The sequence below is a fragment of the Sciurus vulgaris genome (assembly GCF_902686455.1).
Source record: "Sciurus vulgaris genome assembly, chromosome: 5".
Classification (NCBI taxonomy): domain Eukaryota; kingdom Metazoa; phylum Chordata; class Mammalia; order Rodentia; family Sciuridae; genus Sciurus; species Sciurus vulgaris.
In genome coordinates, this window is record NC_136465.1 from 72,159,891 (window position 1) to 72,448,248 (window position 288,358).

Sequence of the window (288,358 nt, forward strand, 5' to 3'; positions counted from 1 at the left end):
AGGATGGAGAGAAGTTGGAGCAGGAAAATTGTATCTAGACTAATTAGAAGATGCATAGTTATTTGCTGTCCAGAGCTGAAGATATACCAGGTTGCTGATGCAGACTTACTGTGTTGGAGGGCAAGTGGCTTCCCGGCAGAGAAGAAGGCATATGCTCCATTCAGCTCAGCATGGGGTCTGAGTCATCTAGGGCCATTATCATATTGTCATCTCCATCTTGAATAGGCATCAGTGGGCAATGCTGCCTGGAAATTGACAGACAAGACACTCTGTGGGAGAGCTTCATGGAAGTTTACTTTGCCTGTTTTCAGCCACTCTCCTCCAGCCTAATAACCCAATAACTTTTGAGCATAATAACACATATTAAGGGAAAAGCATAGAACAGACTTAGGTTCCTGTCCCAGGACCACCATTGACATAGTGTTGCCTGGGACAAGTTACTTCATCACCAGTCTCTGCCTTAGTTTTTCTAGATTGCCAGGAAGCAATAATAATACCTGCCTGACCTTGGACTGAGTCTCCAAAGAGAGAATCAACTTGAATTTTAAAGTATGAAGGGATAAGTGGCTTGGAAACAAGGGTGGATTCTTACCTTAGAAAAAATAACTGGAAAGCCTTTACTCCAAGTCTTGTATCTTGATTTGTATCCTGCTCATGCCAGCTGCTAATAAAATGCAACCCACAACACTGCTCATTTGTATCAGCTTTTCCATTAATGATCAATCATATTCATATGCCTCAACCCTAGTGACCTGACCTGAAGAGTCAACCCAGTGGGGGGAGCTCTGTGCCAATCGGCCCAGTGGATTTATGATCCACAGAACACACACACACACAGCCCCCAAGGCCTGCCCCCAAGCACACCTGCCGAGGTCACATGTCCAGGCTTCTCTGCCAACCTGGCCTAATTCCCATCACTCACCATTTTTCTTTTGCTCCTCCATTCACAAAGACTGGAAAGCTCTATCTTTATTCGTCAAAATTAGGATCCAATAAACATTTCACCTAAAGAGTTCATAGGATGTGACAAACAGCAGAGCACCTGGGCTTGCTCTTTATTTTCCTCCCCTTGCTCATGCCAGCTTCCCCATCAATGCAACCCATAAAATTGTTCATTTGTATCAACTTTTCTGTTAATAATCAGTAATATCAGTGCCTATTCCGCCCCAGTGGCCCTCCATCCCTCAGGAACACCCTGGCCAGGCGTCTAAGAGCGGGCATTTCAATCTGAAATTCTTCCTCCGCTGTTATTTCAGAACTCTTGGAAGCAGCCTGCTGAAATGGCTGATGGCATCGAGTGGGAAATACCTGCTCTAGAGGGGGCTGGTCAAACACTCTTGGTTAGTTTTATTGCTGCCACATCCAGGAATCGGGTGCCTGGAAAAAATATGCTGACAGGATCAGACCGAGGAAGCTGGGCGGCCATCTGGGGTCAGGAAAAGATTTTTGTCCAAGTGCCAACTGCGGGGGCTGAGGCAGTGTGGTGCTCCACTGGCACGGATTCTGAAATCGCCCAGGAGGGACCAGGGAAGGCAAGGAGAGAAGCTGCCAGAATGTGATCAGGCGAGCATCGAGCACTTTGGTGAGGAATGAGGAAGATACTGAGGCGTGAGCCTTCTGCACTGGACATTTTAGAAGGGGCTTTCTTTTGGAAAATTTGAAACATAGACAGAAGTAGAGACACAGCCTAATTAAGTTCTCATGTGCCCTTGGCTCAGCTTCAACAGTTACCGACTCAACGCCAGTCCTGTTTCATCCACATCCTATCACTCCTGTTTCCCCAGTCCCCAACCTCACAGGGTTTTATTGAAGCAAATCCTAGACATCGCATTGCTACCTGCCTAAATTCTTCAGTATGTGTCTTAAAATTGAGAACACTCTTGAGAACGTAATGACAGCACCATTATCATACATAAAATTTACAAGCATTCTACTATATAAAAAAATCAGTGTTCAAATTTCTCTGTCTCCTAATTGCACTTGAGATTTTTGAGCGATCTAGGATTGAATTTTAAATAATAATGAAAAAGAAGAAATGAGAGAAAGGGAGAAAATAAGGGAAACGGGAGAAATTATTCAATATGTATTTATTGAAGGTTTGTGACATAGCGGGCTCTGTTCTGGGTTCCAGGGCGCTGTGACCTCATTTTAGGAGATCAGAAAATCAAAGGAAAGAGGGTGAGTCATTTACCCAAAGCCAGTTCATCTGTAAGTTGAAGATGTAATTCCAATTCAGGTCATGGTTCCAAAGCATGCCTCCTTCTTCTGTACCACATTGCATCTTAAACAACAAAATTATCTACTAGGGTCTCTTGGAAAGAAGGCAAAGAGAAGTGGTAATGGGTGGTAGGAACCTGTTATCATCAAAATCATTGAATTATAACTATGTACTTTGAAGCTAGGTATTTCTGGATTTAAATCTCAACTCTGCCCTTGAGTGAATGAGAAGTTACTTTACTTCCCCAAGTCTTGCTTTCATCAGTAAAATGGTATGTGGTGAGGATTAAAATAAATAACTCAAACACTTAATAGTGGCTGTTATTAATACTGTTTTAGTCAGCTTGTTTGCTGCTGTAACCAAAAAAATCTGACAAGAACAATTTAGAGGAGAAGTTTATTTGGTGCTCACTGTTTTAAAGGTCTCGGTTTATAGATGGTGCAGTCCAATGCTCTGGGCTGGAGGTGAGGCAGAACATTAGAATGGAAGGGTGTGGAGGAGGAAAGCAGCTCAGGACAGGGCCACCAGGAAGCAGAGAATGGGTGGGGGGGAGCTCTGCTCACCAAAGAAAAAATATAAACCACAAAGGGCCCTCCCCCAGTGACCTACCTCCTCCAGCCACACCCTACCTGCCTACAGTTATTGCCCAGTTATCCATATCAGTGGATTAATTCACTGATTAGGGAGGTTTTCATAATCCAATCATTTCACCTCTGAACATTCTTGCACTCTCTACCACAGAGCTTTGGGGAGACACCTCTTATCTAACCCTGACAATTACCATGTGTAAGGAATGGAGACAAAGAGAGAAAAGGCCAGGCGTGGTATTTTACCCCCATTCTTCTGCATATGAGTATTGGTGAAGTACTGTGATCAGAATGATAGCTAAGAATCAGAGAGGGCAACTCTGGTAGTTGCCATGAAGTGAACAGGGCTCAGTGTAAGAGGTGGAGGGTGGAGAGTAAGGGAGGAGTTCAGGAAGCACTGGGTCAGTGCCTCCCTTTCTAACCACAGGTACAAAGGTGGGAAGTGAAGATGCTCATGGTGCAGGAATGAGAGAGTCCGGAGGTCAGCCCAGGTGAAGGGGGCAGGTGGGGGCTGAGCAGTAGCAGCAGGGAATAAGACTGCACGGATGGAACATCATGGGAGACAACGGAGGGAGATTCTTTTTTCTTGACAAAGTTAAGGGTATACAGATAATGTTTTGGTATAATTTAGATAGTAAAATTGTTGCTATAGTGAAGTGAAATCATATATTCATCATCTCACATAGTTAACATACTTTTCTGTGGCTAGATCAGATAAAAATCTGCCCCTGTAAAAAAATCCCTACTTCAGTACAATTTTACCACCTATAGTCCTCATGTTGTGTGCTAGGTCTCTAGACCTGCTCATCCTACCTATCTGCTACTTCATATCCTTTCACCTACGTCTCCCCCATTCCCTTCTCCCCCTCCCAGCCCCCACTAACCACTATTTTATTTTCTATCTTAAGCAAGAAAGAGATTGCTCAGAACCTCTTCAGGAACGTGAGCCTGACTGTGGAATGCCAGACAGATTGGATAAGAGGGAGATGGAGGCAGGGGACGCTGGAGGTGCGAATTCTAAATGTGGTCCTCAAGGTCTTGTGATGAATGCAAATTTTATAAGTTTGTGCACAGTCTTCTCTGGTGTCCACATATTTTTGAAGCCATTTGGTAAAACTGAAATGCTAATGAGTTGGTAGTAAAGTCTTCTGGTCTCCAGAGAAAAACTACCATTCCAGATATCCAAATCACCTGGACCGGACATGCAAAAAAGAACCCATTGATCAAAGTCAAAGCCCTGTCCATGTGCAACTGTAGCCACAAGCAGTGATGGATGAAGAAGAGGGGTACTACACGGACATGCAGCAAAGATATGCAGAGACACTCTGTTATTATAATAAAACAAACTCAGAGATTCATGGAGCTTTGAGAATGTCAGAATGTAGGCTGATTTGGGGTACTTGTTCACATAGGCATATATCTGAAGATTTTTCAAATGCCATTTTGGCAGGCAGCAGCTATCATGATCATGGAACTTAAACTCATGATCATGTCAAGGAGTTTCATCCACTAACCCCATCTATTAAAAACAACCTCATGACCTCTTAGGAAGATTTCCTTTGGACCCAAATTGAGGTTCAGTCGTTGATTTCCAAAGAATTAGAACCATTAGGGTTAGAATGAAATTCTAGGGGCATCTTGCTCAGTCTCGTTCTTCCTGCAGAGGAACAACTACTTTATAAACATATAATTGATAGATAAGCACGCAGATGTGCACCTGTGCGCCTTTCGTCCTCATTTCTTCCCTGTTCATCCTTTTCATTCTTCCATTCCTCTCTCCCCTTCCATTGACACGTGTCAGCACAGATATTATAAGGCCCATTCAAAACCAGAGAATTCTAATCTTTCTCTTTTCCTTTGTCTTTAATCCTCTTTTGAGAGATATCTTTTCTACAGAGTCAAATTGTTTTTGGAAGAATAATCTTTCCAAAGGGGCATCTAAGAATTTCATTAATCCTTGAATATGAAACAATGAATTCCATTGTTATGTGTAATTATAATGCAGTAATAAAAATAAAAAATAAAAATAATTCATTAATTCTTGTTTATGAACAACACTGAGTAAAGAGATGGTGATCAATTCTAATTCCTGTGGTGAGCTAGGTTATGTGAGTCTATCTTTTCCCTAGATGCAAGGAAAAACTAGACCACAATTTAAAAACATGTTCTTAAAAACAGTGTGTTGATGAGACATATTAAATACTAAGAAAGAAAAATCTAAGGGAAAGAGAGAAACTGATAAGCAAAGTCCCAAAGATGCCTTAAAAATTCTTAAGCCTAGCAAACTTAGGCATAGTTTTTAGGGTAAACTATGGGGTAAGGAGGACAAAAGTCAAGGTCTTAGTGTCACTCAAAGTGGGAAACTCTAATAGGCCTTCCATTAGGCCAAGATGCACGGTTATGCACCAAAAGAGTAAGGAGTGAGAAGTCTAAACCCCACGAAAAGTTGCATCCACGCTCAAAGAACGAAGGTAAGAGGCATTAGAATTCCAGGAGGTTGGGGATAGGAGAGGGGCCCTGTCAGGGATTTGCAGGTATGACTGGGACTGTCTAGGAGGTCCAGGGAACTTGAGACAGTGAACTTGGTTTAGGTGAACCTAGAATGATTGTGCTAAACCAGAGCCAGGAAAAGAGCATAGAATACTTTCTGGGTAAAGATACCCTTCATCCTAGTCCTCGAGGTCCCCCACAGTTACCATTTTGTAAGGATAGTAACAGTAAACGACACAAGAACAAAGGAGGAAACAGACAATATGATGAGATGAGCCCTTGTGGAGCGATGTTGAAATCAACCCCTGATCACCACTTCTGGTTAACATTACGGTAGATAACTCGGAAAGTAAGAGAAAGAAATGAAGATTGAGATTGTCGAAGGAAGAAACAAAACACATTTACTGAGTACCAATCAACATGAAAATGTATTTCTCTACCCTGATAATAGTTAGAAATTTTTATATTTAAAAATTGCATAATGTCCACATAGCATAAAAACATAAGGTAGCCATAAGTAAATCTAATGAAATTATTATTTCATGTTGAAAAATGGCGAAGAGATTTTATTGAAGAATATTAACAACGACCTAAGTGAGTGGACACATTTACTTGTTTTTTGAATGAGATGATCATTAAAATGCCTATTTCCCTCAAATTTATTTTTAGACTCAAATCAAATAATAGCCCCACAGTACTTATTAATTTAATTGAATTTGACAATATGTACACAAACCAGCAAAAGGCCAAGAAAGCCAGAATATTCCTGAAGAAGAAAAGATTTAATTACTATGAAGGCATAGTAATTAAATTGTGTTGGCTGAGGTATAGAAATAGTAAATCAGTAATTCAGAAAAGGGAACCCAGAAACAAACCTGCACATGCATTTATCCTTGATGCATAATAGAAGTTACACAATAGATCGGTGGGGAAATAAGATCTTTTCAATAAGGATTATTTGGACAATATGATATCCATATGCATAGAAACCAAACCCCTATTTTGTAGCATAAAATTAATTTCAGTAGTTCAAAGACTTAAATATGAAAGTGAAAACTATAAAAAACTTTTAGAGACAATTTAAAATAACTTTTTGTGTAGAGTAGGCAAAGACTCTTAAATAATTCATAAGAAATACAAATTTTAAGGAAAATATTCATTAAGAGTTTCTGTTCATAACAATATAGTATGGAGAAAGTGAAATTAAACCACAAGCTGGAAGAAGAATTTATAGCAACATAATTAATAGAGGATTACTATCTAGCATATATAAAGAACTCTTGCAAATTAGTATGTATGGAAAAAATCAAAATAAAAACGGAGAAAAGAAAGTAGGTGTTCACCAAGAGAATGGTTATTATGAAAAAATTTGAATTTAATTAATAATCAGAGAAATAAAAGTTAAAATACAATAAGATATCCCAACTCACATCTGTTAGGATGATTCATATCAAGAAAAAATAAACAAATATGGAAAATTATAAATATTGGCAAGAATGTAGAGAAATTGGAACTTTGTATATTGTATGTGGGACTAGAAAATGGCACAGCTCACATCATGTACAACCACAAGAATGGGATCCTAATTGGAATGGGTTGTACTCCATGTGTGTATACTATGCCAAAATATACTCTACTGTTGTATATATCTAAACACACACACACACACAAAAAATGGTACAACTGCCGTGCAAAACAGTATAAGTGTTCCTCAAAAAATTAAAAACAGAATTACCCTAAGATCTAGTAATTCCACTTCTAGGTATGCACCCAAAAGAATTGAAAATAGGGTCCTGAAAAGATAGCTGTACACCCATGTTTATAGCAGCATTTTTCACAATATCCAAAAAATGGAAGCAACCAAGGTATCCATCAACAGAGAAGCAAAAATGTGGTATATACATGCAATGGAATATTATTTAGCCTTAAAAAAGGAGGAACGTTCTGACACACACTGATACGGATGAGCTGGAGGGCATTATGCTAAGTGAAATAAGTTTGTCACACAATGATAGATATATAATTCCATTTCTGTGAAACATTTAGAACAAAGCCATAGAAACTGCAAGTTGAATGGTGACTGCCAGAGGGTGATGAGAGGGAGGATTTGGGAGTTGTGTCTAATGGACATGGAGTTTCAGTTCTGCAATATGTAAAGAGCTCTGGGGGCAGTGCTGACAGCTTACAGTAGTGTGAATAGACTCAGTGTCATTGAACTGCACATGTGAAATGGTCCAGATGCTAAATTTTATGTTATGTGTATTATGCCACAATCTAAAAATAACCCTAAAAATTAAAATAATAAATCAACTACAAGGAGATATTCCATACCATCAGAATGGCAGAATTTAAGAAGTGGACAACAGGAAGTGATGATAAGTTTGGGGGGTAACTACCAATTCTATACACTGCTTGTGGGAGTGTAAATCAACTCAATTACTTTGGGAAAATAATTTGGTATTATCTTAATTTAAAGATTGATATAATTGATGTCCTGCATTTTCCAGGGCCTCACACATGCTAGCCAAACACCCTGCCACTGAGCCACATCCCCAGCCCTCTAGGTATGGATATTAAACTGATTTTTATACCCATGCATTTGAACATTTTAACTGTTTATAATGGCAACACAAACCAACCAACAGAAAATAACTTGCATATGTTGCTGGGAGAAATCCTAGTTCTTGGCTGGCAGCATTGAATGTCTCAAGTGTGTAAGGAAAATTGCAGGGAAGAGCGTTACACTTTGGCTACTTAGGAAAGTAAACGACTGCCCCAAGTTGACTTAATGTTACTAAGGGAACCCATATAGGAACCTGGTGGTCTGATCCCCCATGGCACATTGTGATTGGGCAAGAAACCTATAAAATGTATACCTGTTCCTGCAATAAATGAGTTTGCAGGCTGCTCACCACAAGCCTGCTTCCACCCAACTCCCAGAGTCTGGGTCTTGACTCTGCATCCTTACCCCACATATAAGCTAGCCTGGCACAAGAGAAACTACAATATGTGTCTATGGTTGAATGGGTAAATACATTGTTATGCATTGGTAAAAGGGAATATTACACAGCAATGAAGCAAGGTTGAATGCCAGGCCCATAATATTGACTTAGAAAAAAGCAAGTGACAAAACAACACATATTGTGTGGAGGGATTCTGTTAAATACACTCAAAGTTTCACAAATTATGTAATATACTGTGTAAGGACATAAAACAAATGTAAAGCCATAAGGAAAAAGACAGGCATAAAATAAGAAACCTGAAGTGCAGGAGAGCATTTATGTCTGCACAGGGTCAGGAAGAGTAGCTGAGACACAGAGGCCCTTGGGGATTTCAAAGGTATGGGTGATGTTTATTCATTAAACCTGAAGGTGCAAAGGTAGCGGCAATGTTTTATTTATTAAACCTGAAGTTAGGTATGTTATTGTTTACTGAATTTTTAATGTCTTAAATCTCTGTTAGAAATATTAATTTGTATCTTTTCAATGTTTAACAAGTTACATTTTTTTAATACCAGCCCACAGGTGTGTTGGAAATGTGTTAAGAGATAACCAGTTAGAGACACAAAAGCCTTAACCCACATCTATGTGTATATAGAGAAAACATTCTTCTCTTTTCCAGGTTGGCATTTGTTATAGTTTTGGATCTGGATTGTTCCCCAAAGGCTCATATGTTGTTCCCCAATATAACAATGTTCAGAGGTGGGACTTGCAGGAAATGATTGGATCATGAGGGCTCTGGTTGATCCATTTGTGGGTTCCACGCTGAATGGACTCTTGGGAAGTGATGGGAACTGTGGGAGGTGGGACCTAGTTGAAGGGAATGGCTCATTGCGGGTATGTCCTTGGTGACTATATCTTGTTCCTGACCCCTTCCCTATCTCTCTATTTGCTGCTGCCATGAGGAGAGCCTCCTTCCTCCACCATAGCCTCCCACCATGATTTTCTGTCTTACCTCAGGCCTAAAAGAGTGAAGTCAGCCAACCATAGACTGAAACCTCTGAAACTGGGAGCCAAAAATCTCTCCTCCTTTAAGTTGTTTTTCTCAGGTCTTTTGTCACAGAAACAAAAAGTTAACCCATATTTTATAAAAGGACAGAAAGTTTTTCGAAAGTATCCACTAAAAAAATGAATTCAAATGTACAAGGGAGAGGAGGTAGTCATCCATAATGAGGTTTCTTTCCTGAGATGGGGGAGGGTTGAGGGTCCAAAGCTCAGGTAGAGGTATGGGCCTTAGAGAAGATAGGAAAAGGCACAGAGATAATTGGGGACAACTGTTTGCTGGATATCAGTGAAGTATGGATGTTTATCACCACTATGTTCTGTTTTGGTTTTCTGTTTCTTCTGATAGTGAGGGATTAGATATAAGGTCATTTCAGAAATGATCAAATGTTTTGGAGCTGGCACAGGATAGTTGGACAGGAACATGGGCAGGAGAGGTGAAAGTCTCAAGAATAGTCATACAACCTGAGAGCTCTAAGTTGAGGTCAACCTAAATTTCCTTCCTGGTCCTTCCTGGTCTCTGAGATACTTTTGAAATCTGAGATTTAGAGAATACCCTGGGTCAAAGTCTGCAGGGAAGGCTGGAGAACAATTAAGTGTTGGCATTGGTCAGATGTTGAAGAGGGGACCTCTGGAAACTTGATCGTAGTCTAGTGGGTCATTGCTCTGGTTGGGGAAGTAGCTGGCCCTTGCTCTCAAAGTAAAGGCAGGAGGGATGCTTAACAGCACAGGAGGAAACAGCACATATGGCCCAATAAGTTAATGACTGAAATAGATGAGTTGCATAATCTATCAGGCTGCCAAGAGAAAAGATTTCTTCCTCAGAACAATAGGGAAGATTGTTTCCAACAGTGCAGAGAGGGTGCTAGGAATTTGGAGAAGTGTAGAGCTATTTGGGAGCCACAGTGTGTTGAATTACTTGCAAAATTATTGTGCCGGATACATAAGCTCCTTTGCAGTAGTTCTGAAGATGGAATTCATTCGTGGAAGCAAAAGTATTTAATTCTATTGTGCTGCAGCCTATGAAATATTAACATTGTTATTCTACATAAATACATTGCTTACATCCAGTTGCATTTATCTCTGATGCACTTTAAATAAGATTTGGACTCTTGACAATGTCATCCAAGCCAATGATTAGGAGAAAGAATCACAGACTCATTGCAACTCACAAAGCCCCCAAGATGTTGAGCCATCCATCTCGTTGTCTTTGGGCAAAAAGGAACCCCAAAGAGCCCAAACAACAAGGTGTGTCTTCTTAACCTGAAAAATCCAGGAAGGCAGAATGGCCAATCTGTCCTAATTTTCACATAACCCCCTCTAAATCAGAGAGTTCTGAGTAACCCACTCTCTTCCTGCTGTAATTCATGTGCTGTTGGAATGCAGTGTTTAAAGAGAAAATCCCAAAGTTGCTGACAATGGATGCCAAATTCCAAAAGTGCCTGAGTGGAGTAGCAGCAGCTGAAGGCAGTCTTGTGTCAAGGAAGATAATCAAGGAAGGGAGGAGTCAGGGTCTGTTTGCTGCCTGGCTCTCTACCATTGCCTGCATAAACCTGATGGGCAAAGGGCATATCAGCCCTTCCTGCCTTTGTCCTTATGGCTTTAAGATAATAAATACTTGCTTCCTCTAGGTCCAGGAGTCTATATGAGGATAAACACTATGTCTAAGAAAGATCTTTGAAAAGTATAAAATGCGATACAAAGATGAAGATTTCACACATTTCATTGCCATATGTTGGATGACAAATGACACCAGGGGTCCACCTTCTTTACTATCAGTTATCACAGAAGCCTGGCTGCAAACGGGCTGTGATATTTCTTCTGAAGCTGAAAGAAATTGGTGTGGCATGGCTAAGGCTTGGCTGTTCAAGCGTGGATTGCCGAGTGTTCAGGGCTTTCCCAGTTCCTTCCATGGCCGTCCCTCTCCCTCCTGCCCGAGTCTGTCATTTCACTGCTCATTAGCAACTCCACTTGAGCGTGCTTCCACCAGACCGACCTGTCCATGGTCTCCTGAAAGGTCCTGTGCCTCCCATAGTGGCATCTTTGCGCTCCCCTCCCCTCCCCCACCAACAGCAAGCTTCCCTTCCGCTTCGCAGAGCCTCTGAAGATCACCACGTCTGCAAAGCTGCCCAGCAGCCCACTCCACGTGCACCACCTGTCTCCTTGTCCCAAGTGCTTACTCGGTCACCTGAGGTCACCTGAGCTTGTGCTGCTCACTTTCTACCTTCACAGTCTGTCATTTTACACTCAGAAAAGTCTTGTCTCCTCAACAAAGATTATAAATTTACTGAGGGTATAGGCAGTACTTTTTTATTTTTTTGCCTTTTCGATAGCAAAAAGACATATGCCTTGTAAATATTCAGGATTGCAAAGAGTAAGTTGATGTGATTAAAAGGATGGAAAATGCAAGATATTGAGAATAGTTTCTCTCTCTCTCTCTCTCTCTCTCTCTCTCCCCTTCCCTTCCTCCCTCTCTCATAGGATGTGAAAAAGAAAGAAGGAACAAAATTGGTTTGGAAACTCTATGAACTGAATTCTATTCAAATTTTCTATGGCCTTCCCATTTTTAATTATGTTGGATAAATAAGCATTGTATTAATTTGTGGACTAATACACTGTGTGAGGAAACTGTATGTAACATAATCAGGCAAAGAGGTAAGACAGGCATTTTAGAAGGTTTCATTAGTCTGAAGTCAGAGCAATAGTATTGTGCTCCTAAATGACTGGAATTTTTTTAAAGGTACATTATTCATTTAAAAAAAAAAAAAAAACAACAACACAACACCACAACTACTCTGGAAACCATTACAATTTCCTCAGTACTCTGCCTACAAACCTGCTAGCAACAACTACCTGTTAGCGAGGTTAAGCCCCTGGAAATCTAATGCTTTAATATTTTTGAGTATCTGTCACATGACAGTGTCACCTTGGTTATGACTGATGTTATAAGCAGAAAAGCAACAGTTTAGGCTACTGCCCTGGGTGTCTGAGAATGACCAGAGTGATGAATTATGGTGTTTAAGGGCTGCATTTAAGAGTCTGTGTTTTTATTAATGTTCTCATCCAGGGATGCATATCTGAGTCATTGCATGAGAGATAATGGCACACATGCAAGTATGTATGTATGTATGTATGTATATATGTATATGATGGTCCTATCTACTGCTATTTTGCATGTTAGGAAGAATTTGTGAAGTTTAAAAAACACAACTCAAAAATTAAATGAATTCTAGAGGGAAGTGAGGGCAGATACACACATACACATGCAGAGAAATAATTACACCATGGTGTTCTATTTGGTTGCTGAATGAGGGCTTCAAATGTGGCTCTGAATTTACCCAAGCACAAGAAGGTAAAAGCAATCAACTTCAAGAATCCTGAGATGAAAACAATCCAGTCTTCAAGGGAACCCTTGCTTTCTCTGACATTGAGAACGTCTTCCGCGAGCTTTATAAAAGAAGTCACTGTGTGACATGGTGGATGATGTCTTCCATGAAGTCCTGATGATAGTTACATCATGAATGAAAAGGGCTTTTATTCTTCGGATGTTCCTCGTTGCGGACTGAAGCCATGAAAACAATTCCATGAAGCACCCAAACTGTGCTCCCTTGTATGAGCTCACGGATGACCTGGAGTGACCCAAGGGCAGCATCTCAAAGGCAGCATTGTCTGATAGAGTTTTCTGTCTGCACTGTCTGCAATGGTCAACACCAGATGCTCAGGGCTGTCGCACCCTTGCATTGTGGCTGGGGTCTGAGGCGCTCAAGCCCAGCTCTTGCTGTTGTCCACTTAAATGTAACCTGGTTAATGGCTATCGTGTTTGAGGGTGTATGTTATGTCTTTCCAAAAATCTTTCATGAATACCGTTTCTTGTGACTAAGATTGGTAAGTTACTGGACAAAATACTAAAAGCAGGCTGCAATTTTACCTCTGAAGACATTTCTGAGTCTGCTGCAACATGGAGAAAATCAGGCAATTGAGGCCTCAAAGCTCAATGCCCTTAGGCATATGTACTCTTACTATAAAGCATTTTGAGATGCAGATACTTCTGGTATGTGTGTTTTTAGTTAGCAATTGTCTCAGTCCATTTCCTGTTGCTATAACAGATTACCATGTATTTTGGTAATTAATACAAAAAGTTTATTTGGCTCAAGGTACTGGAGCTGGGAAATCCAAAAGCAGGGTACTGGCAACTGGTGAGGGCCTTCATACTGTATCAGATAATATGGCCAAAGGGCAAGAAAGTAAGCAACCCAGAAGGAGAAATATTAGTCAAACTTATACTTTTTTCCCCCTGTACTGGGGATTGAACTCAGGGTCTTGCACATGCAAAGCACTTGCTCCACCACTATGCTACATCTCTAGTCCCAAACTCATCTTTTTATTAGGAACCTACTCCTATAATAACTAACCCACTCACTACATAAAGACATTAACTCATTCATAAGAGCAGAGCCCTCATGACCTAACCATCTCTTAGTTCTGTACCATGGCAGTTAACTTTTAAAAAATTCTTTTTATTTGTTCTTTTTAGTTCTACATGAGAGTAGAATGTATTTTGGCAGATTATACATACATAGAGTATAACTTATTCTATTAAGGATCCCACTTTTGTGGTTGTACATGATGTGGAGTTATCCTGGTTGTATATACAAATACAAGGCTGGGAAAGTTATGACCAATTAATTCTACTATCTTTCCTATTCCCCTCCCACTCCCTTCCGTTTGGTTCCCTTTGCCTCCCTTTGCCTAATCCTATGAACTTCTATTATTCCCCTCCCCAATCTCCCCTGTTTTGGGCTGACATCCACAAATCAGAGAAAAAATTTGGCTTTTGGCTTTTTGGGATGGGCTTATTTCATTTAGCAGGATATTCTCCAGTTCCATCCATTTACTGGCAAAGGCCATAATTTCATTCTTCTTTATGGCAGAGTAATAATCCACTGTGTATATATATCACATTCTCTTTATCCATTCATCCACTAAAGGGCACCTAGGTTGTTTCCTTAGCTTGGTTATTGTGAGTTGAACTGCTATAAGCATGGATATGACTGTATCACTGTAGTATGCTCTTTTGAGTATAGTCTGAGGAGTGGAATAACGGGGTCAAATGGTGGTTCCATTCCAGGTTTTCTAAGGAATCTCTATACTGCTTTCCATAGTGGTTGCATCAATTTACAGTCCCACCAACAATGTATGAGACTACATTTCTTCCTACATCCTCACCAACATTTATTGTTACTTGTATTCTTTATAATTATGGCAGTTAACTTCAACATGAGTTTGGTGGCAGGAGGGCATTCAAACTATAGCAGAAATTGTAATTTGCGCTGTGGTGTTCAGATCTATTTTATACTTACAGCCATGTACATCACTTGAACAACTATTTCTTAAATTTTTTACCAATACCATTAACTTCTTTTTCTGTTTAACACCAGAGATGCTAAATTGCTTTTGAACAAAAATCATACAAACACACTAATCAGTCCTGTTTTTTATTTTTCCCTTTTATCTCAGCTGGGTCTTTGGTGCTTTCTTGTGATCACTCCATATCTGTCCTTTTTATCTTTTCATTTTCTGCATCTCATGTCTGGTATGAGAAGTGATTGGTATTAGCTAGGGACAAGTTACCTTCTTGCAAGGATCCTTTCTGAGGGCCCTACTATTGCCCTTTTACTGGAAGCGTGAACATGAGTCTCTCAAGGTTTAGTGCAAGAGATGAAAAGTTCTCTCCAGTCTGCCCTAGAGAAGGAAAGGATGAACCTGGGATCCTAAGAGGAGGGCAGTGGAGTAGACAAAGAGGAAAGCAGTGGACAGGACAGAAAGGACGTCTGGGCTTCCATCTGTGGTGGAGTCAGAGCTCACTGGAGGTCATCTAGTGGACAACAGTTAAAAAGATTATTCAGCCTTTGGACTCTGATTGACATTGAGGAAGCCTGAGTCTGTCTGGTAAAGAAACATGGACCTTCCAGCTGATGGGGGAAACATCAAGGTTCGTATGCTTTCCTAATCCAGCCTCTCTGCTGTTCTTAGAAACTAGCTTCCACCTTCCATTGTGTCCTTTCATATGCTCATCAATAGTTAACATCTGCTTCTCTGAGAAACTGGAGACTTTCAGATCTTCTCCATCCATTTCCTGAATTCACCTTCCCATTACAGAAGTAATAATACATTTCTTCCATCCTTCTGTTTCCTTCTATCACAAGGAAAAAGTTCCCTTACTCTTCTTTAAGATTATTCTAGTTGTACCTTAGATTCCTCTACTTATTATTCCCAGGGATCTTCCTACATTAATTATCTCATTTATTCCCTCTGTCTTGTTCAAACTTGATTTTTCTCATGTTCTCGTAACTTACATATCTTTAGCATTTAAACATGCTCAAATCTTTGCCACATTAAACAAAACAAACCAAAAAAACCTCCATCCAATGGACTCCTTAACCATTATCTTTCTCTTTCCTGCCCTGAAGTTCCAAGCTTCTTTAAAGAATGGCAACACGCCCTAACATCACTTGATTACTCCATGAATTCTGCAATCTGGCATCTGTTCCTACTACTTCATTGAAACTGCCGTTTCCATGCAAGATAACTAAGGACCAGTTGGTAGCTACATCTCACTACGTTTTCAATCTTAACTGATTTTCTGAAATGCTTTCTTCTCTTTGTGCATGTCTCTCTGGGATGCTGAAGCCAGAAATCTGGGAGTCATCCTTTATTCTATAACCCACTATTCTAGATATTTGTCAGTCATCTCCCTAGCATCCTCTCCTCTCCTCTCCTTTCTTCTCCTCTCCTCTCCTTTCTTCTCCTCTCTTCTCCTCTCCTCTTTCCTCCTCTCCTCTCTTTTCCCCTTATCCTGGTACTAGGAATGGAACACAGGGGTACTCTACCACTGAGTTACACCCTGAGTCCTTTTTACTTTTTATTTTGAGACAAGGTCTCACTAAGTTGCCTAGGACCTTGATAAGTTGCTGAGGCTGGCCTCAAATTTGTGATCCTCCTGCTTCAACCTCCTGAGTCACTGGGATTACAGACATGTGCCACCACATCTGGCTTCTTTGATCCTTTCCAACAGTACTCTGAATTTTCCAATCCTATAATTTGGGTGAGATGAGCCCCTTCCTGTCTTCAGAGAAGGATCTTAATCTCCTTAATCCAGTCAGCATATTCCATCTTCCTGACTTTGGTGATTGGTTTTTGAATATAAAGAGAATCCAAGTCAGGCAGTCAGGGTCACTAAGACTCAATTCCAAAATCTCCATTGAAGCCCTGAGGGAACCAGACATGTTTCCTACCAGACAGGAGAGATATAGCCTTGAAAGTTGTTGGAAGCCATTTTGGGAACACACACAAAAAAGACCTACTTGAATGTAGCATCTGAACTGAGGATTGGAAGAATGAAGAAATGGAGAAGGATAAAAGCTTCCTGGATAAAAACCTTTCCTGAAGCTACAGACCTGTTGAAAAGTGCTCAGTTTTCTTAGCCAGTAAGTATCATTTTTTCTTTTTTCCTTTCTAAATCATTTCGGGTCACATATTTCACGAGAAAGAGTTCTGACACAACCTCCACATCAAAATGATTTCCCAAATATGATCCATATTGTGCAAGTCTGTTTAAACATTTTAATGAGAAGTTCTTTAATGAGGTCTAATAGGCAAGCTCAACTCTAATGTAACCATCAGGAAAGTTATTGACTTGTCTATCATTTCCATGGTAAGAAGTCTTCATGGCTGATTGATTCAGCAGCTCAATAACGTCACCAGATTCCAGATTCTTTAGCCTCCTCTTCTGCTGTGACATCGTCAGTGCTGGTTAATCATTCGGGCTGCTAACAGGATGGTTAGAGCAATGACTCATTCAGACCTGACATCTACAGAATGAAGAGAAGGCAGTCTTATCACCGAGGAAACCTCTTTCTGGGGACCGCCAGCAGAAGCTCCCTCACACCTCCTGGGCTAGAATTCTGTCATAGGCCAATTCCTAAATGAAAGCCCTGGAGCAGTGGGGCTCTCTTCTGGCATGTGGGTATGTGGAAGGGAGTTCTGCCAGGGAGAACTGGAAGCTCAAGGGGAAGCCAAGAGGGCCTCTGCAGGCACTCACAAGGGGCTTCACAACCTGGATCCTGCCATCTTCTCTGTCCTCTTCTTAGGCCACTCACCTCCTTGTATTGACTCTCCAGCTGTCCTGAGTTAAGTTCTGGTTTTTTGGGCAGACTCTGCACTCAACTGCACATCTAGAGCCTTAGAGTGTGCTGCTGCCCTTATTCTGGAAGGCACTCCCACCTCCACATCCTCTACTTATAGGATTTGTCTTGCTTATTATTTTGTTACTTCTCCTGAGAATTCTTCCCTCACTCTCAAGGGTTGGTTAGAGGCCAATCTTCCCAATACACTTTTACGTGTTCCGTTAATGTGTTTGTCTATTGCATTGCAATTGCCTCTTTACTTCTCTACAACTCAAATTCAGGGGTTCTGTCTTGGTCTCTGACGTGTTGTGCAATGATTGAGTTATCGTAGGTGCACGATAATTGCTTTTTAGTAGATTTCCGAATGCCATCTCTCTTCAAGCTCTGAGCCTGCCTGAATAGTTCTAGCATGGCAGAATATTCCTCTAGTCTTCCTACTAATAATCTCTTCCTTTCAAGAACAACTCAGAGGGTTTCTTTAAGAGACATTTGCAGGTTAAGTTCTTGAAAATTACTGAGGTTTCTAAACTTCTTCTGTCAGCTCAATGTAATTAAATAATTAACTCTTTAACAAGGTATTTTCAAAACAAGTTTTATTAGGTATATTTACATCCCATAAAATATACCTGTTTTCAGTGTACCATCCTATGAATTTTGACTAAATCAGACACTCATAACCATCACAGTGAAGACATAGGGCCCTCAAGTTCTTTCTTGCCTGTTTACAGTCAACCCCCTCATCCCTGGTTCCAGAAACCACTGACCTGTGTTTGCTTGTTCTAGAATTTCATATAAATAAACAGCATATATTCTATTGTGGTGTATCTATTTAAATTATTTGACCATTTTTAATTGTGTTGTCTTCTTATTCTTGAGTTGTAAGGGTCATACCGATACTTTACTGTTTAGATTATTGTAGCTTTATAGAAAGACTTAAAATGAGGTAGCATATATCCTATAAGTTCTTAAGACTTCTGTTAGCTTTTCTAGGTTCTTTGTGTTTTCATATATGCTTTAGAATCAGCATGGTTTTAGAAGCAACTCTGTAAACAATCCTGCTAACATTTGATTGAGATTAAACTGAGTATTTGGTCAGTTGGGGAGACATGATATCACAACAATCTTGAGTCTTCCAATCTATGATCGTAGTATATCCTTCCATTTACTTAGATCTTCTTTCATTTCTCTCAGCAATATTTTATAATTTTCCATGTGCCTCTAGAGCTTCCATGTAACATATTTTGGTATGTTAATCTAAATATTTTAAGTTTTTTGATGTTATTGTAAATGGGAGAGATACTACTGACTTTTATATATTCACCTTGTATATCCTTCAGTCTTGTTAAATTCACTTATTAGTCATAGAAGCGTTTTTGTAGATTCCTTAGGATTTTATGTGTACACAGTCATGCTTCTCTTGTGATAAGGACAGTTTTACTTCTTCCTTTCCAATCCATATGCCTTTTATTTCTTTATTGCACTGGCAAGGACTTTTGAGGCAATGTTGAATAGAGGCAATAGGAGTACATCCCGATCCTAGGAGGAAACATTTAGCCTTTTCACCATTAAGTACAATGTTTGCCATACATTATTTGTGTAGATGTCATTTATGAGGTTGAGGAAGTTCCTTCTATTTCCAGTGTGCTGAAAGGTTTGTTTTGTTTTGTTTTAATCATGAATGCATGTTGAGTTTTCTCAAATAGCTTTTCTGAATCTATTGAGAATTTCCTGTGATTCTCTCAATTCAGTGAATTGCACTAATTTTTAAATTTTAAACCACTTGGCCTCATAGAGTTTTACCCTACCCATGTGTGGTTTAGTAATCAGTAACATACTCAAAGGGAGAACTCTGGGTTTCTATTGCTTTTTCTCTGTGTGGGTTCTTCCTCTCCAGTATTTTGCCTATGACTTTCAGCTGCCTTAGCCTTACCAGATTCGAATCCCTGGTCATGAAACTGTCAGACTCTGCTTGGGTTCCACTTCTGCATAGCTTCTGGAAAGTACCTCTAGGAAGAAAGCCAGGTCAATCATAGGACTCACCTCATCTGTTTCCTATTTCTTAATGATCATCATTCTGACCGGCCTATGCCTGTTTATTTATATATTACAGGCATATACACACGCACACACACATATATATAAATACATATAAAACTTGTGATCTTCCTGCCTCAGCCTCCTGTGTCACGGGGATTGCAGGTGTGTGCCAACACCCTCAGCTACTTGTAAAGATTTTTGATGGTAAAGATATTTGTTCTTTTATCTGATTCTTGAATATCTAGGAATTGTTATTATTTTTTTTTAAATCTTGGTTAATGTTACATTTCTTTCTAATGTAGTAGTCCCTGGGTTTTTGGTCTTCTTCTCCTTCTCCTTCTTCTTTTTTGGGAGGCTGGTATTTCATTGAACATAAACTTTGTGCCAGGCACTAATCAGAATTTGGTTTGTATTCTACCCTCACAACAGCCTGTGATGTAGATAGTACATCTTACGTATGTAAAGTTCCATCTCCTTATTGGTAAATAAGGGAATAAGAATGTAAAGCACTGAAGTGATTTATCCAAGATCAGAGTGATTGAATTAGAATCTATCTCCAATTTAAAAATTCAGTTTTTTAACTGTTCCTATGTAATCTCCCTTTGAGTTTGTGATAAAATTTCTTATGGATCTTGTCCTGAGAAATAAGATTATAGACATGTACAATTTCAGAGGGTTCACAGACCCCTGGGGATCTTCCACAGATGAATTGCGTCACAATCATTAACAAGAGCACCCCAATGATATTCATTGTCATCTTCAGTCCTTGATGACTCTCCTTCTTAACTCGCAGTGATTCTATATTACTTCTTACAATTCCACTTCAGACCTTGTGAGATCACCATTCCTCAGCACATGACACTGCAAAATCTGAAGTGAGCCCTCAGGGACATATCCTGCCCGGTAAGACCACATCTTCTCATGCCATGTCTTGCTTTTCTACTATGCAACACTTAAAAGAAAACCAATCTCACGAAGGATGCTATATTTAGAACTAGTTACACATTTTCCATAAAAGATTATCAGGACTAATTGCATCGTGACTCTCATCCAAGTTCATCTCAAACACCCAGGGCCTGATTCCTTAAAAGCATGGTCCCTTAGCAAGAGTGAGTCCTTGGTGCTACCTGCCTGCATTACCTAACCCTGTTCTCCTACTTGGGTGTTTCACAATTTTTACCTCCAATTTCCAAGACTTCTTTGCCCAGCCTCACTTTTAACTTATGATCTCTTTTCCTGAGAAAATGTCTTCTGATGGTATTAAGTGATGTCCACAAGTTCCCAGAACCACATCTATTCAGCTACCTGTGTGTCTGACCACTGTGCTTTCTCTTCCCCTTCATTTCCTGTGGAATAACTGTTCTTTTCCAAGGTCAATCCATTTTTGGGGGGTCTCAGAGCCTATTCTTTTTGCCTTCTCAAGAACATTGCACAGATTTTCCTCTTTCTACTGCAAAAACATTTCTCCTTTTCTATCCTCTCCATTAGCATAAAAACATATCGTCAGAGCTCTGATCTTAAAGAAGAAAAGTCGCTTCACCCTTCATCTTCCTTCTGCCTACAACTCTACTCTTCTGCTCCCCTTGACACCCCAAACTTCAAGAGTTGGTTTTACCCATTATCATCAGTTTTCCCTCAATTTCTTTCCAAGTCCATTTTCCCTACTCTGATAGTCAATTCTAAGTTTCTCATTCTTCATATCTTACTAGCAGTAGGCATCAAAATTGATCTTGCCCTCTTGAAATAGTTCTCATTTGGTCTCACAGCCCCAACACTCTCCTGGTCTGCGTACATGGCCAGTCACACCTTCTCCAGTCCTTTGCTGGCTCTTCCTTCTTTTCCCTACCTCTCAGCATTGCAGCAGCTGAAGCAAAATATTTACATATTTCCTCTTCTCTCTCTATCCTTATGTTCAAATGCTCTCGTCCAGTACTCTGGCTTGAATTAACATCTACCCCTGTGGATCTCACCTGAGGGTGCCTTTGGTAGTTGCTGGGCATATTTTGGTTGTCACAATTGAGGACAGGTGCTACTGGTACCTAGTGGGTAGAATCCAGGGATGTTGATGAACATCCTTAAATCCACAGGATAGCCCTCCACAGCAAAAATAACAAAAAAGGATCTAGCCCAAATGTCAACAGTAGTAAGGGTGACAAATCTTGATCTATCTAGATGCTTTCTCTGAACTCTAGACTTTCATGTCCAATATCCTTATTTGGATATTTAGTAGATCTCTCAAACTTAACAGGTTTCAAAATGAAGTTTTGATTTCCCTGCCTCAGTTCAGTTTCTCTGGAAAATATAACGTGAGACAGGACTTTGAAGCTAATACTTTAGTGGGAGGTACCAACTCAAGGCAGTAAGAATAAAGGAGAAGGAAAGCAATACAGGGGAAAATAAGATGCAAATACAAGGTGACAGTTCACCAAGGAGGTCACTGCTTCAGGAGCTCACAGAGACACAGCCTGTCTCTAGATCACAGGGTTGGTTGGCCACGACAAGAGTAAAGGTAGAGGGGATTTGCCTATGGGCTCCATCCTAGCTTGTATTACCCACTGGGTGAGCTCCTACTGGCCCACTGAGCTAAAATTGTACCTTCAGGTAGCTGTGTTGCTCACCTGCGTCTTTTCATAGACTTGAGGAATCCAGATTCTTCTCACTGCAGTGTAGTCAACCCCAGGGAGCAGAACACAGCTGCCTACAGAGTTGGCTTTTCGAGTAACACCTGCCATAGGGCAAGTAGACACAGGGCAGGAAGAAAGGTGAAGTGGAGAGAGTCTGGGGGAGAGACCTAAATCATCTAGTGCAGTGATAACCAAGACACACAAGCTCCCAGACTTCATGCAGTCCACATTCAGGTGGGAGAGATGGTCCAGTGCACACCTGCAGTACACGACACCACCATTCATTCCGTTACTACTAAAGCAACAAACCTAAGAGAATTCTTGCATTTTTATTTTTACATTTCCTCTTCTCCTATCTTCACTTCTGCCATCTCTGTTAGTAACTGCAGTCCTATTCTAACCACTCTTTGCAGGCTCACCACTATCTCCCTAGACTAAGCTGTCATTGCTTGTGCCACTTAACAACCTACAACCATGTGCCTTGCTTCTTGTAGCCACAGTAATCTTTAAAATACCTAAACCATGTTACCACATTGATGCAAGCCCTTCAACATCTTCCCACCACACTCAGAATAAAAATATCCTGAGGTCCTGCCTAATCCATCTCCTGTCTACCCTTCTGACCTGCCTTTTATTGGTTTCTTCTTTCTATCCACACTGGACTTCTTTTGTTTTCCCAATATATTACACTTGTCCTTACCTTGCTTTTACAACTATGGGTCTGATCTTCCCGTTCCTTTTTTTTTTTTTTTTTTTTTGCTGATTAATGTGTCTGGTGCATTATAGTTATGCATAAGGGTGGGATTCACTGTGATGTGTTCATATATGAACATTGTGTGGATATTGATTCCCTTCTCCTCATTTCCCTTCCTCTCCTCCAGTGTTCTCCATCTATTTTCATGAGATTTCTCCCTGCTCTTTTAAGAAATTTCCTTATTACTCTCTAGCTTCCACATATAAGAGGAAATATTTGACACTTGACTTTCTGTGTCTGGCTTATTTCACTCAGCATGCTGTTTTCCAGTTCCATCCATTTACACAAATGAAATAACTTTTTTCTTTATGGTTGAGTAAAAGTCATATATATATATATATATATATATATATATACACACACACGTATATATATATATATATATAATATTTTCTTTATTCAATCATCCATTAAGGGACACCTATGCTAGTTCTATAACCTAGTTATTGTGAATTGTGCTGCTGTAAAAGTTGGTAGACATAGATCATTATAGTATGGTGATTTTAATTCTTTCGGATCAATACCAAGAAATGGGATAGCTGGGTGATATGGTGGATTCATTCCTAGTCTTTTGAGAAATCTCCAGACTGGTTGTACTAATTTGCAGACTCACCGGCAACGAATGAATGTACCCTTTACCCCACATCCTCACCCCCTTTGTGGTGCTGAATATCAAACTCAGGGTCTCAGGCATGTTAGGTAGGCACTTGACCATGAGCTACAACCCCAGCCCTTCCCTGTCTCTCTTCTTGGACGTTTTCTGTTCAAATGGTACCTTTGTATAGAGGTCCTTCCTATCTACAAATTTATATTTGTCACTCTCTATCCCCTTTTCTTAATTTCTTTACCTGAAGCTATTATGTACTGTGTATTTGTTTATTGCCTACATCTCTCACTGGAATGTGAGCACCATGAGGTATGGGACTTTATGTGTTTCAGTTATTCCTGGTCTCTGATGTCAGAATGGTACCTGGCATATAGCTGGGACTGAACAAATATGTGCCCAATCAGTAAGTATCTCCAGACTCTTACTAAGAGAGGGTTTGCATCACACATGCTGAGTTCATATTTTAACAACTTTATTCCCTTTGGGTGACCCAGTCCTGTTCTAAACACCTCAGGGACCTTGAGGACCTCTTGAGTCTATCATGCCCTGTCATAAGATCCTGAATTTAGAAACCTAGAATCCCACGCAGTCTGCAATGCTCTTTAGCAAAGCAATCTCCAAATGTTGAACCAGCGCAAGTGCATTTACATCAAGTTGCGAGATTTAGAGGCATTCAAAGGAGGGCAGGGTGATACCCAGGAAGAGGGAGAAACAAGAGCAGAGACAGAAAAACGGAAGAATAGAGAATGGTTGGAAAATGTTTATTATGTCTATTGGGGTTTTGTCCATTAGGATTCTAGCCGTAGTAGTAGCACCAACAACAACAAACCAAAGGACTTGATTAGTAGTTCAGTGTAAAGTTTCAAGTTTATTTTTGCGGGGTCTTTCTGTTTTGGGAAAGGTTGTTTGGGGTGTATCTTTCTTTCTTTCTTTCTTTCTTTTTTTTTTAAAGCAGCAGTGCAGACAGGAATCAGTGTGAAGTTACCCGGTGAAAATGAGGGATATGTGTGTGGAAGGTAGAGAAAAGGGCAGATTTTCAAGTTGGAAGGAGGAGTACTCTATAAGAGGACTCATTGTTCATAGAAGAAAAACCAGAGAAGAGGGAACACTTTTATTTTTCTGAAAGGAATGCTGGGGGCCTGAAACTGGAGGAGGGATTTAACTAGTTCCATACCCGAGATTTTTTTTTTTTTTTTTTTTTTTTTTTTTTTTTTTTAAATTTTTACAGACTGCATTTTGATTCATTGTACACAAATGGGGTAACCCGAGATTCTTGTACTGCCGGGGCAACCCTGTAGAGGCCCCTGCCTTTCCCTGGCCACAATAGAGCCGGGAGATGCAATCATTGGCTTTGATTAAAAGAGGTGGGTGGTGTGGGCGGGAGGCAAAGCGAACCGCGGTGGTGCGAAGGGGTGTTCTCAAGGCCGCTGGAAGAACCAATCAGCGGCGACTCTGGTTCTTTGCAGGCTCCTTAGAGAATCCGCAGCAGTTGAAGTAAGAGCTACTGACTGCCTCCTCTAGTGCGGCAGGCGCCGGGAAGCCGCGCCTCTGGGGGCGCAGCTCCAGCCGCACTCGCAGGGCGCCGCGCACGCCCCCGATTTGCGCTGCCTTGCGCCTCTGTGGGGACCTTTTTCCGAATAAGTTGCAAGCCATGAAAGTGACTCTGTGGAAGTCAGTAGGCCAGGGAAAGAGACTGCGGGAGGCGGGACGGGAGGGTGGGAGGTGAGTAGGCGACTTGCTTCTCAGATTCGTCCCAATTAGCAGCAAGTTGGCAGACAACCCCACAAACCCACGAAACCTTCGGTCCCCCACAAGTCACATTCTCTGTATTTCAAAATAATCTGATCGTAAGGAAATTTCAACTCCCGTGGTAGGTTAAAGAGGCACCGACTCAACAGCACTCTCAACACACTACACAGCACTACACAGAAGAAACCCAGTGATCCTTAACCGCAGAGCTCTACTCAAAGCCTACATCTCTGAATTCGACCGGCGGGGAGAAGCGAGTGGGCCCAGCAGAGAGCCCCCTGGAGGAGGGGCGGTATGGCGTGTAAAGCCGTAGGATGGAAGAGGATTATTGTGGGACTGCACAAACGCAAACCCATCAGAGGAGTTTTGCCAGGAACACCACCGCCTGCATTGCGTCGGACCTGACCATTTCCAATGTGAAACTCCCGGGGAAGGTCGCGCGCGGCTAGGGGCCCTGAGTGGGTGGAACTGTTGGCCACAAGGGAAGTAAGAGTCAGTGGTCGGCTTTTCTGGTAGGTGAGGAAAAAGCTGTGCTGACAAGGGTGGGAACTGAATGACAACCCCCCTCTGCCAAACCACCCCCTCATATTTTCCATCTACCTCCTCGCTCCTGCCCTCCCCCGCCCTCCCCAACCCACGCCCGGGTGGGCCAATCGCTGCTCCGCATTCCAGGCTCTTTCTCAGGTTTCTGCTGATCTTGCAGCGCCCAGAAATGGACCCGAGCGGACCCGCCGCCGCACGCACCCTGCCCCATTCGGAGCTCCTAAAGGCTCCTGGCGCGTCGTGCAGCCTTGGAGAGGTCCGCGCTGGGGTGCAGAGAGCGGAGGGGACTGGAAAGCCATGTAGATCCAGGCTTTTGCCCGCCCGCATCCTTCGGGATCGAATCAAGGGCTCCCACAGTGTTAGGAGGGGGCGAGAGTGCTGTTTATCATCATTTGCTTCAGAGCTTCTGGAGAGGGTGGCAGTTTTGCTTTTCCGCCCCGCATTCTCCGGAATCCCTGCACCCGAGACAGGACAGTATCTCCAGGTTGCTGGCATCGGGTGAGAATGGGGGTAGGGAATGGACATTTCCGCGGTAGCTGCTCAGTAAAGCGACTGTCCAACTGAGAGGGGCACTCGACCAGCGGACCCACTAAGGCGGCGAGTTGTCCCGCACCTCTCCGATGCTGCTGCGGCTCCTGCCGCTGCTCCCGCCCGGGTACTGCAAAGGCGACCTGCCGCATTCCGACTCGGGCTCTCCGCCGGCTCAGCACCGCCCCTGCGCCAAGCCGGCGGGCCAGGTAGGGGGCTCCCCAGTTCCGGGCTGCAGAGGCGGGGGTTGGGGTGACCGGGCGGGGGAGGGCGGGGATGCGAGGATGCTGCCTGGGACACTGAACTCCCCCAGCGTCTCTCAGTGCTTTTCCGATCTTCAGTTTAACGAAGTTGTAAACAGATCGGCTGTTGGGCATTGGGGAAAGTGGGGTGTAAGAGCCCCAAACTTGGATTTCTGGGTGTCTGCGTGTGTGTCTGTCTGTGTGTATGTGATAACCCTAGTAAAAGTCCAGCGTTTTCTATAAAAGCCATTAGTCTGTGCTCTTTGGTGTCTGTAGGTCCGTCCCATCTGAATGCTTCTGATTTTCTACCCCCGTATCACTTTCTATTTCTCTGCAGCGTCCATCGATCGCCCTGGTGGGAGCTTAGAAGGCGGCAGGCGAAGAGGGGTAGGAGGGGGTAGAGCCAAGGAGCAGCAGAGGGGGTGGAAGGCGTGGGGATCTGCTGAGCTGGCCCTGCACCCGGTCCTAGGAGGGCTCCCGGAGGGGAGGGGAGGCCAGGGTGAACCCCGAAGCAATGGCCCGGTCTGCTAGAACGGCACTGCGTTAAGGCACCTCGGAGCAGGAAGAAATACTAAAATCACCCTCCCCTCACCCCAAGCAAAACCAGAGCACAATCCCCAAACCCAGCCCTCGCAAAAAAGCTGCACTCGGGCCCGCAGGAGAGGGGGATTCCAAATTGAGTAAAAGGCAGGGTGGAGGGAAGGTACTAGCAAGCGAAGTTACGGATCTCCGGACCTGCTCGCTTCGAAGCCCCTCCCCCTGAGCGTGGGGGAGCCGCACTCTCCGGTGGGGGGGCCGCTTGGGTCCCCCCCACCCCTCTTCCCTTGCTCTTTCTCATCCCGGGCTCTCTCCTGGCCTCGCATCTCTGCGCTGGGCTTCCACCATGACGGTGATGTCGGGAGAGAACGTGGACGAAGCTTCGGCCGCTCCCGGCCACCCCCAGGACGGCAGCTACCCCCGGCAGGCCGAGCACGATGACCACGAGTGCTGCGAACGGGTGGTGATCAACATATCCGGGCTGCGCTTCGAGACGCAGCTCAAGACCTTGGCGCAGTTTCCCAACACGCTGCTGGGCAACCCTAAGAAACGCATGCGCTACTTCGACCCCCTGAGGAATGAGTACTTCTTCGACCGCAACCGGCCCAGCTTCGATGCCATCCTGTATTACTACCAGTCTGGGGGCCGCCTGCGGAGGCCAGTCAATGTGCCCCTGGACATGTTCTCTGAGGAGATCAAATTTTACGAGTTGGGCGAGGAGGCCATGGAGAAGTTCCGGGAGGATGAGGGCTTCATCAAGGAAGAGGAGCGCCCCCTGCCCGAGAAGGAATACCAGCGCCAGGTGTGGCTGCTCTTTGAGTACCCTGAGAGCTCGGGGCCAGCCCGGGTCATCGCTATAGTTTCCGTCATGGTCATCCTCATCTCCATCGTTATCTTTTGCCTGGAGACTCTCCCCGAGCTGAAGGATGACAAGGACTTCACGGGCACTATCCACCGCCTCGACAACACCACGGTTACCTACAATTCCAACATCTTCACGGACCCCTTCTTCATCGTGGAAACTCTGTGCATTATCTGGTTCTCCTTTGAGCTGGTGGTGCGCTTCTTCGCCTGCCCCAGCAAGACAGACTTCTTTAAAAACATCATGAACTTCATCGACATTGTGGCCATCATCCCTTATTTCATCACCCTAGGCACGGAAATAGCTGAGCAGGAGGGAAACCAGAAGGGTGAGCAGGCCACTTCGCTGGCAATCCTCAGGGTCATCCGGTTGGTAAGGGTGTTTAGAATCTTCAAACTGTCCCGTCACTCTAAGGGCCTCCAGATCCTGGGCCAGACCCTCAAAGCTAGTATGAGAGAGCTAGGGCTGCTCATCTTTTTCCTCTTCATTGGGGTCATATTGTTTTCTAGTGCAGTGTACTTTGCCGAGGCGGAAGAAGCTGAGTCGCACTTCTCCAGTATCCCCGATGCTTTCTGGTGGGCGGTGGTGTCCATGACCACTGTAGGATACGGTGACATGTACCCTGTGACAATTGGAGGCAAGATCGTGGGCTCCTTGTGTGCCATCGCTGGTGTGCTGACAATTGCCCTGCCCGTACCTGTCATTGTGTCCAATTTCAACTATTTCTACCACCGAGAAACTGAGGGGGAAGAGCAGGCTCAGTTGCTCCACGTTAGTTCCCCTAACTTAGCCTCTGACAGTGACCTCAGTCGCCGCAGTTCCTCCACCATCAGCAAGTCTGAGTACATGGAGATCGAAGAGGATATGAATAATAGCATAACCCACTATAGACAGGCCAATATCAGAACTGGCAATTGCACTACAGCTAATCAAAACTGCGTTAATAAGAGCAAGCTACTGACCGATGTTTAAAAATAAAAGTCAGCAAATAGAAAAGGCCCCACTCAAAAGACTTAAAGAAACAAAACAAAACCCTAGTGACTCTGTCACACTTTGTAGATACTTTACTGAATAGTCTTTGAATGCTCTAATTGTCAATGCATTGTTGCATTGTGGATTTTGGGTGTGGTGAACTGAAGCTTTCAAGATCCATGAAAAAAAAAACTATTTTCATTTTATTAAAAAATGGGAAAAGGAAGAATATTTTCTAAAACTGGCTTAAAAATGCAGTCCATGAATTAGTCTAGGTAAAATAAGATTCATTTGCTTTCCCATTCTGAAATATTTCTAATCCTTTGGCTTCTTTAATTATTTTTTAAACTAAAATCCAGATGATCACTTAGAAATATAAAATTAAAATTTGCATGGGACTCCGATATAAAATCTTTGCAAACTGCACAGCACATTTAAGACAGTGCATCAGATGTATTATATGTAACATGACATACCAGCCTCATGGGCAATGAACAAATTTTTTTTATTTTGGTCGACTGAACTGCATATTACAAGGTGAACAAAACCAAAATTACTTAAGACTGGTTCACAAAGCACCTATTATAAATCTGATACTGGTCCTGATCGGTAGGGACTTTCCCTCTGCCCCATCCTTCTTCTAATCCAGACTATTCTCTAAGAAAAGGATAACTGAATAAAATTAATGATTCATCTGCAGTGCTGCTAAGTTTTCTCAACTGCAGATGAGCACCAAATACAGGTCATTTCTCACCAGTCCTGCACCTTGACCCCTGGCCTTCGGAACTGGATGTAAAACCTTAGCCTCCTTATTGCAAGAGAGCACAAATGGAGTTAAATGTAAGCATGTTTGAATCCGATAACATTTATTTTATTACCGCATGCTAAGAACGTTAACCCAGACAATAGGGAATAAGCTTACGTTGAAATCAACTCTTCTAAAATAGATCCTTTTCATTTGCATTCACCAAAAGTGCACTCCTTCATTTATTAACTATTTTATTAGTAAATAAAGTACTGTATTTAAGTGCATATGTTAGTCAGATGGGAACAATAACTTTTTGGAGCTCAAAGCATGTTCACTTATTCAGCATTATGGCCTATTTGATTAAGATGTACCTTGAATTAGTTAATGCATGATTTCAGTAATAAAAATTTTAAAAAACAATAAAAACTACAAGTCTGTGGGATGAAAGGCCCAAAAGAAATAATGGGGGGTGGGGGGGGGGGACACTCAGTCAATTTTCCTGCCTTTGCTCAGGGAAATGTCAGGTTTCTGCATAGGTGTAGGCAGAGAGAGGACCAATAAGCCCATCCCTTAAAGGGAAACTATATGGAAACTTAAATAAGTCATCAAGGTATATATAGTGACACCTAAGAACAAGTATTCTTTCTAGCTGAAGATAAACACAAACAAAACAAAAACAAACAAACAAAAAAAGGTGCAATATTGCATGTTTTTGGTGCATTCTTAGGATGTAAATGATAATGTTTATCTACTGTATGCATCCAAAGCAGAGCTGATTTCTTTTGCAGTCATGATTTGAAGTCTGCAGAGACTTCGGCCCACCCCTTGAGGCTCCCTGAAGAAACTTAACCAATTGATTTAATAGTTGCTTAGTGCCTTTATCCTGTACCCACAGTGAACTGCAGAAAGTGCCTCCATAACACAGCTGAGAAGTTATGTAACAGAAGGGAGGAGGGGTTGGGGCACAGATATTTTGCTTTTTGTTTTTTTTTTTTTGTTTTTGTTTTTGTTTTTTGTTTTGTTTTGTTTTTGTTTTTCCATCCTCACTCTCTCACTTCACCACTGTGAGAAGACCGTGCTACCCTACACCCCGGAGAGGAGAGATCCAGGAGGGTACTGTCTCTCTGGCCATCACTGGACTCGGCCCCTGCGGCAGCCTGACTCTGGACAGGAACTGAGACCCATCTTTGAACGGGACATGACCATGAACATTTTTTTCCTCTTCTCCACCAGAAGCCAAGATAAACTCTTTGGAAATTTGTTTCCTATGGAGAGCCACTCTGGACAGGCAAAGTTTCCTAGGTCCAGTGTAGTGTTCCTGGTACATTACCTTACTCTTTCTCTGTTAGGTACAGCACTTTGCAAATCTTGATAGCCTGATCTTTTCAGGCATCACTGTGGAACACTTGGCTCATAATGACCTTTCCTAGGCCTTTCCTCCTGACTCACCCTCTTTTCAGTGTTTCCTATGATGCTCCTTTGATCGTCCCACCTGGCAGTCACTTCACAGGCTGAGCATCTAACTTCTGCTGCCCAGTCATCCAGCCTAAAGAACAATGGGGACCTCATGCCCAGCTGAAAGAGAGCCATGTAACAGGCCTCTGGAGCCCGGCAGCTGTCCACCAATGGAGAGGCACTTGGCCTTTTTAAGAACACCAAAGTGGGGAATCTTCATTCTGCACTAGCATGTGGCCGCCTGCTGCTGACCGCCTTACATTCCTGCCCAGCTTCTTCTGGAATCTTCCCTGTAACTTCCATCCTTTTCCCCCATCCTGTCCTCGAACTAGTAGTGAGGGCAATCAACCAAGAAATGAGAGTGGCACCCAGGCTGGCTGACTCAATTGAAAGAAAGAATGTGGATATTTTATTTCCCTGTGCACTTTTGTGAGGTCTCTAAGATGAACACAACACACATCCCGAAGATGAGGGGCCAAGAACTACACAGCCTCTGACTACAGGGCATTAAACCTTCCCCTGTGATGTATCCTCTACATTTGAACCTTAACTCATCCTGGCTATCTATCTCTTTCCTCTTTGCTTTAAAGTCTCCAGCTGGGAAACATAAATGCCAACCCCTCCTCAATCCCTGGGGATATCTTGTCCTTTTATTTTGACTTTGAGGTCTAGGACACAACAGAACTCAGAACACTGCATTCTGTCAACAGCAATAATCCACTCAGTACTATGGAATGGATGGGTTAAGGATGAGAAAAAGGGACCAAGACTCATGAGACTGTCTCTGGCTATTTGGTATACCTCTCACAGTTATACCTTGGACTGGCTGATTTTTCTGCATGTGTTACAGGGAAAAGTGCTGCACGAGGTGAACCTGTTGGCCTGGGATTAGGGTTGAGCTGTTGTTATGAATTTGGGGTGGTATGGGGAAAATGTATGCTGCTTATTCATCTTTAGCTCATTGCATCGAATTCAGTGAGAACGGCGTACAGGAATTATCTGTGTAGCATAGGCATGCAACGTTTGAAAAGCTCTTTCCCCTTGCACTGTACTGTGCTGAAATGTCTTTGTAGACCTGAAGGTGCACTTAACAAAACTGCCTATCAAGGAATGACTATCATTTGGCTTACTTACCGTATTTACTTTATCAGGCTTTTTGCCTTTTTGTCCCCTTCTTAGGGACTGAGCTTCAGTATCTCAAGCCCTGAACACCTGTTTCTCCAGGAGGAGGAAACTTCCAAACGCAGATAGCCATAGTTCAACTCTTCCAGTGTGTGGGGCCCTAGTTCATAGGGTGGCAGTGGAAGGGTTGGGTTACACCAGGGCTGTTAACCATCCCAGAATCTCTGAAGTGGTTAACTCACTTCAAGTGATCTGAATCAGAGAGACCAAAGACATTAACTTCCTCTGTCCTCAGATTTCTAGAAAGCAGATTATAGTCAGGAAAAGTTTTTGTTTTGGCATTTCCCTTCCCATCTGTGCACAACCCCCGGTTGTGCCCGGTTGAGACTCAGGTTCTGATGATGAGTGCAACCGGTTCACTGGGAATGTGTTAGGTGGGTTAGCCCAGAAAAATCAGATGAACCAATGGTAAGCTTTTCTCCTGCATGATAGCCAATGGGCAGTTATTTTTGGAAAATGAAATCTTCAGAAATGAAAAGCCACTCTGGTGAAACTAAAGCACAGGGGACAGCACAATCTTGATTCACTTGAGAATTAAAGAAAATACACGTAAGTGGTAAATGAGGAATAAATTTCTCTAAGTAGAAAATTGATTTGGTCCATAAAGGGCCTTCTTTACGTGTGTATAGTGAGAAAATTTTCAACTTAGTTGACCTCTAAAGATGTCAATAATAATAGTTTCTAACCCTCCCATTTAACACAGGAGACCTCAAAACACATCCTTTCTAAATTAGAATTTAAATTTTAATTCCTTGTTTGCTAGATCTGCTTGGACAGAAAGAAGAAAGAGAACATCAGCAGAAAGCAGTTCTCCATTTCTTCAGGAATGACTTATTCCTGGGAGTGGTGGGAATTTGGTGGGTGGTAACCATCCATAGCATGAAAATTGTTAGAAAGACTATAAACTGCCAAACAACCGCTTTATCTTCCAACTTTTTCCAAGCCAGAGTGGAGTCTTCTGATGTTTATATTCATTTTAAGAAGACAAATAACAAACTAAAAAAATTGAAGTCCAGACACAACCCAAGCTGAATTGCTATCTTGGGAGGTGGCCTCTTGTCTGCCATGCGCTACATTAGCACTTGTACCTATATCATGGAATTTCAGGGTATATGTGAACACGTCTAGCATGACTCAGGTAAATCTTAAAAGAATGTACATTACTTATCACTTTGTAAAGAAGCAAACAGGAGCTGAATTGTTAACCGAAACTGTTCCATTATCTTGGGTCACTGTGCAAACTCATTCAGGGTATAGATGTCAGGTTAGAAGCCTTGGGATCAATGCCAGTCTCTTTGCTCAGGCAAAATGACCATTAACTTTCTGGGAAAGTCTAGGGTATATGTGAAGTCCTGCTGACCTCAGGACTCTTAGCTTTAAGGAGATTAACTCTAGTCACAGTGATTTTCATTTAGGAGCTAACTAGAAATTTACTTTTTATGATGTGAAACTTCAAAGAGTTCTAGAAAAATTTCGTACCCTAATCAGAGGAGAAGAAAAAATGGCATCTGGAACAAAACAAAACAAAATCCTTACAGAATATTCCAGGTCAAAAGTTGTCTCCTCTCCAAAACTTCAGGAAGCCCCTTTCTTCTCTTCAGTGCACTGTTTTGGGACCTTAATGCTGCTGTAAGTAGACTACATAGGATTTCTTCATGGACATACCTCTAGTATTAAAATATTTCAGAGGTTAAAAATAAAAATTAAATCATATTAATTTGAAGTGCACCATCAGGACAACAAACCATTTAAGCTGAAAAACTCTATTTTATTTCCTGAGTTTGCCAGTTGCTTACCCCTTGAGTTAAGGATGTGTCTCTAACCCACTGTGCATCTTCCTTGCCCTAACTGTTTAACACGTCAGGTAGAGGACATTGAATGTTATGAATTGAGAACCTAATTGACGCGCATAGTTTTCATCTATGCAATTTTACTTGCTTCTGTCACTTTATGATCTGTTCATATTTGGCATTAATTAAAGATAATTTTTAAGGATCTTATCACGGAATATCTTGACTAATTCTTTGTCTCTTGCTTAACTGGTCTCTTGGGGGGGGGTCTCTTTAAATAACATAATGAATCAAGATGATATTGTGAAACAGCCTGGTTTCCTTTGGAGCTCACGCGCTGTTTCTGCTGTCCAAGGAAGTACATTGAATTTGCGTGTAGAGGATAAATTCAGTTTGGCTTTAGATAAGATCCCCAGTAAAGGCTGTTGAAATTTGGCCTGTGAAAAGTGGTGGGGGAGTCAAGCTTAGAAAAGGAAAAGAAAAAGAAAAAGAAAAATGAAGATCATTGGTTGTGTTTGCTTAAATTGCTTTTGGTCTGAAATTGTATTTTTCATCCACAGTCTGAGCAGCTTTGCAGGAAGGAGCGCACGTGTGTGTGTGTGTGTGTGTGTGTGTGTGTGTGTGTGTGATATAGTGCTGTGGTCTAGCATCAGATGACTTGAAGTTACACTATGGTGTTAGAAGTGATTGGATGTGGAAAACCAAAGTGGTTCCTGGGAGTTCTTTGCATATACTTTTCCCACATAGTTCTGTGTGATTAACATTTCTTTCTTCCTCTTATTGTTGTTTTTATTTAAAATGACTTATGGATGCATTTCCTTCTGACGCTTCCTGAGATTTAAATCTCCTTTCTTTCTTGTAAGTATCACATTTTATGCCAGATCTTTTATGTCAGAGCAAACAGGGCTACGTCTTATGACAGGTTTGTTATGTGCTGGTGCTGCATCATAGAATTGTCTCACGTTGTGATGGGTTCAAGTTGTCAAGGTTCAGAGATAAAACTTGGTTTTGCAGTAGAATTTGTTACTGAAAGTAGATTATGAGGCTAGGCAGGCTCCATGATTTTTTAGTTATGGTCAGATAACAGAACAGACTAAGCTCTGACAGAAGGTAAGAGGGAGATTCATGCCAACAGCAGTGGGCACATGAGTCAGAACACACTGTCTTCTGTTTCTCAGAGCTCAGCCTTAGGAAGCCCTTTCTGAAGCAGAAGCAGGCAGAACCAGGTAACTGCCAGGGGGGAAGCCTGCAACTGGAAGCTTTTAGAAAGGAAATAAAGCTTTAGGAGAAGCTGAGCAGAGGAATTGTGAATAGACAGCATTGTAGTCTGATCACACCTCTACTGCTGCTGGGTAGGGGAGCTGCCTGCTGCAGTCAGTCCCATCAGAACCGACCAGGCTTGACGGACCAGACTCAAGTGTGGAGGGACGAAGGAAGGGAGGGCCAGCCTGGTTGCAGGTCGTATGCAGGTAAGACACATTGTAGTCAGTCTGCATGAGTGGAAAGCATTCTCTTGAACCAACCTGAAAACAGGTAATTCAAAAATATCTTATTTAATTAGTTTAATCTAAGGTACCATTAATTGTAAGATACACCATTATTTGACATATTTGTAAGAACTGAGAACAATGGAATTTATCCCACTTTTACAGACAGAAAGTATGTGCTTTTGGAAAGGGAATCTTAGGTTGAATGAAAATATAGTGATTCTAATGCCTGTTGTTCTTTGTTTCCTTATGTGATATAAGTTGTGAATTCCGAATACTTTAAATTTGACAGTTTCCTTCAGACCCTAACCTGGTCCTGGCTAGAGCCTTTACAGTCCTCCTTCCTTCCTTCCTGTGCTGGGGATGGAAACAAGACTTTATGCATGTGAGGCAAGCACTCTACCACTGGCCCCTGGATAGAACCTGTAGTTCTTCTTTTACTTGTGTTTATATCCCACAGTGTTCTGTTTGGCTCCGCCCCTACCTCAGGCTTTGTTCTAGATGGTGGATATGTCAGCCAACAAAGGGATGTGCTCCAGAGATAGTTTCCAGTGAGTGCCTGAGACTTAATTATGATGTATGGAATGAGGTTTGGTCTTGCTGTTACTCCCTCTTATCCCTTGAAAGCACTCCATCATCTGACCTTCAGAATCATCAACAGCCCTTTGCTTTTAAAAAGTTCAGGGCCATCTGGCAAGCTCAGCTCTGGTGAGGTGCTAATAGCAACTGTTCATGTTGTTCTCTTTGCAGTTTTCATATCACTTCCTCATTAATTACATTTCTTTATTCTTGATGAATTACCTGGGGCCTTTATGGATATTCCTTCCTCCCTCCCTCCCCCCTTCCCTTCCTCCTTCCTTCCTTCCTTCCTTCCTTCCTGCCTTCCTTCCTCCTTCCTTCCTTCCTTCCTTCCTTCCTTCCTTCCATTCCTTCCTCCTTCCTTCCTTTCTCCTCCTCCCCCTTTTCCTCCTCTCTCCTTCTCCTTCTTCTGGTACCAGGGATGGCACCCAGGTGTACTTAACCACATGAGCCACATCCCAAGTTCTTTTAATTTTTATTTATTTATTTTTCGTTTTGACATGGGGTCTCCCTAAGTCGCTTGGGACTTTACTATGTTGCCAAGGCTGGCTTTGAACTTGCCATTCTCCTGCCTCAGACTCCTGAGTCTCTGGGATTACAGGCATGCTCAGTCCCATTATAGGTATTCTTATTGTGTAGGCTCAGGGAGCAGGACTGGTTTTGTGGATGTGACCCAGTGCCTGATACATGGTGGGGGACTCTAATTGTTTATTGAGCTGATTGGATATGGAAAGCATAGTGTCACATGTTAAAGAATGATCAGAGACTTTGCTTCTAAAATAGAAATATAATACTTCATAAGGAGGCATGGATTAAATGAGATAATGTAGATCTACATGGTTGATAAATTCTAAATTGTCATGTAAGTGTGAGATACTAATAGATATGTTATTAATTATAATGAAGAAGAGGAGAGCAGCAGAAGTAGGCCATTGGGTCATTGCTTCCAGAGCGGGAGCTGTGTTTTAAAGGAAGGTGCCAGGGAGATGAGGGGCTCGAGTCAAGGGCCGACTGACCTATATCGTGGGGGAATTTGAGGACTTTGGGGTGGAGAGGTTTGTCAGGAGGAGCCTTCATTACGTCTGCACCAGGCACTCAGCAGCCCATAGGGTGCTGAGCCACTGTTTCTCATCTTTGTTCCTTCCTTGATCTGTGACAGAAATCCTATTTTACATCTTCAGCCCCTAAATATCAAGGGTAAACTTGCCAAGCTATACACTGAGAAACCAGAAGGTATCTAACGCTTATATCCCTCTGATTGCCTCATTTCGTCAAGTGCAAAATATTGTTTGGTTTGATTTTTTTTCTCTTCCACCTGTGAATATGGAGAAATAGTGCAAGATGTTGCTTGGGAAGGTTTTCATATGCTTGTCTGAGAGACATTTTATAAATATAAAAAATACTATTCTTAACTGTTCTTGCTAAAATAAAGTAACTCTCAAAGCATTTATGAGTCAATATAGTCTTTTCCTGAGTAGCACATACTACAAAGATGCTTAGAAAAATTTGTCAAGTATAATATCTCTACAGTGGTCGAGCACTTTGGCAAAAATCAATTGAACTTAAACAACAAACTTTTGTCTGCTTTTCTTAAGAAATTTCATTGCAATTATCAAGTTGAGAATCTGTTTAAAATCTTTGGTTCACAGAATATTTTTCTAGAGAATGATGGTCAAGGACTAAATTGAGTTTTGTCAGTGATTTTTAAAAATAGACCTTTTATGGTGTTTCCATGTTTGCTGTGATAGATAATTTGTTCTCAACATTGTTTCAAGTTATGAGCATCCAATGCTCTCTAGGAACATTTCCAGAGAAACTAATTCTAGTTGAGATTTTTGTCAGAACTAAATCAGAGATGATCAATGAATAGGGACTTAAGTTTAAGATAAGTAGGTTTTGAGCTTAGAGCCAAATCCAACATTTAATAAAAATTTTTATTCCTCCATTAAGCAAATTAAGAGTGTTTAGAAATCCAAGATGCTTTAATTATCTCTACAATGGTGACTGCTTTTTTCCTTTTTACATTCCATGCATTATCATTATTTCTATGCTTCAGAAAGGAAGTAATTTTGTTTTATGTGAGTTTCAAAGGAATCTTTTCTGAGACTAAGATTCACTGTACAGTATGTTCTCCTTTCATTATTAACAAGCCAAACATTTTTTTTTATCTTAGAGAAAGTTGTGCATATGTCAGCCCTTCAAAGATGAGACACCCACTTCAGTTTTTAAAAGATTGCATGATATTAGCTTGTTGCTGAAGGACATTTCTAGTAAAGATGGAAGAGCTGTCTTAAAAATTTCTACAGAATGAAAACCACATTTGTTGGTGTTTTAAAAATAATGCTTACCTTTCAATGGATGAAAAATGAGTACTGTAAACATCACTTAATGACAGTATTGGCTATTCCTAAGCAGAATAGCATACCTTTACATGATAAGTGTGTTGGAAGAAACATGTTTGTCTACTGCAAAAGCCTTTGAAGGGCACATCATAGCAGATTGTTTTTAAGCCAAGAACACCCATTGATTTAAGGCAAAAGCAAAAACAGGTTGTTTGGCATATAAATGTCAAACACTTTAATAATAATTCTTTAGGGTTTGCTTCAGGAGTGTGATGGAAAAAAGGAAAATGATAAGTATACCTGCCTAAGGTGGGAAAGCTTGGCCAGAACAACTTTCAAGTCTATAGATTTCAGATGGATTATAGGAAATGGGCTGACGTTGAATGGGGAGAATGGAAACCTGGCTCACCTGCTGAGCAGTAAGTAATAGATCAAGTCACTCATTAACTACCTGCAGTTTTATGGTGACTGACACAGTGGCTCATCAGTTAATGTTGTTTAATGTTAAATGATGGACCATTAAGCTCTTTAAGAAAAGTCATGTACATCATCTCATAGGTCACTTAGGGTGCTTAATGATCAGCCATATTGTGATGGAGTTCATTGTTGAATGATACAGACAATAGTCTTGCAGAGAGAAGAGGAATATGTGAGATGATTTTAAGATATGATCTTAGAAACCTGAAAATCCTCGTATTCAAAAGTAAGAAGTATCATTTCATTAGGTCCCAAACCTATATAATGACCTAAAGGCAAAGTGCTTAAAGAGTAAGAATAACTGTGTTTCATTTAACTCCTTTCCTTCATACCCAGGGCCCTCTCCACCATTCACATAAGTAACATTCATGCATACACACATTCACATTCACATCCATATGCATTTACTCTGAAAATGAAAATCCTTAGCCTGTTACAGCAATCCCCAACTTTTCTGGCTGGGCTGACTTATGGCCTTCATCATATTGGGTTCCATTCCCTAATTCAGAAAATATAGTAGTTAAGATTCTCAATAAATTCTGTTGTTCTTATGTTCTCTCTTTGGAAGAGAAATCTTAATTGTGGTTCTCTTTGAGAAGGGTTGTCATTTTAATCAAAATGGTTCATTAATAACGAAGTACCCTATCAAGACCTGGAGCCTGAACTTTTCCAGGGTCCATAGATCTTTATCCATTCTGCTTAAGACTGGATTGATGCATTTCTTGCGTACATCCCTGCTTCCATCAGAGGTCAGAGGTTGGCATCTAATTTTGCTAGTAGATTATTGGTTCATATTCTTAGGCCAACTGGGTTTTGACTTGCTAGAGCATAATCTTTGGGATTGATGATTGTAAGCATTCTAATATTAATGAGAATCTTAATATTTGTTTTACTGGCACACAGTGAAAGTAGAAAAGTTTGGGATCAGGAATTGAACTTGAGATGGACATATGGACTTTATAAAAAAACAAGTGGGTGTAGGTGCATTGCTAGAATTGAAATTATATTCCAGGTATGTTTTCATTTCTTACATAGCTGTTAGATGCCCATTTAGCATTTATTTGGAGCCCTTATGCATTTATATCCAGGAAAATACCTATTCCTTGCCCAGATTCTACATATGTGTATGCACATATCTGTACACATGCAAACACACCCATGTACCACACACACATCTGTATCCTGTGTTCTCTACCATCTACCCTGGTCCATGAACCTGTGCAGGTGTACGTTTGAACCATAGGATAGCACTCTCAATTCACGACCATTCCCTTTAATTCATGAACATTGATGACCATTCCCTTTAATTAAGCAAAGAACAAATTTAATAATGATATTATTATAACATTTTCCATTTTTTAAATAGAAAAGTTACCACTCAAAGGAGAGAAAAAATGAAATCAACCATGAAAAATGAAGACCCCACGTTAATTTCTCTGGGCTCTGCGTCCATCACCGTGGTAAATGCAGCAAGGGTGGTTCTGATTCTGTCCTGTCTGGGTTAATTTCATCTTCTCCTAGGGCAACTCAAGTGCACAGTGAGGACAGTGGGATTTGGATGGACAATTTGTAGATGGAAACCCTGATAGGACTGGACATGTAGCCATCTCTGATCATTGTTCTGTTCCTCCATGAGTCCCTTTTGTTCTACTTTGTTAAATTCAAAAAATTGGGCATTTTCTATCTTATGGTCTGCTCAGGAAATGACATCCCTAAGTGGAACACAGGGCCAAAAGTTTTAAGTAATCACCTTGAATTTGCAGCAATTTGGTTTGTGGGTCAATCGTATGTGTCTTTCTTACTCCAAAGGCCTTTTTTTTTTTTTTTTTTTTTTTTTGCTGGTTTATAAAATAGATGATAATAAAAAGATTGATCTCAGAGAGCCATTTGGTTGAATTACTAATGCTGGACTATTTTGATGCTTTCTGAAGAAAGATGCTTTAGTCTTGCAAAGCCCAGCAGCCCTCCTTAAATTTGTATGAATGAAAGATTTGTCATAAACAAGCAAAAAATCATGTGATACAATATCCTAAAGGAATGCAGTTTGGTATTAATTAAATTCACACCTCCACAAGTTTGGACCCTCTAAACTCATTTAAATCAAAATTTGCAGACCACAGGAACGGGGTACTTTTGTTTCCTTATGTGCAACACCCCACATTATTCAATGGTGTTTAGTTAAAGGGGAGTGTAATAAGTGTTCTTTTTCTATCTTTTAAAATTGATGAAAATGTTTCATACACATTACTTTATTTGATCCTCACACTAGCCTCTTAGGTGGCAGGAAAGGAATACTTACCCCCTCATACTTACCCCCTCTCCAGGTATAGATTGCATTCCCTGGGAAGCAAACTTGGAGATTGGGCACTGGAAGATTACAAGATTAATAGAGAGTGCTCTTGGGATGACATCTAAGGGCAGCAAGGACAGTAGGGGATAACAGAAGGAGAAGTTGGGTGGTAATAGTCCAAACAGGCCAAGCTGTTCTTGCAAGGAGGTCTGAAGCTGAAGGTCCTTCAGCTTCCTGAGTTGGAGCATCAGGCCAGTGCTCTAGATTCTCTCATTGACCTGTCCTTGGGTGCAGCCATCCCAGGAGGGAATATGACCCTGAGCAAGCAACTCTTTGAAAGAGGCAATTCCCAGTGAGAACAGATAGGGCAAAAAGTTCGGACACAAATGGTGCAAGGGTTGTGTATTGGAGTGCCCCACTGTGGAGGATATAAGCTTATAGTGGGCTACAGGACAGGCACCAAGAGGAATCCTGGGGAACAGTGAGAAGGAACATTCAGAAGAAGAATCATCAGTTTCTTAATAAGCCAGAGTTGACTGCAGTTTATAGATTGACTTGTTAAATGGACAAAGTGCTCTGAGGCCCCTGGAGATGCTCTATTCTAATGCATACTAGAAGGCCTCCTTCAGACTAGCCTTAGCTCTCTTGTATGGATCGAGTTCAATTATTAATCAGAAGCAATGCATGATGCTGGCTAATGCTGCTAATGGCGCAGGCTGGGTAATTGTTCTCCTTCGTAATGCATGTTTGGGGCACAGGTTCGACTGGAATGATATGACCTATTCCTCCCTGAGTCTGGACACCACACCTCTGTGGTGTAATGCTTTGAGGTCCAGAGAAATGCACCAAACCACTTGTGTGACTTAATGCATCTGTATAACATTAGCATTTCCTCTTAATGTGTCACATGGATGATAAGAAGTGCCTGGAAGGGAGCTGGTGGTAAGGGGGCTTTTAAAAGCAAACTCTGAGGTCTTGTGGCGCTATCACAGTGCCCCTATCACAGTGCCCCTAAGTGTTTTCTGGCCAATTTAGAACTACTCAGCATGGAATTCATACACCTGCATCCTCATTGAGAATCAGCTTGACATTTGGTCCAGAAATGACAGAGTTGTTTATATTTTTTTTTTTTTCCCCTGAAAACAGACATCAGGGAACTAATTGTTTGGGCAGCTTTGCCCTTGGATCTAAAAAAACTCTAGCTGTCAGGCAGGATGGCGCACACCTGAAATCCCAGTGACTCAGAGGCTGAGACGGAGGATCGCAAGTTCGAGGCCAGCCTCAGCAACTTAGCAAAGCCCTAAGTAACTTAGCGAGTTCCTGTCTCAAATTTAAAAAATAAAATAAAATAAAAAGGGTTAGGGATGTGGCTTGGTGGTTAAGTGCCCCTGGGTTCCTGGGTTCAATCCCCTGTAAAACAAAACAAAACAAAACCTCTAGGGCCTGAGACTAATTGTGATTATTATTACTCTGTGGTTTCCAGACTGTTAGCATGAAATTTGCATTTTGTAAAACAGGCCAGTTTGTTTCATCAGAAACAGATCTGGTCCAGAGTAGATTTGAAACCATTCAGAGAACAAATGGGATTTCCCCAAACTTCTGCCATTGTGTGGTATTGAATCACAGTTGTGTTGGGAATCTAAGTTTGTATTTTCAGTTCCAAATCTTAGCAGTTTAATACTTGCAGTTTTAATGCCAGTTTCTTCTGGTTTAGGTACTAAACATAACATATAAGCCCATGGATTCTTGCAGTTTATAAACTACCATTGAGTAAATTGGTTTAGCCATATTTAAGTCAAGTCAGTTTCAGAGGTGCCAAAGACCCAGTGATATTTAATATTGCCAGAATTACTGGAGTCATGTGATTTACCCGAAGCCTGCAGGTCTCTGTACAAAAGAAGAGAGAAGACAGGAAGAACTACTTCATAGATTAGCTCTTTTCTTCTATGCTGGAAATATTGTCTGTGTGTGTATATGCATGTCCTTCTGGGGAACCTTTACTTTATTAGGTACTAATTTTCTTATTTTTTTAATTAAAATTTTTCTAGCCATCAGTAAAAAATAGCTTTTTATGATCTTATTTCTGATTCAAACTTTTAGACAAGTGACCAATTGGGAATGACTGAGTTGGAACAGGAAAGTTCATTTCTTTCTAGCACTCTAGAAATATCATAACCGTCACTGGACTCTTCCTCGAAGCATGAGCAAGCCTCCTCACATGGAGGGAGATGCTCTCTTCAGAGCTGGTCACAAACCCAGAATGTCTCTAGACAAATGAGATCATTACCACTGACATGGCTTTTGCTGAAGGAAGGGGTTATTTCTATGGAATAAACTGAATAGATATAAGGAATCGTAGGGATGGATTAGATTTGGTAAATAAAAATATTTGGTCCTACCTAAGACTCCATGGAGCCAGTCTTAGAAACTGGTATGAATGTGAGGTTCTGAGTTACCTGGGCTCAGAGCACGCCCCGGGTGACCACCTCCTCCACTCATGCCCCACCTGCCTACAGTTACCACCCGGTTAGTCCATTCGTGCTAGGATGAACTGAAGGTCACAGCTCTCACAATCTTATCGTTTCACCTCTGAGTACTCCTGTATTAACACTACAGCTTCTGGTAGACATCTTATATCTAAACCATAACAATATTAATGTATTAGAACTTCATTTTACTGATAAGACAGGACAGAGCAATGGAAAATGTTACCCTTTTCTTCTCTTTTAATAAGCAACACTCCATACATTTTCATATCACAGTATCATCTCCTGCTACTTCACTATGCACCCTGTATTCATTCCAACCTCACAGAACTACTCACCATTTTTAGAAATTATATTAGTGACATATTTATCATCAAGTCATTATTACCTTTGGATGCACTGTACCTTTCTTGATGTTTTCTGGCCCTTCCATTTTTATTCTTACTGGACGACTATTCAATCCATAAAGACCAGGTCATGCTATTAGCATCTGTGTATTCCCACAACACTTTAAAAAATATATTTAAATAATTTTTTCTTTGCATGTGTCACTTCTCACCCTGAGTTCTTTTCGGGTAGAAATGTGTTTGGCTCACAGTAGGTGTTCAATGAGCACTAAATGATGAGGAAAGAGACAATATTTTGCTAAGTTGGATGCTGTGGGAGAAGACGCAAGAAAATTTGCAAGCAGGTAAGATTTTTAAGTGCTTGTAATATATTATTTATACAACAGCTTTCTTCAAGGAGCTTAATGTTCTAAAGTCTTTAGCTTTGTTTTATCCTTCCAGATTTACCATTTGACTTTTGAAAATAGGGTAAAAAGTTCTCCATCTGTCATTCCTGTGGGTAGGAAACAGACTTCTCTCCTTCACGTAGATCCGTGTTTTCCTGATACATTTTTAGCCTTGGTACATGAAATTAAAAATCACAGTGATAGGGCTGGGGTTGTGGCTCGGTGGTAGAGCACTTGCCTAGCATGTTTGAGGCACAAGGTTCAATCCTCAGCACCACATAAAAATAATAAATAAAATAAGATACTGTGTCTGTCCTCAACTAAAGAAATATTAAAAAAAAAAAAAAATCACAGTGATAACCACACTCTTCTAAGCACCCCCTGGGAGATGGGAAGGAAACAGGGAGACCTTCCTGGAAGACAATAAAACAAGCCCAGGAAAGGAAGAGAACCTTCAAAAATGACACCAAATTAATAGTAAAATTCAGGCTAGAAGCCAGGAGGTGCAACAGGGTTGAAATATTCTATTAGAAGTCCAAATATACCTATTCATAGTGCAATGGGGATTGCTCTTCTCCCTCAAGTCCAAGAGTTGCGTGGGGATTTCCATTTAGGTCTTTTAATTTTTGTGGCTCATGAAAGCAGCCTAACTCTTTAAATGCTCCAACGTTAAACCAGCCCAAACCAAAAATTACAAAGAAAATATCTCATCATTATATCCTAGAAACACACGATTTCTTGGAAAATGTTTCTCTAAATAAATTTCAGATGATTTCGCAGAGCTGTGTGCTCCATTTTCCCAGGCGGAGTCTGGATCCCTTCACCAGTTAGATTCCTGTCTGTCTTTTCTGTACTGGGATTGCCTTCACCATCCCGATCTTGTGCTGTTTCTTTGTCCTTTGTGATGTTTGCAACACCTCCCAATTCAGCATTCTCCTGCCTTTAATGAATGTGCTGTTAGTGTTTCCCCCTCCTACCTCATCATTAATGAAGATGTTAAGGGAAACTGGGCCCATCACCAATCCATGGAACACCCCACTAAACACCTCCCACCACCTGCAACATAACCATTTATCATTACCCTTTGTTTACACTCCTCTCAACTGTTTCTAATCCATGTGGCAGTGCTTATAAGCCAGCTCACAGTTGTTTTCCAAGGGAGACAGAGAACCCCTTACTTTGCAGCTATCTCACAATCAGCAAAGAGCAGAGGACTCATTGGCATGAAAGAAGGGATTTAGAGAAGAAAGAATACAACTGCTTGAGGCAGATTTTCATTTGTTTCTAGTGATTATTTCCAGGGAAGAAAGAGACAGTCCCAGAGAGCTGATATAGGAGCCAGATGCCCAGGAGGCGGCAAGGGCAGCCTGCTCCTCTGCCCAAGAGATGCCAGCAGCTTTCGTGAACCCCAGCACGTATGTGGGGGCCCTTACAGAAGTACGCATACTCACCCGCTTTCTTGTGGCTTAAAATAGGCTCATCGTTGCCCTTGACAACCCAAACGTCAGATGAGGAATGTATGATCTCATTCCTTTCGTGGGATGGATTGTATTTGACTTTGATATTCTAGGCTTTGGGAAAGGGAAAACAAATAAGACATGTTCCCAGCTCACGAGGAGCTTGGTGTAGTGAACAGACCCCACCACTGACGATCTGATAGGGACAGAGAACCAGCAGCAGAGGAGACCAGTGGGAAGTCAAGGGAGCTGGTGGGGAGGGGCTCGGACCTGGAAATTAAACCATCCTGACTTGGTTTGGCTTAAAGCAACAGAAGTTTATTCCTTTACAATTGTGGAGGGTAGAAGTCTGCAGTTAAGGCCCTGGCAAAGCCATGCTTTCTCACAGGTCCTGGAGAATGGTTCTTCCTTTCCCTTGAGCTTCTGGTGAGTGCTGATGGTCCTTGGTGCTCCTTGACTGCATAGCTCGAGTCCCCACCTCTGTCTGCTTGGGACTGTCTTCCTCTGTAGCTCTCCAAATTCCCCTTTGTCTTAAAAGCATATCAGTCATTGGATCAAGGCCCACCTTAACCCAGTAAGTATCACTACATTTTATCTTTGAAGGTCACTTTTATTTCTCTCTGTGGTTGTTGATCTTTTCAGTGTGACAGTCCATTTTCTGCCTTCCTTAAGTTATAATCACCCAAACGGCATATCACAGTTTAATCATGGAAATACCCTAAAAGGCCATGGACGTTGTTGTTGTTTAGCTTTTTGGTTTTTGTACTGGGACTTGAACCCAGGGGCACTTAACCACTGACCTGTTTTTTTATTTAGAGCTAGGGTCTTGCTGAGTTGCTTAGGGCCTCGCTACGTTGCTGAGGCTGGCTTGAACTCAGCATCCTCTTGCCTCAGCCTCCTAGCCACTGGGATTACAGGTGTGTATACTTGGTACACATTTTCCTCCCAATCATATGGTGCTCACACTACCACTCATCTAAAACTTGGTAGGAGAGGAATATTTAATCGTGCCTCAGATCACCATGTCCTCTAATTCTCCCCACCTGCCTCAGTCATTCTTACCTCTTAGCATGCTCACATGCTTCTAAGGATACATGCATTTAAAACCCGGTTTGGTGTTCTAAACCAACTGTGATGGTTGACAAGGGTGGAAATATCATTCTGAGCCTTCCCTTCCTTTTGTTTGCAGGGAAAATATCAGGGAAAAGGTAGAAAATTACTCACACAGGTTTGTGCAAATGATGTTTGTGGAGCGGGAGGGTTCAGCGGAACAATGTCGGGTGGGACCCTCTTGGGATTCCTTCAGATTCTCTTTCCTTCTCAATCCTTCAGCTCTGTGAGATCACGAAGGCTAAGATAAAGTAGAACAGGATAATTCTTGCGAAGAGTTGCTGTTTGCATTTCTCAGCATAGTTTTGCAATTTTAAAGTACAATTGTGTCTGTATTATCAAGGCCAGTTCTTCAGTTTGTGATTATTCTGACCCTTTGCTTCTCATATCTCCCCACCCCCATTGCCCATTTATGATCGGGTGAGAGGGAGGAAAATGGGGAGATTGAGTCAAACGTTGCTTCAATTACTTCTTGTAATGTGTGTGGGAGGAAGATTGAAACTTGCTTCTTCACCAGATTTTTTCATTTCTTTGTGGATTTGATTTTAAGGTTTGTTTATTTTTTTAAAGTGGTTTTTACATTAATCCAAAGAAGTAGAAACTAACAGAGTTTCTTTGATGGTAATGTTAAGGACATTCAGTGGAACTTAATAGAATGACTTTTGCTGGCATTGTGATGCAGTAGAAAGCTGACTAAGCTGAACCTACTGAGCCACGTTTATTCATTTATTAATTATTCATGTTTGTACTTCTCTCAAAGATCATACGGAAGGGTACACAATAAAAATGACATTTCCAATAGAACTGTAAAAACAAAGATAAATTACACATGCGATGGTGGAAGTGGAGACAGCTGCACAAGAAAGAGATTTCTTTTGGTTGAGCACATTTTTGATCTTTGAGATTCCTGGCAGCCAAGGAGAGAAAGGAAACATAATGTGTCATATGGCTTTTATCATGTAGTAACTTAGATATGTTATGCTTTCAGCAGAACAGATAATCTCATTTTAATTCCCACTAAACTCTAAGAGCAATTTAATATTTGATTTTCATTTCCACAGGAATTATATTAGTACTTCAATAGTGCTTTTACAACAGATATAGAATTTTTATTTCATCTTTTATATTGACCTTCAAATAAAGCTGAATGCACATTAAATTGTAATTATGAACACATTTCTACTTGGGTTACATAAAGTAGTTCAAGGACATAAGCTTTTGTTTTCATTTTGTGATTGAGATAGTTCAAATGGATACAGTGGTAGAACTTGGAAAATCAAAAATGGAATTGTTATCCTATTTCTTATATTATCGGCCTTAAGATTAATGGTCACCTGTGACTTTTGGACAGGATCCGGATAGTTTACTGAGGATCTGAAGTAACTGAAGTACAGCGGCTACAGGTCAGGTTGGTGACAAAGCCAACATTTTGCTTTGTAATTAAAAAGTTTCTCTCATTCTTATCTTATGAAAATTTATTCTGCGCCAAAGAGAAGTGGACTGCTTAATATTTCATGTAGGTTTAGGTTTTGATTTTTAAAGTAAGAGCAACTATAAATGTAGATAAGCCCTCTGTATGGCATAGTTTTCTCATTTGGGGAGAGAGCCATGAATAGAAAAGTTGATTCTTGAAGTCCATGGAGGTGGCTATGATTTGGTATTTACCAAACTCATTGAACTGTGAAATTCTATTTTACTGAAAGACATTCAGTAGTTGCTTATGAAATAGAAAGCATGCTGAAAAATGTGGTACCCAGATGAATTAATCATTGCAAGAAATGATCAAAACTTGATTCATATGTTTAATGTACAATACACAGTGACTAATATCATAAAGATATGTTAAAATAATGACATGATGCATAACATAGACCAGCAGTCTTCAAAGAGATATTATCATTTGATGCTAGTTTGCAATGCTTAGGGCCAAGGTGAGTTTCTAAGCCCCTTTGCTTCTCCAGAGTGCTTCTGGTAGGTAAGCTATGAACACAAAGCCCTGAGCCAAATTGGGAACACAATATCAGCTTTTTACACTTGGTCTTTCCAAACTGGATTATAGAACACAACTTATAGACTTGGCACTGAGATGGAACTTTCTACTCTTCTTCAACTCTGTGAGCTCCATCTCCCCACCCAGGCATAGACTGAGAAGCAAACGTATTGTGAGCTGTCCCTCATCTTCCCCATGTACAGTCCACCCAGTATCGTGCTGGAACCTACCACTGCTGACTCATGAGAGCCCACTGTTAAACTCTCAGGAATTTTGCAAAGCCTTTTGTAAAACATGGTCATTATAAAAAATCGAATTTCATAAACTTGAAATTAGAAAATTATACTAAAAAAGGTAATATGTATAACTCATCACTTCCCGAATATTTATTATATTCTATTATTATCTGTGTTCTTTAGGTGATTTATGACACTTGCATCTGTACCATGGTAGCTTGACATTGGCTCACAATATTTATACCATGGAAATTGGCTAACACTACAAACCTTTATTTCCTGAAGCACCAGATGTTAGATATTTATCAGCACTACTACACCTACCCACAACCATGACATTAGCTCTATTCTTAAAAAGGAGACCAAGGCAAAGAAAACTGGCCAAAGGTCACATAGCTAGTTAACCAAACTACTGGGTAGATCTGCTGATTCCTTCTGTAGTGCACTGTATGTGATGAGAGCAGTGCTTCCCCTCCTGGGACACCTGCTTCATTTGTTAATAGGATATCAGGCAGTGATAGACTATGGTCATGGACACCAAACTAATTGGCTCATTCATTTTAAAAACACTGAGAGCCCTACTGTGCAAGACCCTGAGCATGGAGCTCCTTGATTTCTAAGATTTTAGACTAGAGGAAAACACAAGAAACTATTGTGGACTTCATCATTGTATGGTGAGCACAATAGTAGTATAAAGACTAGGTCCTCTTACAGTGTGTTATGGAAGTTCCTCACTAAGATGCAAGGGCCAGGAAGCCTTCCTTCAAGAAATGACTTCTAAACTGAGATCCGAAGCATAAAGAAGACTTAACCTGACAAAGATCAAAGGAGGGCATTGTAGGCATCTGGAACAACATGTGCTAGGGCTGAGCAGAGAGACCGTGGTGAGGGGTCCAGGCACTCAGGAGGCAGGGAAGGGCATGAGTGCAGGGACCAGCAAATGGTCAGTGGAAAGCAGGTGGTGGTGACTGTGGGAGCTTTGCCAGCCAAGCCTCAGACATTAGATGTGAACCCCAAAACAATGGCAAAGGGCAATTTTTTTTTGGCACCAAGAATTGAACCCAGGGTTGCTTAACCAATGAGTCACATCCCCAGCCCTTTTTATATTTTATGCTTAGACAGGTCTCATTAAGTTGCTTACAGCCTTACTAAGTTGCTAAGGTTGACTTTGAACTTGTGATCCTCCTGCCTTAGATTCCTGAGCAGCTGGGATCATACCGTGCTATGATTTTAAATAGGGGAGTGATAGGGTCAGCTTCATTGTTTCTGTGACTACTATTTGGAAAACAGACAGGAGGGGTCAAGACTGAAGGAAGAGCTACCACACAGGGTGCTGGAACATGGAAATCCAGGCAAGGTAGGGATTTGTAAGATGAAACTCAATTTCTTCCAATGGATGTAGTTTTCACCTGGGTGGTAAATAGTGACATTGTTGAGAACAGTTATTGGAGAGGCTTGAGAGCAGTGAAGAGAAGATTAAATAGTAGAAGAGGAAGCGTGGCCAACAGTTAGAAGAATCTGGGTGAGAAAGGTGGGTGGAGATGAGCAAAGATCTCACGAGGCTGGAGGAAGGCATTGCCCTCCCGTCCACCTGCAAGAACTCTTGTTCTTTTCCTTCTTGCTGGTGATGTTCCTTGTATCCTCCTGCTGAATGCTTGATGCCCAGATCCTAGTATGAGACATGCAAGTTACTTGTACCTTCCAACCCTTGTGTCTCTCCACAAATCAGGCCTGGGTTCAAGAATGTCTTTTCTTCCTCTGGCTTCCTTTGACCATTGTTCATTTCTTTAGCTCTCGGTTTTCTTCATTCTTGGCCTTCTGAGGACAAGGTCTCAGTTAGTTTTCTGTTGCTAAAAAAAAAAAAAAAAAAGTATCGAGATATTAAACTTACAAAGAGAAAAGTTTTCTTTTGACTCACAGTTTTAGAGATTTCAGTCCATAATGAGTTGGCCCCATTGTTTTTGGACCAGTGGCAAGGCAGCTGATTATGGCAGGAGCTCATGGAAAAGCAAAATTGCATACCTCATGACCAGGACCAAAAGAGAGAGGAGACCAGGGTCCCTTGAACCCCTCCCTATGGCTCGCTCCCAATGACCTAAGGATATCCCCCAAAGTCCCTCCCATTAAGGTTCCACCACCTTCCAATAGCACCACCTGGGAACCAGGCCTTTAACACATGGGCCACTGAGAGATGTTCCAGAGTCAGACTATAAAAGGGTCCATATCCTGTTCATTGGTATATCACCAAGGCATAGTTCACAGTAAATGCTTACTAAATCTTTATGGAATGGTTGATGAATTGCTTGGTTGGTTGGTTGAATCATAGTTAGATAACAATCACAGACTCCAAATTCCTGGAGGGTATTGTTTTCATTTAAAAGGGGGTATTCTGTTAACTCAAATTAATCTTTCATTTGAGAATGTGAGGGGCAAAGCTACTCGGAGAATGTAAACACCTATAATTTCCTTCATCCACTCTTGCCCACTCAGGCCAGTCTCTCCAGTCTTTTGGAGTGTTAGACATGGGTGTAGGAAGGGGACCTTACTCTCTATTCCTCTCCTCAGGTCCCTGTTTCAAAAAAGAAATATAGATTGTAACACATTATCTTGCCCTTAAACCTGCTCTTCCCTTGTTTCTGAATTGGCATCTGGTTTGCCAAACTAGACCTTCATTGTGACCCGAGAAACTTTCCCCACATCTACCCTTTGGGCTGCAATTCCAAGTCCTTACCACACTGAGCTCCTCACATGTCCCAGAGGCTCTGCCTCTTGCTTAAGGCCCCCTCATAGCACACACTGTGACTTTGCCCTGGAAGCCCATCTTTACTGGACAATTCATAGTTAACCTTCAAGACTTGTTGATGAAATTTTTTATTCCCCTATGCAGACTTGGTTGCCTCACATATTTCTGCAATAGCTCTTAACATATAATTGGGTAATTTATCTGTTTATAAATCCATCTCTTGTTTTGTAAATGATGAACTACTTTTGTACAGATTCACAGTATCCCATACATAAAAGATGTCAATATCTATAGAATAAATAGGTGAATAAGGAAGACCCACTTCCTGGCAGGTTCCTGGAAAATATCTGTATTAGGAAGATCTCCCTCTCTGCACTGAAGATGTTTGATAATCTCCTCAGTTCAATTTAGTGATGCTCAGTTGAAACCCAACTGTCTCTTGCATATCCTATAATACCCTGTCTGCCATATTCATTTGAATACCTCTCAGGAGGGCACACGTGAATGCTATTTCAACATGAAACAGCTTTTGTTACACTCCCCTATAATTAGACGCTATATAATGGAACTTGCTAAATCAGGAACAGTTAGAGCCTGTGTGGGGGCAGGAAATAAGACTGATAGATTATATTCAGCTCAAACTTTCAATCACTCGTGAGTTCTGTTACAGACATGGCAGATGGTAGATGATTCTAAAAAGACTCATAGAAAAGATCCACAGAGTGTTCTGGAACCAAGACAAAACACAATCAAACATGACTTGCAGTGGTCAGATATCAATACGAGAAGACATTCATTCATTCTGCCAATATTTATTTACCCTCTGGCTGTTCTGCTGGTTGGGGATACTGCAGTCAACAATAAAGGCAAAAAAAAAAAAAAAAAAAAAAATCTGCCCTTAGGGAACTTATAATTTTATTGGAGGAGACAGACAATTAATATAAATAAGTCAAATATAGAGAATTTTACACAGTGCCAAGTGTTATGGAGACCAATGAGGAAAAGGACCAAAAGGAATACCAGAGGGATCTAATTTTAATAAAGAAGCTAGAAAAAGCACCGCTGAGATGTAAGATTTAGATGAAGACTAAGCATGGTGGACAGTGAGCCATGCACATTCCCAATGGAGGAAACAGCTAGTGCTGCAGTCTCCTAGGTCATTTTAAGCACATTGGTTTTCACTTTGAGTAAGACAGGAAAACATTGGAAGTTTGTAAGCCAAGAAGTAACATCTGACTTTATTTTATCAAGGCAAAAGGGATCCACTCAATTCGACAGCGTATTCAAGTGAACTGGATTTCCTAGATAAAGACAAGACTGAGTACCTCATATTCCATGTTACTCCTCCTTCTAGACTATTGGTATGCTACCTCCCCCTTTACATTCATTCAAGGAATCTCTAAGGGGAGCCCTTTTGTGCCAGTCACTGAGGACCCACTGATGAGTGAAATAGAGGCAAATCCTTGCTTTTACAGAGCTTTCAGCATGATGGGGAAGTCAGACAGACTAAGGCCACTGTGCCATGCATAGGAGAACACAAAAAGGAGCAGGTAACTGGAGCTTCTAACCTCTTCTGGGAACACTGAGGCATCTCTCCAGAGGAAGGGGTATCCAAGCTGAAGTCTGATGGCTGAGTAGAGGCAGACAGAGAAGCAGGACAGCGTTTGAGACTGAACATGCTGTCTGTGTGAAGGTTTTGAGACCAGGCAAGCATGCATTTCTCAATCCTAGACATGGGTTAAAGCAACCAGGATGGTCAAGGTGAAGAGATCAAAGGGTGTGGAGGGCAGACATGGTGCCACAAGTGAGGCTGGAAAGGTAGGCAAGGACCAGATCATGAAGAGCTCTCTAGGGATGTATTGTTAGGGCAGTAGGAAGATACTGGAAAATGTCATGATGAGGTTTATATTTAGAAAAGATCATTCACTCTGACCACAGTGTAGTGAAGGGATCATCAGGTGGAGACTAATAGTGATGTTATCTGATCTTCCAGTTGAGGAGTGATAAGAGTTTGGCTAGCTATGTGGTAGAGATGTGAAGAGGAATGGATGGAGGTGAACTGAACAAAGTTTCATTGAATATGGAAAGGGCCATGGGAGACAGAAATATAAAGAATAACTCCAGGCTTCTGGGTGCTGAGTTCTGACAGAATATAGGAGGATGAACATCATTGGTGAGAAGATTTTGGTGGCTGAGAGCATCCAGGAGGGATGTGGAAGTGGCAACTGAGTATATGGGTGTGGGCGTGAAGTGAGAAGGGTACGCACTGGAGATAACAGTTCGGAAATGGTTGGCACACAGACCCTGCTTGAATCCTAGGAAGTGAAGATGACCAGTAAGGAGAAAGACAAATGAAAAGGGCCAGCTTCCTTGTCTGCTTCCTTCCCTCTGACTGACTTCAGTCCTGTGTTTCCAGATGTATGCAACTCAGAAAAGGTTTCTGACTCATTTAAGACACCACGTACAGTGGAGAATTAATAGCTTCCCTGGAAATGAATTAAATAACATGGTCAGCTTCTATAAGTATTTCTCGGTTTTGTTCTTCTCTGGATTCTATTTTGGATTTTCATTTTACAGTTGGAAAACAGAAGCCCTGAGGTGGCTTTATCAAGGGCATACGCAGCTTGGGCACCTACCTATTGAGACCCTACAGGTGTGTTTCCCCCCAAATAATAGTAATGAAAGAGATTGGAAGAAACAAATGTTTCCAAAGACAGTTTTAGAGAAACCGTTAGATCCTATTTGTCTATACTTGACTTTCATGTCCTGGTTCTCTACTGAAAGACTTTGTGGAAATATAAAGACAGCCAAGTTCTTGACACTGACCTGCTGAAGGCCAAGAGACAACAGGCCAACACTTGCCAATCTTGCACTTTATTCTCAAAATCCAAAGGGTCAAGACTTGTGGCTGTTGGCTTCTGAATGTAAAATTGCTTTCATGACTTTTTGAGTAACGATAGGCAGGCTGGGTTACAGGGAAAGCATAAGATCAGCAGATTCCATGGACTAGTTAAACAGGCTACTGAAAGACATGGAGATGATTGACATTTTCAGCGTCTACAATCACTGAGGGAATTGATCCAGAAAAAAGTTAAGCACTCAAGAAAGGGCTGGGGGGGGGGGGGGGGGGAGCTCAGTGGTGGAATACTTGCCTAGCATGTATGAGTCCCTGAGTTCCATCCAGCACCCCAAAAAATAAAAAAAAAGTCAAGAGGAAGAAGTAGAAAGTGAAAAACAGGAAAACAGGCTAGCAAATGGTTGTTAAAATGTACTAATTAGCAATTAAAGAAATGCAAAATTTTAAACTGAGAGAATGCTGGAAAGGGTACTGAGAAACACTATAGAAGGAACACTTCTACACTGTGGGTGGGATTGTAAATCAGTATAACCACTATGGAAATCAGTATGGAGGCTCCTCAAAAGACTGGGCATGAACTCACCATATGGTCCACCTCTACCACTTCTGGGTATTATCCTACAGAATTAAGGTCAGCATACTACAGTGACACATGCATAGCCATACTTATAGCAGCAGGATTCACAATAGCCAAACTATGAAGCCAGACTATGTGTCCATCAATATACACAATGGAGTTTTATTCAGTTGTAAATAAAAATAAAATTATGGCATTTGCAGGAAAATAGATGGGACTTGAGACCATTATATTATGCAAAATAAGCCAAAGTCAGAAGACTGAGGGCCATATGCTTTCTCTCATATATGGAAGCTAGAGAGGAAAAAGGAAAACAAAGGTATGTGTGTCCGGGAGGGGTGGGGATCTCATGAAAATCAAAGGGAGGTCAGTTGAGGAAAGGGCCCAAGGGGTGAGGGAAGGGGAGGAAGGGGGATATGCTGAGGAGTGATAATGGTCAATGATGTGGTATATTTTGTGCTTGTATAAATATGTAACAATAAATCCCATCAATATCAAACTCTAATAAAAATATGGAAAGTGAAAAAAAATGAAAAGAGAGGTTGCTTTAGACCTATCTTTATACAAAGAGAATATTTAGTAAGGTTGAAGGGAAATAGGAACATTCATGCTCAGTTGGTGGAGTTGGAAGTTGATGCAGCCACTTGAACAATAATTTATGAATAGTATACTCCCCACAACCAACCGTCTCACACCTGTGCTCCGAGCTGACCTCAGAAGAGCTCTTGCACAGGTCCATCTGGAGAGGTGTATAAAGATGTCCATCACAGTGTTGTTTGTGATCATTATCAGAACGAACAAGTGGCACAGAGTGCATGTGAAACAGACTGAAATTAAGGGCCCCTTTGAACAACTTCCTCATGCTGAGCTAAAGGCTGAAGGGCCCCCTAAGCCACCCGGACTCCTGCCCTGACATATGCTAAGGAAGCTGAGTGGACATCACCCCCTGCTGGCCTGTCTAGCACTGGCTAACGAAATCTGCATATGTATATTCCTGCCTTTTGTCCCATTTTGCCTTCCCTCTTTTTAAAAAATCTTCCTCACACCAGAGCCTGAAAGATGGAAATTTTGAAGCAAAAAGTTCCTTCTATGCTCCTTCAAAGCTGGCTTTGAACAAAACCTATTTTGTTGCCAATTTGACTCCCAGTAGTCGTGGAGCAGTGAGCAGGGTGACCCAGCCTATTCCTCCAAAGGGTAAGGGTACTGCCTGATAACCCCAGTGTTATGCAGTAGCGCATCTGGTTCTTAACAGCACCCGTCTGCATTAAGCATGAGCTCTGTTATGTGCTGCTTATTAATTTTAGGTAAGTATCCCTAACCCTCCACACCAGTCAGAACATCATCTCCTCTCCAGGATACCTAGTTATCCAAGGAAATAGATCCACCACATTAGAATGTCTTCTAGGGTGGGGGGTAGCTAAAAATAGGGAAATGGGGATCAGGATCAAGAATAAAGATGAGAAGAAAAAAATATAATAGCATAATAGAACTGCCTTGCAATGACTCTTGACCAGAGCATACAATGAACTGAGGTGTGTGTTATATGTATTCTACTCTTAGCACCCAAAATCTGAAAACAGAAAAGAAAGACAAGCCATAATAGCCCTAGGAGTGGAAGTCAGAAGGTTGGCACTTTCCATTTGAGCCTGGTCCCTAATCTCGACACAGTGACTTCCTGTCAAGTCTCAGCCTTTTCATTTGTGAAATGAAAATAATAAATAACTTTTCAGAGAACAATTAAGAGCTTTCCAGAAAGTGGTTGAGAAGATGGAAGCAGAGTGCCAGGCCCATAGTAGTTGTACAGGAGACACTGAGTTCCTTTCTCCTGCCCAGGGGTCTGTGCCCCCAGATCTCTCTTCTTGATGAGTCCACAGACCCTACCAGTTGCTACTCTTTGACCATGTCCCTCAGTGGGTAAGCTAGCCTGTTGGAAGGACATATGCTGCCCTGAATTAGATGTCAGAAGAGTCACATTGCAAGGCTGGGCTTCCATGATTGTCAGCTCCAAGTGGGTAAACAGTGCTGGTTTTCCTAGGTTCCTGGGAAGGGATCTGGTTTTTCTGTATTCCGGGTATATATGCCCTTGCTCCCGCCTCAGGAAAGGCTGGCTGCTCCTCTCAGAGGCCTTAAGTACTTGCCACATCCTTTATTCAGCCAGCTGGGGATTGTTCCCGAGTCCACCTGGACATTCCAAAGATTCTTTATTATTATTATTTTTTAATCATATCTTGTTTTTCAGAAACCCCTACCAGAAACAAGCAGCCAGACCCTTTGGTGGATCCCCATAGTCCTTATGGTGAAGTCCAAACTCCTTTTGACAGGCTTACCTATGCCTTTTACCCTAGTGGCCTCAACTCACCCACTCACCTGGGACCTGATGTCTGCAGACTCAGTCACAGAAACTCTATTTGGGCTCTTCTGTGTTCTGCTCTTACCAGATGATATGTGCCTCAGCTGGGCTTTTGCTTGGCTGACACATTCCGCTGAGCTCCTGCTACGTACCAGGGATCAGGTCTGACTCTATTCCTCTGGCATTTTTGCCCAGTTACCTCAGATTCATCCTGAGGAGACACATAGATCATCACCTCCTACCCAAGCCTTTCTTAATCCTCTTCCCCACCAGGGTTAGATGCCCCTGTTTGTATTCTTACAGCACCCAAGTGTTTATTCTCATTTCACTTTCAAACAGCTCACTTGGTGCTCATCGCCAGACTCTAAGTTCTGGGAGCTTCGGGATCACGTCTGTTTAGATCATGTCTGTCACCCAGCTCTGAGTTTGGCACAGAGCACAGAGCAGGTACTCATTGAATAGTTATTGACTCAGAAAATGACTTCACAGCCTATTAGAGTGTTGTTTTGCATTGCTATTTTGTAGATTGGGAAGGGACCTGGACATACCTCCAGCCCAAACCATTTGTATTCCCCCTTGTTCTTTTTCATTTAAATGAATGCTGTTTACCAAAATTGTTTTAGTCAACTGTTTTTACTGCTGTGATTAAAGACTCGACCAACACAACTGTCAGGGAGGAAAAATGTATTTAAGGGCTCATGGTTTCAGAGGTCTCAATCCATAGACAGCAGGCTCTGTTGCTTGGGGTTCAAGGTGAGGCTGAACATCATGGCAGAGTATTGTGGCAGAGAGAAGCAGAGTGAGATTCCAGATACAAATATGTACCCCAAAGCCACACCCCCAATTCCCACCACACCCCATCACTTCAGTTTCCACTCAGTTGATTCCTAGCAGGTGATTAATTCACTAATTAGGTTAAGCCTCTCACAACCCAATCATTGCTTCTCTGAACTCTCTTGCATTGTCTCACATGTGAGCTTTTGGGAGACACCTCACATCCAAACCATAAGGAAACTAAAATTTACATAATATAAAGCTCACCCTTTTAAGGTAGCCAACTAGTGGTTTTCAATGAACTAACAATGTTGTACATCCATCCCTGCTGTTTGAAATGTTCCAAAACATTTTCATTATCCCCTAGACAAATCCTATGTCCACTAACAATCACTTCCCCTCCCTCCTTCCCTCAGGCCTAAGCAACCAGTAATCTACTTTCTGTCTCTATGGCTTTGCCTATTCTGGACTTTTCATATAAATAGCATCATCTGGTATGTGGCCTTTTGGGTGCGACTTCTTTAACTTAGCATAACTTCTTCGGGGTTTATACTGGGTAGTGTGTATCAAGATTTCATTCCTTTTCATGGTTGAATAATATTCCACTGTAGGGATACATATCATTTGTTTATCCATTCCTCAATGAAAGATTGGGCTTTTGGGTTGTTCCCACATTTTGGTTATTATGAATAATCATGCTATGAGCATTTGTGTATATATTTTTGTGTGGATGTATCTTTTCTGTTTTCATATGTACCTAGGAGTAAACTTGCTGAGTTATTTGATAACCCATATTTGATTGTTTTGAGGAAATGCTAAACTGATTTCCAAAGTAGCTGCATTGCTGGTGACATAAGTTCAAATTTCTTTGTATCCTTGCTAACGTTTATTTTCCTTCGAGTTTTATTTTGCATTTGACCTTGGATGCATTATTTAATTGTGAATATCTTTTCCCTCATTTTCCCCACTAGGGCTAATAATCCCCACCTCACACCGCCCTTGTGAGGATGGAATGAGTGAGACGATATAAAGCTCTTGACACACTTTAGTCCCATTGTCAGTACTCAGTGGGTGGGAGCCATTATTACTGTGGCTTCTGATGAACTTTTCCTATGCATCTGGGGTCCCCTTGGGGAGGGAAGCTTTGGTTTGGTGGCAGCCCCTTTAGTGGGAGCAGTTTCCTATTGCCTGACTGGAGAAGGCTGGGAAGGGAGTGACTGGGAAAGACCAAGGAGGCTGGGCAGCTCAGAGGACTCTGGAGGCCCTTGTCTTCCTATCATTAGCCCAGGGCTTAAGGTCCTTTATCTGTATCTGGGGATGTTTTGTGGGTGAGGGAGGACACAACCCCAGTGTGCCCTGCCCTGGACGCATCAGTACAGGCATGAACCTGGAAAAAAAATGGGACTGAGGCCAGAAATGGGAACTGCAATCACCTGGGAATATTCTCAAAGCTGAAATGCACAGCCAGGGTCTCAGCTCTTTTTCTCCCAGGTTCTTCACGGGGAAGAGTTTCTGCCAGCAATTGATTCTTTCAAGTATCTCTCTGCCATACTGAGTTCTTCAGCTCATAGTTTTTAACATCACTTCATAATCAGAGCTTCTCCTCATCCTTATTCCTACCAACCAGGCCTTTGGGAAAAGCTCCTCGCCACACTTCATGCAAACCCAGCAGAAAGAAGGCGGCTGCTTGGCCCTTGTGCAGCTCTGCTGTCACCGCTCTGGACTGCAGAGTTGCCTTTTTTTATTAAGGATCAATAACTCTGCCTCTAAAGTGGAGGACCAGCCTGGTGAGTGCTAGTCCCTGCTCTGAGGACCTGGGTTTCCCTGATCTCTGAGCCGTCAGAGTGACAGGGTACATTGATTCCATTTGATGTATGTTCCCCCAACAGCCTGCTGATTCAGGTTCCTGAGAAAAAGCACTCAGTGCACCCTGCTGTGGGACTTTCCAAACAGATGAACCCAAGCTGCCTACTTACTGCGAGTCCTGTGCACAGGGAGAGGTTTAGCAAATCTGCCCTTGTTGCTGCTTCTTTCCCCTATTCATCTAGGAATCCTGGGTAAGCAAACCAGGTAAACTCCTGTCTAGTTCTTCTTAGGACTTGCTGCAAGTACAGTCTAAGCATCTCAGCTCTGCAGCTGTGGGGTTTGATCTAACTTTTTCCATGTTTTTATTCATGACTGACACATACTAATTGTGCATATTTCTGGGATACAAGGTGATGTTTCAATTCATGTATACTTTGTTTAATGATCGAATCAGGGTAATTAGCATATCTATCGCCTTAAATACTTATCATTTCTTTGTGATAAGAACATCCAAAATCCTTTCTTCTAGCTATTTTGAAATATTCTATGTGTTTTTGTTAACTACAGTTATTCTCCTGTGCAAAAAAAAAACCACAGTATCTCGTTCTTCCTGTCTAACTATAACTTTGTACCTGTTGATCACCTTCTTCCATACCCTCTCCCCACCCTGCTTCAGTCTCTTGTGATGGCAGTTCTACTCTCTATTTCCACAAGACCAACTGTGAGTGAGATTTCACATGAGTGAGATCATGTGACACTTACCTTTCTGGGTTGGGCTTGTTTCACTTAACGTAATGTCCTGAAGTTTCATCCATGTCACCAGGAGTGCTCAGATTTCATTCTTTTTTTTTTTTATGGCTGATTAATTAAGCCAGGTGAGGGTACCCTGGGGCTGGGGAGAATGTGCGTTAGGAGGGATGGGTTGGTGACTGAGGTCAGGGTGCTTGCTTGGTAGAATGTTTTCTTATCTGAAAATGGGACATGAGGCTGAACCTCTTAGAGATTCTGGATCTGCTCACACTGCCTGTAGCCATTAGACTGAAAGGTTAATAAAACTGATATAAAACTGTAGAAAGATGTAAAACTCTTTGACGTTCCCATCCCTCCTCTCTTCCTGCCTTTTCCCCTCCCAAGTGAAAAATATTATGATTGAATGATTCATCGGGAACCAGAAGAGGCAATTTATGGGCACTCCAAAACTATTGGGTCTGTGATATTTTCAGAGGAGAAGTGTACTGATAGAAGTGTTTGGGGAATATACTCGGAGATGCCAGAGTCAAGGGAGATATATCTGATAGCATTTTTTGAAGAATTAAACTCACGAAAACTTCGATACGATGTGATCTTTTTCTTTTCAGAGAGCTGAATAGTAGTATTTCACTTATTGGGATATCAGCTTATTTCTTTCTGTAAATTTAAATCCACAAGTATTTTTAGGCATACATTGGCATTTTTACTCTATTTTCAAAGTAAAAAAATTGTTTTCGGAGGGGAGAGAGAGAGAGAGAGAGAGAGAGAAAGAGAGAGAGAGAGAGAGAGAGAGAGAGAGAGAGAGGAGAGAAGTAGATTAAGTCCATTCAGGCAATCAGCCTGACACAATCACCCCAAACGCATTTGGGGATTCAGACTTTGTTTGTAGTAGTGGCTGGAACAATGGTCACTGCTAGTTTGTGTAACAACACATCCATGAATCTAAAACATTCTAGAAAGGTCCGACTGTTCTAATTTTCTTCCACCATTTATTATTATCCTATTGAATTTGTGGAATGAAGCATGGTGGACAGAGGATCCTGGAGTGAAGAAGAGAGAAAAGTCGTGTTTCTGATGGGGTTTTCACTAAGAGAGGGGGTGGAGACCTGATAGACATGGGGGCATTTCTCTTCCTCCATTTATCCAGGTTTGACTCAGCCAGTTCATGTTAGCATCCAGAACTGAACAGAGACTCAGGGGGACATGGGGTTGGTTTTGTGGGGAAGCACAGGTTTGGATAAATTGGTTTTGATTGTTTTGATGCATTGTTCCCATCTCTTCTCTATCTTTTAGACTTTCATTCCAGATGATTTGGTTATTATAATAGTTGTTCACAGTGAATTCAGCCACCAGCTGGTGGCTCGATCTTCTTTTCGGGCTGTGTAGAAGAGACTTCTGTGGGGTCTTATTCTGCACCCTGACTTGTGAGGAAGCTAAACTGGCAGGACCCTGGGGCTTGCACTTTCTCAGCATTAGCAACGGCGGAGGCAGCAGAAGGCAGAATGGAGAGACTCTTGGGTGAGCCCAAGTACCTACTGTGGGTCTTGTGACCATATGCAGTCCAAATGGGACAGGCTGGAGGAAAGGGAAGAAAAAGTCAGGCCAAAGAAGAGGGAAGAGGAAGCTAGAGTACGTAACAGAGGTGGGAGAGCTTTCTTTACTATGCTATGGGCAGAACAGATGGGATGCCAGTGGGGCTTTCCTAAATTTCAAAATGTGTCTTCCACATTGGGCTATTTCCTGCTTTGATTTTCTCTGGCGACTTAAGCACGTAGCCCTTCTCCTGAAATTAGATTAGATCAGCATCCTTCAGCTGCCGCTAAGCATTTCTTATTTAAAAATGCCCACCCACAACTGGAAGGGAATAACCCTAAATGTTTTGTTAGAGTGGTGGGATTATGTGTATTTTTTTCTTTTTTATTTTTTAAACCTTCATGGACTGTGGGTATATTACTTCCAAACAGAAATTACCATATTTAAAAAAATGGAAAGCCTTAAGTTTTCCCCAAGCTCGTTAAGACTGAACAGGCTCATCATCTTCAAATGATGGTTTATAAAACACTTGCAGGTGATTAAATTGTCAATGAAGCAAAAACATACAGATTAATTTTTCCCACCAGGGAAGTGGCTTGAAATTCATTTCATATTTTGGTGAAAATAATATATTCGTAGAAATTATTTTCTATATACTAAATAAAAGCTTCTTAAAACCAGTGCTGAGGATCTGGAATTGGAAAGGAATTCATCTAAAACTACGTTTTGCACTTGATCTTGTTTGGCAGTAATTTCCCCCTGGAAATCACAAGGGTGTGTTAATTTACTGTGTGTGAACACGTACTACAAAGAGTAAGTCCTCACAGAAGCAACAGAGGCTTTGGGTAAGAAACAAAACGTGCGACATCAGGACCACAGATTCGCTGTCATCCTGAAGTGGTAAGCATTTTCATTCTGGATCGCCTCAGATTATGAAGTGGTGATTAGCCCAGGGTTCTTCCCTCTGTTTGGATGAATGACCTGGGTGGGAAATTGTAAAGGTTATGAAGAGTAAAAAGCACCTTACTAATCAGAATTCATAATTATTAATAGCAACAGTAAAATGTGGATTATCTTCCCATTTGAAGGAGGTTGGTATACTTGGCTGCCTTTGAATCTCAAGCCTTAAGTTTCTGCTGAGATGTGTTGTTCCTAACCATCAGGCTTGCAGGGGACTGAGTGAGTGAGAGGCAGAGGTCAGAGTCCTCTCCTCCACTCCTGGCGTCAGTGATGACAGCCCCGGTGTGGTTTTGCAGTGCCTGACTGGCTTGTTTTTGTTGTTTCTCCTGATGTGCCATCTAGCAAAACTCTAAGGCTTTCTAGAGCAAGAACCTGGTCCTGTGATAGTTCTGCAGAGCCACCAGCGCCAAAGCATTTGTAGAGAGTTCAGTGCTGCACAGTATGAGGACACCGGAGGAAATGGATTGATGGCACTGAGAATACTTGCAGACTATTTTGAACCACTTAATTGTGGCAAGTGTTGGACACTTAGCGCCTTCAGAGTGAGGAGCTGTGCTGGAGCAGCAATGGTGGTATGGTGCTGCAGGGGCTCGGGCCAGGAGGGAGGGCTTCATTCCTGACGTTGACATCCATACTCCCCAAGTGAGCACATGCGCCCTATCTCCCATTTCTAGGGAACATAAGCCCCTTGAAAGAGAAAGTTAATCTGGCCTCATCTTGTTGCTGAGGCAGGAAGAAGGAAGAGCTCTGTTGGTTCTCTCCTTTGCACTTGGCTTGTGAGTGGAAGGAGCATGGCTCTTTCCACCTGCTCTTGGAAGTGCTGGTCCTGGTGTATACTGGGAGGCTCCACACGCAGCGGAGAGAGATGGATGGCACTAGATAGAGTCTTGACTCTGACTTTGGCCCTGATCCCTCCAGGGGGTATTTAAGTTTATCTGAAGATTGGTTTGGGGTGGGTGTGCCCTTGGCATCTGCTGACTTGAGGGGCTAGGCATTCTACAACATCCAGCTCCTCCAGCCCCTGCACACTCTAGGGTTATCTGGTCCAACATTTAAACAGTACACAGGCTAAGAAATTCTGGTCTGGAAGGATGTCATGGTTCATTTTTTGGACACATGTTTTAGTCCTTAATGACTGAGCTATGGTTTTTTTTTAAATTCTTTCTTAGTTCTTTGTTTTTTTTGTTTTTTTGTTTTTTTTTTTTTTGGAGGAAGAAAACCAAAAACCAAAAACCAAAAACAAGCAGAGAGTTGGAAAACCAAAGATATGAAAGAAAGTTGAGGAACTAAGATTGTTTTGTTTGAGAGAGCCAAAAATGGAATAGTCGCTTAATTAAGAACAAAGTTGTTTTTTTTTTTAACTTGAAAGATGCTAAGGAACTACTATTCTCTTTGGAAGACTGTAGGAAAAGTTTAAGTTGAGGAGGAAGAATTTGAGTTTGATCCAAGAAAGCATTTCTCTGTATTTAAGAATGATAAGAAATTCATTTAAGTTCCTGAGCAAAGGTACAGAATTGCTTTCAAAGAAAACCTTTAAGGTAGTGAAACAGTAATGGGATGACATGGCACAACCATGGAACAAGAGCAGGGAATGGGCAGAGTGACACTGTAAGCTCCCAGTGCATCTTGGCACTTGGCCCATCGCCTACTTGCCTTATCTTTTCTATAGTTCAGAGAATAATGTCACCATTGCTATTGTTCCCACAATGTTCAGCCTCCTTTCATCGGCTCACCTCCCCCTCCACCTGTCTACCCCCACTCATAGCCATGTTCATGGTGCTGACCCTCTACTCTCACTTCTTCTCATGCTGTTCCAAGTTGCATCTTTCTTCCTCCCAGGATCTTTGAGGTTCAGGACTTGGCAGCACTGAGGTTCAAAGAAGATGCTGTGCTGTACTTGGGACCCACCTGGGTTGTGAGCAGGAAGCTCACCCCTCTCCTGACCTGCAGTGCAATGGATACCTTGGCTCAGGAGACTTCCCAAGTCACATTAGCATTGGATTTTGCTGTCTTATTGGATTGCAATGCTGTATCTAATTTGCTGACCAATATCATTATCCGTAGATCTTTCTTGATGTTCCTCCAAATCTCTCCTGCCTGCCAAAGTTCTGTGATTGAGATTATTATTTCCCTTGGAAAATATTTTCTGGATGGATTTGATTTTTTTTTTGGTGTGGTCTCTGCCCCATGTTTTTTACCAAGAAGGGAGGAAATGATTTGATTTACTTTCTCTGCAAAGTTGTAATGAAAAAGAAAACAGAATAGAAACATTTTCTCTTTGCTCCCCATCCTCTCCTCAAACTCATGTATTCTATTTCCGTTCAAGGGGCTAGTACTTGTGTTCGGTGTGGGCCGGTTATATTCATCTAGAGAAGAATTCCATTTTGTGACCACACTACTTGATTCCTTAGGCAACCATCATGCAATCATGTTTTTGGTTGATGAAAAAGAATATGAATGATTTTGTATAAATTTGACCCTTAGTGTACATGTCTTCCATTGGTGGCTCATTAGAATAGTCTTTCCAGCTTGGATATTTTTCTATTTCCATGAGCTGAGTGAAGACTTTGAAGTCAGTTAGGCCTGGGGCCAAATTCTTGTTCTTACACTCACTGTATACCCTTAGGAAAGTTCATAAACTTTCTGTGCCTCAGTTTCCTCATGTAAAATGAGGTTAATAATACTGACATCAGTGTGTTCTCACAGGGTCAAATGAGATGAATCACTTAATGCAAGGCTCACATAAGTAGTCACTTGATAAATGTTAACTGGGCCTAAGAATTACCCAAGGAGGCCTGAAGCAAGGAGAAATATGTTGGAAGTTGAGATACTGTGAGACTTCCAGAATCCCTGGGTAATGATACTATGATGTAGTGAGACTGCAACCTCTCACCCATCTTTCCATCCCAACAGGCCCATCATGCTCCCTATAGGAGCCCACAGGTACCAGGGTAAGGGGCCTTGCACTGGGAGATGTGTGCCATACCTGTTCACATTGACTAACGCTCCTTGTCCACTTTCTTTCCCTCAGTTGTCACCTCTTGCTGGAAATCATGGCCAATTTTCTGCCTGCATTTCATTCTTCCCTCCCAGTCACTATTGATTCATCATATTCACTCTGGTGAGCTCCGCTTGCAGTGGTGGTCTAGGAACCTTCTATGCATTGCTGTTAGACAAAGGTGCTTAGTGTTGTCTGACCTCTCAAACTATTGGAGAAATCCACTGGTTTAGATTCTCAGCCTCCCCCAAAGTAGGGACACAGATCCTTTTGTTCTTTGGTTGTAGGATGCTATAGTTGTCTAACATTTGCTAAGCTGGAGCCAGTACCAGAAGTGACATCAGCGGTTTCTCAGAATTTGGTTGTGGAGGTGATCTGTGCCTTTAGCATCTTTCTTACTTCCCCACCTCTTTTCTTGTCTAGATGATTTTTGGGATAGGATTCTCTAAGCAGCCTATCTAAGGAAATTTGCATGAATTTGGAGCATTTACTATGTGTGTGAGCTTTGTTTTGTTAATGTCATTTAGATGTTTATGCATGCATGCCTGGTTCTATTTATACCAGGTTCTTTATGTCCTGAAAGGCTCATTTGTCTGATAACTAATGGTATACCAGTTGTCTTTTAATCTTAATAGGGGAATTCCAAAGTATCAGGAACCCCCTCCCCCTGCTAAAAATAAATAGAATGCAAAAGAAGAACTTAGGGGCTTTTATAGCTCCAGTAATTGCAATTTGCCAGGAAACCGAACACAAATAGACATGAGGAATGGGGAAGAGAACTGTGGAAAAGGAACAGGTTGAGTTTTGCACAGAATCAGTAGGCATTTCTGTAGTGCCCTGCCATAGGTCACATAGTATCTTCAACCCCTAATGGTAACCCAATTTTGCAGATAAACCCAGAACTTCTACTGACTCACGAAAGCTTAACAGCAACCTCATGATCTCCATGATATGTCATACTTGAGGGTTTTTTTTTGTTTGTTTGTTTGTTGTTTTTCTTTTGCAGTGCTGGGAATCAAACCTGTGGCCTCACACACGCTGGGCAAGTGCTCTACCACTGAACTGCTGGGGTGAACTGCCCTGAGCTTTGCACTGTGCTTCCTCCTTCACTCTACTTGGGTGAGCTTCTCTGCAAGCAGGTAGCTCTTGGCACAGCTGATTCTCTTTGGTCTCTCAGCATCTGCAGCTCCTCAGGTCACCAGGGAGCAGAGAAGACAAAGGGCAAAGCTGAGGTCCCTTAGTGTTGGACCTGCTGACTCTCACCTCCTTGAAGCTTCTTGCTTTGCCTAAGTTCTTCTTTTATTAGCTCTTAGGCCAGCAGAAAAATCCAGCTCTGTTTACTTCTTTTCAGCTCAGTTTTGTTTGAAGTCAAGTCGGGAAATTCTTCACTGAGCGTGACTGTGGAGGGCCCTGAGAATTTAGAGATAGTCTCTGCTCTCAGAACTTTCTGTAAGGAGTAGAGAATACCAGAAACCACTCCAATTTAGTGTGCCAAGAGGGCATACATGGGGCTGAGCAAAGATGGAGGAGAGCTGCCTGCTTGGGCGGCTGTGAGGTGTGGTAAGGGGACAGAACATAAGGGAACCAAGAAGGGCTCTAGGAGGTGGAAAGCCAAGATGCAATTAGGAGTGACTCTGGCAGACATCCTGGGGAGAGGGGAGCGTGTGTGCAAAGCCAGGCATGTGAGACACCTTGTTATATTTGCAGAGCTACCAGGTAATCCCCTGTTGGTCAAGTATTGGGTTGGAAAGGGAGATAGCAGGGAGAGGACGAGAAATAGCTATGGGTGTCAGGAGAGGTAAGCACCAGGCAGGTCTTGAAGGGCCACATGGGCCAGGGTAGTAGGATATGAATGGGATAAGAGTTTGTTTATGAGTTTACAAAATTCCTTCCAAGAGTTTGGAAGTTGGAAGAAAACCCAGATCCACTGATAGTCTTCGACCTAAGTTGGTCAAAGTTGCTTAGTAAGAGACCAAGTTTCCTTGTTTCCATAAGAAACAGAGATACACTTGGCTGTATTCAACAGGACATTAATGATGGGCTGGGACTCCAAGCCACACCTGCAATTATCCATGGTTGGAAGCTAGCTGTCCCTCCACTCTTTCTTTAGGGTGGATCCTTGAAAGGGTTAACAAAATGAAAAAGAAGCTGAGCTTCAGCTGTGTGGTATGTGAAAAGATCTTGTGAAAGAAAGCAGCCAGAAACTTGCAGGCAGAAAGCAGAAGGAGAAAATATATGCAGAGTAACAATGGATTATAGCAAAAATGAGAACCCAAGTTAGAGAGGATGTGTATGACTCACTCTTGAACCAGGAACCAAGCAGAGGGGAGCTTGATGGCTGCTTACTGGCAAGAAAGGAGCAGGGTAATGTCAAAAATCTGCATTCAATTCATTTCACAGCATTTACAGATCTAAGCTAAATTTGGAGGTCAATGCAAATAATTTGACCACAGTAGAGAATGAACTTGGAGGTGTCAGTTCTTACCATCAATGGTGATTTGAGTGGAAGTGTAGCTTATAATACAAAGAGGAGGCTAAGAAGTGGTATTTTTGATGGTGCTGCCTTGGGATACAAAGGGTGTCAGAATGTAGTCCTCAGGACTGGAGTTGAGTGAGCACTCAGAGTGTGACGGGCACAGTTCTTCAGCTTTACCTGCCACCCCTTTCACCCTCACAGTGGACCCAGGAAGGAGGTCCTGTTGACATTTCCATTTCACAGATGGAAAAAGCCAAGCTGCAAGAGCTTATGTAACTTACCCAAGGCTAGTGGAGGAAGAGCAAGTATTCAAACCCAGGTGGTCTGGCTCCAGAGACCTTCTTAGTTATCATCCTTTGTCTTCTCTTGAAACGGTCTAATTAAGCAAGGTCACCTATGGACCTATGGTCCTCCAAACTGTGGAAATGGAAATGCATGCTGGTCAGGGTTGTTCATGGATGGCATTTGAAATTTTTTTGTGCATTCAGGGTAACACAGTAGTAAGAAAAAACCAAGAAACCCCAAACAAGAAATCCCAATGCAAAAACAGCACAGTGCATGTAGTCTTGCTGGAGGCAGGGAGACGGTGGTTTAATGAGGAAGTGTGGGAAGGAGAGGCTGGAAGGAGAGGCCCTTTCAGGGAGAGCATGCACTGGCATAGTAGGGGGTCACAATGCAAGGAGCACACAGGGGCCCTGCCATGGTGTCCCCAAAGATCCATCTCCACGACTCTGCCACGGTAGCCAGAGGCTTCCTGGGGTCAGGACTACTATAGTTCTAGTCAGGGAGAGTATGGCAAACATGGTCCCCGAGTCATCCCACTGCCTGCCATTTCTTTAAAGGCTTGAGCTGCCTGATGGTTCTGTTTGTTCATAGCCAAATTCACAGTACTGGAAAGAAATTTGGACCTTTGTTGGTGCATCTCCCACACTTGACAGATGTGGAAATGCCTGGGGATAAGAGGGGCTTGCCAGGGCCACCCAGCCCATGGGGAGCAGGGCCGGGAGTAGGTCTCAGCTGTCCTCAATCCTGCCCAGCACCTTTTAATGAGCTCATTTTCCTGCAGGCCTCCATTTATAACGGGTACAATTCAGATAACAAATTAAGTGGTTAGTTATTGATTCAGAATCAGTGACTTCCTGTATTAACGATTTCTTAATTTCTTTTTCCTTTTTTTTTTTTTTTTTTAGCTTTGTTGCCTGGATTTTCTTGCCTTTCCTTCCCTCTCTGCAATTATCCCACCCCATGTCTGACTTCTCCCTTGTTGGGCCTCGTTGTTCTCAGATTCCTAATGGTCTCTCCTGCGTTATGGTTCAGTTTCTTTTTCTCCTTCTCATGGTCCTCCTTCCTCTTTCTTCTCCTTTGCCCTGTCCCCCTCTTCAGCCTCTCTCCCTCTCTCTCTCCCTCTCTCTAATTCTCACACACACATAGGCAGACACCCTCTCACTCACGCTGGCTCACGTTCTCTCTAGATTTAGAGAGAGACAGAGACAGACTGGCTCCATCCTCTCCCCCTCAGGAGTGCTAAAAACCAGTCCATCTGTTGTAGATCTGCTTATTATTTGAAATTTTGCCTTATGGAGAAAGAGGGAAGCTAGGATTCCTGTATTTTCTCACTCTTCTCTTTAAACACAGGGAAGTGACTACTTCTCACCTAATCAGTGCATTAATAAAAACTTGGCAGGACCCAAAGAAGCCATATTGACATTCTCCCTTTAGGGGAATTAGTATAGCTCCTTTTGCAGATGGGCACTTCATGAATTTTTGATGACTGAAGTGATGCAGTCTAGTTGGGGCTTCATCATAGCTCACTCACTCTCCATGGATATCCAGTTTCTTTCTTGGCACTGTCGGCCCATATTGGATGTAGAAATTGTGTCAATAGGAAGAGTGAGGACGGTTCAGGTCTGAGGGAGGTTCAGGAGTAGAGCTCCATGATGCGGAGACCAGTGGTGCTCAGGAATTTGGGAGGAGGCACTTTCATCTGTGGGCTTCTCCCAAGGATTCATTTTTTCCTAGTTGTACTAGAATGGAACCTGTTATGATTTGGATGTAAGGTGTCCCCCAAAAGCTCACATGTGAGGCAATGCAAGAAAATTTGGAGAAGTGATCGGGTTGTAAGAGTCTTAACCTAATCAGTGAATTAATCCCTCATGGGATTAACGGAGTGGTAACTGGAGGCAGGTGGTGTGTGGCTGGAGGAAGTGGTTCATTGGGGGCAGGGCCATGGGGTATATATTTTAGATCTGGAGAGTGGAGTCTCTCCCTCTGCCTTCTGATCACTGTGATGTGAACTGCTTCCCTCTGCCACTCTCTCCCGCCATGATGTCCTGCCTTACCTCAAGCCTCAAAGAATGGAGCCAGCCTTCTATGGACTAAGACCTCTGAAACCATGAGCACTCAAATAAACCTTTCTTCCTCTACCATTGTTCTGGTCAGGTCTTTTTAATCACGGCAGTGAAATAGCTCACTGAAACAGAACCCCATCAGCAAGGGCTCCTTCTACCTTCCCACCTGCTCTTCTGCAGCCATCAGGAATGCCTAAATACAATTCTTCCTCATGAAGATCTGACATTTCCCAGAATTCTCCACTTCTCCCCAGACAGCCCCTTCCACCAAATTCACTGAGCTTGGTCTCCATCACCACCATGTACGTAGCCACCTCTCCTTCTCAAGTATAACTTTGCAGAGCTACACTTAAGGTAGCACTCCAAAAGGGTGGCCCTCTGCAGTTCAACTTTCTCCCTATCCTCTCTAGTCTGTCCCTGCGCAGATCCTAAGTACAGGGGAATTTCCATCTTTGACCAATGTCAAAGTCTCCCCAACTTCCCCTGCCATGTTCCTTGCTGCTATTCTTCTGAATCATGATGAGCATAAGACCAGAGCTCACAAGATCAAGTGTCTGGGAGGACACTTGACAAGGGCTATGTCATCTTTAAGGTGAAGCCACAGCCAACCCTTACTCCTTCACAACAAGGCTCCATTTTGAAATGCAAATGAAAACATTTTAGAAGGGATGGAATGCTGCAGGAAGGAAATAAATGTGTAGTCCCTGACTTTTAGGTCTTTGAGTTAGTGTTTTTATGGTTGGGTTGATGAGTAATATGCCATCTACCCGCCTCGGGAGTCACACCCCATATTTCGTTGACTAGCGCTAGCAATGTTATTGGGTGCTATAGAATCATTCTTCTTTCCATATGGATTAAGTCCAAACTATAAACCTCATTACCCAACTTCATCTAACTTCCTGAGATAACCTGCATACACAGGCCTCTTAAGTTGGGCTGCTTTAATAAAGTATCAAAGACTGGGCAGCTTATAAAAAACAGGAGTTCATATCCCACAGTTCTAGTGGCTAGAAGTCCAAGATCAGGGCCAGCTTGGCCAGCTCTTGGTACGTGTGTACTCTTGGTTCACAGATGGCTATCTTCTCACTGCGTTCTCACATGGAAGAAGGGACAAGAGAGCTCTCTGAGGTCTCCTTTATAATGGCACTAATCCTATTAATCAGGACTCTACCCTCATATCTAGTCACCTCCAAAGTCCTTACCTCCAAACATCATCACCCTGGGGATATTTCAACATATGAATTTGGGGGAGGGACATAAATTCCATCTAGGACTGAATGATTTGGGCATTTTCCTGGAGCTCTGTAGATACATCCTTACTTTTCATGAATGAGGGGCCAGGGAGTTGTAGAGAAAAGTACACTCCCTCCTGAATGTTTCTGCCCTTTCTGAATGAAATCTTCACCTAGGGCAGAAGTGCTCTCCAAGGGGCCATTGGAAGAGTGGAAAGGTTTTCACCATGACATTGATGCCAAGCTGGGAAGGCTAAATGCTCTGCTATGCTGCATACTGTCTGCACTACCAAAAGCAGAAACATAGCTAGGAAGTCACAAAACCCAAAAAACATAGATAGAAGTCCCCTAGAGGCCAGATTTGATGTCCTCCTTTTATAGAGGAGAAAATCTTAGCCAGAAAGAGAAAGTGGGTTGCTTAAGGTCACAGAGCTAGCTAGTGGCAGAGCTGGAGCGGAGCCCAGCCCTGGGGTTCACAGCCCAGTTAGGACACCTTCTGCAGTGCTGGTGCTGCAGAGGGCTGGAGAGGCGTTGCAGCTGCAGGATCAGCCCTGCAAAGCATGGACTGCAGGCCTGGGACAGGCAGGGCCACTGGGCAGCTGCTGACTGTATCTGTAATTCTGGTGGTAAGCCAGCATGTGGTCCCCATGCCTGTAAGTTTAGGATGGCCATTTTTCTTTGGATTTACCAGTTTTGCTCAGATCTTCCTTCTCCTTCCAGAAGACACCCCCAAACACCCCCTTCACTCAGGAATAGCATTAGTTAGCTTAATGAAATGGAGTCGTTTCCCTTGGGTCTTTCTAAGTGAGGGCCCTGTGTAGTGCACATTCAATGAAGGGTAGAGAGGCTATGGGGGGGGGGGGGTGGCAGGAGGCCAGAGGTCTATTCTTAGCTCTGTTGCTGTGTGTTGTGGTGCAGGCCATTGAGGCTTCTTGCTCTGTTTGGCCTCATCAGCTCTCAGCATTCTGCATCCTGTACTGTGCCTTGGGTATCACCATCCATTTGCCTCCTCCAAGTGAAGTGTCTTGGCGCTGGGGGAGGGAATCCTGGAATATCTACATGTTTCTGCCAGTGTCCAGGCAGGAAACAAAGAATATATTCCAATGAAGCAACTCAGAAGAGTTTAATAAAAGAAATGTTTCCTGAGGCAGTGATCAGGTGTGGGATACCTAATGGTCTCAGAGTTCCTCAATCTCCCCCAGAGTTCCTCAGTCTTATCCCTTATAGAGAGGAAGATTGGTGGCTGAATATCTTCCTCTTTTTCCTCTACATCTGTTTTCCAGGCTTCTTTGCCTGCTCTGGAACCTCAAGGTGGCAAGAAACACATTATCTGGGCTAACTGGCCTCAAGCAGGAGAGTGGGGTTGATTGCTTGTTCCCTAGACTCTCCCTGCTGGGCCATTGTGTGTTGGCCATATTTCTCCCCTGAGGTCACAGCTCCTGCCAGGTAGTCTGTCCATACCACTTGTTCTTTGGTTTGTGCTATCCCTTCCTTCTCTTATCTGTTTTGGGCTAAGGGTATGGGGAACAAACCTCTTTCTCCCCTGAGCACCCAGTCTAGTGGGGGAATGTATTGGTTGATTCTTTTCTGTTACTCTAACAAAATACTTGAGGCAGGGTACTTTATAAAGGAAAGTTTATTTAGCTTACAGTTATGTAGATTCAAGAGCATGGTGCCAGCATCTTGGTCCTGAAGAGAGATTCAGTTATATCACAGCATGACTGACAGTATCATGGTAGGATCATGTGCAAGAGAGAGAAATCTCATGGTGAGACAGGAAGTCAGAGCAATGCAGGGACAAGTCTCACTCTTTATGGTAACCCACTGTCAAAGAAATAATAGGGACATATGAGAATTACATTAATCACTTCTGACAGTGCCAACTCCAATGACACAACCACCTTCTACTAGGCTTCCACTACAAGGTTCCACAATTTCCCAACATGGCCACCTGAGGACCAAATTTCCTGCACATGTACCATATGCAAACCATATCAGGAAGGTAATTGTTCCCACCAGGGATTATTGCATAGTGTGAAACTTAGTACTATGGAAATGCCACAGTGTGACCTAGCTGTCTGTGGTAGATAGCAGGGACAGGAGGCTTCTTGGAGGCAAGGACACTTGACCTGAGCCTTGGCCAGATTTGGTGGATGGGGTTAGTACCCAAACTATGGACACCAGGAATAGCTCATGCAAAATCACCACTGAAAATGGAAATGACAAGTGCATTTAACAATCATTCATTCCCTTTCTTTGCAAATAGTAGAAACTAAACCCAAAGTGATTAAAAGAAAAAACATTGTAAATGTCTTACAGTCTCTAAGTTCAGGGGCTGCAGGTGGCCAGATACAATTCCCAGGGGTCTTTCCCTATGTCTTTTTCAGTCCTGCTGTCTCCTAGGTTAGCCCACTTGGGCACGTTTTCTCAACTGTGGGAGGTAAGTTGGGGAGGCAGGGAGGATGGGGTGGGGAAACAGTTCTTCAAGTATTAGGTGCATGTGTTCCACTGAACTTGTGAATCTAGATAAAAGCAGACACTTCTCTCTCAGCCTCCAGATTATGACAAGTATTATGACAAGATAATTTCACCTAGGTCACCAGGCCTCCTAGTGGAGAGGAAAGGAAGGAGAGACTTTGGCATGTTCTGAGCCTGGATCTATCTTTGGGCAGATAGAGACAAAGAGCAGTGCTCCTCAACCTTATAGGTTCCCACCAGGAAAGAGTAGTTGAATTACTTGAAGAAGAGATGTATTAGTCTGTTTCTCATTATTATAACAAAATACCTGACATAATTAACTAATACAGAGAAAAGAATTCTTTTGGCCCATGGTTTTGGAGGTTCCATTCCATAATCAAGTGACAGAGCATATGGCCCAGCAAACTGCTTATCTTATGTGCAAGGAAAGTAAAGAGAGAAAGAGGAAGAAGGGTGAGGTCCCACAATCCCCTTCAAGGGCACACCTCCTGTTCACAAAGGTCCACAGCACCTTCCAACACTGCCACCCTGTGGACACTCATCTATGCCACAGCAAGAGGGGAAGGCAGAGCATTCTGGCAACTCCAAAAATATTGCTGCCCCAGCCCATTTCCTTGGGTATAGCTAGATAACAGAGTCCAGGTGGTGACAGCTTCCCCCATGGCAAAGGGACACCTGAAGGACTGTAAACAAAGGAAAGACCTAGACTTGTATACTTGAGATTTAATCTGAAAACTAAAGCAACTCTCCATATTTAAAAAAATAATAATGAAAAGCCATACAATACTTTCTAAACCAAAAAACAACAGTTTGGGATTATCTGCTATTTAAAATCTCTTTGTTCTACTTCTTTCCCCAAATCCGCCCAGGAGACTGGCTGCATCACCAAGGGTCAGTGCGTGATCCGGTGGTGTGTTATTTTCAGATTGCATTAGAATTCTTACTAGTGCAGGGACCTGAACCTTTTAGTTTGGGGCTGGAGGAACTGGGCTAATGTGCCTGAGTGCTAGGCTGGGATCAAGTTCAGCCGTCTCAATGGAGCCAGAAGCATTTGCAGGCAGATCCTGGCTGGGACATTGACAGGCAGCCTCCTGTGCTACTGCTCTCAGTAACCCCCACCCCCATGTGTGCCTGTGAGTCACACCAGGGCCCTGTCAAACTTAGAGCAGGCGCTAAGCCACAGGCTCCCTGCTCCCCCCACAGCAGGTGATCTCTCCTGACACTGTCTAATTGCACAATCCCTTTCCATTTGTCAAGACCCACCAGTCTTCATGCAAAATAGAGACTGACAGTCGGGTGGGGGTGGACATGTATCAGAGAGGAGGAAGCTGAGACATTTTGCTAAAAGTGACAAGGAAGCATTGGGAAACAGAAGCTTCTAGAAGAGTGTGATAAGAAGCTCGTAGCTCAGGGCCTGGGCCTTGGAATTGGAAGGCCTGGGGCTCTACTTCCGATGCTGCTCCTTCCTAACTGGGGATCATGGGCAAGGTGCTTAATTTCCCCAACCTTTAATTTTCTTATCCATGAAACGTGAGATTCGAGTATCTACCTCACAGTGTACGCAGATGAAATGGGATGATTATAAATCACTCTGAGCGGGGCCTGGGTCAATAACTGTCAGCTCTATCAGTGTTCCATCTCTCCTGCCTTTTGGTTATAATGGTCCTGTTTCTGATTAGATCTCTCCATGTTGCCTGACCTTATTCCATTCTGGTGCTGGGTTGTCAGTGAGTGGGGGCGTTTGGCGGGTCACGCTGGGAGAGAGGAATCAAGAAGCTTTTACAGTGGCCTTGTTCCTTAGCCTTTCTCAGACAGGACTTCCTTCTGTCTGTCAATTCCCAGCCTATCTGGAAGGAGTGAAGATAATTACAGAGCTGGAAGGGATGTGGGATTGATTTAGTTGTCAGAAATCCTAAGTATGCAAATATTTTCACAGATTCCATACTTATGAACTCGGGGTACAGGTTGAGAACTTCAACGTTATAACTTATTGCTCTGCCTGGGGTCATATGCATTGAAAATAAATGGCTTATTTATTCAACAGTGGGTATTCAGAACAATAGATGTATTTATGTGCTATCTATGTATATGTAATATATATATAGTGTGTATATATATATTTATTTATTTATATTACATATATGTATATTGTAATTCTGTTGCAGCTTAGGAAGCTTCTAAACGATCTCTCCTTTCCAGTTTGGAGCAATTGAGAACCAGGTCCTCACAGTTGCAGGACTGGAGACTTGACCTGTGATCTTCATGAGGTCTTCTGCTCTTCCCATTCTTGACTGACCTTCCCATGTGGTCCCAGGTGGAGCTGGACAGCCCTGGCCCCTCCCAGAGAAAGAAGAGGCAAGGTATCTGAGCCCTCAGTTCCCACCAAGAGACCCAGGATCAAACCTGTCCCTTCCCAGGATCCTAAACCCAGGGCCCCCATGTGGCCTAACAGCCGGCACCTGCTCAGGCAGAAACCCTTGAGCCTCCCCTGTCCCTCTCGCTTTCCCTCCAGTTGGAATGACATTTCATTGAATACCTCCCAACAAATCCTAGCTCACTTCCAATCGTAATTGAGCAACCCCACCACTGTTGCCAATGCAGTCTGTCCTCCTTTCCCTTTTGGACGAGTTGAACACCTTCCCATCGGCTGTCTTTCCTGCCCTCTTGCCAGCACAGTTTCTTCACCCAGCAACCAGAGTGATGGTTTGAAACTTTGAATCTCTCTGCTCAAACTCCTCATGGTTTCCCATTAGCAGAAAACTCTAAGCTCTTTACCTTTGCCTCTCAGGCTGTCCATGATGTGCCCACCCACCGCTCAGCTCCTTCCACCCACTTGCCCTTGCTCACACAGCTATGATGTCCTTCCTGGGATTACGTGAGCTCTGTGCCCACTCTGGCCTCAGGACCTTTGCACATGCTGTCCCCTCTCTGGCATTATGCAGGTCACTGCTCAGCAGCTATCTCCTTGGAGAGGCCTCCCTAACCATTGTCTAACTAAAATAGCTGCTCTCTCTGTCACTCCCTTCTACTTTATCTCACTTTTTATATGTTGCTTATTACTATTTGACATGATAGTATGCATTTCTGAATGCTTATTTATTTAGAACTGAGTCTATTTTATTTGGTGCTGTTTCCCCAGAGCCTCACCAAGGGCCTGACCTAGGAGTAGGGGCTCATCAATCCTATAACTAGGCTGATCTGGAAGGGAAAACTAAGAAGGGACTGGGTCACATTGCTCAGGTCCTTCTCCCAGATTGGTTTAGCCATTCCATCCTTATAGTATGAAATCAGAAGGAACCTCCTCTTCCTCTTGTTCCAGAGAGATCCGTTAGCATTGTGAGTATTGCTATTGGTCCCATTTTACAGATAAGAAAACTGAGTCTTAGATGAAATTCCTTACTGGAGGTAGTATGGCTGGAATGTGGCACAGCCCTCATGGCAGTTCACATCTCTGAACTCTTAGCCTCTCTTCTCTTTACAGTTCTGGCTCATGTGTTTCTCTTTTAGTCTTCAGTCTTATGAGGCGTCCCTTTATAGCTGAGAAAGCTCTTGTTTGGGGTGTTCAGATGACTTTCCAGCATCACACAACTAGAGGTGGCAGAGCTGAAGTTGGGATTCCAGACACGAACTCAGCGCCTTAACTTTCCAACCCTGCGGCACACTGCAGACTTGCCCTGGGGACCAGATACTGTGATGAGGTCAAGGATGCCTGGTACCTTCATCCTCAAGATCAGTGGGGTGCAGAGCAGGGTGCTCTGGAAGTGTAATAAAGAACCATGTTGAAGAGAATGAATTACAGCAGCAGTTTGGTTTTATCCTTGGCTTCAATAGATTCTCTGGGTGAGGTCTGAGCAGGATGTGCTGGGGTTTTCAACTTTGTTTTATTTAACTGTCCACTATCAGGGTTATGTGGATGGACAGCATTAATGGCTGCAAATCCCTTGAACATACATGTCCTAATCTTCTGTGTGACAGGCCACTGCCTCTTTCCCCTGATTCAATTGAATCACCTGAAAGATTTTCTTCCTTCCTTCCTTCCTTTCTTTCTTTCTTTCTTTCTTTCTTTCTTTCTTTCTTTCTTTCTTTCTTTCTTTCTTTCTTTCTTTCTTTCTTTCTTTTTTCCTTTTCTTTCCATCCTTCCTTTCTTCCTTTATGATCTTTCTTTCTTAGGGATATAGTATACAATCTAAGAATCTAGAGCAAAGCAATCTCTCAAATTTGGTTAATTCATATACTTCCTGTACTAAGAGTTAACTTATCTCCAAATGTCAGTTATAAAGTGCCTACTGGGAGAGCAGTGTGGGTTGTGGATAATGCATGATCCTCCTTCAGTGTCGCCCCTGACATTCACAGGGAGGGTCCCTTCTTTTCCTCACTGCTGAAGGAAAACCTAAAATGTATATATATGCAGTCATTCCCTGATATCCAGGAGGGACTGATTCCTGGGCACCCCCCCTCAGATGCCCAAATCCTTGATGATCAAGTTGCTCATGTGACATGGTGTAGCAATTGTATATAACCCTTGCACACTGTCTGTGTTCTTTAAATCATCTCTAGATTACTTCTAATAGCTACTACAAAGCAAATGCTATGTAAATAGTGGCTACACTGTATTGTGTATGGAATAATGATAAGGAAAAGTTCTATACATTCAGTACAGAGGCAATTATTTTCTTTTCAAATATTTCATCCATGGTTGGTTGAATTTGCAGATAGAGGACCTGTGGATACAGAATCTGTGAATCTGTAAGGGTTGACTGTATTGTTTATTTCCTTTGAGAGCACATTTCATTCACCATGGCGAGAGTTACTTAATGCCTCACTTTTGCTGAGGCTGGCTTTGAACTGGCAATCCTCCTGCCTCAGTTTCCCAAGCCACTGAGATTACAAGTGTGTGTCACAGTGTCTGGCTGCCTTCCTGATTTTTGAGAATGAACAGGTAGAAAAAAATAAGCATATGGGTCAATCCTAAAGTTTCCAAGGCATACACTGGATCTCCCCACATCCCCCCCCCCCCAAAAAAAAGTCCCCTATCACTTGGTACAATGAAAGACAATCCAGAGAGCAACACTATCTTTGCAAACCAGGAATTCCATCTGAATTGTTTCCATGCAATTAAAGAAAGAACTTGGAAAATATAGCACCAATGAAATGCCCATGGGGTTACATTTGCCACTGAATTCTAAAAGATTTTCTCAAAATGATTTGTGTATTACAAAGTACTTTTGACATGGGTTTTCCTATTTGTCTTTTTATAATGATTCTGGGATGTTAGCAAGGTAGGCGTGATGACAGCAGTGTTACCAATGAGGAGACCAGAAGCCCAGGTGGTAAGAGGTTTAACTCCAGGGCTGCCTTTGTAGCCAGCCAAGCCAGGATCCAAATCACAGCCCTTTGACTCCATGTTCAGCACCTTCCTGTGATGCCACCCTGCTGCACTCTGTAGAAAAGCCAGCGTGGCCAAGACTGCCAAGCTCCTCATTTCCATATTCATCTTCCTTACAGACGTTTTTTAAAGGTCAACTGTTGTTCACACTGGAACCTAGCGTAAAGATTTATTTCCTAAATCTCAGAAGACAAGGGGACCTACAGGAGTGCATCACTTGTTCATGCATGTTTGACCTCCAGTGACCTTCGGATGAAGTCTCTGCAGGTGTTTTCTGTACCTGACTCATAGGTATCAGTCTTTAAGGCATTGCTTTGGCAGTTCTAGAGTTGAGATGGAGGCTGTCTTTCGGGTCAGCTCCTTTAGGAATTCTGGTGTACGTATTCCTTGGAAACTAGTTCATGATCTGAGCAGTAACTCTAAGTGACCGCAGAGGTAGGCATGGGTTCCTCCACATGGCAGGCCTCAAAAACAACTTGCCCACTAAATGAGTCTATTGCTCATTTGAGAGTGGATTGATTCTGATTTTTAAGTGACTTTTCAATCACTACCAGGCACAGATCATTTTTTTTTTTTTTACATGTTCCTAAAAGATAGTGGACGATTCCACCGCTGGGAAAACTGAGTTCTGATCACCTACAGCTTGCTTTGTAAAGTTTTGTAAAAACAATTCAGTTGGAAAAAGTTTTTTTTTTTTTTAAATATAAAGATGTACAAAAACCAATTGCAACCTTTGAGGAATTTTGTAACACACATCGGGAAGATCCCTGGCAATGAAAATGGAGCTTAGAGTTTTGCTTCACCCTCTATGTGATGAGTGACTGGCAAAAAAAAAAAAAAAAGGGTCCAGAGGACAGGCTCCATCCCAGAAGTCCATCCTGTGCTCTCTGCATCCTTACTCTTTCTTCTGGAACAGCTGTCCTGAAGAAAATTACAACCACACCATTTTGACCCGCCAAAACGTGTTGTGTGCAAACAGAGTATCATGGAAAAGCAGGTGGAGAGCTTTCCAGATTCATTCTTCAGCAGCAATTGTCTAATTAATATTGTCACCACATGGCCCTGTTCTCCTGTCAGGAGCAGGCAAGTGTCAGCAGTGCATGCTTGGGTGCCTGCATGTGTAAAGGTTGTTGATAAATCAGCATCTTTTCCACATGAACAAGCCTGCCTCTCCAGCTGGCATCTTAATTCTAGGGCTCAGGAAATCCAGTGTGAAAACAATGGAACTTACTGCTTATAAGTTGCAGACTGAGAAACTCCTTGGCTCTGTGTGGCAAGAATGGTCACGCTGACATCTCTGGTTATGAATCTGCATCAGGAACTTCGTGATTGCTGTCCTGCATAGGAAGCAATGGTGAGAGCACATTCTCTTCCAGTAATGAATTCTACTGGAAAGTTCTCATTGAGGCAAATCGGACAGAGGTGGTCTGAGGGTGACTCTCTGGTTCCCCAATAATATGTGTCCCTGTTTTGTGCAAATAAGACATCGATTTAGAAAGAAACTTTCTTCAGTATTTTCCAAAGTATTTTCTCATGTCAGTTAATCCTAGAGTCCTAGACAATCATCATTGTCATGTAGCAGATGAGGAAACTGGGGCTCAGAGACAGACATTAAATGTCTTCAACAAAAGCTAAAGAAGCATTAATGAGTGTGGGCAGGACCACTAGAACCCACTTTATAGGCTCTTCTACATGTTTATCCCCTTGCTTATTCATTCATGCTGGCATTTATTCATTTAATATTTGTTGAACACTTACTATTTTCCTAGCATTGACTTAGGTTGCAGAAATCCAAAGATTAAAATGGAAAATATTTTGAGTTCCTTGAATAGAGGACTACTAACAGAGGAAGGTGGTCAATTATTAGCTCATCCTTTGAAATCCTGATTGGTGTTATTTACACTTACACTTAAATCCAAATAAACCATATTAGGAACCTGTGAGTCTTTTAGACAATTCTCCAGTCCCTAAAGAGATTGTATTCTCACTTATTCATCTACACACTTTTAGGTGTTCAATTACCTGCCATGAGTCAATATTTGCCTCAATTCAATAGTAATTACTTCCTGGATGAATGCATTTCCTCTCTCTTGGTCCCTAAAAAGAAAATTTTAAAATGTTTTTATGCATCAAATCTACATTAGATAATTTTTTCAGCCCAAGGCATCTTCAACAAGGTTGTCCCTCACTCCCTTTGCCCTAATCTTCTTGGAAAAATATGATTTAATTCCCAAAGTCCATAAACTCAACTGTATTGAAGAAAATAATCAGTTCCTTTGGTCCCCTCTGCTATTAGTTTGTCTTTCACATCATACAGAGCCTTAGATTATAGGTATGCTTACCTGTCTTCTTGTCTTTACCTCTGAACTTTACCTCTGAACTCTCTGGGTAACAGACGATGGGGTCTTCATCACCACACCCTAGCACATTTCATGATGTGATAAAGGTGCTTATTAAGTATTGATCAGTTGAGGTCCCAGATTGCCAGAGCTCATCTCTCCAAAAGACTCCTTTGCAGGAGCACTGTGGCTCACCCCTGGAGCGTAGGGAGTTCTGTCTTCAAAGTGAGTCTGCCCACCACCTCCCAACCTGAAAGGCCTTTCAGCGACCCACAGTCTGTTTGTTACCAAGCATTTACTTAACTCTTTCCCATTTCACTTAACCATTCTTGGATTATCCAGACCCCTTGGTGAATAGAAAATTTCCTACCAGTAGTGAAGTTGGAGTCTGTAATCAGCACATCACAATCACTCATCAGGCTGCATCAGAGTTCTGTGTCTCCCAGAGGTACATTTGTGGGACCACTGAGTATTTCGTCAAGAGAACAGTCAGAAACGTAGAGAATATTCTGATTCCCCAGAGAGAATCAGAAAGCAAGCAGGATGTCTTCTGCTCTGTTCATATCGGTCATGGATGGGGTAGGGAACCAGGGCAGGTGCTGCCTGGGAATGGAGGATGGAGAGGTACTTGATTTGGTTATGTCAGGTCAGGGTTTGTATTGGGATGCTCTGTAGGCAAAATTATAGTTAGCTGGAACTCTCAATGGGGTTTACTTTGATATATGGACATGTCAACTCAGCCTTTTATTCTCTATGAATGTACAAAAGTAGACAGTGGATGCTTATTTAGGGAAATTTTCCTTTGTTCTGTAAGGACTTCTCTTTGGGAAAGGCCGCCACTGAGGTTAAGGGAGTTTATTAGCATAGAATACCTTTTTCCCCTGGATTTACTAGAATCAACATGCATCTTAGGTTAAAGGGAAGGTGATTTGGGAAATCCAATTTTGTTCCAATCTTTGGAAGGTGTGTGCCTGTTCCTGTTGCCTGGTCACTCAGAGCACAGCTGCAGTGCTAAAGTAAGGGACACCTGGACATGGTCTTCTCTTTTCCAAGGACTTTTGTTATGTTAGAATAAGTCACATCAGTCATTGCCCTTCTGTTTTCCCACCTGTGAAGAGAGAACAAAGGTTTCTAAGTACTTATGTACCTTCAGGGATGGATAGCTAACGTTATTGGGATAAGCTGATAGTGAGCAGGACTGAGGGGCTTAGGACCTACATAAAGGCTCCCAAATGCAATGCTTTTCAAGCCTTTGATTTGCAACCTCTGTTCTAAAGTATTTGATCTTCTCCTTGGAAGAAAGGTACAAGTTCAAATTATTATTATCACCCATCAGTGTGATATCATCATTATCGTTTAAATGTTCCTTATCAATAGGGTTCCATACTATGTGCTGAAGAACAAAAAAGAATTTTATAATGTGGTTCCCATTTTTGAGGATTTAAGTATTTGGTCTAATTGTGTAGTCAGATGTCCATCATCCATCCAAAAATTATTTACCAAACATCCACTGTGTACCTACTTTATGACTATAAACCCCCACAGAGTTTATAGCAGTGAGCAAAAACATAGGGTTCCTCCCTTCATGAAGTCACATTTATTAAATGTAAGCTAAGCCCTGTGAAAACTCCAGGGAACAAGTGAAGGCTATATGACCTGGGTGTTAGTGGCAGTAGTAATGAAAGCATGTGGCAGGGAAGAGAATGGGAGATTATTCACCTAGGAAAGTTCAAGGCGGGCTTTCTAACATAGATGAAACTATGTTACTGTGGGCCTCTGGACTTTGAAAGGCATGATGGTTTGGACTGAGTAGTGGAGGTGGTTTTAGGGAAGAAGAGATATGAGGCAACCAGAGGTGGAAAAGGCAGGGCAAGGCAGAGGGTAACTGAGGACTCAAGAGTAGATATATGGTGGTTGGGGCTGGGAGATCAACCATACATGGACAATCATACCTGCCATGTTAAGGGGTTGGGATTTTATTCCCTTATCATCAAGGAGCCATGGAAGACTCGGGGCAGGAGAATGACATGACCAGACTCCTCCAACAGCTTCTCTTCCCTCTCTCCTAAGGGATTTCTCCACACCCACCCTCACTTTTCCTTCCTGCCTTAATGGACAAGAATTCCAACATCTTCACTTCTTGCCCACATACCCTGAGTCCAGCTCCTTTAGGAGAATCTTTGACCTTCTCCCTTCAGGATGCTTCTATCATATTTCTTCATCAGTTTCTCTCTCTTACCTTCATTTCCCAAATTTTCCACCTTGGATGAACCTCTCTCCTACTATTAACACACCTAGTTCTCCCCTTAAATTTTAAATGGCAAAGCTTCTCCTAGCTAAACACATAGTAGATGCTTTAGTGAATGATGCTAATTGTAACTATTACTGTCCTTTCAAGCTACTATCTTATCTTTTTCTTTTTGATTCACTTCGCAGTCATCTTCTACTCATGTACATATATGCACATAACATAATTCGATCGATCTCTTTCCCTCATACTTTTGCTTTCTCTTTTCTTCTCCTGATCTGCTTGCTCTACTGATCTCCCTTATAATAACAATCATAATTATCAGTATTGTTATTATACTTTCTGACCTGTCAAGTGCTTGATCTGGGAGACTTTCTGAGCCTCCAGGCTGGGCTAAACTAGTTATGTCCCAGAGAGTCCCTGGGCACCATAATCTCACTCCTCCGTGTGCATTTGGTTGGAATTGTCTGCAGGTTTCCCCTTGCTCCTCAAAGCCCTGCTCCACACCTCACTCATGTTAGATTCTCAATTTTCCTAGAATAACCAATACCTGGGGCTACCCACTGTGATAGTCATCAGTTAAAAAAGGCTGTTGGGCATTTGGCATGTAGCTTTTCTGAACTCAAATGCACCATAAGTGTAAAGTATATATGAATTTCAAGGATTTAGTATAAACATGTAAAAGTTCTCATTAATAATTTTACATAAATTGGATGTTCAAATGCAATGGTCACATGTGTTTTGGATATACTGGGTTAACTAAAATATACTATTAAAATTGGTTTTATTTGTACCTTTTTACCTTTATAAGGGGACTGTTAGAACATTTTAATGTTATATGTGTGGCTTCCATTATATTTCTCTTGGAAGTGCTAGTCTACCACTGCTGGGAAGAACAGGTTAAAACCACAGTTATTGAAGTGAGTTTATTTGAGTTTTTGGTGTCCTTTCTTATGAGCCTCCATCCCTAATTTTGTAAACAAACCTGCTCCTGATTCTCCTCCTGCCTCTTGACCTCTTTTTATCTAGCCCTCCTGCTGAGTGTTGATCACTGGGATCTGTGCCTTTACGCAGCCCCTACGTATGCAGCACGATGAAGATTAGGATGAATAAACTCACAAAGTCACAGTGATTTTTTAAAAAAGTAAATGAATGAAATTAAAAAAGAACAAAGAGGGGAAGGAAGGAGCCCCTTGCCCATGGCCAGTGGTAACCATTGAGGGCTTCGGTGGCAAGGTGACCTTTCCAAGAAGGTTTTGGAGGCGAGGCACATGGTACAGCAGGCACAGCCCTCCTCCACCCACTTCCATAAAGGTTCCTGTGAAATGGAGAGCAGTATTTTAAGTGCATTGAAGGTCGTGAATTTAAAACGAGGAGACCTTGAAATCCAGAAGCGCTTGCTTTCATAACCACCTGCACTGCCTCTCCGGATGGGAAGGGCCCTGCTGCAGAGCTGGCAGGGAAGCTCAGGCCAGCAGGGAAGGCTCTGGAAGGAGCCCATGCCAGGCTGCCAACTCTTCAGCCCTTTCCTGAAGAAGCTGCTGCCAGGAGCCCTTTCAGCTCAGGGCTGGACCAAGCCTTCTCAGCCTGAGTGTAGTCTCTCTGGCTTGACATGGTCACATTCAAGAAACCTGGGTTCTCTTACTGTCCCTCAGCTTGTCCTGAAGCCTTGAGTAGGTCCCCTGGTCTCTCTGGGCCATGGTTTAAAATCCTTTCCTACTGGATTCTCAGAGCTTGGAGTGTAAGTACTGATGAAATGAAGAAGTCTTTCTCTAGAAAAATGCAGAGGCCCCAGGGAGTTTCATTATCAGGAAAGCTGGAAAATATCTAACCAACTTAGGATACGTTTTCACTCTCCTTGCCCCCAATCAATGGCGGGCATTGTAGGTCAATAATGATGTTACTAACTATTGCATATGGGACACACCTATTTCAGTTACACCTGTGAGCTAGACTTTGTGATCAGTATCATACTAATAAGAAGGCTGATGCACAAATGGCCCCACAGTAAGGAGAAGATATGGGGTTTGAACCCTTGTGCATCTCTTGCTCTTTTCACTGTTACACAATATACTCTGAAAACCCAGGGCTCCTGGGCTACCCATTCAGTTTCCATTCAACAGTCACCTTTTCCATCCTAATTTGTTTGGCTCAGGAACTATCATGATTTGATAGATAGATGGTAAATGGTAATCCTTAACACCTGATGATTAAATTATATTCATCACTTTCTGGAAAAGTGAATGGAATGGGGCAGTTCAGCCCATTTCATGGACAGTACCCCTGAGACTCAGCACATTTAAGGGGTGTGCTCAAGGTCACCCAAAATGTGACTGGTCAGACTGAGCATCTAGATTCTGAGCCATGACCATTGAAAAGAACTGTCCCTTCCTCCTGAGCTGTGACATTGAAGGAACTGTGGCTTCCCTCTGTGGAGATTTGGAATTCAGTGGGAGCACCAGACATAAACAAGGTCCCAGAACAGAGGATCTGGCTCTTCTCGGGCTGCCCTTGAGGCTGGGGGAAGGGAGAGGGCTGCTGGCATGCCTCCCTCTCTAATGAGTGCCATCTGCGCCCGCGAGCGTCTTGGTGTGGTGGCGGCATCCTGTTCTCCCATGCTGGCATCCCTTGGCACGGCTCTCTCTATGTACTGAGGACCTGTCCCTCAGGATTGTGGTGACCCAGGAGACACACAAGAACCTTCTGAGAGATAGCAAACAGCATCTTATACACTTTGAAAATTGCCTGGAAACAGGTGACTCATCATGTCCTCTGCCTCCAAGTGCCATCACAGTGCAGGGTCCCAGACAGTGGGAAAGGGGTAGTACGTTACTGGTCCTGATGGTCTGTGTGAGGATGGCTTTACCCAGAACTCATGGGGAGGGCAGCAGTCCTTCTTTACTTCAACGCTGAAACTGAGGAGGAGACTGAGAGAGAAAATAGGAATCCCTACTGAGGCATCTTTCAGAAATTTGTGGATAGTGCCTGCCTGATGTGGCTGGTCAGGCTGGTATCAAGTACTGATCAACGAGGGACTGTGGCAGAGGCCAGAGTGGGGGATGAGTTGGGGGCAACGTGTCACCTGGGCTGAGGACATGTACAGGGTGGTCAAGGTCAAGGACTGGGTGGGAGACCTTCTGTGGAAGACCTTTCATTTTGCAGATAGACTAGAGATCCTCGGTGATGGACCACCTGGGTGACCTTCCACAGGTCAGAAAGGGAAATCAAAGAAAGTCACAAATATTTAATGACCATCTGCTATTAGGTATATCAAAGTCCTCAAGTACCAGGACACAGTTCCTGCCTTCAAGAAATTTATTGTTCATTTGAGGAGATTTGGAGCACCTGTGAGAAATACTGCAGTTGAGTTACCAGTGGTACTTATGTTTCTCCTTGACAAAACACAATCTAACTCACCTGGGGCTATTTATAGGCAATGCGCCTGGTACATATGAAATCAGATAAGGCAGGCTTCACACACAGCAGCAACAACTCCTGTCTCCAGTTTTCAACTCTTGTTCCTTCCTTCTAGAATGTTCTCCTGCCCAGTCTTGATGTGATTGTCATCTAGGTCTTAGCTCAAATGTCACTTCCTCAGAGGGTCATCCACATGCATCCTCTTTCCCCATTCACTCTCTAGCACATCATGCTGGTTGATCCTCTTTATTTATCTCTGACTGGAATCTTCATTCTTTGTCCAATTTTTTTTCTGTCTTTCCCCCCTAGAATGGAAATCCCATACGAAAAAGGATCCCATGTTTATTCTCCAGTGTATCCCAGCATCCAGAACAGTACCTGGCACATAGTAGGTGCTTCATATATCTGTTGAGGGAGTAGTGAGGGAGGGTTTTTGGTGATGACAGCCTATGAGCTACATCTTCAAGCATGGGGAAGATATCAAAGGAAAGGGAAAACAGGAACACAATGGTGTGTATGAAACAGACAGGATGCGTATGAGTGTACTTGGGGAGGTGCAGGAACTTGGTTGTGGGGCTGCGAACACCAGGCTGTGTGATCTCTTCCCCCAGGGACAATGGAGCCCACAGGAGGCTGGTGAGGAGAGAGGAGCACGTCCATTTGGCAGCAGCATCCAGGTGATCAAGGATGGAAGAGAAGTCAGGGATCCCTGCATCACAAGATGTCCTAAGAAAAGGAGGTCTTTGCGCCTGTGTGCTCCTAAGTGCCGGGCCTGAAGGCCAAGCCGGGGCCCTCTGCTTGGAAGCTGTGTCTCCCTGCTATGGTGTCAGTTGTCATGCCCTAAGGAGTGCCCAAGAGGGAGCAGAGGGAGGCCTGTGGAGGGGCTGGCACATCGCCCTCTTTGCTGTCAGAGAGTGACTCAGATCCCCTCCTGGCACTAGCCTGCTCAGGCAGTGCAAGCTGTTCCTTTGGCTCCTAGAGATTGAGCTGGTTCTTTCTTTTCCCCTAGGACTGAGGCCAGGGAGGAAGGGTGCTGGTGTCTGTGTTTCCACCCCCTTCTCTTCTCCCAGCACATGGGTGGGAGAGGAGGAAGTGGAGGCTGCAGTGCTGAGCTCTGGATTCAGTCTCTGCAATCCCTCCAGGCTGTACCCGGCCCTGCTTAGCACACACACAGCAGGACAGCAGACCTGCTGGACAAATGGCCAGGTGATGCAGTACTTGAATGGAAGGCTTTCCTGAAAAGTTACCATCAAAAACTGGGTCAGGTGGACAAGTGCTGATGGAACATTGGCAATGACCACCTGTGAGTGACGACATGACCTAAGATTGCTCCACACAGAGGGGACTTGAGACAGAATGTTTATACAGAATCCTATTGCTCAAAACCTTTGCATACTCTCAGTGCCAATTATTCCTTACAAAATCCTGGGGACAAAGTAACATTCCTTTTTTTTTTTTTTTTTTTTTTTGTATTTGAAGCTTAGAGAAGTTAAGTCAATTGCTGAAGGGCATGTACATATTGAATGGCAGAACCAAAAACCTAACTTGAGTCTTGAGTTATAGGAGTTTTAATAAACCATACACTTGTGCCAGTGTTTCTGGGCTCTTAGACATAGCACTGGTCTTATTTGAACTCTACCTTGGAGTGGTGCATGCTCACAAGGAGAATTATGATATTCCAGCAACCGTCAACACCTTCAAAGGAGTAACATGCATGTGACTGAGCATCGGGAAGACCCCAAGGCTGACAGTGATTGCTCACTCACTGGTCAGAGAATTTCCTATTTATTCTGTCCCTCAGCTTTGGTGGACTGTACTTAACCTAGCATATTATTTTAGGTTGAGTCATATGAATCATTATTTTTTTTTTTTTTTGGTCAAAATGGCCTCATGTTGGCAATGTTTTACAATTGAACCTACTGTATCAAAGGTACTAAATAAATATGTGTTATCTGACTTGAGAGGATCTGGAAGGTTTAGGGGTTCATATATTCAAAGCAGACTCAAGTTCCTCAGTCTGTATTGGGACTATCATGCCGTAGTGTCATCGGAGGATGAGTTAGGTATCCTGTGTGAAAGAGCTTACTTAGTCCGGTACCTGAAGTTATCCCTGCATAGACACCCTGCTTTCCCTCAAGAGGCCTACAGCCCAACAGCACAGACAGACCCGTCTTGGCCCTGGAGTCTAGGGGTTGGACAAACATAATAATTAAGAGCATGGCTCCATAATCAAAGGACTCTGGTGAGACCTCAGTTCTGGCATTTACCTGTTCTGTGAACTTGGACAAGTAGGACAGGAATAACAATATATCTACCTAATAGAATTATGAAGATTAAGTAAGATAATGAAGACAAAGGAATTAAAATGGTAGAAGGTTCTCAGTTTTCACTGAAACTATTACTTTTATGACTACCATCAATACTCTTATGTCTCAGATGAGAGGGAGCCCGTGAGGACTTAGCACAAGGTGGCGGCTTCTGCTGCCTACCACCTCAGGGTCAGGTCACAGCTTCTAAAATGATGTCATCTGTGATCATCATACTTAGGACAATTGAAGACAGGTCTGAGAACAAGGCATCTACCTTCAAACCCTCCACAATCACAAGGAAGATTCAGAAGCTTCTAGGGATGCTTTTCTCTGTGGCTAGTTCTCTCCTCTAGGGGAGGGACCCTTATAAGAATCTAGGGGTTGAAAGAAAGACAGAAGAATTATCCTCAGCTACCCAGAATATCTGTTGTCCAACTCCTCTGGGTTGAGTGAGGCTTCCTAGGAGATTGCTCAGGAAAGGGGAAGTTCAGTGGACAGCTTTATCTTCTCTGATCAGATGAAAAGCTCTGTAACATTTGGGGACACTCAGTTTATACACTTCCACCCTCACTTCTGATGCCAAAATCAAGCTCAGGGGTCCCCAAGACCTCCCTTAGTTTCAATCATTTGCTAAAATAATTTACAAGACAGCAGTTCTACTCCTGGTTATAGTTTGTTACGGGGAAAGGAAACAGATTGAAATCAGCCCAGGGCAGAGGCATAAGTGTGAAGTTCAGGAAGAATCCCAAATGTGGAGCTTCCAGGTGTTTTCTCCCCTGGGGTTAGGTCATTGTTACTGTCCTAAAATCAATAGGTGGCAATACACATGGAATGCTGGCAGACAGGGAAACTTACTCCAGCCTTGGTGTGCAGAGTTTTTATTGGAGCTCCATCATTTCAGCACCAGTGACTTTGCACATTGCCCATCTATGTCTCCAGCCCCCCAAAGTGTGAGTTTCTGCCATAAAACTCCAAAGCCTCCACTTCATATCACCTTGATAAATGGCATTGTTACTCTCTGCTTGGCCCGGTGTCCCCTGGCAAATGATAGTCCAAAGGCTTATAGATTTCCTCCAAGAACCTACAAGTAAAGCCAGACCTCTTTTGGGAAAGGTTAAACTCTTCACAGGCTCTGTGTTGGCTCTGTGGAAACTCAGATAATGAGATAACTACCCATTCCAGGAAGTCCAGTGTATGGGGAGAGAAGATAATGTAACCAGTACAAGTCTGTTGGTGTGTACTGTTACCACAACCACCAGAGGGAGCTGCAGTGAGGTTCTTCCATTAAGAGCAGGCTTGACCCATGAGTTTGGCAACAATCACCTAGAGAATAATCACCTGAGAATAAGGCTGACCTGATTAGTGGAGTTTGTGTGTTGGGTTGAGACCCACAAAACATTTATGAAAAGAAACTTCTTGAGTGTTATTGACATGCTTATCAGTTCCATTGGCCCAGGAGATCCTTGCACACAGTCTACCTCACTCACTGACTTTGAGGGTTGATTGAGTGAATAGAAGGATCGGACATCTGAGCCTCCTCAAAACATCAGGAAGCTCAAATCTCAGTGACGGTTGAGACACTAGCAAGGTTGAATAAAAGTAAATGAGTGACAAAAAAGTAAATGAGGGACAAAAGTATGTAGACATGGTTATGTAAACTATCAGAGACCTGGCCTTAGCCCCCCTGCCATTGCTGTCCCTCTCTGCTCTAATGATTGTAGCTGCAGCACAGAATGCCCCTGGGAGCAGCGAGAGGCCATGCACATTTTTCCTTTGCTTCAATTTTTTCTGTCACTGTCCTGGCTCCGTCTGGGGTGGGATGGGGTAATGTCTCTGGATGCTCTGTGGCACCATTTGCCTACTTGACGGAGGCAGGATCTCCATTCCACTTATTCCCACCTCTCACCCTCCCAGGATCTTGCTCATCTTGCCACTGACCTCACCATCAACACCTGATGGAAACTCAAACCAACTGTCCTTTCCTCTCCACTCACACAGTCCATGTTCAAGGACTGGCCCTCACATTCTCTAGCTGGGTCCTGGGGATGAGCAAATGCATGAAACTAATTCAGAGGAAGTGTAACAGTGTCAACCTGGGAGAGGTGGCATCACTGGGAGACTGTTAAGTGTCCGTGAAAACTATAAAGACCTCATTTCAAGGTGGCCTTCTTGAATGGGTGCTCATGACTTTATGCCCCAGGAATTTTTGTCACCTAACATAATTTTACCATGAGGCCTCTTTTAGTGGGCTGGGAACACATCACTTGTCACATTCCTTTATTTGCTCAAGAGAAATAGCATAGTCCTGCTCTCATCTCAGAGTACCAGTAATCAGCAGCCACCTTTTCATAATTAATAATCAATGATAGTTGTGTTTGGGTGTGTGGGGGGGTTCTGAGTAGTTTAAGATCTTCACATTTTGTGATTTTTTTTTTTTCAAAAACACATTTTGGTATTTGACTCAGGGAAGCAAGAGAAAGAAAACTTGGTTTGTTCAATTCAGTGGTACTCACTGAGAATTTATCATAAACCTGGCACTGTTGGGGTGCTGGGAATTTGAAGTGACAAAGACAAGATCATGGTGTTTGATGAACACACAATCCAGTGGGAGAGCTAAGTATGAAAATAAGTCACCAAACAACAAAGTGACTGATGCTATCTAAGGGGGGATAAACAATTGCATCTTCTGCAAAGGGTGATGTTCAGGGAAGGGTTCCCAGAGAAAGAACTCCTTCAAGCAGGCCTTGAAAGAACAATGGAGTTCTGCAGGTGGAGAAGAGAAGGAAGTTATTCCAAGCAATGCCAGCCACCCAAAGACAAGGAGGTGTGAGAATGCATGGTGTGTTCATTGAGGACCCAGATGAGCCGAGGCCACCACCCACTGCTGTACAATTTGTGCACTGCACAACTCCAGGGGAGGATAGTCATGCAGACTGGGATATGAATGATGCAGCCTGGAGTCAGGCAATATGGCAGCCTAAGAGAAGGGTGGGATGGGGTGTAGTTACAAATCATCAGAAATTCCACATTCGTTTCATCTGTTGCCATAGCCTGCTGGCAACACTTTGCTAAGTGCAATTGCTCGGCAATGTGCATTGACTGAGCAACTGTTGGGAACTTGGGGGTTGACCTTACCCCTTCCATTTTGCCTACTCCACACACAAGGGCTATTGAGGACTGTCTAGCAGGAGGTCAGCACCCTTCAAACATGAGACACAACACTCACCCACATTTCTGGGATAGGTGGGTTAGTCAGTGGGACTGAGCCAGCCCCCTTGCTCATCCTCATGGATGACTAACAGCATAGGGACCATCCAGTTCAACACTCTCACCCTGTGAACCAGGAACGGAGGGTCTGAAAAAGTCTCCCTCAAAATCAACAGCTGGTTAGTTCTAGAGGCTGCACTAGGAGCTAAGTCTCTCACCTTGAATCTCAGTACTTTTTGCACCAAAAGGCTAAAGAATTGTAATTGAGGACCAAGTATTTATCCTTCCAAGAAGGGAAGGTTGTGCCTATACCAGATGCTATGATAGGTAACTTTTAAAATCTTGGTGTCAAGAAAAAATCATGTCTGAGTCTCATCACAACCCAATGTGGGCTGGGGGTCTAGCAGTTACACAGGGGAACAGGGGGCTCTGTCTTGTGATAGAAAGAATGGAGAAAAGACACCCACTCTTAAGTGCTTTACTTTGGAGGACTCACGTCATTGCTGCTCCCATCCTAGTAGTGAAAACAATCACAGAATGCATCCACAAGCAAGGGTGCTGAGAGAAGCCGTGTAGCTGTATCAGGAGTTTGAGATAGGCTCAGTGAGCATTCAACCAACAAATGATACAGTGGAAATATGGCAAGTTCACGTCATGGCTGTTATCCCTAATGAGAACTGAGTAATGGCAGTCGACTGAATGGTTATCTGGTGTCTACCCCAGAGTCATCACTTCCTTCTTCTCTGCCCCCTGCCATGGTCCATTGCACAGGTAGAAACTGAGACCCAGAGACCTGTCCAGGGTCGTAGCCAACCACACAGCTCAGAACATAGGAGGTTTGGATTCCAGGGAGCACCATCAGGTAGCGGATGCTTTCTCTCAGAAGACAGTTTATAGCAGCACGCCTCGGCACTAGATGTTTACAGTGGCAGACAGCGAGGTCCCTGGGGAGGAGAAGGGACAGGACAGGGAGAGAGGCACAGATGTCTTCCCTCTGTTGCTCCCCTGTCTGCCAGTCACACTTTCTTCTGACTCTGTCATGGAATTGTTTATTTTTATTGACAGCAAGCACCACTACTCAGAATACCTGTCTGCAAGGAGAGAGCAACAGGGACTGATTCTGGAGCCTAGGGGGTGTGGCACGTGCGTGTGTGCCTCAGGTATTCGTCTGCTGTTTGATTCTAGCTTAGCTTTCCCCAAGGTGGAGAACACAAACCAGTGTTTCTTCCCACCTCCAGACACAGTGGATTTTGAGCTGGAGAAGGCAATGTTTGGGAAAGAGATTCAAACATTCAGCTTCTCCCCCAGGTCCAGTCTCCTAAGGTCCCTAAAACAACTTAATTCCTTCAAGTCCCTTTCCTGGTGTCAAGTTGGGCTCTCCTGGGTTTGTTCTGTTCACACACACCTCCCAAAGCTCTTTCATGCCTCCACCATGTCCTCTAACCCTCCCTACAGTATGTCTCTTCATCAATCTACTGTTAGTGTTTCTGTAGGGGACATGACCTCCCAGCCATGGAGGATTCAATTCAAGTCAGAAAACCTGCAGATATTCAACTGCTATTGACTCAGTCAATCAACATATTATTTATAGTTAATGTTAATGCCTCTTTAGAAATCACATTAGTTTCTGGAGTCCCCCAACCCCTAAATTTTAAGCATTTTTAAACTAGCAGCTTTAATTTAGGTTTTTGAAGCTTCAGTTCATTGGGGATAGGCAGGCAGGCAGATAGATTGACAGATGATTTTTTAAGAAAAAGAGTAAATTTCATGAGATCCTTGGCGAAAGCTAAATAGCACCATGGTGGGAGCAGTGTGCTAATTACTCTCATTCCTGTTATTATCTCATTTAATCCTCAGAGTAAGATGGGATCGGTTACTATATGAAAGGTACTTTATTAGACATTGCAAGGGCCAAAGTGATTTTAAAATGTCTCTGTCCCTCCCAGAACACAGGCTAGCGGCCATTGTGGTTTACCACCATTGCAATCACTACTGTTAGTGGCAACATGTGGCATGGTCCTGGTGACTGACTGACCTCACATTTGTGCCAGTACACAAAGTACTTGACAGGCATTGCCTCATTTATTTCTCTATCACTTCTAAGGGACAGGCATTATTATTGTTATACCCATTTTACAGTCAAATAACTCAAATCTCAGAGAGATTAAATCACCTGCCTGAGGCACCAAGCTAGTAAGGAATAGAGCTCAGGAGTCGTAATACTGTCACAAATAATGCAACAGAGGCCAGAACCATGGAAAAGACTACACCAGAGTCATGAATGAAGTTCCTAGGAAAGGCAAAGCTTAATTCTCATGGGGGAGCCTGGAAATTTACCTCGGTGAGTATGAAGTTGAGCTGGTACCTAAAACTATGGCAGGGGTCCAACAGGTAGATGTAGGAGAATGTGACTTCATGAAGGTGAAGACTGTGCTTGAGACTGGGCCATGAGCAGCCCACCTGGGCTGTGGAAGGAGCCCATTCATGGTTTAGGTAAGGTTTTCCCAAAGATATTTGTATTACTATAAAGAGCAGAGTTATTCCTTCCCATTTTGCAGATGGGGATCATTAAACCCTGCTCAGAATTGGTAAGGTCTAGAGAAAACTCCCAGGCATGGAGCCCAAGACCTATAGAAGAACTTAGTCACATGTCTTCAGAGGACTCTGCCTGCAACAAACTAGAAAACCCTGGAGCAGCCTGGGGCCTGCTCACTCCCAGGAGTGAAGGAGGAGGGGGAACATCCAGGAAAGGGTTCCAGAACTTTCTCCTGGCAGCTGGCTTGCTGTCCGCCCTCCATTTCTCCTTGAGCCTTTGACTTCTCCATACAACACAGAGTCTGCATTTTGTAATCTCAAGTGCTCTTGAACCACTGTTCCTAGAGATTCCCAGGTGCCTTCTCTGGAAGCAGGTTATACGACCGATGTGGAGATGCAAGGTCCCTCACCTTTTGTACAAGTCAACTTTGATTCTCTGACTGTTCTGTGTCTGGTTGCATGCTCAGGACCAGTCTACACTGTCATCCCTACAGCTAAGGGGCTCAGGGCCCTTCTCTGAAAATAACCAGAAATGAGCCATAAAACAGCCAGTGACTCACTGTCATTAAGCAGATGAAGTGTTATTGAAATAGTGATGCACTGACGATGAAGCAAGCATAATTTAGCAGAAATTATGGTAGGAGAGTTGGAGGGCGGGCGACAGGGAGACCTACCTGGCTGATGGGATCGTGAGGCTGTTGGAACAGGCTGAGGAGGTGGTAGAGATATCTTCTCCAGTGGCCACTTATGACTAGGACAGTCTTGTCAGGTTACAGGAAATGAGGGTGGTAAATCCAGAAGAGCATATTCTTCATAGTCAAGAGTCTTGGGGACAGTATTCTCTGCTTCTGGGGAAATACCTCCAGGTCTCATTGTGCACCCGGTCACCAGGGGATCTTGTTCAAAGGCAGACTGTGGTTCAGATGTTCTGTGTGGGGGCTGAGGTCTAACCAATCCTCAGGGAGGGTGGTGGCTTCTTCTGGGATGAAGGTTACCCACTGGGAATGAGGTGGTCATGGAGGCCTCTGCAGGGTTCCCTCTGAAGCAAGAAGATTTACTACTCAGGTGTGACTTTTCAAATGTGAATTTCTTCATACAAATATCTTGAGGTGTCTGTCTGGGAGTGGAAGAGGTGAGGGTCAGACCTGGAAGTGTAGATTCTGCCTGTGTGAGGGGATTCCAGGGCTGCTTCAGGTCTTTGTTCAACAGATGAGCCCCGATGACCTCCAAGTCCCCAGCAAGACCCCTCTGAGCACTGGCCAATCACAGGGGGCCATCAGGAATCAGCTTGGCCTCAACCCTAGAGGACCTAATGCATGACCTCATTGATAGGGCCCAGGGCAAATGGTTCCTTTTTAACTCCCTTGGGATATAATTTTCTGCTTCACTTACAAAGGCCAATGGGGTCTGTGAAGAGCTGCTATTCTGAACTCATGAGAAATTAGATTACAGAGCTTATCAGGAACTCTCCTTTGGAGACATCCAAGAGGTGTGTTCCTGATGCTTCCAAGACATCTGTTCTCACAGACATCATCCATCTGCAACCAGCAGACAAGAGTGCCAGGGAAGTAGATGGGTCAAGTGCTTGGGGACTGGGAGAAGATCACCCCTGGGGCCATTTTGTTTATTTCTAACACTCATCACAAACCCAGTCCCCCTCAGCAGAGGAAAAGAATAAATTCCAGCCCGGGTTGGCCTGTTTATCACCAGTGCCAAATCGTGAGGGTCCAAACAGTAAAACACCCAGAAAACTGAAAGGGTCCACACCATTGATTTCCAACCCATTTCTCAGGTTGGGGAACTGAATAGTTGTTCCAGGAAGATGGTGCTCTAGCTGAGGAGCTGGAAGGTGGTCACTGACCTGGCTCCTTGAAATCCCCTTGCAGTTCATAAGCTTCTCTGGACCAGATCACATGCTCTACAGCACTAATCTAGCAACCTCCATGGCCCCTTTTACAGTCTCTGCTTATAGACCCCCATGCTCCACAGTGCGATCCCATGCCCTAGATTCGTGGTTCTCAACCTTGTACGGTATCCTCACTGGGGGACGATTGGCAAAGTCTACAGACATCTTTGACTGTCACAGCTGGGGCAGACACAGTTGGCATCTAGTGGACAGTGGCCAGAGATGCTGACCAATATCCTACACTGTATAGGACAGCCCCTACAAGAAAGAAAGACCCAGCAAATGCTGGAGAAAGCCTGCTCTAGACAAGTACTTGGGTCTGGATCTGACCTGGGAGAGCCAGATACCCAGGAAGCCAGGATGAGATTCTGCAAGAGTCCTTGCCTTAAGGTGAGACACTCAGCTTCATTCTTCCCCTTAAAGTGAGGATGCTCCACACCATGCTCTGTGGGCCACCTGTCTTTGTTATTTGCCTTTCAAGTTGTCATCGGGTCTTTCTCCCCATGTCAAGATGGTTTTTTTTTTTCATTTGTTTGTTTATTTGTTTTGGTACTAGGGATTGAATTGATGGGGCACTCAACCAATGAGCCACATCTCCAGCCCTTTTTTGTATTTTGTGTAGAGACAGGGTCTCACTAAGTTGCTTAGCACCTCACTGTTGCTGAGGCTGGCTTTGAACTCAAGATCCTCCTGCCTCAGTCTCCTGAGATGCTGGAATTACAGGCATGCACCACTATGCCTGGCTCAAGATGATTTTAATAGGTGGATGTAATACAGCAGGAGAAGCATGGGAAAGCCAGGATCTTCCTTGTGTTATTTCCCGTACTCACTGAAGATGGCATTAGTTGCAGGTAGAGAGTCAGGATTGAAACTAAACAGAATCAGATCATGACTGCATGCTGGTAAAATACCTGCTCATCTAGCTACGTGCTGGGTCTTGAAGTTTGGCAAAACTTAGGTCTAAGCCAGATAATGTTAAGGATGAGGGTGGCAGTGCAGTTTGGTGAACTCACGGTGAGCGTGCTTCACTGGATGCTATGGGCACCATGATGGACACACGCTTATGGTGGGTGTGCAAGACTGTGCAGTCAAATGAATTTGATTTCCAGACAAGGGCTTTGAAGATTAGTTTTGTTTTATGTTCTTCATTCTTCTTAGCCTCCATTAGAAATAGATATGCTGTCTTATTCCACTTATCAGAGAAAACATTTGGCCTTTGGTTTTTGGGGATTGGATTACTTCTTTGCTTAGCATGATATTAGAGAGAGAGAGAGAAAGATAAACATGCTGGCAAAACACTATTTATTCATTTATTTTTATTTATCTGATATAGTCACAACAAAGGATATATATGATGTAGATAAAGATATAGACCTAAGTTAGAGTAAGTATATTTGTATATCAGGACTGAGAGTTATATTAGTGCTATCAGCCAATCTATTCACTATGATTGATCATCTTGTTTGTCTCTGAGCTTCTTACCAGCCAAAGTTAAAGGGAAAGAGGAGAAAAATTACACAACACAACATTCTTACTCCTGTATTTGAATAACAGAATGGCTAATTTCTCCAGCCATAATTTTGTGGCACGAGCAAAACTAACTTTGTTACACAACAAAACCTGATTAAAGCTGAGGGCATAGCATTAAGCACAGTTTAGGGTGACAGTTCTGTGAAACCCTGAGGGGCCATGGTTTTTAACATTCATTTGAAATGGCATCAGTCATATCCAGAGGAGTACATATGTTCTCTTCCCTAAGTACAATTTCTCTGGCTAGATTTTTCACTAGGAGTTCTTTATAGATAATCTAAGATAATACTTCCATACAAGGACCTGAATGCTGGTCTTTTAGATCATAAGCAGATGGATATAGATCAGTAGAAGTGCTTATACCTGTCCCTTGTCTATATGTACATTTATTTGTTCATTTATTTTTCCACTGGTTCTTCTATCCATCCATCCATCCATCCATCCATCCATTTGTAAAACCTCTCCTAATTTTGGAAAGCAGAGGGGGAGGACATCATAGTTGACAAAGTACTTATTTAGATGAGTTTAGATGACTGTGAGTTAAAGTCTTCCATCCTCCATCCCCCATAAACGCCAGGCTCCTCGCCTGGAGGTGAGATGCACGGGTCTCGTTGTTCCGCAGGGAAGCTGTCAATGATACACGGACAGGTGAGGTGAGGGAAAGAAATCAGAAAGGTCATTGAGTGAGTACCTGTGTAGCTGAATGGATTTACAAACTGACAGCCATGCTGCAAATTTAAAAAAAAAGTAATAAAAGGTTTATAGCATCTCTTTCATAAAAGGACAACAATCCGCCCCTTGTTCCATTCTGTTACACATTTGTATTCGCAGCCATGCCTGTTTGCACAACCAGTTCTATGGGCACAAGTCAATTTATTTTTGTTTTTGGCACCACGCTTTTCAGTTGCCAAGAAACACGTCAGTTGCTTAATGGTTCATCTAATCCACCCTGTTGATTCTTTGCAATACGATCTATTTCTTTGTCCTTGGTCAAATCGGTCACATGACTAGATTAGGCCTGAGATTCTGCTCTTACCATCTTTTCTGCAGCTGCACACACATCCACACACACACATTCACTCACATGGGTATACCTTTGGGGGTCCCCAAACTTTAGAAGCAATTTTGAGCAGGTTCAAGCACTTTGTATCCCTTTGAAATGACCCTTGTGACAACCCATGGAGCTGTCACATCTTGAGGCTCTGCATCTGAATCCTCAGGAGCTATTCCATTCTTGCTAAGGCACCATGCTGGTTGTCTGAACGTTAACTAGAACATCTTTTTGTTGTTGTTGTACCACACTGCTGAAAAACTTTCTGTGATGTATTAGTCCCTTTCCCCATGTTGGTGATCATCACACTTAGCTGAACCTACCTTTGAAGATAATGGCTCATTAGCACATAAAGGGCATGGATTTGGGGAAGAGACAAATCTAGCATTGGATTTTAGCCTTGAATGCCATTCATGGGACATGCGATTGTAGACAACTAACTTTCATTAATTTGGGTTCTATTTACTGGTCTACAGAAATAAAATGGAACACATTTACGCTGTGAGGTTATTATGAGAGTTATGGATAGTGCAGGTGAAGATCTCAGAGCCAGTGTATCCTGCGCGAGGTGGTTTTGGTTTTCATAATGCCAAGTATCAGAGTATCTTATAATTGCAAAATGTGTGAGAAAAAAATTGAGTCGAATTTGGACTGTCCTTTTGAAAAACTGGATGCCCAACTACTGTTCTTTCTGTTAATAATATTGATGTATAGTGAGAAAATATCCCAAGTTTCCCCATGAAGGGCTGCTTGTGTAAGTGGTCCATGAAGGTGTATGGAGAATGGGTTCCACCTGCTGTTCCTGGCTCTGCTGGACCAGAGCAGAAGGACTGGGTCCTGTGACTCCAGCCACACAGGAGAGGGACGGGGAGAAAGATTCCGACTACCTACCTCAGATCTGACTACTTGGTCCCCAAGCCTTATGGGATCCATTCTATATTCAGTGCAATGGGGGTAGGTTATTTTGGGCAGAATTTCCTGTTGGAGAAACAAGCAAGCAAACAAAATTGCTCCTTGAGCATCGTAAGCCCCTTGGAGTTCTTTAAGGCAAAAGGCATTTTGATGAATTTTCAGATAATCATAGACACATAGATGGCAATGCTTGGTCTCAAAGATATGTAGACAGAAACTTAAAAAGGAAGGTGTTGGCAGCAGAGTCACAACCCCAGGAAATTAAAAACTCAGGAGGGCAAATCCAGATGAGGGCAGGTGGTAAAACTGCAGTAGGAGGGACAGTGGCTCCTGGAATCACAGCTCACTACAGTCCTAAGACTGAGCTGCGCTCCATTCTCTCTGCCAAGCCACAACGTGCAACCCCTCAGAGTGATAGGAAAGAACTGAGGCCACTCAAATTCCTCCCATCCCTTCTCTAATTCAGAACATCATAAAACAGACGACGTGAACCAAGATGTCTAGCACCCAGTCTCCCAGGCCCATTCTGCTTTTAAGGCTGGATTTTCAATGATTAATCAATCACAAATTAGTAAAGAACAAACAGTAAACAATAGGAAAATGTTACCATGTCTTCCAGTGTTTCTGGAATGCTAGATGGCATTCCCCCTAATAGACTCTCATTAAGTATAATTAATTGCTTACCGTGTGCCAGGTGGTCTGCTGGGCACACCCAAATCACAGAGAAGCACGATGTCCCCAGCTCCTTTAGGGCACTCAGTCTGGTGGGGAGGGCAGAGGGCGTGGGGAAATACACAGCAACACAGGCAGTAACTGTCAGCGAGTGGCAATAGGCCAGCCGGCCAGACTCAGCAGGCCACCGCACCTGGGAACAAGAGAGTTGGGGATCTGTTTTCTCCTGTGTGTTTCATTGCATTGATTTCAGTAGAAGAAACCTCAGCTGGATGTGCAGTGCCTTCCAGACAGTGACAGCTTTTCAGGCATCAGGAGAGATGAAGCGGGGTGGGGAGTTCTTTCCCTCTTGAATCTTCCATCCAAGGGACCTGCATGTTCAGGGGGAAGGACTGCGATGCCTTTTGCTCCAGGGACTTCAGGTTCATGACACTAGATAACTCTGTGAATGGGGCATTTGCACCTTACACTCATGCACAGGGTGTAAGAACTAGGGTGCTGCCCACACCTGCCTCCTCCAGGACCCCTGCCCTACCCTGTCCCCTGGCCAGTGGTGTCTCTAATGCCAAAGGGCCTTCCAGGCTTGTTATGATTAGAATCTTTTCCCAATCACCTGCAGATGTGCTCAGCCTTTTTCTTGTGATGCTTGTACACAGCTCAGCCTCCTTTTCTAGGAATAAGCTACCTGGTCTTGAAGGGGTGTCCCAAGGATGCTCCTTCCTTTCTGTTACCTTCCCATAACTTTCTTCAATGCCTCATCTGAAAAAAAATCCTTCTTCCTTAAGTGTCCCTGCATGTTTGAAGCATTGTTATTTCAGGGACTGAGCTCCAATAATGGGGATAGACAAGCCTCTGTTTAAGAGAGGGCTGGATCACCTGCCAGTTGTGTCAGTCTGGGTAGATAACTTGACCTCTCTGAGCTTCTGTCTCTTCTTCTGTAAAGTAGGATTGATGTGAACATTACAGGGTGACATGACCAAAGCACCATGGCATATTGCAGGGGGCAGTCACTTTTAATGCACTCCCAACTTCATTTTTGGTACACCTGTAGCTTGCACACATCAGTTAACACTTTATGCATATGTCTTATGAGCCAGGACTTGGGCTAATCACTTATAATAGGCACTGTCTCACTGAATTCTCTTGTTTTTGTGATGTAACTATTATTTTCATCATTTTCTAGATTAAATAACTGAGGTTGGAGATGAGGAATGTGAAACAGGGTTCTCTGAGGGTCTTCCAGCACCCTCCATCATCTCTCACATCTGCTCTGGGATTATTTGCTTATCTCACTACATCTGGTCTATCATACATATGTCTTCAGCACCAGCAGGCAGTGTGTGTTGGAGGGGTGGGGCTTGGGGTGTAAGGGAAGCCCATGGCCCCATCCTCCAGTGACTTGCAGCCTGGTTGGTGGGAAGGGAAAGGGGGAAAGAGAGAAAGAACTGCATGAATTTGTTTGAGGGCAGGGACTGTGCTTTTCTATATTTCTACTGGAGCCTCTTGTCCTCAGCACCCAGCTCAGGGCTGTGCCTGGCAAGTAGCTCATGCCTGTCGCCTCTATGGACAGTAGAAGGCAGCAAAGACTTGCAGAGAAGGAAATGATTCAGGGGCAGAGCTGTCTCCTTGCACCTCAGGATGGGATGTGTAGGTCTCTGCTGGGACACTCTAGAAGGCTTCTTTCCATGGCTAATCTACCTGTTAATGAGGGCTGTTTCTCTAGGTACAGATCTTATGTTATGACAAATGTAGAAAAGTGAAAAGTCACAATCCTGGCCCTCAAGAACCCAGAGTCCAGGAAAGCCACTAATGTTAGAAAAAAGTTTTACAAAGTTCCAGGAATTGAAGGAAATACAAGAGTCCAGGGAGAACCTAAAAGAGCCTTTTTAAAAATTAGGGCCATAATGGATAGAAGGGAGGAGAAAGGCAGGACAGCCTGAAGGAGACACCCATACCTGACTGTATTGGCAAGAGCCTGGTAGGTCTGTTAAGTGACCCAGAGGATCCTGGTGAGAGTGAAGTGATGGTTTGAAGAACCATCCCATGGTCTTTGGGCCTGAATTCAAGTCCTGACAGTCAGTGATGGCTGCCCAGATGTGGACAAGTCATTTACTGCTCAGCTTCAGTCTCCCCTCCTTGTCAGTGGGATAATAATACCTACCATGAGGGTCATGCTGAGAAAGGAAGTCTGCTTCAGGACAGTGTCTGCTGTTGCTGGAGCTGGGGATATGGCCAGGTATGGTTTTCCTCTCACACAGCCTGACCCAGTCTTATTTAGGAAGTATTTAGATTTCTTCTGGAGGAGAAAAGCCAATAAACCAACTTGATATTCCTTTCCTTTATTGAAAAAAAATTAAGGCAATCCTTTTTAAATTAGCATCTTGCATTTCAAATGGTAAACCAAGGCTCAGAGAAGCCATTCAACTTGCTTCCACCCCACATAAACCAGAAGTTGAGCCTCTGGAGGCTGCAATTCAGCTGGAGACCAGAGGGGTTTGCACCTGAGTGTGCCTGAGAATCACCTGTGCTCTGCTGAGGGCAGAGTCTCTGGATCCACCCAGAGGAGGTCGGTTGGAACAGGGCCAGGATGGGGCTGGCACTTCATTGTGCTCCAATTCTCTGGGTCTTGTGACATAGGTGGCCCGGGGTCTCTGCTGAGATCCTTGACCCTAGACCCCACAGGCTTCTTTCCTCTCATGACACGGAGCATCTTTCATGACGCTGTCTTTTCCTGCCCTAATATAGTCTCTGGCCTGGGCACAGTCTAGGGGCACTCTTCTCTGGCCACTAAACTGTGCTGGACTGTCCACTAGACTGTTTGCCTCTGCGATAGGCAGCTCACAGGGGAGGCCCAAGCACATGAACTGCCTGCAAAGCAAGAGATGACCACTTGGAGCGCTGCTGGATGATCCAGGTGCCCTGGGCCTTGCCCTCCTCTTCTCTCCCTCCCCTGTGCCTGGGTGCTTGGGGCAATGCTGAGCCCGGAACTTCTCTGCTGAGTCTGACTTCCTCTGCGCCTCCTGCTTTGGGACTCCAATCTCCCTTCCTCTCATTTGCGTCTCCCAGTCTCTTATCCCATGGAGCTCCCTCGCTCTTTCTCCCAATATCCTGTCTGATCTCACCCCACTGAGATCCCCAGCATCCCGCCTGCCAGAACGGAGCTGGGAGGCAGTGACTAATGTGCTTGGAGGTGAGTCATCTTCTAAATATAAAATCCCACTCACATCCCTGGATGCAAAAGATTCCAAGGCTCCACATCCTCCCCGCAACTCCATCCTTCCTCAGGGGGCTGAGAGTTTACTCGTGAACAGAAAATAAACAAATACCGTGGAGCAGCCACGGCAGCAGCATCTCCTTGCCCTTCAGTTCTCTCTCCTGCCGGTCTCCCAAGGCAGCCAATTCCCCAGTGTCTGGATTCTCCAGCAGAAGAGTGAGGAAGACTGTGACCCCTAACCCCTATGGAGTAAGTAAGGAGGCAAGATTTATCTTCATGATTTCCCCTTCTCCCCTTCTTGGTCAGGTGACCCCAAACTGCCCATCCCACTGTGGAGGTAACAAGCCCTTTAAACACACTTATGTCTGGCAGGCACCATGCAGAGCTTGAGCGTGGACAGTGGAAATGACGGGTGTCAAGTAGGGGCCCTACTAATGGGCAGGTGCCCTCCTTCAGTGCCATTGATTCCTCTCACATGCTGGCTTCTTTACTGGCACTGACTACTGGGGTCTTTTGTTTTCCTTGGAGTCTGGATCCTTCAAATGTGTGTATAGACACATCCCTGTACATACACCTCTGCGCACACCTACCTAGACATACCATGTCTGTACCCACACACACATCTACAACAGCCTATGTATATTTAATAGTTGGCATTTAGTTGGTGTCAGTGTTGTTGTGTCCTGTACTGGATTCACACCTGGCATGGATTGTGTCAGTTCATTTCTTCCATCTTGTGAGACAGATTCTATCAATAGTTTCAATATTTAGACAAGAAAGTCAAAGTTCAGGAAGGTAAAAACAGTTGTCCAAAAGTGCAATGCTCATGAGAACCAGGATTTGAATGAGGGCTATATACTTACCTCTAGGCTAAACTAGTAGCCTTCAAACATTTGTGATGCCGATCCATTGACACAGTGCATGTGGACACGAGTGTGGATATGCATGTGTATCCATATATCCACACATGCATACATGTGGAACACATGTTTTGAGAAATAACTTTTATCCTGCCCTCTAATTTCATCTACCCCATTCTATTCTACTCTACTCTCTTTTCCATTCTGTTCTCATTTTATTTTAAAGATTTTGGTGCCCACCAGTGGAAAACACTGGCAAAATCATACCTAAACTCTACTAATCACTCCATTGGACAGTATGTAGAGAGCAGATTTCTATCATAGGACTTGGAACTAAACTCCTCTGACTTTACACAAGTGTCTTCACTTCTCTGGGTTTCATTTCCTAATACCTGTTTTTTATGGAGTTTTTCTAAGTGATCCCAAAGGCCAGGTTCATACCTTCCTGCAATCGTCACAAGCCCTTTGCTTCCATGAGTGACACTCTGAAGGTCTCTCTCTGGGGAAGACTTATGTCAAGTGACCTCCCCCAGCCTTTGCTTCATGTGTACATACCTGCACACACATGTGATGTAAGAAAAGAACTCTGACTGATGGTCTGGAAAGTATTCACTCTTACTTCCATGGTGCAGGAATCATTGGATACAGAACATAAAGACAATACATTTTCCACCTTTTAGGGATTTGCTCTTATGTGGAGTGGCACATTTTCTCATGTAAAATGTCATTTGATTCCTCTCCCCAGCTTTTTATTTGTCTGCATCTTTTTATCTTTCCTTTCTCAGGTTTTTTGGAAGGGAGAGAAAAGACCACTTCAGTGGAGGCAGTAGGGGAGACAGAAATGGAGGTAGAGGAACTGACAGGTCAGAAGTGTGTGTGTGTCTGGCCTGAACAGGACTAGGTTCTTCTCTTCTTGGTCTCAGAGTCCTTTGTGAACTTGGGCTTGGCCCTTGCCCTGTCTGGGTGTGTGTGGGACATGAGGGACTTGAACAAGGCCTAAAGTCATGAGTGACCACTCAAGAAATCCCTGAGGATGAGAATTGCTTAAGTTTTAATAACTCAAGTAACCTGTCATTCTTCCTTTGGATGCATTCAAAGTGTGCTTGTCAAGTTTTGATGAGTTTCAAACTTCCAGAGTAGCCTGTTATTGGGGGATCATTTTGTGGACAATTTACATACTAGTGCTAAATGTATAGAATCACCTAAGCAGATCACCCATGAGCATTTCCTATTGCTGTAGATGAAGCTCCTTAAGAGAAATAGTTTGCTTAGATCTCACGGCAAATCAGTGACTCAGGTTGATAGGTGTCCATTACTTACATAGATCCCAGACTCTGGAGATTGGTTGACCCTCTTTCTCTCTGATTTTGGTTTGAAGTATTATATAACTTGTCTGCTTCATTCGACCTCCATGCATCCAGGTAGACCCCCAGGCAGGCAAATATGTTTCACCCCTACTTTGTTGTATTAGTCAGCTTTTTATTGCTAAAATGAAATAACTGAGGTAGGCTAACTTTATAAAAAAGAGAGTTTTGTAGTTGAAAGTTCAATCAGCAGGAAGCATGCTCTGTTGAAGGCCCCATGGCAGGTGGTGGGAGCATATGTGCGGCAGGAGCAGGGGAGGATCACATCCCAAAACAAGCCAGGCAGAGGTGGGGTAGGGGTCAGGTTCAGGTTTTATAACAATCCTTTCACGAGAACTAGTTGGACAGTGAGTTCATTCACAAGAAATTAATTTTAAAAAAATTACTTGGTAAATGGCAGAAAGATCAATAGAGGGAAGAGAGCCGGGGGTGGGGAAAGGGAAGGGGAAAAAGAGGTCCTGGGGTCTAACATATGCCATAATTTTATAATTATGTCAGAATGCATTCCACTGTCATGTATAAAAAGAACTGATTAAAAAAAAAATAATCAGAATCCCACGAGATCCCTTAATCACTTTTGACCTGAGGACTTCCCGCTAGGCTCCACCTCTTAAAGGTTCCCTAGCCCCTCTCAGCACTGTCACCCTGGGAACTGAATTCCCAACCCAGGAACCCTTGGAGGGGACAAACAACATCCACATCACAGCCCTGGCTCTCCACAGCACAGCTCCAGGGCTGCATGGTGAGGGAGCTGACACCCAGCGCCAAGGGCACCAACCACAGCGCCTATTGAAGATGCCTGGATTCTGCTGTGAGCTCCCCTTCATCTGTCTGGAATCCCCACTTCTGGTGTTAGGTCTGGTGCCCTTTGCCCTCCATACCCTGCCTCCAGTTGCCACTCAGTTAATCCCATCAGGGGGTTAATTCACTGATTGGGTTAAAGCTCTCACAACCAAACCATTAACAGAGGAAACAGAATACCTTTTATCTGTGTCTAGACCCCTCCTTTCTCCCCCACTTCTAGCCCCATCCAAAGCCACTTGGAACTTAGTTTTCTAACTGGCTACCGATTTCATGTGCTGAAAGGGTCCGGGTGGAGAGATGGAGGGGTCACCTTGATCTCTCCACCCAGAGAGAAGAGCAAACCTGTCCAGTGGCCACAGGCTCTGAGGGCAGAGGAGGACAAGTTGCAGCCTTAAGCTGCAGCAGCCTCTGTGGTCCTCTTTCCGTCTGCATCCCCTTCCTCGCTTCCCCACAGCAGGGGCTGGTGCCACCTCTGTCAGGGTCAGAGAATCCTCTGGCCAAGAGAAGAAGGATAACAGATTGTCATTCTCTGGAGCACAAAGGCCTGCATCTTTGGAGGTTCCTGAGAGCTGCTTTGTCAGAAACAAGTGAGCAGGCCATCACTTCCTGTATTTATTGAGCACCCACTGTGTTCCAGTGACTTTCCCCATCCTTAAAATGTCTTCTCACAGCAGTAGGCCTTTGTCTCAGGAACAAGACCCAGACCTGAGAAGTGGGATACCTGTGTGTTCCTGTCAATCTGATCCATGATGAAAGAGGGGTGCTCTCTCCTATCCTTCCTTCTCTTTCTAGTTAATTAGGAAGAACAGGACTGTGACCTGCTTACCCTTGTGATCAGGAGGACACTGAGAACTGTGAGTGCCTTAAAAGGAGAATCAGCCTGAGAAAGGTTTCCTGCAGGTACAGCAGGAGAAGCAGTTGGGCTGGCTTAGCAGGCAGGGATCAGAGCTCATATTTTAGATAAAGAAATAGGATGTTTTCTTATCAGGGAAAGACGCCTGTCAGTTAATGGGACAGAAGGACATTGTCCCTTGCAATCTGGCCCTGACCAGTGTGAACCCATAGGAAGGGCACTGGCACAGGTACCTAGAGCCCCATCACCACCATGTCTCCTGAAAACACAAACCTGGCTCTTAGTACTGAAGGAAACACAGAAAGTGAGGACTCTGTGTCTCCAGGTGCCCTGTCACTTTCTCCCACCAGTAGCACGTGGTGTGCATGGGAGACTTTGCCAGCCCTGGACAGCCCTGTCCTAATGTTGAGGTCACTCATAGCTACCAAGTGGAAGGAACATGCCCCAGCATGACCCTTGCTCCCACCGAACCTACTGTGTGCTGCTGCTCTTCCCACCAGGGGCCAACCTGCCCACACCCCGAGCCTCACCCCGACTTCCCATGGGGCCACTGCTCATTTGAGTCTGTTTCTCTTGCCTTGAGTCAAAATGAGTTAGGGGATGAGGAGGAAAGAGAAAGGAAAATGCCCAGCATTTATTCTATAAAAATTCAGTTCTACCAATACCTTTGGGAAAAAAAAAAAAAAAAAAGCAGAATTTACAACTTTTTTTAGGCCCAGAGTTTTGTTTTCTTTTTGTTTCCAAACTTTGCACCCCAGGCTTGAATGGAAGGAGGCTAACTGGCATCTTGAAGACTGGTAAAGAGGTCACTGCCTCCCTCTTTACAGAGGAGGAACCAGAGTAAGAGAATAACAGAGACATAGAAGTCCTAAGCATGTCAGGAGGTGGATGGCATGTGTGTTCCTCCATTGCTTGACCTCCAGTAGTAAAATCACTGGATTTTATTGCTTGTGAGTGGTCAGCCCTGGCCAGGACACTTCACCTGCCCACTCTTGTTTCCTTGACTATCCTTGTTTCCTTGGTTCAGCCAACCACCTTTGCTGATTTTCTTTGAGAATTACATGAGATTTGAGGAATGTTTAGTGGCCAACGAGGTTCTACCCTGGGCTTTGACTCCCTCCTCCCTACCACCAGAGTTTTCTAATTTCCGAAGCCATGGTCTCCTCTTGATTGACAGGGCAGAAACCATGAAACCAGTCTACTTTGTGTTGGAGGCCTGGCTTGGTCACATGTCAGCTGTGAGATTCTGGACCAATTAACTACTCTGGCCCTCAGTTTCCTGATGTGAAAAATAATAATCCTCTCACCTCCCAGAGGTGCCTGGAGGATCAGCTGAGATGACACAAGGACCCAAGCACTCACTCAGCTTGGTTCCAGGCCCTCCTGTCCTGCCCCTACCCACTCATGTGTCCCCATAAAGGTCGGTTTCTTCTGTTTCACTCCTCAGGCCTCTTGCCACTCCTCAGCAATTTTCTAGCAAAAAATCCTTCACTTTGGGGAGTGAAATTCAGGAAGCAGATTCCAAGCCCGTCTTCCCAAAAGGTGGCATGGGATCAGAACGCAACTTGGGATCCCCACCGCAGGGGCAACAGAGAAAGGGAGCCCACTCCAGTTTCACCCTTCACACCCAGCATGAGCATATAGGACTTGGATTATAAGCGTTTTTTCCACCTGGTACCTCTATGGTGACCTGAGTTAGACGGATCTTGAGAGAGCCATTTAGTATTCTGCTCAGCCCAGACGCCCAAGGTGCCTTTGGAGCCAGGGTCAAACCAACTGGTGTTGTCTGAACACATGACACATCTGCCCCCTAGTGGCCAGAGAGGGAAAGGCATTGGCTGCTCCCAGCTAAGCTTGCTAAGACTGCATGATGGTGTGTGAGGGTGGGAGGTGGGGATGTTACCTGGAGACCCACAAGGGGGACCTAGCACAAATCCAAGCTAGAGCAATAAGTAGAATCATCACCGGGACACACTCCAGGCCCTCGATTTGGGGTTTCATTTGTTGCATTCATTCAATTAGCAAACATTTCTGGCATGTCTACCAGGTGTATGTGGTTCTAGGTAGTAGGGATCATGAAGGTGATCATGCCAGGCAACAGGAGTGGTATTGGCAAGATGGTGATTATGAGTTTCCAGTACTCCCTCTGTCACTGAAACATGAATTTTAGAAACCATCCATGCACAGAAATACTTTCACAAGAGCCAAGAATCCAGGCGGGACTTTACAGGACCTGGATAGGAACAGACACATTGAAGAGGAGGGGAAGGCTGATTCCACATTATCCTTGTCACCTCTCCCTAGCCTGTGCCATTCAGCATGGAGAGAGATGCCTTGCATGTGGGGGAAGGAGAGTTGAACAAAGACTAGACTGTGTACCCTGGCACCAGGCTGGTCCCAGTCAGCCCCAGAGCAGGACAGGCCCAGCAGACCCAGCCTCAGCAGTTTGCTAGAAGGGCTAAATGGATATTTAAAAAAATAAGATCTAACAGTACGCCTCCTGCAAGAGACTCACTTCAGTCTTGAGGATACACAACAGACTGAGGGTGAAGGGATGGTAAAAGATATTCCAAGGAAACGGTAACCTAAAGAGAGAATTGGCTCTACTTACATCAGAGAAAATAAAGACAAAAATTGGGGGTAGGAAGGGTAGTAGAATGAGTCCGACATTATTACCCTATGTGCACATGTGATCACATGACCAGTGTGATTCTACAACATGTACAACCAGAAGAATGAGAAGTTATACTCTATTTACATATAATGTGCCAAAATGCATTCTACTGCCATGTATAATTAATTAGAACAAATAAAAAAAGACAAAAACTGTCCCAAGAGAAAAAAGTTCATCATATGATGATAAAGGGTATAAAAATCATAAATACATGTGCCCAACATCGGAGTAGCCAAATATATAAACAATATACTGGCAGAACTGAAGGAAGAGGTAGATGGCAATGCAATAATAATAGGAGACTTCCACACCCCAGGTTCAATAATGGATAGAACATCCAGACAGAAAATCAATAAAGCAAGCATGGAGTTAACACTGTAGATCAACTGGACCTAACAGACACAGAGCGTTCTATTCAACTGCAGCAGAATACACATTCTTTTCTATGTTCATACAGAACATTCTCCAGGATAGATCACATAGTAGATCACAAAACTATTCATAACCCATTTAAGAAGATTGGAATTCTATCAAGTATTTTTTCCCACCACACTAGTATGAAACTAGAAGTCAATAATGGCAGAAAAATTGGAAAGCCCACAAACACGTGGGAAGCAAAAGACGCACTTCTAGACAACCAGTGAGGCAAAGAGGAAATCAAAGGGAGGGCTGCGGATGTGGCTTAGTGGTGGTGCTTGCCTAGCCAGGGCCTGGGTTCGACTCCCAGCACTGCACACACAAAAGCAAACAGGTAAATAATTTTAAAAAGGAAATCAAAAGGGAAATAAAATGTTTTTAAGACAAAGAAAATAAAAACACAACATACTGAAACCTATGAGATGCAGCAAAAGAATTTCTAAGAAGGAAATTTGTAGTGGTCATGCCTATGTTAAAAAAAAGGAAGATCACAAACAATCCACTTAATCATACACCTCAAGGAACAGGAAAGAAAGAGCTAACCAAGGCAAACCCAAAGTTAGCAGAAGGGAGGAAATAAGGAAGGTCAGGGAAAAAAAATGAAAAAAAAAATCCTAGAAAACAATAGAAAAGACCAATGAAACTAAGATTTAGTTGTTTGAAAAGATAAATGAAACAGATAAAACTTTAGCTAGGCTAAGAAAAAAAATAGAGAGGACTCAAGTAAATAAAATACTTAGGAAGAAAATTAACCAAGGAAGTGAAAGATCTGTATACTGAAAATTATAAAACATTCATGAAAGAGATTAAAGAAGATGCAAATGGAAAAGTGTCCTGTGTCATTTGAAGTAATAATACTGTGAAAAATGCCTCTATCTCACAAAGTGATCTACAGAGCCAATGGGATTGCATTGAACTAAAAAAGATTCTACACAGAAAAAAAAATAAAACAATCAGCAACAAAAAACAATCAACAGGGTGAGACAACCTGAAAAAATAAAGGAAAATATTTCTAAACCATCCATTTGATATGGGTTAGTATCTAAAATATAAAAGAAATGCAAGAAACTCAGTGTAAGAAAACAAATCTTATTTAAAAATGGGTGAAGGACCTGAATAGATATTTCTGAAAAGAAGGCATAAAAATGGCCAAGAGATCAATGAACAACAAAAAACAGGTCAACATCACTAATCATCAGATAATTGCAAATCAAAACAACCACAATGAGTTATCTATCACCTCACATCTTTTAGAATGAACGTTATCAAAAAAGACAGAAACTAACAAAAGTTGGAGAGGAACAGAGAGAAGGGAACACTTGGGTCTTGTTGGTGGGAATGCAATTGGTAAAACCATTGTGGAGGACGCTACGGAGTTTCCTCGAAAGGTTAAAACCAGAACTACCATATGACCCAACAATCCAATTTTGGGCACATAGTCAAAGGAAATGACATCAAAGAGGTACATTCACTCCCATGTCCTTTGCAGCTTCATTCATATTAGTGAAGATATGGAATCAACCCAAGAGTTCATCAAGAGATGAGGGGATGAAGAAAGTGTAGTGTGTGTGTGTGTGTGTGTGTGTGTGTGTGTGTGTGTGGTGCATGTGTGTGGTGTGTGTGGTGTATACATGCATACAATGGAATACTTTTCAGTCATAAAAAGAAGGGAAATACTGATACTTGCTACAACATGGATGGATTTTGAGGACATTATGCTAAGTGAAATAAGCCAGTCACCAAAGGATGAGTACCGTGGGGTTCCACCTAGGTGAAGTGCCTAAAGTAATCAAGTTCATAGAGCAGAAAGCAGAAGGTTGGGAGGCTGGGGGAGGAGGCAACAGAGAACTGTATTTTAATGGGTACCATCTTAGGGAGGGTGAGAAATTTCTGGTGCTAACCCAGTCCTGACTTAACCATAGGAAGAAGATGGCAATGCAGCTCCTGCTCAAAATGACCCTGTGACATTTCTCGCCCTGCATCCCTGGCTCGGGCCCTCCATGGATGTGGGTTTCTGGTTGTCCCTGGGTGACCTGACTAGGCCCTGGCGTCCTGGCCACAGGCACCCATGTCCCTCCCAGCCTGCCCTCCTCAGACAAGTGTCAATAGTGTTTTCCACCAAAGCAACTGGGAACGTGGTGAAGATGAGATCATCACACCTTCTCTGTACTACCTAACAGGTCTCAGCATTCAGCCTGCTGCTAACTCTACGTGCAGGTGACACACGGGAACACGGCCACTGTTGATCAGTGCTCTGTTTTAGCACTCTCAGTGCTCTGGAAACTTGCCCTTTTGGTTGGTAGGTGTGGAGTCAGCAAATGTTACCCTGCTGCAAGACAGCCTGGAGCCAAGACCAGCTCACCTGTTCTAGACACTTCCTTTCATAGGCAGAGACACTGAGAGCCAGAACAAGGATATCCCCAGGACTGATGGGTAAGTGAGTGGTAAAGCTGTGGCCAGGCATTCTGGCCTATGCTCCCTTCACACCATGGCTGCCTCCTGGCCCACCAGCCAGTGCTGTAGGGACCCAAGTCCACAGACGACCCTAAACCCCGTTCTTGCCGAACACCTTCCTTTCCCTGATCAGTCTTTAGAAATACTCAAAAATAATGAAGTGGCTTTATTGGTGGCTTTCTTTCTGTTCCCAATTCAGTACAATAGATGGCCAAATAAAATAAGAATACATAAAATAAATAGGGAGGAGACAATCATAATAACCAGAATTATTTCTCAACTGTGACGAGTCAGTGATGGAAGAAGGGAGTCATGTTCTGGAGAATTCCACCAGCGATATTTCCCCTCATTCTTCAGATAGAGCAGTGGAGCCACAGAGGCACTCGAGGAGTGGCTGTGAGGAAATAGAACCAACCATTCAGCAGATTTATCTAAGTCACACACACGGTTCCACGTCATCCTATTCACCAGAGCCACTGAGGTACACTTCATCCCTCTGTAAATGTCTCTTCCCCGTAGCACAGAGCGACAATTCCCAGAATTTCATCCAACGTGCTATTGAGGATAATCACAGTTGTAGTTTGGAAATACTCAAATAGCATTTATAGAATACTGTAAAATTCACAAAGTGAAGCATAGGAATCCACGCTAAGGAAAACATTAATTTTGGACAAGCTACTTCTCAGACAGAACGACAGGATTTGGAGACGCGGGAGTGAGTTCAAGTAATAAGAAACATCTCACTGGGCATGTTCGTAGTCCGGCTCTTGGAGGACACCTGCCTGCTCTGTGTGGTACCATGCTGAGGGCCCCAGGACCTTCCCTTGTGATCAAGAGCAGGCCTGGGGAGAAGGGTCATTCAGAATTCTGAGCTAATTTGATGATCCAACCCCTGGGAGATATGTTAGAAAGAATGAGCACTTTCTTTGTAACCCTAACTTGCACCAAGCACTAGTTTTGTGCCCTGACTGGCTCAGGAACCCCTGGAAGGGAACCTGAGGCTTGAACTTCAGCGGAGTCTTGAGCCCGGTGCTTGGGACTGTGCTGCAAGTGTGCGCCCAGCCACAGAGCTCTCCCTAGCTCTGCCAGTGCAGCTTTGGCAGCCCCCACCTTCCCCATGCCTTGGGTTCAGGGAAGACATTTTTAATTCATGTGACATAAAATTCATCCTTTTAGAATACGTTCAGTGGCTTTTAGTGTATTCACAGAGTGATGTGACCATCATCACTACCCAATTCCAGAACATTTCATCATCTCAGAAAGAAACCTCATGTCCACTAGCTATCACACCCAATTTCCCTCCCTTCTTCCCCTCCAGCTCCTGGCAGCCACTAATCTGCTTTCTGTCTCTTTAGATCTGCTCATTCTGGACACTTGTATTCATGGAATTATATATGTGACTTTTGTGACTGACTTCTTTTCATTTAACAGAGTATTTTCCAAGTTCATCCACGTTGTAGCATGTATCAGCACTTCATTCCTTTTTTATAGCTGAGTAGTCTTCCGTTTTATGGATACACTGCATTTTGTTCATCCCGACACATGCTGTACAATAAAGGAGAATTTGGGCTATGTTCTGAGTTGTGCATGAAGCCTACAGATGATTAACATGTTTTCCATTTCCTCATCAAATTAATGTTTTAGGATGATCACTATGGCAGACCTGTGAAGATCACAGGGGCAGAGAGGAAGGATGATGTGTTTTGGTCATGATTCTACTCCATAGGAAAGAAATGCCAAGGTCACCTGGGACTCTCTGTGCCAGAAGCAAGCCGGATCTCTCTCTCTCTGTCTCTGTCTCTCTCTCTTTCTCTCTCTCTCTCTCTTCCTCTGTCTCTCTGTCATTCTTCCTCTTCCAGTTCAAATGGTAAAGCCAGAAAGCCACAGGCTTAAAAGAGCAGCTCATCCTGGGGGCCAGATCCCCTTGGTGGTTTCAACCTTGTCTCATATTTCTCCTGGCAGCTCTTGAAAATCAGCCGACCACACTCCTTCCTGGAATGTGCATGACTGATAATTGCCTCTTGCACAATTATCTGCCAAACCCTGTTGCTAATGAAATGAAGGATTTAGTTATCCTTGTTAGTAATAGCCTGCACCGCACAAAGACCCAATATGGCATCCATGAGGCTGGCAGGAACACTGGGGGAGGCACCTGCCCACAGTCCTTATAATTAGCTCTCTCATCTCAGCTAACTGGGGAGGGGAAGGTTGCCAGAGGTCGCAGGGCCTTAGCCTGGTCCCTGCACCTTCCCCACAAGTGCTGGGAGCATCTAAGGGCAAAGCAAGAGCAGACCAGAGATGAACTTTCTGTTTGCCAGTTGTGACCCACTAAGCCTGGGGCTGCTTCCTCCCAGCACCTGGTGAAGGAGGCCCTGAGGGACTTGATGATATCATGCCAGGTTCCTGCCTGCCATCCAGGGAGAAGTGTGGCTCATGGCAGACATGGACGGCATGGAGGCATCCTGAGCGCCCCCTCCTGGGACCCCGCTGCATGGCTGCTCCCTTCCTGGTCCCTAAAGAGCACCCTTTCCTTTTACCACAGTGCCAGACATTTACTCCCCCCTCCTCTCAGCACAACCATCCAGCACTGCTCGGGTGTCCTGTGTGCCCAGTCTAGATCCTTGCCCATTCTTGCTGATTTCTAGGAAAGAGGTCAGGAAGTGGCCTGATCAAGGCAAATAGAGACAAATATGCATAGTTATTTGAAGAAAATTGTGTTACAAATACAAAAGTACACACACACACACATACACAAATGTTCTCCTCATCTGGTCTTCTGGAAGATTCTATTCAGGGGTAACTTCTCAGGCTGGGAAATAGCTGTCCAGAGTTGTGATTGGAAAATGTGCTACGGGACGGTCTTGTGAAATGAGCAGATCTGTTCACCTGACTATTCCCAAGAGAGTTAGGCATTGGGGTCTGTTGGTGGAGCTGTGTCTGTACACTGACCTGGCCTCACCCTTCTTACTGGTTGTGATTCTGGATAAGCCACTTGATCCACAGCAAAATATAGTAGATGCTCAAAATATGCTTGTATAGCTATGTGTTTATTTATTTTGACAGCTACCAGCATGTCACTTTCTAAATATTTTGAGGGAACTTACAACAATAATCATAAAACAAAGGAAAAACTAAATTATGTGAGAGGAACACAATGTGTGAAGAATAATGAAGTTAAAGATGAGATTAGTACCTGAAAATTATTGTGGCCCAAGAGGCTGCACATTTAACCCTGAGAGGCACAGCCCTTCCTAGTTTTGATAGAAAGAGACTTCCCTGGGTTCTGATCAAGGGGCTCTGTGGAGGTAGAAGGTGGTGGGCCCTGATAGCGGTCCCTGGAGAGAGAGAAGGGCCCCTGAGGACTACCCTCCTTCCTTGTTGGTACTTGTCAATGCAAGCCAAAAAACTATCAGCTGATTTCACTATCAAGAGTGAATGTTTTCAACATTTTATACAAAGCAGCGATGGTCTTCTATTTCAACAAAATCCAATGGGGCAGCGGGTAGGGACTCTCTTTGGTTCAGATGGGGCCGGACACCTGGCCATTTTCCTAGGCCCCTCATTCCCTACACAGGGACTGCTGAGCCACCTGCACTCTGAATTCCAAGGGTCTGGAAACCCCTTCTCTGTTCTAGGTGAATGGATGGACATAAGGAAAGAAAGAGGGAGAGAGGGAGGGGAGTGGGAAAGGATGGAAGGAAAGGAGGAAGGATTTTTATTGCTACTTGTGTAAACTTGTAGGTAAGAACCAACAAGAAAATGTATACTTGGAATCTGGTAAATCAGGACTTCCTTTTCTTATGCATCAAGACTGCCCTTTGATTCTTTAAATCCCAATAAAACAAATATTGATATCAAGAAATTGAAGAGATAGTATGGTGCCCTTGTAAGTATATGGGCTCTGGAAGCAGACTGCCTGAGTTTGAATCCCGGCCCTTAGCTGGGTGATATTGGACAAGTTACTTAGCTTTCTGTGCCTCAGTTTCTTCAACAGTAAAAGGGGGTGTCAATAGTATCTAACTTGCAGGGTTGTTGTGAGCATAAAACGCACTAGTGTGGATGTCGCTTTAGAATCGTATTTGATGTGGTGATGACCTAACCAAGGTTGGCTGTGGTTATGGGTGTGTAAGTGTATGATTCCTTGCCATGCCAATTTTTCACTCACACAAACTTCTAACCCTCAGGTAGGCATCCTACTTCACTTCAGGACCCCACAGGTGGCTTGCTGCCCCAGCAGAGGTGGCAAAGGGCCAAGGATTTTTCCACAGGCTACAGTGAGTTCTGTGAATGTGGTTGGTTGGGCCAGGAAATGGGGAGGCTTCTGTGCCTTTTATTGGTTTGCTTGGGGAAGACTGACTCTGTGGAGGTGTCCAGGTCCAATCTTATTTTATAGTTCTGGGATATTGATAGACAAACTCCTTCCTAAACTGTATGACCTCTAAGTCCAGAGGGTGTCTGCTGGGGAAGACAGGTGATCAGTGAATGCTTTGTTCAGAACAGTTTCCCAGGCTGGGCTTGGGCAGAGAACCTTGGATTGCAGGGGGTTTCACCTAAAGTTCTTGGTCCTGTTCTCTGACCTGCTTCCTGGGGATACAGTGGCACTGCAGGGTGTCAGGTGTTCCACAGAGGATTTTCCAGGGGTTTCCCATACCAATTTAAGGGACCAGATGCATGTCAGGGTTGGTGGTATGAAGACTCAAGATGAGAACTGGCAAGAGGGGACCGCCAGAACCTCCAGCTGGGCAGGTCACACCACCCTGACATGCTACTGTAGGAGGTTCCCATGGGTCTACCAGTTTGTCCAGTGTGGCATGTTATCTGTTCCTGCAAGGACTTGCTATTTGCTTTGCAAAACCAAACTCTCAGGCTGAAGTCAGTGGTTCAAATAGTGCCCACCATGGAGGCTGAAGAGAAAAGGAGGAGAGTGAGACTTGGTGTCAGAAGAGGGACTTCCATTTGAGCAGGAAGTGGAGAAGGAGGCTGGGCATGTCAGGGATATGAGTGTGTGCTGGGGGAGTGAGGAGACCAGGTTTGGGGAGTGGTAAATGGCATGTGGATCTTGGATGAGGAGGGTCTGCCTGGAGCAAGCCCCATTGGGATAGTTTTGACTTGATTCCCTGGGAAACAGCATGGATCTACTGGGGAGGAGTTCACACGGAAGGGCTTGTCTTCTGGCTGAGCCTGGCTGGGAACCTTTCCCAACAGTGTCCAGGGTAGTCAGAGTGTGGTCTATAGCGTCAGTGCAAAGGTGAACACATATAACTCACAGGTTGTGACCAGGTGTGCTTGCCCAAGATGATTATCTCTGCTGAGTTTTCCAGCCTCTTAATCCTTCTAGCTTTGAGCATGTGATCTATGGCTTACATAGACATGACTTTATAAGACGTAACGGGACCACAGGGTGCCATGATGTCAGAAGGAAAAACCAAGGGACTGAGGTTGTGACCCTGTGCTAGAGTGCTTGCCTAGCACGTGTGAGCCACGGGGCTCCATCCTCAGCACCACATAAAAATAAGTAAATAAATAAAGTTATTGTGTCCATCTATGGATAAAAAAAAAAAAAAAACATTTAAAAATTTTTTTAAAAACAAGGAGAAACAGAGGCACGGTATTCTAAAGAACCTGGTTCTAGGAACTACCCTTAAATCACCATGGAGTGAGATTTTGGGTAGGGGCTGCTTGGGCTCCTTCATTCAGCAATCTGGCTTCTAATATTGGTTCTTTCCATCTCTTATAAGACGGGTGGGGGAGAGTGTTACCTAAGAAAAGATATTTGGACAAACAACCATTTTAATCACTTCTCGTTGGTGCAGGTTGGCGGAGGTGGGATGGGAAGAAGAGGGTTGCTCCTGGGGTTTCCAGTCAACCGAGTACTCCTTTAGACCATCAATGAGGGAGTGAGAGGACTCAAACGACTAAGAAAGATGCATAATCCTTCGCCATGTGGGAAAGAGGCAGAAGGAAGAAGAAGACTTAAACTTGAGAGGGGGTGACCAAACCTGGTGGAGGCTCACAATACCCACGATACCCCAGTGCATGCACGCTCCTCTGATAGGAGTGCCTTTGGTAAGAGGGCAGGGTGTGGGGCCATGGATGGCAAGGTCACCTCCCTATAGTACTGACCATCTGAGTTCCTCCTCTCCCCTCTGGGAGTTGACGCCATCACCCCTTGCCCCATGAGTGACCCTCTCCCTCCCAAATGCCTTTTGTTCTTTCTCCCTTGGGCTGTGTGAAGGGCAAAGTGCCCAACCAGGAGACAGACATGGATATGTGTGCTTGTGTGTGCATGTGTGTGTGTGTGTGTGTGTGTGTGTGTGTGTGTGTGTATGTATGTATAGGGCCTGGGGCTATAAAAAGGTCAAAGCACAGGAGTAAGAGCTTCTGGGAGGTGAGGCTGCCCTTCAGTCAGCTCTACCCTGGAGCCCAGAGGACTCTTCGCTCAGCCCCATCAACAGCTTGCAACAGCCTGAGCCGCCAGAGCAGCTTCAGTCACTGACCGGAGGAGCCAGGGACAAGCCGCATGAGTAAGTTAGGCTCTGAAGGGCTGGGTGTGGCTGGCTCAGTGAGAGGGTGGCAGAGCCAGGGATGCTCAGGAAGAACTGACCCTGCAGAGTGGGAGAGGGACATGGAAAATGGGAGGTCTTTGTGCCCTCTGTCTGTTGCTTGATGCACAGTATCCACATCTCTGTCCCTTGGGCCCTGCATTTCAGAGGCCACTGCCAAGGGCTTGGGATTCCAAGTGGAGGAGAAAGGGTGTGAGGCCTGCTACAAGTGTGGCCAGTGAAGTCTCCTCAACGGTGTATGGTAGGCGGTCATAGCCAACATTTGAAGGCAAGAATGGAGGGGTGGTCCTGAGGCTGGTGGTCAGGCCAGAGAGACTGAGGAACCCAGGTTCCATAGGCCCTCAGTGGGTAACAGTAAGTAGAGAGGGTGTCGGTTTTGGACAAGACCCAGAGTTTGCTTCTACTTACAGGTGCTCATGATGCCAGGACCCTGGAAAGTTCTGGAATAAAAATACATGGGCCTTGGGCAATGGAGGTAGGAGACGGTATCATGTAATGAAATATTTTATTTTTTTCTCTTGGCACAGCCTTAATATCAGATGCTTGGGGAGCAAGAGGTGGGGACGAATGGGCCTTGGAGCTGGCTGAGGGGAGAGCTCTGGCAGGTGGTCATCCAGCCGGCATGTCACCCCTCCCCTTTTCTTCTCTAGATGCAAAAACAAATCCCTGGTTCCTGGTGCCCTTGCCACTCCCTGTCATCCTCTTTCTTGTTCTCTGTCTCCTCCAGGTGATGGTGGGCTCCCACTTCATGACCCAATGGGACTCTGTGGAGCTGACAAAATCCTTTACTTCCTACAACTTGAGCCTGGTGCTTTCTTCATGGTATATTCTATGAGGTAAGGCTGCTCAGGGGTCCCTGAAAAGTTCCAGAGTTTATTTCTTCTTAGGCAGCCCAAGGGATAAATAAAGCCATGAACTTCTGACACAAAAAGTTCAAAACCTAGGTGGGGATGTAGGCAGGAGCTGGGATTCTGCTCCATCTTTGACTTCCCCATCCCTGTTACCAACTTTCATCCTCCATTTTCTTGAATAGAAGAGCAGAATTCATATAAGAACCCCCTCACCCCCATGCACACCACCTCCTGTTTCTATCTGGGCTGTTAGCCTCTGCCCAGCTTTCAGAGCCACTAAACCCAGTGTTCCTTCCAGTTGCCTGGCAAGTGGTCACTCAGCAAATGACATTGAGTATACACTTTGTGCCAGACCGTGCTAGGACCTACAGAGAAGGTATGCCTGCCCCTAAGGAGCTCACAATTTAGAAACAGATGTTGTTAGCAAACAACAGAGAAGATATACCACGGACAGGTAGGAGGGGCAGCGAACCAGTCTCTGGGCTAGGAACTGGGGGTCCAGAAAACTTTTGGAGCAGGTGGTAGTAATTAGTGCTTGTTATGGGCAAGGAGCTGCTCTGAGCACTTTATGAGGATGCTTTCATCTGATTCTCTCAACAGCACTGTCAAGGCACAGAACCTAGTGACTTTAGCAGGAAGTGGTAGAAGCAGAATTCAAACCCACTACAGAGCTTGCATCTTCCACCCCAGGGCTCCCCCACTTGGTGAGCCAGCAGGGAGGGGACAGTAGTCCAGCCTGAAGAAGCTGGTCCTGACAGCTACCCTCCTTCACCTTCTCTCCGGAACTTTCTTTATTGGCTCATCTTCAGCCCATCCTCCACACTACCAACAGAAAATTCACTCCAAACACCAAAAGGATCTTACACTGCCTGCTGGGGACTCTGATGGCTTTCCATTCAGCCACGGCTGTGACTGAACTTCCAGGATTGGCGCATGAAGACTTCGTGGTCCTCTTTGGCTTCAGCCTCCCTCCCGCTCCCTGTCAGCAGCCCTCACCTAACACTGTTCACCAGCCTCCCCCACACAGCTCTGTGTGTTAAGGCCCCAGACCTGGGCTCATTACTCTTTCTTCCAGTCTGCGTTGCCCTTCTCCCCTGACCCCCTGACAAATGCTCACACATCCTTTAGACTCAGGGCAGTTGTTACCTCTCTGCAAGCCTTTCTTTTCCTCTCCCAGGCCTGGCTGTTTGTTTCCTTTCTTAGGTTCCCACACTCTTGCTACAGGCCTCTATCCTCAGCAGCGGAGCTGAGACTGGATCCCACTCCACCAGCTGCTAAGCTCTGGTCGGTGACTCTCTTCCCAAGTCCACGTTCAGGGATGCCATGCTAAATAGCTTGAAGTCAGCCACAGTGGTGGTATTTACATTGTAGACATTCACAGACACCACAGCTCGGCCCTTCTTCCACCCCCACGGCCTGTGGAGTAGGCGCCTGACTCCCTGACTGGCATATTGTCTCCTCCCTAACTACAAGTGCGCCGAAGGAAGGGCTGTGTCTTACTCCTATTTTTTAAAAGACAGGCCCAGCAGGATGTCTGGGCTCAAGTGAGAAGTACTGATAACTTGCCAGACAGGAGACTTTCCCTGGAGGACTTGTCACTTAGTTGTGGTGACAGTACATTCAGCTGCCCCCTCATCCTTTGAAAACTGCCCTAACCCTAACCCTATGTCAACTTCCCACTCAGAAGCCCTCAGGAGCTGCCTCTGCCTGTGTGACCGGAATGCAAAGCCCCTGGAGGCAGGGATTTTTGCCTGCCTTGTTTTGACCCTGTGAATGGTGCTCAGCATGGAGAAATGATTAGTGCCACACTGTCAGATCCATCAATGAGTGATAAAATCCAAGTCCCTTAATAGAACCTTCAAGGCCCTTCTCTGGACTGCTCTACTCTCCCTCAGACGCTGTAGTCGCTTCCCCTGGGTAAGAATCTCCACTAGAGTTCCACTTATCCTCTCGCCAGACAACAGGGTTAGGACCTGATTCCAAGCACCACCATGGAACTGCCTCTCCTTCCCCTCCATTTGCCAAAGGCCTTTTCACTCTCCAGTCTCTGCTGACTTTCAAAACTCGCTCTGTCTTCTGTGGCAACAGCCTTAAAGATTACGATTGCTTTCTCCGTCCTTCATGGGGCTCTGGCCTCCTTGAGGGCAGAGCAGACATGTGGATGGCCTTGGGTTCATCCAGGCCCTTCAGCACCTAACTTAGTGTCCTACGTGCAGTAGGTACCCAGAGTGATCCATATTTGTGGTCTACATTTGCTCACATTAAAAAAAAATAGACTACCAAGATGTGTGCAAATCCTAGCCTCTGATCTATCTACTCCAGGGAATAGTATGCGTTAGCAAAATCTTACCTACTGTCACTCGGGGTTGGAGGGGGATGGTGCTGTGGGGAACATGACCAAATCTGGAATTAGCCTCACTGGCCCAGGTGTCAGTCTTGTGGTGGAATGACCTCATGACTTGATATTTCCCTTTTCCTTCCAGCTCACAGCTGCCTTGATCCTAGCTGAATGTAGCTTCTTCTGCCAGCCAGTGAACTACAACCAAGCAAGCTCAGGGTGAGGGTACAGCAGGAAGTGGGACAATTAAGGTTGAAGAGAGAGGGTTGGTGGGAAGCCCTTCATATAACAACTGGAACTGAACCAAGCGGAGTCACTGAGCATTCTGACAGGAGGCTGGGAACTGGTTGGTTAAGAACAGGCTTTGGAATTAGAGGACCGCAGGCCTCAGTTTAGACCTCAGATCTGCCAGTTTACTGACCATATGACACACCTTTTCTGGATCTCAATTTTCTTATCTATATAATGGGGATAACAACACAACTTTATAAAGGGAAACTTGAAGAAAAGATTGAATTAGACAATGTATGAGTGTATAGTGCTGTGACAGGCACATATTACTGATCTATAAGTGGTAGTTATTTCATTATTGCTAGCTGTTCTCTGTTTCAACTGGGAGCAGAACAAAAGGCTTCCTGGCAGCAAGAAAGCTAAGCTTTGACAGGTCGCCGAGTAGTGATATGGATGTTGAGTCACTGGAATTCCAGCAATGAGCTAAAAGTCTTATCAACTCAAAATATGGCCCACGAACCAGTAGCATCAGCATCACTGGGAGCCTGTTCAAAACGCAAAATCTGTACCCCACCTCATGCCGCAAGCACACCAATTAAAAATCTGCTTTCCAATAAACAAGATGCCCCACTTAGGATTGGACTGAGCGCTTTGGAGAGTCCTGTGACCACTCCAGTAGCTTTGCCCGCTTCTTCCTGGGCTAACAAGTGTTTACCTACAGACGGGTAGGTAGGCACCTTGGGAACAGGAAGTGTGCAGGAACAGTGAGGGCTGAATCCTGCCCTGTGCGGCAAGCTGTGCCACCAGCAGGACCACAGTCTGACTGAACTTCCCCTTCCTGCCCAGAAGATGGCGAGCATGTGCTGGTGGTACTGCTCAAAGTCTACTGAGTCTCTAAGGAAGGTGAGATTCTCCAAGCTTTGGCTCCCTTACAGTTCTATCAGCCAGGTCTGGGGTGGTGTTTCACCCGCCCAGTGTGAATGCTTTCCTTCAGCATCCCTGTTGGATGAAAAGCCTTGTTTCCAAAACCTGACTGAGGAAGGATGCTCAGGTACTGAGGCAGCATATCACTGCTACAGACTCCCATGAGTCCCCACTGTTCATCTATGCACCTGCATGAAAGTAGTCATATGTCCTCAATAGCAACCAGGTTCTAGGTTAAATTAAAATCTAAAAAATGAGAAATTTTTCAAAAGTGATATTCTACGGTGAGGGTCATCAGACAGCAAAAGCCATCCTTACATGATAACGAGAGAAAGGAACCCTGTGTGTTAATCTAAAGAGTTTGTAGGACCTAGTAGGTCGAGATCATAATGGGGGGTAGTGGTGATGAAAAGGTGCCCAGTCCTCTGTCCACTGCCCTGGGTGGCAGGATAGGATGTTGGAAAGAGTCCAGTCTCAGAAACCCACTGCTCCAATCCGATTTTGGCCACCTATTCGTTGTGTGCCATTAGGCAAATTACTTAACTTTCAGTGCCTCAGTTTCCCTACTTGCAAAGGGGATATAAAGGGAGTATAAATTGCATATTATTATGTAGCATTTAAATGGTTTTTGATATATGTAAAGTACCTGGCACATAGTAGGTGCTAAACAGGTGTTTGATTATTGTTTCCCTTTAATTTTAATCCCTCCTTCAGAAAAGCAGGCAGAATCATTACCCTGTCCTTTCTTTTTCTTTTCTTTCTTTATTTCTATTTTTTGGGGGGCTATATTGAGGATTGAACTCAGGGCCCCGCACACACTAAGCAAACACTACATTGGCACGATACCCTGAAGGAATACCTGAGGTCCCCAGAGAAGACACCAGAGAAAGTCTCCAGAATTGACACCCTATTTTCTTCCTCTCCAGATTTTCTTTATATTACAGAAGAAGCCAGATTCACTTGCTTACCTTTTACTGGTGGGCTGGAGTCATATATATGCCAGGTGGTTCAAATTGTCGACACAACCCTATGCAGGCCTTTGTGGGGCGGGTCTCTGATGGACTGTGTGCCAACTTGGGAGTACAGTCTATGACATTTTTCCTCTGAGGTGCCCTTTCCTGAGGCCATGAGGCCAGAGCACTGCTCCCTTTCTGCCTCTATGGCTCCTCAGAGCCTTCTAGATGCTCCTCCCTGGGGTGGTGCAGGCAGCTGCTGGGAGATGCTCATCCCACAGCCCAGAGTGGACTTAGGGAGGTATAAAAACACCCACTTAGCACCCGGCTTCCCTGGGCCTCCATCATCACTTCAGATAGCTCAGGCCTGACCTCCTCCATGTGAGACCTTCCCAAGGATTTTCTCAACAGGGTTTGCAGGAGTGATCTCAGGAGACTGGAGGATGGGAACATGGAAGAGGAAACCCTAACCACCACTGGGCCCAGCTCCACTTACTTTCCTCCACCTATCCACCCTACATTGCAGCTTCCTCCATCAGGATGCTTCATTCTTTGGCCCACATCTTCATGCAACTGTACTGAGGACTGGCCAGCCTGGGGCCTCACGTGTGGCCCTCCCATGTGGAAATGACATTCTGCCATCTGTTGAGAAGATTTTGAAGTCTCCAAAGGCCTAAGCTGAGTCCACCTCTATTTTTGACTACACCAATAACTTGGTATCTGACCTTGAACATCTAATCCCTGAATCTAATCCCTGGATCTTTTTTAGTCCCCCAATTTACAAGTGCCTCAGTGGCCTTGCAACCGTAACTCAGTGAAATGATGTGGAACTTTGAGCAAGTGACTTCCATGCTCTGGTCTCAACGTCATCACCTGTAGAATGAGGGGCTCAGCTAGATGACCTCAAAGCACTAATATCCTGTGAGTCTGTGAACACCCATTGGTCACATGTGCTGGGGTGCCCTGATGGTGGTGAACCTGAGGTGTCCCTCAGGGGATTGGGATGGACTAGGTTCATCATCAGCACCAGTAATGACATGGCTAAATGGGAGTAAATGGGGAACCAGACCAGTAGAAGGGTCAGGAAGACTCCCAAGTGGAACTGTGGACTGGGCTTCATCATTCCTCCTCTTCCTAAGCTGTTGGAAGCCTGCCCTCTGCTGAGACAGAGGCCCAAGACAAGAGGGACCAAGCACAGGTATATTCTCATTCCTCAGTCCTGCTTCTCCCCTCCCTTTTCTCCCATGCTTTCTTTTGTCCATGATTAGTTTGTGGTCATGGCTGCCCACTCCTCCTACAATCTCTTCACCCCAGGGCTTCAGCACTCTTGTCCTTACAAGCTGGCCTCATCAAGCTTTTTCTCAACTTCTATCACCAGACATACCTGAGGGACAAGCAGGAGAAGCTGACTTAAAGAGCAGGACTGAGCACTAAAACTAGTGGAGCTGTCCCTAGACAGAAGACAGTATGGCTCCAAGCCCACCTGTGCTAAGCAAATCCCTCTAGGACTATATTTCATCCAGTGAGGGAAGGAGAAAAATTGCCTCCTTTCCAGAAAGTAGGCAAGAAATGGGTACCAGCATCCTGTACTCAGTTCTGTGAAAACACTTCTCACCTGGACTTGTAACTGTCTGTGCATCTCCTTCCCCTACTTGATCTAAGCCCTTCATTGGCAGGGATTGTCTTATTTCCAGTGTCCCCCACACCTGACATGGAGTCTCAATAGATGTATCTTTTGATCCTTGGATTCTGTGACTGGCAGTCGTGACCTCTGGTGAAGAATAGGCCTGCAAGTGGAAGAAGTCAAGGCTGGCTTGATGATTAACCTTATGGTGGGAAACTGTGAGAATCTCCAAGAGCCACTGCGGGTCTGTTTAATCTCTGGCTGTGTAAATAGCTCCCTGTGCATTTCTTTTTGTTTACCATGGCTTCCTTTTGAATTTACATACTTGTATAACTCTGTGCATGTGTGTGTGTGTGTGTGTGTGTGTGTGTGTGTGTGTGTGTGTGTGTGTGAGAATGGTGTCAGGAAAGGGCCATGTGCAAATATCTAAACAACCATTTTCAAGTACACAAACATGTTACCATTTGTGTTTCTCTCCATTGGTGTTGTTTATTTGTCTTTTCTCTAAATCTCTGGAAGTGCCATGCTGGCAAATAAAAGTCATTGAGATCAATGATTCTCCTGTCCCAGTGGGAGACCTGAAATTCCACTGACAAGTCTCTGAGTATATGTTCTGCTAAGAACCTTCAAAGAGGGACAGGGATGAAGGAGACATGAGTTTAAAAAAATGGGCATAATCATATTCTTCCAAAGGGGAATATAGGACTGAGATCACATAGTATGGCAGAAGTGAACACTTACTCAACTGTTTAAACCCAGAGCTGGATGGGGCCCTGGAAAGCAGTGAGCCTAGGAATGGTCTCTATGCTTCCAGTATTGTTATTTTTCTTTATAATCATTTCCCTTGGCTCTTTTTAGTTTGTAGATAAGTTCTTATTTTTCAATGCCTCAATGGTTAGGAAAATTAAAAAACTGCTAAAGATCACACAGTGCTATTTGAGGACCATTTATTCATTGGGCACTCTAGTTAATCAGCACAAGGCCAAGACAGGGCTACATACTATAGACAGAATACTCACAGAAAATTCCCCATAAGTTACACAGGATGTAAGCACATCCTACGCTTTACCAGCACAGATTGAATGCCTTCAAAGGTGGCTGTCTATTTCAAGGAAAACTTTATTTTTGTAAACATATAGGAATAAGTTCTGTTTATTTGCTTGGCAGCCATGATAAGGGGGAAATTAGCCATTCCAGAGTTTAGAGCTAATATTTCCAGTGCTTTGTGGCTGCCTCTGCCTTACTGAGTAGCACAAAGGGAAGTGACCTCTGCTGGGTTACACTGAAATATGACTTTGGGGAGGCAGTGTGGTAGACAGGCTTTGGGGAAAGCTCTAGGTTGTAAAAACTATACCTCTGGTTATCAGTGTAGGATGATAGTGTGAATATTATAACAGAAAGCTAGTGTGTTTGTCAAAATAGTCAAATTTCCTCACTAAAATTGTAGAAGTTCATCTCTATGAACTGCTTTAGATAATGGTAAGGAAGGGTGATGACTAGAGTTTTAAAGGCTCACCATACAGGGATGAGCTATCGCCAGACAGTGCCCATTTGCCCGGACAGGGAGACCCAGAGTAGCAGGTGGGACAGCAGAAGTTCCACTGATGGAAGGGGAGCTGCCCTTTACCCTTGTCTTCCAGAAGGGTCCAACAACTGATGATTTGAGGTCCTAGCTATCTCCTCATAGATCAGGGTACATCTAATAGACAGGAAGAAAACCACACTAAACGGAAGAGTTTCATGGTACCCTTTCAGTTCATTATTGTGTGAGAATACTCCCTCCCTAGGTTAGACACACTTCCTCATCCATTCAGCTGACCACATTGTCCCAAGGATTACTGCTGCCTGACCAGTTGTCTTGGAGCCAGGAGTCCGAATGGCAGGTCATTCGTGCCTTCCCTCACCACCCCTTTCTCTCTGTCTTGCAGTTTTGTTTATAAACAGAAGAACTTTCTTGTAAAGAAGCTAACCTCTGTCATTTGTCTTCGGTACTTGAGTAGTTGTGTTGGTTAGCTTTGTTTTTCTATGACCAAAATACTTGACAACTGTAGGAAGAGAAGTTCATTTGGCCTCATGGATTCAAGGCTTCAGTCCATGGACGGCTGTCTCCATTGCTCTGGGTTTGAGTTAGGCAGAATATCATGGTGGAAGGGTGTGGTAGAGGAAAGCTGCTGAGCTCATGGCAGCCAGGAAGCAAAGAGAGAAAGAAAGGGTCTGGAGAGAAGATAAACCCTTCTAAGGCATGCCCCCAGTGACCTGCTTTCTCTGACTAGGTCCCACCTCCCTGTAGCCCATTCAGTTATTAATGGATTGATGGATAAATACACTGATGACATCAGAGCCCTCATGATCTAAACATGATCTAAACATTAGTGTTTTGGAAATTCAAACCCTCACTAATAGGATCTGGGATAGGAGACCAAAGGGATACATTTAGTAGATATAGAGAGGCCAAGGGAATAAAATCAGGGAATATTTATTTAAAGCAGACCACACTAAGCCATCATCAAATCAGAAACTCACATGCCTGGGAGACATCTCTGGAGTCTCAGAACCTCTGAGTTCAAAATCCACCCTCTCCTGGCTAAGAAAGAAAGGGGCTGCTGACCATCTACTGGTGGCTTTTTCATGTACGGAATTCAGGGTGAGAGGTGCTTTCAGCTCTAACAAACTCTGACAGAGTTGGAATAATGACACATGGTCAGTAAAAAACCTTCTTTAAAAAACACAATTTAGCAAATGCAATATTAAACAAAAAGGTTGCAAATCCCAATTTTGGAAAATAATTATAAATAAAAATATAAACACAGAAATGGTAGCAAGACGCTAGGTGGTGAAATTATGAATATTTTAATTTTCTTTGTAGTTTTCCTCTTTTCTACAATGCCTATTTTTTTAGCCATAAAAATTTAATATTGCAATGTGATGAATTCAGGATACCTGGGCTATTTTTTTCCTGAGAATTATTGAAAGGTTCCTTTGATCTGCTTATTAGGTCTTCATTTTTTACATACAGGGCATACTTGACCTCCCTTTTGTTCATTCTACATAGAAATATTGAGGACTTGCCCTGAGTCTGGTATTAGAGACCTAGACAGAGACCAAATCTGGTTTCCTTTGTAAGGCCCCTAACTGCTTAAAAAGTCACATCTACTGCTCTGGGAAAAGTTAGAAAGAAAGTCAGTCTTATCCCAGTGTGGGAGCGAAATCTTTGAACAAAGATTTAAACACAGTGTCAAAGTGTGATTGTTGGGCTCCTTACCACCTGGACCTGATCCGGTTTGGAGCGAGCCAGTGGACCTGATCTAGAATGGAATGGTGACTCTCTCTTGGGCTGAAGGGAGCTCCCAGGACACCAAAACATCAGCACACATCCAAATGCAATTCTAAAACTCCTTCTTAAATGCCACTGAAATATTAGTTATTTTTAAAATTATCCACACCTAAAAAGTAACTTTTGCACAGGTCATGGGCCCATTTTGGGTTCATAGAAAGGGCTTCTTGGAGTAAGAATCCAAGGATGTTAGAGAAAAATTACTCAATGATATTTGTTGAAACCTGGCAAGAAAGACTATTGAGGACATCAAAGTAAGGACCACTGCAATGGGGTCCTGCCCTGGGGGAGACAGAGCAGGCGCAACTTCAAATACAGGATGGGCAATGGGAATTTATAGCCAAGGAGCTGGGTGGGTATCAGTGAATGGAAAATGACTAGGAGGCAACACCTGGAGTAAGGAGAATTCTGGCTAAACTGACATAATAGGAGAGTTCTGGTAGGCGGACCGGGGTGATCAGACATCACTTGGGAGATGCTAGAGGATTAGGAACTGATTAGATACGGAGAATGGATACTTTATGTTATATTTTAGTTTTCTAAAACTGCATTTTACATAAGAAAGTGCACAGATGAACCCAGGAGAAGCCTCGGAAGCTTAACCAAAGTTTGGCCAAGCAAAGAACCTTTACCAGGGGGAGCTTTGAAAACACTCTTCATATCTATTGCAAAGGTCCAGCAATAGTAGTGAAGGGTGGCAGTCTTTGAACTAGCTCTTTCAAGTTAAAAATGACCTTAGTATCTAAAAATGTTTCTGATAAATGAAGAAAATGTTCTTTTTAGGTAAAAAGAGACTTGACCAGATGGCATACTAGATGCTGAGACCTTGGCACATAACTTCCTCTCCAGGGCTCTGCGTCCTAGGACTGAGTCAAGGTGCAAAGAATATCTTCCCACAGGACCATTTAGATATGCTGGATCTGAATCCCAGCTTGTGATAAAACTCATCCATCTGGAAAAAATTGATAATAGACTACAGACTTCTGTATTCCACTACTTCCCACCCTCCTGTGAACTTTTATGCAGATTAAATTTACCATTTAGCTCTGTTGGAGACTATCAAGATAGGATCAGGATGGGAAAAAGTAGAAAAGAGAAAGACATGAAGGAAAGAATTTAAATAGCCTATTTTTAAAAAGAAGAGGGGGGGAAAATGGTCTGCATCTGGGTCCAGATTCTCAGGGCACCACAAGAGAATCACAAGGGTGTCTCCCAGACCTCCAGCAACAGATCTGAGGACAGAAGCCTTACAGAGACTGTTTGAGCAGCCCCCAGAATTGCACTGCCACATCCCTGTAACTAATTCCATATTGCATATGCCTCCTAGCATTCCTGCTTCTTTGACAGCTGGTTTCTGTAACTGGTCTCAAGGCCATAGATGTCCTACAGAAACTCCTCCTCCACTCTCTTGTGAATGTCTATGCCCTTTATGTTCAGTCTAGTGGAAAAACATGTTTCCTCCATGTTCCTTAAAATTAATTTATTAATTAGCTCACTGTTGCACTTTAATTAAACACTTGCATGTGTATGAGGGGTACCTCAGTATACCCTAAGATGTTACCTTACGGGAGCATGTGTGGGGCCTGAAAGCAGCATAAATGAGAAGAAATATTTAGTTAGAAAAAATTGGTTTCTATATTTAAGTTGCAAACCTTATGGCTTGTGACAATGTGAACTCATTGTACGGGGCTCATCCAGAGTTTCAAACAATCGCTGTGGCATCTTTGCGAGGCATAAAGTCAGCCAGGCTGAAATAAATTTCCCAGAATTCCTTTGCCTGTATGTTTCCAGTTAGAGTGGGGGATGACAGTCATTTTTGCTTGAGACCTCAGGGCAGAGGTGAAGCCTCAGCTATGTTATTCTTTACTTTTAAAAGGTCAGGGCAGGTGCTTTTGCAGCTCAGCACAATGCTGCTCATCATTTTCCCCTGGAAACTTCTTCAGACTCTGTGTCCCAGGCCAGGCATGTGCTTAGCTCCCAGAGAGGGAACCAGCTCCTCCTGCAGGGCAAGGACCTCATCAAGGCTGGTAGCACAGGAAACAGAGTTGGGCTCCATTGTTCCTGTGGATTCAAATTGCCTTTGCCTTCTCCCACTCCATAGCCATCCTCCCTTCCTAGCTGCCTTCCCAGAAGACCTTGAGCTCCAGCACCAGATGTGAAGACAATAGCCCCACAGAGACCATTCAACCAGCCCCCACAATTGCAGAGTCAAGACCCTGTAACTAATTCCTTGTTACACATACCTCCCACAGGTTCTGCTTCTCTGCTTGAACCCTTGCTGATACAATGTCCTTAAGGTGCATGTCAATGCCACAAACTCCCCACAATCCCTGGAGAAAAAAATGGAGAGAAATTGTCTTGAGGCAGTGTTATAGTTTGGCTCTCAAATGTCCCCCAAAGTCTCATGTGATGAAGGCTTGGTTCCAGTGCAGTCGTGCTCAAATTGGGGCCTCTGGGCAATGATTGGATCACCAGGGCTCTGACCTCATGAATGGATTAATCCATTGATGGATTCATAGCTCCGGGGACTACTGGGCTGAGGCGGACACTTTAGGAGGCAGGGCCAAAAGGGAGGAAGTTAGGTCTTGGGGGTGTACCCTAGAAAGGATCCTGGGGCCCTTTCTTTCTCTCCCTGTTCTTCCTGATCACCATGAGGTGAATGCCTCCTCTCTCATGTGCTGTCACCACCATGACCTCACCCCACCACAGACCCTGCTATGGTTTGGATATGAGGTATCCCCCCAAAACTCCTGTGTTAATGCAGGAGATGAAATGATTGAATTATGAGAGCTGTAACCTGATCAGTGGATTAATCCATTTGACTAATAATAGTTTACAGACTAACTGGGTGGTAACTGTCGGCAGACAGAATATGACTGAAGAAAGCAGGTTTTGGGGGGCCATTCCCTTGGGAATTATATCTTTGTCTCCCAGGCTCCTCTCTCTCTCTCTCTTGCTCACTCTCTCACTCTCTCACTCTCTGGCTCTTGCTCTCACTCTCTCTGCTCCCTAATTACTATATGCTGAACAGTTTTGTTCTGTCATGTCCTCTGGCCATGATGTTCCTCAGGTTCCAAGCAAGGAAGTCAGTCAAACATGGACTGAGAGCTCTGAAACTGTGAGCCAAAAATGAACTTTTCCTCCTCTAAATTGTTCTTGTCAGGTATCTTGGTCACCATGACACAAAGGTGACTAACTTGGTCCACAGAGTAACTGGACCAACCACGGACTAAAAGCTCTGAAACCATGAGCAAAATAAACCTTTCCTTCCTTAAGTTGGTTTTCTCAGGTACTTTGTCACAGTAATGGAAAGCTGACTAACACAGAAAGGCAATATCTGCACTTGAGTGGTGGAGAGGCAGTTGACTCTGAGCAGCCATTGTAGAGGAGTGAGCACCTTGCAGATGAACCAGTGGAGGGAGATATGAACTTCACAATATCCAGGCTTGAGACAACCTTAAGGGCCATTCTGAAGACCCAGACCCTGGATACCTTCTTTCATTAGAACAGTTACATAGGAGAACACTCAGTGTGTTGAGATAATTAACAATGACATCAAAAACAACAAAAATCTAAAAACAGAGATCTGAAATTCTTGGCATTTAAAGTGAAAATTCTCAATTTACATGTAAGGATAGATTAGAATGTGTAGGGGATCAGGGCTTTTGGTCTGCTTCCTATCCCTTCATACCTCTACCCAATAAAGCTTTGGGAAGAGAGAAGACCTGGAGATTAGGAAGCTATGGCTCACTTGGTTTGGATATATAAGTGAGGGGAGATTGTGGTGAAGGCCAGGGAGGTGACAAGTCTTTGTAGATGAGGGACTGAATATACAAATCAATAATAACCAGATCATGAGTGGAAATAAAACTCTGGCCCACAATAGAAAACAAACCCATTATCTATAGTAATCATCCCAGGAAATCAGCCTACTATCTAGAAGTCAGACAGTCTTACAGGAGGTCAGATCACTATTCTAGCAATTGGGGCCAGGAACAAAACTAGTAACTCCTATTAGTTAGCTTTCTGTCACTATAACAAAATACCTGAGATAACTGTCTTATAAAGAGAAAGGATTATTTTGACTTACAGGTTTGCAGGTTCCAGTTCATGATCTATCTATTGACCCCATTAGTTCTGGGCCTGTGGTAGGCAGCAGGGAGCACATGGCAACATGGTCAGGAAGCAAAGAAGAGTGAGGGGGAAGCTGGGATCCCACAGTCCCCTTCAAGTACACATTCCCAATCACCTAAAAACCTGCCATTAGGTCCCACCTCTTAAAGCTTCCACCACTTCCCAAAAGCACCTTCCTGGGGACTAAGCCTTTAATACATGGACTTTGAGGTATATTGAAGATCCAAACAATAGCACTACCATATAACAACTGACCTCAGTGACCCAGACTCAATTCACAATTAACAGCTCCCTAATTTTTGTCTCTGCCTCTATTTTAGGACCAACCAGAGGAAGTCAAATATGCAGCCCTCACTTATCACATAGGATACCTACTTCTAGTTAGTCCACCTATAGCTCCCATGCTAACAGCTCCCCAGGGCAGACCTGCAGCCTTCCCCTTTTTTCCAATAAAGCTTTTCCCACTCTTTTTCCTACTTTTGAGTTTCTGCAAAACACAAATGGCACTGACTAGGTCCCTTGCTTTGGTGAGTGCTGAATACCTAGACTGGGCTTGTTCCCATTCGGTTGGTCTCCATTGATGTCCATGTAGAGGAGTATCTTGGCACAACGTGGCAGCCTTAAGATCAGATGGAGGCATGACGTGCCTGAGCGGAGGAGTGCTGGAGATAGCTCCCTGATGTCTCTTGGCCCAGGAGGTAGAGATGCAAGAGGAAAATTCAGGGTAACCATTTAGTTTGAAATTCAGGTAAAAAATGAATAATTTTAAGCATAGACATGCCCCATGCAGTAATTGGGGACATACTTATGCTAAAAAATGTACTTATTATTTCTCTGGAATTTGAATGTAGCTGAGCATCTGTATTTTTATTTGCAAAGCCTAGTCATCCTATAAAGAGGGCAATTAGAAGTTCCCGTGTCCCATTCCCATAAGTGGAAATAAAAAGTGAAAGTGGGAGTGAAAGTGTGAGGGACTATAAAGGGATTTAAAGAGAGGAGGGGACACCATATCAGAGGTGACATGGATAGCCCTCCCAGGGATCGGAGCTGTATCAACAGATTGACGGGCTAGAAGGGGCCTGTCCAAGAACCACTGAGAAATGACTGTCGCCTTAGCCAGCAGTCTAGCAGGCTTATCCAGGTCGAGCAGATGCCTGTTCCTCATAAATGCTGTACCTACCTTAGTCCTGACACTGTTTGCCACCCTGTCCAAGCTCGGCACCAACCTCAGGAGGGCGGAAAGTGAACAGGAGAAATATACTGAAAACGACTGAGTGGTTAACACGCAATGAGATGTTTAGGCCTTCTGGGGCATTTCATCAACATGCTGAAATGTTGTTGACTTTCCAAAGACTGGGTTCATTTTCTGTCTCTCTAAATGGACACTCAATATATTAAAAAGTAAATGCAATGATCAGAAATTAATATTTTTACACGTAAATTTTTTGAGGTTTTCAAAAAATTCATACCCACCATATGCATGAGCTTTGGGTCACTTTGGGCACCTGCTATAGAGAGATATGACACCTTTTGAAAATCGAACTCTTCCCAGACCATCCTCTGACCTTGATTGACTCTCCTATCTGGTCATTTTCCAAGGAGTCATTTTCTCCAGAGAGATACAAGGAACATCATTTTATTTGGTCGGTATCTTAAAAATAATAGTGTTGCTTTTCTCATTTTCTAACTTTTACTCTACGTTGTGATACTGAACACACTTTCCAACCTTCAAGTTCACCCCTAGCCCTTAATGTTGACGAGCTACCTGGAGTCTTCGCTTGCACTCACTGTCTCAGCTCTTGTTGTGTTCTCCTTACTCTTCTTATGGAGTGAACAGAAGATGAGGACAGTGGTGACACCAGCCATCCCTGATGGAGGGCTTGCTGGATCACAGTTGCTTTCATACATATGTCACCATCTAGGTGACAGCCCTGTAAACTAGGTATCTTCGTCTCCTCTTGCAAATGAGCGAAGGGAGGCTCAGAGAGGTAAAGTGGCTTGCTCAAGGTAACACAGTAAGGGGTGAAGTGTGATTTAAATTAAGATTTGCCTTATCCTGGAGTCTATATTTACACTCTGACTTACTGCTCAGCTACCATGGTTCCCTAATTCACAGGAAATGTTTGTCCTTGGATTGGCTCTAATTATAGTTTTCCTAAAGAAGAATGTGTTGGATTCTTCTCCTGGCATGGATGGTACCTTTACCCTAAAGTGTCATTTATCAATAAACTCTAACATAGTGTCTGCTGTGCATCACACACTGGTATAAGCAATTTACAAATATTAACTTATTCAGTCTTTCCAAAAACCCCACAAGGTTAAGCATGTCATTGTTATTACTCTCATTTTACAGATAAGGAAAATGAAACCACAGAGAAGTTAAGTGACTTACCCAAGGTCACCCAGCCATTAAGTTGTGCAAAGTCAGGTTTCACACAGCCATGCACACAGGTCTCCTTCCTTTATAGATTTGGACTTACCATCCTAGCCCATCTCCTATTTCCTATTCAGAAATGAGATGGAGATGGGGCCAAGGGCTCAGGGTTTCCCCAAAGGAAGGTCCTGAATACAGTAAGTCTTTATAAATGTTCATCATGAAAGGAAAGCTAACATGGTCTAGCTGTAGCTCCTAACAACTCTGAGTTCTTTCTCAAAAACAATGCCCATGACCTCCATGAGGCTCCTTCTTTTGAAATTGGAAACCAAATTCACAAGAATCTTGTTGTTCTTTTTTTGTTGGTGTTTGTTTATTTGGTACTGGGGTTTGAATCCAGGGGCAACTCACCACACAGCTACAGCCTCATACACCCTTTTATTTATTTATTTATTTATTTTTACTTTGAAACAGGGTATCACTAAATTGCTGAGATTGGCCTTCAACTTGCAATCCTCCTGTTCAACCTCCCGAGTCACTGGGATTACAGGCATGAGCCACCATGCCCGCCATGATTCCTAGCGTTCTTAACTTTCCTCTCAATAGCTTCCTTCTCATCTCACTTCCTCTGATCTTAGCCAAACACATAGATCTGACTGCACAGGAGAGAGAATCCAACAGGTGAGAAAAATGCTGTCCTAGAGAAGCAATGTGGCTGCCCCAACATCAGAAGTTACAGAAAACCAGATAAAAAATCTCCACCTGTTAGAGTCACTTCGTTTTGACAAGATGCTGGACCTCCTACCTTTTAGAGGTTGCTACATGATAAAAAGCAGAGGCCTGGGACCGCTTTGGAGCTGTCTTCATAACTTGCCCCTGGTGATTCTCCAGTTGGGTCAGGGACTTGAAGGAACCAAGGGCAGGATGGAAGATTGTGGAGGGTAGGAAGGGAAACGCAGTGGAAAACTCCTCTCTTCTGCAGTTCTTCAAAGGAGATGCCCCAATCACGGCACAGTAGCCAGCAGTTAGCAGCCCTCTGCCATTGACTACTCAAGAAAACTTCAACATCTCCTTGACTTAATGAGCTGAAGTTTCCGTAGCTATAAACTAGCATGAATAATGGCATCTACCTTTCAGGATTGTTTGTGGGATGACATGTCACAGTGTATCTAAAAGACTAGGCCCACAATAACAGCTCAAGAAATGTTAACCAATGTAGAGCCAGATCTACCTGTGTCCATGGAGCTGAAGTGACCATTGGGGTCTGTAAACACCAACCGTCAGTTCTTGCAATCTGGTCTGAAGAATTCCAAGCAAGTCTCACATGGTAGCAGGCAGGAGTTTATTAGAAGGAAAAGGAAAAGGGGAAAAGGGACACTCTCAACGGAGAAAGGGAGAGAGTGGGTCCTCTCAGAGGAGAGGGACAGCGTGTCCCTCCTATATGTCAGTTTTATTGGGGGTCCCAGGGAAGTTTCCAGAGACTCCCTCCCAGGTCCACCCTGCAACTTTTAACTAACAGCAGGATTGAATCCAACCTGCAGGTTCCCTCTGCATATGGTCTTATCCCATGAAGGGGAGATTTTGCTATTATAATAGTATGCTAAAAACTCAAGGCAACTTAGCTTGGCCCAGGCTGACTGGTTCTAACTGGAACTTATTATTACAGATTTTTGTGGTTGGGGACTTCATTTCTAATTATCTTATCTTCCTGGGTCCTGGAATCTGGTCTGTGTAAAGGTCACAGAATCTCCCTTTAGGATAATTTCTCTTCTTCTTACTGACTGGGAAGAATCTTTGGGTCTGCCTTTTTCCTGCAGATAACAGGTAGTTTGCTGAGGAAGGCAGCAAATCCTATTGACTTCAGTCAGTCATGGCCAAAGTGACCTCAGGTGAAGTGCTTTTTACAACAAAGTATGTGGGTGGTGGTCAGCTTGAAAGGCCCAATCTATAAAATTAGACCCTTAACCTCATGTTCCCATTTCTCATGTCTGCCTACTACCTATCATTAACTACTATGGTAACAATTCTGAAAATATAAGGAAAAGAATAAAACTCAGTCTCATATTTCACAACAGGCATCTGATACCAGGTGTGGTGGGGTTTTGCTCATCCGTCTATCAATCAATGTGCAATAGTGGCATTTAATTCTGACACTATCTACTGGGAGAAGGCATCGGATCCCAGAGGTGGATAACTCAGTTCTCCAAACTTTTCACCCTATCCCCACTTCAGATATCAATCACAAGCCCAGGTTGTTTCACCTGTGCTTCTGACCCACAGGCTATAAATCTGAGTTCCCACAATCAGAGTTCACAGACTTAGTCACATTTACTGGCTTATAATAAAAGATATTACAAAGGATACAGATGAAGTGATGGGCAGAGTAGGACTGGGAGAAGGGACATGGAGTTTCCAGACTCTCCTGGGGCAACCCCTCTAGGAACCTTCAACTGTTCAGCCACTCAGAAGTTCTCTGGATCTTCTCTGTTTTTTTGTTTGTTCGTTTTTTGGAGGAAGAGGTTTCATTACTTAGATATGACTGATGAAATCATTGACCATTAGTGGTAGACCTAATCTTTACCCTTCTTTTCTCTACAGGGTTGGGGGCTGAGGCTACAAAGTCCCAGCCTTCTAATTCTGCTTCGTTATTTCTGGTGACCAGCCCCCATTCTGTAGCTAAACTAGAGGCTACCAGCTACCAGCCAACTTATTAGCATACAAAAAAAGACTCATCACTTTGAAGATTGCAAGCATTTTAGGAGTTATATGCCAGGAAATGAGGATGAGGACAGAATATATATTTCACCATGTCACAATAGACCCCAGTTTAAACACAACTTGCATTTTACAGGAGACCCATTGTAACCTATGAATTCAATGCTGTATTTCCCATTTTATGGATTAAACAAAAAAGATTTGAGCAAGTTAATTACTTACCTAAAACTTGGCACTAATAGAAATACAGAGGGGGACTCAAACCCTGATTTTCTGCCTGCCAATATCATGCTCATTACATTACCCAGAGTGTTAGCAGTCATCCCTCCTCACCCTCAGCATAACACACACACACACAACTTTGTTCCAACTTTGTCTTACTCTTAAGCTCTAGAGTACCAGCCCATACCATTTGGTAATTGGTTTCCAGAATCGCTCAGTCTAGTAGAAAAATACTGGGAGCTGAGGGTAGCCAGGCAGTTCATGAAGCCAGCCTTGGGGCTTTCACCAGTCATATCTTTGTTGCCAGAGACAAAAGCTCTAAAACTCAGTTGAAAAATCCAATGGGTGATGGCTGAGCCCAGCTCAGAGCATGAAAATCCTTATTCTGATCCTCAATATCGTATTCTCACAAGTGGCATCAATTCACTAAAAATAGAATGTTATTTCCCAAGATTAATAAAAAGAAAGAAAAAGTGAGGGAGGATGGGGAATGCAGCACTGGGCTAGGGAAGGGGGAAAAAAAGAAGGCAGACATTAAAATAGCAGCAAATGAACACCATGTAATTTCAAACAGTCGATAATGTCACACTGAAAGGTTGGTAATTCTGCTGAGATAATTGCTCTTCCCAAGATTACTGTCTTTACCAGAGAAGGAAATGATTGCTGTGTTTGAGAAATCACACTGTCTCCCACTTCACGAGACATGGCAGTGACTAATGAGAGACCAGGCTTTTGATTTGCAAATATTCCATCCATGCACCAGGTCTTTCAGGAGTAGAGAGACAGCTTTTTAGAGAAGTCTTGGGATGATTCAGCCTTTGGTGTCACCTTTCATTTTCAAGGAAGTCAGGGTGACACCATGGAGCTAGAGTGCACAAATTTTGGTTTGACACCAGAGTCTCAAGTTGTTCAGTCTTTGCTGCTTCTTCAGAACAAATCTCCAAATGTGTGTTGACTGCAGAGATGATGATTTGATTAGTTAATCTCTTGGATCCCATGCAGTACTCCAAGTCCCATGCTGGGAATCTCCTTGAAGTCTTGATAGGGTTAAGAACAATACAGTAGGCACAATAAAGACCTCCCCAAAATGTCCATGTCCCAGTCCCTGGAAACTGTGGACATGTTACCTACCTGGCAGAAGGGATGTTGCAGATGTGATTACATTTAAGGATCTTAAACTAGGAAAACTATCTTGGATACATTGGACTACATTGGATTATATTGCATGGAACCAATGTCAGTGCAAGGGTCCTTAAAAGATAGAAGAGTGAGGTAGAAGAGTCAGAGAAGAAGACATGGCAAAGGAGCAGAGGGTGGATAAAGGGAAATGATTGCTCACTTTGACCAGTCAAGGAGTACAGGAGCCTATAAAAGCTGGAAAAGTCAAGAAAATGAATTTCCCTCAATTTTCTTCTCCAACTAGCCCTGCCAACAGTTTGATTCTAGCAGATAGAGAGCCTGGATTGAGTTAGGCCTGTATAGACTCCTAACAGCACCTCTTACTCACGAGTAGAGAGCCATTTGGACTGAGTTCCTCTATAATCTCCAGAATTGCAAGATAGTACCAGGAAGGGTATCTCCTGCCCTGATACCAGCCATCGAGGCATCCATGATGCCAAGGCTAACACCCAGGGATCCATTTGCCTCACTTTCACTAACCTGGAATATCAAGACTACATCATGAGATCAACAAAGAGAAAGGCCAGTAATTACCTTTCTGGTCACTCTAGACAACTAATGCACATAATTTAGGGCTTATGCATGCATTTTCCAGCTCTCAAGTACATAGACCAACTAGCATTAACAAAAAAACTAATATTTATTGAGTGTTTATGTAATACTTTATTTTAGATTAAAAATGGTTCTAGAAAAGTTAAGAGTCATCATGAGTAAAAGGTGCTTGGGACTCTATCCAGGCCTACCTCAATCCGGGTCCCAAACCATTTTCCAGAATTTATTTCCCAACTTTCAGATTCCTTATGTACCATAGTATCCAGTAAAAGGACCAGAATCTCCAGTGGGACAGTGTTTTCCAACTTTGGCAGGCATTAGAATCATATCAAGAACTTGTTAAAACAGATTCCTAGGCCATCTAGATATTCTAATTCAGTATGCCTGGGGAGAGGATTGGGATATTGTTTTCCTAGTAAGTATCTAGGTGATTTCAATGCCGAAGGCGCACACTTTTCCACACTTTCAGTAACCAGGCCCTGAAAGCCATCCCATCTCAGCCCCACCTCTAGGATCAGCCCAGCCACACTGGCATCATAATTGAGCCTTAATCCTCTTCCATGACTAAACAAACTTTTTGCCAAAGCAGAATAAATGGGATTTCTTTTCATAGGGACATTGAGAAAAATAGATGCAAAGACCTGACCTGCATGAACTATATAGTGGTCCCATGTTTTTTCCAAGACTTAAACTTGTCCAGACTTTTTATGCTGCTTACATAATAACAAAACTGCCTTATATTTGCTTAGCATTTTTCAAATAAAGTATTTTTTCATGTATCTTGAGATATAGCCTAAATTCATAAGAATATCTTATGCAGTGTGGGCTGTCATCAAGGTAGAAAAAGCCACAGAATATAAAATACTTAGCTTGCGACTTCCTTGGTCTGGGAGCATGAGCAGAAAGTTAGAAACTAGGAACTGCAGTTGTTACTGAGAAAGCCAGACACCATTCAAACATCTCTAACCCTAAATAGCAGGAAAGGTATTCGTTCACAATTTCATAGTCAGGAGGTTTTCATGCTATCTGAGTGAATACTATAGTAAGATATTTGAGAGAGGAAGAGAGGGACATAAGGGGGAAAAAAGAGAGAGAGAAACAATGAGAGCACAGTTCTAACTCTCCAGCTTGTCGGTGGAGGAGAGATAGGCAGGGAAGGAAAGGAGAGAGGGAAAACCACTTCCTCACCAGGGCAAGCTGTTCCTTGAGCCTCCCAGCCACTGGGTATTTAGGTCATCTCACTCTCTCTGTTAGTCCTCTGAAAATGCACTGGACCCATTAATGAATTTATTCCTGGATTATTTCTAGTGGGGAGGAAGGGAGAAAAAGCCAAGCTCCAGATGTGAGTGCTGATTTGTGAATGGTCTCTCATCTTAATCCTTCTGGATAGGAAATCCTGGGAGGTCTCTCTCTTGATCTGGGTCAATGCAAGCATAATCTCTCTGCTCCTCTACCCTCACCCACTTGGGCTGATCTTCCTGCCTACCTACTTCATTCTACCTCTTCATTCAGTAAATCAATGATCTCCAGTCCCCAGCAAATACACATGTTTTGTACACTTGTTTCGTTCACCCAACCTTTGGATTTCCATCGAACAGGAAAGGAAGGTCACTTCCAGGGCTTCCTTCCCAAAGTGTCAGAGTGAGGGGCAAGTGAGAAGGGAAGGAGAGGGAAAGGAAGAACACCTTCTCCCCTCGTTAAAATATTTTTTGCTACAGATCTTAGAGGTGAATGCATCTGTTTAGAGGATTCAGTGAGAGAATGTTACTCTTCTTTCTGCTGATTGATACTGATTGATACATTACCAATTATTGCTGATCATATAGCCTTGCAGTGTGCATTTAACATTAATGTACCATAGAACTGCACCCTTCATAATAGCAATAAGATCCAGCTTACCAAGGATCATGTCAATCAAGTTTTCCTTTTTTTTTTTTTTAAATTTGAAAAGAAGAGCACTTTGGTTGATTTTGACCACACGGCCTTCTCTTTGGCTCTCCCTGGTCCAGCCTGAGAAGTCCTGAACCTGCTCCCCAGACCAATGACCCTTCCATGTTCCCTTAGAAAGATGCTGTTAGGGGAGGTGAGAGAAAACAAGTCTTCCCCAATCTGAGGTTGACAGCATCCGTGATGGAGGAGGTACAACAGTGGTTTGATTACTTTCCTTTTTTTTTTTTTTTTTTTTTTTTTTTTTTGTGGTGCTGGGGATTTGAACCCAGGGCCTGGTGCTTGCAAGCAAGCACTCTACCAACTGAGCTATATCCCCAGCCCCTATTTTCCCTTTTTAATGGAAGGGAGATTCAAGGACCCAGAGCAGAGATGTAATCAGGGTAATCTGGAATAACTCTTTTACCAGAATGATAGAAAAGGGAGCATGGAGGCCCATTGTAAAGTGTGCTCCTCTTACTTTATGAAATCCAAACTCCCTCAGTGGTACCAGGGGTTTGGCTGGTGGAGCCCCCAGAGCTAAGTGGAGATGCATGCCAAGTGTGGTCCTTGCAAAATGGTCCCATTTGTCCATCTTATCAAGTGAAAGGAGAAGTAGGCTGAGCCCTGAGACTTGGGCTGTGTGATTGGTAGTGTTAGTTGGCTTGCAGTATTTCAGTGCAGGTTCTTACCAGGACTCTCTTCAGGGCCCAAGGGCAGCTCTGATGTGGCTCCCATGGCTGTCAATCACTTCAAAGAGGAGGGGCAAAATCCATGTTTGACAGGCAAGAGATGAATGGCATAATTAAAATCAAAGGGAGGGCAAGGGGTATGGGGGAAGGAATGATAGTAGAGTGAAACAGAGATTATAACCTCATGTGCATGTATGACTGCATGCTTGATGTGATCCTGCAGTATGTATAATCAGAAAAATGAGAGATTACACTCTATTTAGGTATCAAAATATATAAATGCATTATACTGCCATGTACAATTAGAACAAATAAAATTTAAAAAAAAATTAATACCAAATTTTATTTTCACCTCCTCCTTGTCTCTTTAAATTTTGTCCAGAAGTGGAAGTTTTCCCCTTGAACTAGGTGAAAATTCAACAGGTCTTCATGTTTTTGTTTGGCTCTGATATAAAAAACAAAGTTACAGTAACGTTAGGTCTCAAACACTAGGAATTAAATTGTGCAACCCAATATACTAAATTATGTTTTACCTACAGAGTTGCTTTTATCTATACAATTGAGGTGGCTTGTGCAGCAATAGATAATGCAGGGATATATATCTGAACAAAAGACCAGAGAAAATTAAATTCACCACTTAGCCTAGTTAGCCATTTAAATGAGTCTTCAGTTTTTCTGGTTCAGGTGTTTCCACAACCACTTTCAGTATTGAACTAATTTCAGATACCACTTTTCATTCCTATCCCTCAGTTTCCCCTTCCTGCCTGAACCAACAGCTGAGTTTCTTTCTCTTAGTTCAATTGCATTCTGCAAGTGTCTATTGAAATGCATGATGTGAATTTAGCACCATGTTTGGTGTTGTAAGGAAAATCAGATGACTAAATAGTAGTCCCTGGTTTTATGATCTCTGTCTCTCTGTATTGATCATCTACTGTCCATTTATCTATTGATATATAAACAGATGATAGATAAATAGATTGACAGGTAGATAGATAAATGGTGTGGAAGATACCAGTTAGAGATAAGATAGATACATACATGTCCATGAAGATTAAAACAAAGATATATTCTAGTAGGAATGGAGGGAATAAGGGTCTAAAATGAGCAATAGACAGCTAAAATAGAAGTATATGGGAACATTTGCTTTAACAGAGAAACAAGCAAAGAATCTGAATATGGAAGAAATAAACTATTATGATATTTTGCTTGGGAGATGGTGAAATGTGACCAAGCAAGCTCTCCATGACCTGGTGTTTATCTTTTTGTCTGACCCACACAGAACTCTTCCTTGGCCCTCTGCGTCAACTACATTAGCTTTATTTTGTTTCTCAAGCCATTTCTGCCCCTTTCTTTCCTGGTCTCAGGACACACTCTTTCTTCTACCTGAAATAACTTGTCTTCCCCCATTACAACCTCAGGAAATCTTCCCTGGGCCCTAGATGGAGTTAGGCTCCCTACTATTCTCACAATACCCTGTATTCTAGTTGGTGCCAATCAACATTGTAACAAAACAATCAATGTAAAATTAGATGCTCAGGGTCTTTTGCTTTCCCTAGGATGTACTACCAAGAGACATTTGAACTGCATCTATCCTGGTCATCAGTATATTACCAGTACCCTGAAGCACAGTGTACAATGACTTGTACATTTCAGGTACTCCATAAATATATTAGAAGTAGGTTAATAAATTTGGCATTTTGGATTGTTTCTCCTCCTCCTTTTCTGCCTTTCCTTCTCTTCTAGTCCATCTCTCCCTTCCTTCAATACCTGACTTAAAATCATTTCTTTTCTCTTTGGTTCCGTACTCTGTCCAAGTTCTCCTATCATCTGCTAGGACCAGTCCATTGAATTAACAGAAGACCTCCCATTTGTTCTCCTCTGTGCATGTCATTCTGGGGACATATCTAGAAATTGAAAGAACTGCTTGAAACATTGTTTGAACCTCATCTGAGATGAGGTCGACTCACAGATCAAATAGTGATCTGTAGTCAGGAACAGCAGCATCACTTGGAAGCGTGTTTGAAATGTAGTCTAAAATGCACACCAGATCAGACTGCATTTTAACAAGATCCTGAGGTGATGGTACACTTTTAAACACTGCTAAAAAAAAAGAGCATATTTCCTAGGAGTAGATGTGTAGAAAAGAAGGCAGATTTCAGTTATGTGATGTGTCCTCTGGGGAGAAGACACAGAGATGGAATGCAAGAGGTTTATTGGGAGATGATTTGTAAGACAAAAGGGATAGGAAGCAGAATTCCTTAGGTACAGCATTCAGGCAATGATACTGATCTGAGACTTGTGAAAGGAAAGAGTGAGACAGGTTGGTCAGGGAGAGCCTCAGTCTACAACACAGATCTTGCAGTGTTGGCCAACCCAATGGGGACATTCAGAACAAACTGTTAAGGGAATTCTGCATTGGGCAGAAGTGGCCAGGTCCTTGCAACTCTGCTGTGCTCCATTACTCGCAGAGGGGGAGTGTGGCTTCTACTGGAAAGGGGAGGCAGAGTCAGCAGGTGCTGACAGGTGGGGACTGTCGATTAACTGTATTCCTGCAGCTGAGAACAAAGTTCTTTTTTAAGGGAGATCTCCATGGCTGTCACATGTGACATCTGAAGGTAATTTTGCAAGAAACCTGGGAGATGTGGTAAATGCACAGGAAGCCAGTTTAAGAAAATACCACATTAAAGGAGGCCTGACTTAAGTGCTTTTGCAGGACTGTTTATGTTGTACTCTGATTCTTCAGGGAATAGTCTTCCCAAAGGCACCTAGAAGACAAACTCCAGAGACTTTTTCCCCTGGGGAACCCAAAGGGGATTAATATGGCATTTACAAGATGCTCGAGTCAGTAAACAGGACACAGTGGTCATAGGTATCTGACCTCACCCTTCCTTCACAAGCTCAGCAGGGGCAGACCTGATCCTGACTGGCAACTTTAAAAAGCCACAGAACAACAAAAGGAGGAGGGCACAGTTCAGTGGTAGAGCACTTGCCCAGTATGCACAAGGCCCATCCTCAAGAACCTAGGTTCAATCCCCACCTCTCTTCCCCCCAAAAATAAAAGTGGAGATGGAGCAGAGATGACAGGTTTAGAGGAGAAGAATACAAGTCCCTGTGGTTAGCCAGTGATACCTCCACCTACTGATTTTCACATTCATTTCCTTCTTCATTTGTATATCTACAAAGACAGCACAGAGTCACACACAACAAAAACATTTACATGGACCAGATTCACAGCAACTCTGGCACAAGCTACACCCTGCTATTCCAATAACAATTTGTACACCCAGAACCAAATTTCTAATCATCCCCCTCTGTAGATACATTTATAGACTAGAGGCTGTAACATATAAATCTCCAAACACTATACAGGTACAAAAACAGACAATCTAATCAGACATTCAAAAATACAGTGACTATGGTCATTTAAAATCAAGAATCTGTAAGCTGTGTTTGGAACTGCCAGACATTCCTCAAAAGATTTCTCTCGGTTATTGAGGCCCACTAAAACTCCAGGGACAAGGGAAAGGGCAGGGGATGATACCCTCATGTCCTAGCCTAAAGGACTGAAATGTTCTTTCAGTCTTCCTCCTGCTTTCTGCAGTAGGAAACTCATGCTCTCAGGTCAGATGTTGGTGTTTGTATCTGGAAAGAGGATTAAGAATTTCTGGAGAGGAGTGGAGCAAGGGAACAAGGGCCCAAACTCTGAAGACTTGGGCTTGAATCCCCAGCTTCATCACTTTCTACTTTGGGGACCTTGGGCATATTAGCCCATCTGTCTGTGCCTCTGTTTCTTCATTTATAAAATGGAGACAAAAATAATACTCGCAAAATAGGTTGCTGTAGGAATACATGAGTTAATACTTGTAAAGAACTAAGAATGGGTTGATGCATACTCAGAGCAAAGTGATTCCCTCTCATCATTAACCCCTCACCCCATCTCCCTACACAAAGCTCCATGCAGTGGCTATCTGTAAGGTTCGCCAGGCAGGATCAGCCCTCACCAGGATTTTTAAGTCCTTCTTCCCATTCCAGTTACAATATTTGCAAATGAGATTTGGTTGAGAGGGCGGGGGGTTGTGGCAGGGTTATGGAGACCAGACAGCTCATCTCATTATGGGACTGCCGGCCTGGGGCTGCCTTTGGATCTGTCCTGGTTGACTACTGCTGTCTTCCCAAAGAAGATATCATTATAAAATAAATGACCACTCAGCTCAAAGCCTAGTGCTTTCATTGCATGGCTTTCATTGCATGATTTTCCCTCGGGTCCATTCGGCTTTCAGCGGGTTCCCAGGTGAACTGCAATGCAGAGCTGTTCTCATCTGGTTGCCCAGGGAGTTTGGGCGCTCTCGGTACAACCTGTTCCTCTCCCTCCCAGCTCCCTCCCTCTCTTCTTCCCTCCGCGGTATTATGCCCTTCACGTCTCCCTCCCTTCCCTAGCCCAGGGCCCCAGCTGCGCCCTCTTGGGAGACACCCGCTGCAAGGATACTAAGAAGGGAAGCAGGAGAAGAAGGCGGGGGAGGCGCAAAGGGTGGAGGCCGTGCTGCTGCGCAGCCAGAGAGGGGCGGCTGAAGGTTGCATCTGTTGGAAGGAGGCTTTTCGGCTGCCTGGTAACCGACTGCCAGAACAGAAAAGAGAGAGAGAGAGAGAGGAGCAGAGAGTAGGGCAGCGGCTCTTGACGTCAGGACCAAGCTAGCAGATCGTGCCAGCAACTCCAGCCCGCCCCAAAGCCAGACCCAACCGACCTCGGGAAAGGAGCCGGACAAGAGGTGCAGGCGGAACCTGAGTCAGGGGCGCGAGAGCCCTTCGGTTGGGGCGCAGCATGCCCCCTGCCCCCGGGCCATGGAGATCGCCCTGGTGCCCCTGGAGAACGGCGGTGCCATGACCATCAGAGGAGGAGGTGAGGCAAGAGCAGGCTGTGTGCAGACCGGAGGAGAGCTTCGGTGCCACCCGACGGCTGGGCTCAGTGATGGGCATAAAGAGCAGGCTGCAAGGGGGAGCAGCGTGCAGAGGGGCACGGATCCAGGAGGGCGACCTTTGCCACCGCTGCCTCAGGAGCTGCCTCATCCTAGACGGCCCTCTCCAGAGGATGAGGAGGGAGAAGGCGACCCCAGCCTGGGCATGGAGGAGGACCAGGTACCGGTACCGGGCGCGGGGGCCCTTCACCACCAGCGAGTCCTCATAAACATCTCTGGGCTGCGCTTCGAGACGCAGCTGGGCACCTTGGCACAGTTCCCCAATACGCTCCTGGGGGACCCAGTCAAGCGTCTGCGCTACTTTGACCCTCTGAGGAACGAGTACTTCTTCGACCGCAATCGGCCCAGCTTCGATGGCATCCTCTACTACTATCAGTCCGGAGGTCGCCTGCGGAGGCCAGTCAACGTCTCCCTGGACGTGTTCGCAGATGAGATCCGCTTTTACCAGCTAGGGGACGAGGCCATGGAGCGCTTCCGAGAGGACGAGGGCTTCATTAAGGAAGAGGAGAAACCCCTGCCCCGCAATGAGTTCCAAAGGCAGGTGTGGCTTATCTTCGAATACCCAGAAAGCTCCGGGTCTGCACGGGCTATTGCCATTGTATCGGTCTTAGTCATTCTCATCTCCATCATCACCTTCTGCTTGGAAACCCTGCCTGAGTTCAGGGATGAACGCGAGCTTCTTCGGCATCCTCTGATTCCTCACCAGCCTTCTGTGCCCTCCTCAGGGGCCAATGGAAGCCGGGCCATGGTACCTCCCTCTGGCCCCACGGTGGCCCCACTCCTGCCTAGGACATTGGCAGACCCTTTCTTCATTGTAGAGACCACATGTGTCATCTGGTTCACTTTCGAGCTGCTTGTACGCTTCTTTGCCTGTCCCAGCAAGGCAGAGTTCTCCAGGAACATCATGAACATCATTGATATTGTGGCCATCTTCCCTTACTTCATTACCCTGGGCACTGAACTGGCAGAACAACAGCCAGGGGGTGGAGGAGGGGGTGGCCAGAATGGGCAGCAGGCCATGTCCCTGGCCATCCTCAGGGTGATCCGCCTGGTTCGGGTGTTCCGCATCTTCAAGCTCTCCCGCCACTCCAAGGGGCTGCAGATCCTGGGGAAGACCTTGCAGGCCTCCATGAGGGAGCTGGGGCTGCTCATCTTCTTCCTCTTCATTGGAGTCATCCTCTTTTCCAGTGCAGTCTACTTTGCGGAAGCTGACAACCAGGGGTCTCACTTTTCCAGCATCCCTGATGCCTTCTGGTGGGCAGTAGTCACTATGACCACCGTGGGCTATGGGGACATGAGGCCCATCACTGTGGGTGGTAAGATCGTGGGCTCTCTGTGTGCCATTGCTGGGGTCCTTACCATTGCCCTACCTGTGCCAGTCATTGTCTCCAACTTCAACTATTTCTACCATCGGGAGACAGACCATGAAGAGCAAGCAGCCCTGAAGGAAGAGCAAAGCAGCCAGAGACGGGGGTCTACTCTGGACTCAGGAGGGCAAAGGAAGGCCAGCTGGAGCAAGGCTTCCCTCTGCAAGGCTGGGGGGTCCCTGGAGAATTCCGACAGTAACCGAAGGGGTAGCTGCCCCCTAGAGAAGTGCAATCTCAAGGCCAAGAGCAATGTTGACTTGCGGAGATCTCTATATGCCCTCTGCCTGGACAGCAGCCGGGAAACAGACTTGTAAAGGGAGGCAGCAGAGGGGGGAATAGGGGTAGCCTCCTGAGGCTGGGGACCTACTTCATACCGCAGAGTATTCCAAGCCCACTTCGTTACTGAAGTCTTTCTCTCTCCTTTCTGTTCTTCTCTTCCTCCCACTCTCTAACTGCCCATTTTCCCTCTTTTTTCCATGACCACAAGGGTTGCCTATTTTTAAAAAGTACCACATTCCATGACGCAGGAGCTGTTGAAATGGTGAGCACTGTGAGATGGATGTATTTGTAGCCAGTTTCCTATACCCAGCAGAGGGATAACCCAAACAAAAATGACTTTAAATAGCTCACATCCCAAGAGATTTTGTAGCCCTCCCCATCCATGTGTTCCAAATTTGTTTTACAAATTATTATATTTGTGTATAGGAGAAAATATTGTTTTATGGCTGGTAAGTGGATTTTTGCACTGTAGTTCAGATGGAGAATATTTGGATTTATTCTCAAGATATATGTTAAATTTGTAGAAAAGAGTTTTGTGATGTTTTCCTGGGATACTCAGAGCCAGAGACCCTGGCATGGCTGTTCTGATTCCTGTGTCTTCAAGTCTCTCTTTTCTGGGATGTGATATGAGTGCTTTGTGTCCAGAGTAAGGAATGTTCTGAAAAAAGGGCAAATCTGACTTTTTCTGTGAGCCTTAAATGATTCTTATAACTTTCTTTGAAAATCATTTTGATGGTGTTAGAGGAAGACTTCTGATAATCCATTCTTCTTATTTTTATCCCAGGAAATAAATTGTGACTTGGTTCAGGCAAGTGTTAGTTTTTCTACAGCCAATATTTTTTTTTTTTTTGAACTTTTAAGATAATAGTCTTTCACTTGTTATTTCTGGTTTTGAAGTCAGAGCAAATGCCTGGACTGGGGATAGAAAACTTGAAAGCTACTGATGGTTCTCTCTAAGCCTCTTAGGAGAGGGTGGGTGGATTCAGTTTATCTCAGGCTGCATTTGACATGGATACACTGCAATATGCTGTCTGATGTGAAGTATCAGAAACCCCATGAGTATGGAATGTGGAGTGGGCTAAAAGGAAAAGGGTGGTGAGCAGACCCTGCAATCCAGCCTTGGTTCACTGTGGTCAGATTTCTGAAGTGTCCTTTTCTGCAGGTTTTAAGACCTTCTTGGCACTGCTCTCAATAGCTCTGAGAAACAAATCTCATTTTCACAGGTATGGAGTCTGTTCACAAAAGCACAGACCAGTGTGAAAGTCACACAGGGAGTAGTGCCTGATGTCCACTGCCCTATGACAAGGCAGAGGAGTGAGCAAAGCTTTTAGGTAGAAGTAGCAGCAAGAGGCAAGGGGAAGGATTTGCCTGTTCCCATTAAAGATTGGTTTTGACAGCTTGTAGCCTTGCCCTGAGTAATCCCTGAACTCAAAACAAATCTCTTTGTTCCCTTTATACCGAATGGTTGTGGCAAAGCATGACAGTAGGAGTAACCCCGGCTTCGATATCTCTCTGGAATTAGCTATCAGGATTCCTGCCGCTGCTTTTCCTGCTGGATAATCCAAAGACTGGTTGTTTTCCAGTCTCATCAGGGAGGGCTGGTGGCCCATAATTACAGATCTTCCACCCCAACCATGGGCTTAGTGATTGATTCCGAGTGTATGTCCAGGTTGTCTCTGTGGTTGAAGGAGGATCCACTAAATCCATGTCTGGGAAGTGTGGATTTAAATAAGATACAATAATAAAAGCCAGTGTCTGTGAATGCCCTGAGTCATTTCCAGTCAAGAGCTGTTAACAGCTGATCTGAGGAGGAAACAGAAGGATCGGACAGGCAGGGTTCTGTTGTTTTTCATTACATACTAAAGCAAAGGAAGAAGAACAGAGACACTCTATTTGTTTCTGATTTACAGTCTGCTTGAAAGCAGGGAATCTTGCCAAAGCTCAATTCCACACAGTCTCACCTTCAAGCCCTCTATGTCTTTAAAACTAATGCTTGTGGTTTAGCACTGACATAGTGATTGTGACTGGCTGATAACCCCTAGACCTCTATGTTCCCTAAAAACAAAAACAAAAACAACAACAATGTCACCACCTTCCACCTGAAGGGCCCCCTTCCTTTAAGCTTAAGGAACACAGAGCACCCAGGTCATGGATGTGTCCCTCTGCCTGACTAGGTGTTGTTCCATCCAAATGGACTTCATCTTTAAAATGTCCAATGAGTGGGTACAATCTTATACACATTCTCAGCAATAGCAAGAAGGAAATGAGAAAGTGAAGCCCCACATTTTCAAGGGACTGGAGGCAGTATCTCAAGTCAGGTTTACAAAGGGGATCAAGATGGTTTAAGAGGGAACCCTGGAGTCTATCCAGCACACCAGTCCCCTATTATAGCCTCCTACCCTAGGGGGTCAGTGACATGGGACCTTCCTGGGAGGAGAACTCACTAGACAGTTCGAAGTGCTTCAATATCTTCGTATTCTCAGTGCACTTGTTGCTATGATTCTGGAAACTGCTCCAATCTTCAACTCCAGTCGTCATGGTTTGCCTTTGTATGTCATTAGCGGGAAAGCAATCTGAATGTCAAGGCACTTCCCCAAGCCAATTGAGGTAAGGAGCCCCTTCCCGTCCTCTGCTACCCTCCTTTCTCTGCCATCACTGATTTTCCATAGACTTTACCTTCCTGAGGAGATTAAATCAGGTGGCCTCAGCCAAAGGTTTTATCCAGATGTTACTTCTTGGCTCCCACAGCAGGAAACCCTCTCTGGGCTTATAATCTACCAGTTTTGGCAACCAAGACAGAGAGAAGGGCTACATGGGTGTCAAGCACTATGTGAGGACAGCAAAGCATCTGGCCCTACTTTTTCACCACTCAGATTTTTCTTTTTCTCACTATGATTTCTCTGAACCCTAAGGGATTACAGTTTCAAGTGAGAGGAAAAAAGCACCTTTTCACTTTCTTCAAAATCCCCAGCTCCTTAGTTTGCCCTAAGCAGCCCTGCTGGGATACTCCCTGGAGAGAGGAATGAAATAGAGTGCTGGCCCTTCAGGAATTTTCCCATAGACTTAGGATTTGCATTATTCTAAGGGAATGATGTAAGACTCCCAGGCTTGAACTAGATGGAGCAGAGGTTTGGGGCAGGGAAAACTTTCTCTAAGTTCCCCCAAGAAATGGCAGTTTTGTGCACAAGGGAGTTTGGCTGTGGATGAGTGTCAAGTGCTCTTTCTCATTTGACCTCAGTAACACATGTCTACTTGGCCAGTTGTCTCCTCAGTGTGGTGAGGGATACTGAAAAAAAATTATATATATATATATATATATATATATATATATATATATAATGCTGTGGTCCCTGTATTCATGTAGCTTACAGTCATCAGAGAAGCTGTCAGAATAAAACAACAGCAAATCCCACAGGACAAGGGGAATTCAAGTATCATGTAGGGGTTCCAAAATGGAGAGCCAAGCATTAGGGGTAGGTGGGAAAGAGGAGAAAAGAGAAACTCCTGGAGATCTTACAGGTGGCTGGGAAGAGGAGAGGACACTTAGGTGGGGTCAGAGGAGAGCCACTGAACTGTCCCCATCACCATTCTTTAGGCTAGAGTCCAGAGTTAAGTGTGGGTGACCCCATTGGAGCTCCAGTTTTACCAAGAGCAGGAGATTCAGCAACTGTTTAGGGAAAGGACTGGAAAAATCTGAAAAGGGTCAGCTAGTAAATATTTTAGGCATCAGAGACCAAGAGGCAAAATTGAGGCTATTATGTAGGTATTTCTATAACCATTTAAAATGTTGTTGGAGGAGGTGGCACATGCCTGAAATCCCAGCGACTGCAGAGGCTAAGACAGGAGGATCACAAGTTTGAGGCCAGTCTCAGCAACTCAGTGAGGACTTAAGCAACTTAGCAAGATTCTGTCTCAAAACAAAAACCAGAAAGGACTGGGAATGTGGCTCAGTGGTAAAGGCCCTGGGCTCAATCCCAGTACTAAGACAAAACAAACAAATAAAAACAAAAGTGTAAAAATGTAATCCTTAAAAAGTTTATAAAACTGTCTCTATTCAACAGCTGTCACCCCTGTCACATCAATTTATCTGTTTCTTTGGCAGCCAGTCATGCCTGGGAAGCTCGGATTCATCTCTGATTTGATTTTACTCAATTCGACTTGTATCTATTGTAAATGCCAACCCTTGGTTTGGGGAAGGAATCCTATACCATCATTTCATAGCCCAGCGAAGGCTTTATATAAGGAATATTTAACTTTCTTTTCTCCCATCTTACGAAGATTAGATTTTTCTATATGACTGTAGGACAGGGTGCTCTATTTCTGGGAAGGAAGAAGAAGATGCCAAACTGGAAATTCTGCCTGGGACTCTGGGCAGTGGGTTTTCCTCTGAGTTCTTGATAGAAGTGGCAGTCTGGACCACTCCTCCTCCTTCTGGCCCTGAGGCTTTTCCTGGATGTGACATTGCATAGGCTCCTGGAGGATGCACTTCACCTGCCCCTCTTTACTTGGTGCTTTTTTGGCTGTAGAGAGACACCTCAGGTAGTCACAACTTCTGTGTGTACATAGTGTGAATCTGTACAGCAGCCTGCATGGGTAGTGGGCAGCATGGTCCAACTCCAAGCCACAGGCCTCCAGATGGAGCATAATAGTTTACATTCCCTTTAAATTTAAATTTACATTCCCTTTAAATTGGTGTTTATTTTCTATTGTCAAACTTTGCACCATGGGATAATCTGGTCCTTCCCACTCATTTTACAGATTAGCAAACTGTGGTTCACAGAGGTAACTTATCCAAGGCCACATCCCCAATTCAATAAAGTAGGACTGCAGTCATTTCCCCTGATTGCTAGGCTGGATTTTTCTCAGGAATTCCACTCTGCTCCTTCTGCCTAAAAGTCTGCAAGTTCTCATTAAGCTGCCCACTATCTGCTGTGCTTCCCAAGGCACATCCCTGCCATGTTGGTTTATTTACATCCAGTTGCCTGTGAGGGCTGCCTCCTGGGGTTTCCCATCATGCCTGTGGAGTTATGTTCTGTCTCCTCTGATTTGATTGTCTTTAATTCAACTTACCATTTTTTTTTTTTTTTTTTTTTTTTTTTTTTTTTGCAAATTTCAAGCCTACATAGGCAATGGAGATACAGCATTGTGATGAATAGGGTAGCATCTCATTGTCAGGGTCAGAGGGAATGTCAATATTTCCAATCCAGTATATTTAGTATTACCACTCATTCATTCAGCAAATGTTTGTTCAACAAATATTTACTGGGCTAGGCATTGGAAATAACTGGCATGGGATCTTCCCTGATTGTTTTTCCAGTCTAATGGCAAGAATTAGCAATCAAGTAAGCAAATGAATGAAGAGATACTTTTCAATCTGAGGTACAAGCTATGGAGGAAATGCGAAGCATCATGATTGGGGAGAGATATGCTAGTTAGAGAGACTTATGCTATTGAAGAGGTAAAATTGAATGAATCAAAACAAGGCACTGAATGGGGCAAAGAGTGGGGACGAGGATGTGGGCACTCTGGAGACCTAGGAGGGAGTCCATGTTTCCATCTGGGCAGAGGTAGGAAGCCTCAGGCAGAGAAAGTCAAGGACCACTCGAGTGCTCAGGCAGGTTTTCTAATCACAGCACCATTCTTGTCAAGTCACCACTTGGGTGGAGGAAGGTGACTCTGACATTGCCAGCAGCTGGCCAAAGAGACCCTCCCTATTGCGAAGGGAGGCATGAATTTCTGCTGGAAGCAAGTAATGGGTTTCCATCTAATTTTTTTTTTTTCCTTTAATTTGGAAGGAGCATAGATAAAGGCCCTCGGATACTCCGTGACTGTTTGTTCAGCTGCTAGGGACCCCAGTAGATTTTGAATTGGTGCCAAGACACAGGAATGGGCAATTGGGGCTACCAATGAGGCAGGCTCAGGAGGAGGGGTGAAAGGAGGAGTGCAGGGGGAGAAGCAGTCCTAGAGACCAACTGTTCTGCACAACTATTGGAAGACCAAGAATAGAAGTTGGAAAAGCTAAGAGGGACTGTGGTGGATCCAGAAGAGAGTGTGGGGACAGCTGAACTTCTGTGTGCAACACATGCCACTGCCTGCAAATCCAGAGTGAAGGCTCCATTCACCCTGGACCATGAACTCAGCTGGGACCCACACGAGCATACTTCTTCATGTTTCATTCAACACCGAAGAGCTCTGAAGGACAGTGGGGTCTCCATGTCATCCTGCCCATATCGCTTCTTCCTTCTGGTACCTCTCCAGTAGGTAGGCAATGCATTTTTTTTCCATATTTGTGTCCCCTCTTTTGGGAAAAGCTGAGAGGTGTGGACTAGGCAGGAGCTAGTGACCAGCACTGACCATCAAGGGAGCTTGCTCAGCATCCCCATTCATTTCTGAACTCTCCATAACCTCTCTTGGGTGACATCCTGGGCACTGACAGAGTCTCTCTGCCTCCAGCAAGGGTCTCTAATCTGCTGGCACAAGCCTGTCAGTCCTAAGTACAATGATGGGGATAGAAATTAGACAGATTTTGGCCCCTGAAAACTTACCAACTAATGTCTATAGGCTACACCTGCCTGTACACCAGGAGACACGTGCAAGAATCATTATAAACAAAACCAAAATTTAACCAGAAAAACAGTGGTCAATGTCCCAGGGAAATATAATTACACTTAAAGGTCTGGGAATTGATATAAGTTCAGTGAAGTTATTGGAGGCAGAATCCCGGAAGAGGAGATTTTTCAGAAGAATGTGAAGGGAAGATCACACAGATTTATCCTTAGCTAATGTAAGTCCTCCCAATTCTCCTCCCCCTGTGGAACCTACTCTCAACTCCCATAGCCCTCCCCTGTCACTTGTCACTCCATCCCCTGAATTGGTTGCCTGTGTCCTGTCTTATCTCCTATGCTGAGAGCTGTACTGCTCAGCAGATGGTGTATTGTCCACTCCCTGTTGCTCTTTCTACTCCTTGGAAACAGATCAAACCCTTGTGCTCTGATCTAATGCAGTGAGAGGTCAACAATAGTCTGTTGAACCCCAAGGTTACATGGGAAATCATGAACTTAGACTTTTTATCTCAAATTTCAAGTTTTACAGTAATAAACTTAAAAATTAAGTAGCCTAGAACCAGGCTACTTTTGGGTTTTTTTTCAGTTTCATGGTTTAGTAATTGTATGACTTGTGCCTCTGCACAACACAAGACCTGCACTTTAGGAAGTTCTGGGTGTTTGTAATGTGACACTATTGCAGTGTAATGTGTATAAATTTCCAGATACTATTATTAAAAACCAAAGATTTATGCAGCAGTTTTGTTCCAAAGAGTTCAAACAGCTGTCCCTTGGGCAATGTATTGTAAACAATGGCCACCTTTACACCTTGAATGCTACCTCTCAGTAATCTGCGCCAGTTACAGGAAATGTGCTGAAGGTGCCCTTACTGGTGCGTTTGCTCTCTCTCCCACAGAGTAAATTTTCTGTTGTTACAATCATTTGCATTTCCTAAGTGGACATTACCTAGAAAATGAGTCCCAAGTGTACTTAAGTGGCCAAGGTAAACCATTGCCATGCAAATTGTATCTAACATGGACAACTGATTGTTGCTTATGTGACTCTTTCTCTGTCACACTCTCTGCAGTGTACTATTATAACTATGCTATTGCTATTTATTGTTTTTGTTTGGTTGTAGTGAGATCATCTATAAAATTCACATCACTTGGACACCAGTAAATTTTTTGTTTGTTTGTTTTGTGGTGCTGGGTATCAGAACCAGGCTTTACACATGCCAGGCTAGTGCTTGAGCATAAAGCCACATCCCCTGGACACCAGTTTTAAACTGGAGTCTTGAGTGACCATAATCACCTTCTCATAGTCTGTCTAATTCTCTTTCACTTTCTACCTATAGTAGAAAGTTCATCCTATATGTGATTTCCAAATTAATCTCTCCAGAGGACAGATCCTTGTCACATCATTCCAGAGTTCCCAAACAGAATAATTTTGGTGTCTTCAACCTGACTTTGAAAATCCACAGTGTGATGTCAAATACATCTTCTCAAAGAAGGTGTCTTCAGTCCCACCATTTCAAAGCCATTTTCCCTTCTTTACCGTTCCTTTTGCAAGTGCATTCTGTCCCAACTGTGGATAGCATTTACCTACTTCCCTGCTGTCCAAACTCAGACCCCTCCTTGATAAAAGAGGATGGTTCCTTATATTCCTATTCATCTTGGCACCTACACTAGGGCCTTGACTATAGCAGGTACTCAGCAGGGATTTCTAGACTGTGTTGACTCCTATTTGACTTAAAATGCAACCACTTCTGGGCCTCTCACATTTCATGCTGTCCTTAAGCAATTGGTACAGAGGCTCATTGGCATCCAGGCAACTGTGGGTAAATGGTGTTTGTTTGACAGACAGCTCCCTTTTCTCTGCCTGACTCATCAGGTGTGTGGTACAGGTGGACAATAGCATGTAATGTGAGCTGGGGCTTCCAACATTATAAAGGACAATGCTATGGGCAAGAATTCTGGGGAGTGTTGCAGAAACCAAGGGAGAGCTATATAGGATGGGGATGGAAGAGAGGTTGAGGTGAGGAGTAGAGGTGAAGAGTTAGAGAAATCGGAAATCTGAGTTAAAAACAATGTTGGTGAGGGAGAGAGTAATCAAGTTTTCCCAGTCTAACCCAGGTGTACCTGTTGTTGACCAGTTTCTTAGTTTGGAAGATGAATTAAATGTCACCCAAGAGAAGGTAGAGGTAGGGAGTAGTGACAGTCTCTCTTCCTGTCATTATCTGCTGTCATTTTCAGGAGGGAGCCTGAGTCACCAGGTTAGTTCATGATAATTCCAGTAGCAGGTGGTGCATACTGGGCCAAGGTCAGCCAAGCCCCCACATGTACTCTGAGCTGCCCTATGCCAGCTATTGTGCTAGATGCTGGGATTCAGGCATAAGTAAGACATTAAAGGGTCCTCTCTGCATATACTCCATGTCTTCAACCCCAATCCGGTAAAATATACTTCTGCAATCCCCAGCCTAAGACTGATGAAATCTTTATAAGTCCTAAGCACTGATAAGAACATGATGCTCCTCCTGCATATGCGATTCAAAATCAAAAACCAGACCAACTGAAACATACATTAAGAATGTCCCCCAGAGTTCTAATATTTCCCTTGATGCTTTTTATTGGAATGTCAAGTCATTTCAAAAATGCTTTGGACCTCCTGTTGAGCTGGCGCCCACAGCTCAAGTTAACCTTTGTACTGGCTAATCCAAATCTCAGCAGATCCCTACTCTCCTCTGCCTTTCCATCCACAGGGGGTCCTCTCCACCTTCCCCCATTGACCACATGCTGGGTTCAATCATGGGCAAGTCAGTTCCCTCTGGGTGGCTTTGCAAGTGGTAAATGCATTCCAGATGTTGACAGCTGGTGGCCATCAAGGCAGACCTGAGTTGGAGTAGGGTTTGGAATTTCCTGGAGCCACAGAGGTCTTTGTTCTGCAGCTTTGAAAGGGACTATTCTGATGCCACAGGGTCTGGTTCATTGGGTCTTTTCAGGGAGAACTCCAGAAAAGTCAAAGCTAAATATTAAGTCCCTGCAGTGAATTAGAGATTACCTGTCTCCTGGATGCTCTGCTCAGGTCACCCTCACACCATGGGCAGCAGAGGGGATTTAGTGTGGACACTGCATTTCAGAGATGGAGGAGGCTATCCTGAAACAAAGGAACACTGATATGATCGTAATGAAACATGTTCATTAACAAGACAATTGAATTGTATAATGAAGAGTATGTGAATGAGTATGTGAATGTGTATGCCATGAACTCAACAGAAAAAATTTAAGCGAATATATTCATATGGACCTAGGCACATAAATAAATAAATATTCAAAGGGTTCAAAGGGATCAAAGGGATCATTTTGGAGAATTCTGGACATGTGACTAGAAAATATCATTGCTGGAAATATTTTGGAGTTCTCCCTTGGGAACACATTCAAATCCAGTTCTTGGAGTTGACAGATACCTTTTTGCAAACAGCAGTTCCCATTGAACTTTGAGGAGTTAATAGACACTGACATGTTAGTGAGAGCTAGTTAGATCAAAAGCAGCTAACTATAATCTGACACTTTAGGAAATGAGAGCTTAAGTTTAGGGTTGAGCATAGGCAGATCTTTGCAGTAGGATGCTGGACAGCAGAATAGTTAAAGAATTCTGGGGAGGACTGTGGATGTAGTGGTAGAGCACTTGCCTAGCATGTACAAAATCCTGGATTCAAGGCCCTGCAGTGCAAAACAATTTTTTTAATTAAAAAATCAAGAGTTAGGGTAATTTAGGGCAGAGAGCAGCCGTAGAGCCTGCCATGTTCCAGAAGTAGAAGACTGAAAGACTGGGTAAGAGTGGAAAGGAGAACTGGGAAGGCATAAAGTGAGCCTTCACACTGCACTGGAAGAAGCATCTAGCAGTCAAATACTTTGATTAAATGAGTGAGGTTTGGAGGCAAGTTAGATCTGAGTTCAAATCCTGATTTTGGTTATTTATTAGCTATGCAACTTTTTTTTCTCTAATTTTTTAGTTGTCAATGAATCTTTTATTTATATGCAGTGCTGAGAATCAGACCCAAGCCTCACATATGTCAGGCAAGCGCTCTACCACTGAGCCACAACTCCAGGCCCAAGCTGTGTGACTGTTTTAGTCAACTTTTTCACTGCTGTGACTAAAATTCCTTATCAGAACAATTGTAGAGGAGGAGAAGTTTATTGAGGGACTCATAGTTTCAGAGGTCTTGGGTCCATAGATAGCTGGCTCCATTCCTCAGGGCTTGAGGTGAAACTGTGCATCATGGAGGAAGAGTGTGGCAAAGGGAAACAGCTCACATGAGGATCAGAAAGCCGAGAGAGAGACTCCACTCTCCAGATACAAAATATATACCCAAAGTCACAGCCCCAATTCCTCCAGAGACACCCCACCTGCCCATCAAGGGATTAACTCACTGATGGGGGTTAAGATCTCTTAACCCAATCATTTCTCCTCTGAACCTTCTTGCGTTGTCTCACACGTGAGCTTTTGGGGGACACCTCACATCCAAACCATAACAGTGACCAACTGCAAGTAATATCTTTCTAAATGGCGTACTATGAAATAGTCTTTTCCATATATAAAATATGGATAAAAATAGGGTTTTCTTTTAGAGTTGTCATGGGACAAATGTAATAAACTACATTGGGCTGGGATGTAACTAAGTGGTAGAGCTCTTGCCAAGCATGCATGAAGCCCTAAGCATGGTTTTGATCCTGAGCATTGTAAAAATAAGTAAGTAAATAGATAACAAAACAGCCTACATAGATGTTTGTCAGGTAGTAAGCCCTCAGCAAAATAAGTATTGCTGTTATTATCAAGTAAATCTACAGGAGAAAGCCTAAAATAAGCTCTCTTTGAAATAGCACTGTCAAATTTAGCTCAGTGGTGTTTACGGAGTATTAATATCACAGGTGCTGTGCTAGAGCTATTAGATGTAAAAAGATTAATTAAAGGGAATTATCTGCCCACAATCTAGCAAGTGTCCAAAACAAGTTTATAAATGACTTTAAAACAGGCACAGGGATCAGGAAGGAAATGCCAGATTTGGGTATTCAAGTGAAGATGAGGGTCAGACATAGGAGATGCTATCGATAAGCCTTCCTTATTGAGGAGGACTGTGTTTGAGAAGAATCTGAAGGGATGGAGGTGCTGAGAGAGTGGAGGAAAAGGACAGGAGGGTCCAGGAGAAGAATTGGTCTGACTGAAAACTCAGAGGTGGGGATAGCTGGATATGTGAAGGAACCAATAACAGTTCTGTAGTGGGAATAGACCTCTTCTGTCACAGCATGTGTGAAACCCTAAATGTGATGCTACCTTCTCATCTTATCTCAGTATGAACTTCATTTCCAACATAGGTCTGAGAAGTGGGCGGTGTGCATTATTTGTCAGTATGATGAGTTTATAGTGATTAAGAAACAAGCTAAAAAATCTGCCAGGCATGGTGGTTATAATCCCAGTGGCTTGGGAGGAGACTGAGGCACTGAATTTGATCACAAATTCAAAGACAGACTAAGCAACACAGCAAGGCCCTAAGCAACTTAGCAAGACCCTAACTCTAAATAAAAAAATAAAATGGTTGAGAATGTGGCTCAGTGGTTAAGCACCTCTGGGTTCAATCCCTAACCAAAACAAATAAACAAACAAAAAAACTAACAGTTCACAAAATTTCCTCTTCAGATGAGCTAGATAGAAGGAAACAAACAAAACAAAAATCTATTTCATTTACTCTTTGATTTGCCCAACTTCAGAAACTAAATATCTCTCAGATTGCCTCTTATCTAAGAAAAGTGACTATTTGATGGAATACTGGAGAAGGTATGAACAGCTGGGTATAATAATGTACCAGATGCAATTTAATGCATGCATATCAATAAGTCAAAACAGAAAGCATACAGTCCCATTTGTGTTTCTGTCCAAGACCTAAAATCAGGTGCATAGGATTTGAGGCCAGGTGGTCTGGGAATAGAATACCTAGGTTTAAATCTGAGTTCTTTTGCTCATCTTCCGTGGAAACCTGTTTACATCTGTCACATAGGGATAACCGCAACTTCCTCGTATGGTGGTCATAAGAATTAGATGAGATAGTGCAGAGTACACGCTGAGTACATTGGCTAGTAGGTAGTGAAGAGATACTCTTACTATCCTTCATTCATTCAGCATTTATTATGTGTCAGGCACTGTGTTTCAGGCTCTGAGTGAAAAATAGGCCTTGACATTGACTCAGAGACATAGAAAGTTACAGGAGCAGCAGCTATGAGTTCATTTCCATATCCTTTGTGTTTCTCTAGGGTTTATAGTCAGGTCCTCAATCAATTGGAGCAGAGGAGTTACCTCCTGGATGGAGTCAAAAGACTATTGAGATTATGGAAGGGAGCTTGAAGAGTCTTTTCATTAGTTATCTTACCTCTTTTGACAGGCTATTACTATCACCCCTTCAGAAAAACTTTCTCTGGCCTCCAGCCCCTCCAAACTCATCCAACTCTGTCTCACTGCTCTATTTTCTTTCTAGCACTTACCATTTCTGAACTTGTATTTGTTTGCTTGCTGTTTGCCTCTTTTTCCCACTAGAAAATAAGTTCCAAGAGCACCTGGACCTTGTCTGGCTCATTTGCCCTCTGTATTCCTGGTACACAGTGGTATTGAATAAATGTTTGTTGAATGACTACTGAATGAAGGTCAATAGCAGCAGGCTTTGGGGTGGCTTTGAGCAGATCTGACAAAACAACACCATTTTAAATTAGTCCTTGAGGACTGTGTTAGTCGGCTCGTCATCTCTGTGACCAAAATACCTGACATAAACAACTTAAAGGAGGAAAGATTTATTTTGGCTTACAGTTTCAGAGGTTTCAGTCTATGGTTGGTTGGCTCCGTTTCTTTGACCCTGAGGTGAGACACAACATCATGGCAGAAGTGTGTGACAGCAGAGCTGCTTACTTCATGGCAGCCAGGGAGCATAGAGAGAGCTCAAGGAAGGGGGCAGGGGCCAGGCATGCCCTCAGTGATCCATTTTCTCCAACTAGGCCCTACCTCCTGCACTTTCCAACACCTCTCAATAAACCCTTTGGTGGATTAATACATTGATTAATACAAAGAGCCCTCATGATAAAATCGTTTTACCAAATCTCCATCTCTGAAGATTGTTGCATTAGAGACCAAGCCTTCAACCCATGAGCCTTTGGGGGATATTCCAGATCCAAACTATCACAAGAACAGAAACCAAATTTTCTTCTGTTATCTTTTTTGGCTGTTCCCTGAATTCTGGACTCAAAATAAAGTATGACAAATACTTATAAGTTGATTGGTTGAATCAATTGGAGCCGAGGAGGTACCTCCAGATACTTCTCGGATGGAATAAAAAGATTATGAGATTATGGGTCTTGAGGACAAAAAATTTTAAAAAATAAAATAAAAATTTAAAAAGGCACAGGAAATTGTTTTTAGTGTAAGAGTGGGTTTATTACTGTGCTAGGGTAAGGACAAGTAGATTTATAGTCATTTTTACTGCTTACAAGTTTAAAAATATGGATCATGAGCTTATACAAGAAAGCTGGAGATTTCACAATTTTCCATTGCTTTGAAATAGAGGTAACTTCCAACCTACACTGGCATCCACCCCTTGGGCCTACGTGACATTTACAAATCATTTATCAGCACTGAACCCAAGAGCTTGCTCTGCCATTCTCCAAGATGTTGGCTGACACCCTCTGACAGGAGAAGCCGGGATGTGTTTTGACAACCAAGTGGTTTCCTGAGCAAGCTGTCGGCATTCTCGGGCAGCACAGCAGAGTTTCAGCTTTCAAATCAAGCCTGTAACTCTCAAGGGCTTCCCTTTATAGAGCACATGTTGATTGCAGTCTACATGTTGATTGTATTTGTTCCCAGGCTCCATGGAGCTGCCTCGTCAGTCAAGTGCACAGTCGGTTGGCTTTCACCACCTTTGCTTTTTCCCTTAAAAAAGCCAGTGAATGCACAGCACATACATCCAGAGACCTCAGAAAAATATCTCTTGAACCCTTGCTAAGCAACCGGAAGTGAGCCAAGTATCATGGGGGGTGGGGGAAGCGAAGACACCAAGTCATACTGAGGCATGACTCCTACACAGATGAAGACAGTTCCTACTGTCACTGTCAGTTACCACTTGCTGAGTACCAGCTGTGTGCCATGCATTGTGTTAACTTTTTATATACATTATCCTAATCACCAAAGTAGAGGTTGTAGAGACAATGAAATTTAGAGGGACTGATGGTGTACCCTCACAACTCCAAGTTAGTTGAGCTGGATTTCAACTCAACTTCAAACTGGATGTCTCCCTCCAACCATTCAGCTACAAGAACTGAGCATGGAGGAGTGGAGGTCTGACTCAGTAGCCTTCAAAGCAGAGCAGTGAAGACACACCTTTAGGTAAACTCCGGATTTACCTGAATAAGTGGAGAGAAGGGGCCAGGTCGGCTCTGTAACAGGGAGGGGAGACCAGAGCGGCAAAAGCCTGAAGATGAGCGTATGGGAAACACAGTGGGAATTGCTGGCACAGAAGACTGTGAGCAATTGAGAGGGGTCCTGGGAATTGTGGGAGCCAGTTTTGTTAAGACTAGTTGAAGCAGGCTGTGGTGGACTGTGAACAGCAGACTGAAGATTTGGAACTGCTATGCACTTGCAGGGAGGCTGTGGAGGTTTACAAGAGTTGATTAACCTGGCGAAAGTGAACTTTTAAGAGGGCTGGCAAGCATGGCATGTGGATATCTGAGGCAGGGAGGCTCAAGATGAAGCTCTGCAATGGAGAAGGTATGAAAAGGCTGGCATGTCCTCCCTCCTGCTCCGCCTGAGCACCATCACAGCTGATCTCATCACAGCCGCTGCTGCTCTGTCAACAGCCTTTGCTAGGTGTTCTAAGCAGTTCCTGCTAGGCCTGGGGCTGGACTCTGAGACCAGGACCACCACCCTTGTCCAGCCATGTTAGGCCTCACAGATCTGAAGAAGCATGTTGCCCCCTACCCTGAGGGAAGCCTGCCAAGGAGCCGCTGTCCAAGAAGGTTCAACTATTTTCTCTCTTACCAAAAAATGTTCCTGGTTATTATGGAAACAACTTGACATTAGAACATCCTTTATTTCCCCTGTTCCATTCTCAGAAAGATGAGATGCTGTCTCTTGTTTTAAATGAAAGAGCATGGTCACATATTCCATAACCTTATGCTTATCTTTTGCTAGAAAACTGCTTGCACATCAAGTACAGATAGGATGTCATGTGTTCCCCCCACCCCAGGCTATGATTTGAATAAATGTACCCCAAAGGCCCATGTGTTAAAGACTTGATCCCCAGAGGCGTGGAGACTTTGGGAAGTGGGGCCTAGTGGGAGGTCCTTAGTTCATTAAGGGCATGGCCTCCAAGGGGAGCATGAAACCCCAGTCTCTTTTGGTCTCTGCTTCCAAATTCAAGAGATAAGGAGTTTGCTGTGCCATACATTCTCCCTCCATGAAGTACTACTCTTGCCAGAGGCCCAAAGCAATGGGGCCACTCCTGGACTAAAAACTCCAAGAGCATGAGCCAAAATAAAACTTTTCTCATTAAAAAGTAATTGCCTCAGATATTTTGTTACAGTAGCAGAAATCTAATGTACCCTGTGAGGGAGTCGGGACTCCTAGAAAAGACATTATTATTTTGAGCAAAAAAGAAAGTGCCAGTTCCCTGATTGTGGGTTTCTATGAAAGCATCACAGACCTAAGTGACACACCTGTAACAGCTGAGAGTTGTATATGGGCATGGGGGCTATGGAAGGGAGGAGGCTCTTGTGTGAGGAATCTGCTTTTCTGTTCTTCCCACATCTGAGAGATGGCTTCAACTTATGGAAATGATGCCCAGTGGATCTGGCAATGAAGTCTCAGGAGTTCATATCAGACAACCATATAATCAGAGACTGTCAGAGCAGGAAGGTGTCTCAGAGTCCAATGATAGCAGTGTTCTCAAGTGTCAGTAAGTATAAGTCACCTGGGATGCTTCCAAAAATCTAAGTTGCTGGGACTGTTCCCAGAGCTTATGTCTTAGTAGGTCTGGGAATCCTGCTTCATTAGTTGGAAGGAGTTGTTGTTAGCATTAAAAACTGATTCTGCTCTGATTAAGCTGTGCAGGCAAAATCATCACTGGGACTATAGACTCTGGCAGAACAAAGAAGTTGAAATGACACCTGAGAGTGGGTCATCTGGTCAATCTGATTACTAAGCATCACCACAATCGCCACCATATGCAGCCTTATGGTGACATTCACACACTTTATATCCCTTCAGAAGGGCACAAAGGTCTTCCTGAAATTCCTGATCACTGGCCTTCTGATTCTGGTCTTTTTATGTCCTTAATTATGAGTCCAAAGCATTGACTACTTCTTCTAATTTTGTGTAGGCCCTTATTTCAGACTATCTCCTCTTCCAAATAAAGGAAGCCCATGGTCCATTGGACAGAGACAAGTTTTGTGTTACAAACTCATAATGTTTTAATTAGAACGAATACAGTGTTAATTAATACTGTTAAACTTCAATCCTTGTAATAACTGCAAAATTGTTATCCTGTTATCATTCTCATTTTACAGATGAAGAAGTTGAAACCCAGAGAGATTAATCAACATGCCCAAGATATATAACAAAAAATGACTTTGATGAGGTTTTAGCTTATTTGTTTTGACTCCTGTTTGTGATGCGTTAACCACTGTTCTTCACTTGGACTCTCTGTCTTTGGAAGGGCTGATTCTGTAAACTGACTCAGGGGTGACTTTTATTGGTCCTCTAGCTTTTACATCTGGAGGGATTTTCCCCTAAGTAAAACAAACTGGTTTTGGAATATCCACTTGATATTTTTTGATCCTAGATACTTCCATTGTCAAAGGTCCTCATGGTTAACATCTTGATTTTTTTTCAACAATATAGTTGTCTATTATAGAACCATGCCTGCGTCGTCTCTATATATATCTCTAGATAGAACCAGTATCTTAATTTGACAATTATAGTTAGAGAATCCTTTCTGTTTTAACTCTCAAGACTGCCTCCTTGGATAAGTGTAACACATAGAGTATTTCCTGCTGTGTCTTGCAAAGGACAAAATCAAATCTGTTCCTTTAGTCAATCCACCATCTGCGAGCAGACTGTAATTAGCTAATATTTATTGAGTATTTATATTTGCCAGAAACTATTTTAAGAGGGTTACATGGATTATCTTTTTCATTCCTCAAAACAACCATAGGAAGTAGGTACTACTATGAGCACCATGTAGGACTATAAAGTGAGGCAGGAGAGAGAGATTCGTCTAAGACCTCATAGGAAATAAACTGTAGAGCCAGGGTTTAATGCCAGGCAGTCCAACCCCAGAACCAGTGCTGAGCTAATCCTTCCCGTCAGAGCTTAAGCTCATTCTCTTTTTCCATGTCAGCAGTGAAGATTAATTCATCCATTCAATAAATATTGATTGAGTTCCCACTCCTTGCCAGATGAGGGGAAACTCATCTTAGCTTAGTCTAATGGGGTAGAAAGATCCAATAGTCCTACAAATCTATGTCAAATTGCATGTGTGGAAGGGCATTGAAGAAGGTGTCTGTGACACCATGAAAGTGGATCATAAGATTTTTAACTGGTCAGGGAGATGGGAGATGGAGGCTGAAACTCCCCAATCTCTTATGATGGGGCCAGCAAGCTTTATTTGTGCCCAACTGCTGCTAGGAATCCTGAGACCTAACCCTAGCTTTGGAAGACTTGGTGTGGAAGGTGGATAGATTAGGTAGGAGAATATGCTATGAAACCCGTTAGACAGCTTCTCTTCTTTTCTCTCTTATGGGTTTCTTTTCTCCAGTCCTTAGTAGATTTAGTGAGAGGAGTGAGAGGGCCAGGCCCCCCAGAGGACATCCTGAAAGTTTAGTCTTTCCCAGTATGAGAATTTGGTATCAGACCTTCTGAGGTAGAAGGAGGTTCTTGAAAGGTACCAGTCACAAATCAATCTAGTGGAAGGGAAATGGGTGTCAAGCACACAGATCCTACGGAGGGGAGGATGACAACCCCATTGGAGTTGGAGTCCCAATGGCAGGTCTCAGAGGTGGAGAGGCCCTTCTCTCTGCCTGATATACCTTCCGTGGTGAAGTGGGAACAGTCCTGGAGTCCCTGATGCCACCTTGCCTCCAAGAATTGGTGTGAATTTCAATTCATAGGTTCATTGGAGAGCTTTGGAAACTCAGGGGCTCAATAAGTGATTTCTGAAGTGTTTTATCACTGGGACACAACGAGTTAATGGGGAAGGGAAAAGAGGGGAATTCTGTCATCTCTGAGGATCCTTGAAGGTAGAGGTTTTCTGCCTAGGTCTTTGAGTTTCTTTGGTCCCAGCCTAGCTGAGATCTTAGATATCAGTAACTTAAAAAACAAAGTGATTTCATTCACTCAGTCAATTAAGGAAAGGAGATTGATAACGCAACCAAAGTTTTAATAGAAGAAACAAGAAAAACAAGAATAAAAAAAAAAAAAAAAAAGAGATGGCAGCATGAAAGGAGAGGAAAATCCTGGACTCTCTGGGAGAGGAGCTGGGAAGTAACTGTGTGGGGTCCCTAATTCAGAGGTGAGCTATTTTGCCAAGCCCAGAGTGTGAGATGACTTGTAGTATAGGGCTGTTAACCTCTTCAACATCAGGACCAGGACTAATAACCAAGGCAGATGTTAGGAACTCAGGCCTGATCAGAGAGCTGGCCTCCAGTTTATCAAGGTTCAGGGATGGCATTTTCTTGTAGACCTATCAGCTGGAGTGATTCCACTACCCTGGGAGCCCATCGTGGAAGGTTAGCAGCACTTTCTTTTGAGCAATTAATTTGCAAAAATTAATAATGAGGAGGAGTTGATTAGAAGTATTCCCTACTTTGGGGAAACATGATTAGAGCAGATGGAAACAAAAAGAAACTTCTGTTTAAAGTAAAGATGCTGAGGAAACGTAGTACAGTTGAATTAGTTCCAAATGTGGAGTCAGGAGTCCCAGTTTTATCACTTACTAACTGAAAATTTTGTGCAGTCCTTTAAGCTCTATGGTTCTCATTCCCTTGTAAAATGGAGCAGATGCCATCTGCCTTACAGGGTTGTAAATCACAAATGATGTAATGCTTTTTAAAAACTAGAATATTTTGTAAATATAAAGCATTATTTCCTTTAACCTGGAAATTAATGAAGTACAAATATTAAGTGGAATTAGAATATTTTCCCAATACTGTTACAAATTCAAAGTAGTTGTGTTTCTAGTCTCATTACACTCCACATGAATGACACTTTCAGAAGCATAATGCGAATGGTGTTCCTTGTAGTGGCAATGTAGTGGTGTCCAATCAGATACAAGTAGTCATATTTAACACATTGAAAAGCATTTTAGTGCACAATTCTAGTTTATATTCCATAAAGCTATTAATTCAGCAAAACATTAATTTAAAGCAGTGTATCAGTAAGAATTGGTTAGGCTATGCTGCGTTAACAAAATAACCCATTTTCTTATTCATCTATCATGGGATAGCAGGAAACTTTGCTTATCTAGTCACTGAGGGATCAACAGTAACAGAGCAACCACCATTTTGAACACTGTAAATCATCATGCCAAAGGAAAAGAGACCTCTAAAGAACATTGCATCGGTAACTACATTTGCTTAGAAATGACATACATTACTCTCACTCCTAACTCATTGGCCAGAACTACTCATGTGACTCTAGCAACCCACAAATGATCCTGAAAGAACAATTCTGCCCAGAAGATAAAAGAGCCAAAAGTACTTAGAAACAATAATCACTGCCCCAATTAGGTATTAAAAACCAACCTTATCTGCACATCAAAAATAGATTTTTAAGGCATGAAACCCCTAGGGATGGCCAATGTTTAGAAGTTTCATCTTCTAAAATGATGCTGGAGTATGATCTAATTCTTCATTTTATTAGATGTCCAAATCATTGCTATGAAAATAAACTTTATTTAAACATCTGTCTGTTTTTGTATTTATCAACTCCTACAACGGCACAGGTAAATGCGATCTCAGGGCTCAACCAGTTTAGAATTAGGGAGCAGATCCTGATAGAGGCTGAAGGGAATTTTTCTAGTTACACTGACATTTGGGGACCAGCCTCAGACCAGTGCCTAGCTTCCTCATTTAGCTTAGTTCACTTGACTCTACATGATATTTTCTTTAGCTCTTTTCCCAGAACCAGATGTTTCCATTTTGTGATACCAGTTCTGATGCTATTTTTACTGAGACAACTAGTTCATCTAACAGAATTCATCTGCATCACCTCTTTTATCAAATCTCAGAATGTCTGCTCAGAGAGACCAACACGCTGAGGCCTCTAGTCTTACTCTTTGTGGAGTGGCCTGTTTCCTAAACCATTCACAATTCAGTCTCTGGGACTGTGGTTGACCTATTGAGTTTACATAAGAAAACTGTCAGTTGCAGCTATTAGACAATTTATAAGGATGTAATTATCCTCTAATCGTGTGTTCTAATGCTGTTTTGTTATTTGATTACAAACACTGCCCAAAACAACCATGTATCTTATCTTAGACTACAAGCACCATGAGAATAGGGACCATTTTGTTTGGTCCATCACTACATTTCCAGTCTCCAGGTACTAAGTGAGATTTGTGACACGGATGATTCCTTACTCTGGGCTGTACACTCTGCCAGGTGCTTAATTAGTGAGATATCATATCCTCACAGATACTTCGATGTATAAATATTATTAGTCCCATTTTACAGATGAGAAAACAAACTAAATAGTGAAGACCATATAACTAATAAATGAATAAACCAGAGTTTAATATGGCTTAAAAGGGTACATTGCTTCTACACAACCAGTTTGTCTTCTTTTTCAACATTTTACCTCCATTTTCTCCATCATTTTAAGCCAGTTCTACATTACCACAGTGAGGACTCACCTTCCTCTCCATTTGCTGTTCTCCAGGACCCATTCATGTTTAATTTTCTTTAAATAATACTTATCAGTTAATAGATTACTTAAATGTTATCTAATGATCTCAAGAAAAAAACTTGCCACAGAAATACTTTTTTTTTCTTACAAAATCTGTGTGACTAAGACTGTATTCCTCCATTGATCGTTGAAGTCAGATTTGTAAATTGTCTCTGTACCAAATTGTTCCATTGTGGGTTTTCAACCATTGTTTTTTTCTTTGAAAGGGATTCTTTCTCCAGTTGCTTGTCATCTCTTGGTATCTCCTAGAAAAATTTCTTCTGAATGCTTTGTGCATTAGGAAAATTTAGTTAAATTTTAATGTCAAGTTTGCAGGTAATACAGTCACCTAATATTTGTGATATAATCTATCTACCTGCAGGTGTTTCAGGTAGACTTTTAACTGCCCAAGGACAGCTAGCATTCTCCCTTCACTTCTTATACCTAGCACAAGTAGTCATTGGCTATATCAGTTGTCCAAAAAGCTCAACAAAGATCACAATTTTTTATACCTCAGAAAGCGTATTATTCATTATAAAGGGTAACCATGTAAGAGTAGGGATGAATCAGTACTTACCCCCCAACTCTGTAGGGGAAAAGGTCAAAGGGCATACTTATACCCAAGGGACATCAGTGACCTCTGAGAAGACCACTGCTATGAGACAGTCCAGGGTGGATGTGTTCTTCAGTTTTTCTTTACTGCTATGCCATTAATCCTCTTAGCTAAGGTAACTTATCCATTGTCTTTGTCCTGCACTTATTTGTATCAAACTCAGCTTTCCCAGCTGGAAGAGACACCTGCTTCATCTGCTGTCCCATGATATTTTAAGTGTATTCCTGTGTTACAGACCGAACACGTGTCATGTCTTCTATAAATCCATAAGCTTCTTAGGCTCAGCCACATGGCTTAAGCATCTTTGTTTTATGTTACCTAGAAAAAAAATTGCCTTTCACGTAATAAGTGGATCATAAATTATTGTTGAAAATATTATTAAATTTGGATGTAATCACATTGACATGATAGACCCAGAAAACATTCCTGAGTCAGCTGGGAATCCAATCACTGGAATCACATGAATTTGGCTTTGAACCCCTGCTTTGCTATGTAAAAACTGGGTGAGCCAGGACAGGCTATTTAATCTCTGTGAGCTTCTGCCTCCTGATCTGTAAAATTAAAAAATACCGACTTGACGATGATGTTGTGAAGACCGAGGACACAACATAAGCAGAATACCTAACAGCATTGCTGGTGTTCAGTAGATGATGGCTGTAGTGACAACACTAGAAGGAAAAATGATTAAGGCATTTGATAGAGATTTTTAATATAAATAAAACTGCTTTGCTGATTTATGTGAGGTCAATCTTTATAGTTGGTTTCCCAACCATTCCAGGGTCCCTGTTTAAAGAGTGGCAGGGAGAATTGGGTCTCTCATGTGTGGACTCCTGACTTGTTTCACTGGAATTTGGGGCAGCAAATCACTTACTGAAGCCAGATATTAGGTGCTCAGAACCGAAAGGAAATGAGTGAGGAAATGGGATCTGTGCACAGTGCACCCCAGGTCCGACTATAAAACTCAAAGACAGGGACTGGGGTTGTGGTTCAGTGGTGAGTGCTTGCCTATCATGTGTGAGGCACTGGGTTCAATACTCAGCACCACATATAAATAAACGAATAAAATAAAGGTCCATCAACATCTAAAAAAACAAAAACAAAAACAAAAACAAAGAGAGGCACCATGGCAGGAAGTCAGGCAAAGCAAGTACCCAAGACCATTTCACGTGTGACCATGTGTGTGCACAAGCCTTCAGTCAGCAACTTCCATTTCTTGACTTGGTTTTCTTCATTCATAAAATGTGGAGATCTGACTCTCCCCGATAATTAGAGATGGGATAAAGATGAAAACCTCTTTATAAATTGAAATCTTTGAGGCCTTTTATAGGAGATTAACTGGAAATTCATCATGTCTTCATTGCTTTTTCAGAAGACATATGACTTTAAATTTAGAGAAAAAAAAAAAAGTCTGGGTTTAGGTCCTGCCTCTGTTGCTTCCTTGAGCAGATTATTTTTTTCCCTAAGTCTGTTTGCTCATCCCAAAGTGAGGTTGAGGGAATCTTCTTATTTCCTGTTGCACTTTTCTCAGGGAGAGGCAGTGAGGACCAAGCAAAGTCACCTCTACAATTGAGCAAAGTCACCTCTGCAATGGAGCAAAGTCAACTCTGCAATGGACTTCATGAACTCTTGTTTTCCTAATCCAGGTTACTGCTTGTGTTATTGTCACCTTGACTCTGTGCCTCTGGGGAATGAGCTCAGAAGGAAGGAAGACTCATGCAGTGATGGTGGGTGTGGGGTGACGGTTCCCAAGAGGGGTTATTTTGGTGGCCATACTCAGGCGTTTCCAGCTGATGTGGCAGGGTGTGAGAAGGAAGGACTTTCCTCTTTTTCTGGCCACACTTTTCCAATCTCAGGTGCCTTAACTCAGGAGCATAGGAAATGCAATGGTGGAGGTGGGCCATTTGGGAGGAGACTCTCTTTTCCTGCAGGTGAAAGAAAGATTTATGTCAAGAGGCCCAGGGCTGAATTTGAAACTTGGATCATAGAGCCAGTGGAATAAGAGATCTGATCCTCTGAATCTAGATCCTTAGACCAGTTGGGGATAGAGAATTTCTTTTTTATAATGCATTTGTAAAAGGTATAGTTATTTAAATATATGGTGTCACTAATATATTGTGATGACAATGTTATTATTTGACAAAGAACTCCTTTTTAATCTATCAGGCAGATAAACACATTTTACAATTTTATATTTTTTTCCTTTTCTTTGACTTTATTTTCTCTGTTTCATAAAGCAGAGACTCCATGGAGTGTCTTCTGTATACCCCAGATTGTGATTGTTGTTAAGAATAGAGGAATAATACCACCTTTGTCATGTGAGAATTTTAATGTAGCTAAACAAAGAGGTGGATAGGCAAGAAAGGAATGAACACATTTTGAATATTCTTATCAATATGGTTTGGATGTGAGGTGTCCCCAGAAACATAAGTGTGAGACAATGTAAGAAGGTTTAGAGGAGCAATGACTGGGTTGTGAGAGTCTTAATACAATAAGAGAATTAATCCCCTGATAGGGATTAACTGAGTGGTAACTGAAGCGATTGGGTGTGGCTGAGGAGGTGGGCATTGGGGGTGTGGCTTTCAGGTATATATTTTATATGTGGCTAGTGGAGTCTCTTTCTCTCTGCTTTCTGATCATCACATGAGCTGCTTACCTCTGCCACACTCTTCCACCATGATGTTCAGCCTCACCTCAAGCCCTGAGGAATGGAGTCTGCTGTCTATGGATTGAGACCTCTGAAACCATGAGCCCCCAAATAAACTTTTTCTCTTCTATGGTTGTTCTGGTTGGGTCTTTTTGGTCATAGCAACATAAAAGGTGACTAAAATGTGTACATATTTCATTTACTCCTTAGAATAACTGTGCAAGGTGGATATTAACACTGTATACACAGTAATACAGGAGGAGACTGAAGTTGAGACCGCTCAGGAACAGAGATAAGCAGACATTCAGGGCCAGATCCAAAAATCTGAAGCTCACCAGGTAACTCCCTCCCCTGAATCACTGGAGAAGGCCATAGTGATGGAGCTGGGCTCCAGCCAAAGTCAAGGCCCACAGGATTCAAAGCTCTTTGACCCTGAGCAGAGATGGCTTCTCAGACATTTAGTCCCAGTACAGGACAAGAGTGCTTGAGGTAGATTAGCCACAAGGGCCACAGGGAGGAGTTTGATGTTAGCAAGTTTAACATGGGGGGTGAAAAGGAGTAAGTGGGAAGAACCTGTGGGCTCGCAGTGCCAGGAGTCTGCTCACCATCTTTATTCTGGAATGATCTTTATGCCTTAGTTGCTCTGGCTGTGTGAATTGGGGAGTTGGCGATGGCAACAGGTGCTTGGAGTTGCTTCTTTTCCAACTGTGGGGGAGCTGCAGAAGCCCTGATTTGAATGTCAGGATTCCAGTTCTAATCCTTCTGTTTACCAAGGGACTGTAGGAAAGTCGCTCTTCTCCTTTGTCAGTAGGGGGCCACCCAGCCTTCCCCGCGTGTGCTGTGGATATCAATGAGACAATACATGAGTGAATGAAATGACTGCCAATGGAGTGGAAAGCACGTGTGAGGCCACCGTGTCTGTAGTGTCTCTTTCTACAGGGCACTCCCTTGGCCACCTATCAGCCCGGTGTCAACCTAGGATTTGGAGTCAGAAAGACCTGCATTGAAAAGTAATCCCTCATGAGGCTAACCACTTCAGATAACAGAGACTCCATCACTTTCATTGTAGCATGGAAATGAAAATACTGGTCTCATGTTTGCTACAGGATGATATTAAAGAAACAGTAAGCAGTTACTGAAGTTACATGGTAGAGTTTTGAGACTTTGTGTTCCAGCTTTGCTCTGGGTTCTGCGTCCTGACTCTTCCTCTGCCTCTCAGAAAGTGAAGATTTTCATGGAGCAGTCACATCAGCCTGCCTGTATTTGCTGAATCCTTCCAAATATCATAGAGCTAGACAAGCCTTAATATCCTGTAACCCAAGCTTCTCATTTTACAACGAGGAAGTTGAAGACCAGAAAGGTAAAATTTCAGTAATGGCTGAGTATGGGGTTAGTTGTGGGGTCAGAGGTGGTTCTTCCATCAGGACCCATCAACCAGGCATCCTTGTTCTGTGTCACCATCTCTTCTGCCTGCTCCTAGCCCAGCCGCAGCCTTGCAAGCCAGCCTGCTCAGAGTGGCCCTGGGCTGCTCACTGGAGCGGAGAGAGAGAGAGCTGGAGAGGGCCATGCTGTGGTTGGCCTGAGGAGGCATCAGAGGTAGGGCCTTGAGAGGTTCTGGCAGCAGCGACCTACTTACAAAACGGGAAAACAGCAAGTGACTGGCATGCATTTTATTACTGGAGAGGCTGGTAATTTGGGGCTCTGCAGTCAGAGGTGCCCATGCTTAGCAAGAATAATTTTCCAAAGGGGAGAGAGAGGGAGAGAATCAGATTCTTGTTATGGAAGATGGGAGAAGGGGAGGAATAAATGCTGTACTCTATTCCAAACGGTACCCACTAGAATCTGTGTGGCATTTCATAATTGACACATCATTTCACATTGTCTTACTTAATGCTCCACAGTGATGTTGAGGGAGATTTTTTATTTTCAGCAAATATTTACTGAGCTCCTCCAATGTGACTGTAGATGGGTGGAAAGGGCCTGTGTAGGGGCACGAGGCAGGGACAACGTGCCAGGTCAAAGGCACAGCCTTGGCGAAGGCATAGAGGGGGAATCTATTTTAGTGTAAGTCAAAGGCTGGCACCAGACAGGCCTGAGCACATGCATGCCCTGACCTCAAAACCCATGGAAGTACCCCTGGATTTCCACTTCCTTAAGGGGAGATAGCAGGCTGTGGTAGGTCCAGAAGGGCATGAACCATCTCAAGGCCAGACCTTGAGTCAATTTGAAAAGCCCCTCAGTAGTTGGCGTGAGGCCTGGAAAAGGGGAAGGCTGCACAGTTTCCGCCAGATGGCAGTATTTCCTAGAGAGACTGCCCTGGGGGAGTGTGTTGGAAGGGGATTTGCCTGCAGAGTGCTTGGCATTGGGACTTAAAATCCCAGGAGTCTGTCCTTGTCCCAGAGTTCAGGTTTCATGCCCTGCCGGCTACACATGTGCATAGAATGTACTTCATTTTGGGAAGGAGAGAGGTGAGACTGTCTGAGGAACCCTCTGATTCCTGGGAAGGCCTGATCATGCTCTCATCTTCCCTTCCTGGCACCTTCTCTTCTGCATTTAAACATCTGAACAATGTGACACAGGTGTGCTTATTTTCCCTGGAGCCACAATGACCAATAGAGCAAGGTAGCTGGATCCTGTGCATGATCTGTGCTCAGTTGCACCACAACCCAGTGCAATTCCTCAAGGCCACTTCTGAGCTGTGCCTGCTTTTGCTGCTCCCTCCTGTGAGTTCATGCACTGCATGCCTGAAGGTGTGATGGGACAGGGTGGAGGCAAGGACAGATGGAACTGCACAGGGCCCAATGACAAGATGTTTGCTTAGCTGTTTATTGTGCAATGAAGTAGAACAAGGAGTAGAAGGACACAATAAGCAGAAGACGGACAGAGTGGTCTGGGATTTCCTGTGTGCATCAATTCTGCAATCTGCAAAATGTTTGTGAGCTTTTAAATTCCTTTCAAGACAGCAACACATTCCAAATGCAAATGCTATCACTTTTCTCTTTTCTGATCAAGAGGGTGACGACCTTAACATTAGGAATGGAGCTATTTTCTTGTTTAGAGAAAGCTTTGAAGTCAGCAACAGATATCATCCAAACCAAGGACTTAATTTAGCCAACAGTGCCTAAAGGACACATCACTCAGAAAGTGCAGGCTTCATTGAGGGACACAGACCTTGCCAGGATGCAGGTCAATATCAATAGTTAGGACAATGGATGATCAGAGTACATGATGGGCCAAGGGATCTAAAGATGGTGAAGGCAGGGCATGGCTGGGTTTAGTCAGTTTGACCCTTGATGTTGCGGGGGTCCAGGGCACACCACAGATGAGGTGATTTTGGTTCTTCTTGCTCCTCATATCTCCAGACCCAGCTCTCTCTCCACACATACTTGAATTGCTTATTGTCACACAGTTCATTTGGGTCTCTGCTGTACAGTGCAGGAATATACAAAAAATGCCTAGGCTAGAGGCATCCTCTCCTGAATGTACCCTCTTCCTCACTCTCTTGTACAGTCATCTTTCAAAGGCTACTTTTTAAAGAGTAATGTAGGCCAGTACCACTTCCTCCGACATCATTGCTGTCAGTTTTGTGCACAGCATACTATAGTTAAGAGGGACGGTGTGGCACACTGGAGATCCCCTAGGTTTTGTCAGCTGAAGACTGGGATTGCAGCCCTGGCTTATTACAGAGATGACTATAGGCTCTTTGCATCTCTGTGCATCCATTTCTGGTTTTTTGTTTGTTTTTTTTTTTTTTTAATATCTACAGTGTTTCTTCAATCCTAGGGATTTTTGCAAACCTCACGAATTCATGTTGCTAAAAGCACAAGGTAAATGATAAAATACTGTCATTATCACCAAGATTTTAAGTATGTCCCACAACTTCTTCTAGATTTATAGAACTCTTCTTGGAGTTAGCAGAAGACACCGTCCCCCCGGCCCTGGAACTAAGTCTTGCGCATGAACTTTGCCACACGCTGAAGTCCAGGGGCTCTGGCGTGCCTGCTTACAGCTCGCGGTGTGACTCCCTCACTCCCCATGCTCCATCCAGCATCCTCAAGGAGTGAATGCAGCAGCAGTTGGGATTCAGGCTGGGTCTTGCTTCTCTGTGCTGCTGTCCTTCCTTCCCACACATTCAGCCTTCTGCCCTCTTTCTCAGGTTGAGTAGGGGATCCTTACAACCTGTCCTCACCATCTCGGCTTTAGTACCCTTTCATTTCCCTCCCTCACTGCTCATCACAGCAGATGGGGTGTCTGCCCAGCAAGCTCTCATGAGGACTCTCTGCTCTCATTTGTGCTCCTGCCATTTAGTGCTCCCTCCAAGGCCGCCCAGTGAACACTAAAAACCGCTCGCTCCCTATGGCAGTTTGGACATTCATTATGAGAACCCCACCTGCTGCAGCCCCTGTGTTTCCACCCCTAGCCTTGTGTGACTCTCTTATTCCTACTCATCAGAAATGCCTGCTATCAGAGAAGTGTGGGTCCAGGGTGCAGGGGCTCTGGGAAGGGGCAGAGAGAGGCTTCATTTTTACTAAGATTTGTGGTCCCTGAATCCTCCACCCTGTGCACATGCCACAATTTGTGCTTTGCAAAGAACAAGCATTGGATGATATACGTAAGTTGAGGAATTATAGTGAAAAGGTGAGGTTCTGACCTGGAGGTGTCCACAGCTTTATAGGGGAAAGGGGATTAGAGATAGGAACTCCAACATTTAAATCAGGCATAACAGAAGATGCTGTAGTATAGTGAGGGTTTAACTTTGATTGATCTGTGACCATTCTGAAGGATTGATAGAGTAAACAGGGGCTCAACAAATCTGATCCTTACTTTTCAAGGCAAAAGGAAGAATGAAAATTCCGTAGAAGCATAAAGCAAAGGCCATGTCCTCGCAGGCCCCTGGCTCCTGCAGATCTAGGTGGTTGTTCCTTTCCCAAGGTGGTAGCAAAAAAGTAAGAGAACCCCAGAGGGCTCAGGCCCAGGATTTTCTAATTGCCTTGTTAAAAGATCCACTCTCAGGGCTGGGGAGATAGCTCAGTTGGTAGAGTGCTTGCCTCATAAGCACAAGGCCCTGGGTTCAATCCCCAGCACCGCAAAAAAAAAAAAAAAAAAAAAAAAAAAGTCCACTCGCCTAAGATGGCAGAAAGGTGGGTGGCTTTTCTGACATATACCGCTGGGCAAATGGTGTGGGTTCCTGTGGCAACAGCAAACCTGGGTGTGGGCTGATTACAACCCAGCCCTGGAAACTGGCAGTCCACAAGCACCTGATCCAAGCCCTAGGAGAAAGATTCCAGAGTAATGAGGCAAATCTTTAGCCCAGACCTCGTCTGGCACTCCAAATCCAGGGACTGTGCTAGCTCTTAACTGCAGTTAAGATAAACAGAGTAGATCAATATGGATCAGTGTTGATAACACCTCAAAGTCACAATAATGAGTGAAATACAAGATGCACAAGTATATCATTCATGCAAACTTTATAAACAAGCATATGCATTTGTAGAAAAGTAGAGGCCACGCCTGAAAAGGACACTGACCTCAGCAGAGTTATTTGCTCTGAGAAGAGAGGGCAGAGAGTGAAATGGGGTTTACAGACAGGTTTTTGTGCACTGTGTAATTTTATTTCTGAACAAAACCATCCAGAATAAATGTGTCAAGGTGCAAAACATCTGTAAAATCTTGGCAGTAGGTATATGAATCATTTTCTAAATATTTGAAAAATTCCTTCCTAGACCAAAACTTCAAAATATAAAAAAGCAGGGCTGGGGGAAAAGGCTAATGGTAGGGAGAATTCTGGCAGCTGAGAGCTACTTCTACAGCATCCATCGCCACCCTGTGGCTCCCTATCCTGACTGCATATCAGGACTACCTATTTAGTCTGGACCCCAACTCATACTTATGTCAGAATCTCAGAAGAGGAGAAGATGAAGCCAGGTGAGTTGTTTTCGACAGCCCATAGTGATTCTATGCCCTCCAGGATCAGCCTACATGTGGTGAGAACACCTGTTCTGATCTCCCTGACTGTCAAGTCTACAGTGCAGGCTCTTTCAGTAACCTCTTGTACCAACGTGGGCCTTTCCTCAGAATTCATACTTCTGCATTAGGTTTCTGCAGGAGGAAATAGTTTCTCTGGGGGGAACCTGGTATTGTGTTTGACTACCTACAATCAGATTAACAGAAATCCAATGAGCTGGATACAAACTCCAAACCTTTCCTTGGTTCTCTGTCTGGTTGGGGGTCACATCTCCCTACCCTGTGCACTATGTGGTAAGAACCACCTGCCTTCAGATCTTCAATGCCTCTTCTGAACTTGACTGCTCTTGTTGGGGTCTGAGACACCAGTGACAGATCTCTGCTTGTACTTTGACAGGATGAGCCCTGCATTGCAGACCTGGTTCTGGGGTTCACTTTTTGTGTCCTGTGACCTTGGATGCTCCTCTGTGAGCTGGGAAAGGCATTTCCCTGGGGCCTTCCTACCTAGAGAGATGTGGGGAAAGAGTGCTGTAGGATATTGGAGTGTCAGGCAGTCTTTTGCCTCGTTCTTGCAGTCGAATGATCATTGTAGCATTTTTGGTTCTCAACTCCTTCCTCAGGGACATAATGCAATGCTGTGCACATGGTACATACCAATAAATATTTGTTGATGAGAGAAATGAACGAATGAATGAAGTGTTCTGAGAAGTTATGTACAACCTGAGAGCAAAAGAATGCTATAATTAGAAATCCAGAGCTGGTGCTGGGAACCCAACAGAGGGGCTGGTTCCCGGTGCCCTCCCTATCAGACGTGCTTTCCAGGCTCCCAGACATCCTGGGCCTGGGCCAGGACTCAGAATGCTGGCTTTAAGCAGAGCCCCAAGGGAAAAGTCATCCATCATAGAAGGTAATGGTGCATGGAAGGATTTGCCCCCCTCTCTCTCCCCCAATCATCCTCAGACTCGTGGCTGTTAGGAAAGAATCTGACTTTCCCAAGAGAAGAAAGGCCAATTTTAGAATAGTTTTCTTTCTTTTCTAAGCAAGCTGGTGCCAGTACAGGACATTCTGCATCAGTCTCATGCTAAGGTATGCTGGAGCCCTCTCTGACCTCACACCATTCCTGCTATCCCAGCTCCTGCTTCTCCATTTTCTCCCAGTATTACCCAGAGGGCAACACTACCAATTAGGTTACACCATAACAGCCTTGGCTTCCTGCATGGATGCAATGGCTTCAGTGCTGGCTTCTCTGAATTGCTCAGCATCAATATAAATGATGAGGGAGGTTGTAGTCTACTTTGTCTGGAATGAAAAGAGCGCTTAAGAATTGACATGATTATTTCAATAGATGCAGAAAAAGCATTTGATAAAATACAGCACCCCTTCATGCTCAAAACACTAGAAAAAATAGGGATAGTGGGAACATTCCTTAACATTGTAAAGGCCATTTATGCTAAGCCCATGGCTAATATCATTCTAAATGGTGAAAAACTGAAAGCATTCCCCCTAAAAACTGGAACAAGGCAGGGATGCCCTCTTTCACCACTTCTATTCAACATCGTTCTTGAGACTCTGGCCAGAGCAATTAGACAAACCAAAGAAATTAAAGGGATACGAATTGGGAAAGAAGAACTCAAACTATCCCTGTTCGCTGATGACATGATTATATATTTAGAGGAACCTGGAAATTCCACCAGAAAACTCTTAGAACTCATAAGTGATTTCAGTAAAGTAGCAGGTTACAAGATCAATGCCCATAAATCCAACGCATTTTTATACATAAGTGATGAATCTTCAGAAAGAGAAATTAGGAAAACTACCCCACTCACAATAGCCTCGAAAAAAATAAAATACTTGGGAATCAATCTCACAAAAGAGGTGAAAGACCTCTACAATGAGAACTATACAACACTGAAGAAAGAAATTAAAGAACACCTTAGAAGATGGAAAGATCTTCCATGTTCTTGGATAGGAAGAATTAATATTGTCAAAATGGCCATACTACCTAAAGTGCTATACAAATTCAATGCAATTCCAATTAAAATCCCAATGATGTACCTTACAGAAATAGAGCAAGCAATTATGAAATTCATCTGGAAGAATAAGAAACCCAGAATAGCTAAAGCAATCCTTAGCAGGAAGAGTGAAACAGGGGGTATTGCAGTACCAGATCTTCAACTCTACTACAAAGCAATAGTAACAAAAACGGCATGGTATTGGTACCAAAATAGAAAGGTAGATCAATGGTATAGAATAGAGGACACGGACACAAACCCAAATAAATACAATTTTCTCATACTAGACAAAGGTGCCAAAAATATGCAATGGAGAAAAGATAGCCTCTTCAACAAATGGTGCTGGGAGAATTGGAAATCCATATGCAACAGAATGAAACTAAACCCATATCTCTCACCATGCACAAAACTAAACTCAAAATGGATTAAGGACCTCGGAATCAGACCAGAGACCCTGCAGATTATAGAAGAAAAAGTAGGTCCAAATCTTCACCTTGTTGGTCTAGGATCAGACTTCCTTAACAGGACTCCCATAGCACAAGAAATAAAAGCAAGAATCAACCACTGGGATAGATTCAAACTAAAAAGCTTTCTCTCAGCAAAGGAAACTATCAGCAATGCGAAGAAAGAGCCTACAGAATGGGAGAATATCTTTGCCAATCATACTTCAGATAGAGCACTAATCTCCAGAATCTATAAAGAACTCAAAAAACTTTACTCCAAGAATTCAAATAATCCAGTCGACAAATGGGCTAAGGAAATGAATAGATACTTCACAGAAGAAGATCTACAAGCAATCAACAAACATATGGAAAAATGTTCAACATCTCTAGTAATAAGAGAAATACAAATCAAAACCACCCTAAGATTCCATCTCACCCCAATTAGAATGGCGATTATCAAGAATACGAGCAACAACAGGTGTTGGCGAGGATGTGGGGAGAAAGGTACACTCATACATTGCTGGTGGGGCTGCAAATTAGTGCAGCCACTCTGGAAAGCAGTGTGGAGATTCCTTAGAAAACTTGGAATGGACCCGCCATTTGACCCAGCTATCCCACTCCTTGGCCTATACCCAAAGGACTTAAAATCAGCATACTACAGAGACACAGCCACATCAATGTTCATAGCTGCTCAATTCACAATAGCCAGACTGTGGAACCAACCTAGATGCCCTTCAATTGATGAGTGGATAAAGAAACTGTGGTATATATATACAATGGAATATTACTCAGCCATAAAGAATGATAAAATTATGGCATTTGTAGGCAAATGGATGAAATTGGAGAATATCATGCTAAGTGAGATAAGCCAATCTCAAAAAGCCAAAGGACAAATGATATCGCTAATAAGTGGAGGATGACACATAATGGGGGGGAGGGAAGGGTTAGTGTTAGGGTTAGAGTTAGGGTTAGGGAGGGGGGCAAGTATGGAGGAAGGAAGTACTGTATAGAGGGTAAAGAGGGGTGGGAGGGGTGGGGGGAAGGGAAAAAAATAACAGAATGAATCAAACAACATTACTCTATGTAAATTTATGATTACACAAATGGTATGCCTTTACGCCATGTACAAACAGAGAAACAACATGTATCCCATTTGTTTACAATAAAAAAAAAATTAAAAAAAAAAGAATTGTAGTGGTGGGGCTGGGGAGATAGCTCAGTCGGTAGAGGGCTTGCCTTGTAAGCACAAGGCCCTGGGTTCGATCCCCAGCACCTGGTTATTTCTCTTCTATATTTGTTTACCATAGACATAGGTAATAACAAGTACTAATAAGAAAATAACTTTTGAGCTTTGTCGTTTGTTATGGTTTGGATCCTAAATATTCCACAAAGGTCCATATACTAGATAAAGGTTTGATTGCCAATCTGAGGTGCTATTGAGAGATGGTGGAAACTTTCAGAGGTGAGGCCCAGTGGGAGGATGCTAAGTCATTGGAGACTTGCCCTTGAAAGGATTATTGGGACCTCAGCTCCTTTCTTTCTCTTTTCCTCTCAGCTGCCATGAGTTGAACAGTTTCCTTCCCCACATGGTCCAGCCATGATGCTCTCTGCCTTGTCATAGACTCAAAAGCAACAGAGTCAACCCCAAATGGACTGAAACATCTGAAAATCATGAACCAAAATATTTTTTTATTCCTTACAAATTGATTTTCTCAGGCATTTTGTCATAATGACAGAAAGTTGATTAACACAGCACTCAAAACGTGGTCCCTAGAACTGCAGCATAAGCATCACCAAGAGACAGTTAAAAAAAAAATGTAGAGTTTCAGGTCCTACCTCAGACCTACTGCATCAGAATCTGTATTCTAACAAGATGTTCAAGGATGTATATGCCTATCAAAATTTGAGAAATGCTGCTTCAATTCAATGGTTCTCAAAGTATAATGTCATAGTCCAGTAGCATTAACACCTGGGAATTTGTTAGAAATTCAGCTCTGGGCCCACCCCAGACCTGATGAATTAAAAACTATGTGGATGGATCCAAAAATCATTGTTTAAACAAGTCTTCCAAATGCTTTGAGAGTCACTAGTCTAGAGAATGCTTTCATTCAACCCAGTTATCCCACTCCTTGCTTTATACAGAGGACTTAAAATCAGCATATTACAGTGATGCAGCCACTTCAATGTTTATAGAAGTTCAATTCACAATAGCTGAGCTATGAAACCAACCTAGGTGCCCTTCAACAGATGAATGGATAAAGAAATTGTGGTATATATACACAATGGAGTATTACTCAGTCATAAAGAAAAGTGACTTTATGACATTTGCCAGTAAATGGATGGACTTGGAGACTTATCATACTAAGTGAAATAAACCAGTCCCCCAAACCAAAGTTTAAATGTTTTCACTAATAGTGAAAGCTAACCTGCAACAAGTGGGGAGAGGGGAAGAATAGAGGTTCAGGAGATTAGACAAAGGTGAATGAAGGGAATGGAGGGGGATAGGAAAAGAAAGGACAGTGGAATGAATCCAAAACAAATTTCTTATTTACTTCTGTGAATACCCCTAGTGAATCCTACCATCATGTACATCCATAGGAGTAGGAAGAACAGGTCCTAACTAGAATAAGATATTCCATGCTTGTACAATTATATCAGAATGAATTCTACTATCATGTATGACTAAAAAGAATCAATAAAAACAAAATAAAACAAAAAAGATAAAGAGCTAGAAGAATAGCACTGAATCAAACCAAGGCAATGAAAGTGCTCCACTTTGGGTTGTGCTATAGTGTGGATCTGCAATGTCCCCAAAGGCCACGTGTTAAGACTCGACTGCCATCCAGTGGAGCTGTTGGGAGGTGGTGGAGCCTTTAGGAAGTGGGGCCTGGTGGAAGTATGTTAGGCCATTGGGGATGCCCTTGAAGGGGACACTGGGACCAAGCCCTTTTCACTTTCTGCTTTCCTACTGCCATGAAGTGAGCAGCCTCCTCTGCCACATGCTACAGGGCCAAGTGACCATGAGCTAAAACATCTGAAACTCTTCCTTCCTATGATTTTTTTTTTTTTTTTTTTAATCTCAGGTGTTTTTTCCCAGTGATGGAAACCTGGCTAACACAAGATCTCAGTCCAAATAGGTGTCACAGGGTCTCTTTATTGCCTTATTTTTGTAGAGAATCAGAATTTGTAACATGGAAGGACACACATCTACACATCTGGGGAACTGGCAGATTGGGAGGGAGGTCAGGGAAATTGAAGATGAGTTGATCAATGGAACATGGCTCCTGCCTCTTAGGAAGAAGCTGCCAGGTAACTCAGGCAGCTCAGAGTCCTTTCCCTGCATGGGCTCCTCAGAGTTGAGGCAGTGGGGGGTCTCAGCTATGGACATGGATGCTGTGCTTCCCTGGTTACCTTGGAGCTGCCCTCTACCACCCTCACCACCACTTCTGCTCCAGTTCTGCAGAGCAGGGGCCAGTCTGTGGTTTTAGAGAGCTGAGACCCTCCCCTGTGCCTGCACTGTCTCACAGCCACGTTCCCCAGGACTCAGTTTCCTCATCTGTCAAATGATGGGTGGTGCTGGGTGATAGGTGTCGGGACTCTTTCAGCTTTCTGACTTTTCTCCTATGATATCCCAGAGATCGCCCTGCTCAGGGAAGGCAGGTGGGTGTGAGGTAGCCCTCACAGTGTCCAGTGCCTTAGTTAGGTATCTAACAGGTCTGCTGACTCTGCTCCTTCCATCTCGCAAAGTGACTGTAGTGTTTCATTGTAACTCTTCTTGAGCAGAGCTATTTAAGTGAAAATTCTGGTTCACTTGGCTGCAGGGTCCTTGTGGATTAGCCTGGACTTTGGCTCCTACGAGAAGCCTCAGGCTGAGTATCGTGGCCCAGGACCAATTTCTATATTGATAGCCTCCTTCATCATGTGCCTTGTGTATTTTTGGACATCGAACTCCTGTTCAACACAGCCTTGACATTTTTACGGTTTCTCTCGGGAGCCTCTTCCCACCCAGAACTCCAAGCAGAGACAACTTTCCTTGCCAACTCCCTGGACTGGAGAGTGGAGATTTTATAGTTACTCTTTACTGAGTTTATTGCCCTTCATGAATGACGTACAGATTTTGCAGTTTCTTTTTCCTTGAGGATCATGTTTGGTACAGGGTTCTCAGAGTCTGCTCCTAAAGACCTTGTCTCCCGTTTTAGGTCTGTGTTTGCTGTTAGAGTCCATATTGGGTTTGGTCTTAACTGGCTTTTCCTAGGACTGGCTTTTCAATTCCACCATTATTTCAGACTTCTATATATTTTCTTTATTGCTTGAGCAACTCAGCTGCATATTTACAGTTTTAAACTTGTATTACTTAGCATTTTTATATGTTGCAAGGGAAATATGCATTGGCTTAGCCCACTATATCCCTGTATGTAATTCCCAGAGGATGTGATATTTCACGAATCCTTTCTAGACAAGGAAGTCATTTATTCATTAATAGAGAGAATTTTTCATCATTCCAGATTTTTCCATGGAGCGTTACTAATGCTGAACCGAGAGCCAGAGACCCAAAATATTCATTTTCCCTCTGCACCCAGCTTATGGTGAGAAGAGTGCGAAGCCATCAGAGAACTCTGAGGTCTTGTACTGGAGCCTCACCTCTCTCCCATTCTGTAGTTCCTCCTTCCTTGGCTGGGAACTTATATGGGTCTGGGTCTAATGGTCTCCCCTGGGGCTTTCCAGGATGGGCCAAAAAATACCTCTCTATGATGACTGAATAGGCTAAGCTGTTAGTTGGTGACTTCCTTGGGGCTGATGAAAGAGTGGCCTTGCTTCTACAAGCACAGGGGTTATTTACTGTAGTTTCATTTTCTATGATGTTAGAAGATATACTCAGAAGTTTATTTGTTATGGCCTAAGTGAGGTGAGGTAGAAATATTTAGAAAAGGAAGGAAAGGGAGGTATAGCTTGTTTGGGTGGATTTTTTTTGGGGGGGGGGGGTTTTTTGGTAAGTTAGTTTTTAGTATGCCCTGACCCCCACATAGAAAAAGAGAAATCAGAATCTCATTAATGTTATATTTAATATAGAAAATAAATTTCAAATATAATTGTTATTTGATATTGAGAAAACAATATAATACATTGGGATTTTGAGGGATGAAGGAAAGGGTCAACACACCCAATTCCTCATCTCTCTTGGAGAAAGGTTAACTCATACTGTCCAAAATTAAGATTAAATATGAATCCTAAAATTGAAAGTATATTTTAAAGTATAATTTAAGTTTAAAATAACTTTAAGTTTGTAATTTAATATCACAAAGATTACTAGAGAAAATAATATACCTAATAAAAATTAGGAGATAGACAGAATAGGTTGTAGGATATAATACATTTACTAAAACTGTTAAAATTAGATAAATCAATAATAGAAACACAAACTTTGTGTTTGATGCTATGATGGTAACCACGACAAGAACAAAGCCCGGAAACTGGTAATCATGCTGGTCTCTGGAGGGCAGAGGAAGGAGCTTTCCCTCATTTCATGCCTTTCTGTAAAAAAGCTACTTTTTAAGATCATGCATTTATTTCCACAATAATAAAAAACATTTAACATGTCCAAGGGTCAGAGATAATTGTGTTCTGGCCAGCAAGATCTGGATAGAGAAATGTTTTGATTTTGAGTACTGCCAAATCTCTCTTCTTAACCAAGATAAAGTCATGGAAGCCATGAAGGGCAAGCCACTCCACTGTGACAACCTGGGGAGGGGAAGTGTGAGCCCAGCGAGATTCGCCTTGCCTTGCCCTGAAGGAGGGAGCCTGGGCGTAAAGGACCTGGGCATAAAGGACCTGGTGGAGAGTCCATTCAAGGGTCAGCCTGCAGGACACAGCATTTGTTCAAGGGCCATTAGCATCGTGTCCAGGAAGACTATCTGGACGGTAGGAATTTTCTACCTGAAGAACAGCAGAAAGAGATCAGCTATTCTATTTTCCTTTCGGCTCCCTAGTTCCCAACATTCAATAATTGGCCTCTCCGCCTATTTTAAGGTACTATGTTGGAGTTCTTAACTTCTTTAAGTAAAAGAATAGTCTAGAGGAAATAAAGATGAAAGATGTGTCAGCCCAGATGCCATTCTGTGCAAAAGAAAACCTCTTGCAGGCAAGGTTCCTCTCGTACAGTGACATCAAATGTGAGCTGAGACAGCCAGCTCTGGGCTCTTAGGATGTGGCTGTTGACCCAAAGGAAGCCTAAGGAAGAGGCTTCTGCAGCATCCCTAAGCATCATGATGCCAGCACCACCCTTTACCAGTATTTACTATGTCCTGACCATTCTCTGTACTGCGAGAAGCTTCATCTATAAATCTGAGCTCTTGGTCCTTTGAGAACCTCAACAGATAAGCTGGAATTTGCTGTAGATTTTCAAGGTAGATGTCTAGTTTCTGATTTCTTCTTGATTCCTGTCAGCAAAAGCAGCTATCTATCTTTTCCCTTTTCCCCTAAGGTGGCAAGGCCTTTCTCACTTCCATGTCTCTGTGTCTTGGCCATCTCTTCTCTCTGCCCCCTTCCCCTCTCCAGTTCTCAGAGCCTTCCTGGATGACCTCATAAGCTGTTAATAGGTTCATCTCTTAAGCTGCTAGAGCACTATATAATAAGTTTGGCACATCATATCCTCTCGGATTCACTTAAGGCCAGGGACTGTGACTCATGAACCTCTCTTTTCCTAGTGCCTGTCACAGACTCCCACACAGCATGCACCCTGGAGTCTCTGTAGTGCAGTAGGTGAAGCCAGACTTTGGCATCTGAGTAGAGGTCCTAGCTCTCCTCGCACTGTGCTTGGAGCACATTAGCCACTCTGATCTTGTTAACCCACCTGTAGAATAAGCGTGTTTCCTTTTCACTGGGTTGCTGAGTTGATTAAATCAAATTGTTCCTATAAAATGCACATATTTAGTACCCAATCAATTTCAATTATAATTACTAGGTGAAAGAAATGTAGTACATAGTTTTGTATAACTTTCTGCCTTCATTTTTCTCTCACCTTTTCTAGAACTCCTAAGCTAGTCAGCATGAATAATGAAAGTTATATATAATGAAGACGGAGCCCTACGATCAAAAGGAGGAGCAAAGCTTCACGTACTCAAAAATGTGTGCTCCAGACTGGAAGCAGTGATGGATCTCTGGAGAGGCTGGCATCTCCGTCTCCTTTCTCCAGATAGAATTTTAGCTTCCAGACTAAGAGGCCACCCTTTTGAAATGGAGATCTCCATTTTCTGCTGGAAAGCACATATCAATCCTGGAATGTTATTTTTCTCTCTTTTCATCTATCAGGATGCATGAAGTTTTAGGCCCTCTGTCCCTGCTCTGTCACCATATATTTGCACCCCATAAAAAATTAGTGGAAAAGCCTGGGGGTCTTCTCTGGTACTCCTGGACTGGAATTAGAGAGGAAAGAATTTCTCAGACTGTAGGGCAGGCTGAATCTCAAACACGGGCCTTGGGTGCCACCTGCTGGGCACATGCTATATCGCAATCACTTCCCCTTCTTCAGGTACGCAGAAGAGTTACTGTTTAGGACAGTTTTGACTTGCTTCCAACACTGAAGGCAACTGGCCAGCTGGGTATCAGATGCCTAAGCTGATAAATGTGCTTCAGCAATCTGGACTCAGGCAATCCAGTCACAAAGAAGGGGTCCTGGGGAGAGTGGAAAGGATGTGTTCTGTGTGGTTCATGTTCACCTCACCGAACCCCAGGGAGCGGGTCACCATTTTCCTCTGTACCTGGGAATGTGAGTTAACTCATTTTTAAAAAATGCTTTCATAAGTTCGCTGTGGCACAGAACTGTGATACAGTCTTCCTCATTCGAGTTCCACTAACCATAACAATGACTCCTCCGCTTTCATGTTTCCTTTGTCTCGCTGTTTCTTTTTTTTTTTTTTCCTTTTGCTTTTTGAGGTACTGGGGATTGAACCCACCATACTATACATCGCTAGCCCTTTTTATTGTGTATTTCTAGGCTGGAACTCACTAGGTTTACTGAGTTTGTCCTTGAACTAGGAATCCTCCTGCCTTGGCCTCCTGAATAACTTGGATTATAATTATGAGCCACCACGCCCACTTCATTCTTTTATTTTCACAGTACGTGTGCTAGTTGAGCCTGGTGGATCCCAGTAAGGTGGGCAATACCAGCATTATCTTCCCGACTATGTGGTAGCTGCTGCAGTTTGGATAAGTATCCCCCAAAGGTTCATGAGTTCAAGACTCGGGCCTAGAACAGCATTATCAGGAGGTGACAGAGCCTTCAGGAGGTAAGGCCTTGTGCGAGTCTTTAGGTCACTGGAGGTGTGGCCTCGAAGGGGTAGTGGGACCCCAGCCACCTCCTCACTCTTTTTATTTCTCAGCCCTGAGGTGAGCTGTTCGGTCCACCACATTCTCCGTGACGTACTGCCTCATCACAGGTCCAAATCAGCAGGGCCAATCCATCATGAATTGGAACCTCCAAAATGGTGGGCCAGAATAAACCTTTTATCTTCCTAAGTTGATCATCTCCAGCTCCTCTCCTTCCCTGCTTCCTGCTTTGAGCTACCCTTTCTCCAAACACCCTCCCACAGCCCACCTCACTGATTTCCCCTCAGCTCATACTTTTTCCTCCTTTCTGCCTGTCCAACTCAAACATACCCCCACTTCCTGGTAAATCTATTTTCTCCTCCAGACATTCTCCAGGGAGACCATCACCCAGTATCCATTTTTGCTAGTTTTCAGTTGGCTTTGGCCATGAATCCTGTATTAGCAGAATCCAGAGGAGTAAGTTTATGGGGCTCCCATCTTCCCCTGCAGCTGGGGAGTGGTTGCTTTCCTCTCCCTGGGTGAGCAGTCCTCTTCCACAGCCACAGACACAGACACCTGCAGAGCTGGATCTGGGACGACCACTCCCACTCCATCCATTGCATCCTCTGCAGGCCTGGAGGCTCAGAGGTATCCTGCTTGTGCTGCTCAGCCCCAACCAGGATCTGGGGTTTGTATATTTGCATGAGAAATGTGATGAGTTAGTTCCTGAGCACATGACAGCTTGTTTTTCAGAGGCTCCACTTCTATTTGTTACTGAAGCAGTTACAGATAGACCAAGGAAGGAAGATTTTGAAAGATGTTTGAGAAATTGGCCTGGGATTCAACATTTGATATGGCTACTCTATAAGAGCTGTCGAGTTCTGAGCATCTACAAGAATGTAGTTAAAATTTGGTGAATGAATTAAAAGACAAGGTCACATTTGTATAGCAATTAGAGAAAATTGTATGGAGGTTTCTCAAAATTTGAAATTGGTACTACCATGCAATCCAGAAATCCCACTTCTGAATATATATCTAAAGAAAATTAAATCAGAATCTCAAAAAAAGCTCTCCTTGTAGTTTTATTCACAATACCCAAGACATGGACTCAACCTACCTGTCTATTGATGAGTAAATGGGGAAAAATGAAATTTTAAAAAATGGGAAAAGACTTGTTTCTCCTCTAGCATCCTTGTTTCTTGGCTCTGAATGTGTGTGTGAGAGGTGGGGTTGGTCTCCTCCTGTTACTATAATAGGAATTCTAAGCTTGTTGCAGTGAATAACTGACATTTGACTTTACAATGGAATATCATTCAGCCATAAAAAGGAAATCCTATCATTAGCAACAACAAGGACATTATACTAAGTGAAATAAATCAGTCACAGAAAGAAAAATACTCACATGTAGAATCTAAGAAGTTAAATTTATAGAAGTGAAGAATAAAATCGGGGTTATCAGGGACTGGAACACTGGGGAAATGAGAAAATGTTGGTCAAAGGATACAAACTTTCAGTTAAAAAATGAATAGATTCTGTCAATCTTATGTATAGTGTGGTGACTATTGTTAATAATACTGTGTGTACTACATTCTTGAAAATTTTCTGAAAGAGTAGGCTTTTTCTTCCTCGTGCTGGCTTTTTGCATGCTAGCAAAGTGCTCTACACCCCCAGTCTGAGAATAAATCTTATATGTTCTCACTGCACATACAAAAAGATAATTGTGTGTGATGATGGATGTGTTTATTAATTTGATTGATATATATATATATCACTACACTATATATATATATATAGTATATGTATTTTCCAAACCATCACATCATATGCTTTGAATCTATGCAATTTTTATTTGTGAATTATACCTCAGTAGAGCTAGAGGAAAAATACAAAACTCTGCAGGCAGAGCTAGCCTTAAAGTCCCCCACTCGCCTAGCACAACATCCAGAGCGCACACCCCGCAGTCCATCCATGGCTGGCCCTTAGCTCTTTGTCCTGCTTCTCGTGTCAGTCTTTGGACACCTAACCTGACCTCTTGCCTTCCTGCAGCATCCTTCCCTCTTGGCCTTGAGCATGGGTGTGTGCTCGGGTCAGTCTCCTTATGTTGCTATATTGGGAATTCTAAGTCTGTGGCTGTGAACAAACTGACATTTCACTTCACATCCTTATTCTGAAAAGAGTCTCCTTTTTACTGACTGTATTTTTAGTTCCCTGTGGTCATTTAGAATGGCTGATAGGAGAACTGGAAAGGTCACAGGCTTGCCTTATGTTCTGAGGAGCATGTTTGCAGACTGTGACCCTTGTACTTGGGAATGGAGTTTGAGGTAGACACTTACGTGGTTTGGGCCACCATTATTTCTTTCTCAACACCCTGAGACAGAAAGTATAGATTTCCTTACGGGTAATTGAGAAGAGTAACTCTGTGAGATCCACCATACAGTATATGATGGGGACTATTCCACACCCCTTACTACCTGTGCACCCAGAGAGCAAAGGGACCCTAGAGCATCTGATTCAATGACCAATTGTACCTGCCTAGTGCTTTGCTCATGGCAGACTGGCTGGGCAACTAGTCTAGAGCTCTGTAGCTCTTACCCTTAGGAGTTCATTAGGGACTCAGGAATCTGTGGTGTAGCAGCCCATGTAGGGATGTCAATCCAGGTATCCTTTCCACAACTATGCTTTCCCTCAGGAGTCTAGGAAGTCTATGTGTTAGGTTTGCATTGCTGTGACCAATTTACCTGAAAAAACAACTTAGAGGAAGAAGTTTATTTTGAGCTCACTGGTTCAGAGGTTCAGTCCATGGTCAGAAATTCCATTGCCCTGGGTCCAAGATGAGGCGGAACATCATGGGCATGGTGGAGGAAAGCTGCTTAGTTCATGACAACCAGGAGGGCAGGGGTAGGGGAGAGGGAACGAGCGCAAGCACTCCGCTTACCAGGGACAATATATAAATTCCAAAGCATGACCTCCCACACCCTTCCTACCTACAGTTACCACCCAGTTAATTCATTCAAATGGATTAACCCACTGATTAGGTATGACTCTCAATCTAATCATTTACCTCTGAACATTCTTGCATTATCTCACGCTTAAGTCTTTGGAGAACACCTCATATTCAAATTGTAATAGCTAGAATTGCCCCTATACCAGGAGATGGGTGTCAATCTGGAAGCACTGCTGCCTTCCCAATGGCTGTTGGTGGCCCACTGGCTCAGGGCTGCACCCATCGCCAGTATTCTGCCCTGTGGAATTCTGTGCTCACAGGTCCAAACTCCTAGGTCCCCTTGCTTCGTGGGAAGAGAAGATAAGATATTAGAGAGGTGCACTAATGTCCCTCCAGGAAAAATGTCAACCAGGCTACCGCAAGGACTCAGGTTAGTCCCTGAAAAGTGCTGACCTCCTCCACATACCTGCAGCTGAATCTGCCATCTATTGCAAGATATGGCAAAAGAAGAGTTGATGGCTGTCCTGTGGTTCTTACCATTCTGACTGCTGCTGGCAGTGCCTGACCTTCTGGTCTACAGGTTCTAGACCCAAGAAGCCATGCAGGTGGTTCTTCCTTCCTCCAAAGACATGTAGATTCCATCACTGGAGAAGACAAGGCAGCAGGTCCTGGTTGACCTTCTTCTCTGACTCTCTCTGTAGCTGCAAATGTTGTCTTTCCAAATGCAGGAAACAATGATGCAGGAAATGCACATTTCCTGGACTCTTTTGCCGGTGTATTCTTGTCTATCTTTCCATATCTATTGAATGCAACCTAATCCAAAAGGCCACCCAACTGGTCCTATCCATCCTCCAGTGTGCTCTGCAATGCTACCTGTTCTTAGCCATATGGCTGATGAGGCCAAGACAGTATAGACTGCCACCAGGAAAAAGTATGATGACTAGATGTCACCTTTTGCATCAGGAACATAAATGAGAGGTAAAGGATAACTTGTCCCCTACTGGTCTCTTGAAGACTGACCTCTTAGAAAAGGAAGTGGCAGCCAGTTATTATCCAGTGCCATGGAAGTCATTCTCTGGAAGTCAATGTTGGCTGATGCTTCCCCATCTGTGAACATCAACCTAGCAAGTATTATCCCTACGTTGTTGCATTATAAATTGGAACTGCAAAGCTTGAACCAGCTCCCTCATCTGAAGGGGAGGACCTCCACACATGGAGAACTTGCCAGATAGGATGGAGCCTGGGACCTGCCATGTCATGGTATTGCTATATCCTGACTGTATCATGCCAGGCTGATGCTTTTCTAATTGGTTAACTCAAAACCCCACCACCTAAAGACTGAGGTCCCTGACTTGGCCCTGGCAATCAAGCTTCTAGATCTTTGGTAATGTCCTAGAAAACAGTGGATGATGGGATTCTGTTCATTTCTGTTGCTCCTTCTCCATGAGTTTCCTCAGGGAACACTACTTTTGCAGGAAAGGTGTATGCTCACACACACTATGCTTAATGTGCTACTGAATTTCCTTCTGCCCTTTTTTTCATAGGTGGTGTGTGTGTGTGTATGCACATATGCACATGCTTTTGAGTATATATAAACAAAACTAGGATCATGTGATACATAGAGATTGTTACTTTTATTTAATTAGTATTTCATTTGTGGGTAATACTAATTTACAGAAAAGTTGCAAAAATGGTAGTGTTGTGGAATACCTTTTATTTGAATTCCCCTAATGTTAACTACTTTCTTAGATAAGTATGGTATATTTGTCAAAATTAAGAAACAAACATTGGTACCTTATTATTTAACTAGACCACAGACTGTTCAGATTTTATTAGTTGTCCTAGTAATGTCCTTTTTCTGTTCCAAGATTCAATATAAGACACACATTGCACTTAACACATCTCCTCAGTCTCCTAGTTTCTCAGCCTTTCCTTCTTTTCCATGACCTTGACAATTTTAAGGAGCACCAGTCAAGAGTGCCCCTCAATTTGGTCTGTCTATGATTTTCTCATGATTAGACTGAGGTTATGGGTTAATGGCTGCAAGATCACAGAGGTGAGATGCCCTCTCACAGCAGCATGAATTACCCCTTGATTAGGGGGTGTCTGCCAGGTTTCCACAGCATGAAATCACCATTTCCCCTCTCTGTGTGCTGTTTTATGCTAGTGAGTCACGGTCCAGCCTACACTCAAGGGAGGGAATGAGCCCCACCTTATATTATTTGGAAATTTTCTGGAAGGACTCTACTATTTCTCCCTTATTTATTTATTTAGCCATTTATTTATATCACTGTGGAGTCACAGTCATGTTTTATTTTGAAGAGTTATAGTTTAATAATGTAATGATTTTATCATGCAGGTTGTCTCAGTTTTGACCATTGGGGTCTCTTTCCATTTGACTTCTGTGTCCTTTTAACATGTTCCCATATCTTCCCCCATTTTTTGTAGGTGCTTTTTTACCTCGTAGTCCTACAACGTGCTTCAAGTTCATCTTGCATTTTCACTCTTCACCCCTACACTCAGCCATTTTTTGTCTAACAGCAGTGGTTTCTTTCACTGGAGAACTGTATTTAAAAACCAAGATTTGGGAATTGAGGATGCTCATTGCTACTGGGATAGCACCATTTTTAGGCCTTTCATCAGATGGAGCTAGGAAATATATGTGCTTATATGTAATAGACATATATATATAAATATATAATATACATAAATATATATATAATTACATCTGTATTCATTTATATAAAGAAACATGAATTCTTAAAATGAACAAGAGTTCATGAGTTACCTATCTCTAATCCCATGTTAGAGGATTCATTCTTTATGTTAGTCTTCCTCTTTTACTTATCTGGAATTTCAATCTCTAATAGTGACCAGTTTGATTCCCATTATCTATAACTTACTTACTTATGTGTTCAACCCTAATATATATGTAAAGTACTTCCAGAATTGCTAACCTGTACCCTGGCACAGCAAGTTCTACATACTGATGTGTAAACATTCTGTAAGTACAAAATACATACATAAAAGTGCTCTGGTTGAACTAGAAGATTCCAAGAAGGATGCATATTGGTGCCCAGCACTTGCTTCCTCCTCTACAAACAAAAACACAAATAACAAACAAACATCTGTATTTCAAGGTCATTAGCCAAGGGAAGGTGCTGGAAACTGTGAAGGGACAGATGGGAAGCAGGGATGGCAGCAGAGTGAGTAGAAAAAAGCACATTAGCAACTTCAAACTCAGCTCCACAGTTGGAGGGAAAGGTAAATGGGACGGTTCCTGGGGACCCTATCACCTTGGATTCTGGAAGTCCTAGTTACAGGAGAGTCCCATTGTTGTCACTGGCTTGCAACCTAGGTAGGGGAGGTATGCTGAGCCTGCACAGTAGCTTTGCTCAAGAGAGGAACTCACATTGCCTCCTTTCATCATCCTGTTGAGAAAAGAGCCATTGTCAGAATTCATACTACTTTAGGGGATAGATGCCTCTGAATATCCCCATCTCTGGGGCCCCATAGACATTCCACCACACTAGCATAAGGCTTGCATCCTCATCAAACCCAACTGTACCCAGCAGTGTGACCATGAGCCAGCACCCAAGCCCAATCAGGTTCTTGTCTCCTGAGACCTAGGGCCTGCTCTGTGCTATTGCTATAAGCTCATGCACCACTTTTGGGACTTAGGGTTCATGTTCCAACACCCACCATCCACTGCCGCCTTTTCCTGGATGCTACCATAGGTATTGAAGGTATATGCTGTATGCTGCCCACCTCTGCTGAAGCTTCCATCAGTAATAGCTGAAGAACTTAAGGGAGACTACACTATAGCATCCAACTAGAACCAAAGCCAATGTAGCATACCAAACTGACACCTTAAGATACATATTCAGAAAGAGTCTTTGACTGTGAAAGTTGCTTTATAAAATTGGTGGAGACAACAGATCCACCAGAAACATAAACATATACACAGCACACAGGATGAAAAAGTAAGTTAACATGATGCCTCCAAATGTATATAATTACACCTGAGCAAAGACCCCAAAGTAAATGATAGAGAAAAAGTGCCCAATAAAGATTTCAAAGGAATGGTTCTAAGGAAACCCAGTGAGATTCAAGAGAATACAGAAAGACAGTTCAGTGAAATGAAGAAAACAATTCAAGATCTGAATGAGAAATTCAGCAAAAAAAGATATGAAAAAGAATCAGACAGACACCTTGAAACTGAAGAACTCAATAAATCAAATAAAACTACAATTGAGAGCCTCATTAAACAAACAAATAAATCAGACAGAAGGAAAAGAAATTGTGACCTCCAAGTCAGGTCTTTTGAGTTATCCCATTCAGATAAAAAATAAACTTAAAAAGAACACCAAAAGAATGAAGAGAGCTTCTGGGACTTGGGGGACATCATTAAGTGGGAAAACGCTTTGTAGTTTCTGAAAGTGAAGAGAAGGGAAAAGGTATAGAAATCCTAGTCTATAAAATGGTGACTGAAGAAGTCCCTAATTTTAGTCTTGGGAAAGATGTGAACATCTAGGTCCTGGAGGTACAAAGGACCCTAGATAGATTTGAAAGAAAAATAAAGTCTTCTTCAATATTGAGTATTATAGTCAAACTTTCTAATGTCCAAGACAAAGAAAGAATTCTAAAAACAGTAAGGGAAAAGAGCTTAGTCACACTTAAGGAAATTTCTACTAGACCAATAGTAGATTTCTCAGCAGAAAACTTATAAGCTAAGTGGGAATGCAATGACAAAGTTCTGAAAGAAAAGTGGGTCAAACAAAAATATTCTACCCAGCAAAGCCATCCTTCACAAATTAAAGAAAAATAAAAATTTTTCAGGAAAAGCAAAATCTGAGGGAATTAGTCATCACTGGACCAGCCCTTTAAGAAACACATAAAGGATTCCTACATCTGGGAGAAAAAGGATTGTGAAAACAAACTAAACCCAAACTTGGTAGAAAGCAATAAATGGTACGGTCAGATCATGAATAAATGAAATAGAAACTAAAAAGAACAGAGAAGTCCAAGTAAATGAAAAATTGACTTTTTGAAAAGATAAACGAAATCAGCAATCCTTTAGCCAGGATAAACAGAAAAAAAGGAGAGTAAGCTCAAATAAGTAAAATCAGAAATGAAAAAGGAGACATTACAATTGATACCACAGATAAACAGAAGATCATTGAGACTATTATGAACCACTACACACCCAACAGATTGGAAAGCTTAGAAGAAATAGATAGATTCTGGATACACATAACTCACCAAAATTGAACAATGAAGACAGAACATCTGAATAGATCAATAACAAGGTATGAGAATGAATCAGCAACAAAAATTCTCCCAACAAAGAAAAGCCTAGGACCTGATGGCTTTGCTATGAACTTCACAATGCACTTAAAGAACTAATCTCAAAATATCTTAAGAAATTACAAAAACACAGAAAAGGAAGGAACTCTGCCAGACTCACTTTATGAGGCCAGCATTATCTTGGTACCAAAACCAGACAAAGACACAACAAAAAAGAAACCTACAGAGCAATGTCCCTGATGAATGTAGCTGCAAATTTTTTTCAACAATGTACTATCAAACTGAATGCAACAGCACATCAAAAAATCCAATACATGTTAAGTGGCATTTATCCTTGAGATGTCAGAATGGTTCAACATATATAAGTCAACAAATGTTATAAAGCACATAACTGATTAAAAAACAAAGACCATCTGATCATCTCAATAAATGCAGAAAGAGAACTCAATAAAATTCAACATCCTTTCATGCTAAAAACCCTCAACAAATTAAGTCTAGGAACAGGCCTCAACACGGTGAAGACTACATATGACAAACCCACAACCAACATCATGCCAAATGGAGAACATCTGAAAGCATTTCCTCTAAGATCTGCAATGAAACAAGAATGTGCATTCCTATTCAACATAGTACTGGAAGACTTAGAAAGAGCAATCAGGCATGAGAACAAATAAAGGACATTCAAATTGGAACTTTGGAATTCAAATTACCTCTATTTGCAAATTACATGATATTTTTCAAATAAATACCTAAGACTCCACCAAAAATTGTTGGAAATGATAAACTAATTTAGAAAAGTTATAGGATGCAAAATCAGTGTACAAAACCAGTAGCATTTTAATACAAGAATAAATTTAATGAATTTAGAAATAAATTTCAGAAGTAAAGTATCACTATAGTGAAATTTTATAAAAGACCCATGAAAGAAATCACAGAGAACAGAAAACAAATGGAAAGACTTCTTATGCTCATGGATTAGAAGAAATGCTATGTTTAAAATTTTCATACTACCAGAACAGTCTGCAGATTCAGTACAATTTCTGTCAGAATATCAATGGTAATTCTTCACAAACCTAGAAACAATAATCACAAAATTCTTATGAAATTGCAAAAGATCCAGAATAACCAAAGCAATTCTGAGCAAAAAGCTAAACAAAAGAACAATGATTAGAAGCCAGAAGCATTACAATACTTAATTTCAAACCATATTATAAAGTTACAGTAAGCAAAACAGCATGGTACAAGCATAAGAACAGATACACAGACCAATGAAGCACAAAGAAAATCTAAAAGTTAATACTTGTATTCACAGTGAACTGACTTTCAACAAAGGCATAAAGAACATACATTGGTCAAAAGTACAATATCTTTAACAAATGGTGCTGGAAAATTGGATGTACAAATGTAGGAGATTGAAACTAGACCCCTTCCTTTCACATGATACAAAAATAATTTAAAAATATATCAAGGACCTAAATGTAAGACCAAAACTATGGGACTACTAGAAGAAAATTTAGTGGAAACACTTCAAGACATAGAAATAGGCAAAGATTTTCCTCCTCCTCCTCCTCCTTTTCTTCTTCTTCCCTTCCCCTTCTCCTTTTCTTCCTTCTCTTCTTCCTCCTCCTCCTTCTTTTAGAAGACCCTCAAAAGCAAAACTAGAAAGTGGGATTACATCATACTAAGAAGCTTCTGTAGAAAAAAGGAAACGACCAGCCATCAAGATACAATCCACAGAATGGGAGCAAATTTTTGCAAACTATTCATCTGACAAGTGGTTAATATCTGGAGTACATAAAGAACTCAAACAACTCAACAGCAAAATACTACTACTACTAATAATAATAATAATTCCATTTAAAAATGGGTAAATGATCTCAATAGACGTTTCTTAAAAAAAGATATACGAATGGCCAAAAAGTATATGGAAAAGTGTTCAACATTACTAATATGTAGGGGAACGCAAGTCAAAACCACAATGCAATATCAAAAGGACAAAAAACATAGCATACCAGGAAGGATGCAGAAAAAGGGGGACTCTTGTACATTACTGGTGGGAATGTACAGCTATTATGGTAAATAGTAAGTAGGTTGCACAAAAAACTAAAAATAGGCTTACCATATGATTCAGAAATCCCACCATTATGTATATACTCAAAGGAAATAAGATCATCCTAGCAAAGCGAGGCCTGCATGTCCATGCTAATTGGAAAACTGTTCACAATAGTCAAGATACAGAACCAACCAAGGTATGCATGAATGGTTGAGGGGGATTTTAAAAATGTGGCATATGTACACAATGGAATATTATTTGACTAGAGAAAAGCATAGAATCCTGCTATTTGTGACAACATGGATGGAAATAGAGAACATATATTAAGTGAGTTGAGCAAGGCAACGATAGAAAGTACTGAATGGTTTAATTCATTTATGGAGCTAAAAAAAAGTTGACTATAGAAGCTTAGAGGCCTCTAGAGACTAGAAATGGGGAGGAGAGGGTGGGCAAAAAGAGGGTGGACAATGGGTCCCAAAACACAGGTGGGGGTAGTAGTTCTGCTGTTACATGGCAACTACAGTCTACAACAATTTATTATACTTAAAAAAATAGAGAAGAGTTTGAAGATTCCCAGTACACAGAAATAACAATATTTTAGGAGATGGAAATGTTAATTACCCTGATTTGAGTATTACACATCATACGCATGTATCAGTTTACAATACTATACATGCCACATAAATATGTCCAAATATTATATGTCAATTAAGAGTGGATAAATAATAAAAACCCTAAGGCATGGATTTGCACAAAGTGAGCACTTTCTGTTAATTTGTACCCAGATCAATAAACAAGATATTACCAAATTCCATAAGCCCCGTGACCCTTACCTAATCAACTGTCTCCACAGAGAGAGAGAACTAATTTGCCTTCTAACACTATATGTGAATTTGGGCTGTTTTTGAATTTATGGGAATAAGTCACTCTGTGTTGTGTCTGTTTCTCTTGCTCAGCACTACACTTGTGAGATTCATCCCTGATGGTGCAGGCAGTTATGGATCATTCATTTCCATATGACCTTCTTTTTTTTTTTGGTTTGTTCTTTTTAGATATACACAAGAGTAGAGTGTATTTTGACACATGGAGTATAACTTTTTCTAATGAGGATTCATTCTTGTGGCTGACACGATGTGGAATTTCACTGGTTGTATATTCATATATGAGCGTAGGAAAGTTATGTCCCATTCATTCTACTGTCTTTCCTACTCCCATCCCCTCTCCCTTCCCTTCATGCCCTGTTGTATAATCTATTCTTCCCTTCCCCACCCTTATTTATGTTAGCATCCACAGAGAGAACATTTGGCCTTTGGTTTTGGGGATTGGCTTATTTTACTTAGCATGATAGTCTCCAGTTCCATTCATTTACTGGCAAATGCCAAAATTTTATTCTTCTTTATGGCTGAATAATATTCCATTGTGTATACATACCACATTTTCTTTATCCATTCATCTGTTGAAGGGCATCTGTGGAATGTTGGTTCCATAGCTTAGCCACTGTAAATGGTGCTGCCATAAATATCAATGAGGCTGCATCACTGTAGTGTACTGATATTAAGTACATTGGGTATATACCGAAGAGTAGGAGAACTGGGTCAAATGGTGGTTTCATTCTAAGTTTTCTGAGGAATCTCCACACTGCTTTCCAGAGTGGTTGCACTAATTTTCAGTCCCACCAGCAATGTATGAGTGAAACTTTTCCTCACATACTGACTTAAATTTATTGTTACTTGTATTCTTGCCATTCTGACTGGTATGAAATGGAGTATCAAAGTGTTTAAATTTGCATTTCTCTAATTGCTAGAGATGGTGAATTTTTTTTCATGTATTTGCTGACAATTTGTATTTCTTCTTCTATGAAGTGTCTGTTCATTTCCTTTGTCCACTTATTGATTGGGTTATTTGTTTTTATGGTGTGGTTTTTTGAGTTCATTATATATCCTAGCAATTAGTGCTCTATCTAAGGTGGCCTACTTTCTTAACCTTTTATCATGACCTCTTCCCCTTTGCCTTAAATGTTTTTCTTTAATATAACTTTTAACATCTGTATAATATTCTGCAGTATGATTTACATAAATGATTTACTCATTCCCCCGTTATAGGTCATTTAATTTGCTTTTGAGTTCTGTATTATAAATAATGCTGGTCAACTATATCTTAAGATCTATAGGCCTATAGATATATTTAATAATAGATCTATTTAACAATCCTAAAGCATCGACATTTATTAAATCATATGTGAAGTTTCACATCCCATTCTGGCCCTTAGTCCTCAGAGCACATCCAGAGGGAGGCTTAGGAAGGTCCTGAGGATTCTGGAAACCGACTTATGAAGCTCAGCAGGGTGAACTGGGACTATTTGGTGTAAGGGTGGATAAGACAACTGTTTTGAAATACTTGAATCTCTATTTTAAAAAGGGGTAGAATTATTCTGTTAGAAAGTCTCAATCCTCATATGCAACTAAACCCATGTTCCTGAGGAAGGGATTCTGATGGGTCGGGTCTGAGTTGATAACTACATCCCAGTCCATGAATTTAGTTCCAGGGACGCAAGAACAAGTTGCTCATATAAGTCTTCCTGGGACCCACATCAGTATTGGTTCAGGTGACAAATATTCCTTGCAGCCTTTGTGAGATGAGCAGCCTGGTAAGGACATCTAACACACAGCACATCTGAACATTCAGAAGGACAGGGGCCCCCCTTCCTCACGCAGTCTGAGCATGTCTCCAACTCCCAGCACACACTGCACACTGAATCTGCAGCATCTCCTTTGCCCCCATCACACTCAAGATAGAGCTGCAGCTCCTCCCAGTTCTTGGAAATAAATAGGAGATTACACTTGGGGAGGGAGAGGAGGTGAAGGGTCCCTAATCATCCCTGGGTCTAAAACTCTTCTTGGTGCCCCATGGAGCTGAGCTATCCAGTCAGCTGTGTCACCCTGGGGCTCTAAAGATTCAGAACTAAAATCCCTTAATAGGATCAACCTTAAAATGCAGCAGATTTTTAGAAGTCATTGAAAAATCTTTTCTGAAAGGAAAGATGCCTGAATTGGATTCTTCAAGGAAGGAAAGTAAAGCATACTTCCCTGGCTCGCTCTCGCTCTCTCTGTCTCTCTCTCTCTCTCTCTCCCCCTCTTTCTGTGCATGTGTGTGTGTGTGCGCGTGCACACATGTGTGTGTGTGCGTGTGTGTAGTGGGGAGAGTGGGTATATGATGTTGGGAAGGAAACAATGCTTAGCAGCATTTCCTAGATTCCTGATTCATACTTTCCTTCTGATGTCAGGAATGGAGCATCCTTTTTCTCCTCTGGCAGCTTGGTTATGGCCCCAAGAAATCCAAGATAAATGAGATGCTCTGTGAATGTAGCCCGAAACAGCTGGGCATTGCTGGACACAACTGCAATGGTTGGTCAAATGGGGACATCTGGTTCACTTCCCCAGAGGTTTAGTAATGGTAGTCAGGCCAATAAAGATAATCCCATCAGCCACTGCCAGGCTGAAGCTCCCAGGAGCCCAAAGGCTGGGCTGGGGAGATAAGGTTTCTTTTCCATGGGAGCAGAGCAGGGAGAGTGCTAGGTGAGGCGGCTGTGGGCTTGTGCTTCTCTCACCTGCAGTCCTGGGTCCCTGTGGCCCTGGGGGACAACCTCCCAGGGAAGTTGGGAGATTGCTTGGAAGAGTGTGGAAGATTTTGCACATTTGCAATTTGGGAGCACATGGATGGCCAGATCCCACAGAAACTCATCAGTATAAGAATTCTCGGGGCTGGGGAGATAGTTCAGTCGGTAGAGTGCTTGCCTTGTAAGCACAGGGCCCTGGGTTCGATCCCCAGCACCACCCCCCAAAAAAAAAAAAAAAAAAAAAATTCTCAGCTCATCCTGTCACATATGTTTGTCCCTCTTAACTGGGTAAAGGACTCTCATCTGAATCTGCGGCAAGTCATCTGGAGGTCAGAAGACTTAGGATTAGTACTGATCCCTGTCATAAAAGTGCCTAGTAGTTTGGGGCAAAAGATTGAGATTTTTCTCTGATGCTCAATTTTTTCATCTGTGAAATGAGGACAGTGATTTCTTGCTTCCAGGGTTGTTATGAACATTATATAAAATCAGGGACATAGAGATGTGTGGTAGAATGACATTAGTCATTTCAGTAGAAGGTGAAATCATTTAATATGTGTTTGTGAGTTGCATGCATTGGCGCATGCCTGTAATTATAGCAATTCAGGAGGCTGAGGCAGGAGAATTGCAAGTTTGAGGCAACCTGGACAACTTAATGAGACCCCGTCTCAATAAAAAACAAAAATGGGTTAGGGATATAACTCAGGGGTAGAATGTGACTGGGTTCAATCCCCAATACCACAAATAAATTAATTAAATTAAATTAAATACATTTATGATATTCACAACCAGGTGTCTGTTCTTTGTAGTAACAGGTGACATGGAGACCTGAAACCTACCAATGATATGGCTATCACCATTTCAGCCTCTAGTCTCAAATTTTTAAAAACCATTTAATCCTTTTCCTATAAAAGAAGATACAGGCAAATAGACATACTTGCTGGACATCTGAGTTAGTCAACTTTCCATCACTATAATTAAGTAGCTAAGAAATTAACTTATGAAGACAAAAGTTTTATTTCAGTTCAGTTTTAAAGTGTACTCATTGCTTTGGGCCACTGAAGGGAATGACTGATGGAAATTGTGGGGAGAACATGGCAGAACAAATTTCTCCTCTTGTGACTAGGCTGCAAAAGAGAGTGAAGGAGGGAGTAAGGTGTCTGTAATTCCCTTTGAGGGCATGTCCCCAATAACCTAAGGCTCTCCCACTAGGTCCAATCTCTTAAGTTTCTACTACCTTCCAATAGCATCACCCTTTGGGGATTCTTAAAATCCAAACTATGGCACTATCCATGCCTTAATTTTTACTCCTTATAGAGGAACTAATGAGCTAGAAGCTTACAGGGATTAGTGGATCTAAAGATTAGACTGGAAGCTAGTTAGACCAAGGTTCAGAAAAAGGACCAGAGCTAGCTAAAATCAAAATTTAGAGATGGACTTGCTATCTAGCCCCAAAGATCAAGTGGTCTTTGCTTCCCACACACTCTGAAATTTCCTAGGCTGAGACAGAAATGGGAGTCTAAGTCAATAATTTACCTTGGTTTCCCCAGTCCCCTTCCGATCTCTAGCCACCTTAGACACAGATGTCCTCTAACATCAAAGAGAGAACTCCTGAGCAAAACGTATCCACAAGGGCAAATGGAGCACCCTTTGTTTGATGTGTGTGTGTGTGTGTGTGTGTGTGTTTGTTTACATGTGTGTGTTCATGCATGGGAGTGTGCACGTGTGTGTTCATGCGTGTGTGTGTGTGTTGGGAGTCAGGGAGGGGCCTATTTGGTCTGAGGATATACCCTTTGATCATAGATTTAGGGAGGAGAGGGTACATAATGACAAAATAGGGCCTAATCACAAGGGCCTCTGACTCAGGAGAACGTGGCATGAGGAATGACTTTTATTTAGCTTGCTCCATTAAGGGCACATTTGTGAGTCAGAAGAGGAAAGGGTCCTTTCTAACCTAAAAATAAAGCTGTAGGGACAAAGCAGTCAAGGGAGGGTTTGTGGCTTGACCTTTTCTATTTCTGAATGTGTATGGAGTGTGTGTGTGGTGAGAGCATGGAAGAAGGGGTGAGGGGAAGAAGGGGTGCCCCGGCTCTGCTTCTAAGAAGCCACGTTGGTGAAGCACTTGGAGGCAGCATAGGTCAGAGGCCATGCCAAGAACTTCAGGCCAGAATTATAGACCTGGAATTCTCTTGTTTGCTAATGACCCATGATATTTTGTTCCAAGTCTACTCTGGTTGTTCATCTTGATCCTCACTGTCAGGATTCTGGGGACATGGCTCTCACTTCTTAGTCACAGTACACACAGTGACCCAACCCATTCGCAAGTGTGCTGCCAAACTTTAACCAACAGTAAATAAATAAATAAATAAACAAACAAATAAATAAATAAATAAATAAATAGACTGACTTTGGGTTCCTTGAGGATGCATGCTGTTCTGGTGATGTCCACCTGATGTGGGACACAGGGCAGTGGGAGGCATACATGAGGGCAAATTGCCATGAGAAGATGAAGAAATTCTGCTTGTGGTGTGTCACAAAGCAAACTGGGGTTGAAAAGCCACCAGGAGATTCGTGCAGTATGGAGCATACCATTTTCTTCCTTCTAACACACAGCTTTTAAATGCAGCATATGAAATTCTGCCCTGAATACAAAAAATGACTGAGAACCAGGGCTGAACAACTCTGCAGATGATATCAGAAAATCTTTGTGGTCGTATCTTTACCTTCCTTGCCACTGGCCCAACAGAAAGCAAACATCTGCCTGCCATCTCCACCCTGGCTGACCACTGCGACTCAGAAGTTCCTTGAAATCAAGCCTCAAGGGCCGTGGAAAGGAGGGATGAGAAACATGCCCCATGTCTTTTCCACATGTTCCTCTCCCACTCACTTCATAATCACACTCTTCCCAATTCCTAGCCTGCATCCCACTCAGCTAGATAAATCCTGGTCCTGCAGAGGCCAGCTCTGCACCACACTCCTGAGAGGAACCGTCCCCAGATGCTCCATCCTGTAACACTTCCTCCTTGTCCCCAACGACCACACATTCGTACTCTGCACCACTCGACCTTAGCATTTATTGATTAACTCTTCTGATGTTTGCCATTATTTCATGGAGTCACTTTTTATCACAACTGATCTGGGCCATAGTGGGCAAGAGTGAGGTGTCTGGCTTCCCAGTCCAAATCCTAGGCCCGGAGCTTGCACTCTCGAAAGCACAGCTCTCTGGTCAATAAATTGGGGTGAATCTTCCCATCCCATGCAGTGATTGGGAAGAGTAAATAAGTAAATGTGTGTAAGGGTCTTGGAATAATGGTGGGCACACAGGAATGGTTTGAAAACACTGCTTGTTGGTATTGTCAATACCAGATGACAAAGATGATGTCCTTTGTTTAGATTCTATATTCTCCTCATATCTGGGTCCTCACCACACCCATAGCATAAATGGTAGTCAAAAATTCAAATTAAATAAGAATAGTAAATGAACTTCACACAGAGGTTGCTGTGGCCCCTAGTGTAACTGTGTGTGAGCTGGTTAAAATGACAAGTTTATGGTCCAACCCTCCAACTTCCCACTGAACAAGGGGTGAGAACTCTGGTGCTGACCTGCTTGGCTGTGTCTTGGGAAATGGCTCATGAGGCAGAACATATGCTCCCGGGGGCCCTGAGAGCATGTGTTCCACAACCTCCCTGAGGCCTCTTCGAGCCTCGCACTCCATAAATCTGAATTTGATGAGGATGGGCAATGAGTGGAGATGCTCCCCAGTGGGTCGATGCCAAGAGCCCTGCCCTGGAGGGTCTGTCAGCGCCCGTGATGAAGTAATTGCAGGGGAACAGCTGCATCTGCCTTGGTAAACAGATGAGCTCAGTCAACACCCTCAAGAGCAACCAGCACAAAAGAGGAGCAACCCCACCAGACCACCATGCTCCTGGGCCAGCACATTAGGCAGTAGGAAGAAACCAGTTCATTCAGTCCCCTCACATCACTTGTGGGGATGCCCAGAGTACAGTAGTGCCTGAACTTCTGCATCTAGAGTAGCAGACCTAGAACAGGAATCTCCCAGATCCCTTTCCACTCCTCATGGGCCAAAATAAAACTGACAAAAGTATGCTATATACAGGTTTAAGTATGGAATAACAAATTCTATTTTTATGTATAATTATCATGCATCAATAAAAAAAAAAAAAAGAATTCATCTGGAGGAATCTCAGTCATGGCACTCTCCTTTGCATGAGAGATTTGAGGAGGCCAAGGGGCCAGTTCATGATGCCCAATCTTCTGCCTGCCTGCAGAGGAGATTGGTCTCAGGTGACATGTTGGGTGCAGTCTTAAATCTAGACCAACTGATTTGCACTGTGACTGAGACAGCTTATTTTGAGCTTTGTTTTTTTCCAGAGTTCAGTGGGGAAAATAAAACAATTCTGCGCCCATTGGACCTGGGATCTTTTTTAAATCATAGAATTCTCCAGTTCCTGGTTGGAACTCAAAACTTGTTTGTTGAGTGAATCCCAACTGTGTGAGAATGTTCTGATTGAGTTCGTGTGTTTCCAAGCAAGCATATAAGAAGGGTTACATTCAGACTAAATCTATGGCTCCAGATGTTGGCCTGAGGGGGGCGGGAGGAGTCAATGTTATTGCCACCCAGATTAGTAGGAGAATGGAGGGGGAAGAGTTAGACCTCTCTCTCTCAAGACTCTGGAGAGTGCTGTATAAATACAGAGAGCTGGGTCCTTGTGCAAGGAGAGGCACTATGGTTTACTATCTCCTGCATTAATCTCATTGAGCCTCAGTTTCACCATCTGTGAAACAGTGACAATGATCTCTTTCTTATTGGGAGGCAGCTAGGATCAGATGGGATGATGCACTTATTTTGTCAAGCACGGGAAATGTGAGTCATTGTTACTCCTTTTTAAGGACTATGAATTCAGGCTGATGCTTGTAATGGATCCACTATTTACAAAGTCATTTGGAAGGATTCAGTGCTTCCCACAAACATGCTTTAGGCTACAACTGTACCTGCAAGTCCAAGTGATGTCCAGCTGTCTGTTGTCCACTATGTGGTCAGTTGTGCTCTGCAGATTCCTGGCTGCTCCTTGTAGTACTGATCCCCACAAGGGGGAGATAGTGGAGCATTCCATTTGAGAAGAGCAAGTAGAGGGATGCACACTGTTTCCAGCCGGGTGCTCTCCTCCCTAAATGCTTTTTCTTCTGGTGTATCCCACCAAATCACTTTGGAAGATCTCCATGGGGACAGTCTGCCCTTTTCCCCCTTCTCCTCTTCCACCCTATTCTCCACCCCTCCCTCTTCTGTTTTTCTCCCCTCCTCCTCCTCTTCCTTCCTTTCTTACTAGCCTGAACATTTTAATCAATATGGCGCCTCCCTAGGGTCTCCTCGCTGTCACTGCAATTTGCTGTGGTTCAATGGGTGAATTTTCTTTTCCCTTCTAGTGGGAAACAGAATTATTTTCATGATAGGAGATGACTGGTCCGGAGAGACCTCTACACAAAGAGCACTATGAAGAAAGGAGACAGCTGGCTGAAAAGAGAGAAGGGATTTGGGGAATTGAAATGCCTTATGATATTGGACTTAAATGTGGAAAATTCACTGCTCTGCATTGCTCAAATGCCTCTGAATTAGAGCAGAAGGGGTATCAGTTGATTTGTTAACTCTGGGTAAGAATTCCTGGCCCAGAGCTGTGCAGGACTTCTTTTCTGACTGGGATGACATCCTTCATGCTGGGCCTTAGCTTACACTCCTCTCTTCCTTAGTAGTCTGGACTTATCCCATGGTTCCTTAGCTGACTTTCTTTGGGGAGGATGGAATTCAAATCATTTCAGAGAAAGAGCTGCCTCCCATTTCTTTGGGAAAAAGGACTGGGACAACTTTGTGAAGTAATGTGGTGTATTAGGAAGAGCACAGGACTAAGACTAGAAGGCGGGGCTCCCTTTCCACCCCTCTCACTCACCAGCTGATGGCCTAGGAATAATCACTTTTCTCTCTCTGACCTGCCTACTCCTCACCTGTGAAGTGAGACATAAGGTTCTGACCTTTCCCTAAGGTCACTGGGGAGCCCAAACAGTTCCTAGCAGGGTTATGATCAGATTTGCTCAAGGAGTGATTGGCCCAGAGAGTTATTGGCAGTAAAATGGGGAAATTTGGAACTTTTATTTTTAGTTTTTAAAAATAACCCTGTCATTCCACAATACATAAATTGAATTCTGCAATTTAATTGTACTTTTTTTTATTAATTCTTAAATACATTCTTTCTTATGCAGGAATTTACCTCTGCCTCTTGGAAATGTGAAGTCAGTATCATAATGAAATTCTCTCTAAGTTTACTCCCTACCATCTAAATATAATTCTGCTATCAGTCCTCAACTTTGTTGAGCATCATCTAGGCAAAAAATGTTTTGGCCACTTTCTTACTATTATTTTTTTTCTACTTCTTAACACCATGAGCTTCCAATTACTAAAAAGCTCAAAAAATTAAGTAGGTGTTGATTCTCCATCTTCTTTTCTGTGGACTGGCCCAATGTAAGAGGACCTCTGTTATCTCCTCTGTTAATCTCCTTTCTTCTTTCCTTTCAGTTTCTCTCTAGCCTGTTTTCAGAGTTTCACTCTCCAATAGATTGATTTTAGGAAATTCTGCTTTTCCTTCCGAAGAATTTGGGATGTTTTCTCTTCTAATTCTCTCTGTTCACCCACTTTTTCTCCCCAATGGTTTAGCCATGCCAGTTTATTTTCCTATACTTCTTAACAATCTCCTAATTATTGTCTTTGGTAGCTATTGCTCTTCTGTCATTTTTCCTTTCTTAGGCATCACTACAAATGGGTGTCCCCTGACACATGAGTGTGAGCCATTAGCATCTCTCACAATCATTTTCAGTGTTCAGAGAATCTATAGTCACTCATGTGTGTCCTAAGCATCTTCCAGAAGGGCTGAACTGGGAGTCATACCCAGGTGAATAAAAAATGCCCAAGAATATGTACATGTGTAAGTATGTTGTTCATTTTTGTGTGTCTTGGTGGATGCCTAAATATCAAAACCATTTGCAGTTAGTTCTTGGACTTAATAATTTATCCTAAAATGAAGAAGAGAGTTTAACTCTGCATACCATTTATTTAGTGAGTACTATATATGAAAATTTACTCCAGATGATTTCCATAAATTAATAACATCATTATTTTTACAAACAAGGCGTCTGTTTCCAAGTGTATCCAGTCTCTTTTCCTTATTTCTTCCAAAATGATAGGACCTTATACAGATGAAAATAAATTCTTACAGATTTTACAAGCTCACTCAGCAGTTAGTTTTGTTTCATAAACCAACTTTGAGAAGTTAGGGTTTGTGGGTAATAACTGATCTCACCCTTTAAATGTTTCTGAGCTAGGAATCAATTGAGAATATAGAAGAATCAGAAAGATGAAAGTTAAAATATCATTTTTCATATAGATGAAGTCAAATTCAAAAACGTGGTGAAACAGAACTTTGATTGGGCCTCCCATTTTCTTCTCCAGCTCCAAGTATCATGAAAATTACCATCTATAGAACAGATATGCCCAATATCTTTTTCAGGAGATTGGTGTCAAGGAAAGACTCTAATACGCTCAGTTGTTAATATGCTAATTTCACCCAGGAAGGGCTATGTGAAGGGCTAGGTGCTTACTCAGCAGATAGCTCAGTATGACAACATGGAGCAGGAAGAATAATAATTGCCCTCTGAGATGGGAAAGTTCTCCGATTGGTCTACCCTAGTTAGCTTGGAAAGTAGTTTTTCAAAAAATACAGCAGTAATTTTAAACTTCAGAAAAAGAGTTACTCTGCCCATATTGACCAGGGAAGAAAAATAATCCCCCATTAGAATTAGGGAAGAGTTTCTCTTACATGCAAAGATGTAAAATTTTGGACCTCAATCCCTAAGGCTGGTTTCATTGAGGAGAGAATCCGATTCAGTGGTGATGAAAACCATCACTATCATTCATACACAGAGCTCCATGTTCCATAGACAACTAGCTAAATAAATTTAACCTTGGTGAAAATGTTTTAAAAAATTAAAATTCTTTGAGTGTTACTGGTGCTTACACTCTGATCCTTCTCAACGTTATATTCTCAGCATACTTTATAAGCACACAAGAAAGCTTGCTAACTTACAATGTTTAGTTCTCCCCTCTCTGAATCTCATAAGAAACCTGGCTTTTACCAAAGTGCCAAAGAATAATATTCATTCCTTGCTTCCCATAGGAGGGTATTAAAGTTATAATTCCATTTAAAAACAAATCTGAATGTATCCTGCTTGCCCAGTTTTGGGCTGGTAAGTCCACTCTCCCCCACTCTATTTTGTTCCCCAACACAAAGCTGTCACAGCTTTTTGGGTATCTTCTCCCCTCCCCACTTCCCACAATGGTGGTTCCTGCAAAAAAAAAAAAAAAAAAAAAAAGTATTGAATTTTGTTTACCAGCATCTTCATTCAGAAATGTAAAACATCAGCCTACTGTTCTGTAAACACTAGTAGATCTTATTGGCAAAAACTTCTCTTCTGGCTGTTATGTTCCTGATCTAGGGCTATGGCTCCAGCATTCAATTGGATAACCTCCATCATCAGCTGAGCTGCAGCAGGACAGTTCTTCCAGTTAATAAAGACTGAGCTGACCCAGAGCAGAAAATTCAAACCTCAAACTTGGGTTCCTTGGAGGCTTCTTTATAAAGGTCATTCTCTGATGGAACAATTCCATCTTCAGGAAACCAGAGAGCAGCAGGACTTGCCAACTGGCAGGCTTTTGGTGATGACAATCATACCAACCTTCAGAGGGGTTGCTAACACCACCCCAGGACTGTACCCACTGTGTGCCTTGAAATCTGGGGCTTGGAAGGGGTCTGCAGGGGCATCTACCTCCTCCTCCTCCTCCAGTCTGTCTCAGAGAGACTGTATCTCCTGTTCTCCTTGATCTTCAGAGAGGACCTACCAAAACCCTCTAATCTTTTTTTTTTTTTTTTTTTTTTTTTGGCATTTCCATCAGGAAATAATTTTAATGCCAAACTCTTCTTAGCATTCCTGTGGTTCAAAAGCCTGGGCATTTCAGCAACCTATTAAGAGACTGGACCAACAAACCTTCAAAGAAAACAAATTTCCTCTTGGTCCATTTGGCAGAACTATCTAGGTCTGGGCTAGTAATTACAAATCAATGAACTCCAAAAGAAAATAATCAGAGTCCTCATGATAGAGGCTTTTTTTCCCTTTAAACTACTCTTTTAAAAGACCATCAGAACACTAGAAAATCAGCTTTCTTCAACTATCTGCTCAATGATTTTAGCCAGATTCCTTTGGTATGAGTTTCTCTCTCCCATATAATTCTTCAGTCCTTTTAGCTTTTATTTCTGCGCTAGTCTCAGGCTACCCTCTAACACTGCTATCTATGGATGTTACATTTTGTGTTTTGAATTTCTGAAGGCCTAGCTCTCTGATTTGTTTTTCCTTAGAGCATGCTCCAGGAGCCAAAACAGCAAGTGCTTGAAAAGAAATGATTAAACTGTGTAATTAATATTAGATTTTAGCTTAAATCTAATATTAGATTTTAAAAAATCTAAATTTAGATTTTATCCCTCAATCTTGACTGTTTCAACAAAAATGTGCACATGCTCAGTACAACTTTTTTCTGAACAATTTTGACCCATGGTTGGATGAATCAATAGATACAGAATGCACGAATTTGGAGCATCGACTCTCTTCCATTGGAAAGATACATTCAACTTAATCTCTTGTTCCTTTTCCACCTCCAATGTTATGAAAGGATGCCCAGCATGACAATCCTCCTTTGAGATCCTCCATAGCCAAAAAAAGATTTAGTAGGGTCCAGTGACCTCAAGTCAAGGCTAATGGGATAAAAATGCAAGGCAGGGCTGTAGAGATTATACACGTAGTCCAGGGATGTGATACATGGACTTTCCTTGAACTTTTAAGGACAGATGGACCCAGTATCTAAAGTTGAGTTCTGGCCAATGTTGTTTCATTCTATCTATTACAAAAGGGAAAATGAATTGGCTTGTGTGCCCCAGCTAGATAGTGGAATAATCAGTGTTAGGATCCATTCTGAGTCTTAGTTGAATCCGTTTTCTGCTACAAGATAAAATCAGTTCATCATCAGGGAAAAAACTCAACTTGAGTGAGGTAGAAAATATTTTCCCAGCTATTAAAAAAATTAAACTCACCAAAATGTCCCATTCCCTTAATTTTTTTGAGTTGTTTAAAAATTATACTGTTTTAATACTTTTATCATGGATATTAAAAATAAAGCTTAAAAAAAATAAAAAAGAAAAAGAAAGGAAACCCAGCACTCCACTTACTAAACACACATGTCTAAACACACCCCATGACCAACCACTGCTGCCAAGCATAATGACCAGTCATGTACAAGTCTGTTCAAGTCCTGTGGGTCTGATCTTTCTCCCATTATAATAGGATTATAAAGTATTTAACTTCTGCTACCACTATTGGAACCAGCTTTGCTCCCTCACCACAGAGGCCCTTTCAGGAGCAGTCTAGGGCCAGTGGGTCTTATCATTTATCACTTGTTTCAAGGGCTTTGGCTTTGATCTGGGGATAATTCGGTATGTTTGAAAGAGGAATAAGCCTTTTGTCTAATCTGGGAAACAAAGTACAGAATCCAGCAGCCGGAAGCCTTGAGTTTATTTTTCTTAAGCAAAACCATGAATTCATCATCAGTTCAGAAAGAAAGAAAGAAGAATTTTCTGGAAGCTGTCCCCAGCTGTAGGGTATTCATTAAAAAAAGAAAAAAAAAAAGAAAGAAAGAAAGAAAGAAAGAGAGGGAGCGGGGAGGGTTTGAGGGGGAGTGAGAGAGAGAGAGGAAAGGTTCTTAAGCTGAAGAAATGCTGATGCTGGTGACCCAGATTCCAGAGGTTGAGAGAGTCCTTCATTCCTTCCTCACCTTCAGCCAGTGGCAGGGACATGAGAACCTTCTTCACGCAGGTCACAGCCTCCTCAACATGGCCTGACCTGGGTAACCCTCTGACTCTCCTGAATTCCACAAGGTCTTAATTTAGTGTGAGGGAAGAGAGTAAGTGGTCAGATTGACATCGGATTGCTCCTCTGCATAGGGCTCAAGGAGCTCAAATGTTGAAGGAATGAGAAACACATGCACTTCTGCTCCGTTGGGAAGCTGTGTGGCTTTATCCAGACACAAAGGAACATGGACTTTCCTTGAACTTTTAAGGACAGATGGACCCAGTATCTAAAGTTGAGTTCTGGCCAATGTTGTTTCATTCTATCTATTACTGTTTCTTATAAATATAACCCCATTTGAATTGGTAATCTTTATGCTAAGAGCATGGCATTCCAAAGCATTATTTAAAGTATCTATTCAATGAATCAAATTTAGGTTCTGAGCCTTGGGTCACCATGCCTTCCTCGAGGTTAAAATTGCTTTGGAGAATTCTGCTTATATTTCAGTGGGGTCTACTGTCTTTTGTGATCTTAAAGGCTGAGTACTGGTAAAGTAAGTGAGCTGGGAGCACTGGGACGAGTTTTCTCATTACATTTTGGGCTATTATATTATATTTTACATAGTGTTTTGAAATGCACCTGCTCTAAGAAGGGAAGATCTATGAAACTCCAATTCAACTCTTATGAAATTAGTACTAGATCTTCCCCAAGACCCTACAATTTTACCATCTATTTACATAAGAAAAATGAACACATGTATACAAAAGGTCTTGAGTAACAGGGTTTATAGCAGATTTAGCAAGAATAACCCCAAACTAGAAAAAGTCCACATGACCAGCAACAAGAATAGTCAAACAAACCATAATATACTCATAAAAGACTAAAAGGAGCAAACTTGATACTCCTGCCCTCCCAGAAATATTATGCTAAGTGAAGAAGCCAGAAGCAAAAGAGTATAATCTTGATGATTAGATTTATATGAAGTTCAACAATAGGTGTTATGGACTGACTTGTGCCCCCTACCCACAATTCATATGCTTACATTCCAATCCATATCACAACAGAATGTGAGCATATGGAGATAGGGCCTTAAGTTAAAATGACACCATTACAATGGATCCAGATCCAATAGAATTGGTATACTTTTAAGAAGAGGAGATCAGGACACAGACAGGCAGAGGGAGGACAATTTGAGGATGTACGGAGTAGTCAGCCATCGATAAGCCAGGAGGAGATTGGTCTCAGAAGAAACCAAGCCTGAAGATTCTTTGATCTTAAACATCTAGCCTCTGGAATTCTGAGAAAACTAATTTCTGTTATTTAAGTTACCCAGCCTGTGGTATTTTGTTATGACGACCTCAGAAAATTAACACAACAGGCAAAACTAAGAAATGATCGTAGAAATCTGAAGAGTGGTTTCCTTTTTTTTTTTTTTTTTTTTTTTTTTGTAACTATTTTGGGGAGTGTGCTTGATTTGAAAGTGGCATCAAGAAGCTTTCTGAGATGGTGAAAATAGATATTCCGTATGTTAATTAGGGAGGTGGTTATTTGGATGTGTAATAGTCAAGTGATTCATTATATTCTTAGTACAAGCACATTCCATTGTTGGTGAGTTATGCATCAATTATAAAAATGAAAAAGTATTTAAATTCATTTAAGTTCCAGCATTCTGAAGAGGAAGATGATGATAAGATACCTTGTACAGAGTTGTTGCTACAATAAAATCAAAGGACACTCAGGAGAGGCCTGTCATGATGCTCAGCATGCAGGACCTCTCCAAGTTAGTTCCAGATTCTGGCCTCCTGTTGCTTTGAGATATTTGCCTTCTGGAATCTTAGTTAACAACATCAATGAGGCAAACCAGACTATTTTGTTCTTTTGTCTGTGAACTCTGTCTCTTGTTACAACCTCTTTCTTCTTTCCATTATGTCCAGGAATAATCTCCAAGTACCACGCAAAAGTGCCAGCATCCCGCCCCTTCTGGGCTTGCCTTTCACCTGGCAAGTGTCTCTAGTTCCATCCATGAAAGAATTTCACACATTCTCCTGGTGGCCTTTGATCCTTTTCAGGCTCCATTGTCACTCTGGAAAGGGCCCCAAGAAGGGTTTGTTTTCAAGCACTTAGGGAGGCATCTGCTGATCCTGCCCACAATAGTTTTTCTGCTGAGGAAAAAACACAAAAAATACTTGCACCTTTCACACCTGGGTGTATGTAGGTTTTCACTGGGAGCCTGAAGAAAGGGGCTGGTGTACAGCTAGTCACATCTGAAAGCCCATCACTACAAGAGGCTTTTGTCCTCTGCCTCACGCTGTCAAGCTTTTACCCTAAGATTCTAAGAAAACTACTATTAACATTGAGCTTACAATTTTCACTGTGAACAAGAGTGGAACCCACAGAAGTCTCTGCATTTATCGGGAAAATGGTCATACAGGAATCTATAACCTTGTTCATGTAATCTTCTCTTCACCCAGGACATCCCCAAATCATTGAGAAAATTTGTATTTACATAGGTGAGAGGTTAGGGGACTGGTGTAAGGATTGCCAGAGGTAAGATATCGTTTAGATATCTCAGTGCCAGCATGAATTGTGTCCCTAGGGCCTTTCTCAGCATGTCTGTGCACAAACACCTTCAGAGGTTTTCTGCTTTCCATAATAAAAGATCTCAACTGACCTGCTTTCCTAATGCCTTAGAAATCTGTCTTCCATTACCTACAAAAGCTTACGTCCTCTATCATCCAGCATTTATCCTCTGTTCTTGCAAGATTTGTCGTCTCTTTACTCCTCTATGTGAGCTACACTCACTCTCATAGAAGGCCAGAGGGTGGTCTTTTGGTTGGTGATACATCAAGGAGAAGAGCCAGGCTACACTGAGGAATAGATAAGTTAAGACATGGAAAGGTAGAAGAAGAGAGTAAGTGCATTCATTGGATCCTGAAGGAAACAGGGATCTTGGTCCTGAAGGGCCAGTTAAAAATTTTTTGAGTTTTTTGAGTTTGCCAAAAAAGTTTCATGGAATGTCATTACATGTTCAACCAGAGCTACCATGCATATAGAATAAAAAGTTTCCACCTTGGCACCACAAGGAATGTGATGTTTAAGAAGCAGCTTGAATGATGGGGGTGGAGAGAGAGAGGGAGAGAGAGAGAAGAAAGAAAAAAAGAGGAGGAGGAGGGGGAGGAGGAGGAGCAAGAAGAAAAGAAAGAAGGGAGAGAGATGGCCCTCGGTGGGTGTAAGAGCTGTGGAGGCAACTGAGAGTGAATGAGGGGAAGTTGTCTGATGGCAAAACAGTAATGTGCTGTTTCATTTCATGTTGGAAGGGTCTTACCAGAGTTCTAGGTCTTAATCTATGCTGATCTGTTTCAGCCTGAAAACAGGACTAAAGAGTAGATAGTGAGCTGGGCTGCTTTGCCTGGAGTAAAGGAGGCCAAAGGGTGACTCAACAAAGCATTCAACCCCAGGAAAGGTCATTTTGCAGACTGTGGTGACCAGCTGTCCTCTAACTCCCATGAAATGCAAAACAAGGTTTTAGCTCATGGCAATTCATGACTCATTTTAGAAAGCTATTCTGCTGGGCTGACCCCATGCCAATTTATTTATACCCTAGTGAGTTCCAAAGAAGGGTTTGAGGAAGCCACAGTTGAACTTTCTAAACAAGCTGAAGAGGAGCAGTCCCCCACCAAATCATTGACCATAGGACTGATGAAAAGGGAGGGAGCTTAGATAACAGATAAATCTTACTCATTCATTCTATAAATGTAAAACTGAGAACTTAACTATAGAACTTAATATAAAACTTAAACAAGAACATAATATAAAAACTGAGGTAATGCAACATTACCTAAATCACTTAGCAAAGCAGTTTTATTTTATTTCCAGAATAAAGCAAGAAAGACTGGTAATATGGAAATTGTTAATTTGGTATCCATGAACCCCTAAGGGATCATGAATCCCCTTAATTTGCATGGAAAATTTTATGTGTATCTACAAGTCTGCTACTAGGTGGTTTGCACTAGTAAATATGCAGCAAGTGTTTAAATATTCAAATACTCCATACTGTTTGGTAAATTCACTTTGTTTCAAAGCCTCCAGATGTCCCCACAATCCAGCAAATAAATGGCTGGTGTCTGGCCCTGGAGGAGACCTCCCTGAAACTTCCCTCTGAACCATCAGTGGCAGGATCTTGCTTCATGTTTAATATTTTGAAAGTCACTGTGTGTGTGTGTGTGTGTGTGTGTGTGTGTGTGTGTGTGTGTGTGTGTGTGTTTGTGCATTCACATATGGATATGTGCCATTTTCTGGGAAAAGGCTACATATAGGCTTTCATTACATTGTCCAAGGGAATCTTTGAACACAAAAGGATTAAGAACCTGGTTGTCAGAGCTGTAAGCTCACTAAGACATTGGGCTCTAGTCTCAATTCCTAGTAGTGGACTCAGGTCTCTGAATTTGCATGTAGAGAACTTACCAAAATTTTCAAAGAGTTGGGAAAATGAAGAGTTCAAAAATAGTTGGTAGCTTAAGACACTGTTCCTATGGTCTTCACCCACTGAGGGGCAAATATAAGGAGCTCTGGCATATTAATGAAACATATTGAATAACATTTTATTAGTTCTTTCCAACCAATTAAGCCCTCAGCAGTTACAGAAAAGTCATGTATCTGAATTAATGTATCTGGATTAATGGTAGGTAGACAGGGACATGGTATACTAGCCAATGTCCTATATTAGATGTCTGTCTCTTTTCTTGAATAGCACTAGAGCAAACAGTTAAATACAATCAAAATTGTGTATTAATGCAATTAAAAATACATTCAGCATCTTTTGGGGTACTTGATGGAGAAGATTAAAGAACCTGTACTCAATAAACATTTGTCATACTCCTACTACACATTAGGTCTTTGGTTAGGCTCTACTAAAGAGTTCTGGAATAAACTCTGCAAAGAATCTGAGTTGTCACCTGGGCTAAATTTCTCCTTTATGGATATGGAGACTGCAAATGAAGGACATAGTGACATGCCAGGTTTACCCAATATGCAAGAGGCAGTGTTGAACCACAAGACCTTAATTTCACCTATATGTTTGGGACATTAAAGAGACATAGAGATTATCTGGTTCAAATCCCTCTTCCTAAGAAAACAGATTCACCAAAGTATGTAGAACATATTGGCCAAAACAACCAAGATAAGATCCCAGCTCAGTTCTGAATATCTGACCAGTGCCCTTTGTCATACTATCATAGAATCTTTCTGCATTTGTGGGATAACAGGGTAGAGCTAGAGACAGGCAGCCAAAGAAAGAAGGGGAAGGAATGTGAAATGACATAGTTTCTTCATTAGTTTCACACTTTTGCCTAAGGAATGGCCTATTTGAGTCCTTGTTCCACCATTAGTAGTCTGGGACAAATGACTGAGTGTTCCTCAATTTTACTGTTCTTCACAATACTGGGATGCTTTAAAAAAATCTATATTATACGTCATATATATATATACTTTATATATATACTTTATATATACACTTTATATATATATACTTTATATATATACTTTATTTTTTATTTATTTATTTTAATTTTTTAGCTTTTTAAAAAAAATTATAGTTGTAGATGGACAGAATGCCTTTATCTTATTTGTTTGTTTTTATGTGGTGCTAAGGATCAATCCCAGTGCCTTGCACGTGTTAGGCAAGTGTTCTGCCACTGAGCTATAGCCCCAGCCTTGGGATGTTTTCTTGTCATTCTTTGCAGAGTATCTTCCAACTTTGTCTGATGAGAAGCATGGTCTCAGTCAAACCTTTGTACCGTGACTTTTTATGTGCAATCCCTTCTTTAACTAGTTAACATATGCTCTATTTCCTCAGCAAACAGAAACCAAGGAGAACACTGCAATGGACAGTTCTAGAAAATTGGAATTCTCTGCTCAAAACATAGCAAAGTTTTGCAAAAATATGTCCACAGTGGTTGAGCTTCTTAAAATAAGATCCTAGAAAAAGACATTTTGAAGTGACTCAGTCCTAAAAATGTTCTTTATTTTGAATTACAAATCTATAAATTTCTAGGAATTTCTCCTAAGAAAATAATCGTAAATGTTATGCAGGTTTATATTACATTGCTTTTTATGAGAGAAAACCAAAACTATCTAGCAATTGGACTGGAAACAGTGTCACAACAGATTGTTAAAATTAATTATGATAATCTACATGAATAATACTATGTAGCCTTTTAAAATTAGGATATTGGAAAACATTTATGGTTAAGTTGCAAAGTTTAAAAATAATGTCATAAAATAGTTGTATGGTGCTATAGTGCAAGTATTTGTTAACCTGTCTGTATGTTTCGAATAAAGTTATAAACCATATAGTTAACTGTGAATTGTCTTGGGGTTATTTGTTTGTAGGTAATCTGTTTTATCCTGTGTGCTTTAAATATAGTGAAGGTAGAGGAAAAAGCTGTTCTTCACTGTGTGTAGGTTGGTCACAGGATCAATTCTTATCAACGGAATGTAGGAAAAGTGATTTACCTACATCCCTGGCTTTAGAAAATTTTGAGCAATCCTCTCTTCCCCTCTGCTTCTTGATTGGTCCGTGAGATGATATAGAGTCTAGCTAAAGATGCTAAGAGGTGGCAACACAGAAATGTGGAAGAATCCTGGATCCCTTAGTCACTGCCCTAAGGGAGTCACCAAACAGAGCCACCTGCTTAGAAATATCCACATTGAGTGAGTGAAAAAAATAAATGTTTATTCTGTTAATCCAGAATGATTTTGAGGTTGTTTGTTATAGGAGCCAATGTTAATTACCCTGACAAATATGTGGTTTCCAAGTTTTCCACCACAAATATACAATACTTTTGAAATTAGACAAACAAGTTGTTTTAAAAAAATAATTGCCTATTCCGGATTTTTTCTGCAGGACACCCACTGTTTTAAGACATTAAGGAAAATATCTCTTTTAATACTTGCATGCAAAGGGGTAATTACCTTCCTACCCTCCCATGCCATGTTCAAGGACACAGAAGTAACCTGGAAGTATTTTGGCAAATGTGCCATTCCTCTGCATCTGTACAGTCACAGCTTATTTGAAGACTTAAGCTGCTTTACCAGAAACCTGGGGAGCAGAATTGCAAAGCCACTGGCAGCTGGTTGACAGAAATCACAGGCAGACAAGAGTCCTGCTGTTTGGCCTTGGGCCCAGCATGTGGTTTTGGAGAAGTATTCACCATGGATGGTTCTCACTCTGCAATTTCACTTAAGTCCATGAGTTGCTTGATGTGAACATGAAAGTGGTAGCTATGGAATAACTTTTGATAGAAAGTGATGGCAGCATGGCAGATGGATGTCCACTTGGGCTGGACCTGACCCAGCCACTTCCTTCCCTTTCCACAAGTCCACAGCCCCTCACCTTCTGGATGTCATTTGTAATACACACACCTGACATGTGTGTATTGGTATTAATGTGTGACTTCAGCAGAAGAATAATAAGCTGGCTCTGTGACTTAGATACCCTGTCCTGGACACTGTGAAAGAGAGCCAGGGCATGATGCAGGAGGAAATGAATAAAGCTAAACTTGACCTGTGGCCTCCCAAAAGCTGTCCTGGGCACTTTGCATCCTCCCAGTATCCCAGAGAGTGGGCTTTATTATCCTCAGTTTGCACTGAAAAAAGGAAGCCTAGAAACTTAAATGACTCATCACCATCATCATGAGGTGGCCCAGGTCTGCCATCTGACTCATTTTATCCCTTTCCTTTCCCTTTTAAGAATGATTAAAGTATTCAACTAAGAACAATAGGGGAAATTTCAATTATTAGTTTCAGGATTCAGTAAAAAACTATAAACATCTTCCTACCTGCCAACCCCCTTTTTACATTTACTTTCTTTTCTTTTTTAGGAGTTTCTTTAAATGCCTCCTAACTTTTGTCTTTTGTCTCATTAATATTCCCCCTGCCGGCCACATCGTGTTGGGACTAATTGAATGACCTTGGGGCCTGAGCACAACACATTAGCTGACCTATTTATGCCCCAGAGTAATTGCAGACCCTGGATTTGAGATGAATTGTCACTGGAGCAAGCCAATCTTCCACACTTCAGGTCTCCTGTCCTCACATTCAGTGTTTAAAGGTAATAGGTTCAGGTATTCTTGAGCCTGTGCCTAATCTTGTGGGCCCTGTCTTACTCTCTCCTTCTTTCTTTCTTCTTTGTACACACACACACCCCAGTTCAGGCCTTCACTTAAGACCACCATGATGAATCCTTTGCAGAAATACTTTCCTTGAAGGTGAAGTTCACACTCATCACTCCCTCTAATACTTTCCACTCTACCTTAGAAATTGTGCTGATGTTCATGACTGAAAGACTTAGAAGATTCTGGAAGAATTTCAGGCCATTCTTTTTGACCCCAAGTAGGTAAGATCTTATCTGAAGAAAACTTTCACTAAAAATTTGCATTTGAAAGGGGAAGAGAACAAGTCTGTACTGCAGACACCATTGATTCTTGTTGATCATAAGAATGCCAATAATCAGAGCAGTAAGCTGTTGGGTGAGCAAATATGGCTATTGGGTTCTCCTTTTGGGGATGAAGGTCCATTCTCATGTCCTCCAGGATATGTCTCAGGAGATCAGTGGGGAAGGCATTCCCCCTTGGGCCCATGCCATTCCAGCATCCCCATTTCACTGGCACCCATCATCAGAGGATTTCCTTGGACTTTGAAAAACCCAGCCCTGGTGGCAGACTGTCATCAGAGCCCAGTCTCCATTCCACTCTTCAATAGCTTCTGTTCCTCTTTGCTTTCTGTGTTCACAGCAGACACTTCCCCTGCAGTGGCAAAGGTGGCTCCATGCTTCTCCAGGATCCCTGACCCTGAGCTTTCCTGATCCCAGAGAAGAAAGCTCCTTGCCATTTTCCATGTCAACATGTCAAACTGTCGGGAAGACCCTGATTGGCCCTCCTTAGGTTATGTGCCCATTTCTGAGCAATTCATGTCAGCCTGAGGGTTGAACTGCTGCAATAAGCAAGGCCAGGCACAGATGTACCCCTTCAGCAGGGTGTAAGGAAGGGAAGGTTGACAGGGCTGGCCTACCTAAGCCATTTGGAATGGAGTCTCACAGGAAAGAAGGTTTCTGCCGCAGTGGAGGGATGAAAGAGATCTGGGAAGGCAAAGGCAACACTGGTGGGTACATTATGTGCATGTGAAGCACGGAGTAAACATTGTGGTTTCTCAAGGATGTTGACGCTTCAGAATATCCGGCATGTGGGAGTGCCATTTGAGTCACAAAACTGGGCTAAGTACTTATTGTTATTAACCTACTCTTTCAGATGCTATAGGTCTTAATATCACTTTCTTTCTTTTTTGATTCTTTTTTTCCCCTCCTAAGTAAAAGTTCCACAGATGTTTGCATTCAGGCTTAAATTTCATTCACTCTGTTTTCTATAATGCTGCTTGGGAATTAGACAATCTTCTTATGTGCTTTGCTGAGATTTGGCAAAACCCAGGGATGAATTTCTTGCTTTTGTCTTTCTTGCCATGGGAGAATTGAAAGCAGTAGCTTTTGTTCAATAAAATTACTTTTTCTTTTATTTTAAAAAAGGATTTAAAAGAACATCAATCTGGGCTAGTAATCCAGGGAACACTCTCCCCCAGTTTTTTTCTGCTTTTCTTTCCTCTCTGATATTTTCAAATATATCTTGCCTACCCACTGTCCACTGGCATCTCTCCTTCTGCTCTTTTTCTTCCTGGCCTCAGAGAACCAAAGCTTTAGAGACAAGTACAAGTACAAGCAAGGCCTTATCCCTCAGCCTTCCTCCCCCGAATCCTTCTATTGTCAGGTTCTGGTAACCCTCTCCACAGTAGGCTCAGGGTCCTGTGAGAACTATTCTCACATGGAATGCACATCTCTAGGAGATTTATTCTCCAGGGTCCTGGAGGACATGGTGATACAGGTATGAGCTAGGATATAATGTGTGTATGTATGTGCTATAGTTTGGATTTTAAATGTCCCTAAAAGGCCCATGTCTCCAGGATCTCTAAAGACTTGGTTTCCAGCCTGTGGTTCTATTGGATTTTCTAAGAGGTGGGGCACAGTGTAAGGTCCTTGGGTGATATGGAGGCATGCCCTCTAAGAAAATAGTGGGAACTTGACTGCTTCTTCTTCCTCTCTTTCCCTTCCCATCTATAAGGTAAGCAGTTTGGCTTTGCTACATGTTTCTACCACGATGTTCTGCCCCACCATGTTTCTGCCCCTAAGCAATGGGACCAATCAGCCTTAGACTGAAGCCTCTAAACTGTGAGCCCAAAGAAACCTTTTTTCCTCGTAAATGGATTCATTCAGATATTTGTTACAGTGATGGAAAGCTGGCTAATATAGTAAGGATGTGTGAAAATACCATTAGATTCCATCTGAAGATATTAATGATCCCACAGACAACCAAAAAGGATATCCCCCAGGCACAAAATCTACCATTTCACTGTACCCTATGAACACCCAATTTTGACTAACATTGCCTTCTTTTATAATCAGGAATTCACTGCCTTCTTTTATAATTAGGAGTTCTAGACTTAATCTTACTTAATAACTGCCAGTTTAGACTACTGATTTCATACATTACTTTGTTTAGTCTCCTAAGCACCTGAGGGGTTAGGTGTTATCATTCTCATTTTATCAGAATGTAGCCTGAGGCTAACAGAAGTTACATTCCTTGGTCAGTCCATACAGCTAGTAAATTGCACATCCAGGGTTTGAAAGTAGATTTAGTTCACTAAATTCTATTGTCTCACAGTCATAAGTTGGGCAGCTACCCAGCAGATGATTTCTGCAGTAGGAGGAGAACCACTCCCACAAAATCTCCTTTTTACATTATACACTACATCACAAACCAAAAGATGGTTAAAATTACTATACTAGTTAAGGTGTTGTGATGGAGAAACGTATTGATCACCAAAAATCCATGAACTCCCCTCTTTCTTCAGCCATACCTTGGCAGTAAAGTGGGGCCTAGTTCTGGCCAGTTGTCTGTGAGACTGGAATGTGTACATTCCCATGTGAAGTGTGTTTCTTCCATCTATTTTGTATCAGTCACAGTTCCCTAGAGAACTGGTAGGACATATCTATATATTTTATTGGATATTTTGTGACTTCCCAAACTATGTCCAAATGCTACCATAGCAATGATCTTAAATTCTGGAAAATTTTGGATTAAGCCCTGGCCACAGCCTATACGTTCCTGCATATTTCTCTGATCTGTCTCAATTTCTTCTAGATCTGTGCCTGAGCTATCATGTTTCCAAGATCAAAGTCTCTGAAGACTTCTCTTGCTTGTATTATGAATGATCTTTCTCTCTAAAGAGATTTTATCTTCTTGAAACAGTTAACACTACCATTCAGCTACATATCCCTAATTTCTATTTCAGTGTCTGAAACATAATTCATGCTTGAAAAGTGTTTCTTGAATAAATGAGTGAATATGAATAAGGCTTCAATCAGCAAATTCAGTTGTTGACAGACTATCCCTGTGAGAGTTTTCTCATCTGGAAAAAAGGTCACTTTTAAATCTCAAAATTCACTTAATTGTTTCCCAATTTGATGAATGATCTCTTTAGTTGTGTAGACCTTTCACTTTTTACACAGGGAATTCTGGGAAATCTTGTAATAAAATGGGCTAATGTAAAGCATTTCTATATTTTCCTTTCTCAAGACTGTTATGACTTAAGAGATTACATTCCTGACCAAATATTGGGCATTAGATCAGAACTAATGATGGACCACATATCCTGTAAGACATCCTACAAAAGTAACAAATGAGTATACTCACTGGAAACAGTAAGGGTGTGTTTCCAATTTTATTAAATGGATTTAAAATATGCTACAATTATTCACATTTTTATAAAGTGTATTGTCATTTTATTTACTTTATCAGAACTTAGAAAACTTGTTTGAAGATGATTGGAAATGGGCCAGCTAAACACATTCAAAATATTTTGTCTGATGTCTTTTACTCCCCATTGTAATTTTGGCTAAAGTAAACAGACATTCAATATGATTCCACTGATTTACAGGTGCTTCAAGCTTTACAACAGGCATTCATCAGCAACATTTGCTGCTAAGTCTAGTGGCAATAATGATGATGGGAGTGATAATAAAGACAAAACTAAGGGTCACTCTTTCCCCCTCCTTCCCTCTCTCCTACCCATCTGCTGCCCCCATGCAAGATAACTGTCTTGCAGGAGCCAAAGAGTAGTGTGTGCAGCCTCCTCTTCTGTTGTGGTTCCCCATGACTTTGAAATGCCTTTCAATCAACTTCTCCTTCAGTCTACAGCTCTTTAGATCAGTATTGTAGAAATAGGGGAACTGGACAAATCAAGGAAATGGAGGTCATGAAAGTCATCTGCCTCTGGAAGTTGGAGACTGCCTCTGGGAGAATGGAATGTCAAGGATCTCCGGAGCCCATTGGTTACCAAATATACCTGCCCTTGTCAGAGACTACAGGCAAGGAGCTATTAATTAATGCCCATTGGGCCCTTGCCTGGCTGAATCACTTTGACCCTCCGCCTGCCCATCCACTTCTCACTTTATGCATCTCACTGGCAAAACTGGGCCTAGTCACAGAGGCAGGAAGGAGAGATAAGGGGGAAGAGAACTGGAGAACAAAAGAGTCCTCAACCTATAAAAGATGTAGGGCATACTCACTTCTTGGGATTCTAGAACATTAGCCATGGCCCACTTCTCCCTCCCAGGAGAAGTCTGTATTATCACTACTTTTAAATAAAACCTGCTTAATATGCTTGCCTTGGCGTGCTTCTCTAATGTTCAAATTTCAACATTTGAACCAGTATCACTTCTACACACCTACTATCCACCAGGGTTCAGGTGGCTGTGGTGTCCTCTTCCTTCCTCTGGGGCTATGATGACAGCTAAGGTGGCAGCTATGCTGACATCCTGGATAAGTGACTGCTGGTAGGTAAATAGAAGATCACAGTGCAGAACTTCAACAACAGCCTGGCCTTCTACCTGGACAAGGTACATACCCTAGAGCAGGTCAAGGATGAACTAAAGATAAAAATCCTTTACTGATACCAGATGCAGGGGCCAGGCCTTCTTGCAACTACGGTCACTATTTCAAGACTATCAAGGACTTGAGGGACAAGATTCTAGGTGCCACCATTGAGAATTCCAGGATTTTCTCACTGATTGACAATGCCTATATGACTGCAGATGACTTCCAAACCAAGTTTGAGGCAGAGCAGGTACTGCAACCAAGTGTCAAGGCTGATATCATATGGGTACTGGACAAGCTGACACTTGCAAGGACCAACCTGGAGATACAGATCAAAAACCTAAAGAGGAGCTGGCCTACCTGAAGAAGAACTATGCGGAGGAAATTGGTGCCCTGAGGGCCAGGTGGTAGCCAGGTCAGTGTGGAGATTTGGCCCAGGCATTGAGCTAGCCAAGATTCTGAATGACTTGAGAAGCCAATAGGAGGTCATGGCTGAGAAGAACTGCAAGGATACTTATACCTGATTTATGAATTGGATCAAAGAGCTGAACCTGAAGATCACTTTCTCCAGATGACCAAGTCTGAGGTCACCAACCTGTGAGTGTGAAATTAAGCTGTGTTCATATCTCAGCATGAAAAACTCTGGAAGTCATACTGGCAGAGACCCAGGCCCACTTTGGAGCCCAGCTGGCACAGACTCAGGTGGTGATAAGCAAATGGAAGCACAAATGGGCAATGCAGGTGCTGATACTGAATGGCAGAACACCATATTTTTAAGGGGGTCATGATTGAAAGGAGAGAAAAAAGCAGGTGGGGATACCTACTATTTCTTTACTTTTCATGTCTTCCTAACCTAAATTGAAGTGTCTTGATGTTTGGATACATGCGACACACTCTTAGTTCCCCATTCTAGCTTGTTCCTGAAACACAAAGTATTCATCAATGACCCTAATAATGAATTTTTTATTGACTTAACCTACTGCTTACCTCTGTCAGGAATGGGTGGAGATATAGATCAATCCATGGGTTTCTGAAGAACTTTTCTGCATTTTCCTTTCATTCTCTTTGAACTCTTTTGCAACTAAAGTTTTATAAGATTTACATTAATGCTAATGATTATGCCACATCACAAATCCAATCCACTGTATCTGGTGGAATGCCATCAATCTGGCTCTGTGGGTATTTGTAAACTCACCTCAGTCTTCCTTTACTTCATGTAAATGTGGGTTTCTTTCAATTCTTCTTTGCCAGTTGTCACATCATAATGCTTTCCTTATCAATGAATGAGCTAAATAAAAATCTTTGATGACATTTTACTTTATCTTAGTATGAGAGACTTGATTATATCTTATACTAAAAAAATTATTCTTAAATAACTTGGTAGTTATTCCATAAAATATTTTTTTTCCACCAGGAAGGGCTAGGTAAGGACTCTGGTATCAGAGGAAAAGAATAAAATCAATATTAAAGACTCATTTGTAACTCTGATCTTATTTTCTAAACCTTGTAGGTATAATTTACATTGTACTCATAACCACCTACTCCTAACAGTATCTAACCTCTAAATAAAGTATTTTACAGTTGATAAAGTGTTTTTGACTATTTGAATTGCACACCAGTACCCAAAATAATAAGTTGAACAGGACTATTATAACTTCTACTTTGCAGATGAGGAACTAGGAGGGCATATATCCTGCCTGACATTACCTGAAAAACACGTCTTCTGAGACAAGTTCCCAGCCCTTTTCAATAGACCACAGTATCAGCTACCATAATCTACACCCGTGGTCTGTAATTAACAATGAATCAAAGCCAACTCAATTAATTTACATGATTTTAGCTCGAGGATATTTTATCTGAATATGCCAATAATGTGCAAATTGATATTCAGTCATGGTTAAGTGTAATACTAAGCACATTACTCAACTGATTTATAAAATTGCTACCAGAGCAACTTATTCTAATATTCACTTTCTGAAGTAAGGAAAGAAGTCAAGTAACACTTATTAACTACTTGTAATTTGACAGATCTTTCTGGTTTTTTTTATATATTATCTCAGAATAACTTTGTTAAGTAACGTCCATGTCCTCATTGTACTATCGATGATAATAATGTAAATCTATTTATTGACCACTCACACATTATCTGGTATGATCAGATGATATAATCTGTAGTCCTATTCGGTTGGTTTGCATAAGTGAAACATAAATCACAGGAGCCTTGAGAAATGTTCCCATGGTCATATAGTTAGTTAGGGTTTGAACTTGACTTCAAAGCTCATATTCTTAACAAGTCTGTAGTGGTTCAGAGGAGTCAAGATTATTATTTGGTTGATTAATAGGACAGTGTCCATTCTATATGAGGTTTTATACTCAGAATTATGAAGACTAAATGGAATCTCTGTCCTGGGTTTCCTGGAGGTTATAGAGATGTGGGGTCAAAGGCACAGATGAAAATTGGAAGAATAGGGACAAGGAGAAACATGACCTTGTCTAGAAGTAACAGGGGAATTTCTTTTCCAGGGAACTAGAGGACGTGAGACATGAGTTCAACAGGTCAAACTTCCTGTTTTCTCCAGTCTTGTCAAAACATGGAGAGGTTAGAGATCATAACAACTGAAAAACAACACAGAGAGCTTTGATGTTCCCTTTTGAGCTGGGTCAGGTACAAGGCTGAGTGCTTAAGCCTGCTAGTTAGGTCAACAGGCACCAGAGAGAACACAGAGCTCTTGCTCCTTCCCAGCTCTGGACAATGAGCCAGACAGGAGGAATTGAAGTTGCTTTGGTGAAAAGAAGTCAGAGAACCCCTAGCTAATGTATATATGGTACAGCTTCCTAGATGAAGAAATGCCAGTCCAGGGACTTGCAAAAACCAACTTTGGCAAATTGTAAGGAGCTGGAGAGGCTGGGAGAGCTGGTGGGCCTCCACCTCATGGAACATTAGACTGGTTGTCAAAAATAGAAGAATCTGGAGGCCTGGGAGCCAGGGCAGTATTCTGGAAAGTATGGTAGGAAAGAAAAGGTATGAATTTGTGGAAGGGAGTGACCTGACCACTGGGAGTCATCTGGAATGCTGTAAGGACAAATCACAGAATGTATCCTGCCTGGAAATGCAAAATACACAAAGGATTTGCATTATTCATTAATAAAGACAGGGCTCTTAGTGGTGCACCTGTGGCGGGAGAATTAGAGTTTCAAATCGAAGATTAAAGTTTTCTGTCTAAAAAGATCTGAAAGTCTAGGAGTCTATGCTTCTCTATTAGATAGCTACTCCCAGACTGGGGTTTTCTAGAAAATACTTATAAACAAAAGGATGAACATAGATGCATTTGTTTCCTTAGGTGACAAGGAATATTATATTCTAAACACAGAGAATTTTACAAGCAAAACATATTTGGAGCATGGATTGACATCCCCTGTCCATTTAGTCTAAACTTTTCCTTTGTATGAATCAAATTTATAAATCCTTCCAACCCATCCTCAATTTTTCCTTTCTCTGCCAAACTATGAAAAGGCTTGGTTTTGCAGTGAGTTTTTCAAAAGTAGAGGAAGGACAGAAAGTTTCCTTTTTTTATCATTCTGGGCTTCTTTTTTCAGAAAAGTACTAGGGACAGCTTAGAATATGGATAACTATCCTTTTGACCCTTGTTGCTCTTCTGGCAATGGAATGTTTTTTTGTTTCCAAATTTCATCCTTGGCCATCCATGGTATAATTTAGCATCAGACTGAAAATGGTTTCTGTTTTCTCCAGTAGCTGACTGTATTAGGTTTCTTATGTTTAGAAACACAGGTTTTTAAGTTTTGTGAAGGAAATAGTTTTCAGCTTTTGTTTTTCTGTGGAATTATGCATATCTCCAGTATTACTAGTAAACTTTATATGAATAAGAGGGACTGGAGGTTTTTTTTTTTTTTTTTTTTTCCTTCCTTAAAAACAAAGCAAAATGTAGTATTTTTCTTCTCTTTCAAGAATGGGCATGTGGACATATGTGTTCTGAGACCTCAAATAAATTGTTTCCTAATAAAGCATGTGCCATGACCAGAAATGGACCTGGAACACTTGCTCACTTACTCAGTTGTTCTGAAACCTTTAACAATAGTTTAATTAATGCATCCTTCCTTGCAATTGTCAGAGATAGGGGAACTTTCTGTTTTTTAAAATTGCAGCCACTGATTCCCAAGAGGTAGAGAAATAATGGGGGTACACAAACTACACTAAAATAAAGATGAAGTTTTCCATTAATGTCATTTTATTCCATAAATTTTTATTAACCAGCAAAAATTTGAATGATGACTGTCTATACTCTGTCCAGTTAGTATCCATGGGAAATTGACTCCAGGGATTTCCCCACCCTGGATACTAAATCTTGAAATGTGCAATCCCTCAAGTAAAATGCTGTAATATTTGCATATAACCTATACACATCTTCCTGTACACTTTAAATCATCTCTAGATTACTTATAATACCTAATACAATGTAAATGCTATGTAAATAGCTGTCATACTATGTCATTTAGGGAATAATGATTAAAAAGTTGATACACGTTTTATTAATCAGCGTTCTCCAGGGGAACAGAACCAAAAGACAGTATGATTATAAAAAGGGGGTTTATTAGATTGGCTTACACAACCAGAAGCTGGATAATCCACAATGATCACCTGCAGGCTAGAGAGCTGGAGGAACCTGTAGCTGTGCAGTCCAAGACGCTTCAGGGGGATCGATGGTGCTATCCCAGTCTAAGACCAAAGGCTTCTGGAAACTCCCTGGAGAATCACTGACAGTCCTCTTTGAAAGAGTGAGGGAGCAAGAGTATGATGTACTCAGGTGAGCACAGCAGCAATCAAGAATCCACTCAAGAAAAGAAGAATTTAGCTTGCATCTGCGGCTTCTTCCTTGTTCTTCCAACTTTTATTCCCTCCAAGCCACCAACCTATTGGACTGTGCTGCCCAAACTAGGGAGGGTTTACACTTCAGTTTGTTATACCACATGCCAATCATTCCTAGACACACCCAGAAGCCTCTTAATCTCTTAATCGTCAGCATTGTTAATAAATAAGGTTGACAATGAAAATTAACTATTATATATGTTGAGTAAAGATATAATTTTTTTTTTCTTTTGGTACTAAGGATTGAACCCAGGGGTGCTTAACCACTGAGTCACATACTGAATCCCTTTTTTAAAAAAATATTTTATTTAGAGACATGGTCGCATTGAGTTGTTTAGGACCTCACCAAGTTGCTGAGGCTGGCTTTGAACTCACAATCCTCCTGCCTCAGGCTCCTGAGCCACTGGGATTATAGGAGTGAACCACCAGGCCTGGCTAAAATGCTATTCTTTTAAAAATAGTTTTTTTTTTTTTTTTCCACAATTGGTTGAATTAATGAATATGGAGGTCTAAACATAAAGACAAAAGAGGAAGCAAGGCGTGCAGAAAAAGATGGGGAAGCCCAAGGCTTATGAATAGAGACCCAAGCAAACCAATGTGAAATATACCATTTTAGATAGCCATACATTGAGAGAGGAGAGAACTAAAGGTTATTAAAGTGCTGCAGAGAACTGAGGGTCTGTGGTAAGGGGAGACATATGTTTGCTGAGTGCTTTCCCTTCTTCACATACTGTCTTGAGCTCCTTACAGAAAACCAGAGCAGTTCTATAATCAAGGGTTGGATCTTGCCTTCAACGTTTTCTAATTGTGTGCTATGGGCCAGTTACTCAACTCCTCTGAGGTTTGGTTTCCCCATCTTTGCAGATACCCACTTGGCAGAGTCACTGTAAGAGTTAAATGAGATAGTATAGATCAAGGGCCTTGCTCACGGCTGAGCTCAGAGTAAGTACTCAATGGATGGTGACTAATACTATTATTAAAATAAATAACAACATTTTTCAGGGTGTATATTTTTCTTGATATAAATAAGAAAACTGAAACTCAGAAAATTGAGTTTGCCCAAGCTACACAATTACTGAGTGGTTGAGTCAGATTTGAATTCAAATCTATTGACTCAAAACTCATCCTTATTTTACTGCATCATGGTAGAAACTACTTCACTATAAAGTGTTGCATTTGTGTCTGTGTGTTTGTGTGTGTGTTTGTGTGTGTTTGTGTGTGTCTGTGTGTATGTGTCTGTGAGTTTGTGGTGGGGCCATGGTAATGTCCCTCTTTCTAACTTTCAGAATTTCCTTGATGTGTTCAGACCTTGTTATACAAATTATCTTGGATTCAATGCATCATTTTAGATATTTCTTAAACTCTTCTTCCTATGTATCAATGTTGAAAGTTTCAGTTTCACAGTCCTGTGTGGTAAGCTTCTGGTCACCTTTTATAGATGCTTTTGACTTTTTGGATACTATTGACAAAATTTATCTTGCTTTTTTGTAACCATAGGTGAGAACGGTATGCCCTTCAGACAAGATGAAATCAGGCAAATGCACCTTCAAAAAATCTTGCTTCAGAGGTTTTTCTGAGATCAAACATTTCAAAAGGAAGAGTAATTGCATTTCAGAAGTTGTGTTCCATTCCCTAGGCTAGAAGTCACTTCCCCATGCATCTCTAAATGTCAGCTGTGTCCTCACAACATTAGTTTTTCTTTTTCTTATGCCTCCTAATAAAAGCAAACCATCCTTCCCAGCAACTTGCATTAAACTCAGGTGCTTACGAGATTCACCTATTAAACTTGAAGTAGTTTGAAGCAGAACTTCTGTCTTTGTATCACCAGGGTTGGTCGCAACAGGTACTGATTGTTGATTGAACAAGTAAATTCCATAGAAGAACTTCCATAGACACCAATCTGCCCTTTTACCATGTTTTTTTTTTTTTTAATCTTTCTACTGGATTCTGTATAATTTAAATCTATCTCCTGTCTCAGCAATAGGTCCTCTGTCTTTTTCATCTTTATATCCCCTTCATGTCTAAGGGTCTATGGTCTGCTCTGAGGGCCAGAGGAACACAGTATGTAGTGCATGGTTTCTGTTCTTTAAAGGCAGAAATACTTCTTCTACATTCTCGTATTATCTCAGCCAGAACTGTCAGAAAATCTCTTTAAAGATTGTTTTTCTTCCTCTTACAAACACTGAGTCCCTATTCTGGAGATGGGGCTCCTGTCTGCACCTCAAACCCATGAGACTCAGCTATTGCATGGTAGCTCTTCATGTTAGCTTTTCCTTTTATGGATGTATTCAGAGGAAATACACATGCCACCGACTACTAAATGCTGCCCAAAATGGCACTGAGATCTGACCCGTCAATGAGCCAAGTCTTCAGGAATCTTTTCAACTGTTGCTTTTGCCCAGGCCTAAAACCTGCATTTTGTTTTTTGAGTACATCTTAAATAAACTTTACTCTTTACCTACCTGGCAGAATAACAATCTCCAGTATGTATTGCATTTAACTACAATGCTCATGAATATGTTACTAACAAAGCTTGAGGAAATTGGGGCAGTAGGTACGTACTGATGCTTCTTTACATCACACACACATTCTGATGTATTAGCCAGGCCACAGTTTCTTTGGCCACAACATGAAAGAATTATCTGTGAACTTTGCCACAGGAGGACAAGACATGTTCATGGACAATAGAAATATGCACATGGAAATGCATAATTCAGGGCAGATTCATCTGCTACATATCAGATACAGAAATGGTGTGAAAATGCAGGTTTTAACTACCCACAATCTTACTACTCTACAAGCTAATATCCAAATGATTTCTATTTCTTAATGAAATAAAACATTATACATTTCCTAATAAATTTTTATCTCCCTATAATTCATGATGACTTTCACTTTTTTCAAAATATTTATTGACACTATCTTTAAAACTTATTTTTATGCAACCCTTGCACTATCTTTCTCTTATCAGTTAAAATTTATCTCTTGAACTTAACAAAATAATCTCGAAAAGGTTTCAGTATTTCCATTGGCAAATAACACAATTGAAGAAGTTCAAACATATCCTAAACATCTTAGACAAAAAAATTAACTGAAATACACTTCTGTTAGATCCAAAATCTCTCATATTTTTGGAGAACATGCTGTTTTTATCTTAGCACAGATACAAATCTCTATAAAATCAAAATACTTACAAAACTAATTTGAATTTATAATTCTTATCCAGAATCATTTTTATGACATAGAAATGAACTTAATTACTTACTATCTTTGCTATATTTATTATGCAGATGTGTATTAATCTAAGTTGATATATTTTATAGCCATTTTTAAGAATTTATGATGAGAATTACAACACAGATCTAGACTGGCAGAAGCTCCATGTAATCTATGTTATAGACCCTGAGATCAATACTGGGACATTTTTACACTATATAATGATTCCTAATGTCTACCTCCCATTGGACAAGGCAAGTCAGATAGATAAGCCTGAAGTCACCATAAGAGAAAGATAGTGCAAGGGCTGCATAAAAATAAGTTTTAAAGATAGTGTCAATAAATATTTTGAAAAAAAATGAAAGTCATCATGAATTATAGGGAGATAAAAATTTATTAGGAAATGTATAATGTTTTATTTCATTAAGAAATAGAAATCATTTGGATATTAGCTTGTAGAGTAGTAAGATTGTGGGTAGTTAAAACCTGCATTTTCACACCATTTCTGTATCTGATATGTAGCAGATGAATCTGCCCTGAATTATGCATTTCCATGTGCATATTTCTATTGTCCATGAACATGTCTTGTCCTCCTGTGGCAAAGTTCACAGATAATTCTTTCATGTTGTGGCCAAAGAAACTGTGGCCTGGCTAATACATCAGAATGTGTGTGTGATGTAAAGAAGCATCAGTACGTACCTACTGCCCCAATTTCCTCAAGCTTTGTTAGTAACATATTCATGAGCATTGTAGTTAAATGTAATACATACTGGAGATTGTTATTCTGCCAGGTAGGTAAAGAGTAAAGTTTATTTAAGATGTACCCATGTCTGTGGATTTCTACAGATGAAGAAACTGAGGTGAAATCTCTTACCAGTTCCTCCCTCCCTCTGACACACACACACACACACACACACACACACACACACACACACACAAAACCCTACGAAACAATTTTGAGCCACTATGTGGACTATATGTGTCCATAAACATAAACATATATACACAGAATTTCTTTTCCTTTTTCTGATAGGTGCACTTTTGATTTGGAGTGTAATATGATAAACAAAACAATGGTCTGTCACAACTGAGTTGCTTTCAGAACACAGTATGGCATTTATATTCACTAATACAGATTTATATTTACATATTGCCTTAGTCTGTTCTGTGTTGCTATCACAGAATAACACAGATTGGTACTTTGTAAAGAGAATACATTTCATACAGTTCTGGAGGCTGGGAAGTCTAAGGTCAAGGGCCTAGATGTGGTAAGGGGCTTCTTGCTGCATCATCCCATGGTGAAAGGCAGAAGGTAAGAGAGTATTCACATGAGGGAAAGAAGGGAATGAGGTCCAACTTTTCCTTTTGTCAAGAACCCACTCCTGAGATAACTAACAAACTTGGGCAAGAGGCCTTCATTCATTCATAAGGTCAGAGCCCTCCTGGCCTGATCAACTCTTCTAGATTGCCTAGGGAATACTGTTGCCTAGGGAATTAAGTTTCCAACACACGAACATTGAGGGACATGTTCAAACCATAGCACACATTTAAATAAATAAGAATAGCGGGACAATAGTAAAAAAAAAAAAAAAAAAAAAAACCCAAAAACAGTTTACAGAATAGTATAAATGATTACCTGTTTCCCACCCAGCTTTATAAAATCTTAACATTTAGCCATAAATATTTTTTTCTAAATAAAATTTAAAGGAAAAAAACATTAAGGCACAAATCCTAATTTTGAGAATTGGTAAATAAAAACAAATAATTAAAAGTAATTTGTGCCTTTTCTGTGTGAACTATATTTCAGGATAATAAAACCACCTTTGTAGATGAAGGGAAATTCTTCTTTTTAAACAAAAAATCCAAATTAAGTGGAAAAAATAATGGAATTTAAAAATCACTATTTTATAATTTTGAGGTGTGCGATTAGAGTATTCAGCATAAGTAGGAGAGCTTTTCTTGCCAAAAAATTCTTAATCTGAATTTGACCCAAGCTCATACACATTCTTTGTGTGGGACATGCAAGGGAAAAGAAGCAAGTTAAATGACATTAGAAAGAAGTAAATGGATAAATGCGGAATGGGAGACAGCCTTGGGGCAACTAATGAAGCTTTGATAACTAGGAAAGTATGAAAAATTTGTATCTGAGGTTGGGTGTGGAGGGTTGAGGAAAGGAGACTCTGCTCTCCATTTAAAGCAATTTAAGACATAAGTAAAGCATAAGATGTAGTCTGTGTTTGAATCCTGATTTTTACATGCCTAGTTTTACGAAATATTTTGAGTCAATTGTGGATATTTAATATTTGCTGCATATTTCACATGATACAAAAGAATATTGATCATTTTGTTAGGTCTGGCAATACTATATGGTTATACAAGAAAATATCCATTTTTAGAGATGACTTCTGAAGTAGAGCCTTTGCTTTAAAACTGTTAAAAAGCAACAATAACAATAAAACACCACAGATGTATTGGAGGTCTGTGAGTAAACTCCTAATTTCATTTCCTAGTTTCTTCACCAAAAATACTTAGTATCTAAACTCAATGTTCTCTATTTTCATCCAAATTTGTTTCTTTTCTTTTATGTCTGTGGATCCACAAGAGATGTATAGTATTAGTTTTCATCTCTCTAAGCCTTCCAGTAATGGTATGCTATAGCTTGTATCACTGCCTAGCTTATTTTTAATATAGCCGCACCTTTTTGAGATTTATTCACTTTGATATATAGACATATCTAGACACTAATTTCACTGCTCTCTTATTTTTCCATCATAAAAATATTCTACAATTTCTTTACTGATTCAATTGTTGGTTGATATTTAGGCTGTTTTCAACTTGTCATTAGACAAGCAGTATTGCCATAAACATTCTTATATATTCCTATGCTTACTTTTGCCAGAATCCTCTTAGGAGTGGATTTGTTGGACTGAAAGTACATGCATTTTTACCTTTAACAGAAATCAGTCGTAATATACATAAAGTATCATGTATATGTGGGGAAATTTATACAAACTATATTCCACCCAAGAATTTTTTTTTATTTCTCCTAAAGTCAAGGTAACTATCAGATAACCCCATCCACCATGAAGGAAAAAGAGAGGCATTTCAAACAGATTCTGATGCAGCTTGCACTCCTCAAAGTTCCAACCCTTTTCTGATCTCTGTAGTAACAAAAGAGGAAGAAATTGCCAGAACTTAAACATATGTACTCTTAGCAGCTTTAATTACATCTCATATTTAAAGAGAAAAAATTTGGTGATTTTTGACAACTTACACACCCGTGAAACGATGATCACAATCAAGATCATGAACAGCTCATCACCCCCAACAGCTTCCTCATGCCTGTTTAAAAGCCCTTCCACTCCTGTGCCCAGGCAATCACAGGTCTGCTTCCTGACACTACAGATACTTTGCAACTTATTGAAAGTGGAGTCATAGGGTATGTATTTTTTTGTCTTTCATCTTTAATTTGGTAAATTTTTTTTTCTGAAATTCATTCATGCTGTTCAGTATATCAGCAGATCATTCAATTTACTGTTGAGTAGTGCTCACTTGTGTGGATATACCAGTTTATCTATTCATCTGTTGATGAACATTCAGGTTATTTGAATTGGACAAATAGGAATAAAGCTGTTATGAATAGTCATGTACAAACCTTTGTATGGTGCACATGCCCAAAGGTATTCCTTTCTCTTGATCAAACACCTCAGAATGGAAAGGCTAGATCACCCTGCAGTGTGTGTTTAACATTTACAAAACTCTTAACAGGATCTCCAGAGTGGTTGTACTGTTTTATATTCTCATCCAGAGTGTATAAGATGAATTCTATTCTTCTTCTTTTCAACAATATTTGGTGCAGTTTGTCTTTTGTAACTTGTCCATTCTAATAGTTGTGTAGTGGAATATCATTGTGGTTTTAATTTAATTTGCACATCCCTCATGGATAATGATGTTCAGCATCTTTTCATGTGTTTGAAAGCATCTTTTCAGCATCTTTTCATGTGTCTGATCAGTACATCATCTATGGTGAAGTTCAGTTTTTTGCCATTTTGTTTTTAGATTGTTTATTGTCTTATTAATAGGTTTTGAGAGTATTTTATAATATTCCGAATTCAAGTCTTATATAAAAATTTTTGTTTGACAAATATTTTCTCCCAATCTGTAGCTGTCTCTTCATTTTCTTATTATAATCTTTTGAAGTGACTATTTGTCACTTTGTTCTCTTAGGCATCATACTTTTGACATCATATCTAAGAAATCTTTACCTAACTCAAGGTCACAAGGTTTTATGTTTTCTTCTAGAATTATGATAGATACTTAGGTTATTGATGATTTTAGAGTTAATTTTTATTCTTGGTACAGGATTTGGATTGAAGTTATTTGTGGTTTTTTTTTTTTTTTTTTTTTTTTTTTTTTTTTTTTTTTTTTTTTTTGCTATAGTTAGTCAATTGTTCTTATTCCATTTATTGAAGACACTATCCTTTCCCTGATGAATTATCTTTGTTGAAAATTAGTTGTATGCCTACACGTGAGTTTATTTCTGAACTTTTTATTCCATTCCATTGGCCTGTTCATTTATCTTTACAACATAATTACACTTTCTTGGTTACTGTAGCCTTGTAATAAGGTATGTGAGCTTGAAATTAGGCAGTGTGAGCGAATGCTTCCCATGACTTCCCAGAGATTTGGGATCTCAGCATATTTCTCATCCTATGAATGTGCAATTTCATCTTGATGCACAAGGGTAAATGGAGACAGAGGCTATCTACGGTAACCAAAGAAACTTTCAAAGGGCCTGGGAACAGCCTGGTATCTTTATGCTAACCAATTTCTCCCTTGGCTAGCATTGAATAGTAGTTCATTACTGGTTAAATTCTTACTGTCTATGAATAGCTGACATTCACCTTTCAGTCAATATAGCCTTTCTTCATTACATTTCAACTTTGTAGTTTAAATGATTTTCTGGGCTGCCATCCTGAGATTAGCCAAATCATTCTGTTGGCCTTGTATATTCTCAAATTTCTGTTAATTTGTTTCTAGATTATCCTTGAGATTCCTTAGTTTAGAGATAATAGCTACTCATTGAGAAAGTTCTTAATTCATTCTTAAGGCTCCATGGATCTCAACATGTCACTCCCAGATCTGAAAACAACATGATATCAGAATTTCTATCCAGTTCTTGAGAACCAATAACTTGTGTTTTAAATGCTCTACAAAGTGCGACAACTTTCATGGTCTTTAGAGATGTTGGTTCCTGGGAAACTTCACTAATATCTCATATCCTCTCTCAAGAGCACAACATTGAAAGTTGGAGCATCATTCATTCACTCATCAATCACTTTTGAGAAACTACTATGTGACACACACTTAGCTAGTAACATAGGGATGAAGAAACAGATGAGATACAGTCTCTGTCCTCAAGATACTTCAAATCTGACATATATTGCACCTTCAGAAACAAAGGCACTTAATAAAGATCAATATAATCCAGGTTTCAGAGCCCAGATCTACAATTTCACCTCAGATAAGATTGTCACCATCACTAGAAAGGAGTGGGAGGAACCTAGAAGTTCAAATCAGGCACAAATAAGGCACTTTGTGAGTTAACTCAGGCACAATTCAAGAATAGTGGGACTTGGCTGACAAAAGCAAGGTCTGAGAAGGGACAAAGCATCCAGAAAGGACCAGACTCCAGAAGGCAAAGAGTATAACCTTCAAAAGGGTCACCCAGTATCAATGAACATTCATGAGAAAAGAATAGAGAAAGAAAGGGGGTAAACATTGAAGAATAGTCTTACTCTTGACTGGGGAGGTGTATGTTTAAGGGAGAGTGGGTTAAAGTAAATTTGCACTTCAAGGCCAAAAGGTGCAGAATCAAAGTTCAGTGGGTATTACCTTTCCTACTCTGAGGGGTCACAGAGGCCTCAAAAGCCCAGACACATCCTACAGAAAGGACTTGAATCAGTATGAGGTTCCCTGTTTTCTGTGATAAATGCCAGTCCTGCACATATCATTAAGAAGCACTCCACCAAGGGCAGAGAAATACGAGGTATTTGGCCAATGAATCAATTCTTGTAAAGCTATTTCACAACCAAGGTGCATCACAAGAGTAAGGTTGAACAGCAAAAGAAGTAACCTCTGGTCTTAGACTAGGGATGGGGAAAACACTGTGGTCCCTTCTCCAGGATGGTGGAAGTTCTCCTTTACTAGGTTTTAGGTAGGGGTCCTGAGGTGTTAGAAGATGGCATCAGGTTTTCATGAATATGAAGACCTGGAAATTTAGCTGCAGCTTGTAATAACTAAGGCACAGAGCAAAGAGAGCGTAGGGACTAAACACAGTGGGAATTCAGGAATTTTCCAGGTGCCCAAAACTCTGACTCTATTAAATTAGGATCAGGGAAACCCCAGAACAACTTGAGGATTGGAAAGCTGTAGATTTGGAGCAACTGCTACTACTCTTCCACCATTTGTTTTTTTAGACAGAATCTCCAGCGTTTTCTGTCAGGGTTCTTTTCTACCTCCACCCATTCCCAGTGTGTAATCTCCATGTGAAGAGAACTGACCACACCTGGTTCTGATTCATTTGCATTTAACTCACCAAAATATTATTTAGTTAAAGTCATTCTTCGCCCAGGGAGTCTTTCGTGAGCTGACAATGTCAGCCTGGCATGAGCCTATTGTTGCAATTGAGGAGTTTTTCCTTTCCTTGAACCATGGAGTTGCCAGGCCTAAGCCAACTCTAAACCAAGCAGACTGGAGGAGTTGCCTTTGTCATGTGTTTGTTGGATTGTTTCTCTAACTCTGGAATCCAGTCAGCTCCAGGACATTCCCTAGCTGGTGAAAAATATTCCATGAGTTGCTTTTATGGGCATCAGGCATCATCCTTATTCAGTCAACAAATGGAATCTATAAACTCTCCTGAAAGTATTACCTAAAGTTCAACATTTCCTTTTCAATTTTGCTGCTTCTACTTTTGACCAGGCCAGTGTCATTTCTCACCTATATAATTCCACAACTTTCTGACATATCCAAATCCTCATGCTGCCAAGAGAGCTCCTTGAACCTTTGCTCTGCCCACATCCCTCTCTTGCTCATGACCTATGACCTGCACTGGCTTTTCTGAAGTAGAAATGTATGTGAACTTGAGGGATGCATAGTCCCAGGGACTAAGCAAAATCACAGGACAAACATGGAATACTTTCCCAAATGTATCAAGGCTACTAAATATTTGAGGAAAATGTTTTAAAACTCACAAAAATATGGAGCAGAAAACAAAGTTGTCGTATATTTTGGATATGTTATATGAAACCTCAGGGAAGTTTCAAGCTAGTAGTACTCTACATGGGATGAAATCCACAGGTTCTCAAGAATGACACACCCATTGCCTTCTGTCATTGTTGGACAAGGTCTAGAGTAGAGCCCCCAAAGTCCTCAGTGTGTCTATTGAGCCCCATCACACTCCATCTCCTAGGCCTATTCAATCTCTCCCCTTCTCTCACTCCATGCACCTTACTCTCTGGATAGATGTGACAATTCATCTTTCTCACAGCATTTACACATTCTCGCCCTAAATGTTGTTCGTACCAGAATGCCTTCAAATTTTCCTTACCCAAATCCAGATCTTCTAATGCCAGATCCATTTTCTTTCCATTATAAGCACACTCTTTGTATGCTTTCCAGCTCTACTCATGGTATTTGGATTTCAAGTACTATTAATTGAGAATGTGTGAATGAACACTGTTATTGAGCTCTTGAGGTTTGCAGAAAGGAACAGAACATTTTTCTACTCTTAGGAAGCAGGTAACAGGAACAAGATAGTGCTAAGTGGAGAGGCCAAGGAATTCTGTTTTTACTTCAACTGGAATAGTTACCATGCCTCTTTCTAGAATGAGGAGACAAAGGTTGGGATGAGGCTAGGGGTTCATAGAATGAAACTAGATGGGGTTCCTAATTAAAAAAAAACTGGGCTGATGAATGAAATGAGTTGCCAACTGGTCCCCTGCAAAGTGCTATTTTTCTCCCCCTTCCATACACTAATTTTTGTAATTCAGAAAATTTCAAATAAGTCTTAAGTTGCTAATTTTCTTGAGAAATCCAGACTGATAGGGCACTATAAGCTGTGTGCCTTTTCTGCCTCGACAATCATCTTTAGAAGGGCATGGATGCCATCTCACTATGGTCCCCTCTGCTTCTTCTTCAAAAAAACAGTGTACTCCCCTTTGAACATTTCAACTCACTATCCTGCTACAGAGAAGAAACAGAATTAATTGCACATCCCTGTTTAGAATCCACAGGTAGACATTCTGAGGCGATGCCAGGAGAATGAAGTGATTGTTTAGAGACAGGGAAGAGCATAGGCAAAAACCCATTTGAAAGAGATGTGCTTGAAAGTTGACCTTGAAAGAGGGTCCACTTGGAGCTGAGACATTCAGCCAGTTTATTTCAGGCTTCTATCTTCAAAAAGCATCACAGCTATAAACACATATGATATAGTCCAAGGAATAGTGCTCAGACTCTAAGCCACAGGTTGGGACGTATATGTACAGTTTTCCCACTGCCTCATCCCTGGTACCCAGCCTTTGTTCTCGTGAAATACCTGTCTTGACTCTCCTATTGTGATTTGCCCAGAGTCATGTGATATCTTTTCCTGCCTCTGAGCTGCTCAGATATTTAGACATTTAGCTCAATTTATTTCAAGGACTATTAGAAAAGTTCATCCAAGATCAAATCTCTTCTTTCTCTTTTCAATAGTCTCTAATACAGAAGGGGGAAAAAAGGCAGGCATCTCCCTTCCCTGGGCTCTGGAACAGGAGCATGTCCTTGTCTCCCTCACCCACCCTTAGCTCTGGTGAGGCCTTTGGAAAGGGGATTGCTCCATCCCCAAGCTTCTCATTTCACTTGTAACAATGGGGAGACAGGTAGTGGCTGATAGAGATCCCCCAAGGAATGCTTTTGCTATTAGGCCAGGCCCAAGCCATTCATAAACAGGCCATTCCCAGGGTCTTCTGTTTCAGAACAGTTTGATTAACAACGGGTGTTCTGACCAGGAGGAGCCCTCTTCTGGCTGGACCTCTTCAGAGAAAAGTAACTGCCATCTGAGGAGGCTGGGTGGATGGTAAAGAACTACAGATGGAACTGCTAACTGATTGGCATTGCTTCTAGGTCTCTGTCCTTAGTAAACCCAAAGAAGGAGATCCCTTCACTGTCTTCAAAGATGAGAAGGAGAATTCTACCACATTTTACTACTCTGAATTGTTTCCACAATCTCTTCTTCTCAACACCCCCACCCCACCCCATTACCAAACTACCCTAGAATTTCAGGATTGAAATATGCTTTAAAGCAAATACCTGTGCTACTTCTTAATACTTTTTCTTTAGCCAGGCCCATTTATCTTTAAATATAGTTATTTTTTAAAGGAAACCATATCATCAATGCCAGTGGAAATATAGCATCACTTGACTTAAATATTGGAGACTAAAAGGCAAAGGTAGCCAGAGGAAAATTATGTCATGAAACTAGCTACATATTGTGATCAATCAAGACTCTCACTCCAAGGTATATTCTTCTTTGATTAAAATGGGAAGTAAGAGTTTAAGAAGTGTTAGCAAGATGTTAGCATCTGACAGTCATTCTGTATGGAAAGGAGAGTTGAAATGGGCAGAGCCCTCCTGAAAGCAGTCAGTGCCTCTCCGTGCACAGTCTGGGTTTCTGCCAACACCCGTGGTGTCTGTTCCTCACTTTGAAAGCACTGTTGTAGATGACACTGCCTTTGGGATGGATGTGGACCCCTGGCCTTGCCATATTCCCTTCTTAAGGGTCAGATTCTGCAGATGCTAAAGGTAGACAAGATATTCCCTGCACAATTAAAAAACAAAAACAAAAACAGACAGATAGTGGTTCCTTGGAAGGTACAGAGCTTTTAATGTCAGTTTTCCTGTCTTCTGGTAGAATTTCTTGCAACTCTTTGGTTGAGGAAATCCTGGTGAGGGAAGTAGGGGAGTAGAAAGGGAAAAAGAAAATCCTGGGGTCTGAGACATACATAGCTAAATGAATTTCTGTGTCCTAGATATCCTTTCCTTCCCCTTTGATGACTTATGCCCCTAACATCACAGAGTGACACATATCACTTTCTGTGAGTGATGACAGGAGTAAGAAGTATTTCCTCCTCTCTGGGTATATCAAACAGATTCTGTGTGATTTGAGACTCAGATCTCCAGGTCAAAGCAAGACCTTTGCAAGCACAGCCTTGAGTTGTCCCTCCTTTCACCAACTCTTCTGCCTTAGGATTATCACCACAAGGAACAGCAACCTGTTTTTAGTCACCTGCCACTGTGCTAGGTGTGGGGTCACAGAAATAAGTTATGCATCACATCTGACACCTGTACTTAGGGAAGCTTTGTGAAGTTGAAACAGGGTTCATTTGTAGAAAAAAGTAATAAGGGCACACATGAGACATACACACTTGGGTGTTCCCAAGAAACTTCCAGAAGTCTAGAGGAGGTAGTGAGACCAGGGCTTGATTAGCAGGGGAAGCCTTGTGGAGGACATAGATTTTTGCAGGATTTCCTTCTCCCTGTTTTCCTCTGGTCTTTCTCCTTCCCTCTTACTCTCTCCAGTATGGATGCAGAGTTTGCACTGGTGGAGGACTTGGGGGCTTGGCTCTCACCCCTGGATGTGGGCTGAACAAGCATCCCGGAAGCCTGTAGTGGTGGGAGGCTGGCCAGGTGGACAGCACCCACACTGCTGCCCATGAGATCCTCAAAGACAGATTTACCACTTGCCAAATTCTCCTTGTAGCCCACTATCCCCCTGTGGCCCCACACAGCAGTTCCTGAACACTGGTGGGGGAAGTGAGGTCTCAGAAAAGGCAGGTGAAGCAGCTTCAAACATAAATTTCTCTGTAGATGCGTAAGGACTCTGTAGCACTGCCCCAGGCAGATCCTACTCTGGAAGATTCTGTCCACCTATAGCAAACCCCTCAGGCTGAGGCAGGAGATAAGCTGACAGATTGATAGCTCTTCTCCCCTGTGACTCCTTCTCAGTCTCCATGGTTGTCTTGGAGTATTAGGAGACACTTCAAGCCTGCAGGAAAGCCTGCAGGACCTTGGCCTTGGGACAGCCCCAGGCTTCAGTCAAGGAAGCAGGTGCTTTTAAAGGAGGGGAAAAATGCTGAAGGAAAACTTTGGTTCAAGTGGTGGGTTCTGTGAGCTAAAATCTCAGGAGTCAAAGTTACTCCCAGTCAGCCACAGGAAGGACAAGTGAGAGGGAATTAGACCAGGATGTAGAAAATATCTGTGATGGTTTCCAACCTCCCAGAACTCGATTGGCCTGCAGACAGAAGAGGGCTGTGTTCAATGTGACATGGCACAAGGTGACACAGAAAATTAACGGTGAAAATATCAAACTTTGAACACAGATCTTCTTATTCTAAATGAGATTTGTCCAAATGCCTTTGGCCATTTGTACTCAGGGATGGGTTGGTAGAGAACTTGGTCTGACTGAAATAACAGGGAATACTTCAAAGTGATAATAGAAGGGCCAGAAAGAATCACCCCTGGCTGTGGTTATATAGGTCATGAGTTCTGCTCATGATATGGCTGCTTTGCTCTGTTGTCCTATGCTCCACTGAAGGTGGCTCTCTGTCCTGCCACTGTGAGCACTGCCTATATAGCTGGGGATCCCAGTCCTCCTGCCATGGACCCTTGGTGGACATGTGGAGCCCATCACATAAACCAGGATTCCTAGCTCTGCTCTGGAGACCGAGAGGACCAGTGGGGACAGTAAAATATAGCATTTGATACTCAATAAGACTTAAAGAAATTTACCAAACTAGGATGATGAAATTAATGTAATTTTTTTTTTTTTTTTTTTTTTTTTTTTTTGGTGAGATAAGAATCTGGGTCAGGCATCCAGAATCACCCATCCCCAACCTCTAACCCTCTATAGCACCTGTAAGTCAATGTGAACTTGTTCACACAGATGCTCTTGAGTGTGGCTTTAGTAGTTTGCAGAGTTTTTTTTTTTTTTTTTTTTTTTTTTTTTTTTTTTAAAGCTGCTTTCTTTCAACCTCAGACAAGTCATTTACCCTCTTTGGATTTATTGATTTCAGCATATGATGAAAGAGTTGGACTAGATGAATTCCAAAGTCTTTCCCAGTTCACATGAAAACATCTCAAGCATCATTTCTGCAAGAGCATCCTGTTGACTGGATCTGGCATTGCCTATCAGAGCTGGGCAGGTATCAGAAGTGGGCACCAATTCTGCCACTGAACCTCAATTTTACATCTTCCACATTCATTAGCTTTTTATGAATATGTCTATTCCAGATTTGGAAGGAAAATGAGAGAAGGAGGCAAGGGGTGGGGAAGAGGAAGAGAGAGAGAAAAGGTAGCAAGGGGAAACAATAAAGCAGAGGATGTGATGGTATTGGGGAGACAGGGAAAATGTAAAGAACTCAGAAAAAGGGCAGGCAGATAAGCGTGCTCAGGAATCACAGCATGTTAAGTATCAGCGTACACAATGTATTTTTTGTCTCTCTGCCCTTTCTTTGGAGGCATCTAACCTCTCCAAGTTTGACGGATATCAGTCCTAATCAATTAACATTAATTGGAAAACTTCTCTATTCCCAGCACAGTACTCAGGAAATAAGAAGGTTACCAGGGATTCATCTTGGCTCTTTGAAAGGCATAAACTCGTGTGAATTACAAAAAGAATGTAAAAACTGTGCACACAGAATTAAATATGAAAAAGCATATTTCTTTATAATTTTAAAGGAAATTACAACAAATTCAACACTTTAAAAAGGTGACATCTACAACAAACATCCCCTAATCCAGGAGACTAATGATGTTATCATTAATTAACTCCTTAGCCTAGGGCTTCCCTCCTGCGTTCCCTTCAATCACCTCTTCACATGTCAACAAAGCTATTTTTCATAGAGAGGGAAAAAAGTCCCTTTAACCTTTTCTCTAGCATGGTAGAGTGAAATTTGTTTTTTAATAGCAACGATTAGGGTGCACAAAACATATGATGCCACACAGCAGAAGCACTCCCTGCTGTAAGACTGGGCCCTGCAGACAGAGGATTTCCAATAAATTTTATTTTTGTCTGAATCTCATCAAAAAGAAATGTACGATATACTTATAGTTATGTATTCTGCAGTGTTGAGTGTATTTTTTACAGGAGAGAATTTCTATTTTGACAAGGAATTGATGAGAACAGACTTCTTGGCTCTCAACTTCACACATCGAATAATCAGAATAGTCTTTCCACAGACTAGTTTTGGCTCTTACAATTCCGACTTTGTTCCTCTCCTCACAGAACGTGTGCATATTGCAATTTGACCCCTGGCCCTGCAATATCTGTTTCAGTGTGAGGAGCATCACACATGGATGGGAGACATTTTCCTGGAAGCCGTTCCTCCACTGGCGAAGTTAGGAACCCTTTAAATTGACAAAGTTACTCTTAACTCTATTCTAAAATGACCATGGCTTCTCCAGTGCTCTTCCATAAATGGGCATAGAGCTAAGAGTAACTTTGAAGTACAAAAGGCACTTAACAATTTGCAGTTAATCAAGGTATCTTCCTTTTGCAGAATTTTCAAAATCATACCACCATGATGACTGAGTAACTGAGACCTTTCCCTGGCAGTGCAAGTGAGGTTTCATTAGCTTCTTGGAAGCTTTACTCTGAGGATTTACAGATCTACCAGACTTGTGTTCCATCCTCATATCCCAGGGCCCTCATTAGTCATTCCCTCCACTGGCGGCAGTTCCTGGCTCCTGGGTGACTTTCCACTTTCTCCTCCCAGCATGTCTGAACAGGTGCCTTTGGGCAAGGGTCTGCTCTTCTGGAAGTCTGGTTTTTGGTAGTCATTTCAATGAGTTTTACTTAGAAAACAGTGATTATGTAGAAAAATTCAAGGTTAAAAGTATCATTATTGGCTAGTCTAGAATTTTGACTTTCATTAGATATATTTTACAAATTTGGATATATCTTACATATCCAACCACAGAGAATTGGTTATTTATGCCAGTGTGCCTCTAGCATATTCTTCAGTATTTATTGTAATTTTGTGAATATGTGTTATTGACCTGAAAATATTTTCTTTATAAGTCTTTTTTAAATGAAATATATATATATATATATATATATATATATATATCACCATAGAAAAAATTAGGCACAGAATAATGTCTGTAAGTTTCTATAGCTTGGTTCTTGTAAGAGTAGTTGTTCTAGAGAAAAGGTAGTAAACATTTTCTTGTCCTTTATTTTTTTCTATAATAATTATGATACTATTGCATTGTAATAATTAAATATAAAAAGAATTTTGAAAATGCGTAGTTAAAAAACCCAACTCAGTTAGCTTCTCTCTTTCCCCTTCTCAGACAGTCACAGGTTGATAAAAGAATCCTGGGGATGGAAGATTGAAAAAAAAAATGACTTGAAAACTGGGAACAGGTTAAAAAGTGTGTGTGTATATATGTGTGTGTGTGTATGAGAGAGAGAGAGAGAGAGAGAGAGAGAGAGAGAAGCTATTCATTTGTGGGCTGTGCCAGCAGAGTCTGCATTCAATTCTAGCACCTAGTTTATCTCTGCCCCTCAGGTCATTGAAAGCCTGTTTAACATCTTCAGTTTCCACTTCGATTTAGTCTCTCAGCCCCTTTTACAAGTGTTAGTCAGCTTTCCAGTACTAAAAAGAATACCTAAGATAAATCAACTTGGAAAGAGGCAAGGTTCATTTTGGCTTACAGTTTCACAAGTCTCAGCGCATGGCTGCCTGGCTCTGCTGCCCGTAGTGAGGCAGTACATCATGGCAGGAAAGCATGGCAGCAGCAGGCAAAGAGAGAAACAGAAAGAGGCCCAGATTCCAGTATCCCCCTCCAGGGCAGGCCTCCTGTAGCCTAACTTCTTCCACTAGGACCAACCTCCTAAAGGTGCCACTACCTCCCAATGGTGCCACAGACTGGAGACCAAGCCTTCAATCCATGGGCCTTTGGGAACATTAAAGATCCAAACTATAGCGTTACAGTTTAGATATTAGGTGTCCCCTCAAAACTCTTCTGTTAGGCAATGCAAGAAAGTTTAGTGGAGAAATAATTGGGTTATGAGTGCTTTATCCTAATCAATGCATTAATCCCCTGATAGAGACTGGGTGGTAACTGTAAGCAGACAGGATGTGGCTGGAGGAGGTGGGTCATTGGGATATGCCTTTGGGGTATGTACTTTGGCCCTGTTGTGTGAGAACACTGTCTGCTTCCTGGTGGCCATGTCCTGAGCTGTTTTTCCTCCTCTACACCCTTCTGCTTTGATATTCTGCCTCACCTCCAGCTCAGAGCAATGGAGTCATAAGTTGATGGACTAAGACCTCTGAAACCATGAGGACCAAACAAACTTTTCCTCCTCTAAACTTGTTCTTATCAGTTCTTTTTGTCACAGTGGCAAAAAGGTGACTAAAACACATAGCAACAAACCACAAGGTCTGGAGAGGGGTAATAATAGGATCACATCCAGACTTGACATGGGCATATTACTCTCAGTGAAAGGGATCATCTGAGGATCTAGGGAGGTAGAGTGAAAAGAAAGGCCACTCCTGTTCTTCTGGGTGAAACCCTATGAAAAGAGGCCTAACTGAATTTGTGACCCTGAAATGAAAGAAGGGCAAATATGAATGAATGCTTTAAAGTCCCCTCCCATTATTCCCACCTCAACCTCAGACCCCTCCCAGTGCCATTCCACACTCCTCTCCAAGACTATCTTTAAGTCCACCCACCATTTACATGCATAGCAATTCTCTCACGCTCTCCAGATGACCCATTCCTGGAGGGTAAGCCTGGCTCAGGGGATAGGGCTATGATTGATGTACAATGGGAAGCTCTCTCCTCCCCTTCCCTCTGGGTGTTTGAGTACTCACAGGTTCCCTCCAGAAAGAAAAGACGTGGAAGGTGTGTCTCCATTTAGAGTCTGAGAGGCTTTGAGCTCCTTCTCAGCCCTTCTTGTGCCATCTATTATCCAAGACAAGCACAGGACTGAGGCTGCACCCATCCTCACCAGTCTACCTGACATGTGGATGAGGGCATTCTCACCCCCATAAGTTTCCGGGTCACTAGAAACAACTAGGGTTTTTTCTGCCTTTGAAGAGCTGTTGGTAGTGACAGAAACAACAGTTCAAGTATGAAGTCCACAAAGCCAGCCAGCCTCTGTGGGGTCAGGGTGTGCTTCGGTTTTGCCTTGTTCATCTTGAGTCTCAGGGGAGTCTTCAGTTTTATCACAGTATTCTTGTATTCCTTCAATCAAATGGAGTAGGATTATTCCATCTCCTCCAGTCTGTTAGCATGTGTACATTAATTCACAAAACAGTTATTGAGTCTCTGTCCCATGCCAGATGCTGGGCGTGGCTCTGAAGCAACAGCATAAAACAACAGGAAACATTCTGTCCTCTATCCCAGGGACCCCCATTTTGCCTCTGTGGGTTGGAGGACACATGCATAGCACTCTTGCCTGTGCTTTGGGTACAAGGCACTCAGCACTTGCTTTGGGTACAAGGCACCAGGTTCTCCTGATTACCTCCCTGGCAATCTTCATCACACTTCTTACCTCACCCTACACTGTTCCAGTGCCTCATGGAGCAGATGAATAAATTCCAGGACATTTGGCCAATATTCCTTTACCAGCAGCTTCACGCATAAAGTCAAATCATCCTCTTATTGGGGTATTATGACCTGGATCTGGAATGCTCCTTAAAGTTCATATGTCGAAGACAACAATGTACAGAGAGAGGTTTAGGAAAGTGATTGGATCATGAAGACTAACCTTATCAATGGACCAATCCATTGATGAATTAATAATTTGAATGGACTACTGTGAAGAGGTAGAAACTCAGGCAGGTGGGGCATAGCTGGAGGAAGTCACTAGAAGCATCCCCTTGGAGACTATATCTTTTCTAGCCTCTTCCCCATTCTACCTTTCTGCTTCCCAGGTACCATAAGCTGATCTGCTTTCTTCCACCATGATGTTTCTGCCTTGGTGCCAGTTGGCCACGGATGGAAGCCTCTGAAACCTTGAACCAAAATAAATCTTTCTTTCTCCAAATTGTTTATGTCAGGCATCTTTGGATACACCAACACAAAGTTTACTAACACATGATGGGGTTTGACATACGTAGGTCTTTTAGAAAGGCCTTGGATCAGAGGAGATGAGGCCCAGTGTGGGTTGACATTTTAAGGGGAGACTTATATTATTCCTTTTGGACTGACGATTATTCTCATACTTGTTTCTTCCAGGTAATTTCATACTTTATCATCTTTCAAGTAACTTCTAAAATTTCTCCTCTTTTGAGAATCCATCTGGGTCTAAAATCCCAGAGGAAGCATATACTCTGACTTCACTTCTGAGGTCTACCTCCTGAGCCTTCCTTGCTTCTACAGGTTGACCTGGGGGCTCAGAGTAAGAGGAGAGGCACTATTTACTTCCCTCTTGACTGTTTCCACTGCAATTCCAAATCACACAAAGAGGGGACTTGTCAGAATGTGAAACATCAATTTCCAATTTATAGAAAAATCTCTATACATTCACATTATTGCTTTGTGAAGGGGACGAGGACTGCACATTCCTTTTTTGTGCAACCGATGTCTGCCTGTGGCCAGTGACTGAGGAATGACGTTCTTATGTTTGGTCATGATGATGGTTTGGGACACTCTGTTCAAGTCAGAGTTGGAGCAATCAGGATGTATCTGACAGGGTAATTTGTATGTATCATCTTAAGACATCCTTTTTTACAAACTGCTATTATTTTACTATGAATAAGTAAGCCTCTCTTTTTAAAGTTTCATTTTTTTTTTCATTGTAAAACTTTGAAAAATTCCATTAAACACAAGTATGCATAAACATCTGCTATACTACCAACCTGAGGTAGTGACCATTACTGTGTTCATGCATATGTACAACAACTCATTTTTCTATGCACACATGTACACGTGCATGCAGGTCTTACCAGCTGCCTGCTGCTCTAATTCCTCTACTATGTATTTCTTCTGGTTTTCTTCTTCCAAATAGACACCTTGAAAAAAACTTTAAGATTAATATCATACCGAAGGAAGCAGATTGAAATTTACATATCTTACTCAACAGTATGTCAAGGTCAAATCTGTCTTGTAATTAAATTCATCTGCAACAGGATCATTATGACTGCATAGTATCTCGTTACACAGTGGTGCTGAAATTGGAGTTTTCTGCTTCTGCTGGTGGGTGGGTTCTTTATAAGTTGCAGTCCTCTGAAGCCGAGAAGCCCATTTTATTGTTAGCAGCTAGTCAAGGCAGGGGATGTCTGCCAGGGTCAGCTCAAAGGGTTACAGCCAGCAAAGTCAGAGTCTTCTCCACTACCATCAAGTAGTATGTTGCAGCTCTTAATGGTGGGCTATGTTCTCCAGTGTTGCAGTAGACTTTAGCAGCTCACTGCCAATTTCTTCTTCCTGGATTCTTGTGTCATGAATTTAAAGAATAAAATCAAAAGCAAAGAAGAGTGAATATATAAGTAGGATTTATTCAAGTGGAAAGAATAGAAATAGAAGTCTTGCAGGATAAGAGGGGGACCTGATAGCAGGTTGTTGCTTGAGTGTGCTAGTCTAGGGGTTTATTTAGCTCTTGGGTCAACACTATTGGTCCAAACATATGCTAATCAGGTTTTGGAAAGTATCAACCCACTATTGGTTAGCCTTGCAATCTCCATTCCTGTCTGTCGCACTTCCATTTTCCCACAGCTTGTTGGGAAGCAGGAGTGTAAAGGTCAGTGGATCCTGGAAGCATGGGGATTTGGTCCTAGGGGAACAGGCATCCTGGCTGGCCCAGGCTTGGCACTGGTCTGTGAGCCCTGGCTTTCCTTGGCCCTGGTTCATCACTCCTCAAACCTGAGCCAGCATGGCAGGCTCCACACTGCCATGGCCTTTGCTCACCTCCTGCACTCCAGCCAACCAGGTCTGCTGTGCTGCTGCTTCTCAGCAGGGATTAGTGGGGTAGCTGCATGGTTTGGCAGTTAGGGAGCCATGTCAGTGCTATAAATGCATTAACATTCCTCCATTTTTCTTCATTTCAGTGACTTCCAATATGGCAGCATTACAAATGTCACCACCAACAACCTTAAAAACAGATCATTGTGCACATTTTCTTCAAATTCATTCCTAGAAGTAAAATTACTTTGCCAAAGGAATAGACATCTCTACAGTTTTGCACACACATTTCCAAGTTCCAAGAAGCAATGAGCTGAAGACAGTTCTGAAACACTGGTGGAGAAGGGTGGGAACGGAAGGACTCTGACTTTGACGACCATTTCCCACCAGATGGTCAGTGCCAAATAAGGGTGAGTGCGATGGAAACATGGAAGCAGAGAAGCTCAGCAAAGCTGACCATTAAATCCCTCAAGAAGGTTTGGACTGCCCACACATTCTGAGAATTAGAAGCTCTTGGTCTCTGTGCTTGAACCTCTATCAAGATGTTGGACAGAATCTTAAAACATGACTTAAGAGAGTCGCCACACGTATTACCAGATTCTATCAACCAGAGCTTCATATAAATTCTTTCCTGGTCTGAAGAAACCAGAAGAAGATCTGAGTCAAGTCTTTCATCAATATTCTTGGCTTACTCTTCCCTGACCCACCCCCAACTCCCACCATGCAGGAAGCAGCGAGGGGAAGGCACAGCTCACTCAACGCTTCTCTCTCTTGACCATTTTTGTATCTGCTTCATTCATTTATCCAACAAGGTCTACTGTATGCCAGGCACTGTGCCATCTCTTGGGGTTAGAAACGTGAATGATCAATAACTCTCTCCATATATCTAAGAGCCTAGTGATAAAAATGAACATGAAAACTAGTTTGTAGATCACAAAAATATAGTTGATAATTTGTTTCTTTCACATATGTAGTCTTAGAGAATATCTGGCAAATTGTGGGCAGTTGAAAAATATTAGAGGGATGAATACATGTATTCAAGTTGTGTCTCTCAAGTACAATATAATCTAGGGATACTTTAAAAAAACTTTCAGATGTAATGTATATATTATGAAATGCGCTTGTTTGGAGTGCACAATTAAATGATTTTTAGTTTATTTACCAAGACGTGTAGTCATAACTGCTATCTCATTTTAGAATATTGTCATCATCCCCAAAAGAAAGCTGTGTCCCATCTGCAGTCACTCTCTATCTCTCCGGCCATTCCCTATCTTCCCTTCCCCAGGGCCTGGCTATCACTCATCTACTTCCCGTGTCTACAGTTTTGCCTACTTGGTTATTTCATATAAAGGGAACTATCCAATATGTAATGTTTTTTTCTCTGGCTTTTTTCACACAGCATAATGTTTTTGAAGTTTATCTTTGTTATAGTATATGTCAGTACTTTATTCCTTTTAACTGAAGCATTCCAATATGTAGCTATATCATTTTGTTCATTAGTTAATGGATATTTGGGTTGTTTCTACTTTTTGACTATTCTGAATAATGCTTCAATGAATATTCATGTATGAATCCTTGTGTAACATGTTTTCATTTTCCATGGAATTGCTGGGTCGTATACAGAGGTACCTTTTGATCAAAGATAAAGGAAACATTTATGGAAAAATGATTTTGCTCAGCCACATGAAGCTAAAAATATCTAAGGTTCATAAACTGACACACAGGCTGTGACTCTATCTGTCCACTTCTTAATGGAGGCCTTGCCTTGAGACTGTGTCCTCCTTTTCCACACCTCTCTTTAAGGGACAGATGGATGGATATTGCATATAGTACTTGGATTCCTATTTTTTCATGCAATGTATTCTGACCATTTTTTCTTTATATTCTTTTAATTTAGTGACTGTACAGTTTTCTCCAATTTATTTAACTAAATCCTTATCATTAGACTTGTAATTTGTTCCAAAACTTTTTGGAGTTATTAAGAAATACTGTAGTGAGCACAGCTCCATTAATCCTACATGTAGGATAGGGCATTTTTATACAATATGTATGAATAGTTTTTCTCAGAGTGTTTTGAGGGTTTTGGTTGATACTGAAAATTGCTTTCCAGAAAATCCAATCCAGTCCACACTTCTACCAGGTAGCTGTATTTGAGAGTATTTAACCTCCACATTACCAATAAAACTGGGTCTTCTCATAACGAATAAACACCAAAATTACTAATAGGCAGAAGATGGCATCTTTTGGAACCACGCTGTATTATTTGATAACTAATGCTGATTATTTTTCATATATTTGTGGGATGCTTGCATGCTCCTTTTTGGACCCTCACACTGTTCTGGGAAGCTTTAGGGATCTTCTTCCTCATAGCCCCACCTATTGCCTCACCCTGCCAATGGCCCTCCAAAAACCCTTCCCCTTTGGTCACACCTGGGGCAGACTACTCAGAGAATGACAGGTGGATCTCCACGGTAAGACTAGGAACCCACTCCCATGGCATAGAAAATATCTTCTACTGCCCACAGACTGCCGGGTACCCACCAAGATTGACTCCACTGACATTAAAACCACAGAGCTCCCAACCCAGTTGGATCGAGTTTTATGACAGGATGAAAGTGCGGGCTTTTGGAACTCCATGTTTTGGCACAGGAATTCATTATCGGAAGGGCCAGTATGTGGGAGGAGCTGACCAGCTGTTCTTCTTTCCCCTTAGAGTCAGAGCAAAGGAAGTGAGATCAAATTATAATAGAAGAGATGCCAGTTAGACAAAAGAAGGAACTGATTGCCAAGGAAGCTTGCAGAGTGCTACACCTAAGGGAATCTTTGATGAGGGTGAGTTCTCTCTCATTTAATTGGATCACTGCCTGAGAGAAGAGGATGGGCCTTAGCTGGCCTAAGGTGATAAGCTCTGGCTTAGCTCATGAGCACCCCAGCTTCCTGTATGCCTGCTACCACCTGGTAGCTTGAGGACTTTTCTTGGGACTATGACCTTAAAGATTCAGATCCTCTAGTTCTCTCTGCCGCGTCTTAGAATAAACCATACAATCTTTTTGTGTGTGTGCATTCTTTTTTTGTTTTCTAGTGAACTATATAATCTGAGGTTAGGTTTCTAAAACCCAAGAAACAAAGAAGTGAAGTTATATCATTAAAGGTTGATTATTCAACCTAGCTCTGGGCTAGGTGCTTTAATGACCATCTAAAAATCTTTATGACATCAGGCAGAGAAACCAAGGCTCAAAGAGGTAGGACTGGTCCAAAGCCACACATTAAATGGCAGAGTTGGTTTCATATCTAGATATGTTTGACTCCGATATTCTCCTTCACTGAACCACATTACTGTGGAAGTCACTTATGTGCAGGAGGGGAGGGTTTTAGGCATATAAACTATTTACACTGGACAATTAGCAGACATCGCCTTCACCATCTCAGGCGTTAAGCCGGTTTTCTTGATCCAGGTAAAGCAATCTTTGCATGGTTTCCCTGAGGCTGGACTTTCTCCTGGTCACTGTGTTTTGGTTTCTCAGCCTTAGCTGTCCTCAGTTCTCACTCTCTTACTTGCTTTAGCAGGGCGGTAGGCATTATGAGGGGGTGGGGGACACAGAAGGGGAATAAAAGAAAGTCAAATCCTGACGATACTACTTACTAGTCTGATGACTTTGGGCAAGTTAGTACACTTCTCTGTGCTTCCATTTCTTCATATGAAATGGAGACACATATAGCATCCTTCTCATAGTTTGGGTATAAAGATTAAATAATTATTAGTATTAAACACTAGAATAATACCTGGAACAATGAAGTCCAAAATAATGTTAATTTTCAGTAAATCAAAACTTGTTTATATGAGAAAAATAAAACATTATGCTTTAATTGGTCTTCAATTCTTTATCTCTTTCCTCCCTCCCTGCTTTCTTTCTTCCTGCCTACCTGCCTCTTTTCCCTTAATGAATATTTATTAAAAGTATACTGCATGCTAAACATTGTATTGGGCATTGCAATATATGCTTTGATTTTAATATTCAAACATTAATGCTTACCTATTATCTCCTGCTAGAGACAAGCAGCGCTAGCATACCTGTGTGAATGATTAGCAGTTTTTCTGCTATTATCAGAAAACATCAAGAGAGAGGAAATGACCAGCAATATAAAGAATTGTAAGTACTGGCCCCTGGGATAAGTGATTTCAAAATGTTCCATATCCAGTTAACCAGAAAACCAGAACCTGAGATTCTGGTTTCTGGGTGTCTCACAATCTCTTCCCATAAATATTTCTATTTTTGCTAACCAACCTCCTGGACAGAGTGCTGCAGAGAGTGAGTCATTGATAGGCCACATATTGTCTCAGCATCTTGCATGGTACATTGCATGCCAAGTATTTCTGCTCAGCTTCTCTCCTATTCCTTTCTTCTAAAATTATACTCATTGATCATGTTGGCAGGGGCAGAAGCATGGGAGACACTTTGTAACTAGTACCAACAAAATCCAACCTCTGACCTCCAACCACTGCATCTGCCTTGTAGGTGTCTCCCTTCCCTCAGAGATGCTGCCTTGCTGGGAATGGAGACCTCTGTTAATGGCCTCAGTTTTCCTCTAGGATGCCAGCCATCTCAGATGAGTAACAATGGCCAGGTCTCTGACCTCAGCTGACCCCTTGCTCTGTGGTCAGCTGGCTTACAGGTGAACCTGAAGCCATTTTCCCTGGCATCAGAGTAGAGGTTACAGCCTGTCCCCAATGCACGATCCTCAGATTATTTCCTGGGACTGAAACAGGAATGGAAAAAAAAAAAAAAAACTTATCACCCTTACCTCTGTTTGGAAACCATGGCCTGCTATATCCACTTTTCTTTAGGCCTTGATCCTATTTTCAATAACTAGATTCTTCTTCCATTCTCTCCAGCTTGAAATAATGCAATTTGTCCGTTAAGTATTTAACTCATGTCCAGGTATCAATTAGCCACCAACTATGCATCTGGTATTCTGACAGGAAATATAAGCAGGACTTCCTAACATTATTTACATACTGCCACACATATCAAGTGATTTATGCAATTCATCAGAATGAACAAGTGAGTCTACTAGTAGCCAGAGCTGAAGCTCCAGGTTCTACTCAGTGACTCCAAAAAACCTAGTACATCAGGTTCACAGAACATTTCTAAAACAATGGTGGCACACCGTTCAGGAGGTGCTGCTAAAGACATAGAGGTTCTCTATGCTGTCATTTTCATCGAGGAGTTCACAATCAACGTGGGGACGCATAAAAATCAAGATGGTGTTGAACAGTTAACACAGCACAGAAGTAAGGGTTATGGAAATTCAAGGATGGGTGAGATCATTGTGGCAAAGCAATCTCAGCAGGTTTCCTGCAGGGACGGTCTCCACTCAGAAATGTCAGACTTGGGTTTTGTTAGCATCAGGCAGAAGGTAGAAAGCTACAGAAGACTGAGCCCTACATGGAGAAGTGGAGTACTGGGTTGCCATTCTGGATTGTGAGTTCTCTATGAATCTCTCCTTTGCCAATGGTGCCTATAGGACCAGACAAGTTAATCTCAAAACCTGCCTTAGAGTTCAAGTAAGGGAATGAATGTAAAGATATTCATCAGACAGGAAATGCCAAATTAATGTTATGGATTCTCATTAGCCATAGATCAAGAGAACTAACATAAGCTTTATGATCATAGAGGTCTTTCCCTGTTTAGTTCATTGATTCATGACAAGAACTCAAAACAGTACCTAGTCCATAGTAGGGACTTCACAAATGACAGCAAACGGAAGAGAAAGGTAGGACTTGACCAACTTCCAGATCTGGATGAGACTAGGATTCAGGAGCTAGTGCAACCAGCCATTCTCCATTGAAAGTGAAATGAGGTCACAAGGAGTCACAGGTCAGTAGTAAGACAAGGAAGAATGCATAGATGAGATGAACAGGAAAGGAAACAGAGGTGTAAAGAAGAACATGGAAGAAACATGAGTTCTCCAGGGTACCTCCTGTAGGTTCCCAGGGGAGAAGTCGAGGTCCTCTTTGGAACTGTAAGCAGGTAAGGGAGGGAAGGAGATATATGTGGGCAGCCCCTTTGAGTCTCTTTTTCTTAGCAAAACCGGGTTCTTCAGGAGCAATCTCTGGGCACCTTTGGTCTAGTAGCCTTGCTCCAGCAGGGAATCTTTTGCTTTCTTTGGTGACAGCCTGCCTTAGCCACTGACTCCCCTAGGGGACATAGGGCTTTAATCCCCACCCACCTTCCAGAAGTCAGAGTGCTGACCCCAACTGGGAGGAGTTTTGGAATGAGTGGGCTATTAAACAGGTCCCAATTTATCAAGTGATTTAGATGATCCAGCATGAATATTGAAAAAGAGTTTTTTAACTTGGGTACAAGTAGAACTTTATTTTCCTCTGAGTTTTTTATTCCGTTCTTTCCTCCCTTGGCTTGAGTTTGCAATAAAAAGGCAACACTACCTGGAATAAGCGGCAACTAGATGTACTTTTGGTGAGAGCCAGAGGAGGATAAAATTAGAGCCAAGACTGAGAAAGAACGTTCACAGGGATGCGGTGGTGGCTGCCTCTCCCTAGCAGTCTGTCCCTCCCTCGCCTGGTGTGTGTCTCTCAGGCGCCCTGTCTCCATCCCTCTTCCCCATCTCTTTCTACTTCTCTTACCCATTCCTGAGTTGGAGCGCGTGCTGCTCCCCTAGGATGCTGTGCGCCACAGAACAGGACTTTGCTCATGGCTCTTCCTAATCAGACCATCAAAGGCACTGAGGATATGCAGCCTTTAATTTCCTTCCAGCAACACAGACAATGACTCAAAGCCATGTTCTATATTAAAAATGGCTCCCTTCGGCCAGTGGGAACTGACCTTCACCTCAAGGAGCAGATTGAGAGCTCCTTAACCTACAGAGACTATGAGAAGTCTGAACTGGAATGGGGTTTTCAAAGTGAAACAAGAGGGACAAATGGGCTTCTCCAGGGAAAAAAAGGGGATTATTGGACATTTATTAACTATAGGAGATCTATTCTCCCTACTCTTTTTATTTTCTGACAACTTGGAAAGGTAAGTGTTATTATTTCCATTTTACAGATGAGCAAACTGAGACTCGGAGGTTTATGGTCTTGCCCTTGACTCCATCTACAAGCAGCACAGTGATGCCTCCCGCATTGTGTAACTCCAAAGCCTATGTTCTTTTGACTCTTCTGGAAGAAGGCTAGACAAAAGACACAGTGTTCACGTCAACCTTGTGATGTTTGTCATGCCCTGAGGTGGCATCTGGACAGATGTGGCTGGGCCCTGGAAATCATCCCAGAGATTCAGAAGCACTATCTTCCAAAGGTCTCCCATCAAACTCAGACCCGTGATGACTCTGAATCCTCAACCTTGAGGAAATCACGGAATCTGAAGGGAATTTCTGAGGAGTCATGAAAGCATTGAAAACATGATAAAAATCAGAGCCAAGAGCCACAGGGAAATAAGGAGGGACTGTTGGCTGGGAAAAGAGAGTGACTGCAGGTGTACCCTCTTGTGGGCATTCGAAGGGCCCTAGGAGCACAGGGACTGTTTCATGGTTGCTCCAGCAGAACCAAGCAAGGGCCTCAAATGCCAATTCAGGACCAAGGGTGGGGGTGGGGTGCAGCGCCTGTCTTGGGAGATTGGTGAAATTTAAACAGTGCAGTTCCAGGAAATCTAGCTGGAGGCAAGGGAGAGTGGGGGAAAGTCTCTTTTCAGGGCTGGGATTGTGGAATTCTAAGAAGCGCATTCAAGGACAGATCAGAGATAAGGGGGTGAGTTGTATTTAGCAGCCCAGTTTCAATGGAATGAAGTTGTTCTGTGTTCTTCTAATGACATCAGGTGCCCAGACATGGCAGCAATAAACAGAGAGGAATGTTTGTGTAAACAAGAGAAGTATAAATAGATAGGAGAGAGTAAACTAAATATAAACCCTCAGTTCAAAGTCACTGTGAGAACAGCCAATGCTATTTTCAGAGGGGGGTGTGTAAGTGCATGTGGGGTGCTATTTATAGACAGAAGGTTGTATGTAAACTCTGACAGGCCCATGGCTGCTCTCAGCGGTGTGCTGTCCAGCTCACACTGCTGGGGTCTGTTTACTCATTCTCACAGGGAAGAAAACGAGAGAAAGAAAGAGACAAGTAACGTTTTCCTTCTCCCACACACGTGCCTAGCTAGCTCTGCACATTCTCCTACTTTTATCGCTTTTCTTCTCCACCCTGGCTGCCCAACTAACTCACGTGCATTCTTGAGGCTCAGGTGGGACATCTGCTGCTTGTGGGCCCTTCTCCAGGATCCCCATGCCCATGCCCAGATTAAGTTCCCTCCATCTCCTTGCAGGCACTGGACACTCATTGTTTTCTTTGCTGCTTTTCTATCCCTGTTACTTACTAATCACCAGCTCTTTGAGGTTTAAGGCTGGGGCTCATGTTTGTGAGTTAATTAAGCACATAGTAGGTGCTCAGATGGGGTTTGTTCACTCAATTAATCACTGACCTAAAAGAAGCATGAACTTGGGTTGTAGCAGGAAAGGAATCTGTTAGACACAGTTATCTTTTTAACAATAAAAAGGAGACCCAGCCACAACTGGCTTCCTACTCACAGGCAGGGGAATAACAGTGATATTTCTGAAAGCCCATCTTTCTCTCTCTGGGTGTTTTTGACCATCTTCCAGGGAAGGTCTCTATGGTTATTAGATAATGAATTTCATCTATATGTCCTCTGTTTCTAGGTGATTCCATGTAGGATATCACTCTTTGGCTATTCCCAGAGCACAGAGCATTTGAGATCTTCTTTTGTATGTCTTCCAGAAGGGGGCAGCATCTCCCTGATGTATCTTTCCTCTGACTGCAAAATCCTTTCCAGTAATCTTAAAAGAAATAGTAGATTCAGGGGTCTGTTTTTTATTCCCTGGGGGAAGGAACTGTGAAAAAGATGATCAACACACTAGAGAATGAGTATCAGCAGAACATCGTTTGCCCACAGTGGCCTGAAAACCTGATCCCCTCAGAAGGTAGAGGTACAGGTGCTCAGTGTTTGGAGACCTAGCAGAGTTTTTGTGTCCTGACATCTTGAAAGGTGCTAGACAAAAATCAAATCTTACAGAAAAAGGGTTATTTGGCTGGAAATTTTTGCTATGCACTTCCCTCATCTGTTTGGGCACCTGGGAGGTACATAGTTACATCTGAGGCAGAACTCTAAGAACAGGTGACTTGCTTGGTCGCTCAGCTAGTTAGAACCAGGACTGTTACTGAGTTTTGCCTGTGCCTGTCACAAGCTCTTCTCACCATTTAGGACTGCCAAGATGACAATTTCATTCCTGCCATCACCTAGTCCTGCAATCAGTACTGATTCTCACCAGTTAGAGATTTTGTAGGTCCTCAGTCCATTGATTTGGCTTCATTCACTCAAAAAGCCAGAAGGGAAGATAAGGAGGTCTCCTGGGTGGATAGTTGCCTGGTGCTCTGGGTCAAGTAGAAAGTGAGCAGGGAGAAGAGTGGACAAAGGATGGACACCAGAGGTTGGTTCCTGGTGTAATATTTCTGAACTTCCTTCTTCCTCTAACTCTATCCACACTGAATGTGTTTAATCTTTAGGGAAACGTATTTACATAGCAAGAAACAAAAGAACAGGAAGATGGGGCTCTGTTGTACTCTTCCAAAGACTCTGAAGTTGGTGGAGGAGAGACATCAGGAAGAGGGAAGACAAGGAAGAGTATCTAGTTGGATGTGCTGGGAGTGTTTGGGAGCAGGGGGAGGGGTAGAATTGTCCCAAGCAATTCTACCTGGAATCCTACCCTGGAGTCCTGGGTATATGCTGGGAAATGATTAGAATTGCTTTCAAGCCTCAAAAGGCTAGCCCGGTGCTCCCAGATTGCATTTTGATATGCATTTACCTTCTCTGGCTCTTCCGATCAGCATTCACTCTTCATTTCCTGATCTCTGTGGTTTGTCAGCTCCTTAACATTGCTTCAGCTTAGTTGGCGTGTGTGAGGGTGAATTATGAGAGTTAAAAGCCTCTAAACCTCTGGCATGCTGGAACAGTTCCCTGAATGTGGGTCTGTTATGAACTGCTGTCATCGCAACTTATATCAAAAACATCTCTTGCCCCCAGGACATGACTGTGTTTTGAAAGCATTTCTGTCTTACGTTGCTTGTGCAGATATTTGGGAGAGAACTTTTTCCATTTCTGTCGAGTTTCTAGAGAGGGATTTTAGCAATTCTCTGGTATGCATCATCATCAGCTCCCTAGTCTGACTATGAAAATGAATGCAGAGTCCTCGTGGTATAAACCCTAGACCCAGTTCTAGTGCCAATTTGCTGAGTAACCTTGGATAAGTCACTGCCACTCTTTAAGTCCTAATATCACCAACTTCCTATTATACCTCTTCCTGTCAGAAAGCTGAGAAGTTTTCACATTGAAAGTATAAACTCAATAGGGTTAGAATCTGGGAAGCAAGTGACTAAATGGAGGTTGGTGAGTCAACAGAGGAGGGTTGTCATAGTGGATATACATCTGCCCATGCTTAAATTTTCATGTGAGAAAGGGGAGATGTGTTGGAAAACATTTAAAGTCTGCAAAGATGGGACCTAGCTAGAACCTTTGGTACAGAACATATCACTGCTGTCCCTCAAGGTGAACATAACTGCTCTCACAGTCATGCTATCCAGAATTTGCTGTGGGCCTCAGCCTGGCAGCAGGGTCCCTGGCTGAGCCTGGGACCCAACAGGACTCAGTAAATACTTGGGAAGTGAATAGACAGGTGACTGTCTCTGGTTTGAGCTGGTACCATTGAAAGGGCATCCAAAGTCCAAGGGAGGGAGAACTTTGGGCAAGAGGGATATTATTGCTGTGGATGGTGAGAGGGTCATTTAATAAGAGCTCAGGTATTTGGAAAGTCTCATGCTTAAATCTTGTAGTGATACCTCATTATGAAGCACCTACCTCATGACCCAAAGAGGCAACTAAATGGATAGAAGGGGCATGGCTTCTGCAGGATGATGCTGAAGAGACCCAAGGCTCATTATTCAACAGATAGCCCACAATCATGAGCCAAGGAAATTTCTACTTCTGCCTCTGTCTTTTATTGGCTACTCTTCGGCTATGCTTTTGTTTCTTTATTTCCTTGAAATAGCTCTGTGTTCAATTTTTAAAAATGGAAATAGAGCAGAATTGTCTTTTGTAGAGTATCAGCTTTATGAATTTTAACATATGTCAAATCATGTAACCACTGCTAAAATCATAATATAGTAGAGTTTCATAACCCCCAAGAACTCTCTCATCCTAACCTGTCATAGACACTCTCTCTAGATCCCTAACCTCTGGCAAACACGGATTTCCTTTTTGTCACTATAGTTTGATCTCTTGGAGAGCATCATATAAATGAAATCATACAGCATGCACCATTTTGAAACTAGTTCCTGTCACTCGACATAATGCTTTTGAGATTTGTCCTCATTCCTGTGTATACTGATAGTTCATTATTTTATTAGCATTATTTGTGCTGAGTAGCATGGCATCGTATGAATTTACCACAGTGTAGCTATTCTTCTAATGAAGGACTTTTGGGGGTTGTTTCCAGTTTTTGGTGATCATGAATGGAGCTGTTATAAATATTCATGTACAGATTTTCATGTGAATATATGTTTTTAATTTCTCTCCACTGAATACCTAGGAGTGAGATTGTAGAGTCATACAATAAGTATATGTTTAGCTTTGTAATAAACTGCCAAATGGTATTCCAAAGTTGTGACATTTTGTGTTTCAACCAGCAGAGTACATGAGTCCAGTTGCTTCACATTCACTCCAGTACTTGATATTTTCAGTATTTTCTATTACTAATGGATGAGTCATGATATCTCACTGTGATTTAAATTTGAATTTCCCTGAATGGCCAATGATATTGAACATCTTTCCATGTGCCTGTTTGCCATCAGTTCACTTTTGCTCATTTTTAATCTTTTCATTATTGATTTTTTGAGTTCTTTTTATCTTCTGGATACAAGTCCTTCATCAGATATATTTTCCACAAGTATTTTCCACCAGTCTTTCTTTTCATTCTTTTAACAGAGACTTTTAAAGAGCAAAAGTACTTAATTGTGATGAAACCCAATTGTTCAATGTTTTCTTTTAGGAGTCTTGCTTTTGGTGTTTGTTAGAGAAATCCATGCCTCAACCCAAATTACAAAGAATTACTCTTACACTTTGTTCTAGAATTTTTATAGTTTTAAAGTTTTACCTTTATGTCTATAATCCACTTTGAGTTGATTCTTGATTTATTTGGGCTGTATATGTGTATCCAATTGTTTCAGCACCTCTTGTTAAAAATGCCATTCTTTTCCCATTGAATTGCCTTTGTACTGTGGTTAAAGATCAATGGATTGTATTTGTATGGGTCTATTTCTAAACATTTATTCTGTTTAATTGATCTGTATACCTTTACCATAAAACCTCCTTGGGTTGATTACTAATAACTCTACACCGTTTTGTAACCAGAGTAAGTCTTTCCACTTAGTTCTTTGATAAAGTATTTTGACTTTGATTTTTTTACCTTTCCACGTGAATTTTAGAATTAAAAATAGCTTACTGAGATTTTGACTGGGATTGCCATCCCAGTGAAGTTTATTTTTCCATTTATTGAAGTCTTCTTTGCTTGCTTTCTTCAGCATTTTATGAAATGCAGAGCTACACGTTTTATCAGTTTTATACATAAATAGCTCATTTTTAGAACTTAAAACAAGTTACTATGTTTATTTATGATAAATAATATTTCATTTGAGTTTCAGATTCCAATTGTTCATTGCTGGTATCTAGAAATAAGATTGATTTTTTTTTATACCTTGATCTTGTGTTCTGTAATCTTGTTAAGTTCATTTATCAATTCTAGAAATTTTTTGTAGATCTCTTAGAATTTTTGTGTAGAAAGTCATGTGAGTTGCAAATAGAATGATTTTCTTTCTTTCTCATCTAGATTACTTTTATTTCCTTTTATTACATTATTTCAGTGACTAAGAATCCCAGAGCAATGCTGAACTGGAATGACAAGAGTGGACATCCTTGCCTTGTTTAATCTTAGGAAGAATTTTTTCTTTCATCATTAAATATAATGTTAGTAATAGGATTTTTAGAAAAAAGGATAAGGAAGTTCCCTTTTATTCCTAACTTGCTAAGAGTTAATATTATGAATGGATATTGAATTTTGTCAAATACCTTTCAATGTCAATTGACATTATATCTTATGGAATTTTTTTCCCTTTGATTTTAATATGATGAATTATACTGATTGATTTTGAATATTTCATTCATGGAATAAGACCCAGTTTGTCCTAGTGAATTTTTCTGTATATGCTTGTGCTCTTTAACCTTATTTTGCCTATTCTGTGACCTACCTAGAAGGTTGACTCTTAAAAATGCCCCTTACTGTCCTAAGCATCAATTCCTTAGATGATTGTACTGAGTTTTCTAAGGTCACTTTTAAGAGGGCAGAGATAGTGTGCAATGCATGTTGCCAAACTCAGAGGTTCCCATAGCATAACAGGAATCTTCTAAATGAGGGATCAGACGTTCTTAACCTGTACTATTCCCATTCACTCCTGGTAGAATTTTCTCTCCCCTATCTAATTCCCAAGATAGCAACTTTATGATTTTAATCTAATAGACCAATTTATATGCATTCAGTCATTCCCTCCACAAATATTCACTGACAAAATATATAATGAATCAGACATGCGTTCAATGCTAGGATACTTGGGTGAGTAAAAATTGAGTACTTATCTTCATGAAACTCACAGTTTAGTGGGGGGACCAGAAACTAATTAAAGAGACACACAAATGCTAATGGAAGAGAGTGCTGGTGGACCATTTTATGGTCATATATCATTTTTGAACATCAGGATCCAAAATCAAGAATCAAATACTCTTACACTTTCACATAAAACCTGACCTCTGAGACCATGTGCATGATAGGGATTTTACACATGTTGACTGCACATGATATTATAATTTCAACTTCCAGCTGACTTGATGATAAACTAAGGGTCAGATACGATTCTATGAATATTTGACATAGACCTATCCACATTACCTTTCATTCTACAGAGGAGAATATGACCTGGAATTAAAACAACAACAACAAAAATCAGGTACTCTAAAGAAACTTTAAGAAATGTAGGGTGCCTGGGAAAGAAGAAGTGGGTGTTTGCAGACTAGTTGAACACTGGAAATGCTAGTTCATCCCACTTGTTCACACTGGAAACCAAAATTGCCAAGTGACAGAGGAGGAACAGGAGGAGTGGGAGGTAGAAGGTATGTTGAATACGTAACGTGGGAAAGGAGTCTTGGTGATGCACCTCTGGAATTCAACAAGAAGTGGAAGCCAAGATAGGTGAATGAGGTCTGCAAGTCCCTGATTGCCAAGGTGATAGTATGTTTCTTGAATATTGATCTGAGAAACATCAAGTGGTCCAACTCCCTTATTTAAAAATGAGAAAACAGACTCCAAGAGGGAACACGATTCTATCCTAGAGTTATCCTCCTAGTTAGTAGCTGAGCTGGCACTCAGCACCTGGATACCCAGAAGTGCTTTTACAACTCTTCCTCCTACTGGTAGAAGTTAAAAACCAGAAGTAGCAAATTGGTGCAGCCACTCTGGAAGCAGTATGGAGATTCCTTAGAAAACTCAGAATGGAGGCAACAATTGACCCCGCTATCCCACTCCTTGGCCTATACCTAAAGGACTTAAAATCATTGGACTACAATGATACAGCTATGTCAATGTTTATAGCAGCTCAATTCACAATAGCTAGATTGTGGAACCAAACTAGATACCCTTCAATAGATGAATGGATAAAGAAACTGGAATATTATTCAGGCATGAAGAAGAATAAAATTATGGCATTTTCAGGTAAATGGATGGAGTTGGGGAATAATATGCTAAGTGAAATAAGCCAATCCCAAAAAACTAAAGGCTGAACGATTTCTCTAATAAGTGGATAATGATACATAATGGGGGGTGGAGAGGAGGTAAGGGAAGAATGGAAGAAGGATGGATTTTGTAGAGGGAAATGAGGGGTGGGGAGGAGTTGGAGGGAAGGAAAGATGATAGAATGAGACAAACATCATTACCCTATGTACATGTATGATTATATGAATGGTATGAATCTACATCATGTACAACCATAGAAGTGGAATGATGTACCCCACTTGTGTACAATGAATCAAAATGCAGTCTGTAAAACATTAAAAGATAAATTAAAAAAATGTTAGGCAGCCCCAATCCAAAGTTGAAATGTTCAAATTACTGACTTTTAATTGAAAGTATAATTATTATAACTGACATAGACTGAGTGTTTACTATGTGTCCAGAACTGTTCTCCATATCTGCATGTGTCAATCAACTGATTAAATTATTTCAACAACAATGAAGTAGAAATAATACTAGTATTATTTCTAGTTCATAAATGTGAAAATAAAGATGTAAATGAGCATGAAACACAAGGGTAAGTTGTTTCACACTGCACAATCTGTAAATGTTAAAGTGGTAGTTAAATCTAGGTGATTTAGTTCCAGAGTCAGACACTGAACCACACACTAAAGTGTTTCAATTCACAGTACCAGTTGGGTGCTCCTGTCCTTATTCCTCACACAAAGAATTTTTCAATTGTTAGAAACAAATGTACTGCCATCGCCAGCAACCTGGCACCTGTACACCAGAAAATTTGAGCGTCCTAGAGTCTTGGAGAAGGACCTTGGAACAAAGGCTTGTGTGCTGTCTTTGAAAGGAAGTCCTGATGTTTCTAAAAACCACTCATGCTGAAAAGAAAGCTGACCACTGACCCCAATTACCAGTCTTCCCTTCTCCCACTTACTCTACTGCCCTGGGCAATGTGCCAGGGTCTATAAAGCATACTTGTTCCCAATTCTTTTATAATTCTGTCCTGCCATTGTTAGCCTTCTGGGTATTACCCAGTGCCCATAAAGCATGTTAAATTAATTTCTTCTGCCTCACTTGACATTTATATTTGAGAGGCAACTCTGCGATGGGGCAGGGAGGTTGTCTGGGAAAATGGTAACTTAATATCAAGTTGAAAGATGGGTGCCAGCTTCTTTTGATTACACAGCACAGTGGCCGTGCCTATTCAATTGTCTGATCATAACTGCCTGTAGTCAGTTGGGACGGAAGCAAACTGTTCTCTCTAGGATCCAGAGGATGATCTGTCAGATGGTTTTCTTCAAAGGGGACATACTTGGAGAATTTCCCTCCTGGTTTCCTATTCATATCCCTGTTGAGTTATAGCAGGTTTCTTCACATTCACCAAGAATCAAGGAAAATAGGTAAACAGAAGTCAGTAGCATCACCCGTCACATCAACCCTTGCTCTGTAGCTCTTGTGTTGTGCTTCTCATAGCCACCAGCTTGATTTCATTATAGAGATCAGTGTTGTTGTTTTGTCCATTTTTAAATTTGTCCCAGCTAGTAGGAATGGGCATGGGCTAGTGTGGGGGTGGAGGAAGTCATGAGGCATACACTGGAAGTCACCACAGATGGTGGACATAGCTGTAATACTTCCCATGTTCATTTTTTCTACATTCAAAGTATTTTTACATGTGCTCTTTATACATCTGTTCATCAAGCATTTAATGAATGCCTACCACATCTCAGCTCCAGTGTACATCCCAAGACACTCTCTTGGGATACAGTAGTAATAAAAACAAACAAAAGAAGTTTGTCTTCAGGAACTTATATATAGTGAAGGCTATCTCAAGTACTCCTTGTTGTAAACAAGGAGGTGATTCCAAGATTCATTAATCCTATTTTATGATCAGGATGAATAAGCTAAGGCTCACAGAAGTTAAATATCTTTCTTGAGTTGGCTAGATAGTGGCAGAGCCTGGGAAAACCCAGACACCTGAAACCTTGTTTACTACTTTTTCTACTATACCATACTGCCTTGAACTACACGATGAATACTGGATGGAGCCCCATGAAATCGTTTCTGTCATCACCCTCCATTTCTGTCCTCCAGTTCAAGCCTCTTAGGAGAGCTACCTGTCAAGAGAAGCAGATTCTGCATGTTCCTAAGACATCTGCCCATCTGAGTGAACCATGATTTTCACTGTCTTAAGGCACTGCTATGCCTTCAATTTACATTTCTGTACTATGGTCTCAACAGTTCTGTCCTCTATTCTCAGTGTAAGTGAAATGAGGTATCTTTTAAGAACATCAAAACAAATTCCCAAGCTCCTCATGCCTAGGACCATGGACATACTTCTAAATTGAATCCTGAATTGTTTTGTCTCAGTTGACAAGAAAAATGCATTGAGGAGCTAGTCATTTTTCCCTATTTTAGTTTCTCTTTTATGATTACAATGATTGCTTTACTTATCAAACCAAATTTAATGGCTAAAACAAGATTTAAGAAGTAACTTTGGGAGCAGTTGGTAAGTTCAGGGGGAGGCTTCATGATTTGTAGTTAGAAGGAGGTTTTGGCAAGCTTCAGTTCCCTAAAACAGTCTTTGAAAAGAGAAAATGGAATAAGGAATGTTCAGAGTAGTTTGATCATAATGGAAAGAGTATGAGATTCAAAGTAAACACTAGTCAGACTCAGCTCTGCTGTTTAATGATTATCTCAGTCTGGCCATTTAAAACTCTGAACATGCATCAACTTCATCTTTTAAAGGCAATACTAATTCCTTGAAAGGTTCTGGTTAAAGGAAATGATAGAGTATTTGTAAAAAGGATTTCTCAACCACAGTGTCATGTGCATGTCTGTTATCACTGTAATACCTACTACTGTGCTGTGCAAGAGAACAGGGTACTCCAAACTGATAAGCTATGGTTTCCTGCTCAGACTATTCAGTTACACTCTGCAGACTTGACTTTTGTCTTCTACCTCAAGAGTGCTGAAATCAATTTCTAGGGTTCCTCCTTTACCATCTCTAATGTGAGGATGACACCTGGCTCATTTCTCACAGAGGAAGCTCTAGCAGGTATCTTTATAACAGCAGAGATTGTTGTTTGCCTGTGTCCTAGTACTAGGAAGAGTGTCTTTCCTATACAGATGTTCAAAAATATGTGTGAAAAGGATGAAGAAACCTGAAACTAGCTTTAAAGCCTATGAGATAAAGAGAACAATAAGAGTTTTTAATAAAGAAAATACAAGTTAAAACTTTGAATGGAGTAGAGAGAGTAATACTATAAGAAACAAGGAATACCATCCCCAGACAGGGGGTAACAGGGCTTTAGCTCTAAGACAAGGAACCTGGGATGTCTACTAAGTCCCAAAGTCCTGCCAGTTCTCATCCCTGCCCCAGGAGTCTTCTGCAAACTGAACATTCATGATCTTACAATACCCTGGCACGCAAGAACTGTCAGGGCTCATTGACTCCAACACGGCTGACACTTTGCTTATCAAGATGAGAAAGCTAAGGTCAATAGGGGGTCACTTAGAAAAGGGTAGAAACTGGTATTCATTCCTTCAGATTTCTAGTGAAATGTCCTTTCTCTTTCTAAAGGAAAAACTCCATTATTTGAAACATACATTCTTAAGTTTTGTTTTTTATTTCTTTATCTTGTTTGGTTGTGGGTAGAGAACATGTTTCTTGGAAATGTGGTAGTGCTTTTTGATTATAGAGGAATGCTTGATAGCTTAGAGATTTGTACAAAGAAATCACTGGTTTCCCTAATCATGTCTTGGTATTAAATATTACTGAGACAATCTCAAGCAGTCCATGTGTGTTTTTCCTTCCCTCTTGAAATTGTCAAACTGACATAATTAACTAAGCTGTTAGCTAAATAAATCATTGGATCCCAGTGAGAATTTTTACTGAGACATCATTGCCCCCGCACCACACTGCATGAAGGACTGTCAACACCACACGATAGATGTATGGCAGAGGATCCTGTTTGGGAGACAGCTCTCTCTTTCTCCCTCAGCATCAAAAATGGCTGTCAGGCTAAAGAACAGATGTCAAGGAGCGTATGTGAGAAAACCACTAATTCCTTGGAGTGTTTTGATCCCACATGGTTCATGGAGCCCGAAATGGCACATGGAATGGAGGCTGGGAGTCCAGAGATGGCCTCAGATCAGGATGGATTTCTAGCAGAAGGCCTTAGTCTGTAGATGTTTAAGTAGAGAACCTTGCTGAGACAGGTGTGGGCTTCTTAACCTGCAAAGGTGTCTTATATCCTTCATCACGCTTAGGTGGAGGGACATGCTGTCACTGTTTTATTCCTATTTTAAATAATATTCATTTGTAAGCTCTGTAAGAACAAAGGCCTGCTCCCTCTCTTGGTCTCTGTGGCCTGACAGGGTCATTTGGTAAATGTAGGACAGTATTCAGTTTTTTACTGTCTAGCCCAGCTTCTTGTATTCCAACAGAATAAAGATAAAGATTGAGCAAAGTCCAAGATGTTTTGCTTATTAGCAAGCATCGCTGTATTTGAATTTCAACAGATAAAGAAAAGTCGAGACTGGGTGGTCAGTCTGCTGAGAAATTCAAAGCTACTCCACCACCTTCCTGAGAGATGAACTGCTGCTCCCACACTCAGTTTAATTAGAAGCATGGCTAAGGGCCAGAAACTTGGAAGAGAGATTATAGATTCATTAATTAAGGTCATGTTTACACCTCCATTGTCAACTGTAATGATTTCTTTAACCCAAGATCTCCTTAGTTTATTACAATCATTATTGCTTGGTTGGAGTTTTACAGTTATGAGTGACAAATTCATATGCAAACCTGTATATTCCAATAAGGGCCCAGTTTGCCACTGTACTTTAACACAGGGGAATTATCCCTTAAATTTTTGTTTTAATCTTTGGTCATCTTTTATTTCAAAACTATAAATTGGGCCCAACCAGTGTATTCTCTATTAACTGTCTTTGTCTATTGACAAGGTAATCCTCATCAAGAAATTGCCAATGACCATACCTCATAACATAAAACAGTTCCTAATTTTCCAAGGAAACTGTTAGAACTGTTTTGGGGATCAGTGGCTCATATGATGGGATGATATGAAATCTAATTTGACCACAAAAAGAAGACTATTTAAGGCCCTCTAGAGGCTCAGTGGTGCGTTTGGGAGATCCCAAGGGCAGCAACTCTCCATGTGCTTTGCATTCTGTAGTTACTTTGAGAAAACCACTGCAGATCAGAGGTTTGGAAATGAGGAAATGGGGAGGGGAGGAGGAACAAGAAGGAGGGAAGGTGGGAGTTAAAATAAGAGAGAGAGAGAGAGAGAGAGAAACTCACTCTGCTTGGATGCTTGGAAGCTGTCTTGTTCCCTTATCTTATGATGAGTATGTAAGAATTTTATAGAGACCCATTACTAAGATCATGGTAAACCTGTGTGAGTCTGTTAAGGTCATGGTAGAGGTTGAGGGAAGGCATTAAGGAATTCCATGGAGCATTCCTAAGGCTTGAGTAGTTCCATTAGCAGGCCCCTGGGGTTTAATTTCTTTGTCTTTCCTACTTTAATAAAGTAAAACTTGATGGTTTGCCTCCTAGGAGATTTTTTTCTTTCCCAGCAAATTGGTTCATCCTTGGTAAGAGCTGTTGTGCTCCAGCTAACCCAGGCTGGTTTGAATCAGCACATTCAGCAGATTTACATCCAAACGAGGCCCCAATTTTGTTTCATCCTTGTCAGGGAACCACAGAGAAACTTCCACAGGGTCAGAGATGGAGGGAGGAATGGCAGTGAGGAACGCAAATGACTTGCTCATGAAATTGGCAGGTGTATTCAGTACTTATTTGAATCCTGGTTCCATGTATGCAATCTTCACTTAATGTTGGAATCTCTTGGGTATGCAGAGAATATTATTCATCTTTACTAAGGTCCAGTGTCAAACGAACAATGGTTTTCTTTTCTTAAAATTTCTGGGACCATCCTTAGTAATTCTCTAATTGGAGCTCACCACAGACACTGTAGCATCCTTATTTGTCACAGATATTCTGAGCAAATTTGGGACACAGAGGCATGTGAGCTACAGCTTGAACAATGTGAAGAAACTTCTCTATTTTGGGGTCTCACTCAAAGTTGGCAGCTCTTCATTGGTAAATTGTTTGGAATAACACACTCAAATTCATTACCGTGGCCTACAAAATCACAGCAAGATGATTAAATCTCCTTCTTCATGGCACTTAATAGAAGTTTTAACTTCTTCAATTGAAATGAATATTCTGATATAGCTCAGACTCCCGGGCCCTCCTAGGAATTTCCACGGAGTGATAGATCCCCATATTTTTAGGATTTATTTCTCATAATCTGATGTTCATGTAATTTACCTAAGCATCTGGGGTGACTATTACTTGCTATTCAGTATAGCCCCTTCTATCGTGATGTCACCAATGTAGAGGACTAGTGTGACGGCTTATGCAATAAGATGATTGAACTTCCTGTGAACTACATTGTGTCACAGAGTCAAGAGCTGATGTCACACTGAGGAGAGGCAGTGAAATTGGACCGCTGCCCTTCTAAGGTAAACTTCTCATGTTTTTTGTGTGTTTGTTTGTTTATGGAAGTTGTGTGTTTGTTTGTTTATGGAAGTAGGGAAAGGTGCCTTCTAGGTCCAAATGAAATGAATTGATTTTCTCCAACAAACAGACACTTTAAATGAAAATATAGGGTTAGGTTATGAAAACGCTTATAGCCTCAGCCAATTTTTCAAGAGACTTCTTTTGGATTTACTAGTCCACACTTGTGTATTGAATAAGTATGTATTTATCAACTTTGCATCATTCAGAACTGAGAGCGGTTCTAATTCTTGAGACCTGTCTAGGATGTTATACTGCTATGTTCCAATAACTTCCATTTGGCCTTTTTTAGCACTTAATATTTCCTATAATAATAGCTCTTATTCCATGGTGCAGTATAGAAGAGAAGCAACATAGAAGAAATTATGTTGATAAGTAGTTCAACTATAGTCTCAGAAACTGGAGCAACAAATAGAGTCATGCACTTTAGAATGACGTCAGTCAAGGATGGCCCAGATGTGTCATGGCAGTCCCATAAGATTCCATGGGCTGGTGCCACTGTAGCAATCTTAGTCTCAGTATACTGTATGATGTTTACATGATGACACAATTGCCTATAGATCCATTTCTCAGAACATATTCCCATCATTAGATGATATGAGCCTGTATTGGATAGTTTGGGGACTCTACTAAACCAGTCATAGGTTTACTAAGCAAGCTTGAGTCCAATCCTTATTTAGAGTTTTTAATTATTGTTTCTTTATATTTTTTAAAATTTATTTTTATTGTAAACAAATGGGATACATCTTGTTTCTCTATACATGAAGTAGAGGCATACCATTTGTGTAATCATACATTTACATAGGGTAATGGTGTTTGATTCATTCTGTTATTTTTCCTCCCCCCACCCCTCTTTTCCCTCTATACAGTCCCTCATTCCTCCATTCTTGCTCCCCTCTCACCCCCCATTATGTGTCATCATCTGTTTATCAGCAAGATCATTCGTCCTTTGGTCTTCTGAGATTGGCTTATCTCACTTAGCATGATATTCTCCAATTTCATCCATTTGCCTGCAAATGCCAAAATTTTATTATTCTTTATGGCTGAGTAATATTCCATTGTACATATACCACAGTTTCTTTATCCATTCATCAGTTAAAGGACATATAGGTTGTTTCCACAATCTGGCTATTGTGAATTGAGCAGCTATGAACATTGATGTGGCTGCATCACTGTAGTATGCTGATTTTAAGTCCTTTATATTGAGAGGAACCCAGAAATTCCACCAGAAAACTTTTAGAACTCATAAGTGAATTCAGTAAAGTAGCAGAATATAAAATCAATGCTCATAAATCTAATGCTTTTTTATACATAAGTGATGAATCCTCAGAAAGAGAAGTTAGAAAAACTACCCCATTCACAATAGCCTTGAAAAATATAAAATACTTGGGAATCAATCTAACAAAAGAGGTGAAAGACCTCTACAATGAGAACTACAGAACACTAATTGTTGTTATTGTTATAAAATAAACATAAAATTTGTCATTTTAGCTCTTTTTAAGTATACAGTGTAGTGGCATTAAGTACATGCACATTATTCTTCTGAAGAACTTTTTTGATATTTCCAAATTGCTTACCATTAAATAATAACTCCCCATTTCCCCCATCCCAAGGTCCTGGCATCCAGAAAGCTAGTTTCTCTCTGTATGAATTTTCCTATTCTTTGTGTCTCATATGAGTGGAATCATACAGAATATGTATTTTATGTGGCTGACTTATTTCATGTAGTGCACCATGTTTAATATTCATCCATGTCGTAGCTTATGTTGGAATTTTCTTTGTTTTAAAGGTTGAATTGTTATTTACATTATGACTATATACCAAATTTTGTTTATTTACTCATCTGTGGGTGATCACTTGGTTTATTTCTACTTTTTGGCTTCTGTGAATAATGCTGCCATGAACACGTGTTCACAAATATTTGTTGTGGTCTCTACTTTCAATTTTTGGGGTGTATATGCGGAAGTGAAATTGTTGAGTTGTATGATAATTCTATTTTTAGTTTTTCAAGGAGCTACCATATTGTATGACATAGTGGTCATACCATTTGATGTTCCCACCAGCAGTGCACAGGGTTCCAATTTTTTTAGATTATAGAGGGAAGAAATTCATAGGCATTCACCCATGTTAAGTCTACTCCAGCATTTTCATTTCCCAAATTATTTAGATTCTTTCTTTCTACAACACATCCAAGAATTTCTGGCCCATCAGTTTTATATTACTTGAGACACAATTTAATTCAAATCTCAATATATCAACCAAGAATACAATTGGAATCAAGTTCAGCTATTAAGGTCTGCATGTTGAATCCAGAAGAGAGGACAAGTGAAATTATACTAATAAATTTATCCCAACCTAAAAATGTGTGTTTTGTTCCTTAATCTAGGACCCTTAGGAGCTATTCCTGTGCATATGATCCAGATGCATGTTATGAAAATTAGGAAAGATGAGTCAGCCTTCTGGATTTGATTTGTAATTGACTCTGGAGTGTATTGGGATCTATTTGTAGTTATAGGTCAGGAGATAATTATGGGTATTTGGGATGAAACCTGAAGAGAACTGACTTGTCAAAGAAGTCACATGCCTTTAAGGCAAAACTGAAGAGGCATTTCAAAGGGGGGAGGTGGAAAGTCTTTTGCTGTGGTCACAGGAATGGCTCTCAATGCTCCAAAGGCTCCCATACCTCCCATTCCAATTCACAGCTTCCTGATAATTCCTAGTCAGAACCCTAATTTACTTTCAATGCCTCAAAAGGCTGTGAATTCAACTGTTGCAAATTGTCAGCCCATAGGATCGAACTGTGAAATGTTTTGTATGAACCCTGTGCCTACAAAGACAAAAGATTCTTCTAACCTAACAAGGTCATAGAAAGTTCTCGAGACTCACTATGTGCCTTGAACAGAGAATTCTCTTCCTTTATGCTATCTGGAAGCAACCCTTAATTTCCTCATATAATCCATGCTTTTCCACTCAGTCTTCCAAAACCTTGGCTTCAGTGAGCATCACGTTCTAAGTAACCATAGGTAACAATTCAACCAGATGTTTCTGTGCTACATGCTGTGAATTACCATACCATTATTGCTAAAGAGTAAGTAGATTTGGGTTGTCTTTTGTCCCAACTGGGCCTAATTCCCCAGCCTATATCAGATTCCTATAGCACTGTCTGGTACCAATTTCTGTATTATTTAGAGTTGTGGTCACAAATAACAAAAACCATCAAGTTTACTTAAACAATATAACATTTCTAGACAGACGTCTTGTAGAACACCAGTGTAATCACATAGAGTCCGATGACTGGGTCTTGGGGCTTACTGCTCTGTGGTCACCATCTTGAAATTCTTACTTTCTTAAAAGAATTTCCATATTTTTATTGATGCATTATAATTATACATAACAGTGGAATTTGTTGTTGCCTAGTCATACATGCAGATGATATGACAACATAATTTGTCAATATCATTCCCCAGTATCACTCCTCATAGCATGTTATTTATAAAGATAAAGATGTTTGAGTGTTGTTTTCATTTTTGTTCACCAGCTGTTTTTTATATTCTTTTTAGTTATATAGAAAGGGGGGAAAGCAAGAGGGAATTGAAATTCTTATTTTTATTTTTTGATTAAAATAAAACTCCATGAGAATGAAGCAGGTGCCATGGGCTTGGAGTCTCAGCTCACAGGTATTGAGTGAATGAAGGATGGATGGATGCTTGCCTGGTGTTTAATCCTTCAGGTAGCCCTGAGGTCTTCCATTATGCAGAACTACTGTTTTGTGACCCAAGAGGGCTTAACTAGATCTGTCTCTTCCAGGGGACACCACACACTTCTGAATACAAAATCTGTCATGTCCTGCCACTTCACCACATTTCCCTCCTTTCTCATGGTAGTACCTTAGGTTTTGGAAGCACAGGTTTTTGAAGGAGTTCTTCCTCAGGGCCCCAAAGGAAATATCTCCCCAGACTCAGAGCCCCCCAAGCATTGGGTGGAGGAGACTGCTCAGTGCCTCCTGGAGCCCCTCCTCCCTGGCCCCAGACACTCCCCTCTTCAAGAGAGGTGGAAATGTGTGTGACAGCAGGCTCAGCCCACTGGCTTTATTTTCTTCTGCTTCTGCCTCTCCCCTTATTCCTAATCCCTTTTATCTCCAAACAAATTTGTATGAAGGCGTCTAATGAACTGGCATGAACTCTACTCTTTGTTTTGCTTTGTTTTCTTCTCTTTCAGAGAATTTTCAGGTCTCCCCTTTCTGCTAGTCATTTTTTTTTTCCCTTTATGGAAAGTCCATGTTCCTAATTGAACTGCTAGTTCTTGTTCTCCAGACAAATCAGGCCCCATCCTGTCAGACAGCCCTGTGCTGGGGAAGGGAGAAGCCTCTGGGGAAACAGTTAACTCTTTCAGGCCAAGACTATACCTGGGAGGCAATGTGAGTATGAGCTGTGACCACTTCTCATTCACCAATTCAAACTCAGGAGACAGACCTTACCTTCTTCATTGGGGTTGGGTATCTCCTACCAAGTTCAATCTCTTTTTTGAGGTAATGACTGGGAAAGTGACTACATGTTCTAACTCTTAAGCTTTCTTCTGCTTCATGTATAGTCTAGCTCCTCATGCTTTCCATACAAACAGTAACTTTTCTTTTTTGTTAACATATAGCATAAATAGTAGTTCATCTTTGGATACTAACAATTACATAAAATATATCGACTTTCCACAAATCATAGTATGTCACTAAATACAAACATCTAGTTAAGGCCAACTATGTTTCCTAGTCTATGTCATGGCTTCCCAACCCAAGATCAGACACGAGGTAATCTTCATGAGGCACTGAGCCTGTCAGGAGCCAGCTCTGGATCAGGCCTCAATCCCTCCCCAGGTCTTAGAGAAAAGTTTATGGAGAGTAAGGAGGATTTCTTATTTCTCCTCTCTCCTTAAATGTCAAATATCCTCCCTCTGTTCACCCTAATTAGCACCATTATATTTCATCTGCTGATTCCAAGATGCTAAAATGCCTGCACCTTCTTCTCCATGCAGAATTGGGCTCATCTTATTTAAACAAAAGAAAAAATATTCTAGGTTTGCCAATTAAAAATATTTTTTAAAAGAAAGAAGAAAGAGGGAATTGAGAGAAAAGAAGATAGGAAGAAGAAAAAGAAAGGAAAGAAGGAAGAGGACGGGCAGTAGGGAAGGCTGGAATAAGTGAAGGAAGAGAAAAAAAAAGAAAGAATGAAATCTCCAGGAAGACTGATGCCCAGGGCCCAAACCCAGAATGATGCTCCTTCTCTCAGAAATTCATTTCTCTTGTGGTGAAGCTCTTAGAATTCTTGCTCACTGAAGAGGTAGATATAGGTAGATCAGGAGATATAGTTTGCTTTGTTCAGAATTCTGAAGATTTCTCATTAGCTAATTCTAGCTCCCTGATAAGGATATTTTTTAAGAAAACCCACCTCTTTTTGTCCCCAAGACACTTTAAAAAATTAAATGAAAATTAAGTTTTCAAAGATGAAAGATACATAACCAGACTTGCTGTAATTCAAGTGTCATACATAACAGAAAACTTAAAATATAACAAGGAATCAGTGTGTTTTCACCTTTCATTAGATTCAATCTCTTCAAATGCTGGGTTTAAATCTTATTCATTTTTGCTTCCTTATTACCTAGCAAAGCACTAGGCTCATAATATGAGCATAAACAAATAGATGAATGCTTTCAAAATGTGTCAATAGTCTTTAATGTCCCATCACCTCCTCTCACACTCTTTCTTTACTCAGTTACCCAGCCAGTCCCCAAATCACCTAATGCCATAATGGAAGTTAAGAGACTGGAGAGTGGTCTCTAGTTTGCTTTATTTGATGGGTGTCAAGATTCTCACCCACTGCAAGGTCTCTTGGGAAATTATGGAGCCTAAAGTGTGTTCTCAGTTATCATATCATTGTGAATCAACTTGTCCCACTGGGAGGAACAGAATAGAACCCAAGAGGGGTAAGTGCAAAGAAGGCAAGAGAAAAATGTGCTATTCCTTTACGTTTGTCTATCTGGGCTGCCATGACAAAGTCCCACAGACTGGGTGGTTAACCAACAGGGATTTGCTTTCTCACAATTCCTGGGGTCTGAAAGTTCAAGTGCAGGGTGCTGGCAAGGTCAGTTTCTGATAAGCACTCTCCTTCCAGAAGGTGGCTACCTTCTCCCTGTGCATTCACCGTGTTCACCTGGCCTTTGCTTTTGTGTGTGCTCAGGGGCAGGGTGGGGAGACAGACAGCTCTCTGTCTTTTTTTATAAGGACACTATGTGGGATCCAGACTTTATGACCTTATTTAGCCTTAATTACTTTCTCAGAGGTCTCATTTCCAAATACAACCACACTGGGAATTAAGACTTCAACAGATGGATCTGGAGGGACACAGATACTGGTTCCATAAGACCCTGCACTCAAGGCATTTTGATGAAGGATATGAAGTATTTCCTGCCAAGGAAGAAGCAGTAGGAGTGTAGGCATTTTCCAGTTTTCAATTTTGCATAGGAAAGTCAACTTATTTGATCTCTGATGTCCTTGTAAATAAAAAATATTAAAAACAAAAAGAATAGGTTATATATGAGATTTTAAGACTAATGCCTGATTTGCTTGCCTGTTTTAATTTCTTTACATGCCCTACAAATGGACAGAATTTCCAGAACTGGAGTAATCACACCAAATTGCCTTGCTGGAACAGCTAAAGCCCAAAGGGCTTCTTCACAGACAGACCTGAGCAGGGAAAGAGCATGAATTTGGCTTCAGCAAGAAGACCAGAGGTCCGTAGCTCAGATCCTGTGTTCCTACAAAGGTAAAGCACTAGGGACACTACTCTTGGTCAATACCCTCTTTAGTTCTAGCAGTTCCAGCCTCTCAGTGCTCCATTAGAACAAACCCCATCATTATGCCTCAGCTGCTCTTTCTTCCAGTGCTGCTTTTCAAAATAAGAAGTACTTTATTGTCTTCATGCTGGGCTCTGGAATCTATAATCCTGCTATGGATGATGTTAAAAATGCCTAGAGAGTTACAAAACTTTTAAAGTGCAAACCCCAAACAATCTAGGGAGTGGAGACAGTTCCAAATCTTCTGCCTCAAGCAAGCGCCATTCTCCCAAAGTGTACATTGTGGTCAGGAGTAAGAGGCAATGCAATCCCTCCATGACACACCACAGCTTACCAATGCAGCCAGCAGAATCGTCTCTTGAGGCCTAGGAGGGTGGCTGCTTGGTTCAGAGTTCTCATGCTGGGAACTCACAGGAGCTGGTGTAAATGGAACAGTTGCCACCTTGTCATTTAACCTCTTTGTCCAACACCAGATAAGCATTCTAGCAGCTGTGAAAGACTTCAAAGGGGAGGAAGTAGAGAACTGGAGGAGCTTCAGACAAGCAGAAGAAAGGATGACCAGAGATGAAAAGAAAAATGTTTCTTCCTTTCATAGTTCTACTCAATCTCTCAATTAATGGAGAACCTACAGGCGTTCCACTGAGTGTAAAGGCGGGAAGTGCTTGAGACATTTGAGAAACTAAAGAATGGCCAATGTGGTCTGTGTACAACCAGCAAGAGAAATGGTAGAAGCAAGGTGGAGAGGCAGGCTGAGGTGGGATTATGCAGGACTTCATGGGACAATTTACAAATGTTAGGATTTTACCTTAAGTCAAGTAGGAAACTGTCGAAGTTCCTAAGTGCTAAGAAATCATTTGACTCTGCCTTGGAGGGGTGAAAGAATGGAAGTGGGGAGGATGTGGGCACAATACAGGTAAGAGGTGATGGTGACTTAGCGTGACTATGGGAAGAAGCAAATGAATTTAAGGTTTTTTCCAGGTATAGAATCAATAGAACTCAGGGATGAGACACTGGAAAGAAGCAAGAGAGGGAAATC

General features: G+C 42.3%; 2 protein-coding genes across 7 annotated transcripts; both read left to right on the forward strand.

The window, feature by feature from the left end:
- The first annotated feature begins 24,944 nt into the window (after positions 1-24,944).
- On the forward strand, positions 24,945-128,756 carry KCNA1 (potassium voltage-gated channel subfamily A member 1). Of its 6 annotated transcripts, XR_013763967.1 has the most exons (7): positions 24,945-26,533; positions 63,439-63,589; positions 115,183-115,312; positions 121,691-121,857; positions 122,307-122,371; positions 122,624-122,732; positions 123,557-128,756. XR_013763967.1 is itself a non-coding variant. In XM_079141059.1 (2 exons), the coding sequence occupies exon 2, from the start codon at positions 27,450-27,452 to the stop codon at positions 28,935-28,937; it is 1,488 nt and encodes a 495-aa protein (XP_078997185.1). In that variant the 5' UTR covers positions 24,966-26,533; positions 26,904-27,449; the 3' UTR covers positions 28,938-34,322. The 6 variants fall into 6 exon arrangements, 1 of the variants encoding a protein (XP_078997185.1); XR_013763968.1 differs by lacking the exon at positions 63,439-63,589; XR_013763969.1 differs by lacking the exons at positions 63,439-63,589; positions 115,183-115,312.
- A 21,664-nt stretch (positions 128,757-150,420) lies between these two features.
- KCNA5 (potassium voltage-gated channel subfamily A member 5) lies at positions 150,421-153,963 on the forward strand. The gene has a single exon (XM_079142772.1). The coding sequence runs from the start codon at positions 150,785-150,787 to the stop codon at positions 152,597-152,599; it is 1,815 nt and encodes a 604-aa protein (XP_078998898.1). The 5' UTR covers positions 150,421-150,784; the 3' UTR covers positions 152,600-153,963.
- The last annotated feature ends 134,395 nt before the right edge of the window (positions 153,964-288,358 follow it).

Bases quoted from the DNA above. Each gene is read 5' to 3' on its own strand.
- KCNA5 (XM_079142772.1), top strand. From the start codon at position 150,785: ATGGAGATCGCCCTGGTGCCCCTGGAGAACGGCGGTGCCATGACCATC.
- KCNA1 (XM_079141059.1), top strand. From the start codon at position 27,450: ATGACGGTGATGTCGGGAGAGAACGTGGACGAAGCTTCGGCCGCTCCC.